Genomic DNA, 271,031 nt, shown 5'->3' with positions numbered 1-271,031 from the left:
GTTAAAACCTCTTTATGACCAACTCACATTAGTCATCTGCTCTGAGCAGATAGAGGTAGTAACACAGGGAGCCTTTGCCAGAGACAATTTGTCAGGCAAATGAGGTGCCTGAGGGTCACCAGGCTCCACTCCTCCTCTCCTGTCCTCTGAGGACAGTGTTCATGTCATCCCTTCTGCTGAAGCCTGAAGCAAATGTCAAAGAAAAAATGCTTGCTTCTACCTATTTCCTATCTCAAGAGAGTAGGGAGTAGTGCAAAAACTCTCTTTCTCTCTCTCTTTCTCTCTCTCCTCTCTCTCTCTCCTCTCTCTCCCCTGTAAAAATGAATACCAAGCACCACAGAAAGTCTCTGGAAAGCTGGGCACACCTGGGAACTCCAAGGAAAGCAAACTTCTGCAAAAGCTCTGCAGATCAGGAGACTGGAAAAGCCCTTTGCACAGTATTGCAGAGGAATCCAACAAACTGTCTATTAACTGCGGCTCTAACAATTGCACGCTGAACTCACGTTGACACGTGACAGATACCATAGTGCCTGTTGTCTCTCTCAACCTGCCAATCCCGTCAAGGAAGGCAGACTTAAGGAGGGCTCCTAGTGAATCCAACAGAGGGGATTAGGTGAGCCTGATCTGAGAGAAGGGCTCGCTACATGTATAAAACATCCAGCTCTGGCTGCCCTCGCAGCAGAGCTACAGACCGCTCAGGAAGACAGGAGTGCTGTGAGGACGTTGCCGCTCTCCCACAGGCAGCAGCAAAGAGAGCTACGTGTCGAGGGCCAAAGGCAAAAGTCAGGGGCAGCTCCAATGAGACCTGAGATGGCCGTGATCCAACGAGGTGTGAATCTCTGTAATCTCCTTTCTAAACCTATTTTTGTCAATTCTGCCAGCAGCAAGAATCAACCATAGTTTGTGTTTCAATCTGAAAAGAACTAAATGTTTGTTCTTGGGTGGGAGTCAGAGGAGCTGGAACCGCATGTCGCTCAGAACCCAGCTGAAGAGCTCTCAGCACAGTGCAAAGCCCAGCAGTGCTGATAAACCAAGTCCTATCGACTTCAGCATGCTCTGAATATGAACGTGACCTTACATATAAATACTTATCTCTTTCACTCTAGCCATGGAAATCTAACAAGTGGGTCATGATCCATAAATCATGGACTTTTGTTGATGGTCTTCACAAACTCTTATTGACCAGTCATAAAACTATAACCATTAAAAATGTGCAAGCCTGCCAAATAATTTCATATGGAAAATATGAAGACTTGGACATTAACATGAAGACTGTCTTGCAAAGCTGAAGTGAAGCATTAATGCCAAATCAAAGCATTCAAATTTTGTGTTAACGAAAAGTAAGAGATTGGCTTACAGTCTCTTTTCTTTTTTAACATAAAGATTTGAGGGACTGTTGTCTTCTGATTTTGGATCCTAAAATTAAGATTATCAAACTTCCTCCACAACCATGAGAACCAGCAGTTTACCTTTTGAAATGTGTAATCTGAGATTCCCATCATAAATCCAGGATCTTAGATCTTAAAGAAAACATGAAATATCATCAGTTTTACAATAAAATCACAAGAGCTGGCAATGCTGCTTAAGCCTGGATTTTCTCAGCTTTCTTATGAACACAAATTGCAGGATGTTTCTCAGGTTTTCCTGGGAAGGAGAACTGTGCCAGGAGAATGCTGTGGCATTTACAATGGTAATATTCAGACTGGTTGTTAATCTCAAAACTGGTTAAAATACTTAAAGCCTGATTTTTTAGAAGACTTGAACACCCACAATTGCTATTGACTTCAGGCAGCCTTTTGACATGTTGGTGCCTCTAAAAATGTCATTTAAACCAATCATTTTTTGGAATAAGAGCATCAGAATAGCTGTACTGAACCAAAAGGCCCTCTAGCCCACTGTCCTATATCTGACAGTGGTCGACAGCCTTGCTGAGAGTATTGAGCAGGGCAAGGACACTTCAGTGATGGACTCTTCCAGCCTTCACGAACAAGCAGGTCAAGAACTTTCTCAGCCAAAATTGTTATCATGGTATTTTGTAGCCCTTGTTTCTTCAACCAGGATCCTGGTAAACTTTGAGTATCTTGTGTTACATGTTGTGTGAAGAAGCTGATTTTGAGTAGGCAAAAAGATGGCCTGTCTCTATTACAGAAGGCATGTCAAGACTCACAGGTTCCTCTGCTAACTCCCCTGGAGCTATGTGGTGAAGATCATTTAAGCAGATATTAATTTCTCACTTGTGTTGGATTCCCCTTGGACCAAAGGATGGTTAGAGTTGTGACATCTTCCTCGTGGATTTTAAAATAGCATATATATCTCCAGTAGCCACACTCATCTTCCTTCCCACATGCCCGTTCTCTATTACACTGGCATCTAGAAGTGCTTACCAGATGTAAGCACAGTGTTTACTAAGATAGAAAAGAATTACCTAGCAAATTCTGTAGGAGAGAACCAAATGTAATTCTTTCCTGGACTTCTCGGCTCCAGAAATCCTAGAGGCAGAGGCCTTGAAGTAAAGCTAGGGCACTTCTTACTTATGAAAGAGTAGGTTGTTGATGTTGTCATGTGCGTCACAAATTAAAAAAAAATACAAAGGAATCTGAGATAAGCAGCAGCTACCTCTCCTCAGAGATGTTTGAGTATTGTTTTGTAGCCTTGCAGTCTCTGAGACTCTTCAACAGGATTCCTTGTGAATCCCCAGCGTAAACTCAGCCTTTTGGCCACATTCCCGCATTCCTGCCCTTGTCACCAAACTCTACCAGCACATGCAAAGTATATAAAAAGAAAGTTGATTACAGAATTAAATGCCAGGACACATTTTATTCTTAAAAGCTCACATTTGTGACCAGTTTTAGTCTCTAAGGGAGGCATGCTCAAATAGCATTCTCCTCCAGATCTGGCCTCTAAGCAAATTTTGCTTGGAGCCCACGAAGGTCTCAGGCATGAGGAGCCTCCTGCACTCCCATGGAGACCAGTTCCTCCATCCCACTCTCCTGGTCCCTCGGGGAGCAGTGTCAGCAAGCTGCCACAGTCACAGCGTGGAAACAGCGCGTGAGAGGGGCTGGCCTGGCCATACTGGTGCTGGCACACTGCCCTGTGCTGAGCATGTTTGTGAAAATCAGTAGATCTCAGTAAAATTACTGAGTAGGCCTTGGTAAAAATCGAGAATCCCACTATATGGTGAGGACAGGATGTCATCTTGTGCCATTGTGCCATTGGCTGTCTTCCCTTGCCTTGTCGTGCCATTGACAGGCTTCCCTGGCGTCGGGGCAAGCTGGAACCAACCAGCATGGTGTGGGGAGACTTGCACCACCTCGTGTTAAGCACTGATCATTCTTGCAGGACCCTGGGATACCCAGTGGGGAAAAGGAGACTCCTCCAAAGGACGCCTTAGAGCAGGAGCCTGAGGTTAAGGGATACCTTCCCAATAGCCATGACTCCTTTGTGTCAGAGGCCCAGATTTGACTTAATCTTTGCAGTAAAAAAACACAGTTAATCCTATTGATTAAGAAGTAAGTAGCCGTTTTATAGTGACAACATCATTGATAGAGGACAAGCATGGTGCTGCTGCCACTTGCTATACCCCGTGTCTTACAGTGATGCAGGACAGCCTGCTTTATAAACAAGTACGGTCTGCAGGATGTGGGCTGATGAAGCAGGGCTGCGTTGTTCCCAGATGGGCAGTACAGCAATCGCTGTAAGCTTTCAAAAAATCCTTTTGAAAGGACTAAAGAGACTAATTTCTGTGAGTAGCTTGACTTCCAGTTTTCATCATTGCTTATGAAAGTGAAGGAAGGGTCTGAATATTTAACAGATCATGGTAGCATTTTATTCATGATGGAAAATAAGGATTTGTAATGTAGACAGACCATACATTCAAACTCAGTCACTCTGGGGCATTTGATCATATTATTCTCAGTGTTCTGTATCATTTTGTTTAGAGGCTGTATTTATTTTCTAGAGAGATAAGAGAATGATCGGATGCAATGAAAGACTGATCGCTTTGGACTAGACCCCAGGAAGGTCATGTATGGGAATGATAAGGATGCAAGTTTGCAGCTTCCCTTGGAATGTCTCTACGATAAGATTGTTTCCTGCTTTCCTAGAGTTCTTGAAATTACAAAATTAGCTAAATTATTACCTTTCCTATACACCTGCCATACTTTGATTATCAATTTTGAAAAATTTGAATGAAGACAGTCTTCCTAACTACATTACATGTAAATACTTTGTGCTCTGAGCTTTAGGAAACATCTTGCAGTTTCTTTCTGAGACCAATTTGTTTTCAGTATCCAGTGCTGTTTTCAGTAGCCACCACCACCAGTCCTACATTGCTCACCTAGCAAAATGTAATTAACTGCTCTCTGTATCTTACACAGGACAGGAGTCAGGCAGTGTGAAGGCATTGGCATTCCTGGTACTGCAAGCAACCCAGTTTTAAGTACCAATAGCAAATGTAACCAGAGGAGCCAGGTGCGTAGTGTCTCGGCTATATGTGGGTTAGATGGGATTACTTTGGATTTCTTTCTTGAAAGCACATGCCTATGCTATCTCCTTCAGCATAAAGTGCTATTCTTGGACGTGACCCTTAGCCTGAAATTATAGAGCTTATATTCTTAAAATCTGGAAAAGGCACCAAACGCATGGTGACAGGCAAGCTGCTGGTCGTTGCTTCTGCACTAAACCTAAAACAGATAGTTCAGGGTCAACGATTCATACTAACAAGACCCGGATTATGTTGCTGAAGAGTTACAGGTTGAAAGTTGTTTGTTTAAACTATTCCTCTCTCACGTGAGGTGAAATACCCAGCCCAGGAGAGATGGAATTGAAGAAACTTTCTTAGTCTATTGTAGGCGAGCTAAAAGACTATGAGGTATTGTACATCAGCTGTGAGGACTTGCAGAAATCCTGGAGTTCATGGTTTATTAAAGATTGCCAAAGAAAATGCCTGCAGTGCTGTTTATCTGCCATAAATTATTTCAAGCACTTTTACTAGGGGTATAGTATTAATGTTCCGTGTAATATTTTTATATAAATATTATATTTATTGCTGGTAGCTTGAATGGAAGCAACACATTCAGAGATTCTGGAACTCTTCAAAGGAAGCTTTTATTTCAGGAATCTGTTTAATTGATTCATTTCAGGTGTTTACAATATATATATTTAAATATGATTTAGATGTCTGTAAATGGATAACAAAGAGGCAAAGTTTGCTACTGAATTAAATTTTTAAATGCGGTGGCCAGTAACAATTTTTACAGTATTTATTCCTCATCAGGGCTCTGTGAAAAAGATACAAAATACATGGGGAGAAATTCCCAGTTCTTGTCATTTCATAGAAAAAAATATAAAAGATCATAAGTGCAATGAATTATTTATTAAAAACAAAATTGATTTTTCAGTTCCTGCAATTTCCAGCAAAAGACAAGCCAGAAAATGATATCGTTCTTAAAAAAAAAAAAAAAAAAAAAAAAAGCTCATGTATATAAACCATCTTTTTTCTTTCAATATTGACACCTGCCTTAGGCACAGATCCTCTAAACACTTACTGTGATTTTAACTTCAACATAAAACCAGTCACAAAATCTCTAATGGGATTATTCACATGCTCACAGTTAGGAACACATATATGTTTTCAGGCCTGTGCATCTTATGAAAAAGAGTTTCAGGCCTTAAACCAAGACCACGCTTCCTCTCTTATGGATGAGGCAATTAGCGCTAGATTGCTGTTCTGGGGAAACCATGTATAGAGTTATTTCCAACGTTGTTCTAATTATGGGTCTTATTTTGCTTGTTTTGTGGTCCTTCGTGAATATTACCATATGATAAGAGCATTGCAAATGAATTCCAGTAAGAAAATGGCGTGGCCACAAAAATTAGCTCTGCTTGTCTTTAGCTCTGTGCTACACAAAAAGCACATCCATCTCATTAGCGCATAAGAAATCGGTAACTTAGACATTGTCTAAAAGCAATTCTAAATACCCGTGTTCAGTTTGTGCCAATCTGGCGGTTAATAGCATGAGAGCTGTAAATCAGCACAAAATGTTATTCCCAGTGATAAATGCATATATAATCCCTTGGTTTTGACTGCTATGAGGCGACTTACTAGCAAGTGCAAGCAGTGTTGTATTAAAAAGAGACTGCATTTTAAAAAGAGGTTCTCCTTCTTGGTTGGGAGTCAGCACTCAGTTCGGGAGCTGCTCTGTATTGGGGTTCAAACCAAGAGGCCCCTCCTGCTTTTTAGGACCAGCGTGGTACCAATACGCGTGGCCAAGTCCTTAATAAGAGATTCCTATAGTTCCAGAGACTCTACGGTGTGCCGTATCTCCCAGCATCAATTCTGCTTTGAAAGGGGAAAACATAAAACTACTTCTAATCTAATGCTGCCAAGTTAAAAGCAATCATGATTTTCCTTCATCGGTGAGGGGAACTCACAGTATTGACTGTTGACGTACATTTGTAATGAGTTGCAAAAGCTGGAGAAGGTAGAGGGCCCCAGTGACACTGGGAGAGGACATTAGTGTGATCTAAGGAATGTTTTTGTCAACCACAGCTTGCTTCAAGAAAATACCATCAAAGGGTAGGTGGCTGAAATTGCCGTCGCCTTTTAGCGGCGAGCATCAGACTGTAAACCGGCACGTGCAAGGCAGGACCAGGACCAGCAGCCTTTTCCCCGGGCTCCTCGTCTATGTTGCTTCCTTTCGGCTTCGCCCTGCCCGGTGGAGGCACCCACGGCTCCCATGCTCGGCGCCTGCTCGAGCCCGGCAGCCGGGTGCGGGGTCTGCCCAAAGAGATTCTCGCTGCTCGTCCACATCTTTTGCTCGAATATGCCTACATATTCTTTTTTGTTACCTTTTTCTCTACGTGACTGACCTGAGCATATTAGCAAATTTGTTCAAGGGCGAAAAACTCTACTGGATTGAAAGAATTTTCTTTATATCGAGCTGGAATGGGAGACATTTCTTAACTCTTGCCCACCTTAAGTATTCAAAGTCTCGTTGGAAAGTGAGCTGCTGCTTGTACTGAAATTGCGGCATCGCTGTGCCACAGGTAAATGGGGACAGACAGACTCTGGTTTCCCTGGTCAGAACAGCTTCTCTTCAGAGCTGGCAATACATATGAAGAATCTTATTTCTCAGACCACTGATTAGATATATAAGCATAATAGTTTGATTGCATCTGTTCTAGCTGTTTATCAAGTAACTTTGGGGTTATTAATATATACCAATGTCTTGCCTTCTCAGAAAATAAATAAGTTGAAACGAGGTAGTATTTATTAATAACTGCAAGTGGGACAAAACCACTATGCCGGAATTTAGGTAAGTGTTGCATATATTGCACACAGTCACTGGGACTCGACACGGTGCATGTAAAGCAGTATTTCACTTTACGTAATGGGAGCTTCAATCCAAACTGGTTGGTTTGTTTAGGAAAGGACAGACTACAACAAACTGAGTGCGTATTTCCTTATCCTCTCCCTGAAGTTTTCTATTTAGGCACCAAATTTCTTTCTTTTTATTTTTCTTCTAAATGATTCTCAGAATCAAGAGCTTCATTACTCTGATAAATGTGTTTTTCCACCTGAGGAAAGTTTTTCCTCTTCCAGTCTGCATTTTATGTGGTTGTTTGTTACTGAGACCTACACAATGACTAAATCAATACAAACTACCCTCCAGGCAATGAGAGACCACAAGAAAGCGCGGCATCATTAAACTGAATTACAGACAAGCACTTAAGGAGACAAATAAGTATTTTGTTACTATAAAGCTTCACTTTTTTATAGCTGTGATGATTGAAAATGTTTACAAAGTATGCATGGTACAGTGGCGGGAGAGGAAAAAGGCCAGAAAAGTGCTCGAGCCAAACGGCAGCAAACTTCTGTCATGCGGTGGGAAACGGGTCGGAGCCTCAAAGCAGAGCTCTGCCCCGGGGTGCCCAGGGCGCGCAGAGACCCGGCGGGTTCGCAGAGCTCCCCGGAGGAGCAGCCCTCACTCGGGCCAAGGAGGAGGCAAGAAATGCAGCTCCTGTCCACTGTGAGAGCGTGAGGGTAAACTCAGGGGTGCGAAATTAAATCGGGGCCCCCTCTAAGCCTCTGACCACAGCTGGCCGCCAAGCACAGACAACCCCAGTTCAGACAGTAGGGCTGATCACCAAAGAGAAGGGAATGGGCCTCCAAGGACACCTTACAGACAGATGAGTAATTTTTACTTTAAATACACTATTGCTTCCTCCTGTTCTCTCTATTTATTTCTAAAGAGCTCTTACTTAGCTATTGAATATTAATAGCTGTAATGATTTCTATTGATGTAACTTTAAAAAGTCGTCATCCGCTCTGTAAAAAGTTGCTTGTCTGATTTCCAACATTCTCCTAATCAAGTTTTCCTTTCCTGTTACTAAAAAAAAAAATAGATAAATCATGCAGTTCATCCAAAATTCCCATGATAGAGCGTGCACTTTTCATTATTCCTCATCTGTCTGTATTTCTGCCAGGATCCTGTATGAACACCTTCCTTATAGAACTGAGGAGCAATACTGAAATCCCTACTTGAGTTGATGTAGTCTTTGGCTCATCTCCCTTTGTGGGAGATTAGCTTTCTGCTTAGGCTAGGATCATATATTTAATCTTTATGGTTTGCAGCTGGCATAATTATTTAGAGCAACAACACACTGAGTAATTTTCAAGCTAATCTTAAAGAAAGCCCAAAGCTTTTTGTGAGCTAAAGCCACCTTTTTTCTTCTTTGGGGCTGCATTGCTGGAGAAGAAAGATGTCCTCATAAACAGAAAAATCACCTAACAACAGACAATGTTTTATTCTAGCCCTCTTTCTCTCTGGAAAAATATGTGGGCAATGACTTATATACGTGCTGAGCACACACCTGGATTGCTCATGCAGAGAAATCAAATGACTGCTTGTGAAAGGATTAGAGATGGGTCCATTTTGGTAACTGCGTGTAAACCACTGTGCCCTGTTTGTGCAGTGAGCGCAGTTGCAGCATGCTGGAGCTGGGTATCTGCATTGCCTCTGAACTTCTACAGGCAGCATTTTAACAGGAATTGAATGGCTGGATAAGATTTGGGGGTGAATTTTTCAGATCTCTTTAGTATTGGCTTAACTTTGCTTCGATTGACAGAAATCCAAGAATTCATTATTGATTTACAGGAGACCAAATTATGCCTGTGATGAATGCTCTGGAAAACAGATCTTGTTTATCACACACGTTCAAAATGAGATCCTTAGGCTACCAGTAGCCTAAAGTGTGTGGAAAGATTTGGCCATACACATGGGTCTGGGCTCTCCTCATTTCTGCTGATTAAACCTGCATTACGACTAGCTACAAAATTGTTTCTGCTCATCGGTTAATGACCCCACACTACGTTCCCAGTTCCTGTCAAGTCTCCTTCCTGGTGGAGGAGAAATCCCTGGCATAAAGTCCAGATAAACCCACAAAAACATGGATTCATAAGGGGAGGAGTGGAGCCACAGGAGCGATGAGTTAACCACACGCCCTGTAGAAAACTACATGTAAATACTTTTTTGGTTCGACGGAGCTCCCTATAAACAGTTGTAGTTGCTGTAGGACTGTTAATTAATCAGCGGGGAGGTGAAGTGACCTGTGTTATGCACCCATGAGAGAGGAGGTGGCCCATAAAACAAACTGTTAAGATATGATTCTTCCTGTGAAAATGTTTGGGTGCCCTCTGACTAGCGGATGCCACACAATAAGGAATGAACTGTACTTAGCGTGTTGAAATGCAAACACAATTGTCATTACTTATCAGCCTCACAAGTTATGGCATCTGTCTTTTTTCAGCTTAGTTTGTAAAAGTGAGTTGGCTTAACAGTATGATCCGAAGGAGCTACAATCTATTAAAGCTGTCAGCATTGCTAAATATCAGAATTAGAATGAAATAACTTAGTTTCCTTAAATCATGAGGGCAGGGAGGCCCCAAGAGGGGTTTGTTACTAAAGAAATCCTCCTTTTTATCTGAACTTTGGTTTTCTATTCTGTTTCTGCCCCTTTGAGATGGGTGAGGCCTGGTGAGAAAGAGGACAGGACAGGTCCCATTCAAGTAGGCTCTCAGGTGGTCAACGCAAGCTGCAGTTTGTGTCAAGGTCATGGGAAAGGTCAATGACCTAATTCGTTTTTCTGCTCTCAACAGAGCACTTCACGTGCTCCAGAAAGAGGGGAGAAAAAGGTGCAGCCCTTACGGGCCGTGTCCTGTCATGGTGAGTAAAGTGCCCAGTGTCATCCACCATATCCCGGGCCAAAAACCTCTCCTATTCTACAACTGCAAATGTGATGAGCCCTCAGATCTCAGCACAACCACTGCCACTAATAGCCGGCAAGCAACACGACGCGTTGCCGGTGGTTCTGTGATGAGGTTGGGTACAACAGACTACCAGTTTAGCAGCTTACCTCCTCGGTATGTTGCTCACATCTGGATAAGACCTGATCTAGTTAAAGGGAGTGCACACGGATAGGGCAACCCTATGGACACATTTCTCAATTTTAGAGGAAATTCCTGGTATTCAGGGAGAGGGGACAACTCTGAGATCTCTTAAAATGGCAGAATTTGTACTTGGGTCTTCTGTAACGTAGCCTGATGTGAATTAAGGTGGCTCAGTTTGTAACTTGCTAGTTTTTCAGATTTAAGAATTGGTTGCACATAGCAGCTAAAAGGGAGGCTTAGCACATCAGTCCATCAGATACTCAGACACCAGGATTAACCCTGCATGCCTTCCGCATCTCACTGTATCGCTATCTCACTGTATCGCCTTTAACTGCAATCCCAGGCTTGAATAGCGTTGGAGTTAGGTATAAGGTAGGAAAATGCCTACATCCTCAACTCGAGTGTTCAGGCTGCAGGCAACGTTTCTGCCTGCCCCTGAGGTGGGGTTATTGACCTGATTGCTTCAGCGCCATTCTGCACCCGCATGTTCCCTCAAATGTATGGGGATGGGAGAGCGGTAGGTCACATAAAGGGTAAAACCCTAAAACCCCTGTCCTGTGCTTTAGAGCAGGGTCTGGCAGCTTCTTGGTGCCGGTCGGCCAGACTGGGATTTTCCTTCCCAATTTAGGGGCTGAGCCTACCAGTAGAAAGACAGTGGGAGCTACAGTCAGTGGTGCTCAGTGGGTTTGGAGCTGGCCGCTGCAGGAGGCAGGAGCTCCCGGCTCTCGCCGGGCCGGGGCCGGTGTCCCCGCGGGGTGCGTGCTGCGGGACGCCCCACTCGCAGCCCTGCCGCGTGCCACCCGCCATGGGGGCCGCCGGCCCCGGAGGCCAGAGCCTCCCTCCTGCCCTCGTCCAGCACCAACACCTGATCTCGCTCCCAGGGAGACGGCTTTGCGAGCAGGAGTTGCCCTGGGAAGCACAAAAGGTTTATTTTAAGTATACGATGAAAGAAAAGCTAGCAGCACTTTTTCCAGTGTGAGAAGAAATGTCTGAAGAAAAGCGGTTTTGTTGTCTGCTGAAGCATTGGCCTGTCTCCCTCTAAGGCTTGGCTGGCGACAGGCAGAGGCGCCATGGGTAGGGAATTAATTGAGGTGGTTCATCTCAACCCCAGTGGAAAGCAGATCACATGGGATTCTTTTTTTTTTAATCCACATGAAATTTGTTCAATTTGTCTTGTTTGGTAAACTAAACCTAGCAAAGAAATTTAGCAAGGATTTGGCTAAAGGTGACACTTTCAGTTCAAAGAAGTCTTGAGGACACTGGTGCAGCAAGCCTGGTTGTACTTTTCCTTATGCCTATACTTTTCTCAGGATGTTTCTTTTTTTCCTTTTGGTGTTTCTCTCCTCCCACAGTTAGATAAATCTTCACAGACTTACTGTCCTAGGACCATCATTCTTTGCATTGTATAGAACTTTATTTTTAAAGTCAGTCATTGCTACAGATATCAGAAAGCTGACTGAGAAAACATTAGCGTCAGGCATTTAAAATAACCTTTCTTTTGTGCATTCATTAAGCCTTCAGTTCCTTTAATTGTATATATTATAACAGCATGTGAATGTGTGGCTATATCCTTCATTTCTTCATGAGCTTCCAGGTAACTGTGAATGTTTTTTATTTCCTTGTGCCTCCTGGAAGGAATATAGTAAACTACAAAGAAGTGGTATGTAACATAATAAAGTGTCTCCTCATGTCAAGTGATTGCATCAGATTTTGGGTGCAATTTGCTGTTAGTTTTCCAAAGGTGTAGTTACTGGGGTGTTCCCTAGCTATTAGGTAGTATTGAACTGGGCTGAGCTAAAATAACTTAAGGTGGCAAGTATCTGCTCTTGAAACATATGGCTTAAGGGAAGAAAGCTCCTGGGGGCCAGTTCTGCTGTCAGTCCTGTGAGTCAGGCAGAGTCAGGAGCGCCAGCCCTAACCGGGTGCCGGTGCCTCGAGGACCTGCCCATCCTGGAGGAGGTCTTTGCTCCCCGCGCTGGAGGCCACTCAGTAGCCGGTAAAGAAGCAGCGCCCGGCGCGTGCAGAGATCACAGCGCATGCGATCGCCGAGTGGGTCACAGGCCTGGGAAGATCGGTTAGCAGTTCAAGGCAGGTCCCTGGCACCTCGGTCTCGTTAGAAACTTGACTCTGCTGTTAGACACCCCACCTTTTGCTGTTTCAGGGACATACTTTCCTTTGGTATCAGTATTGCTCACAGTCTGTTTCTCAAATCTGCGGTTGTTTGCCATCTGTGAGATTAAGTATTTATGTAGATAGATTAAATAGCTCACTCTGACACGCTGCTTCCATTTCCATTGTGCTCATGTATAAATTTACATGGTTACAACATTCGCTAATTCAGTGTTAAGAATAACATCTTCAGAGACAGACATCAGTAATATTAACTCCTGCCTCCCCGAGTATGGCAAGCAACTATTAGCAGCATTAGTATTCTATTAGCAGACATGTCACGGAGAATGAAACTCACTTAAATTAGGGCAGACTGAAAAAGGTAATACATGCATTAAATATTAATATAGTTTTCTCATGAAAATATTCAAAGGACATATCAGAATTGTCATTGAGCTTTTCCTTCTGTTTGCGGAATATCTGTGATCATAATTTGCTTCCATTCATTCCTTATTTAATGAATTGATTATGAATATTTGAAAGTCAAGCTGTGCTGCTCAGTTGTTATTCATCGGAGAAGTCACACGCTACGTTTTACATATTCAAGCATTTATGAGGCAGATCCTCACATGTGCCAGTTATAAATTTTGTTTCCATAAATTCTCCGTGATGCAATCTTGAAACTTTTTTTTTAACAGTTGTGCACAACTGACTTTGAAAAAAACCCAATGCAATTGTGCATGCTGGGGTGGATTGGATTCGTTTTTGCTTGTTTTCCACATCACAGACTCTAACAGGTGAAAATGTCTGCAGGCAGCACTGACCTAATAAAACAGAAGGTAGTAATAGAAATGCACGTCTTCCAAAGCGGCTGCTTGTGTTCAAAAGTTGAATTATACTCTGCTTTTTAGCAAACCTAGGGAGAGATTTTTCGCCAGTAACTTTTGCACCTCCAGAGGGCTGTTCACTCCACCCGCTCTGAGACATCTCCGGAGGCATCAGCCTCCTTGCAGCGAGCAGCGCGGCGGCATAGGCAACCAGCGGAGACGTGCTGTGCTCTGGGCGCTGAAGCTGGGGGAAATAACTGTGGCCGAAGGGGTCAGGTCTCAGGCGTTGTGCTGGCTGATTGTTGCATCCATTGCAATCTGACAGCAAAGCCAGGGGTGCAAAGTGCTGCTTCACACAGATGTCATTATCAGAACCTACTTCTGTGGCTTTTTGTTAAGTTTGAGCTCTGAGGGAGCTGATTTATTTATTTATTGAGTAACCGAGGTTTTCAAGTTCAAATGAATAAAACCATTTCTATGAATCCTCTGACTTGATTCTTTCTAGTACTAAACACTGCGTATTGCACTCAGACAATTGCAGTCCCATTTTTGGTTCAAAGCCTGTAGCATCCAGAAGTACTGGAGTGATTTGCAAAATTGGAACCCTTGGAAAAAAATTGAGTGTTTCTTTTTGCTTTTGAAAGAAGCTTGAACTTGCTATATATTCCAACTTATCAACAGGGCTTTTGACTTGACTGAACAGCCCCAAATTCAAGATATTTTAGTCTCATCCAGCCTCTCATGAATTCTGGAAGAAGTAGCAAATAATATTTTATCAGTGCTGGAGGAGATATAATAAGAAGTTAGCTCTACAACATCCCAGAATATTATTAGATAAGGTTTTTCAAGCATTATTATCTTAGAGAGCACTTAAAATATTCATGTATTTAGGCAATTGATAATTTTGGAGTGCCTCCCAAAATAATATTGGATTTTTCATTTAAGGCTTTTCAAAGGAGCACAGAATACTTGCTCTTTGAACATCCAACATCTGTAAGGCAACTTAGGCTAACAACCCAAAAGTGGAGGCATCACTAGCCAATATTAAAAATGTAGATCTTAGCTATGTTATAAGGAATCTGATGAACTGTAGCACAGTGCACACCAAGATGCCAAGCACTGATCTTTTTTTTTTAAGAACAGATGTAGCCTCATGCTGTTGAATCTTCATATTCAAATAGACACATGAGAAATGCATAGCATTTAGCACATTCCTTCAGAGCAGTGACTCCAAGGGCGAGTTAAAATAACTAGCATTATTTCTCTGACTGTTAACAAAAATAAATTCATATTGCATATCTTTGTCTATCGCTCAGTACAGTATAACACATTTATAGGGCCTCCCTACTTGTCTCCTTCGAAGAATATGCAGTGAAATGCTTTCCTCTGCAGTCTGGGCAATGGCAAGGATTGTCCATCTGCAGTTCAGGGATCCTCTGTGCTGTACAAGCAGGACACAAGGACACACTGTCAAAATGCAATGAAGCAGACACAGACAGTGTTTGAGCTCCACAATACTGTTAATTGTAATAAGCATTTGATTTTCTGTACATCATTGGAATCTGCTACTTGGCTTTAATAGCTATGCAGAGCTGAAAATATGACAAGGACTTTACAGACATTAGGAAGGCACGTCCTGCATCCCAAAGGGTTTCATCTTCACCAGCCAACGTAACAGCTCAGGATAAGCACGGGGAGCAAGGCAGTGAGTTTGCCATCCAGCCCGATCACCACTATGTTTTGTTTAACACTGTATTCTGTTCCATTCATTGTATTTAAATCAGGAAATTCCACAAAAAATCATGGCCACTTCCTTCACTGATTTTGATGCCTCCTTTTAAAGGCAAGTCATTAGCAAAGGGCCAACCAGCCAGCTGGTGAACTAGGTGAGGATAACTCCTCCAGAAATATTGATTTCATGAGCTGTAAAACAGTGCAAAAGTTCTCTTCAGAAATATGAAAATGTTAAAAAGGGAGCATCTTACAATTTTTTCCATTAATAAAAAAATTCTCTGGCTTTAGGCATTAGACTGCCAAACCTATTAATCTGATAAATTCCAGTCTCTATTTATTGCAGAGCTAGTACAGACATTGGCCTTGGTAGAATTTATCAACTATTCACAAGTGTTAATGTTTGCAAAGTTGCTAGGTTGGGCTCTGCGTCTGCACAGTAAATTTGCCCTATCACACTGCCATGGTATTATTAGATGCTCAATGGGTGGGTTCTCGTTTGTCTAAGGTTGTTTCATTCCAAAGATCTTATGTGCTGCCCTTAAGATATTACTGTCCTTGGAATCAGAGTGATGACAACAGACCATTGTTTTCCTGAATTAAACATACAGTAATGTTTCTCAGCTGCCCGTGCACCTCTTGTTCTTTTCCTCTCTCTTTTCTGTGGGTAGTCCTTATAACTTCAAGCCTACTTAATAAAGTTGGCCAGGGAACAGTTCTATTCTACGATAACTTTAAAGGTCTCAAATTCTTTTTGTTCCACCCTGGAACACAAAATATGGTCTTTGGAACATATCGCAAAACAGAACTGCAGCATTTGTCTATTTAAAATTGGAAAAAAATCACATTTTTTGATTCACTGTTTTTTCCTTTTCTCTCTCTTTGGTTGGAAGTGATCTGCACCACAGAAATATTCACATTTGAAACTTTGTTGAATCTGTACTTCTTCAGAAACTTTTACGCTTTGACAATGCAGACTAAATCCATGGAAATACATTTAGTCAGAAATTTCTGGCCAACTCTATTGTTTCAACACTGGGGCAAGCCTGGTTGTGGGGAAGGGCTTCTGATATTTGCTGATGCATCTGCCAAGTGTGATCTCTCCCTCTGATTTATTCATTATGTTTTCCTGCGAAGTCACCAAGCCTTGGGTGATTATATCACCCTGCCACTTAAGGCAGTCCAGGATTATCCAGGAAGAGTCTTTCCTTGCAAGTCTACAACAGTTAGGGAAGTGTTAGCCTAGTCACCCGGGTGTCTGCTGGAGTGTGTCACTCCCCACCACATTAGGAATTGCAGCTCCTCGGAACTTGAGAAATTCTGGGGTTTTCTTTCCCAGCTCTGCAGGACACTTGCTCCGTCGTGTCACTCGTGCGCGGTCCCAGCTCTGCGTGGGCTCTGCATGCCCTGGCGGCGGCATGGGCATCCTAGTGCTCCTGGCTTGGCAACGCCACCAGGGCTGTCAGAGCAGCTCTCCTCCTCCAGTCGTCTCTGCACCCACGTTTTCTGCTCTGGTGGCTGAGCACACCTTGCTCCTTCCTCTTCCTCAGACCCCCCCTTCCTGAGGCACAAGTAGGGAAACAGGCCCTCATATGCAGTTCAGCTTGAAGAAGTGAGCTGCGTTGCTGCGTGTGCAGTGCCTGTCCCAAACAGCCGTCCCAAGGCTCAGACCGGCAGGGGAGCCAAGGGCTGGCACATCAGCACAGCTGTGCTCAGATGTGGCCCTGGCTTTCCATTTACCAGTATCTTCATTCTGGCCTTTCCATTGCTGGCACATCTCGCAGGCCCAAAGCAGCTCCCTAGGACAGGTGGCGTCAATGCTGCTCACAACTTGTTTCTCCACATGTGGTTGTGAGGCTTTGGTTTGCATATTTTCTTACAGCAAGCACTAGAAGGGGGTTGGAAAGGCAACTTCTGAAATAAATCTTTTACAATTTATTAATTACACATGGCAGATTCACATACATCTATATAACAAGGTGCTTTGCAACACTTCCCTACGACACGTAAGCTCTGTCTCAAAATGATGGCATCTGAATAAATGTATACTCGTAAAGCTGCATTGACACTCGCTGATCCCTTGCTGCACCAAAGATTTACATGGCAGCCTCCTGTGTTTCTGTCCTGGTGGTTGTAATTCTTCCGTAATTTCTCCCAGTCACCCAGCTTAGTGTTTTAGTCTTCCTTGGACAAGGAGGGGGAGCCTGGCCTCATTGACGTCAATGGTAAAACTCCCATTAACGTCACGGAGACAAGAGTTTCCTGGCCCTTTTATGTAGCTCTAAATGGGGTTTGTGAGTGTGTCTTCAGCAAAGCAGGCTTTTGCATCCCTAACGAGGGCTGTGTTGCAAAGGCAGCACGATGAGAGGCGCTACCCACTGTAAATTATCCAACGGGACTGAAAGGCGGTGGAACAGGGGCTGCTAAAGGGAGGCAAAGCATGAAGTCTGCAGCACTTATGGGGGTCAGCTCTGGGCCTGGCCACACAGCTTCCTCCCTGCTGGTGGGAACACTGTTTGCCAGCAGCGGCAGTGACTCACCAGGTCTCTGCTAAGCTCACTGATTTTGGAGAATGCAGTCAATGCAACTCTTGTTGCATTGCATTTCTGGTCCTGGCATGGAGGCTTTGCCCAAGTCCTCCCAGTTACCCCCCTCCATCTTCTCCTTTTTCCTTCTTTGTCTACGTCTTCTGCTGTAGTTCCTGTCTTTACTTCAAGCTACCCCTGCGAATAAAATGAGCCTCTACTGGGCAATTTCTTCAGCTTATTGCTGCCTCTTCAGCTACCCTCTAAAAAAGATCTCTCTCTAGCACAATGCCAGTAACACGATTTGCCCCAAAATGTGTTCCTTGCACTCTAGTAAAGCTCTGAGCTGGTTTTGGCTGTGAACATTGCTCTTCATGCCAGGCCCTGTTGCTACCTAAAACACATTGCCCTGCAAGCAAGATGAGACAAGGCAGATGTGTCAGTGGTTATCAGTGTAATTGCAGACCCTACCTTGTGGACTTGAGAAGAAGCTAATAAATGAAAGCTGCAGGAAGACTCTCATATGGCTAGTACATCAGCACACATATCTGAGATTTTTCTTAATTTTCACTGGGCTATGCCTGCATGCTGTCAGAAGGAAGTTAGTCTAAATTACCTAAAAAGTGCAACAGATGGAGAACATACTACACATTCACCAATAAGGAAGAAAAAAGACAGCACTCAGCTATCTGTTCAGAGAGAAAAAAAGACAACATCTGTGGTTCCTCCTTACAAGAAATGGCTCTGTACTGTGGAATATTTCAGGAGTATATTTAGCTTTGTCCTATGTTCTACCCTGGATTACAAAGAGAGAAAAATTAGCAAATGTTCAAGCACAGATGTGTGCTGTGCTGTGACGTCTGAGCAGCAGAGGCAGTTCCCATCGTGCCACCAGTAAGCTCTCTCACAGTGGGGTGTCAGTGACCAAGGCTCTTTGGAAGCACACCACAGAATCGCCAAACCAGAGTGATTTCTATGGAATAGCAGAGAGACAAATCTTCTGATGCTGTCAGGCACCAGAACTCCCAAACTGCACCTATTATTTGCCACCTGCAGAGCTTTATATCCAGAATACGGAAACCTATCCCAGAACAAATTCCTGGAAGCAGAAAAAGTTACAGATAGGTATGTCTGAAAGAGCAATGAAAGGCTTTTCTCTTTGTGGCAGAAGCCAGTCTTACGGAAACACTCAGAACCTATTCAGTTCCAAGCGACCAAGTCAAAAATTGTAATTCCCACTCTTCATGTCACTGAAGTTTCTCTAATATAACCAGAAGGATCCAAAAGTAGGTAACAACTACGGGTTCATATGTAGAATTTGTTATTGCTGCAGAGATTTATTTTACTTAGGTACAATATTTAACTAAATGAGCAAGCAACTGCATTATGGAAATACTGAAATACAGAATCGCTGTAGATACTCATTATATTCACTGCTTTATCACGTGCAATTTTAACTGCAAGACCTTTCAAGCTTGACAGAGAGACAGCCATTTCTGGGAGGAAATGCCAAATAGAATTGTAGAGTCCTAAAATTTTGTAGCCATATCTTGAGGTCCCTGAGCTTTAGCTACAGAAAAGGGAGTCGAGCTCTGAGGCAGATGCCCATGGAAGTACACAGGCTCTGGAGTTTGGACCAGGCCCTATCTGAAGAAGTTTACTGCAAGAGACAACTCATGGCAGCAAGATGTCAAGTTTTTCCCTCACATATACGTGCAATAGGCAAATGACCATGAATTTTCCTTTTACACCTTTAATATTAGGTAATAACAAGCAATAGTGAAAATAAAACAATCTTAAATAGATCCTATGGAGGGATTTTCCGAATGCAGAGTCCATGTCCCATGCACACACTTTGTCAGTGTAACCAATACTTGCAAAAGCCCTGCTCTGACTCCGAAGGAGCAGCCTCCAAAGGGGAGAGCCGGGGGGCCCTCAAGGCCTTTCTCATGGCCACAGTCTGAAAAAGCTCAGGATTCACTGTGTGGTCTGAGCCCTCCAAGAACATCAGCTCGAAGGCATCCTTCAGCTACTCTTGCACTGAGCCAGGTATCTTGCAGGCTCTACAGCAGTTCTCTCAAGAGTCATTGAGTTACCTTGATAGATGGGTAAGGGCTCATGGGTAAGAGCTGACTAGGCCCCTGTTTTAGAAGATATTCTGACACTCATAGGAGAATTCCCCAAAGAATACAGTTCGTTCCCCAAAACAGTTAAAAACAGCTGCCAAGACTGCAAAATACGGTTCTGCATTGCAGCCGCCATGGGGACTTCTGCTAGCTGGCAGAGGCGAGGCAGCGCTCACAGCAGCAGTCACACCACAGGCTGCTGCCCCAAGCTTAGCAGAATAGACGATATAAGAGGAATATAAATAGAACTAAAATTTAGCTGCCAGGATGATTGCTTAACTGATTACGAAATACCATAACTTCTTAACCTCATGGCTTGCTTCATACAGGGTTAAGGAGGGGTTTCTATTTTCAAAAATTAGTTTTGCTGAACATTTTTTAATAATTATGTAAAAAGCCAAAAATAGTGACAGGTATCACTGGGGAGAGATGGAGGACCCCAAAACACTGCAGGAAACAAATGCTTGGAAGATGATAGGAAACAAACCTGCGGCAATTTGCTTTTTACTTACACCAGCAAATTCAAGGGTTAGTTTCACTACAGTCAATACTGGCGTTAGAATTACATAGACAGAAAGCTAGTGTGAGAGAAGTGAGTTCACTGACACTTCCACGCCTGTTTTCCTTGATGCAGAAAGAAAAAAAGAAAAAAAAAGTTCAGAAAATAAAATAGGAGTATGAAATTATTACAGAAATTAAAGCACAGAGAAAACTGGCCACAAAAATACCAGACTTAAATGAGCATTAAAACAGCATCAGCTTGCTCCTGTGGATCTTGTGCTATTTATTGCATGGTTTGCTAATGAAAGGTGCCAGACTTGCTCTTCTTACTGTATAACAACACACCGCGGGGCTCTGGATAGGATACAGGCTGATACTGGGGTGCCTCAGAAGCAGAGGCAAAGCCAACTAATGCCATCTGGTAGCCAGGTTTTAGTGAGCAAACGCAAAAGCTAGTGGAAGGTTATGACAAGTGCACCAAAGCTTAATAATGCAGAGACATTAATCCTTTCTCCCCTGCCTGATTACCCCAGCAGAAAGTCTGCACCAGTCTGTTCTCTGTAAATGATTCAATTTATCTTCCTTTTTTCCTGGGTATGTTTGTGCAGCACCTAACATGTCTTCAGCATTGCCCAAATAATAAATTAAGAACTAAATAGAAAAAAAAAAATCTATTACCTTGAGCCTTATCTTCCCCAGGTGTAATTTGAGCCTAGAATTAATTTTATATGGGAAAACTGTACTCTTTTTTAAAAAAAGCCCAACATATTCTCACCTCTGAGCAGGTAAGAATATGGCATAAAAAGGCGTGGTTTCCCTCACAGTGGTTTGGCAGGGGGTGCAACCCTCTCCTCACAGGAATACCAAGAAGTTTTACTTCGGTCTTTGCCCCGCCGCATGCCCGAAGGCTGGTGAGGAGCGGGACCTGCAGAGCCCTGCTCCCCAAAGGTGCTAGCCGAGCAGCCGAGCCGACAGCCGAGGGTCCGTCACCCTGCCCTTCGCGGCGTCGCTGCCCCCGCCAGCAGCTCTTTGCAGCAGCCAGGCCGTGGCGAGGACAGTGCTTGCAGATGCTCACCCTCCTTCAGCGGTACCATCTTGTGCCTGGCAGAGGAGGGTCAGGACAAGGTTTCCTTCCGAAAGAGCTGTTGGAAAACAAGATCTGCTTGACTCTGGTGTGTGCACAATAGAGAATATTGTCTGCATAAAGGATCCAAGCCCTTTTGAAGTAGCTCTCTTGCTCCAAACCGTTCACGCTGCCAAGGGCTGACCCTAAGCATGTGCTACCTGCGCCACTATACCAAGCCCACACCCGGTCACCTTCCTTCCAGCAACGTTCAGTGCCTTTCTTCTCCCCATCCAGGGCCATCTACTCCCCCACGCGCTGGCCACGTGCCATGTGCCTGGCTGCTCCTCTGCTCTCGGCTGCCGTTTGGCTGCTAAACGCTCCCTCCAAGCTGCCTGACATGCACAGCCAGACACAGGCACTAACGCGAGCTGAAAGGTGGGGACTTCCCAGAGCACTCACCACCCGCACCAGCACACCAGGGCCCCCAGGAAAGAGCCTGAGCCCTCAAGGGACAAACTATATTCTCAAGATTGGCCCTTCTGGAGCATGAACCCAGGGCAGGCAAGAAACGCAGACTCCCTAGCATCATCCGGTGCATTTTTCTGAGGACAAAAATCTGTCTGTGCCCCAATGAACTCTTTGGTAGACATGAAGCCACCTAAGCTGGTGGACAGGCTGTGAGATCATGCAGCGGCAAACTGGAAGGCAGCTCATGAACTGCTCAGTGTGCAGAGGTGGTGCCTGCCCATGGCAAGCCAGCTCATCACCTGCCCCTCCGCAACTAGTCAAGCCTGCACAAATAAATATAAACCATCCACAGCATCCGCAGAGCAATGAAAATAGGCAATGAAGTAGTGATATACGCACTAGGATAGCCATATGTCCTTTATGTGTCCCCTCTGGCTTGCTGGATAACTCTCTTATGCATAGTTGTAATTAATGATAAGAATAAAGCCAAATACTTCCTAGCGACAGAAAATCGTTTGGAGCCAGGCCCTGGTTTTTAAAAAAGGAAAGGCTGATGCACATGCCTCCTTGCTGTGCACGCACGTACGCAACCTCAGGCACGTGCGGCGTATGGAGCGAGCCAGGCGGTGCTCGGCCGCAGGCCTCCGGGCTCAATTTCGGCCCACGCTGCCAGCTCGGTGCCTGGCAGTGGGGAGCTGCGCTGGGCTTTCGCCCCTCACCCCGCGGGCTCAGCGCCCTCAGCAGGGCGCAGGGGCTCCGCTGCCACCGCCGGGGCTCGTGGCCTTCCGCAAAGGTTATGAGCCAGGCCAGAAACTCAGCGTACAGAAGTAAAACGCCGGGAAAAGGGAACGCTAGAGTATGAACCCTTAACAGTTCTGTGTCAAATATGCCCTTTCCCAGCCAGCAGCAAACTGAGCCAGTGCCCATGGCCCTGTGCTTGTCAACGCAATGCCCCAGTTAGGCGAGCACAAAATAATTTTTTTCTGCGCCAGTCTGCCAAGCCTTGGTGAGAGCAACGGGTACCCCTGCAGCCTGTTGGGGGTCGTGGTTGTTGCTTGAGAGGGCACTTGAAATGGGAATGTCCTCAGTGTTTTTTGTTGCGGTTAACTTTTTACAGGGAAGCCTGCAGCTGAGGCAAGTTTTAGACCCTGCATTCAAATGCTTTTTGGCATTTATATTGGTAACATGTAAATACAAACAAGTCTGTTTTGAAGTGCCTTAATGTGTTCAACAGGGGTTGACTCAATTGTGTTCCTGAGGAACTTCTCTAAGACATGGGGAATGATGTCCAATTTAACTGCCATTCTCATCATGGAAAAAAGATCCTGCTATTTCCAACCGGCCTACTTCGTTCCGTAACAGGGAAGAGCTGCTGGATGTGCCAGGTGAACCCCTGGAAGGCCTGTAATTTCCTGATGGCTACGGGAGGAACTTCTGCATGGGTAACTTCTATTGGCCTATATTTTTATCTATCTATCTATATATGCATATATACTTTTTAAAACCGTCTAGAACAATATATGCAAATCTGCCCAGCTATGATATTGTTCCTCCCCTCCATGCCTAAGTACTCTTCGTGCTAGCTAACGTTCACAGCCCGAGTGCTCCTGCAACCACCTGTTTGTCAGCAAGCTGAACTCTGGAGCACAACCCCCATAGATTCATGAAAATAAGCCAGGCCTTCGCCCCTATGTTCTCCCATTAAGCCCACATCTCGTTTGCCTGGACCTTTTGTGCCTATTTCATCCGATTGCCTTAAACAAGTGTGACAATGACGCCTGACATCATTGCCTGGTGTCCTGGTCACGTGTCCCTGCAAACACTCAACCAGAAAAGGGATGGACGAGGCACTGCCAGCTCAGCGGAAACGCTGGAGCCCTCTAGGAAATACTGCAGTGGAGCTGAGGCGGTGGGACGAAAAAGGCAGCAAAGCTGGGCTGGGCAGAAGGAAATATTTTTGTTATTTTAAACACATGTACTTGTCTTGATTCATAATGGGAATTTGGGTGGGAAGTGCAGCTGGGAGGACAGAGGGAGAGGCTTATTTTTATTATGAAAATATGTATTGATGGTGGCTCAAAGCAGGGAGGGAGGGTGGGACTGCATATGATGAAGCCACCTGTGGTGGAGGTGGGGAAGGAAGAGAAAAAGGGCAAAAGGGTACTGTATTTTACAGATGTGTCTGTTGAAAATATACCTATTTCTCTGCTGGTACGGGACACCAGCTGGCCAAGCAGCCACAGCACAAGAGAGCATGCTGAATAACTTGGACTCAGCTCTGCTTCTGGCAATAGTTTTCAGGGACTGGTTCTAGCACCTTTTATTTAGTCTTGTGTGAACAATTGGTTTTGGGTGGAACAAAATGTTTCCGTTGACCCAAAATGGACATTTGTTTTCACTTAGTCCTCTAAAAAGCATATTCTTGCCATTTCAGGCATCAATTTGTAGTATGTTTTCCAATTTGTTTGTTCAAAGAAAAGTAGTGGCAATGCAGAGAGGTGTAATTTATATATGCAAGAAATTGAAAAAGTTCTCTTCTTTCTCAGCAATAAAAAAAAATCCAGCAGTGTCCAGGTCACTTACCCATGCTGCAATTGAACTTTGTTTGAGCCTTTTACCTTCCGAGGAACTTTTAACCCCAAGGGTTTGGCTAACTCTGAGCTACAGTGGATCTGGTCAGGACTGTATCAAATGCGTGACTGTTTATTGGTATTTATGCTGATAAGAAGATTTGTACTTAGTTGTTCCGCACCCCAGGTAAGTGTCCAAACAGCTTTCTCTCAACTGTAGAGCTCAATCTAAAATAGAATGGATTTATCAGGAAAGACCTATTTCATAGCATTAATTAATCTCAAACTATTTGGCAGAGAGAGTTCAGGCAGCAACTCCAAGAGCATTATTTGAATTATTAGATTAATTGCTGCTGCGTTGTTTTCTTTTTTCCTCTTTTTCTTTCTCTTTTTCTTTCTTTTTCTTTTTCTTTCTTGCCTTACTTATTTTTGTTAGTACTGAGTATTTAAATATACATCATCAGCACAGTGTTAGCTGAGGGGCTCAGATGCAACCTTGTCTAGCCATGCTGAAGGGCTTCTACCATCAATATCAGGAGATACTTCTTGTACTGCAGTACAATCTAATGGGCTTGATAACTCTTCTTAAACAGTAGAAGAAGCTCCATTGCTTCCAGTTACTCTGTCCCTTCACCTTCTTCCTTTCTGGAAGGTCGGTTAGTGCCACTATTGGTCTCAGAAGGCCCCTTCGGCCCAGCTCTTGATTTTCTCTTTGCCCAGTGAGAGACACTGGTCTCCCAAGACCAGCGATAAGTGCAGGTGCGGCAATGAGAGGCCTTGGGGCCATGCACTGCTGTTAGGAAGGCACTATTTTACATTAAGTGAGCAAAATTTTACTACATTAAGCAGACCAGCATCTGGTCACCTTCAGTCTCAGTGATAGCCACATGACTGAAGAATGACTCTACCAACATCCTCACTCTGGCTTTAAGAATATTTAAGAAATCTCTTGCAAAGTTTTTAGGGCTGCAGAGACTAAACATCCCCAACGTGCACAATAAAACACGGAGAGTGACTACAGGGCTATCCAAATTGTTATATATATGATACCCACCTACCCCCCCCCCCCCCCCAGTCTGCAGTATGTAAGAGTGAAATGAACAGAGTGATGTTAAAATTCCTTTCTTTCTTTTTTTTTTTTTTTGTTAAGAAAGTGGGGGCTTTTTTCTTTCCCATACCATTGGATCTTGCAATAGGAAATGCTTGGCATCACCATCTGAATCCAGGTCCCTGCCACCACAGCAATATAGAGGGCTCTTTCCAATGCCACATCCTGAGCACGGTGCCATCCCTGCCCGGAAAATGTGCCTGCTTAGCCAAAGGGCTGCCTGAGCCCTTGCGCCCGTTAGCGTGGCATGGTGAAGCTCTCCTCTGTGGTATCAGCATTTAGCAAAGACTGAAAATCCTGCAAGATCAGTAGATTGCAGCTGCTTCAGATGCAGATGTTGCAAATGTGTGCATTTGTGGTCCACGGAGAATTCTGGTTTCCCCTTAACTTGGCCTAAATGATTCAGGCCTGCTCCTGTAGAAACAAAAGATAAGCTGTTGGGCCAGTGATCTTCCAGGGAACAAAACAGCTTTTTGTTTGTTTGTTTTGTTCATTTTTTTTTAATGTGTGGGCACCTAAAAAGTAGAATGGCTCGTAATTCCCATTGAGTACTTTCTGCTTTCACCTTTGAAAAATCCTGCTGTGTTCCCAACTGCATGTTTAGGTGTCTAGTACCTTTGAAATCTTTTCCTAAAACATTTCGTCCTCTACGCAGTGAAGTGCAATATTGTGTGCGTGGCTGAACGAGGAAAAAGGCACATTAAAGAGCAGCTGAAAAGCAAAATGTAGGTAACTATTCCCTTATTTCCAAGAACTAAGGATTTGGGAGGATGGAGGAAGGCAGAGAAGGAAACAAAATGGGGACAAAGTGATACACTGATTCTCTGGCCAAGTTTTTCCTGCTCCCCCATTCACACAAGTTCTTGTCTGGTGTTTAATGTGAATTATCATTAACCACATGAATTATCATTAACCACAACTTCACTGCTCTGTTCTGCTTATCCAGTAAGCGCACTCGACAGCCTCTGACAACACTCATTACTCGCCTATGGCTACTGGGATAACTTCAGTATGGAAAACGCTGCATAAAAATCAAACTTGTGTCCAGCTATTCTGCCACTGTTTGTTGTGAAAACACAGTAAGCAGATGGATACAGCTAGGATTAATAGATGAAGTCTCTCTCCGGCTAAACAGTTTTCTTAGGCATCAAGAAACGTTCAGCTAGTTTCTTTTTTTCTTTACACCCCAAAGTTGGCCAGGAGGTGTTCTTAAGAGGAGCTTTACATTCACTTCATTGAGCTCCACAGTGAGAAAAAGCTCCAAAGGGACCATGCGCGAAACAATATTGAGGGTGAGTCGATTAGAAAATCATCTGTGTCAAGTGAGGCAGGAAGTTCTGTGGCTGGTGTGTGTACATATATACACATACGTATATATATATATATATACACACTACAGTTTTCCCATACACAGAAGTGAGGAAATTGTTGCTTTACAACTTGAATGTGTAGCTAATTTGAGCGTGCTCTCACAGAAGGCTGTTGAGGAGTTTATAATTGTTATTATTTGGTGATTAAGCGTAACTTGTGCATCTGAACCCCTTTGTCTATTCACTCCGCTTTTAGACTCGTAGGAGCAGATGCCATACCAATTCACAACAGAAGATGATTCAAGCAGAGATTTCTGTCTGTTTGGGGGATTTGCAAAGGCTTCCTCAGCCCTCATAATTCTGCTCATTAATTCTCTGACTGCTGCCATAAATCTTGCATTTTGATAACTCACCCATTAGCCCAGACAGGCAATGCGTAGCCCTTGGCAGAGATGAGGACCTGTCTTCTACGGAGCCGACAGAAAGCAGCAAACTCTCTGGCTTCTTCACTGGAAATCTGAGCCTAATACCTCTACAACACACTATGCTCTTCACTGCCCAGAAAAAAGGCTGATATTTGGATTTCCTAGGCCTAGTTCTTTTTTTTTCAATTAGGCTGCATTTTCACTGGTGTAATTTCATTTGACTTAATATGAATTACTGTTTCCCAGTGAATAGAGAATCATTAATCATACACTGTGTCTTCAAACAAAATCCACAGACATTTTTCTTGTTCCAAAGAAAACTCCTCCCTCCTCCCTTCAAAGTCTCGTATTTCACAAAAGGTCTCCCACTACTCAGGGACTAACCGGTGACTGGAAATCCGTGTCTCCAAAGGCCATGGACTCAAGAAAATAAATAATTACATGGCCACCAGCTGTAAGGCACAAGTGACATAACCGTTGAGATTTGTGCTTCCACACTCACTAGATAACTGATTACCAGTGTTCAGGAAGGAATTTTTCATAAATACAAATGTATTTGACACATTTAAATATGAATTTTTAGTCGTGAAAATACATATGCAAAGAATTAAAGTTTCCACCATGAGTAAACGTTAAAAGTGTGGATTGTTTGTGTATAATCCATAGCAGACATACAAAAACTGGTAGGAATTTATATGATTATTTCATTTCAAACTTTAACACATGTATGATGAGAATCTAGTTAACTGGGAATGCTAATAGCATCAGTAAAGGCCAGGTCTTTTAGAGTACTGTAAAGCAAGTGCTTACCTATTCATCTACTACTTTGCAATCAAAACTCCTACAGCAAAACTGGTTTTTTTTTCCTGGAATCTCACCATTACCATGAACTTCTTATTTTTCCTAATATCTTTCAGAGCGGAAACAAATATATGAAGCTCTATGTCCTCACATCCCAGAAAGTCATCTTAAATTTTGAAGTCAAGTGTCCTAAAGGACAGAACTAGAACACACCGAGCTAGCAAGGCCTTCACTGTCAAGCTGCAAATGAACAAGGTATTTGCATTTTACCAGTTAGCTGCTACTATGAGTTTTACCATTCCCCATGACAAAGAACATACTTTGTTTGGGCTTCTCAAGGCTGTGCACAGAAGCCAGCCACAGACACGCAGCCATGCCACCAGTGGGAGGAGTGCAGCTAAGCGACTGTTACAGCACCAAAAGTTTTAATTATGATGAGGCTTGGAATGAAATTATGTAACGGGCCTTCCCCCACGATGAGCTGAGGGTGGCTTTGGGGGGGTTTCCAAACCAGATATCTAGTGATGATTCAGTACACGCATTCCTTTGAGGCACTTGAAAAATCCACACTCGATAATCTTGGTCCACTTCTTACCCTTTTCTTTCAGTTCACTGCTGAGAATACTGGAGAACAACCTGTTTTCTCAAAGGAAGTGACATGAACCCCATGCCTTCCTAAGACCTTTTGCATGGTACCGATTTTATGATTAACAAAATAGTGACAGCTGCATCCTTTCTAGCTTCTTAAAGGCATTCAGCTAACACTACCTCAAAGGACAAACAGCCAGGGTGGAGGGGAGCCGGGAAGGGAGAGAGCTTGCACAGTTCAGGAGTAAGCAGTGTAAGAGCTTCCTGAACACATTCAACTAAAATCTGATTGCTAAAATGGCCGTGGAAGGAGGGGGTTAAATTACAGACTGTGGCTGTGATCATTTTCCTAGTCTAAATTACTCTGGTATAAATGAAATGAAATAGGACTTAGACTGCTAATTAACCACCCTACCCACAGGTGATCACAATATGTGCCATGTAAGATTTCTGCAAAAGCAAAATTCATACACCTAGAAATGACAAGTGTGCATATTAAAACCATTTTTGCAGTTTACCAGAATAGCAAAGTCCTTTGATATCTAACCAGGAAAATTATGGGGGGGAAAAGGGGGGGGGAAGGAAATTCTGAATACATTTAGAAGTAATGATCTAGACAACATTTCCCTTGAATTAGTTCATTTTGAAAGAGAACAAAGGGTTTGTCCTGCTGGGTAGCTTTTCAGCAGGGATGCCCTGCCTGCTTTATTTCAGATCTGCAACATTATGTGGTTTCAATTAGTGGTAGCACTTGCAAAACTAGTAACACAGACATTTTGGCATGAAATCTGACTCCAAGGCGGTGAAGGGTACTTAAGATCTACTCAGGGGTGGGTGGAGAAATACAGTATATTTGGAACAGTGTTGATCATTTGTCATAATGGTGCCATTTCTAAAAACCTCTCCGTATTTTTATAGGTTTGGCTTTTCATTTCTTACTTGCCTCACTATTCAGAATTTGCTTTCCACTTTTCTAGCATCCCAATTTCCTGTCTCTTTTGTCACCTGACTACTTACTAGGCCTTCAGTTAAGTTTTTCATCAGGCTTTTAGGGGAGCCAAGTGTCGTAGCTAAGCATCCTCAAAATACTATAGTACTTGCAATTCTTAGCAATTACAGAGTCCTCCTCATCTTCAAAGTCCTTTGCAAGCCCTAGTTACAATAAGAACAATCCTGTATTGTCAGGGACTGACTGGTTTAATAGTCCCCCTCCCCCTTAATGTTGTGAAGTAATTTCCAAAACATCCCTTTAAGGCAACTGTTTTATTCCTTTAACTTTGCAGTCAGGAAAGCTGACTTCTGTTGCTATTCCACATCAATGTAAGTGCCTCTCCTAATACATCTGCTGGCAGAAAAAAGCCTGTGCATGAATCAACAAAATTTCCCAGTCCTACTTATCCTAGATATCTTGATAGGCAGATGACATTTCTGATGAGCAAAATAACAAATGTCACTACTGCAGTGATAGACATATACAGTATTCCAAATATCCATTGAAAGAGAAGCCTTTAACATAGGAATGAAAGAGGTAACTGCTTGACAAGGTTTGAACATGTGTAACTATAATATTTTTAGCAATGCCGTCAATAATTTGTCTATCATATCTATCACGGTTCTAAGTAGTTTTTACCAAGACTCGCCTAATTATATGCCTCTCTAGCATGGTGACTGTCAATAAACATAGCATATATGAATGAAGACTGCAGCACAGATATGAGGACATTTTTCAAGATTTGCATTCCTAATACCCACTAAAGGACTTAGATTTGTTTAAGGGGCACTCTGAGTTATAGATCAAAAAGGACCCTGAAGATTTTTACCCTCTATTTGGTTCACTAGCCTAGCTCTGCTAAAGGAAGGTATCAAAAGTCTTGCTTTAAAATCAACACGTATTTGGCTATGTTTTGTTTTGATACTTGTCGTTTCTGTAAAGCTGGAACAAAATTTAGGGGCTGCAAACTGAAGCAGAATGAAAAGTGTGGAAAATGTTGCTGATATCAGTATTCAGCTGCTGAGTTATTCATGTGTCTGGTCAACAACGTTTATTTTTACTGGTGTCCATCTCAGCCTTGCTTGCACATGCATCCAGCCTTACTCTCACTCCCACTAGGAAGCAGCAACCTGAAGTGAGAAGCAGTGGAGGAAGGAGCAAAAGCATGGGGCATGTTGTTAGTCTTTTTCTTCCTGATCCACTTAACAGAAATGTTTGGAGAATATAAATGAGCAGTTAGACCACTCTGATCAAATTCATATGAAGTGCAGTTCAGTTGATTTAGAGCTAGAACAACAAATTCACCCCACACTTCTTCCAGGTCTCTGCAATGAGATAGTCTTATTTTGGTAACAGTCTTTCTTCTTACATGACAGGTAATCCACAATGATCCACAATCATACAAGCAGGATTTTCCCAATTTCATTCAAACTGCTTAACAGCTTTATTGCAATTCTAGGAATAAAGATGATCACATGTCACTGACTTAAGAGAGCAAGTTCAACACATTGTGCCATTTGCCCCCATCCTGACGGGTTTCTTTTTCTGATCAATACATGTATTAATGCTAATAAAACACTTACGGAGTTTCCCAGATGTGGACATGGCCCCTTAATCCTTCCCTGTTCTGCTGGGGATAATCATTTTTACAACATGAGATCACTTGCACCAGTGAAGTGCATTTTAACACCTTTCCTTGTTATCTATGTGAACTGATGATCCTAACAGAATCCCAGCAGTGCATTTAAACTTTATTTCCTAGGTTAATCAGGCTAAAAGACAGTTAGCTAAGTTTCCCAAAGGTGGCCTTCTCTACATTAAAAAATAAAATAAAATAAAAAAGAGATGCTGCTGGAATTGTTCATCACCAGAAATCTTACCCATTGAGAAAAGAAAGGCGGCAACGCTACAAAAAGAAAGGGTGTTTTTGTCTTATAGTGGACAGCATAGCACAAAAAAAAAGAAATATTTTCTGAACAAAGAAGTCAGGCCAGTCCCCCTCTTTTTTTGATCTTTAATCCCATCTCTCCCAAGTAGAATGGCAAAGGAGCCCTTCTCCCTTTCTAATAACTAGCTAGCAAAGGAAGGCATTCAATGCTACGTCCCTTTGATCAGCACAAAGCTGTCAGCTCCTGCCGCTTTTTTTTCTACCAGCTCTTGTTCCTGGTTAAAAGTGGAAGTAATACCCCCTGAAAGAAATACCCTAGGTGTCCTGCAAATCATCAATCCTATTTTTTTCTTGTTGTTTTTCACTGGCCCACCCTCCTGGCCTGAGCAACCTCCTTACTAACACCCCTCTTCCTCTTTCCCCCCTTTTCCCGCATCCCAGTTTCATTTGATACGCAATTCAGTGTGCCAGTCTGACCTACTGGGACCTTGCTGTCTGAGACTCTACCACTGCGCAGACAGGGGAAACCTCCCTTCCAGCAATCAACAGCGGTTACTTCCATACATTGATCTTCCTGCAAAGAAATAAAAAAAATGCTTCATGGACATGGCAAAGGGATTTTTGGAAATGAGCTTTTATTAATTTGTAATAAAGCCCTATGTTAAAACCAAAAAAAAGCCCCAAACACCAAAATAATTACAGGGTTTGCTTGACCGAGTCTCTGAGATCCCATTTTGATCCAATCTTTAGGCTGCTGCGTTTCAGACCACATCACTGCGTCGCAGCAGTAAACAGTCTGCAAATATTGCTGCTTTCAGACAGGTCATTCAGCGCATTTTAAAGCAGACTCCTTGTTTACTGCTGAGATTATCTGCAATCTGCATTTCTGCTCATCACAGTGTCAGGACCTGATATACAGTTTGTAAATATTATGCTGCACAGGAAATAATTCACAAAGGCAAACAATTACAGTCGAGTGCTCAACGTGCGACTGGCTCGTACGGGGCGAGCAGAGCAGAGGCTCGGGGGGGCGTGCGTGTGTGGCGGGGGGAGGGCTGGGGGAGGACGGAAAAGCGACTACAAAAGATCACGATTACCAGACAATGTCATATCCGCAGTGACATGAAGTGATGTTTAAATACCTCTGCCATTTCCCCCGGGGACGGCTGCACTGGGTGCATTCTGGGCGCCCACAGAGCTATGTTTTTCGCAAGCGGGGATGGAGTGAATGCTGCTCCTTGTTCTGGCTGCAAAATGTCAAACTGCAGTGGAAAGAAATACAGCATTGCAGTGGTGGTGCACTGAGGCCCCCGGTAGGAAAGCAGGAGCTATTAAGTGGAAAATTCCTGCAGAGGACGTGTTTCCATTTCTAATGTGAAGAAAGAGGGTGTTGTTTGAGGCTGGCAGGTCTGTGGAAAATACAGAAAACACAGGGAAGATGAGAAAATGACCTCATTGAACTCTGAGAACTTGAGCAAACAAACAGCTCCAGCCAACATACCACATTCTTGTAGCGCCTCTGCCCAAACAACAAATTGACCTATAAGTTATATAATCGCCTGCGAGGCCCCGTGCCCCAAAGAAATGTGGGGAGGGGGCAGGGGGCTTCGCTGCAAGGACAGCGGCGGGGGGGAGCAGGCAGACCCGCTCGGCAGGCAGCGGCGGACGGCGAGCAGAGGGGTGAGCTGCCCCCTCGCCGCCCCAGGCCGGGTCCTCGCACGGGGTTCAGGTTTAATCGCGCTCCAAATGCCAGCAGAGTGATGGCACTAGTTGTTTATTATAGTACGAACTATTTCAGTACGGCATAAATTTTCCATTTCAAAGGCTCCTGAGTGCCTGCAGGGAAGGGCCTCGGTTCTGCGAGCAGAGGGGGCCTGTGTAAACGTTGGTGGGGTTTCTCCCCTCTCGGGAGGGTTAACGCTGCCTTGTTTGGACCACACTGGGGGGCTCCGGCAGCATGTTTAGGGGGGCTGCGCTCCCCCTTCTGCAGCCCCCTATAGCGCCGACTTGGACTGCCTGAGTTACCATTTAATGACAACTAAACAAATTCTAGTGTAAAAATGCAGAGGCTAACCAAAGGCCATGGGTGGTGGTGGTGGTGGTGGTCTGCCTAGCTACAGCCTGGCAGAAGAGGAAGCTGTATGTCAGCATCTCCGGCATCTCCATGTGCTCAAAGGTTTCATTCTTTGAATGGATGCTTGCCTCAGTGTATTTCCAATAACTAATTAATTGAATATAATGGGAAGAAAGTTATTATTTGGTGGAACAGTAGATGAACCATAATTCATAGTCTGCAATAGTAACCAATAGTAACTTTGCTGTAGAAACATATTTTCTCCTACCTCATAATACCAATCCACGTACTTAATGGACAATTTTTTTTCTTTTTTACGTGCTTAAAATCATGTTCTCTCCCAGTTGCAGATGGTTTTATGCACAACCAAAATCGGCTCTACCATCCAGCATTTTGCGTTACATTAATGGACTTTGTCTGTGATAGGCATGTCAGTGTTAAAAGGTCCTGGCAACTATAAAGACTGCATGATGCTTTAAGAAGTAGTGTAAATATAAGCAGAGAAGTGTTTGCTCTCGAAGATGAGTCACTAAAGCATATGCATAAGATTTGAAAAGGCTGGAATATACCAGCAAATAAAAGCAGCTGGCACAAGTCACAAAATGCAGGTGCACATTCAAATTTCATGCAACTTGCTATTTAGATTCCGTGTTTTGATCCATTCTGTCATTAAAATAGGGATCGCTGGCCATGAATGCATATAGGTACAATTCAGAAATCCTCAGCAGCTCAAAGGAGCTGACTAGATTCAGTGGTCTACTTCCCTCACCAAAAAATTCAAGAGCAAGATAAAGTGAATTAAAGCTGGGTGCTAAAGACAAAGTAAGACCATCTCAAAATATATCAAAAAATGCAAACCTTGCTTCCTGCTGGGTCTGAAAAATGTTTAGTTAAATTACCACTTTTTTTCTTTCCAGGTTGACATCTCCCTGAATATCTGGAATGCAAGCAAAAATGACAGAATTACATATGACGAAAAAAATCTGTACATACAAGATCTTCATCCCTGTTTTGCAGGCATACTTTAAGTTGTTTGGATAAAGATCAAAAAAGGTGGGTGAAGTTTGGGGCACGTGGACAAATGAATCTGTCTGAAATTCTCCCACAGCTGCTAAGTATTGCTTTTCAAGGCTCCAGATGTCATTTTCTTTAGATATGAAGGAGATAGTGTTGTACAGAGGAAATAAAGAGGAACTAATTCTGGTCTATGCAGCTCAGATCTTGAAGGAAATTTGCCCAGAATCCAACACTGTTTCAGTTTGCCCCTAAGTGCCTATATTATCTACAGCACAATGGCCAAAAGAGATTCAAGAGCTCCACTGCACTGCGTTTTTCCCTTTCTGGGAATGTTTAACCAGGGCAAACTGTATAGTGCAGCATTTCTGCACGATGCCATAGATTCTGTTTCTCCTTTCCTTGTGCTGTGTAACTAAGGGGCACTGTAAGGGGCGCATAACTTACAGACGAGAACAGCTTTCTCCTCCACACTGACAGGAAATAAAAAGCTCCCAAAAAACTCAGGAGAGAAAAATAAACTTTGTGAACGACAAATAGAAGCACTGCCAAAACAAAAAGAGTTCCCTGCATCTAATAAAAGGAAAAAGGCAGATTTTTTTTGCTCATCCATACTTTGTGGTTGCAAATGGCAAGAAACAGAAAGACATAAGAAGCACTCGGTGCATCATTAGGGCTCTGCAGTTTAGCACTCATAGCAGGATTAACACTTCTGAGGAGTGCAGGACTTTCATTGCACTTTCCCTCTGTATTTTATAGGTTCCTTAGGTATTTTAAATAGCAGATACAGCTCATATCAGAGCTTCTGTTTGGGTTCTGCTTAGAAGACTGGAGATTTGCAAAGAGACTTCTAAGAGACTGCTTTAAATAAAAACGTAATTAATCTGGGCAATGAAGTATGAACCAGAGGCAAGCAGTGTGCAGGCAAGCCATGTCCCCCTCTTGCCAATGCACCTCAGTCCAGCCCTACTGCATGCTTTCAGAACTGGATTCCCCTTGTGCAGAAATGCTTGGTCAAACTAAACTGGACAGTAGTTTTATGAAACACAAAAATAGGTAGGAGAATAAACAAACAAACCAAAAACATGCTTTGCTAGTTGCCCTTTGCCTGACAGTATCAAAAGAACGGAGTAAAAGAACCACAGAAAACATTGATCAAGATCTGGCCTTTATTTCTTTGTTTTTGAAATCCTCAGCCTCATCAGGAAGTTTCATGGAAGTGATGCCAGCACTGCAGTCAGGAGATGTGAGCCATCAGCATGCCCAGGTTAGCTTCAGCACTGTCTGCTTGGTCTGACAACCGCGGAAATAGGACACTTGATCTCTGACCACTGATGGAACCACTGAATTCTCTCACCCTGGTTTTACTATTGCTGATCATTTGATTTTGTTTTCCTGAATTCTACAGACGTGACTGAAGGAGGTTTTGAGATCACTGTGGAAGACTGGAGTGTGAATCAGCCTCCCTCCTTGTTTCGTTCTTGCAGGACAGGCTGAACAGTCTCCTGTTTAATCTGGGTGCAGGAAGAAAGCCTGTTGGTCAATGGTGTCACATTGATGCAGGAATAAAAAAGGAAACTTCACAGTAAACATGGATAAGATGTTAAGATGTGTATAATCCTCTTCAGCAGTGATAAGATGGAGTCCTGTATTGTGTTTTAGGAGCCATACCTACAGATGCAGGCCATACTTTGGAGCCATGTAATGCAACAAGAATCCGGTGTCTAGAAACCATGACCTGGGAAAGGATTGTCAGCCTGCAGAAGGAAAAAGACAGGGCAGTCTTCAAACACTTGAAGGGCAGCTGCAAAGAAGCAGGTAACCTATTTTTTCCATGTCCATTGGCACAAGAATTGGCTCAACTTATATTAAGACATATTTATCTTGGACAGTATAAAAAAACTTAACTTGAGTGATAGGAGGAAATACAAGCACAGAACTGAAAGCACTGCCCTGAATGCGGATCCTTCCACAAACCAAGAAAAATACATAAACCAGTCAAAGCATAGAACAATTTGTGTAGCAGTGAGCTCGGAGAAAGGTCTGACACAACTAGGAGGTCCTTGCCAGCTGCTCCTGAGAAAGCACGGTGGTAACCTAGGACTAGCATTTGAGAGTAATGGCACAATGGAAGATTTTTGGAAGGGTTTGGAACTTGTCGTTGTTCCCAGCCTCTGGAAAGATCCAAGTCACAGTAGACCTCTACAGACGTCTTTTTTTTTTTTTTTTCTTTTTTTTTCTTCATAGCAATTGATCTGGCAATGAGGAGAGCTTGAATAGTTTTTTGTGGAGACAGATCTGTGGGCAGCGTGAGAGCCTAACCATGAAAATGGAAACAAGGCTAAATTTTGCCTCCTCTGCTAAAACAGTCAGTTTCAATAAGACTTCCTCCAGATTTACGCCAGTTAAACTCAGTAAAAGCACACATGTGGGGCAAGGCACTAGAGATACTAAAGACCTGTGTAAAGATCAGTCAGCCTCATGATTTATCTTACCTAAGTCTTTAGGTGACTTCCTTGAAAGTCCTTAATTTCTACAATGCGTATTATTGAAAGCAGTCCATGAGGTCCAGGGACAAGCATAAGGGGGGGCTTTTTAATATACTCCCTTTTTTGCTTTAGGTTGTGATTCATATAGGTTATGAGTATGATCCAAAACTAAAGCCACCCAGCATGGTGGGAATGTTACTGAGTGTCACTAGCAAGTAGCTGGTCTGATCCAGTTCTGTAAGCCCCCCAGCACATACAAGCTAATTGCAAGGATTAGAGCACACCAAGACACACAAGCTCCATTCCTGTGGGTCTGGGGAGAAACAACACATTTAAACATTCCAGCTACAGTTCCCTTGGCAACATACATAACAGCAACTCAGTAAAACTATGGGTTTCTGTTTTCTTAACCCTTCAGGACATTGACTGAATGAATACTTCCTTGAGGAAACAGTTCAGTCAACCAGATATACTCAAACACTCTTAAATCCAGCAGTCCTTTTCTCCTTATAAAAACAACAACAGTTGAATTCCATGTCAAACTGATCTCCTCCTCTAGCATTAAAGGGCTTAATTCAAACAAATGTGTATACCATTAGCAAACCCTCCATAGAAATCTGCATTTAAAAGAAGGACAATAAAAATGGATCCCAAAACATTAACATTTCAGATCATTATTAATTTCCGGGAGATCAGAGGACACAGAGAAAAATACACAAAGTCTATAAAGCACATAAATACTCTTAGGAAACAAAAAAATATTAGCATTTATGTAGATTATAGAACACATTATTGTTCTTGTCAATTATTATAGCAATAATAATAATGTCTGTAGCAACTTTATAATGATTCCTCTGAGAATTTCAAAGTACTCATAAATATTAACTAATACTATGAAATAATAAGGTTTACACCATTTTTGTGAAATACATGAGATCTGCCCCAGAGATTATTCCATTGCTCAAAATACTAGAGCCTCTTCTGATGTTAAACACATCTGTACATTTGCAGTGGCCACGTTACACAACAGCTTGGAAGAGGACCGTCCTGCTGAACGCATGTGCAGGGTGGCTACTGGTGATGGAAGTCACCAGACCTCACCTGTACCACTCAGAGAGTGCAGTAGATTTGGGGCTGTCATTAGTGGGCAGGATTAATGAACATGCTCATAAGGGCTCAGTTCTGAATGGCTGCTGGCATACTAATTGCATTCTGCAGGTTTATTTAACACAAGCCATCCCCAACTGTCTTCCTCAGAAGTTTAGGTGTATGGAAGCATTAGAGAATGACATCTCCCAGAGACCTTGCACCTTGGGGCGGAGGTAATCAAATGATGTGCAGCAATTAGCTGAAGAGAACTCACCTTGCTATCTCAGCATTCAAGATGTGACCTAATCCTAATTATAAGAGCAAGAGAAACCATTGGCATGTATGATAAACATACAACTATTCCATAACTACCAGTGCACCAATGCACACTTACTTACACAAAGGATGATATGCATTGACTCTGGAGGCTATAAAACTGAATCATGGATCAAACAGATAGGTGTGCAGTATAAAGCAACTACAGACCATAAGCTAGCTCTTTTCCCCCTTCTCTCTGTAAGCTTTAATTTTGTTATTTTCTGAAGGGTCCTGTGTGACCTTCCCTTAGATCTTCCATCTTCTGATGGCCAAAGCTCCTTTTCTCATTTTGTAGCTTCAAGCAGATAAAAGAAAGAATCAGTACCCCTGCAAAATTGTTTAAGGATCTTTAGGAGCCTAACTTCAGTCTCCATCCCTCACCTGCTTCTCTGCAGCAGCTCCTATGTAAATCAGTGGGAAGCAGACCCCCCCCCCCAAGCTTAGCACACAACAGTTTGCTAAAGATTATGCAGCATCCCTGCTAACGCATGGTTGCCAGGGCATCCTTGTTCCCTAGCCAACTACTGTACTAAGGCTTTACTGGCAACCATCCATCTGTGCTTCATTTAGGAACCTCTGCAGCAGTAAAGGGTGTGTTTTCCCAATTTACAGTCTTCTGGAGAAGTAAGTCAGGTAGTTTCCTGTCCCCTACAGACCCTAAACACTTGGAGGAGCAGTAACTTGTCACAGAGGACTGAGAGACCATCTTCTCCCTATTCTCTACAAATGAGAATTCAAATCTTACTGCAGAGAGCCTGTTTTTTGCACTAATCCAGCTAGTGTGGATCCTAGACACATCACTGTGGCGCTGTGCCCGGACCAGGAAAGTTGATGAGCTCAGGCACAGAGCCACACTGACGTGGCGATACCTTCCACAACTGAGCTGGTAACTGTTTTGTTTTGTGCTGTGCAGCATGGAGGTATCGTCTGGGTTGGAGGAGAGCAGGTGTCCTAGCATGTGCTGCTCTTTATACACACCCTATTTTTCTCAAGATTTTACAGCATCACAAATGCCTACTAATGCAGCTTCTAATGACAAGTTTTCTGGGGTCAACTCCATTTGAGAAAGAAGGAGTGTGATGGCCCTTGTTAGATATGAAAGGGCCTTGCTTGGCCTTTCTGCTAGTGTTGGTGACACCCAAGGAGGTTAACTGTGCCATGGCTGATTCCAGGCTTCCAAGTGGCAGCGGGAATGGCCCTCGGTTACAGCAGTAGATGGTGATATGGGGTGCCAGCAGCAGGCACACACTATTGCTATTGCAATAGTGCAAGTCCAGAGAGAGTCCAAAGCCAGTGCATAGGCTGATGAAAAGCCAGAGGGAAGGTCACATCAAGAGGACAGCCTGAAAGGTCTTTATTGCTTGTGCCATGATTCTTTTGTCCATTAAAGCCAGGAGGATGTCACTGCTCTTGAGGTTCTCATTGCTGTGAGAATTAATGATGTGGATTTGTGCCCTTTCATGCTCTCTTTCATGGTACCTTTATAATACCATTCATACAGTAAGTGCCAGATAAAGAAAAGGAGGACAGTTAAAGGGATGTAGGATATGCTGGGTTGTATATTCCTGCTTTCCCCAAAGTAGAAAAGGGTTGGTTCCATGCACTAAGGAAAGGATACCACAGCTTGAAAAAATCAGTAAAAGGAAGACTCCAGCACCACTTCAGCTGTCACTGATACACTGAAGGTCCCCTACCTCCTAAATGGCATTTCTTCATCTAAGAATTAATTCAAACTAACCTATATATACACTGGAATAGGCAAGCAAACAGGGCAAGAAGGGTTTCCTTTTTGAAGCCCTCTATTTTGAAGATGAGGCGAAACAGAGCCCTGTGTTTAAGAACAGGAGACCTTCACCAATGCAAGGACTGGAGGTTTTGTTTTGTTTTGTTTTGTTTTTTTTAAATAACCTTGGGCAATCTGTTATAACTGCATCTATACAACTTCACTAATTCGGGAAGGAGTCTGTAGTCAAATTCTGGCTCCCTTTTTAGCCATCCTATTTAGACAATAGCTCACATTCTGGCTCTAGCCAGGGAAGTCAAGCCAAACTGAAGCCCAGATCACATTCAGGATGGGTAAGCCTAGCCGGAGTCACTGCTTTGCGAGCGCAGTGTTCTGCAAGGACAGGACAGCCCCAGCCCAAATGCAAAGAATGGATTCAAAGGTATGGCTGCAGCACCAGTTAACACAGTGTGCCTAGGCGCTCTAAGGATGACCGAGTTAGCACTTATTTATTTGTGCTATGTAATAAAAGTGGCCGACCCAAAGATGTATCTTAGGCTATTTAATGGAATAAGACACTTCTTGATTGGACTGCATTTTATATATATATATAAAAAAATTATATATTTTTTAAAATATATATATATTTGCAGTGCTTCTGATAGTACCTGAACTATTTATGTCCTATTCTTATTAGGGGAAAGAACAGCATCCTATTTGCAATTCAGTCTCATTAGATCTCCAAAGAAATAGTAAACATTGTGACTATGCTATAAAATAAACACATAACAGGCCAGAAAAGCAATACAATATTAAAAGATAAAGATGACAGCCAAATTCTAGTGCTACCTAAAGCCTTACCCTGATACCACCCAAGAAGGCCTGGTCATCAGTATTCAGACTTTGGTGTTGTACCTACTGCTTTCACGTTTCAGACCTGAAAAAAAAATGACAAGCAAGAATTTGGCTTTTGTTCAGTGTGTGAAAGGGGAGTTTGTAGCTCCTCACATAGTCCCACAGGACATGCAGAACTCAGTGACTCGCTCTATACAATCTTTCACTAAAGGAATGTGCAGGCAGCGAAAGTATTTGTGATAGTAATTAAAGATTAGAAAAAATCCTCATTTAGAAATACCTCTTGGCAAGGTATTACAAAATAAACTAAGGATATTTTCCATCCAAATTGATGGAAAGGGCTGTATTTCTCTAGTTAGAGAAAAGAGGATTAAAAAAGGCACCCTGGCTGGAGTGAAATGGGATATAAAGTGAGACCTAAAGCATTTTACTTCAGTGCCTACATCCATCCAAACTAAAGAAAGGTCAGTCTAAGGGGAAAAAAAAAAAACAATAAACCTCTGGATAGACAGAATAAACTCTCATTTAACAGGGCGTGTTCTTTGAAAAATTGCTAACATTCTTCATAAAACACCACAATGAAAATCATCACTTTTTTGTCACAATTAAAAATGTGAAAATGTTATAACCAACATTATGACTCATTGAAAAATGGTGTATATTTATAGTACCAACTTTTGGAAGAAGAAAAAAAGGACAAAAGAGAGACCTCGAAATTTAAGACCTAACATTTTGAGAACATATTGTATCCAAACTTGAAACATTTTGACCAACCTCGTTTTGTATGGGCTTTGTCAGATTAGAAAAATATATCAAGGGTGAATTAATAGGGTATCTGGAAAGACCTGCATATCTTACAGTTTTGCTGATGAGAAGTAATGCAAACAGCATGAAATGATACTAATAAGTACACAAAATCATGTGTTCTCCCTCACAATATATATGAATGTTGGCTATATATATGTTTTTGAAAGTACTGTTGTCATGGTTACCACTCAGCTGTCTTTATGTTTTAACATGCCCTGTTTTGTAAGGTTGAGGTTCAGTTCAAGTTCATATGAAGCATATTCAAGTTCATGTGAAGCAAATGAACTGAAGTTTTCAGATGTGGGCTCTAATTTAATATGCATCATTTTCTGAGAGGCCAACTTGAAATACTCTAAGCATGATTTTTAAGAGATGTCAAGCACCTTCAGATGCAGCAGAAGTCAATGCCCTGTACACAGTGACTGAGTCATGAATAATCTGCCAAACAGTCTGTTTTGAAAAGCTATAAGACTATTTCAGTTGTATAGGGAACCTTTCTAGACACCTACAGGCTGAACCTACCTCCATTAGACATTGTAAATGAACAACGTGCCATTCTACCAACATCATTTAGTTATTAGTCTGAATTTATGGGAATGTTTACAACTGTAATATTGTAAAATATAAGCTTAAATTCTATGTGCAACAAAGTAACATAAAATGACCCAATACTTTTGGTTCATAGAAGTGGAAAACTCCATTTCCCCTTTCTTTTTCCAAATTTCATCATGTTTAAATGCTGAGGGGAATGCAAGAGTATATGAAATGCCGACATGCATTTTGCTTTTTGTAGTTCATTAAAATACACCTTCTCAAAGCTTGAGGTGCAAACCCAACCACTGAGACCCACCAATAAATACCTTAACTCCTAGCCAGGGTCATTCGGTAACTTGGGTAACTCTGTGTGGTATTTGCATTGTCCTCTGCAGAGGACCTGAAGAGCTAAACTGACATATATAAACTTCCTTTTTGCTATTCTGTGGGAACAGATGGACCTGCTCTTCAAAGTAGCCTTTCACCTTATTATCTTTAAGAAAATCCAACAAGCCACCTGGAACTGCATACAACTCCAGGAATGGCTCTTCCCTTCCCTTTTCTCAATGTAGCTTTAGTTGAGCAATCAGGAAAGGAGGTCTTGATCTTTTTTTGGACTGCAGTGCATAGGAGTGGAGCCTGCTTATAGGGAAAGGAAACTTGGTGGCAACGTTTCAGTATAGCTAATTGCCATATAAGCATGTTACATCCAATCTGTAATTAATTTTAATGTCTCCTCCTTTTGCCTCCAGTATAAAAATGGGGAAAGGATGTTCCAGATCAGTCTCCCTTTGAGTTCTAGGTTCACCTCTGCCATATTTTCTCTGCTTTTAGTATTCCTACTTCTTCACTCTCTCTCCTGTTTTCTCGAGGCATATGCAGATAATCTAGCTGCACCTACCAGCTCTCACAGCAGGTCTTCCTCTGGCATCAGCAGCATTATATTCTCCTGGCTGGCCTCAAAGATTTTTGGTTGCTTTTCCTCTTGTTTGCTGGGTTATTGTTTGTTTTGCCTGATTTCCTTAATGAAATGGTCTGCAAGGCAGAATATACTGCAGTCTGTGGTGCAGAGTCCTCAGAAGAACAGGGGTAAAGACCAGCCCTGTCCCTCAGGGACATCGCTCTGCAGTGGAGTGACCCAGAAGCACTGCTTTTCAGCTAGCTTTTCATGCATAAATCTCACTAGTGTGTATGGTGTGATTGTTTGGTAAAAATTCTTGTCCTTTCCAACAACTCCAGAAAATTTCAGGAGCTGATTTAGTCAAAAGGAAAAATTCAAAGTGTAGGACAGGAAATGCAGCATAAAACACAAAGAATTAGATAGAGAACCAGGCCAGTGTTTGTATTGTATAAGTATGTACACAATCACTTGTGTATCTATGTGCCCATACACAGTCATGTGTCTGCGTGTGTGTGTGTGTCTCACATCTGTGGGGGTGATATCACTGAGACATAAATCAAAGTCATGAGCTTTAGACATCCCCCACACACATACATTATTTATTCATTCATCTTTGGGGGGGGGGGCATTCAGACATATAAGTAGGGTTGATACACCTCTGTATATGTGTGTGTATATAATCACAGAGATAATCAATAGTATTCTTCTTCTTATCAGACACCTCAGTGTTATTTTATGATTTGATTTCAGCATGTATATTCTTTACAGCACTTCACTTATTTTGATAATAAACCGGCCAGTAAATTATAAGCTTCATCTCCTAAACCCTATTGTTAAGTATCATCAGAGACCTGAAGAAGAGTTGTAAGCAAATTGGACCGAAGGAGGCCCCTTTCGCCCCAGTTCCAATTCCAGTGTATGTTCAGATGAGTGGAAAATGTTTGCTGTTAACCTCAGTGCAGAGCTTCCAGTTCATCGCACAAGTGATACAGTTCCATACACTTGATGACGTGGTTGGTGAGCTATGGGAGAGGTAGAGGGCACCGAGACAAACTCCGGGTGCACCTATTTGTTATGCTGTGAGCTCTGGAGGCCTGGCACCATGCAGAGCAGCCGTTCATAGGTCCCTTTCTAGGCCATAGCATGAGACTGCAGTGAAAACACCTCCGAAAAGGCAACCTTTACAGAGGACGGGTCACCTGCCTTTGCTCTGTGTTAAACACCAAACTGATCTAGTCTGGTTTTGCAGGATAAGCGTTCTCTGCTTGTGAATAAGTTTCCAGTATAGATGTGTGAGAGTATTTTTATCATGAGCCCATGCTTTTAAACAGGTTATTAGTGAAGCACCAGCAGGAGGCCATAAAAATAAGACTACTTTTTGATTCGTTCATTAAAATCAAATAATTATTTACAGCCTAAATGATCTAACTCTGTACATTAAAACAAAATCCACGTTCTGCCTGCTTGATGTTAAATGGTATAACAGCACAGGAGTGAAAATATCCTGGAGCCCTATATCATTTTCATTATCTTCACTGGTGAAGTGAGTGAGTGAGTGGAGAGGTGTGAAATTCCAACAGAGAGGAACATGCTGTTTTAAGAGGAAGTGCTGACATGCAGGCTACAATTAGACAAAAAATGACTGCTGACATTTAAAAATCATTACAGAGAGGAAATTGTGAGCTTAATTATGTCATCATTGACACTGTTCAAGTGTGCTGATGCATTTTTGCTGATCAAAATCAAGTGTTTATATTTGTAAATAGAATGCACTTAGCAACTCTATCAATGGAAATGTTCCAACCAAAAACGAGAGAAAACGGAGCCAAATCACTTTGACAAAAACTTCTTTTCTCTTTTGGTTGATTTTCAGTATTTTGCTTTCCCAAGATAGTTTCTCGTTATTTATTACTTTGGATTACTCTTTGATTGAGTTTTGTTCTTAGGGTTTTTTGCACAGAACCACAGGAAGGGCTAACCAGGGCAGGCCAAAGGCCCATCTTGCCAATATGTATTCTGCATCCAACAGTGGCCAACAACAGATGCCCACAGAATGATCTAAGAGAAGAGTAAATATATAGTGAAATTACCCACTCCGGGCTCCCAGCTCCCCAAATCTGCTTCTCAGGGACTTCACAGAGTGCTTAAAAACATGACTATAATGAAGTCTTTCTAACTAACTTTAGAAATAGTCTGACACTGGAGTCAGTGTAAAGGGAAACATGATGTCAGCAGGTGGCAAAATACGTAAATGTTATCATTTACTTGGAGAAGTTTGTTGACTGTGCTAATACTGAAGTCTTGGCACTGTATTACTTAACACAGTTATGATCTGCCTTAAGCCATAACCCTGTCACAGTCCTTTACCTATGCCATATTATTACTCAATGACAGGGAAAAAAGACCAATCTATGATACATACAAATGATCAGTTCAGAATGGACAAAGTATGTGAAAGAGTATGCTTGTGGCTGATTCTCAAAACAGGCTTTTTATCTTGGAGATTTGGGAGATAAATACACTTTATAAATGTGAAAGCAGAAGTGTTTACAAGGGCTCTTGAGGGACATAAGAAAAGGTCCTGGCTTCTGCAATAAAATGTCCACAACAAAAAATGTCTACCAGTGCTGATCCTCCTGAGGATGGCATTTTGTTTACAGTATTCTGAGAAATGTTTGTGTAGGAAATTAAGAAAATGATAAAAGTAAGAACAAGATAAAAGAAACTTTACTCCACGTTATCAACACTATTATTCTTGAAGGCTACGACAGAAACAGAAACATTAATAGTGAATGTCAACTATTCAGGTTAGAACTAAATCTTCTTCAGACTGCATCTGCTCAGCTGTAAAATTCCCCTCAGTTATCTGTGTTATTTTTATAAGAAAGAAATATGAAGATTGGGTGTCTTTGCCTTTTCTCTCTATTTTTTCAATCTATTTATTGACTTTGCCCTTTGGGAATGGGGTTTCTTATAAGCCACCTATTCATTTGCTGGGTGTTCTCCTACAGCCAGGTTCTTTCTGACGTTGGCGCCATCAGTCTCCACCAGCGTCCCTGTTTCCTGGATGCCAAAACATATATCCAGTCAAATTATGTTATCAGAATAATGTCAAGCAACTCTATAGTCACCACATCAGCAAAACTGCTGCTTTCATAATGTTGTTTTATGATTGGATGAATACCGTAAGTCACTATTACAGTGATAAGAAATTCCATGTCAAAGCTCAGAACTGCTTATGCCATTAAAATAGTAGAAATCAGTAGTTGGGGAACAACCCACACTGGATTTCGCAGAAGGAGCAAGTTCCACAGGTATTTTGAATGAACTGTGTATTGCAGCAAGGACTACTGAAGAAACCATGAAAGTGTGTCCACAGAGATACCATTCTGCAGAGCAGAGTTTAGGTCAATAAGACCTTATTGGAGTATAAGAATAGTGGCAGAAAGAAAAAGGATATGTTACTGTTTCTCATGTTATGACATTTACTTGTAAGGCTGCTTTCATCTTTATCCCCCTTTTCACTAATTCATACCTTTCTAGATTTTTTCTTCCCTTTGGATTTGGAGTTTTCTGTATGTGATCTTAGCAGAAGGCTAATTACTCCTGGTGACAAGCTGAAGAAAACTCATTTTTTCCTGTTCTCTGCTTGTTTTTAAAAGACACAAGTTGCAAAAATTCATCTTTCTCTGCAGAGTAAACTAGCTCCTCACACTTTTTAAACATAGATCATTCAAGAACAGCTGAACTTTGAAACTTGACAAAATCTAATACTTGTTTTGTAATCTGTCTCTAAGTGCATTTGAAAGACGTATCTTTTGCTGGAATTTTAATAATCACAAGATTGACAAGGTATTGGTGCGTATCAGGACTAGCATGTAGCTGAAGCTCCATTCCTAACAAAGGGAGGCACACAGACCAGCACCAATGCACAGCCCTGGACAGTGCCACCCAAGTGAGTGGACTCTGCACCTGTATCAGGGCTCACCCAGAAGGCAGAACTGGACAGGCCTGGGAGAGGTCATCTGGTGCACTCTCAGGGAAGAGTCAAATCTTCAGACAGACTTCGCTTTTAGCCTTAACGATAGCTAACTGTTTGGCTTTTTTAAGCCCATGATGGAGATTCCACAACTTCCCTAAGAAAATGTATCCATCATCCCTTCCTTTACCTGAGGTCTAACCTGAATCTTCCTTGCCTCTTAGTATATGTACCACACAATTGGTTTTGCAGGCTGAATTTTTCAGACTACTAGCTTAGCCCCTAAAAAAGCTTCTAGCCTCTGTGACACCACAGTCTGCCTTGTCTACACTTCAACTGATAAGCACAAGTGTTGTTGGTCTCAGGCTATTGCTGGGTGATTTGTATGAGGCAGAAGGAAACAATCACTTCCCTGAATAAAACACTGCTTCAGCATTAAAATTAGAAAGAATATTGTAAGTAATAAAAAAAATGCAAGCCCTTAAGGGAGTGGAAGGTGTCTCCTTATACTATGTACCTTCCACAGTATTCTGTATAGTTCATGCTTTCATTGCAAAACAATGTCAGTCTCTCATTCGCTAAAACATTGTCAATATAAAGCAAGTCATGAGCTCTGTTCTGATAAGCCAATCCTGACGAAAGCTATCTCTATTTGAAGCACAGAAGCTCCTCTCACAAAAAGAAAATCTATTTTGCTGGTCTTTTTTTGACCACTCACCGCAGTGAGGTGTGAGCTTCACAAGCTACATGGAGACTAGTAAACGCTAGCATTGAACTCTAACACTGCAGATGCAGTGCTGTTGTTCTTGCATTATGTATTATGAACAAAGCCAGTACATATAGCAAATACAGTAACAATGTTCAGAATAGTAATTCTACTGAAGGACTTTGGGTCTAGTAGTAGGAGAGACTAATTTTTACATGTGGTAGTTATAGTAATCAATGCAATTTTCTATCAATCAGCCTGTTTTGATGACATGGAATGATCCACCCTGTCAGCTTTCAGACAGGGACCAGATTTTAAGCCCTTTAATCTCCATTGTGAATAATTACCTATCCAGGTTGTCTTTTCTCATCACCGTACTGAGACAGAGGATTTATCAATATGCCTAGACATGACAGTATAATGCTTAAAACAATGGAGCTCTACTTTTTGATACTACAGTAATATAAATGTTAAATAATAATAATATAAAAGGGAGTTGCCTGACTTTAGTAAAGCACAGTGTAATAAGAATAACTATTTCTTGATCCATTCTAGTCGGCAAGGCTTCAACTGAGCCTGCAACAAGCCTACACTCTCATGAAGGAGATCATAGTAATCAATCTCATAAACTGTTAAATCTTTCAATTACATGAATATATTATGCTATTTCTGCTGTACAATGAATGAAATGAACATATGACCAAAGTGTGGATAAAAACATGCAGCAGCAAGTCTGAAGGCCAAGCTGGAGAAAATGAGAACAATTTAAAATGGAATAATATGATTTATCAACTAAAGACTTTCATCTATGAAAGAAATGTATTCTCTTCCCCCACAGTCAACTCCAACCAAAAAAAAAGATCAGCAAATCTGAAAATGTGGGAGCAGAATAAGAATACAGCAAAGAATGGTAAGAATGGAAAAGCTAAGATGCTATCCAAATTTGATTGTTAAAGCCTTTTTGCCACAGAAAACTCTGCTAATTACTATTCTTTACCGAGGCTTCATTAGTTAAATTTCAATTGTTATACCTGTGAAATCAATTATGTAACCTGTAAATCTGAATTACATTGTTATTTCAGATAACGTAATGTGTGATCATCTTCTAATGCCTCAAATCAGTGAAACATTTTTTCTAATTTTTCAGTTGATCAGAGCTGAAGACACTTTGAATATAGTGTACTATTGATACATTTTAATATAACTGAAATCCTCACTTAAAATGTTTTAATTATTGAGTTTTAAACACTAGTATCCACAAACCTAAAAATACAGCATTATTTGGACATGACGTGACTTTAATCCTTCATGTAGCAATTGCTTCTTGTTAAACAATTGGTATTAATTATGCAAGCATGAATTATTCATTAAACCACAGTTTTATATCCATCACAGCAGTGAAGAAGGGTTAGACTTACAGACAGAGATCCAAGGGAGATGGTATAGTTCCAACCTTTAGCTGGCAGAAGCAGCACTTGCAGTGTAACAGATCGGGAGGCTTGGATGTTTTAATTCCAGGGTATTTGTAAACTTGGTAGGTTCGCTATGCTCAGGTAATGTAAATCAGTATTGTTTATAGATGCTAAGAAGCTGTTCCAATTTATGCCAGCTGAATATCTGGCTTCTGTTAGCATCAGTTCATCCCCTTTTGCTTTTAATTAAATGTTGAAAGCAGACATAGGCATCTGCAGTGAAAGAGGTCCTACTAGAGAGACTGAAAGAACCATAGATCAGCCTTATGACAAGGTACTAGGCACTCGAAAGGCTTCAGCTTAAGTATGAGGTGCAGTGCTGAGCACACACCTTCCAGCAAGGTGTTAACTAATAGGAGAGAATGCTGTTAGATAAGAGCACTGAGAAGAACAACAAATCTAGAAAATAACACCTACAAGGTAAGACTGAATAATTGGAGATAATTATTCAGGAGATGACTGGGGAGAAACGGGATAACAGTCTGCACCCACAGAAAAGCCTTGCATAAAGATGAGTAAATAAGTCCCATCTCCATGTGCTTAGCGCATACAGTGAGAACTAACAGAATCATAATTTACAACAAGAAAGACTCAGACCGGACATTAAGAAAAGCTTCCTAATGCTACAAACCAGCACAGACACAGTTTGCTCTTCAGGAAGCTTTGGAGGTGCTCCATCATGGAGGTCTTTAAGAACAGGCTGGCCTAACCTTAATTAGAAATGATATGGATGTGTCTGAGCCTGTGTTGGGGCAGTCCTAAATGGCCTCTCAATGTCCTCAGCAGCTTTATCTTTCTAGGCTGCAGAAAGTGCTCCACAATCCTGCTTGCAAGAAATGGCAGTCAGTACTGCAACCCAGGAAGGTTGGTGCAGCTCTTTATCCTGCTGGGACCATGCACAGCTCCCCAGTGAACATGCTGGAGTGGGGCATGTCCCTGTTCCACGTGCTGCTGTCACTGATCTGATACTAAGGCATCTACTCCTCCCTGTGCCCAGTGTATGGTTTATACAGGTCCAGTGTAGGGCTCTGGATTATATTACCAACTCAAGGTTGTAGTACTAACCTTTTAAATACCTAAATCCTAATTATATTTAGACCTTACCCATCAATGGCTAAGCCAAAACTTACAAATATCAACAGGTACCTTCCTATTGGCTTCAATGATGACTTCAGCAAAATTTGAAATATTTCCCAACTGACTATGGTGTGAGAAACCTGGATTGTCCTCTCCTTATAGTGAGATGAATCACAAGTGATACCACACAAAGATTTGTGATTTTAGACTGAGACAAAAAAGCTGGTTTAGGTGAATGAACTTGACTAGCACCTATTTGCTATTGTAAAAGGATGGAAAAACTGCAGTGCTTTTGTAGCCCCAGCTTCCAGTTGTCTCGGAAGTTTCCTTTTCTTTTCCGGTTTCTGGGGAAAGGGGCAGTGTGCCCTTCAAATATGCCACTACACAAAGCAAAGTTCGCATCATGCTTTAATGTGATCCTGGAGAATGACCGATGTAGTGTGTCTTGTATCTATTTTAAGATCAACCTCTTCCCCACCCTGCCTTACAGCACTGAGCCAAATTCCCTTCAGAGCTACATTAAATTAGCTCTACTTCTTGGGCCAGTAGGTCGAAAGAGCAAGATTAAAAATGATAAAAACAAAAGCAAAGAACAGACAAATAAATAAGAAAGCCTCAAAATCAAAAATTTCTTTTTTTTTCCATCCACATCTAAGTCACTAATTCAAGACAGAAAGTACAGATTTGGGGAAGAAAGCTCACAGCTGGAGAAAAGAGCTTACCTGCATCTCAAATTTTCTTCTCTTTAAGAGTGCCTAACTTCCTAGAACAACTCTACAGCTGATCACAAGAAAGATCCACCAACCTACTGCCACTACTGGCTGGGTGATAGTGTTACACTTCACTGCAGCTGAACACCTCTACCTTTGACAGCCTGTTTACAGTAGTCACTTTGTACAAGAGGCTTTGGAAAAGCTTTTCAAATCATTGTTTGTAGGATATGTTGGAATATGCCATGGGTGTACTTGTAGGTAAAACTAAGAAACATTCTAGTTGGATTCTGACTAAAAGCCCTGCAGCTGAAGTTTACAAATTATGTTTTCAAAATAAGAAATCCTCTCTAAACACCTCCTGAAGGAGTAAACAGCAAAGACAGCTTTGAGCTTAGCTTTGTACTTTACTTGCAGTAAAGTTATCTGACCCAGCCTCACACCTCAGAGCCTCTAATTCTGTAACAGGTCACCACAGCATAGTGTTACATGCTATAACCTTGCCCTGCCATTGATGCTTAATGCGGTCACAGCTCGATTTCTTATGGCGTGCTGGGACTCATGGCCAAATTTCATTGCTAACAGGGGAAAAAGTCAGGCTGGCAAACTGAGTATTTCCAGGGTGAGCAAAGGAGGACAGAGCTGCTCTTTACTCAAAAATAAATAAATAAATAAATAAATAAAATACATATAAATATATATAGAGAGAGAGATGTATATTATATCTTGCAGGGTGAAGCCTTCATTATGTTGCATTTAGGACTTACAGTGTTCCTCCGAGGGAAAAGCAACCATTCCCCTTGTCAGAGAGCTGCAACTCACAGCCAGTTCACTATGAGAACCCCGCGTGAGCCATTTGAGACTTGTGCTCTTTCAGCTGCACAGCATCCCATTCATCACACGCTTCAGAAACCTAATATGTAAAGCTGGGAAAAACAGAAGTTGCAGAGACAAGAAAAATCAATTAGTAGGAAAGCCCATATATGAAGAAAAGCCTGAGCAGAATCTTCACGTGATCATTTTGAAGTTTCGAAAGCTTCTCCCTGCCTCCCTGAGAGATGACCACAGAGCAGGTACATTCTCTGTATTAAGACAAGAGGATTAGAGTTCTCTAGTCTCGTAATTAGGCACTTGTAATTAGAAGTCAGCAGGACAGAGCGGGATTCAGAGGATATAAGGTAGCACTAAGCACAAAGTTGGCTTTATATCCTCCTCCCTGCACCCCCACCCTATCAAAAATTTCAGATATGGCAAGCCTCAATATGAGGAAAGAGGCTGTTATAGTTTGCAAATAGTTTCCATCTGGGAAGGAGACGCACCGAACAGAATTTAAACAATGCACACTGCAATCTCAGTTACAGTGGCATAAATTAGGATCAATTCCACTGAGGTCAGAACAGTTATATCAGGGTGAGACACATGAGTATGGAGCCCAATTAGCTGCAATAGAGTTAATTCCCATTTACTCTAGTGTAACTCAGAGCAGAATCTGCTCCCTGACTTTCAGTTGGAATTAATTCACATAGTGGGCCAAATCAGGCTTTGAATTGCAAGAGAATAAATGTGGAGAATGATTTTATTGGAGCTATTCCCAATTACAGCAGTGCAACTTTTGGCCAAGAGACTATTCAGTGCCCAGACATTGAACAGTGGCCAGCAGTTGAGGTCCCATCATATTTTGGCCTAGGTGGATTGGAAAATTCAGAGTGCAGATTGTTAAAGCATTTCTATGTGATTTGAGGCACTGCAGTTCAAAACTATTTTTGATCACAATTATTTCTCACATGGATGAAGGCAGTAATTCCAGAAATAAAATAGACATGTGGAAACCACTCATCTACCTAGTTCCTCTCCCACCCCCGGGAGTATTTTTTGACTTGTTAACTACTGGAACCTGATCCTCATGTAATACAGGAAATGTGTAATAGCGATACCCATGACCTTAGTAAAGTGCAAGCTGTGAATAGCCCTGGTGAAGCTGAACAGTTTGAAAAGACAAAAATGTTGGTATGCCAGCTGTTTAATTCTAATGCAGGTGAATGGCTTTTAAAAATATTTAAACCAGTTGAGTATGCTAAACCCAACCTTCATTAATGGAAAAAAAGAAAAGGAAGAAGGAAGGCAATAAATCACAAGAAGTGGAATGACCACATATGCTAATATTTAACAGCAAAGAGTCTTCCTTTAAAGCTTTATCTAATAGCTCTATAGACAGAATACTCTTCAAGTTTCAGGCCTGCCAAAAGAGACTTAAATTCACATTTCATACCTCCTAAAAGAACACTGTATCTTTTCAGAGATGAGGATGAGGTATCCAGAGACCTTACCCTGTCCAGGAAACTTTATTATTGTTTAGGTCTCACTGATATAGCTTGGCACCTTTTTGCTGCCCCTGAGGTCCTTTTCATGGTTAGTTTATGTAAGCAGCACTAGGAAAATTCCCAAGACCGAAAACTCAAAGCTACCTTTTTGCTGGATAAAGTTCTCAGACTACAAAATCATAATTTACAACTATTTCTGCAAGGCCACCTAGACTCTTTGGATGTTCACAGATAAAAGTAATGAAAAAAAATTTTTTTTGAAGTCAAATGTGCAACTGAGGAAAATAATGCCTCTATTGTCTCAGCTTAACGATTACAGCTGGAAACAGCAATGGTACACATGGATGTGGGAATTTCACTAGGCGAATCTAGGTCTCGCACATCTGAAGCACTCTGTAGCCAGCCTCTCTCAACAGTTAGTCCTTTAAGGGATTTAGACTTGCCTTCACTTTGCACCTTTCTGATACATTCCCATTTTACACATCCTGATAAAACACCTTTCTAGTGCGGCTTCTTATAAAAGGGCGTTAGCCCCTTCAGCAACACCTCCACAGCCGAGGTAGAGGAGAAGACAGCGCGGATGCAACTGGGAAGGAGGATTTTCACACCAGCTGGAGGGACAGGTCTGTCTGGAGTTTTTTCCTCAAAGAGGTCTGAAGAAACGTCAAGGGCAAGAGCAGTGATTTGGCCAGCAGTGGGAGGGTCAGAGTGTGACCATTGGCAGAGCCTAGCAAAGGGCTACAGAAAAGCTGACGTGAGGTATAAGACTCACACTGATGCATGAGGAGGAGCAAGACTGGCCTGTTTGAGGGCGAGGTGGCTGAAGGTGCCAGGGTCTTCCTGCTCGCCCTTCTCCCGGAGCAGTGAAGGCTGCCTCCTGCAACAGTTCGCTGCCCCTGGATGCTCTCCGTTATGGTAGGAATTAAAAGGTGAGCAAGAAATGTAGCTGTATATGATCAGTTCCCTTGTAAGCGTTTTCTCCCAATATTTAAGGTTGAGTTGATGCAGAGCTAACTGAATCACTACTTTCTGACAAATAATAAATATGCCATACAAATGAATTTTAGAGGGATTGAGACTCTTCCTGAATTTGAATGGAATTGAGCAAATAAATAGTCACAGATGAAACAATGCGGAGGAAAAAATTAAAATGTCAAAACACTTCATTTTAGTAGTTTCAAAATGGAGTGTTTCATCCTGGAACATCCTGCCAAAACACTTCCACTTCAAAACAAAGCTTTTTAACTGTTCATTTTAAAATTGGCCTGAATTTAGAAAGAAGAAAGCTTTAAAAGGTATGAAACAGCACAAGACCAGCAATGAAATCATTCCTTTGAAGCTGAAGTAAATATTTTGGCTTGAACAAAAATTAAACTTTTCCATACTATTTTTTGTTTTGCTAAAAATTAAAAAAAAGAAAACAAACACCTCAGTCTGGATTTGACCAAAATTGCAATATCATTCTGATATATATATATATGGATGGATAGATAGCTAAAACCACTGACCAAAAATTCATATATTACCAAACTCTAGTTCTGCGTAACCTCACTCCTAAGTATACCTCTTTGACTTTAATGGAACAGAGTCAGGCCCATTTCCTTCCACACACTATCAGTTTATTGTTTTTTGGTTTTTTTTTTTTTAAATCAGAAAAGCTGAAAGGATTTTTTTTTCCCTAGTAATAGTGAAATAGCAAGGCTTCCATCTGAAAACCCCTAGTCGGAAATCCTTCTGCAGTGATGCAAATGGCAGATTTTTCGAGACACCGTCATTCTCTTTGGTGCTGTGTCGGACTCGGCATCGCATCAGCCCCGTGCCGGGGCCGGCCCTTAGGCCCGCGCTGCCCGGCCAGCCTCACCACCCGCCTTCGCTTTTGCCTGGGCCTTGGTCTGGCAGGCAACAGGCATGAGGAGAGAGAAATCGGCTCCTGTTCAAATTTGGCTTTATACACAGCACTGCACTGCTGTCGCGTGCTCCTGCCATTTGGCCGCATAAACTCGCGTCCCAACTTGAGCTGGGCTCTGAAGGGCAGGAGAGATGCAGCCTGCGGGAGCCCAGCCCCTCGCGAGGAGGCTGGAAATGAAGGCCCAAACTGGCATCCTACAGAGAGGTGCAGCAGCAGCACTCCAAATCAATATTTTCATCCAGAAATATTTGGCTTGCAGGTGTTTGGCTTTCTGATGAATAGCCCTAATTTTCTACAGAAAGCGGATACTTTTTTGTGGAAAAAATATTCTCACGAAATCCAATTTTTCCTTTAAAGAACAGATGGTGATGGAAAATTTTTAACCTATAAGATGTAGCAACGTGTGATTTTTCTTCTTCCCCAAACTGTCTTTTCTGCATATCCATTGACTTGCCTTGCTATAGAAAATCACACGAAGTATCACTGGCTCTGAGCCCAAAAGCTTGCCCACTTTCCCCAGCTATATAAATGGATTTATTAAAGATGCTTACTTGTGCAGGCTTTGCTTTTCTCATATACTGAGACCATTCAGGTACAAGAGCATCCAGGAGTATTGCAGATCGCTGGGTACTGTGACCGTGTTCCCGTGTCAGCGAGCGGTGGTGGGGAAAAGGGTGCGTTGAAGGCCCTGGGGCACAAACAGCACAGAGCAAGTCACAAGAAAAGACCAATCCAGTTCGGTAGTTGTCTCAGAAGGATAAAGTGATCAGCAAATATTTTTATTGCCAATACACATGCACAGAGGCTCTAAAAGGGTTTTATTCATTTGTTTCCAAAATAAAAAGTGAAAGACATACTATAGTAATAGCAAAAGACATTCATCTATGTTCTGAGTTTATTATGATTCAATCAGGAAAAGAAAGGAAATCCAGGGTCAGGGATCACCCCCCTTCCCACTGTCTATCACAACGGGTTACCATCCTTAATTTTACCCAACTGTGTCATATTGTGACCAAATATTGGAGGTTTGATCCTTAACTTTGAAGTTTCTTTCTTTTGTGGAATTAAGCCAGAACCACAACATTTTTGAAAATGCAGTGCTTGAGTGAATTGAATGTAGTTTTCTCTGTGAAAATAAAACCAAACAGAAAGCTTTTTACCCTTCCATGGGATGGTTTTTAAATCGTCTTTGACTCTTTTTCCTTCATATTTATATTGGCTCTGGTTATTTGATTAAAACTGTAGGAAATCCAATTCAAAAGATTATTTTTAAAAGACAAATAAGGAAACTTAGGTAATTTTTCTTCAAATATCTTCTGTCATTTCTTATAAATGCTTTCCAGATTTGGGCTTGACATTCTCACAGATTTCAGGATTATCTGGAAGTTAATTCAAGTAATACTTTTATTTACTTTGGCTGTGCCCTTTAGTATTTTGATGTGTCAGTATTAATTATTTTAAGTATTCTCTTTAGGAATATTTTATATAAAATAGAGATTTTCTGGAGATCAAAACCAAATATACAGACATCCTTATATATGTAGAAAACCTGCAGAAGTTAAACATAAAAATGTAGTATGCGTTCAATTAGCCAAATACAATAAACAAGTCATTCGTTACTTTAAAATTCCATTTATCTTAGTTATAGCTTTTCCTGAATAAAGAATGCAGACTCTAGCCACAGTAAAACGTAATGAAGTTTAACAAAATATTTTAATAGAGCTATGCCTAATTCAAGAGAACATCACAGAGGGAGGTTTTGGTGGCTGATATGAAGGGTGGGAGATTTCATACCAATAAATATGGTGGCATCTGCCAGGTAAAATGTTGTAATAATCCTCTGGGTGCTACTTCCCTCCCACTGTGTTGGACAGTTTCGATTAATGCCATATGCCTGTTACTAGAATGAGCTGGGAACAAATGTAAATATGGAGAGAGTTCATTTAGCAGCCTTGTTTTCGCTGCATTCCCACTCTGCCCAGGACAAGGGTGTGCACAGAATAGTGAAAGAGGAGGAGAAGAGCCCCTGGGACAGGTGGGATCATGGCGTCACCAGAACAGGGGGGACAAAGAGGAGAAAGGAAGGAGGGGAGAGAGATACAGAGAAATTACAGGAACTGGAGGGTAGCGTAGTTTGTTGGTAGAATAAATAGGTAAGGGGGATTGTCCACTGATGTGGTGGTGTTCAGAAATGACTGCAGAAGTCAGAAAGGGGAACAGTTCTTGTGGAGACATGGTAAAGAGAATGGAAAACATGAGTTCTCTCTATGTGTAGCGATATACAGGTAACGACATCCTCACAGGAGGAAGAACTTGAACAAAAGGAAAAGAATCAGGCCAGCACTAACATCAAAGAAGTTGTTGCTTACCGTAAGACAGACAGAACTGGGATCTGCGTGTCACACCGTCTCTGTTGCCATGCCATTACATGAGGCATAGCAAGGAGAAGGGAAGTAAGCATCTTGCCTCTGGAGTCTCCCAGGTCTATGTGCCAGACCTGCTGAGTGTCAGGCCAAACTCCCCCTAGTTCCTCCTGAGCTCTAGATGGACAGAGATCTGTTTCAGATGGCCTGTGGGTACAGGTAAGCTTGCAGCTGAGTCTGAGTACAGCAAGTTTACTTAGGGAAGCTCTGGCAGCTGCTTTCTGACTGGTCACCCTCTGCTTTCCTTTTTCCCACTTCTGATCTCAGCCCTCTTCCCAGCTTTCCAATCTCAGCTTCTGATTCTCGCTTTGCCCTCGCATTGGGATTGTGCTCCTAACCGCTGAGCCAGGCTACCTGTGCTGCACCCCTGTCATGCCGTTTCTGTAAGGTAGGCAAGTAACAGTCTGACAATGATTTATTAAAAACTAGGTGCAACTGAACTTCTCATTTCCTTTGGGAAATGGTTGTAGACAGAGATGGTTGTGTAGCATCCGTAGTTTCCACATACCAGATGAACTAGTCAAAAATTATTCCCTGACTCTGGGTTAGACTGTAGACTTCTGGCAGTAAAGACTGTTCATTTGTTTGTAGCAATGTAACAGGACCTTAACCCTATCATCTGTGGGCTTTAGCCAGCAGATGAGAAATAAAAATAACCCTGAATTAATACGTGTACCAAGCTCACTTATGACTGAATTAAACAACAGCTTCGGAAACAAGTGTCAGAATGAGCTTCCACTGTGTTTCATTGTCACTACTGCATTAAAATTTATGGTGTTAAGCTTATGCATTGTTTAACCTTGTATAATACACACATATCTCTCCATCAGCAGATGAGTGACTGAGTGTAGCCTGATGGAGCTTTGTCCTGGACACATACTGAGATTCAGAGGGAATTCAAGAAAATTGACTCCAAACAATTTCTATGGATTGGCTTCTTTAGATAAAGGGCAGTGATGAATGCTCCATTATATCAGAGGCAAAGATGTTTTTTGTGAAAAAAAGATAAAAACAAATGGATAGCCTGTTTTCTTCACAGATGGATGTATAAGGTCTGCTTGCATTGTTCTTTAAGAGGAGCTCTGGGTTGGTCTACTATTTGTGAAAATGATTCAATCTCTTTTTCCTCATGGCTTCTGTATTTGAGAATCTAGGATTAATACCAATATTCTTTTCAACCTTTAATGAAGAAATATGTTCCTGCTGGAATAGGATGTTGAAGTAAATAGCACCAAGAAGAGCAAAATATTTGCAGGTCCTCATGTTGGTACTGTTTTTTTTTTTTAAAAAAAAAAAAGAAAAAGAACACATGGGCCACAAACATCTCAGGGAGAATCTTTACAATCAATCTCTGGGAACATAATGACAAAATACTCATAGTTACTCAATTAAAAATACTGTAATTCAAACTAAATGTTACTTACTTATAACAAATGGTTGAAGGAGCTGAATCCATGGTGTGACAGTTATAACGAAAATCAGTGATGCTATGATTTTTTTTTTTTTGGCCTTTCAGAGATTTCATGATGTGGTTTTTCATTAGAGGGAATCCAGTGTTCGAATGTGAAGGAGCATTTCTGTGCAAGCAGTCTGCCACTGTCGGGCCCATTAGGATCAGCAGGAGTTAGGCCTTGAAGATGGGCCCGTGTCTCTGGGCCACAAACATCCACGTGGGGGAGAGCTGCAGCTCTAACACTGCAGCTTATCCTGGGGAAAAGGAATCCGTAAAATAAAAATGGTTTAGTAAACTGTAAGTGAGAAGGTCTAAATAACAGTCCAGAATACTACAAACACCGAGGAAAGTGCAGACGCAGAGCTGAGCTGCATGTCTTGTATGCAAAGAATTGAGAGAGTTGTAGTTTTTTGTCAAAACTTTAGGAGAGGGGGGATTCCAGTATTTTCTCTTAATCTTTGCTCAGGTAAAATGGACATCCAAGAGTTTGGCTTCAATTCTAAATTAACAATGAAACAGAAAAAAAAACGAGGAGAAGGGAGGTATTTCCTAACAACATCTCATGAAGTCAAAGTTAGGCTGTGAAGCAGTAACATACATTGTGTAGTTAAGAGATCAAGTCAGCTCCTTGGCTATGAGATTTCCATTTGAAGAGAACTCACTCTCATCTTGATAACTATGCTCCTGAAGACAACAGCACTTTTTCATAAGACAGTGCACTGGAGAAGGGAAATTGCATTAACTGTGTGGTGCTGCGCTCACAAGTTTCACAGAGCATAGAGACTTGCCTGACAACAGAAACAGAACCCATAAAAAATGTCTTTCTTACATTCAAATGATCAATATTTCAAGAAACATTAAGAGATTTTTCACTGTAATAGATATACTAATTTGGAAAAGGTGAAAACAAATGAGGCTTGAGTATGAGTTTTCATTGCTTTTCCTTTCATTACTCTTGCTTACAGTTTAAATTCTGTACTTGCTCCACAACCACAAGTCTTCAACGCCTATGTGAAATCCAAAGGGAAGCATTAGACTTTGTATAGGCATAGGACTCTGGGTTGGTGGCTGGTGGTTCCCAAGCAAAGAAAATAGCAAAGTCAAATCAGAACCTGTATTTCTTGGTTTACAAAGTACACAGGTAATGTTTCCAAGAGAGACTTATAACCTACAGTCTTCAACAATGAATTTCATATCAATGACTGCTCAGGAATATGCCAGCATTTGTCCCCAAAATAATGTGGGTTTTTTTGTTTGTTTGTTTTTGTTAAGATACATAGATACACAAAAGGAATTATTTAATTGATCACTTCAATAATAAAAGAATTAGAGAATATAACTGAGAACTTATTCATAGGCGCAGTCCCACTTATGTCAATGGAATAATTTGCTGTGACGGGTTTAGAGGATGAAGTCTGTATAACAGCCATCTGTGCTCCTTTGGTTTTATCCTCAGATAACATTATTCTCTAGGAACAGAAAGAAAATGCCACGCTGACAGGTAACCCAACCTGTGTCCAAACAGCATGCCGAGTCACTGACTGCTTGGGTGCGACATTGGACTGCAGTTGCTTTCGCACTTCGATTTACCCTACGACTCTCCTCAGTGCCCTGTGTATCCCTTCTGCAAATTCCTGCAGACATATTAGCATGGAGACTGTCACACTGCTTGTCTGCTTGTCACAGCTGAGCTCTAAGCTATTCAGACAACACCCTGAGACTGACCCTAACCAAGGTGATAGTTCTACATGTTTACCTTCTACATTAAAAAAAAACATGGTGAGAAGCACCCTTACTATGTAGCAGTTATTACAGCAGACCCCACTAAGCTGCTACTTGCTACAGCAAAAACACATCTTTATTAAGACACAAAATGTTGAGCTGTCTGCAAATATTCAAAAGCTATGCCAAGCGCTGCACTATAATATCACTGTGATTATTGTATGTGATGAATTAATCAATTTTACAGATTTTCCCTAACAAATGTTCAAAGGGCATTTTGTCTAAGACTAGACTGAAGAATTTGGCATTGCCTGGTAGCCTCAAAACAGTCATACTTTGGTGTCTCTTTTAGGGAATATTCTATTCACGTAATAGTAGTAAATCAATCTCACTGTAAGAATTTATGGTGCAATGTTGTGACCTATTTCTGACCAAAGTATTGCAAAAATCATGATGTAGTTGGTTCAGGATTTTTGTCAGACACAATTTGTCAACTTTGTTTTGCTTTTATTTTTTTTCATTTTTCAGCTTGCAAATTAGAGAGTTGTTTTCATCAAATAGAAAACCCTTCCTTTTGCACTGAGCAGCAGAGAGAGAAGATAAGAAAGCTTGCCAACGATCTTCACCAAAACACACTTGGGGTCAGCATCATAGTCTCTGGCTTGCTAGAGATCTTTGCTAAAGACAAATTTCCCAAAGAACTTGTGCAGAGAATTAGATTTCTGATAAAAGATACCAAAGGGAATAGCTAAGAAATGGATGGCAATGATTGGAGCAGGGCTTAGGCACCTCAGTATTTCTTTCCCAAGGAGCTTCTCAGTTGTGAACTTTCTCATGGCATTACATGTCTAAGGAGGTGGGGAGAGGGTTTCAGAATAATCACCAGACTCTCCTGTCTCAGTCAGAGCAAGAACTTCTTTCCCAGCTGAGTGCCCTAAGCACTTCAGTGTTGGCTGTCCTGGACTGACAGACAGGCTCTCTTCCTGTTAGAGCATTTCAGCCTGGTCTGAATAGTTAAGGAGTCATTGAACCAGATGAAGAAACAATGACAAGAGACTTGGGAGTGGCTAGGGCACTCGCTGGGACCTGCAAAACTGATGGTCAAGTATCTGTTCCAGAGTGAAGTGGAGAATGTCTAGGGTACAGAAAGTGAAAAAGAGGCAAAGTAGTGAGGACCCTGCTCCAACAGCTCAGTGGCTTCAGCTTGAGCTAAGGCACACAGAAATTCATTAGCTGAGAGTCAGTTTTAGAGACTGATGCAAAGGGATCACAAGGAAACAACAGGACAGTTATCTGTGCAGATAGACTGTGAGTGCTCACCAGCAGTGTCATGCTGGCATGAATCTTGATCTCTTGCTGAAGGATGCCTGCTGCTTCCAGGTAGTGCTGCTTCCCAGAGGTGACTTAAAGGAAAAGGTTCACCAAGGAGGCGGAATCAGCAGAAGTGACTCTAAACGAAGAACTCTCTGTCACGCAGCGCAAGTCTGTTCCGTCCACAACTCCATCTAATATGCCTGCCAAGTTATAAGATGAATGTGGGGAGAAATATGGTGAGTATTTTCTGGATTGTGGTTAGTTGTACTATAACATCAGCATGATATTTGAAGGATTTCAACTAGATTCTGATTAGCATAAATACAAGGCCATCACAGCAAACTGCTGCTGTAAATCTTCACAACTCAGTGTTGTAGCACTCCTCCCATTGCCTCCTATGAACAACATGATGCAGCACAGGGCCCGCCGTTGGACGGAGATAACTCAACTGCTGTGCTTGCGTGCTGAGACTGAGCTTTCCCTGTCACATCCTTGTGGTACTCAAGAAGGAAATAAATCATCAGGAAATAGCAACAGTGACTTTCAAAGAGAGAAACGCAGCAAGAAGCCATGGATCTTTGCTAGAATTGGATGAGCTGGACATAGCACTGCAGGAAGCTGCCAGCTTTGGTATATCTGTGCTTTAGCAAACTTTGCCAGCAGGTTGGTTTGCTTTGCTTGGTTTCTCACCAATGAATCTCAGATTCACATTCATTGGAAAACTCAGAGCAAATACTGAACTTAGGCAAATTTTGCCACATCCTCTCTTTCCTTGCACATTCTCAGCACGTGGTTCATCTCCTGCTCTCTCTTACAGCGTAGCGGAGCACTAGTATCACATGCTCAAAATAATCACACAAAATGTTTCAAGGGCAAACAAGCAAAGGTTACTAGCTTACTATGGCTTACTGCCACAGCACTTTCAAGGTGCTTTACCTGCGCCTTGAAAGAGTATACAAGATTTTGCTGTTCCTGAGAAGGTGAAGGACTTGGATGGCTGGTGGGATCTTGAAAGCTGTAGACCCATGCCTGCCAGCTATGAGCTTTGCTTTGTAAATGTACCTCTCCCATCTGCCAAACAGGCCACTGTAATCCTTTCAGGTTGCGTGGGAATTACTCCTTTTACCTTGGAATGATTTAGCACTCCCTGTGTAGCACAACTAAGCCCTGAAGTGGAGGATTTTGCCTTTGCAACATAGACTTTTGCTCCAGCCTGTCTTCATGTCCCAAATTCACAGTCCTATATGACCAAGAAAATGTTCTTGAAAGGACATGTCTCCCAGCAGCTGCCTATGAACAAGTACTGTGGTTACCAGCCTGCTACAGCAGCTTTAGTAAGTAAGCATAATTCAAAAAGTCATGCTACTTTTTTTCAAGTGATTACATCATACATTTGGCTTATGCAAAAAGCACTGTTCAATGGAGATGTAACCACTAGAAAGAACATTTTTACCGAAAGTTCACATTTCCTAAGAATTGAAGAAAGTATATGTTTTTTTCCTATATCCTTAAACTACATGTGAAAGTCAAATAAAGTACTATGCCAACAAAGAAATGAAAATCTTGTTGAAAAATTGACAAGAAAGCTCAAATTTACCAATTCATTCATATTCCAGATTTTCCGTAAGAGCTAGCCTGGGTTTTAAGAGGTATCATTTGTAGAAGAAAGAGTAATTATCATTCACCTCTTTTTCTGAAAATCAAAATCCAGAAGATGGATGTAGATCAACACGTTTTCCTACATATTTGCTATAGGAGCTGAATCCATTCATTACATCAGATGAGGTTTTTTTTTTTTTTTTCTTTCCTGGGCACTCACCACAGCTTGGAGAGCAATCCAAACCATAGGCCAATGAACATTTAGTAGCTGGCAATTGCAGGCTGCAGACTACCTGCCAAGAAGACACTGTGCATACAAATAAAATATACGGCATTATACACCTACTTAGACATACGGAACAGAATAGGTCAAATTTACCCCTGCAATAATAAGTATATTAGCTTTTACCACACCAGAAAAAAAGCATCTTCAACAGCTACAGGCAATTACTTCAGCAATTAATTTGCCCCTATTCCTGACATTGAAGGATACATTTCTTAGAGCACAAACAGTAGCTTCCAGCCGCTACTGTGAGTACAGCAGTAAGAATTGATCAGATGAATACTGAAAATACAGTTCAAATGTAGTACAAACTTCTATGTTGACCATTCCAGTAACATAAACAGATGTATTGTGTCTGTCTGATTTTCCTGGGGACATGGATCTACTACTGATATTAGTCTGGTGACTAAGAGAAGAAACTACAAATGCACTTCTGACTCACAGCTCCCTGCCTAGGGGCTGGGTTGTGGGGCAAGACATGATCTGCTCCAGAAGCGGCAGTGGCCGTTGCGGTACCTGAGTAACGGAGTACCCTGTTTACTGCTTCCAGAGGCTCCAGGGTAAGGGTATTAACTAGCAGCCTTTACTACGCCTTTAGAAAAAGTAGCTTGCGTATATGCAGAGTGCTGCAGCTCCCACCCCAGTGCAGGTCAGGGACACTCTCCTGCCTCATTCCTGAGCTAACGCTGCTGGCAGCAGCCGGATCGAGCAGCTACCACACTATGATTCTCTGATACAGAAGTATCACCAAGTACTGGGTCTCCTTGGCCCTTTCTCCACCAGCTTGACATACACCGTTTGGGAAGCCACAAGTTGGATTTAAGTTTGTACTTAAAATTACAACAAATTTCTGTCAATAATAATTAAAAATGGGTTAATTAAATATATGGTAGGAATGGAAAATAAGATTAGAGGTGAAACTTAGACCAAGAGGCTTTTTTCAGGCTGTGGAAAAAAACAGAACACAGTTTATTTTTCCCACAGCCTGAAGAAGGCCTCATGTCCTAAATGTCAGCTCTAATCTTGTTTTCTATTTCCAGTGTATATTATACTGCACTGCTAGTGCCACTAGAGTTAAAGTGGTGTCACTGTTTCCATTATAAACCCCTATTTTCAGAGGTTTGTAACTCAACCATAAAAGTTTTGCTCTGGGCTGATACTTGGCAAACAAGTTATAGGACTGGAAAATATTTATTTTTTTTTCTTCCTATAATTCAAAAAAAGGTTTGCATTTTAAAAATGAAATTTTGCAAGCCATTAGGCTGTAGTAGAAATGCACAATGTATAGTGTTTGAAATGACTCCAAAAGTACTGTTAACAGCTTATCAGGATAATTACAAGCTTGTTTTAAAACTTCCAAATACATATCTACTAAGTGGCATTTTCTTTCTTTCTTTTTTTTTTTTTTAAAAAAAAGGAATGAATAGTTATGCAATCAGGTCAAATCATTTGAGTTTTAAAACTGTGAGTAAATATTTATAGGACTGGGTCAATAATCTGCATTTTATAAAAGCTCCTAAGTACATATTTACATGATAAAATGTAACAACACTGAATCACAGCCAAACAAGTCAATAATGTGCTTTTAGAAAACTTCATAAACCTAGTTACATGGGCCAATAATCTGCAAGTTTTTTCACATGAAAAGACCCTCTGTTTAGCTAAGAAAACCTTATTCATGCAGAAATAATCAGATCTGGTTCATCTGTCTTTCCTTTTTCCATGTGTCGTGGTAATGAGAGAGTTGTATATACAGTCTGGCCAAGACAGGAAAGATATAATAGATGGCTACTGAGGTTTGAAGCACATACTATCAGACTAGAGAAGAATTATTCAGGGTGAGAAAACGGGTTCTGGCGAGGATAGTAGTGATAGGATGAAATTATGAGTACTGGAAAATAATAGCCAAGAAATCCTGCCAGATGATTGAATAGTCTACCAACAAGGGAAAACCCCATCATTTGCAACATGAAAAATAATACTGAAGCAAATAATAGAAAAATATATTTTACAGGGAAAGAGCCCTACCAATATGGACTTAGTACTTAGATGCACTTTGTACATCTTTTCTGTGCTGAAAGACAGCATGGATTCAGTAGGCTGGACTTTGATTTTGCAACAGGATCTTTACCAATGAATCCTTTTGGAAAGCTTTCTGAAGAGGAGGAATATCTACTGGCAATATTTACTGTCAGGCAAGACATTAACTATCATTATTCTTTTTAACAGCCTAGCTTGATTTTTGTTGTAAATACTAGTATTAGGCCTGCTTCAGGTATTCTCCCTGATTCATTTCTTATAAATGACGAATTTCTAACAATGCTACTGTGGCTTTAGTTCAATTCATACCATCAGTTTTGTAACCCTAATTTAAGCATTTTGAGGTATGCTTTTACAATCCCTGAAATAAAGTCCATTAAAGTCAGTAAGAATCACTTAAAGCCTGGTCCAAATACTACTGAGGTGACTGACTCTCTTGGAGTGAATTAATTGGCAATGATTTTTTACTCTCCCTAAAACTCCAATATAATTTCTATTCATGTTTATGGGAATTGTAAGTAGGCACTCCCCTTTATTCAGATAGCCAAGTCATCTTCCATATCTTTTATTTTAAGATAAGGATTTCTGTTGTATGTATGTATAGTATAGCTTGTAACTGAATGTTTTATTCAACATAAAGATTTCAGTGTTTTGGCACTGACAGGAAGATTCTAAAACTTCCTGCTGGTGTCCAGCTCCTTAGTGCCCCAAGTGTCCCATTAATTTCACTAAAGCTCCTACAATAATATACAAAATAGACAATGATATCAGAATTTTGTCCTTGGGGGAAAAAAAAAGGTCTGTTCTTCTATTCATCTATGGATGGAGTACTTATTTAATGCCAGCTGCGTTCCTGACTCTTATAGGAGATGTTACCTCTGCATCATGATTGATCTGACTTGTAAAGGTGTAACAAGGTAGCTACTGAAAAATCACAGAAGCTCTTTGGGAAAATTTTGTTGGAAGTTTGTTTCTTTGTAAAAGAGAAATGGAAGACTCTAATCCTATAATACAGAATGTAAGAAATACCTGGGAAATTTTACTGTTTTAATATGCTAAAACAGTGGAACGTGTGCACAATTTGGCCTAAATTTCAATGACCTTTCTCATCCAAGCAACATCATTGGTTTTGAAGGGGCCACAGTTTTTGATCCTTTTTTTAAATATCTTAAGCATAGTTGCAATCTCAGCACTATGCAGCTCACAGTTTAATCACTGCAGCTTTCAGCAGGAACCTCTCAGTCTTTCAACATTTAAAGTGTTTAGTTTTCTAAATTTATGATCATTTCTTTGCAAACAGATAGGAGACAAATCTGGTTTCAGAAAGGAAGATGGATCCCTCCAAACACATAGTAAACACTTGGTGAATGAAAAGGCACATGACACCACATTTTGTTAAGGAATTTACAGCAAGTGACCTGCCCCTTTTCACAGTGGCAGCAACTGTATTATCCATTCCACATAATGAATTGGTAGGTTATGCTAATCTGAAGAGGAAAGCTATCAATTGTGTATGTCCAGACCATCTCTCCCATTGATTTTGTAATTAATGATGAATGTACAATTTGGGAGGGAGAGATTGCTGAGGAGGGAATTTCATGTGCAGAATAAAAATGTTACAGTAGCCTAATCAATTAGGCATGGTTGACAAATGGGTGAAGGATAACACTACAAAGTACTGTGCTTTAGTAATGGTCAAAGAGTCAGAAAGAAGATGTCACATCATATCTATATTAATCTTTCCATGGGTAAAATGTGATCCATTGAATCAGCTGGACCATGAGAAAACTGTTTGGTATATCAAAATCATGCGTCTCTGATGCTAACTTGAAACCTATTATTTGCTTCGTTCACTGATAAAGACATTCATAATAATGCAGTAGCTGTTGAGAAGATCATTTGTCATTATATGCTTGGTTACAGGATTGAAAGCCATGTAGAATATCATTTCACGTAACAAATAGCTCACTTTGAACATAGACTTAAGCAAGCTTACGTGGCAGGAGAAGGTGGTATGCCTTTGGAAACAGGTAGTAACATCCTCTCTTTGGCTGTAGCCCATGCAGCAGTCTTGCTCTCCCTCCCATGACACGCCTTTGAACCTTTCACCGTAGCAGCAATTTCCACAGGATCAGGTGACAATGCACGTAACCAGCCTAAAATATTCCGTTTCAGCTATGAAATGACATTTGGACAGACATTCTAAAAGCCCGCTGCAGAAATGCAGCACTTAATTCCTCAAGTCTGATTCATGAAAATGACCGCTCCTACACACAGCTCTCCCCTGTCTTGGCTATAATTATTCATAAGAATAATAACAGTTGGTGTAACAGGGTCATGCCTAGGAGAACATTTCCACGGCATGCCTTACTAGACAACAAACACCACTCCTTCAGTTCTTCAGGAAGGGTCTCCTTACTTTTGGGTGGGCTGAAGGGCTTACATATTTGTGTGTGTCTATGTTTATAGATGTATAACATATGTACAATTTTCATTTTATTTTCCCTCTCTTTATTTCCTTGGAAATACAAAGCAAAATAAGACTTGTGGCATGACTAAGAAACATGTAGGTGAGAGATTTGTCAGTTCTTAATTGAAGGATGGCAAGTGCTAAATTCTTACAAAAAAAACCAACTCTTTCCTGACGGTTCAGTAAAATGAGTTGTATAATATAAAGACTGAAAGGCAAAGGGCTCTATTCCCATCTAGGCAAGACTGAATGAACTGCTGCCTCAACATAAATGAGAATTAGACTCAGCACTCTGAAAATTAGAAATCACTTCTTTCAATATATATATCAGGGTTAACTCACCTGATACTTGTAATATCCCCAAAAGATCTATTCTCAGTTTATGCACAGAGCTCTTCAGAGAACTTGAATTGCTAAGTTAAAACTGAACGGAAGGAGCAAGATAATCCACCTCCATCACTGCACTGTTCAAAACTACCTTTGTACATCCCAAGTAAGTGAAGAAAGGACGTGTCTAGCGTTCAGGAGGGGGCAGTTGTTTTGCTTGTGTGAGTCTCAGTCTAGCCACCTGCACCATGTCTCTGCCACGCACGGAAACCAGAGCAGTTACACGTACACACCCACCCACTGTGCTTTGCAAACCATACAAACATGTTCATCAGTGAGTTCCTGCAGGGAAACAGCAAACATTGGAAACACTTTAAGATAAGAGCCCAGATCTATGGAAACCCCAGCAAAAAGCAATCTTTTTCCAGTTTTGCTGTGCTTTACATACTTTTCAGGATACAGTGGCCCAGAACCACGGGGTGCACAGGGATGCTGGCTGCTTTTAAGATGCTGTTTACTACCACTTTGGACAACTGAGCTCCATCCATTTTACAAAGGAAGGGTATGACCAGCTGCAGGCACAGTTTAAAGTCTGGATTTCATTAATGGGAAATGTTGGGCATGATATCTTCTAAAAAGAACTGCTACTCCTTGAAGTAACACTTCCCACTCCCTCTAATGTAAATCAGGAGTAACTCATCTCAGGACAGTGCAGTTACACTGTTTAACAACTGGCATTGAAAGGGACCAGAAGGAAGCCATGCGACTCCACTGTGCTTTACGTCTCTGTGTGCCCCTAGCAATGCTGCACACCTCCAGTGCAGCCTGTAGTAACACGTGTCAGTACTGTAAGTGTTTGTTTCCACCTGGACACCAACAATCATCCTGAGCTGTAGGCAGAGAGATTCCCAAAAGGCATTTCTAAGTATTGTGAGCTACAGAAATTGTAGCAGTGTATCTTACCATTGAGAATGGTTAAGGGTAAAATGGTCAGGAACATAATTCCTTTAAGTATTTAAGAATAGGTACAAGAATAATCCTAGAATAGGACTACATTTTTCTATGTGTCAGAGGCAAAGGAAATACGCTATATTCACTTGAGGACTTGCACTAAGCTGTGTATTTGTGGACTGGAGTGGAATGGGAATCGAATTGAAATGTTTTCTGGTTTCCACAGGCGTAATTGTATAGTACATCACTAGCTTCATTGAAAGCAGGTAGTCTAGGGATGTTGTATTCTTACTTTGAAATTCGTCTTTCTCAGAGTATTTTGTTAGTGTACTGGATACCCTTGTTTTCTAGCACATGTTCCAGACTGAGTTAGTAGAGTGGGTACCAGAAAAGAGAGAGGAAAAGAGAAAGCAAGCTTAAATGACACATTAAATTTTAGAAGTTTGGAAGGTAGGAAATGCTCCATCAAACTCCAGAAAAATCCTTACCTATTAATTAGAGGTATACAGCAAAGAAATTTAAGATGATTATTCTTTATCTGCACAGATATTTGTCCTGTGAGGTGGTATATTAACAGCTACAGACTCAATGAAGTCTCATAAAGCAGACTAATATCCAAACTGAACTTTTTAAGGAAAGAAAGAAAACAGAGAAGATAAATACCATCAGAAGAAAGACAACACTCTAATTATTGGTGGGGATCTTGGGCATGGGTGGAAGGAGTTGTTTGTTATTTGCTTTTATGGCTTTATCCCTTTAGCCATTTCATAAACAAACTCCCATGAGGAAAGTGCCAGCCTCAGTTGTATCTCCCATGGGGCAAGTTTGTAAACCTTCATCAAAGAATTTCGTAAGAACTCTGTGCTATTTAGTTTTCCTTAACATGTTTATTAAAGTTAGATAAATCTATTCTTGACCTTCCGAATTAGACAAAGTAGTGAAAGGAGCACAAGTCTCAGCTTTCTCTACCAGCTTAGTTCAAGGCTGGGATGCAGTGCCTGAGGTTACTTCTCTAGGGGGTGCCTGGACTTAAGAAAAGGAAATGAACACATTTCAGAGAATGGGTAAAAACTGGGGAAAAGGTGACTACTTCAGGTAATACCATGCAAGGAAAAAAAAAAAAAAAAAAACCTCAGAAAGGTGGTTAGTATGTTCCCTGCACTTTTCTTTTACAGTAATGCTTTACTGGCCTCAACGAAAGCCAACTGAGGTCACCCTTTAACAAAAAAACCAACAATGGACTGGGCCTCTTTAAGATCTTTTAGCCTCTCCCTGACACTTCAAATATAAGTGTCAAACATTGTCCAGACATTTTATTTTGTTGGTATTTTGAGACGCTCTTTACTTTCAAGACTGGGCGCCTTTCCAAAAGCTACACTCCAGCTTGTGGCTTGAATAATTTCATGAATTGCTATGGCCTGTTTTATTCATGGGGTCAGAGTAGATGATTATAGTCATCTCTTCTGGTCTTAAAAGATAAACAACCCTATGCTAGCCAAGAAATCATAATGATTCAAGTGGTAGAATTTTTTTTAATAAAACATTTCGGTAGTCTGTAATTTTCCTAACATGTCAATGACAGTCAAAACCTAATGGAAGTTCCTTCTGTCTCTTCTTACAGAACACCCCCTCTAATAATGTATTTTGTATCAAGGCAGACGTGTTTTCCCTCAGGAGAGAGAGTTTCCAGCTGGAGTGTCATGAGTCATATAGCTTTCCTTTCTTTTGTATAATTTAATTACTTTAGAGGAAAAATTTATTCTTCAACTGGGTGACTTCTCGACATATTTTCATTTCTATCTTCAAGAAGGAAGCAATCACGCTTAGAAATTCGTATCAATTCACTCCATTCATTGATTGTGATTTTTGTGATTCAAGTGTCCATATTTTCTATACTATTTTTCAATTTATCACATAAAAAGGATCACCTCTTTCCAGAAACCTTTCCTCGTGCCTATCCATAGACCATTACATCTCAAACATAACAAATTAAGATATTTTCTGAAGTTGATACTTTAAACCACTAAAAATGCGGGATTTAATAAAAAAGAAATAGACACCTGAACTGTGTATTACCCGGTCAAAAACAAGCCTTCTGAAGTGATGTAATGCAACATAATAGAATACCACGAGCTATATTTTTTGTGTTATTTCACACCAGCCAATTAACATTCTAGATTCTAAAATTTCAATTTAAAAAGGACACATTCTTATTTTTCATCTCCTTAAAATATACCATGAAAAAATATCTGTATATATTGTATAAAATCCAAAACGATTTCATTCCGTTCCATCCAAATCTTGATTCTGTGAATAATGATGCAGCTAAGTGATTTAATTAAGAAGTAATTTCTCCATGACACACATTCAAAATGCATTTCCCATTTCTTCAGGTGAAATGAGGTAGTTCTTATTGGCGATGATACTGATGGAGCTAAAAACCTACAAATATAGAAAAGAAAGCTGCTTCCATAAAAAGGGCCAATTATATGTATATACAGAAACATATGTGTGGTGTGTATATATATATATATGTATATATGTATATATATATACATATATACACACACAAACACACACACATTAGAACACAAATACCAAATACAAGAAAAGAGACGGGATCAGACAGAGAAACCAAGAAAACATAAAAATCGGTCTGCTGCATAATGGCCCAAATACAGCTGGTAAAATTCCTGCACTTCTTTTCCAGGGGAAATGGCAGCATTTAAAACTTCCTTTAATTCTAAATCAGAGTAAAATCACAAATAAGATCATGAATTTCAAAATGTCCTACAGCGTAGAAACTTTTTAAAAAGTCTCTTAGGTAATACTGAAACTCATTTTGAAATTAACACAGTATAATTAATATAACAGAATAAAGTGAAAACCTTAGCATTTTGAATCTATCGATGTGGATAATCTTGCTCCTTTTTTAGTATTTGTCAAAATCAGTATATTACTGTGAAACCCTGCTACATTGATGTATAGTTACTTAATTATTTAATACATATGGCTACAGCCATCATATATTTGCACATATAGCTGAAAGCTCTTCTAGTAGAAAATTACAAAATGGATTTACTTGAAAGGCAACGTCTACTTATCACACATCAGAACTCATAGGAGAATCCTCTCGTACCGCAGCAATAACATGATGAAAACCACAGTCCAAAATATTGTGTGAGCATGTGAGAGCCAGAGGACCAGGGGGCCCCAGCTCTGGGGTAGGTACATCCTTGGCAGTACAAACATATCCTCCACCATGCGGACCATGGGTTTGAGAACCTGGGAGCAAATGGAGGTATCTGTTGTATTTTCTCTTGGGAGCAAGTCCAGGAAGGACTAAAGCAGGGTGGAGCAGAGGAAAACCTTTATCATAAACCATCACGCAGCCACACACTAGGGAAAGAGAGCTCATGGACCCAAGCAGCTGAGCCAGCAGTACTGAGTTTTAATTTACTACTAATGTACAGGTGCAATGGGAGAAGCAGGAAAATCATGATCGGACTGTGCTTCTCTGAGCCAAAACAGCAACACTGCTCCCATCACTGCCAGCCCATTTCCCAGGCCAATACAGTTTACATGCTGACCTTTCTTTAGATTTGTACCTTAAAGTACAAGCTCAGTAAAGTAAGTTTTCATTCTGCTGCAGCAGTATATTGCTGTAAATTAGAAAGTCATCAGTCAGCAATCAGAGCTGATGTTCCTACAGCCTTTTGTAACTTATTTTGTAATATCATTTATTCGGAAGTTAGATTTCTGTTCTTCTGTCTGTCTATGAGCTGCTACAAATAAATTCACAAGGAAGGAAATACTATCACAATTTCTGATAGCTTTTCCTCCTGGGCAATACAAAAGGTTTCTGGATTTGTTCTGAGACCTAAGCAGCAGACTCTGGGGCTCAGCTGGTCTGCCAGCTGTTACAGTTGTTTGTTGGCAGTTTCCCCAATGCTGCAGAGATGTCTCGTGCTTAGGGCACACCTTACAACAGGACTGTATTTGGCAGGGCAGGTACGATCAGTTAAGGACCAGGTGAACATCTGTTGGTTAGCCAAAAGATATGTATCACAGCACCCAAGAACGGGAAAGAAAGAAAAGTTTCTTACTCCCACAGCCATTAGTCCACAGCCCAAACCTCCCCTAACACCCCTGAGGCACGAGATAAAGAGCGTTGTCTGAGTATAAACCCAGCGCACCTGGCTCACACCTGTGTCCGCAGAGGCCAGTACTCTGTCTCCAGCAGCATCTCTAAGGAACTGCCTAAGGAAAAGCAAGAAGAGGACAAGCGTCCCTCCCCTCCCCACAAGTCCTCCCAGACTCCAGCTATTTTCAGCTGAAGAGATTTGCTGAGTCAGATGTGGTTTCTGTGACTGAATAATCCTTAATGGATTTCTCATCCACATAGTTGTGCAATCTCACCTTGAATCCCTGCAAACTTCCAGCAACCCTGCTGCCCTTTGGAACAAGTTACACAGATCTGCCACCTGCTGCATGAAGAACCACTTCCATCGGTTTGGTTTTTGACTCCCACTAGCTTCATTTGATGGCCCCTAGTTTTTGTACTGGAAGAGACAGCAAGGGGCTAATTCCTGTCCATCCTCTCCATTCTGCTCATTATTTTGCAGATCTATCATATGAAGTCACCTCCTCTCTAGACTGAAGCTTCCCCTGGTCTATGCAGCCCATTCATGGTAAAGAAGTCACTCCATCTTTGCTGCATTTCTAGGAATATCTCCTGCTTGTACTACGTCTTTCTTGAGATGAAAGGACTAGAACTGCACATGCTATCCAACATGTAGCTAAACACTGATTCATACAGTGGTTCTCTAGTCTTTCTCTTCTGTAGCATTTGGTTAACTTTTTGGCTGCTGCTGAGCACTGAGATACTTTCATGGAACTGACTATTTTAACCCAAGATTTTGATCCTGAATCATAATGGTCAGCTCGGAGCTTATGTGTGAATTTAGGATTGCTTTTTCCCATGTGCATCACTTCACTGTTACATATACTGAATTTAATTTGCCTACACAGTCTCCTAAGGTCCTTCACTGGTTCCTCACAGATGGTCTTCATCTTTCTGCGCTGAATAACTTCCTATCATCCTCAAACTTTCTCAACTCTCTGTTGACCCTCTTGCCCCTCCTGTTTACAGTATGTTGAACAGCACAGGCCCCAGCACAGATTCTGCACAACTCCATTAACAGGCTCCATGAAGCATTTTCTTGCTTTCCTTAAAAGCCTTTGGCATCAAAAACCTTTCAGAAATACAGGTATAGCAACTAGCTCACCCTTGTTCACTTCCTTATCGACCTCTTCAAAGAACCCCAACAGATTTGTAAGCATGGTTTATGTCCCATCAAAGTCAGCAATAGGTATTGTTTTCATTTAACATTTCTCTTTAATTTTAGTCAACACACTGAGACAGCAGTTAATGGATGACTGCCAATCTAGCTGTAAGCGGAAGCATCTCTGCTTCTTTAATGGATTGAGCCCATTTCAATCAAGGCAAGACGGGGCCACTGAAGCACCAGCTGCTGAAAGGTTTCTGTTGAAGGTGATCTGCCTCATAGGAAAATACGGAGGCATGGGCATAGGAATCCTGGCAGCTAGAGCTTGCTGACTGAGAGTAATGATAACTGAAAATGAAATCTAGGGTTCTCAAAAGGGCCTAAAGAGGCTTAGGAGCTCATCAGCAACCCCTAATTCCCTTTGGCTCCCTGGATATCTCAACCAGATTTGTTACAGACAGCACATGCTAAATCGGGACCACACCCTGCCACGTGCAGGACTGGGGTAAGTGCTAGACTTACTACATTCACCACTTCCTTGTTTCAGGGAGATGTCCCATGCTGCTGCTCAGGACAAGCACACAAGGATAGGCAAAATATGGCGGAACAGCCCATACTTCCGTGATTCAAAGAATATTTGCCACTATGCTCTTCATAGGTGCTGTGAACATGCAGCCACAACAGGGAAAAAGAAAAAGTAACCTACAGCCATCACAGCTAAACCAGCTTTTGATCACAACTGGACATTTCAATATATCTTCCTCTCTATTGTGAAGCATATGCCAAAGAGAAAAATTAGATTGTTCTAGCCACCCCACCCCAGCCGTGCAATGACCTATATGTTAACTTGTAGCAACATGGAAGAAAATTGATGCAAAAATTTAAGTGAAAGAGAAACAGCAGAACAGCACTTGCAGAACAGGAGCTTGGTGAACAGGAATGCAGTGTCTGTAATTCACTATTCTCTGAACATGCACATTAAATGGGAAAAGTACTTCTAGGAATAAGTCAGAGGCAGTGCTGGTATCAATCATGCTCCCTCATCGTGAAATACAGGTGCAACAGCACTATTCACAACAGTAAACAGATGGGCTTCCTTTCCATTGCAAATTTTACTGAAAGTGCTTGCACACTCAGATTATCACAAAGAAGAAAAAAGATGTTTTGCTGTATTTTTTTTTCATGTGTAAATACCTTTTAAAAGAACGTGGTTTTGTTTGTCTCTCTTTGCCCTTCTTTTTTATGGGGAAAAAATAGGAATTACAAAATGAAATTGAAGTTATGGAATTTTCATAATTGAAATTGAAATTATGAAAATAGTATTATGAAAAGGGATAAACTAAAACAGAACAAAAGCAAATGTGGCTAAGTACTCTGATTGTCTAAAATTTAATTATTATCAGAAAATAATGGCACTTCTTTTAAGAGTAGCCTTAATTGGCTATTAACAGCAGTAGTTAACAATTTCAAGACAATTGATAATATTTTAAAATAATTAGATGGCTAATATATTACATTAGAGCATACAGTAAGCAGAAGTCTTGCTAATTATATATATTATTCCCCCTACTTTGCTTAATGAAGGTGTCTGGTTCTTAGATTAATTCATTCTCTCTCTCTCTTTTTTATTTTTTTAATCAGCGTAACTAATCCTCCCACACACTATTGTAACATTAAAGCTGAAAGATGTGGATGAAGCAGCAAAAAAAGCATGAAAAGGAACATTACAATGAAGATTTAGTTCCAAATTGCAGAAGCAGTTGCACACAGTAAAGAATGTGGAAAATGTGAGTGAAAATGTAAAAGGCCTGAGTCAATGTTTATTTGAACACATTCTGTCTAATGCTGACGATGTAAATCTCCACACACAAACGTAATCACATCTAGATCATTTTGATTTTCAGAACAAAGCAATTTTTCTGACAAACATTACTACTCCAGGCTTACATGATTCTTTTCCCTGTTTTCTCCAGAAGCAAAGGAGAGGAGGGGCCTTGCAGAAAGAGAGATTTGTTCCAAATGGGGAGCTGATCTTTCAGGAAAGAATATCACTGAAGTTGTTTACAGTCAAAATCGTCTCATTTATACTAGCCTGTAACTACATTTTGCTCTCAAATATTTGAGCATGAATGTCTGTGTGCTCAGCAACTGTCTGTTGCTGGGATTGCACAAGTGAATTAACCTCATCGAAAGCCAGAATACACAGGCGCCCCTGGCCCGCGTAACAGCAATGCGTTACAGCTTGCATTTGCACCCCCAGGAACAGTAATTTCAAACCGGCCGGGAAGCGGTCCCCGTTTTGGGGCAGGGAGACGGAGGACGCGCCTGCCCTGGGGGCTGGTGGGGAGCCAGGGGCTCCAGGCGGCGCGGCTCAGCCCGGGCCACGTCTGGGGATCACACAGCCACCCGCGCACAGTGCCCGAGCACGCAGCCTGGCCCCCGCGCCCGGGCTGCTACAAACCCCCGCTCTCATTTCTCAGTGAACCTGCTGAATACTGACTCGCTAATCTGCTGGAACAGCACGAAGAAACATAAGGTCAACCTATGCGCTTAATTACCCTATTACCTCTCCTACTGCTCTCCTACGTTCACGTAATCCTCTCCAGGATCCAGCAGGAACCGACAGACATGAAAAACAACTGTTCAGTAAATAGGACAGTGTCATAAAAGGAGCTTTTTTAGCATGGTGAAAGTCTCTCAAATAAATATCGGACCAAGGTCAGATTTTAACTTTGAGCCTGCTGTTGACTTATGTACATATAGTAGGATGAGAAAAGTTGTCTACGGCATGAAATAAAAAAATCAAATCCTTTAAGTCAGCAAAGTCCTTATTAGATTTGTGTGTTTTGAGATACACGTAAAAGCACAGTAGATGACCATGCCTATTAAACGAATATACCCATTTGTAAACATCAGAAGACCTGCATGCTCACCCCTAAACCAGCACGCACCTTAAGGAAAGGATGCAACACTAGATACGGATTCCCAGACAAGGAGTTTTGCACGAAGCAATCCCTCACGTGGTTACAGCTCTCCACTTGCACACACCTATGGTCTTTGGTCTTGGATCATGCCAATGAGGCACACACAGCATCTGTTTGTCCTAGCTTTGCATGATGGTTAAGGGGAAGCGGTGCTTTTCCAGGGCTCAAAGATCTCTCAAAGTACTGTTCTATCATTTTTATTTATCATACTGTAACCATGATAACAGATGCTGGTTCTCTGGAACTAACATCCAGACAAGGCCATGGGACAGATTAATAATAAATGAAGATATAACTGCACCTTTACTATCTATAGCGACCAGTGCACTCACACTGTATACTGAGGTTGTCCTGACTTCATGAAAAATCTTTGCACTCAGTTTTTGAGTTGCTGACGGTGTTTTTCCTGGAGTGCTATACAGCAGGTGAACAATTCCTTTTCTCATCAGCTCTCTAAGTGGTTGTAAGCAAATAATATTGTAAAAGACATTTGAAAGTTAAAAAATTCATAGTACATTCCCTTATTACCTCTGTAGTCATTTCCCTTGGGTACTGATTTGTATAAGACTTGTTTTCTTCTCATTTCCGTTGAAGTCACTGGGGCACACAAGACTAACACAAGATATTTAACACACAACCACTTATCAAAAAATAAATATATTACCAGATTGTCAGAATACATTGCACTGCGTACCATGCAGCAGAGATAAAGCCTAACCTTGGCCCACTGATCACAGGATAGCTCAACAAATGGTTGCTTTGCAGCTTATCTGACTTCAGTACCCACGTATGGTCCCTCAACTTCAAGCCAGCTTCCTAACTTCCCAACCATTAAAGAAAAAAAGAGCAGTACAGGCTTGAGGCACCTTTCTGCGAGCTTAAGAGAGAAGGACCCAATGGACCACCAGCTCCCTCCAGTCAAAGAAAAAACTGTTGTAACATTCAGTCTGATTATGGTCCTTTGAGGACTGGTATGACAATTGCAAAGGGGATAGGAGAGCTTTTTTTATATATATATACACATGCACACACATATATACATGTATATGCATATATATGTACATATGCGTATATATATTTCTATATACACACTTGTGTATAGGATATCTATCTATCTCTATATCCTACTCACAAAACAGGCAGAATCCAGTGAAGATGATAAAAGAAGGAAAAAAATATTTCAATCTCTTGTTCTTTTAGGTGTCTCTGATCACTTGATAAATGCTTATTGTTGAACTCCCAGGAGAGAAGAGAGACACTGTCCCCACACGAACTTTAAGGGCTGTCATGGGGCCGCGACACTACCAGCTTCCCTTGAAGTAAAACCAGAGAGACACAGTTTATGCTTCCCTCCCCTGGGAAAAAGGCATCAGGGCAGGAATACAGGCTTCCTTGCAGGCACAGAAGCCTCCTTCCGAAACGTGCGGAGGAAATGGCATGTTTGGGGTTGCCAAGTACCTGATTTCAGGGTTCATTCTGTTAGCGCAGGGAAATTTCTCTGGTGTGTGTTTGGCACGACATGTTATCCTAGACTGATCATATGTTCACAGATTGTGGAGAGTGTGTGAAAGCCTTTTTTGCTGTAGTTATTGGGCGAAGTCACGTCTGTTACCTGGTACTCATGCAGAGAAATCTGTAATCTGGGAACAGATGGTCTGACTGAGTGAGTGAGAGAAAGAGGGAGAGAGAGACGCTGTCTGGAAGACTGCAGAGTTATTCACTCAGAAGAGATGAAAGAGGAATGAACAAACCCACCACAGCATGACAAAAACATGAAAATATAGAAGAATGTCAGTCCTGAAGGTCATTCCTTTAGAATTCACCAACTGTCTCTGCACCATATGTGCATATCAACACACTAAAAAGAACCCACCATCCTGTTGCACAGAGCAGGAGGTAGCTTAGACAGCCAAAAATTGCAAGATTGTAGACTTACCATTTAGAAAAGTGACACATACTATAGTCTAAGTATACAGTCCAAAAAGAATCTGAGAAAATACAGCAAAATACAGCAACTTCTGCTCTAATTTTTTTAGAAAATTAAGTAGCAATAAACCAGAACTGAAAAATTCAGATCCTGGATTCCAAGTACTGCCTTTATGGAGTATGTTTAGATTCAAGAGTTTTGTCCAGCAGCTTGACAGAAGCAGACCGAGCCTGGCTTTGGGGTCTGGGTCCTCCTGGAACCATGACATCTGCCATCAGAACATGTCCATCCTTCCAAGAAAAGTAATCCTAAACAGGCTATTTTTAACAAAACGCAGTATTTCATTAGTCCAGCATAAAATATATTGGATCTAGCCTGTAATAAGATCTTATTCAGCCTTCTTGACAGTGGGAGTTCTGGTCATGAAGGACGAGCTTCCCTCACGTGAAAAGTCCTTTCGACACGTTCATTTTCTTTGTCAGTTTGAAAGGTCCTGACTCCAAAAGCCTGTCCCCGAGTTCATGCCGTAGTTTACCACTCCTTCATTATTGCCTCTGCAATTGTTCTGGTGTCATCACATAAACCAGATTCGGGAACTGATACATGTTAAATAAATAAATAAATAAATAGCCACCTACTGTAAAAGGGCATCAAGAAAGGATTTGCATGAGCCAGCTCGTGACACAGATTATTACTACAGCTGAGAAAGCAATGAGCAGCCACAGGAGGGAGGAAATGCAGAGAGGTGGCAGGCAGGAGGAAGGGATAAATGCTCCTCCTTAAACCAGTTTCAGTGCCAGATGGTGGGTTGGTTGCCACAAGATCAGTTCCCCAGACCTAGTTCACAGCATGGACGCACAAGGGCTTGTGCCACCACGAGGAGAAGGCCCCAGCAAGCGAGACCACTTTGCTCAGCAAGAGCGGCACCTCAGCCAGCCTCGCTGAGAGCACTCAGCGACCCACAGCCAAACCAGCGTTACCTGGAACTGCCCTGCTCGTGTGCACTGCCACCGCACCGGGCCCAGAGCCCAGGCCTGCAGCAGGGCGCAATGATGGCACGGCTACTCTGCAGTCCCCTGGGACAGGAGCACACAGGGATACAGACCACACTGCAGCTGAAGCAGCACAAATGTCCGCAAGGTGCAGAAAACCCGGCTGAGGGTCTAACAGACTGTCCGAAGGCAGCAGAGTCCCAGCGAGTTGTGTGTGGCCCCAAACACACGCCTGTCATCACCCAAGCCAGAGAGCGTAACATATCTGCTCAGTCCCCAAGACGACGGTCACATCTTTGGCAGCAGAGTAGATGCACTCTGAAAAATAAACCTCTCTTCCATTCAGGTAAAATCTTGTGAGCATCCAAAGCCCCATGTTCCCAAAGACAGTGTTCTGGAATTTCAGCCTGAGGCATAACATTAGTGTAGGGAAAAACCCAAGTGGGAAAGCTACAGCAATGGCAGCAAGAGAAGTGGCGTGAGACACGGGCGCTGCCAGAAGCAGCCGCAGGCAGCCTCACCGCGGGCCCGCGGCGCGGTCAGGCCCCGCCATGCGGAGCAGGCTGGCGGGGAGAAGCAGAGGGACCATCCAACTGACATTTTGCTCCCGATACCAAAATGCCTCAGTGTGACAGGTACTTAGGGAAAGCTGGACCTTGTCACAAAACCCTCGAGCCCTGTGAATTGCACACTGCGGGCACTCTCAGCACGTGCCCTCCAAAAGCTTCTCAGAGCAAACCTGCCTGCAGGAGCAGTAGAGAGGAGACTCAGGCCTTGCCCTAAGGGAAATCACTGGATGCAATCAGTGGCTTTACCCCCACATACAACTGTCTGGGAACGATAATCAAGCCCTAATCGAAGATGATGGTTTCACCAGTATCATGAGAGGTTGCAATCTTACCAAATTATTGTCTGAATGAAATTGAATTTTTAGCCATTTCAGCCTACAGCTGAAAACTTTACTTACAACACATCATACGAAGCCAATGGTACGAACATTTCAGTTTTTGGCCAGCAGAAGATTTTACATTTGGGTGCTATCCAGGACTTCAAACAATTTTTCACAAGAAATCCACATTGTCACATATAGACAGGAACGCTGTATTTTACTTTTTTATTCTTCCAGCAATGTGTCAGTCAATTCAGAGAGTTAATTTCCAAATGAGACCAAACATTTGTTTACATCTCAACAGAACTAAGTGATTTCACTGGAACATTAAAAGGCAAAATCTATGTGACCTCCCCTCTCTCCATCCCAGTGAACAGCAGCAGAGGCAGAACACAGTAATAAGGTCCAGGATCAAACATGTTGCCAATGAAGTGCAAAATACATTCTTTGACAGGAACAAAGTGATTTATCATACCTCATGGCTAAGCAACTGAAGAAGACAATATCCTTTTGGTCAGTCTCAGTTATTAAAAGTAATTGCTTGGAGCCAAAGCTGGCTAAGACACTTTGGAAAGATATAAAGTATCTTACAGGAGAAATGAAATACAGTATCTCATTGTGTAATATAAAACACAGGATTCAACTACAGCTTTATGCCTTTGCCTACTACATTACGTAGATGCTGATCATGCAAACAGATGCACAAGCACAAACATCAACTTAAAATCCCACAACATATATCTCTGCTCTACCTTTCATTTGCATACTTCTACCCCCTTCTGGGGCAGGATGAATTCCTATTATATGGATACTATGAAGGATGTGATGGCTTTCTTTTCCCTCTTTACTGCTGTGAAACAAAGGACTTGTCTTTAAGAAACAAGTTTCCTGCTCCGTAAAAGCCTAGGTAGGATGCAGGGAAGTTCTTGTGACGCACAGCCAAGTGGAATCGAACACAGAATAAGACAGATCTCTTGAAAAAAGTTTTAAACACCAAGGTCTTACTGAACACACCACACAGTACTGAGAGTAAAAAGGAACTACACAGACAGTACCCTGACTGGGAGAACAGAGCTCCTAAAAGCCCAAGAAAAGCTGCAGCTTTCAGAAGATGAGGAAATTTTCACAGGTTTATACCTTGACGGTGTTCATGTACCTCTGCAATGTCTCCACCTTCCCCCTGCGCTCTTTAGACACTTAATTCAGACAGTTCTGTGTGAGCTTCTCAACCTGGATGTTCACCTCCTAACTGCAAGTGGTGGGTGTCAGCAAGCAGAAACTAGTCAGACAGCAGATTTATGCAGGGAGATAGTTGATTCAGAAGCACTGTGATGTTCTTCATAATTTGCCGTTAATTAGGCAGTGGGATTACAGACATCTGAGTATTGCATGCTGCACTAAAATGAAAGATAAAAGAGCTCTGTTTTTAAACAAAGTGCAAAAAGAATAAGGAAGCAGAAGGGCCGTCATCGTGCTAAGCTGAACAGTCAATCTGAGTCCCTGGTAAGAGATCAGCTGGTGGCTGTGATCTGGGAAAAGACACTCAAAGAGAAAGAACAAAAGGACCACACATTAACTCTTGATATTCAATCCAAATTTGACAAGCATTAGCCCCCAGCCTGGAGCCAGGTCATGGAGTAGTCAGCCCTCTGACACTAAGGACGCAACAAAACATCCCTAAAAAATTTGGAGGCCAGAGACAAGCGAGAACAGCACTCCAAGCACGAGCTGGGACAGCAGGCGCAAGCACAAGCACGAGGCTGGACTAGGAATGGTGTCATTGGAGAAAAGCTTGCACGTCCCAGAAGAGTGGACCCAGAGATGAATCCCACATGGACAACTCTGCCACAGTAGATGAATCTATCAGCCTATCATCAGGACTATCGGCCTGAAAGCAAACAGCATGCTTCATACCTTTGCGTCAGCACTGGTGCACAAACCAAAGTTTCATTTATGATGGAAAAAAAGCACTGGGAGTAAATGGGTAAACACAGTCTTTTCTATAAAACATGTCTCATGTTTATTCTCCACCAAGAAAGAGGGTATGTTCCTGAACTAAAAGCATCTCATGCCGCTGTTGTGATGAAGTTGCTACATATTTTGGAATAGCAAGGAAATTTTAAAAAAAAGGTATAAGAAAGTCTGCCACAGGGACACAGTTGTTTTTGCAAGAGTACAAAAGAGAGTGGAAAGAGCTGTGCTAACTTCTTGCTCTGGAAATTGGAGGGAGAGAAGAACCAACAAAATAAATGTCCTGAACAGGTCAGAGTAAGGAAAAGAAAAATTCCTTGCTGATATAAAAGGAAGGACAAAGGGGTTAAATAAATAGGTAATAAAAGATCATCTTCCATTATCCAAAGGCAAGAGATCAGAGACACCAACTATTTCTCCACATTTGTCATGCTCAATGCACCAGCAGGACTCTGGCCCTTGGAACTGCAGAGACAAGGTCTCGGGCAAGCCTGGAAGTTCCACCACTCACCTATGGGAGCTGTACTCAAGTGAGGAGTGAAGAAGCCCAGTTTCATAAAAAAGGGAAAAAAACAAAAAGGTTTCTGAGTACCTCTGTCTTAAAGTTTTGTTTGAAAGTGAAAAAGCTAATGGGAGCTGTTACCACAGACTGTACTACTAACAAGTTGTATCAAGGCTACTTATCTATTAAACTGTAAAATTTGCATGTGATTTGCACCAGTAAGAGCCTGAAAGGACAGAAAGGGACTTATTCTGTACCACACCCTGCAACATGCTCTCCTAGCGCAAACACAGGGGAAGTCAACCTGGGAGACACTGAACAAGAAGGAATGGGAGAGCCTGGTCTTCCGCCTGCTATATTTCTGCAATGAAGCAGAGCTCTTTTAAGGATAATGTCCTCAGTTTTCAGAACCAGAAGACTAACAACTCTGCTAAAGTCACTGAGATTACACTCAGTTACACCAACTGAGTGCTGTTTAGTCCTCCCATCACTGCAGTATACAAATGACTTCTACTGAAATGCAGCAAAGCCTGAAGTTCTTAGAAAACCACTTTTTTCTTGACACTGAAATTTTCCAAAGTGCAAGAAACAGGAAAGGCATTTCTCTATGGGTACACAGTAGTGCTGCAAAACATGGTATATACATGGAGGCTGAAAGAATAGAATAACCTTTAGCTAGTACTTTCACAGCCCATATGAAATGATTCCTGGACTCTTCATATTTGTTTTTAAGGGTCACACATGAGTAACCTCTTAGCAGTTGTATGCTTTTGTGTGACAGTGCAACTTTGGTAGCTACTGTGATAGAAGTAATCCAGAATATAACAGCAGGATCTAAAACTCTTCACCTCTGGCGCCAGCTAGGCACATACACCAACACCCTGCAAGAATGTACACACTTGTGGAGCTGCATACTCATTGTTTATAATAAGTTACTTGGTTCAGAGTATAATGCCAGCTCTTGGCAAGGTCTTGGCGAGCTTGGAATCTGTAGAGGTTTCGTTTATTGGTGTTGATGATATGGATGAGTTAAATTACAGAAACTGGAATTGTTTTTAACATTATTCAAAGGGAACATTTCCAAAGAGCCGACTGTTGCAAAAGCCGACAGTAATGTCTCTTCCAAAACGTTTGCCATTTCAGAGAACTCCAAGCTGCCAATGTCTAAAGTGCAACCATTTCATTAAGAGGAAAAAAAAAAAAAAAACTGTATTCAGTCTTGAGCGACCTCTACAGCTCCTGAATGTACGCATCAGGGTCAAGCCCTAAGCAGTTTGTACTGATATTTGGAAATGAACAGCATAGCCAAAGAACCAAATTTGGGTACATGTTTCATTTAGTGCGTGTTTATATTGCAGGTCACTCCAAGCCCATCAAAGAAGAGATCTCTTCCTTCCTGCTCCCTCTTATTTGCATGGTAGTAGCTTCTCAGAGGTCCAGCCATGAACCAATTGTTCTAGGTGCTGCACAAACACAGAACACAAAGATGATTCCCATCCCAAACAACTATTTTGTACCTGTCTCCAAGCAAGGGTCAAAACAGAGACTGTCATAAGCAGAGAGACAATCGCGGACTTGGTTCCTCAGAAGTTACATGCTTGCAAGTTAATGGGAAATTGCTGACTAGATGTTGGATTTCATTGGATGCTTCAAGGTGTTTCAAACCTGTATGGAAAAAAGCAAAGTTTTTATTTTTTACCTAAATCCATTCCATTTATGTCAATACAAACCAGAAGAGATTTAATTCTCCATGTTGCTGTGGAAAAACTACAGGTATAAATACACGCTTCAGTGAAAGGAACATTTATCAGTGACAGGAACTGCCACATATTCAGGGGAAGCTGCCACTTGTAATGGTATGGAAATGTTTGCATTTGCTAAGATTTCACATATTCCCCTAAGGTGCCTATAAGAATCTACTATTCAGATGAAATCCATGACTCTACAAATTTTAACCGTTCTTACCAACAGTGCACGGTAACTGTTTTCTGAAACTTGCCAAAGTGATCAGAATAATTCAACTAATATGTAGGATCTGAGCAAGATACGGCAATCATAAATCCTCATGTATTTTTGTGATGAAACACCAATAGCAAATGAGAAATTAAGATCTGAGGTGAAATCTTCAAAGGTAATACTGAAGGAAAAATGAACCTTACTTAAAAATAAAATGATGGCAATATGGGAAATAGTAATTAAAGACAAATTATTCAACAGCGAATGCGTGACTGTGCTGCTAACAGACAGGACAGTACACTTTCCTCAGCTCAGGGATAGTCATTAAGTGGACACTTTGGGACTTGTGGCCAGCAGGAACACGCAGCGAAAAGTCCAAGTACTTGCTACACCACCATTCATTTGCAGCACATCCCAGCCCTCAACCCTTCCCCATGCCCGGGACACCACTTCAGTGTTTGCTTTCATTAAGACCTTCCCATGGTTCAAAAGAGAATCAACAGAATGGAGAGAAAGGTATTTCGCTACCTCTTGCCAGTCGCAGATTTAAACTCACTTCACTAAAAGGAAGGAGACACAGAATTTTTTTCTTTTCCCTAAATACTATGAGACAACTGGGGCTCGTGTGCTCCTCTGGGTCTTTTAGGGCACAGCCCTAAGTTGGAGCCAGTGCAAGGCTCTCCCTCCTAGGGAGAATGACAAGGTGAAATCTTACCTCTGTAGCATCTAAAGCCCCAAATCCTACCAACACAAGTATGTTCAGTATTTTGAGGGACTTTGAAGGCCCCCCACCCCCTGAGGTCTACTGAATGCAGATGTGGTACATTTTCCCCATTCAGGTAACAAACTTTTTTTAGCAGGGGTGGACTGCAAAGAGTCATACTTTCTCATTCTTTTCCAAGGTGATCAAGCACAACTCCTCTCCCCATCTCATCTCCTCACCACACTTGGCATGTGCTACCTCCCCAGTCTTTTCACAGAGCTGGTCTGCTTAAACCACCTGAATCTGCACTCTGGACAATCAAGGCTTTTGCCCAGATACAAAAATACAGAGCTAATCCATGCAAAGGGCATGTATTACACAGTACAGCTCATAGAATAGGCCACACAACGCAGCTTTTGCCAGAACAGCACTCTATCAGGGATTAGGGCACACTGTATTAGGGAAGAGGCCCTACATACACACACTAGAGAGGCACACGTGTTCACACCAAACTTGCCCAAGTCAGAAAAAGTCCTGTACAGAGAATATGGCACCATCTCAGCACCCGCTGTAGTTGGACACAAAGACATTTGCACCTGCCAATTTTGTTCACTACCATCTTGGTGTAGTACCTTATATCCAGCACGTAGAGCACTGTAACTTTAGTGCTTTGCCATGGTTCTTACTATTGCAAAAGTCAGTTTTGAAAGCGCCAAACATCACTCTCCTGTACAAAGAGACAGCTACGATGCAATCTATAGCAGTTCTGTGACTCACCACTAAGCTGGGATTCAAGAAACATGAGCTCTAGTCCCAGCTCTTTTAATATCCAGAGGCAAGCCACTGACAGCCCTTCCTCGCCTAGCAGGCCTGGGAGTTCTCCAGCATGGGGAGAGACATGACTACGCGTCTGCGCAGCCCCTAACAGACTCTCTTCATAACAGCAGTGCAGATTAATCTAAGAAAGTGGCAGACATGCAGCAGGAAAACAAAGCTTTCTACAAGCAGGATTTCACTTGCCTCTGCAAGAAAAAAGCCTGGATTTTCTTCAGGGGAATTAAATCTTCCAAAATCAGGTGATTTGTCTTACCTGCTAAACTGTTCCCTCCAGTCCTATTCCTATTGCAGGTGTATCGTGAAATTGCTTCTTTTACAGCCAGCATAGCTTACCACTCACCCTTGTTGAAAAGTGTCACAGACATTGTTTCAATCTCTAAAGTTACTCCCTACAATCTTTTATTATTGAGTAGTGCCAGCTTTCCCTGAGCTAAGGTTAAGTTGTGTTTTTTCCTTTTATTGGTTTAGTTTTATTCCCATTCCCCTTCCAAATTCCCTCAAGGACTGACCTTAAAAAATAGTGTGTGTATATCTGCCTGTCCATAGCTTAAGACATAAAAACATACATACTAATCACAGCTCAAAAATTCTTCTCATGCTTGGTTGTCACCCTAGACAGCAGCAGCATGTACAAGGGACTCCCAGCAGGGCTGACTTCACAGGGCCTGTGAAAGCCATCACGTACACGGCAGCATTCGAAAAGTTGAGAGGAATATTGAAAAAGTTACGCAGAGCCCCGTTAAGCACATTAGAACAACAGTCTTTCCAGGAATATTCCTCTGACTATTTATATTTAGAAAATTCTCTGGAGCGTTTTGGATCTTAAAAAAATCTTGTCAGACTGCTACAACAGCTACAGATATCCAGCTCCCCTCTACCCCCTTTATGCTGCCATCCAAAGGCAGTGGGACGCCTCTTCTGCTCAGAGGGGAGCCAGGGCAGAAGACTGGGTAATTCAGTCTCCAAGCACATGCAGCCCGTGACATCTCTGCAGAGAATGCCAGCGAGAGTAGCGCTTGTGAAAAGAGGTGTTTAACCCAAGTGATGTAACCTGCTACAGTTCACTTGGTGTCTTGCAGAGACTGTGGCTTCCATTCAAAGCATTACAATCTCTAGCCCAAAACCGATTCAGCCCAATGAAAGAAAGAGTTGTTACAACAACCCAAACGGTGCCAGGGTTGCACAGAAGGCTCCAACACATTCTTTGTTATGATTATTTTTATTTCTATAGCTCAACAATGCCCGCTGCATGAATACATGGGTACCCACTCTGATTTCATCTGCGCTGCTAAGAGTCAATAAAGCAAACAGGCAGCGCAACATCAACTGGAATAACTGTACTGGCATGATGATTATTTTATGCCCAGGTAGCACTTCAAAGCTCCAGTCAAGACTACAGCCCTGCTAGTGTGGCATTATGCAAACACCACAAGGGACAATCCTTGTCCAGGCATGCTTACAAACCAAACAGGCAAGACAGGCAATGTGTAAGAGGAAAACAAAGACACAAAAGAATTAAATGTCTGGCCCAGGGTCACACAGCCAGTCAGTGGCAAAGCCAAAAACATGATCCAAGTTTCTTAGTTTCCATTGCCACATCTAGCAGACCATGCGGCCCATAAAGAGCCTGATTAGTCCACAGTGTCTGGCAAGACCTACTTAAATTCCTTCATTAATATTTAGGGACATTATTTGTACTCTATTCTATTTTACTTGCCTCCTTTCTCCTCAGAATGGAAACCTTTTCTGCAAAGGAAATCTGTGGAGCTGGCTACCTTCTCCCATTCATAGGAATAGGGTATAAGATGATTGATACTGGGTGAACAAGATGAATAAGCAATTCCCTCAGATCAATAAAAAAAAATTCTTCTTATAGAAAATATTTTCTTCTCAAACCTTCGTAATTGTAACTATCAGTTGTCAAAATTAGGATGGAAGCTATTGTATCCCTTAAATGTATATAGAAAACAGTACTAAATGAAGCCAACTATTCACAGCAATATGGAGAACAGTGGCTCAACTTAAACACAAAGTTTTATGTAATACAATATATTTTTTTGAAAATAGAGTCTATATTTAGACCCCAAAATTACTTTTTTATGCACCTTCTTGATTCCCAGGTGGTGAGGTGGGGGAGGGGAGAGGACAGTAGATGCTGAGCATAGATTTATCAATCTGAGTTTAGGGTCCTAGTTTTGAGCCCTCTCACATTGCTTGCATTAAGGCTCTGTATGTGGGATTTTGAAAAGTACTCACCATCCATCTAACTCCAGCTCTCTTGCCATTAATTGTCCTTAGTTTAAACTGGGATAGACACTGAGTCCTTCTGCAATCCCACCTGAACTGAGACAGTCAACTGACACAGAAGCAACAGAAAAGATATATCTCCATACCCATTATTGAGGACATATTAAATCTCGGAATATCACTTCCAAGCATAACAAATATTATGCTAATTACTACCTGAGGAGTATTTCCTTCAGCATTCTTGAATGTGCATTATATGGGAATAGAAAAATAAGCCCCCTTCCCCCTACCTTCCCACTATTAAGTATTTTTTTAAAATTTATACATCTTCTGGTTGCCAGTCATTTACGGTAAATGAGATTTGAATTCCAGACTTTGGAGGGCGGCCATTGAGGATATGCAGCTTTGCAAAGTATTTTCCAGAATGAAATCTCCAATGATTTGAAGGTACCTCACATTAACCTAAAACAATTTATTAGTGAAAAGCCCTCTAAACTACTGACGTGGCTGGTCAAAGAAAAATACGGTAAAGCTGATGCTAGGATTCACTGTACTGAAATGAGAACTGGATTTTGGAGAAGCTGTCATTTTTTTCACCAACCAGTGGGGTTGTTCACAGACCAAGAATGAAATTATGAATGCTTTCAAGAGAAGTAAGTGCCAGCTGAAAGCACAGCTTTTATGCAGTATGAGGTTGATTTGGAGTAGCAGTAGTTGTTTATGCAGAATAAGCCTGCAAGCAACTTCAATGAACTATCTAGACAAAGCCTTAATTCCTTTTGAGAAGATGATTTGCAGAATTTGGCCCTTTACAGCCAGGAAGCATCAACATTACTTCTGCAGCTGTATCTTTAAAAACCTAGAACTCCATTAAACAGTATCACATCCCATCTTTTGTAGAGAGGGGCCAGAGGTACAGTAAGGCAGTCTGTGGAACTGCAGACAGCTGAGATTAGTGCAGCGGACAGCTTCTTCCCACCCAAAACCAAAGCTTTGGAGTGCTCAGATGATGCAAGGAATTCAAGTTACTGCACATCAGCAGAGCTACTGAAACTGTCCAGATGAGTCCACAGGCCCACTGCAAATTTAATTCAATTTAGCTTAGCCTGCTATGAAAAAGGGTTAGTTAACGTGCATTACACACATTACATAGCATTTGCTGTGATTTAAAAGCACACAGAGATGGACATCGTAACTCAGAAAGTGCATGACATCTTGTGAAGATGCATTAACTAAATATATGAAGTCCAATGTCTGATCTTGCATCTATATAGAGGTGTCACACCCTTATGACAAGATGGTTGAAACCTGTAGACAGAAAGTCTTTGGAATCTTGCTTGAAATCCAAATCTAGAAAATGCATACATATTTTATTGTGCCTTCAGCTCATATCTAATTTTTAATAAGTCTTGTATTTCCCACAAAGCTGAAAGCAAGTCCCTTACTAGTTGAAAAAACTTTAACACATTTCTCCTTCTCATAAGCTAGCTTTATTTTTTATTTTGACAGTGCTCCTTTACGCACCCTGTGATGGTGCTTTGGAGAAGATCACTTATTTTACTCCTCTTTCAGGGGTTTCACCTACACAGAACCATCCTGTTTTTTCAAGAGCATGATTTCCAATACCCATAAATACCTTTAGATTCATATTGAAGTATTCTATTTTAGGGCAGAACTCAAGCTCTCAGCAGGCCCAGTATGGGATGCACCTACAAGGAACGTGTGCATTTATCAGCCTCCTCGGTGCTTCTTGATCATGCACATGTTCTCACACAATCAGAGGCACAAAAGAAGACAGTAGCTGAAAACTGAACCTTCAGATTGGCATGGCTAGCAATTCTCCACACAGCAGGATAGGAGGTTAATAGGCTTTGTTGTACTAATAGCGAGCATGGCCATACGTACACACTTGAACTTTTCATAGTGTTTTCCATATCTTCCATAAGTAGCAAGCCATGGAACAACTTTCTTCCTTTCTGGCAGACCTATTTACACAGATCTCTGCCAGTCCGCTCAGGCCTGCACTGGCTCGTTCTACAGCTAAGCGCAGTCTTCAAGGACCTCCCAGAGCAGGGAATAACAGGAAGACGTTACTAGACTACGTTTCAAGCTCTTACTCTCTCTTGGTCTCTGTGCTTCAGTAAAGCACATCAAGCCCTGACGTGTTAGGACCTTTTCCATGCCCATAAGGGCCTGATCTTCCTTGCAGTAGGCAAAGGGGAGGCATCACCAAAATCAATAGCATAGCAACATAAATGAGAGTTAGATTTAAACCTTGGTAGACAGGAACACACTCCTGTGCATTAAACATGAGATGAACAGCTGTTTGGACTTGGAGACAATATAACCCTACTGTGGGCCAGCTTCCACAAATGGTCATGGAGGAGGTGCAACTTCTTACTCCTTACTAGTACAGTTGCTGGGGGACAGGGTGAATCCTGATCCCAATGTCAGCAGCATCAATGCCAAGAAATTTCTGGCCTCTGATTCAAAATATTAATTCCTGAGAATTGAGGTGGAAAAGCCTCAAGCACAATCTGTGGCCAAAACCTCAGAAATCAACCTTTGATTTGAAAGCAGTGTAAAACAAAATACTGTACATTCATGCATTTTTTGTATGCTGCTGACTTAACCTGCTATAGTGACCTTTCCAACAATCAGCCAAATTCTGCAATTCTTCAGCTCATCAAATTCTTTCTGATTCCAGCTGAGTTCTGTGATTGCTTGTTGTGTAATACTCGCCCATTTATGCCGGCTTTTGATGGCAAAAAAGAGCAAGATTTCCTCAGAACAGAAGACAGCTACAGCAGAATGACAATAGAGCCTCAGAGGGACATCTGGTCTTTAGGCAGATGTCCCAAAATACTAGACCATGTTGCTTATCCTCACTTGGTTTGCTTTTTCCCCTAGTACCTGTGGACTGTAATAAGTAGGGGACAAATTAATTACCCCCATTCACATATCAAGCTTGTCCCGATGAGACAAATATTTTATGGGGTTAATACTGCAGAACTCAGCAATGCTATAATTAGCTACTGCAAAGACTCGACTCCAGAGCTGTCAGCACATCCATCTCTTGATCTTCCAAAGAGTTATGTGATATGACTTGGAAAAACATGGACATGTAGGAATTCTGAGTAAGTCATTTCAGCTCGAAGGGAAATATTCATCTCATAGGAATACTAGGGTTCAGACCTTTGTGACACTTGGCTACAGCAGGCCCAGGTTAAAGTATCTAAACATTAATTCTAAAAAATCTTTGTTGCCTTAACAGTTTCACTCCATCTTTTGTTGTCATTTTAACATGATTTTGATTGAACACAATCATTGACTTCGTTTTTCAAACAATAATTCAGAATACTACCTCAGCAATAACATTTGCAAATATTATTTCAATCCTCCCCACCCCACCCTGCCCCGAGCAACAAATTTGCTCCCTAGTGAAACCTAAGTCATTGGCCAGCTGATGTAAAACTAGAGAATCAGGCAGTTTTGGACTCTTTCAACCTTAAGACAGTGCAATGGCTGCAACAGAACTACAGACCGTTGAGCCAGGGCATGGGCTCCCCAGCAGCCTCCTCAAGGCATCGTCGAAAAGCCCGGCAGGTGAACAGGCAGAAGGCGGGCAGGCTTCCAGAAACCCTTGGGCTTTTATCCCTTTACATAAAACCAGACCATATTGGCAGCACAGTCCCGTTTTGTGGATTCAGCAAACGATATGTGACTGAAACTTTTCAAACCAATCCTGTACTGCTTTTTTTTAAGAGGCAATTACCATTTTTATTAAATTCATCAGATACATCATATGTCCCCACACCTGGGAATAATCTGGATCTGCATACAAAGTCTCTAAAAAGAGTGGAAACGAACTATCCAAACATCAGTACCAATCAAATATTTGAAAAGTGACTTCACAACCAAATTAGTGATTTGGGCCTACTCTTACCTATCATATGTTGTCCCTTCTGGCTATTTGTTATGTTTCTATATCAAGTGAACTAGCTTTCTAGGGAGAAGCATGTCACACATGTAAACTACTCTTGCACTTAACCTGCTACTGAACCAGACACACACAGCTGTAAAGTAACATACAATATATATGCATATATTATAAGTAAACTGCCATGGAAAAGTGATCAGAGTGGTTTGAGCTATTGAAAGAAGCCATAGAACAGGACTGGTAAAGGTAGAAGACTTTTGACTGAATAGTCATAATCCAACAGTCAACGCCAGTACAGTTTTTCCCTGTCAGCATGCAAAAGCTTATTAGCTCAGCTTATTTAGCTGTCAGGCAAGCTAAATAAAGCTATCTCTAATACCCTGTAGCATTCTCTGAAATATGAGCAAGCATGCTCATTTTAATAATACTGACTCCCTCCTTAACAACACAATTGCAGGAACAGAAGTACCATGTTTTCATAACTGGAACTTAGGATCTGATCTCCCCCGGCTTAGACATTGTGCTGTCATCCTACCTGGGTAATGTGGATGCACAACTTTCCCATTTGAAAGATTTCCAATTGGTTTTGCACAAGCAGAGATGGCTATAGAGGCTGAAGAGCAGTGGTGACTCAGCTCCGCTTATCTCCTCAATGAGCTACATTTAAAGCAAGGGTTGAATTTAAAGTGAGGAGCGCCACAATTCTACTATGACATCTCACTGCAGCTTGACATGTGTTGCCTACGCAAATGCAGCCATGCCACACGAAGGCAGCAGAGAAAAAGGAAGAAACGTAACTAAGGTTACAAAGTCACTATTTTCCTATGAAGGCAACTTTCAGTAAATATGATCTTATTAACATCTACTCACAAACATCCCAGTATACTTCCATCAAGCTATGCTATTTTTCTACTTTACCAAAGGCAAATAATCCTGAAAGATTTAAAGGAACAGTTCTGTCTGGTAGTATATAGACTGATACACTCAAAAATGTATGTTTGTCACTCACTGACCTCAGTGAGAGTAATCTCCAAGTAAAATACTTTGCCTAAGCAACACAGGCTCCAGATGTCCTTCTGTTTTAAAACTAAACAATACGAAGCACCTAAAGTAACTGTCAACAATAGCTTTTGCACTTTCTCCCATTGACACTAGCGGGAATCTTGCCATTGACTAAACTCTACAGCTCTGTACAATTTTAGGCAATGAATGAACTTCTTAGTTCTTCTGAACTATTCTTAGTCAAGAATAACATTTCAGTCACAGGCAGCAGAAACAGCAGAGTAAGGCCAAAAGAACTTTATAACTATTCATCTCCATCAAATGAGATATCCTGATATGACACTTTTGTAAGCATGGATATTTGCTTTAAATAGCTTGAATCTCACTTACTCAAATCTACTCAATCTTTAAACAAAATCTGAGTGAACAACACTGGTGTTCTACCTAAGAAAGATGGAGGAAAAAGGAATAATATCTGGCTCGCTGTCATCATTTCTACATGTTTTAATACACTTCAGTTTTTAAAATTTCATAAAAATGGCTAATAAACATTCAGAAGGCTGCCATGCTCTGCTAGAACTGTGTATGACTAGTATGAACTGGGCAGTTTTCCTGGTTGATGGATGAAATTATTGTCCCATCAGCTAAGCTGGTATGTGAACAAGTTTATATGTTTATATGTGACTATGCAATGAAAAGCAGGAAAGCGGGTGCTGTTAAAGCTTTATGGGTGGCTACAGTTTGTGCCTTTAGTGCTTTTCATTATGCTGGTGGGTGAAGTCAGTGCCATCTCAAACTATGTTAATAATTTCTTCTTTGTAAGAAACCTTTTTAAGGATACATTGATGGTAATTTGTTTTATTCAGAATTAGTACATCAAAATATCCAAATACATAGGGTATTTCTAGTTAACCAAATTAATCATGGAAAGATTAAATCAATCACTCAACTACAATCTAACTACAAGTACAGAATATCAGTTCTCTACCTTGTTAACACATTAAAAAAGTGCAGGTCAGACAAATGTTTCAAAATGTCTGACTAGTTTTGTGCTGACCCTCATTATTACCACTACAAATAAATGATGTAAGCTGTTGCAGTATGTAATAAGGTCAGGCTGCACTGTCACAAACACTGCAAAAAATTAACAGAATATTTTTCAAAGGGCCCCAGTATTAGTTTTCAAGGTGATGGTGAGACATGCAAGCTGTAATACCGAATGTGGGATTGAATGGTTGAGTTCTTTTTTGATAGAGAAGCTGCTTTCCTCTGAGGAATAATCTGCTCCTAAAATGTATGACTCTGTACTACCTGGAGAACACTACAGGCGTACATGACATTTTACAAGCAAGTATGAGAAAATGATCACGGCAGGGAAGGTTACGGTTTACATTAGACATAAACCAAAATACCTAAAGCATGAGATACAGTAATGGAAGCAGGAAGAAGAGGTGTATTTCAGCAGGAAAAGGGCAAGACATGAGTCTGAGTTTTGGACTGGATCTCATTGCACTTCATTCTCTGGCCTTCCTTACTCAGCTTAGAGACGAGTGAACACAACATCAGAAATAGGCTCTGATTCATATAGCCCCACGAGGCAGTGGGCGTAGACCTAAGGCGTATGTAAGGTGCATGCGAAATAACTGCACATGATAGAGAGGCACTGACAGCTCACACATTTTTTTACAGGCAAGCCCAGTCCTAGTGTGCTGCATCAAACCCACGAGGCTTCTGCAGCGTCTGCAGTATGGTGCCGTTGGGGCTAAATGGCCTGGACAGGCAAATGCTCTATGCCTGTGATCACTGCAGATAGCCCTGTGAGCTGCATTTCCAGTTTGGCTCAGTGTCTTGGAAATTCAAGGAACGTGTGGCAAACAAGAGGTTAAGAGCACTCGACATCAGACCAAAATCCCCAGCTCCACGCCATCTGAATTAGAGCTTTTTCCAGGCTTATAAAGTCTACCTATTCATTTCTTTCAGGACTTGACAGTATGCTAGGGAAGTTATAAGCCCAAGTGAAGGGAGAAGAATAAAGAAAAGGGGAATAACACCTGTCTTTGCAGCTGGTCAACATGCAGATATTTAATGTGCTGCCTGCTGGGAAACAGGGATGGTCTCATGTTACACAGAGCCTTCAGCAAAGGATGGAGTTTGCAGAAAGGAATCCTGCAACTAGAAGATGTGAGGCTTGGGCTTCAGCCAAAAACAATGGAGAAGAGCATTAAATGAAAAGTTCCCTAAGTCCAAATGCATTCAATCACTGAAAAACACACAGTTTTGTGGTTTGAAAGAATTTAAAAAAGAAATTTAAATCATAGCTGCAGAGCTACCAGTTGTTTCTAATTTTGAAGAACAATCACTATGTTACCCCTAACTACCACCAAATGCTTCCCAGACTGACCGTAGTCACCTATAAACACACTAAACATCTCCATTTAGCAACAAAAGCCCAAGTCTGATAAGAACTGATATGCTGCTCTGAAAATTGCTTTAGGGGCTGAAGCAGAATTTCATCTTTTATAGACTAAATATACCCTACTAAGTGGCACCAGTTTTGCTGTAAGTTACGTCCTTATAAGCTCATTGACTACAATTGAAAAGTCATCTAAAAAGATTGATACCAAAAGGTTAGTAGAGAAATATATGTAATGGTATTACAGCAGACATTTAGAAAGTATAATGTTCAGAATAGCAAAGAAAGATTGCAGCAGGAAGCAGCAGCAAAATAAAGACAAAGTAAAAGCTGAACTGAAAATCCTAAAACAGTGAAACCTCCATAGTTTTTCCCCTGAAATGAAATAGTGCAACAGCCAGGATAGGACTTCAGCATACCTCACAAAAATGATCAAAGCACTGCATAACCAGGAAATAAAATCACATCTTAGAAGCCAAAATGCCATTTATTTTTGTCACAATCTCAATAATACCGGCTGCTTTCTATAAAGGAATGTAGATGTGTATGATTCTCCATAAAGAGTTTATAGCCAACAGCCTGCATTTACAGAAGTGACCTCGTTTTCTGGTTTCACAGAATCAAAAATAGAAGAATCTTTTTTTTTCAAGAGACCTGAAGCACCTTAAGCTCTCCCTGGTTTTGGTAGGAATTCAGAGCAAAATAACCTTCCCTGATGAGGAAGTCTTCCCAAAGGTGAGTGGGGTACATACCACTCCAAAAACATTGGGAAGTGAACTGTTGGAATGGCAATTTCACAGAGTTTCAGGAACCTGAGACCATATAAAAGATTTAAGAAAGATTTATTTAAAGTCCTGCAATATTTCCGGGGGGGGGGGGGGGGGGGGCGGGGGGCGGTTCTTGAATGAGCCAGAATTACCGAGGTGAGCTAGAGTCTGAAGGACTACGGAATATTTTAAAGCCATATACAGATACCGTTTGCACTGGGCCCTTTGGCATGGGACGGGGTTCACATTAACAAGTCTATTTGCTTTCAGGGCTTTCTGTTATATAGCAGACAACAATGACCCTTTAGAAAAAAAATCTGTAAATTGTATTCCAGCTCTTTGTTTTCAGGTTCATTGCTAGAGATTTAATGACCTAACATATCTTTAATCCCTAATTTTATGATTTTTATTAAACAAATGATAAATAAAAATTTCCTCTAGACACACAGGGGAATAAAATCACCAAAACATTGGAAAAGGATCCAGGTTTTCAGTCACTTCAAGTCTCCCTAATTGGCTGGCATGTTTTTCTGCACTTATTACAGTGAATGCTGCCATCTGTTTCTTACTTCAAAAGAAATAGTCGAAATGATAAGCAAGCTAACGCAGAAGGAAGTCTTATCATGCATACAGAATATTTTAAAAAGTATAGTATCCTCCAGCTCCCTGTGGATAAAATATTTTCAGTCTTGAAATGAAAATTACTGGTAGAAAAATTGTGACAAGCAAATATTCAACCAGCTTCCATTTGTGAATAATGGGGCATGTACAGATGAGATCATTTGGACTGCAGTTCTTCTATTACTTACTTTGGGTTTTTACCTTCAAGTATCCCCCGTAAGTGTGCTTCCTTGCAGTGAGCCAGGCTACACACTGTCCTCCCATTAGACCACAGGTTGTTGACGGAAGCAGTCTACAGATGAGGAAAAGTTTGCCAATGTAAAACACCACCTTTAATAGTCCAAAGGGAAGTCTAAAACAACAAGAGAATGTGAGAAATGACATATGCAATGTTAGGGTGAAGAAAAAGACACGTAGGAGGGGCAATGTACATTCACTTCCAGTAGACAGCTGATGTAACATCTACAGTGCCTTCATCCTTTCTGATTTCGTAACTAATCAAATATGCACCAGTAGCTTCTTTCTTAATTGTTAAACATCATGACGAAACGCTGGTATTTCAGAAATCCCATTAAATGCTGCTTTACCTGAAGACTGCAAAATTGAGGCTTGCAAAATCACTAGTGACTATTAAAAATGAAGCCAAACGTTTATTGGATTCTACAGATAAAGAGCACTTGCCCTCACATCAGTGCTGGGCAGTCACCTCCTTGTACACCTCAGTGCTTCCAGACAGTGCAGTGGGATACAGCCCGTTATGGGTGCACAGTAAAGGCAAAATCCTGTCCCAACTTGTACGGAAACAGCCACAATTCCAAACAGCCATGGAAAGGAAACTATAGCACACAAGATGTGCAATAAACCGCGGTAGCTACTAGAGGCAGGAAGTAACAATGGTATGAGCGTGAAACACAGGAGAGGACGTCACTTGCGTGGAGCCTATGTATCTTTTCACCCGAGCACTGCAGAGGAGTGCAGCTAGATTCACAGCTTCCCCCCAGCCCACTCTCTTTCTGTCTGACCTCAGGAATACAAATCTGGATTTGAATCGGTTTGTACAGAGCGGGAAGAAAGAAAAAATTTTGCTCTCTGCATCCCATGGCAGGAATCTACAGGTCTCTGGCTAAAGGGAACAAAAATCATTTGGAACAAAACTGGTTTTCCATCATTCCAGGGTTTTTTGTTTGTTTGTTTTGTTTGCTTTGTTTCACAAAATGCTTTATTAATTCACCTATATGCTTTTTTTTTTCCATATGACAATGACAGTACCATAATATTTCCTGGTTTTATAACTACCCAAATAACGGAGGGACACTGGCTAGGCTGAGCCATAGCCACCAGTAATCCACTTCACTTTTATCCCTGGGCCACCATAAAAAAATGACAATTTTAGAAGGAACAGGATGCCATCATTTATTTTTACCAGAAGATGTTCAGGCTCCAGAGGTACCTGCTCAGGGATGAATGCAGCAAGCAGGAAGAAAAAGCATGAAAGAAAACCCAAGAGGTGACTAAGAGGTCATCCACAAATACTTCATATCAGAGCCAGTGGACCACAAAAGGTAAAGAAGAAAGGACATACAAGCCGCAGACCAGGAAAAGAATCACGTCTTGACAATGTCACAGCTCAGCTTACAAATGTGACTGATGACTACAGTTTGTGTTTTCCATCCACTTTCTCCGAAAAAAAAATGGCATGCCTACACACACACACAGTGTGGGAAACAGGAGAATGGCCATCAACTGGTGCGATAGCTGCCTGGTTCTCGCTACCTTAAAAGGGAAACCTGAGAAAGAGCAAGAACAGCAGCACTTAAATTGCACGGGCAGAGGAGGTGTTGGTGCTATCACTCTGGAGTGCACTACTGTAACCGAGGAATCAACACAACTCTCAAGCAGATGGACCTTTGGAAACGTAGATAAATTCAGATGAGTTACTTAAACTTGAAAACAGGATATAAAGAAGCGAGGGAATTAAATCATCTTCTCTATGGGCTACCTACTACCATACAAGTTTGATCTCTCATGGGGAACTGTGTGCTAGGATGCCTAATTCGAGTTCACTTAATCACCCACTTACAAAAACCACTTTACAGAAAACAAATACCTCTTAAATTAAATTTTTAAAAAATTAGCTTGGATAAGGTTTTTTCTGCTTGTAAAAGTGTCATCATTCTCCTGCCAAGAGGGACTATTTAAAATCTCCTATGATCAATCGACAAACCTGAAGTCAGTTAGAGCTGCCTAACTCCACTTGTCACAAATACACATCTACTATGCTACCAGCACAGGTTTTTGATAAAGCAATTGGAAAACAACTTATTTATACAGGATAATAAACAGCAAATGCTGTAGGGTGTCTAATGTTCAACAGACAGATGCCACTGAATGGTACACTCTCTGCATGACAGTCACCAAGGAAACCAGTCTGATATATATTCCAGAATCTCTCATGGAAAGGAAGAAATGTCATTTAAGGTAATGTGTAGCACTGGTCAAATCAGTGCTGACAAATACATTTGCTGACAAATTCAGCCCTTTTTCCAATTACCAGTTGTTTGCAAACAGACTACTGTTGTGTTTATTATTGTAATTGTAGAATAGACAGTTGAAGTGCCTGAGCCAAAGCCCCACACTCCCATTATCTTCAGTGGGCTATGCAAAGGCACGAACAAACTTCCTCCAAAGAGTTTGTGAAATATTCACCTGGCCTGTTCCCCCCTTGTTATTCATGCTGTGTAGCTGGTCATTCAAGTCATATAGAATTTTTTCGCTTTCAACCTACATAACTGAAATCTTTTAATTGGGGCATTAATAGTTGAATAGTGAATAATTTTTACACATGAATGGGTAACCATATTCACCTGAGACTAAAGCAATATGAAGAACAAGCACCCTCCAAGTGTTTATGGAAGTGCAAATAACCATGAGTGTTTGATACCAAAAGGTTGTATTAACAGTCGGTACCAATTCAGAATCCAAAGCAGTGTTTGCAAGTGTAGTCTCATACCTTTCAAGAAGCCACTGTATGGATCATTAAACTGGAGTAGAAAGAGAGTCCTAGAACAGACTGCAGTGCAAGCTGATGCACTGACTGTTGAAATCACTGATTCATCTGTACTATCCAGAATGAAAAAGAAATCAAATGCTGGGAGGAAACCTGTAACTGCTTCATTTTTCAGGATCTGGACTGAAATTATCTACCTTTAAAGGAGGAAGTAGCTGTCTTCATAATTCAGCCCTATTACAGTCTGTTATAGTTAATAATAGTAATAACATATCTGTTTCAAAGTACTGTAGGAAAAATCCTTCAGAGGGATTTACCGTTTAATAGTAAGATTACGATACACTTACCTTTACAGAATAACATCCTCTTTTCCTAATCCAACCGGCTTTTAATAGATTTCTTTGAGGGCTCATGGGACATGCCAGCTACAGAAGGATATCACAGTCTGTTCCTTAGCTACTTCTAAATGTCTTAAGCAGCATGGATCCTACTACCCTCCCTCATTTGAGCATACCAGGAAGTTTATTCTTGATATACAGTCATTTAAAAAAAAAAAAAAATTCCCCATCTCTCCTGTTTACAGAGTAATTTCTCTCCATCTTGGCCTTCATCTTCCAAATATTTGGAGTTAAGACTAGATTCTCATACCTAGACTGTGAAGGAGCAGTAAACTTTCTTTAATGGTGCAATGTACAGTGAAATATAAGCTACACTATGTATATGGTGCAGAATTACCACTTAGCAATGCTACACATGTAGACCTTTCGGACCACTTTTCTTTCTTCTCCTGAAATATATTTAGTGCAGATTGGGTATTCTGATTATTTATATGTTGTCTTGCATTGAAATCCCTCTCTTATAAAACCTCCTCAAAGGCACTTTAACAATCCAGAAATCCCTGAGTGACTGGCTGAGGGTCTGAACAACCACAAGACACCTCATGGCATATCACAAAGTTATACTTTCCATCTTTTTTGACTCCCATGTCTCTTTTTCCAAGTATTGAATTATAACTTTTATTACAAGGAACATAGAAACAATAAAACCAGTCATCTGTTTAAAGTAATAAATGAACTTAAGCTATAGATGTGCTATTAGATTCACATTAATTTGTTCCTTCTTGATACTGTCTTGGTAGCAGCAAGCAATGAATGTGAAGAAAATAACATTGGTTCCAGTGTTCAATATGGCACATATAAGCATTTTTATAAACTACCTCAAAAACTCAAGGAAGAGGGAACTGGCAAATAACTATGGGTATGATGAGCTGAGCCAAGAATGTGATTTTGGACTCTTTCCATTGCGGTTTTCACTTCAGAGTAATTTGTATGATTTGGAAAGCTAGCAATATAACTCTGTGTAGGGATGGGTTATTCAAGGTAACCTCCATGTTTAAAGGATGGGGTATTTTTATAGCTCTGGTCCAAAAATGAGGTCACATGCTACAACCACCTAGAGCTAGTGAGGGAGACAGAGAAGCCACTGTTTTTAATTTCTCACATTATCTTGTATACTACAGAGACATGTATTTTACTGTTCTTAAAATACATAGCCATTAATATGCTAATGGCATGGTGAGCAAAACAGCAAAGCCTAATAAAATGTCTCTTTAGCAGAAATTCTACCTTTCATATTCTTTAAGGCTAGTGTTCACGTTGAATTCTTCAACAAATGCAGTGAAGTAGAAGCATATAAGTATAATACTTTGAAACCTTTAGAATACATTGGATTTTAATTTATTCATGGATCATGTGGCAGCCCAGCCTGTCTCTTTAGCACTAGATTTTCTCAGTGATAAATCTAGAGCTAATTTCTGTAGCCCTAGAAATTTTCAAGATGATAAAATTTAAAGATGTGGTTTGTACATGTAAACACAGCAGACTCAGTCTCCAGTTCATTCCCTGGTTCTAATATTTCAGATAAATTGGCTTGAACAGAGTACACAAAGATAGGAATATTATCATTTAGCATATTTGGGTGTGAGCAACGTTTTCTCAAGCAAAGAAGAGATACAACTTAAAAAATATCAAACTCCCCAAGGAATCTTGAAATCAACTACTAAGGAATAAGTTGTATAGTAGCATCCATTTAAGATTTAGGTCCAGATCCTCATCTGTAAAAAAGCTTCAGTGAAGGTAGTGGAATTACCTAATTTACAGCAATGAAAAATTAGACCTTTACTCATAAGGTCAAGAGGCTACAAACATGAAGTTCTCATTTTATCCCCCACTGCTTGTGAAGAGTAAAACACTTCCAAGTTTTCTACATGACCAGTCTAATGTTGGTTCTAGAAATCATCCACACATTGACTTGCAGAAATACTCATAGGGTCAAGATCTTGTGAGTTCTTGATGTCTTATAGCTACAGTTCTGAGCTCCCCTGGGTAGAAGCCAGGTGAATAAAAGTAAAATAACAGAAAATTAGAAATTATGTAGTGGTATAAAGGGGAAATTAAATGTGCATTTTTCTCAGAAATGATTAAACAGCAGTAAATGAATAAAAAGCTCTGGCACTTTAAAACCCAGAGATACAACATTTTGCCCCTTTTTTTTCAAAGAAATTTAACTGTGATTTTTGATTGCTGCTTCAAAATGATCTTTCAATTTATTGTCATGATCTAAGTGGGAACTTCAACCATTTTCTGGCTCATTTCAACTCAGAAAAGGTCAGATGTATGGAAAAGGGTCCTGAACCTCCACCCAGGTCTTTCACTAGAGAAATCTCTAGTACATGTATTAGGCTCTCTTCCCACTCCCACAGCTCCACAAGCACAGACATCACAAAAGTGCTAGATGGAGGAAGAGGCATGTTGGAGGCTGGTGGGACATCACACTATACCACTAAGACATGGGTATAGTGTTGTACCTGACAGGTAGCCCCAGCAGGCTGCTGTAATGTAGATCCCAAGGCAATCTGAATTTCCTGGTTACAATGAGTTGAGGATTAGAGTGTGCATGTACAAACTCATGCAGCTTGGGGTCACCCAGGCCTCTCTCTACATCTAGCAGCGGTCTGCCAACTTTAGGCTATGCGTCTGGTCAAGTACAGACCTGAATCTTACCATGACAACTGAAATGTGTGACGCTGTACAGCAGTGGCTGCTTTGGCTACAGTTAGCTATCTCTGCATTACATCGATTTCCTCTCCAGAGCATGTCCTTACACCATTTCACTCCAAAGCTAAATTTTTAGATACTGCTGACCATCAGGGTCATTAAGCTTCCTTCCATTTCTCATACATTCATTATTCATTAACACTTTTCTCATTCAAAATTTTCCTTACTAATGTCCTTTAAGTTCAGTAATTTCCTAGACATAGTTTCTCTGTCTTCTCCACAGACCTTCAGTTATTTTTCATGTGCTTTACTGGAGCTCCAAGATTGTCTCTCCTTTTTATCATCGCCACCTAACAAGAACTGAGTTTTTTACTTTCCTTGTAGATAAATTACTGACATTGCTTTTTGGAGTTCTGCTAATATAGAAGTCAGCTGACAAAAAATTTTGCCAATGGAATATTATCTAAGATAAGTAAAAGCAATACTGCTAGACAGACAGACCACAATGTGCTGTGCCAGGTACAGCAGCTCCCTTCATCCCTCTTGCCATGTGGCAATGCCACATGATCAGGAATGAACACAGAACACAGACCCCAGTCCTTGTAATCCTCCTAGATATCCTCTCGATATCATCTGCGACAAGGGAAAACAAGATTTGGAGATAATCTGAGTTCAGTTTAGCTCCAAATGCCCACAAGGAAAACATGACTGTAACCTGCCACATCCTACACACACAAAAGACCCCTTGTCTCTTGCTCTATTCTGGCATCAGGAAGCTCAGGCAAGTAGGAATGGAGTGATGGTATCTACTCCACTAGACTATTTACTGGTACAAGAGCAGAAATAAATCCACCTTTCTCCCCTGACTGACCCCACCGGGGGACTGTGCAGAAGTGTGCTAATAAAGGAGAAAGACAAGTCATGGTTCGGTCCTGATTATAAATCTTGGGTACATCAAAATGTAGCAACATGTCTGCAACTTTGCTGCTTGCCCTAGCCTGCACACAGGTGTTTACCACAAGGTCTTCCTTTCCAAAGCTGGATGAGGACCTACCAGAAAATCAACCAAACTGGGAACAGACAGGAAAATCTTGCAACCTGTGAAGCTATGCAGCACTAAGAGAAGGTGATCCTACCTTCTCTTGATTTTTCCCTGGAGTCAGTAAAGAACAAGATGAAAAACCACAGACTGTGAAACCCAAATGGGAGAGCTGAGGCAGTAGGCAAGCTCTAATCTTCAGCATATTCACTGAAAGCTCTTCTACTCTTTTATATAAAGTTTTCCCGCTGTTACATAACCTTCGACACTCTGCTGCAGTAGGCTAAGTGAGGGAACAAAATTTACAGATACAAGATATTTTTACTGCTTCACCCAAAGATTCACAGAATTTTCTGGGAATTTTAACACTTGTTCAAAACAATGTGTGATTCTTCATGTTGCTATCAGTGCTCAGAGAGAATCCTGCATCGCCTCTGAATAACTTGTACTGAACGATTTTACCTAATTTTTAACATGCTTCTTCAAACTAATAAATCTGCTAAATTGGCTTTCAATATGAACCAAAATGCTGTTATTAAGTATCTCTGCAAAATAACAAGGCTATCGAAGTGGAAGTCCTTAAGTTGCCATGACTGCTGACTGATGCGAATGTCACCACCAACTTAGCCATGACAAATACTTTCTGACTTAACTTACAGGAAGAATGTTTGTGTCAATTAGCACAGCTTATATGATCAAGGAACAAGAATCAGTGAACCATAATGAATAAGGTCAATATTTGACCAAAAAATATGACATCTCTTTATCTAAATGCAATATATAGGCTTGATTTTACTGCAATTCTTTCTGTCTCACCCTCTTTACTAAGCTTTTATTAAAAACAATGCTAGCTTAAACAAAGTATGTATTATATTTCTAAGTGAACTTCCATTACAACACTTACCCACTCTTCCTCTAATATAATTTGCTAGCTTCACTACCATGAGGATCCGCTGTTGATATTGTCACAAGCAAGTCTTCTGAGCAATCACTGTGACTTCAGGGTGTGAAAGGTCCATCCCAGTTGGGATCATCAGTAACATTTCCCCGCACTACTACAGCTCCACCAAGGTAGAGGCTGCAGGTGTGAGACCACTATCCCAACAGTCGGATGGAGCTCCAGCTGTGCAACCACACGACCCAGCTTGTGATAAAATCCTTCTCCCTCTCTACAACACCTGCAGCAACATCAGAGCTTCTCAGATACAGAAACACCCACAATTTATCTAGTGAAACCGTGATCAGATTGGTTGTACGGTGTATCAAGGGCTACCAGAGTAAGCCCACAATTCAAGAGTGTAAGCTTAACCCCAGGAGAAAATTTCTTGGGCCAACTATAAAGGTCAGCATTTTCAAAGTCTTCTGCCATGTGTTAGGCAAGAAAATTAGATGTGATCCTCAGCCACATTTCCCTGACTTCACCAATGGCAATGAAGCTCTGCAGACTCCCTGCCCAGCCCTGCAACCCTGCACAGGGCCTTGAACTCCACACAAAACACAGGACAGGACTGCTCAGTGCAGTCCTGCATGGGAATACTTTCTGCAGATGAAAGCAATAAAACTCAAGTGCAAGCCTGTCAGCAATGCTCTGCTAGCCCATGTTCAAGACCAGAGCCTCAGCTTTCATTCACTTTAAGAGAGCAAGTGGCGTTTACCAAGGCAGCAAACCCTGCCGTAGGAAGGGCAAGACTAACCTACACATTGACTAGGAAGAACCTTGCCGTGGAACAAGGCCCCATGCTTGAACACACTAAAGATCATAAAACGATGCAAGTTCTGGATTTCTTCAGTTTTATGCTTTCAAGCAAATTCTCAAAACACATTACAGCATTTTTCATTCTGTTGTTACTCAAAGCATTCAAAGGTATCCTCCTTTGAGGGCCCATTTAGAGACACAGGTCTGATTTCTGAAGGGGGCATGCACAGCACTGCAGAGGTCCTCATCAGGGAAATCTATTTGGAGATGAAACAAATGGACATATCCCTAATCACCAGTAACTTGAAAATTTTGACCACAAAAAATGCGTCTGCACATACAAATGTAAAAAATCTCCTTATTATGCAAACTCCTTGTTTCAAAGTACACCAGATAGTGCAGCACTAAGCAAATTTACCAGTAAATCTGAATGTAACCATTCTTGAGCAAAGGAAACAAAACAAAACAACTTCTGCATGCTCAGCCTACTTAAATACAATGCCAGATATTTGAGAGCAAATCAAGAATTTGTTGCTATTGAGAAATGAGACATGCAATCTTTGGAACTAAGCTGGTCACTGGTGAGCAGTAAAAACCTAATAATTTCCATATTTATTAAGTAATCTATTGCTATTTACCCCAGAAATCATTGCACACAAAATATCAAAAAATAAGAGAAATTCTGGTGTCTGCTGCTATCCCATTTCACTGTTCTGCAAGTAAAAAAATGGAAGCTAGAACACAAGAAATAAAAAGATGAGATTTCTTACTTTGTTACAGGAATAACACATAGCTGAATGATTAGAAAAAGAAGAGAAATAGAATTCAGCTTCTCTTTATCCTTTTTTTCTTTTTCTTTCTTACCTCAACTGTTTCCAAGATTTCGTGATTTAAATAAAGAGAAGGAAAGGTTGCTCTATAGAGGGAAAAAAAGCAGGGAAGGAAGGGGAAGAAATAGCAAAGAAAAGCAAATTTACATGCATCTTTATCTTTCCTCAGTCAAAATAAAAGATCTTTTTTCTTTTAGTACTTCATAATAGTCTCTATCAGGCCTATTCTAGCCTCAGCATACACCCAATTTCCATTAGCATTAATAAGTGATGTGTGTTCACATCAAAAGGAGAATACAGCTCATATTGTCAAGTCTTAAAACTGGACAACATATTTAAATGAAAAAACATTAGAAAAGCTTGGAGACAAGTGAAGCAGTACATAACAAGTCTATAAAGGATAATAAAAATACTTATCTTAGCATACCGCAAAAGATTTCATTCCAGCGGAAGAAGCGCTAAATAAATCATACCAACCAATAAAAAAGGACTATAAAATCTTCTTAACAACACAAGGAGCAAATGGTAAAATTGCATATAATATTAAATTATTGTATTAAAAAGCGAACAACTGAAAATAGCCCTTAGAGCTTTTAAATACTTACAAGATAACTTCTTGTTATGAAGGAATGGAGATGTTGCAATTATCATGCAAAACTGACAGTCAGAATTACATACTTTTCAAGCCTTCAACTCTTACGTCCTGCATAGTTTTAACCAAGTCATTTACATTCTTTGTTTCTCAATTTTGTCTCTTTTATTATAGCAATAATTTTCTCACATGTATGCTACTGTAGAGTTAGATTCACTAACATTAGCAAAAATATTTAGGTCCTTGGAAAAATGAATAAAATACATATATTGATGAGTGGGAGACTAAAATTCATCTGATACATAGCATATTCCTATATAGCAGGCTTTTTCCATGAGAAAGATCCTTATGACCTATAGTGCCATTAACTTCCATGGAGCTATGACATTTTAAACTGACTGGAGATCTTTTCTTCAGATTTTAAAGGGGTTTAAAAATTTTTAAGTTTTTAAAATTTAAAAAACACAGCCTTTCTTTACAATTCATACCTACCTAAGTTTTAGCCATTTTTAACTGATTCCATGAACAAGTCTGAGAAACAACAACTATTCTACCAAATAGAGCCAAGACATGAGCCATTCTTTTAAGTAAGCTAACAACCTTATCTCAGACCATAGCAAAACTCTCAAGATTTCTAATACATTAAAGATGACAGCAGGCATCTTTAGAACAAAGTTCTGACTATTAGCTGTCAGGATGCATTGAGATATATAATATAGGAAAAGGTTGTGCAGTTTATTGAAAGATTTTGATAGGCCTAGAGACTTTTAGTAACATTTACTGTTTCACATTATATTTGATTAAATCAATTCCTGCCTCTGATTACATTTTTATAACAATTAGGACTGGGTATTAGAAACTGAATTCACATCAGCTAAGACTTTTCAGTTTTAGCAAAGGTTTTCCTAAGTAAACCATGCCAAAGAGTTACAACATACGACTTTCTCGTTAACTGAAACATCTTTCCTTTCTCTTTTCTCCAGTCCTTCCCCAAACAGACGTCTGTAGTTTAGGTCCATCAAAACATTTGCACTCCAGGTGGAAAAATGCTTCATTTTAGTACACAGCTTTTTAATTTATTATTAATTATTATTATTATTTACTACTATTGACTTCAATTTCAAAAGCAACAGTAGTTTCAAACATCAAATACCAGGGTTTTTCAGAATGCTGATACCAAACATGCCAAGAATTTCAACAGTTCTTAAAAAAAATTTTAGAGTTAGAAGGTTTTTTTAAATTGACCACCACTAAAAAATTTCAGATGACTTCGCATTTTCTCCTAAAATTGGTTTGCCAAGAAATTTATGTTCAGCCAGACTAAGTATAGTGGGAACTTTTGCATAAAAGCTCTTAAAAAGATCACAAAATGCCAAGTAAAATAAAATCAGTACTATTTTTTCTACAGCAATACAACCCACTTCTCTTCATATCCATTTGTTACTATAGGTTCCATAGCCATTTGATACTCTAGGTTCAGTTTTTCCAGGCTGTACGCAAGGCTTACATCCTTTTATTCAAAGACTTTTTTTTTTTTTTTTTTTTTTTTGCAAGAGATCTATAGGCACAATGCTCCTTACCCCTTAGTTGGAGGCAGTCACCTTTAGGATTAAGAAAGTAATAATGAGCCAGACTTAGACTTTTAGTAAGTTCTCTAAGAGAACTGAAACTCCTATCTTAGACCTTAGGGTATTCCAGGGCTGAGACCTCTCAGGCCCTCCTACTGAAGCTACAGCTGCTTCCAATGGTCAAGCTGCCCCGTGTGAATTGTTAACCAGAATATACAACTTACTCTAAACCATTTTAGGGGCAACCCACGCAGCATAAGCCCAGTACTGCAACCACAGAGAACCCAACCTGATTTCAGCAGCATGCTAGTCTGCATGCTGCAAGAAAACACAGTGATAATAACGATCTTCCCCTGGCAAGTGCTGCTTCAATTAAATGGCAACATCTGGATAGAACATATAGATCTTTGTCAAAACTTCTGGGAGAAAGTATCCAAAGATGCCATCTCTATAAACTGGTAACATTTCATTTCAGTTGTAACCTGCTGCACTTGTAATGCAAACCAAACTGATCAAATCAAATTGGAATATTATAAAGAAAACTTTTCAAATCTATTTAGGATGAAAATAGATTTTTGAGGTCTCCAAATTTCCAACCACTACAAAGTCAATGTCTTGACTCACCCGCAATTACAGGATTGGCCTCTAGATAAATCTAAGACAGGGCTTAACCAGGTTTCCTGTGAGACCAAAATGCTAAGAGTCCGCCTCCTTAAACAAACAGCTAAATTCCCTCTAAGTTAATAGGTGGAGCTAGTTACAAGAATCTAACTGCATGTTAATAGGCTCGATGAAGAAGAATATGGTAATACCCGTATACTATGGTATCTACCTCTGTAATGCAGTGCAACATAGTCTTAAGCTAAAGAGACTGGCTCACATTACTACCTCAGAGAAAAGCCACAGTGCACCCAGAAACTGCTAACATTTTTAAAAAATTATTAAGCAACTGCTCAGTGATAGAAGTTGTGACAGACAGAGCCATTCAGGCAAACTCATCATTATAACAGTTCCGTGTCCTCACATGCCACATAAGATTGGCACATTTTTTCAACACAGAATTGCAAACACAAGTAAATCTGTAGGAGCTCACATGACTCTAGATGCAGGAAAAATCAGAATGTAAACTCCAAGTAACAGCTGCAGCAGTGTCAACAATTTCTGCTTGACATGGGTGCTCAGACAAAGCCTGTGTTGTATTATATGTACGTGGAGCGAGCAAGGGGTCGCAATTACAGCTTGGCGCTCTCTGCTAAGGAGATGAATGCACTACGCATAGCCTGTTTCCTTATCAGTTGCCGACAGAAGGAAAGTCCTTCTGACAATGGAGTTTGTTCCTGCCAGCAAGAATATGCTGTGTGGGCAGTCAGAGACAGCTAAGAAGTATCCTTTAATTTGTTAGGTACTTGCACTTTCAGGATTTGTGGTGAGGAGAATGCCACATTTAACCAGCCTGAATCCCTTTTCTGTGAGGGGTTTCAACAAGACACAAAGCACAGTGGGACTGTGCACTCTGCGGGAGATGGGACATGGTGTTTACCTACATGACACGTCTCTCATACACCTTTAGGTCTTACACGCACTGCCTACCTTTCCAGCTGCCAGCTACTTCACCGTATACAGCCCAAGTCCCAAGGCTGAGAAGTGCTTTTTTAACCGTGGGCCAAGGAACAGAGAGCAGGCTAAGGGAAGCATGGTATTTCCATTACTCAACCATCCCCAGAGAAATGTTGCCACAGAATCATTTAACATTAATCAAAAGTGCTACTTCAGACAGGACACCTGGGCTTGTCATAGATCTCTCAACATCTTCAAAGAGCAGGGAAATGCAGCAATCAAATTCCATTCCTAATTATAATGAAAAACCCACCACTTTTCCTTCGCCAGCTCCACTTGTGCAGGGTTTGTTGGAGATATCACTTTTTATGGTGCAGAGGAATATAGAAATTGTCCATATGTTTTTGACATGCTTAATTGTTTCTTCTATCCAAAACAATCAAGCAATTCACTTAAGAAATCTTCCCTTCTCCTGCCTTGCAAAAATATGTTCTCATACTTTTTTTTTTTTGCAGAAATGGAAGTTTTGATGGTTGCTTAGTCATATCTTTGCTTGCTCTAACTTTACGCTGAGGTATCAAGAGTCGTAAGAATGGGGTACATGAATGGAGATGTCCTGATAGATTGAAAGCTGGTCTTAGAAAATAATGTCCAGATTAGGACTCTAGGGGAAGATTCCACAGCTATTAAGTTTAGAAAACAGGCAGTGAACCGTCATTTTACTCCTCTTCCTATAGAGGTCACAGGCCTATTCCCACTTATGGCAAAAATATCAGTATGTCAAACTCTTATAAATATGCCTGATTTGCAACTTCCCAGTCTTTTCTGGAATGAGCCTCATGGAGACAAACAGTGAGCTGGGAACTTATTCTTCCCCAGATGTTTTCTCTGCATGCCTCACTTAGCATCACAATTATATCTGAGAGTCTCCTCCTCAATATATTGGCAAAGTGAAATTCCTATCGAGTTTTATGACGCTGTCCTCATTTATTTCTCTGCAAAACTGAGTAGACCTTTGAGGTTCCCTTAAGTCAGCTTATACATCCATAACCAAGAAACTGGTCATGCTGAGGGCCACCGGGTGTGTTGGCCACCAGATGAGAGAGGTAGCAAAATGGCATCACAGTTCTCTGAAATGTTTATTTCTGTATGTATAGACCTATCATGCAAACCTACCCTCTACTCAGTGCTTCTAATGCAGACGAATCGTCTGCAGGTGCTATAAGGCCTGCAAACTGCATAGCATAAGTTGCTACTGCCTCAGGGACATACTATGTTTACGCAGAACTCCCCAGTAGAAATCAAGGCAGCAGCAGTTAATTGCTGAGTGTATTTGATAGGAAGCTAAGATAATTTTTCAAAAGGTAACATATGGTGCACTTTGTTGTGAAATGGTACCTAGACTGCCACAGATCACACTCCGGTCTCGGTGTTGCAGGCATGTTGGGACGACAGGGACAGTAATAGATTGGGGTGTGTGTTTGGCATAACTTGAGATGGGTATTTTTTGTGTCAGGGCATGTCTGTTCCCCAGATGTGGTCTACAAACCTTTCCGGGGTCAACATCTCCAACCATCTTCTATTACAGACATCACCTTAGTATTCTTCTCATTAAAAGAGAAATTCACCTTAAGAGCAGTCCTACTTTCTGCCCCCTAACTTCTCATAACCCTTAGTGGATAAGTGCTCCAGGATGTCTAGAAAAACTTATCTTCATTTGCAGCCTAAATATATTCATGACCAATTTATATAGGTATTCCTGTGCCAGTGCTGCCTTTTAGACTAAGTAGCCCCTCTTTGTCTCTGGTTCTTTATGATAAGCTACACAAAGATTTTTTCTCTTCTTCAAGGTGGTAAGATAGCACAGAAGATAATTAATACTTTACATATTTGCATGTATCTTCTTTCTATATCTAAGCAATCCCTGGGAAAGACATGTTGTGTTATTTGATCACAAATTAGAGTACTGTTTGCTCTGTAAGATATCCACCATAAAAAGTAGTGCAGAGACCAAAAACAAGTAATTAATTGAGTGTCCCTATACTCTAACACGATTTAAAGTTCTATAACAGGCTTCTATCCACAGTTTGTTATTCCTGGAGGCATGAGGCCCAACATAATTCAAATAACAATTAGATACTTGCCACAAGAACTCCCACATGCACCTTCAAATAAGCATTTTGCATTTAACTGTGGAAAATGGAAACTGGACATTTTGCACAATCTGGATTCTGAACCCTGACAGGAAACGCACAAGGAAGAATTCTGAGATATGTCAATCTAACACAAGAGAAAATAAGGCACTGTTGACTTGAGATTTCCGTAGTATGTATGATGCAAAATTCAAAAGTAAAATTGAACAAAAATTGTGAAAAGTCATAAAGGACAGCAAGAGAAGGCTGTGTCTGAAGTTGCAAAAAACAGTAAGAGCAGGACCTTTTGACAGAATATTTCATTAGGTGTCTTTATGTTCTCAGTTCTCTGGCACTGTGGTCCATGTGTCAATTTTTTATGAAGTTTCCCATTTTTCTGTATTTAAAATCAGAATCAACTCATTTGGTGCCTTCTTTGCCCTATTTACAGAGAAGGACTAAATTATACTGGCTCATTATGTGTACATCCTTTCTTCCTACCATTAATACTGTCTTGATCTAATTGTTCAGGAACAAGTTCACTATTTTGACAGTACAAATCTCACCTCCTACAAATACAGACTTATATAATATGACCTCTGTATGTGCTGCGTTAGATCGGTTCCTCTTTGAACAACTAAAAATTACCTAAACAAATCCAGTAATTTGAATTGCTCTTCTAAGGCTAATTCATATAACACCACCAAGTAAAAAGTAAAGATTTAAAGTAGTATTGCAATGTCAGCCTAAAGGCATTTCGGCTTCTCACAGTGGCAGATGGTAGCTGTCATATACTGTAAATATCTATACCATAGGAGAGGACTTTCACATGACAGGAACCTCAAGACTCCATGCAAATTGCCAGGCCTAATACACCTCACCCAAAGTGAGCAAGTGAACTGGTAAAATATTTAGAAAATATCACAACGCTAAACTTCAGCACATGAAAGGCAGGATATGGAAATATCCTGACTGGCACAGAGGATCTCAGTTCCTTTCCCCCCCATCTTCTCTTCTCCTACCTTCTCCCCAAGGGCTTGGTTATAGGCATTTCGACATTACTTGAATAAAATTCATCCTTGCCCAAACTTTGTTTTTCAACAGAACTTCATATTTGCACTTCCTTGTAGAGCCTTACTTAAAAAATACAGGGTGTATGTGACAAACAATCACATAAATATGTGACTTATACCCTGTTAACTGCTGAATAAAATTTAGACAGAATAATAATGCATGCTATTATTGTTCCTTATGTTCACTTTGCACTTAGGAGTAAAACGTGCCTACAAGAAAATTAAATGGAAGGGTTAGCGTTGCAAACCCTATTTGAGCATATAAATTTGTGCACACACATAGCTACGTATATGCCGTGGAAGTCTACCTCTAGGAATCTTGCAAGTCCTCAGCACTTGGGAGGTATCAGTCAAGGATCAGAAAAAAAATGGACACACCAAAGGAGACTAATCAAACATGGCACGAAAAGAGAACTACTAACTGTGAATACTCAAATCTACAGTGCAAGCAAATAGCTCATGAGCAACTACTGACACACTGGAGCAGGTCCACAGAACACACTAGTCAGATAAGGAATAAACTTCCACAGATGAGGTCTGCTCACAGTTAAGGCATAAACAGAAAAACTGTGCCAAATTCATGGAATTAATTGTTTGCAGGGGTATCCTTCACCTTGCCCTAGAGTAACCAGCAATACAGTACCAAAATAGCAAAGAAGTGCTCTGTGCTCTCAACCCTCTAGTTCATGGATTAAGTCATGTCCACTACACTCTCCCAGGGCATGAAGGAGTTGAACGCAGTAGCTATAGCTGCAGAGCACATGGCAATGCTGGGAAGCCCTGGCAAAGGGCACTCTATCTTGCAGGGTTCACCAGAAAGCATTAGGGAACTGTGTCTGCACTGATGGGAGACAGCGAACATCACAGCAGAAGCCTGAATGTTTTTCTGCAGCCTAGGCCTGTGACATAGGTTTGCATCCAAGCTTTCACTCTGAAGCCAGTGTACTTGCAACTCAAGAAGGCAACTTTAAAGTAGAAACACTTCCTTGCAGATGCTTTTCTCTTTCCATTGCGTACAGGAGCCCAAGCAGCCAGCTTTTAGATGGCTGCAGTTAGGTGAAAGGAATCCCACCTTCAGAATCTTCTGCAGACCTTATCTGCAGGCGCACTGCACCACAGGTTCATAACATTACATTATCTTCCTGGCATACTGACTATGAGAAAACTTTAGAGTCCTAAACCTTAGTTAATCCAGATCAAGCATATCACAGACAGCTTGATTTAAGAAATGCTATTAATAATGAGACTCATTTTTCACTGTCTCCAAACAGCAGGAACAGTTTTTATTGTATATTTTATTGTATAGGATCTGTTGCGCTGTTTTGTATAGGCATGCCCTGTTGACCATAAAATTTTTTTTTTTCAGGGGTGGGAGGGATTCTTCTTCAAAACCCAAATATAGCTTGGAACTCTGTTTGGCTTTCTGAAGGCAGTGTACACTGATGCCAAAAGAGGAATGCAAAGAAAATTCAATGGAAAAGGTTCTACTAGCCTTTAAGACTTATTTTTCAGGTGCATCTATTCAGATGCACTGTTCCAGAATAAAACTACTTTGCAAAATGGAAAGAATGAGAAATAGAAAACTCATTTGCAGAATTCTAATTCTCCTATGAGGATGATCCTATTCATCAGCTTACATATTATTCCCAGTGACCTTTTTCTCCCTGTCACCATAACATTAGCCTATTAAGTGGAGACTGCTGGTTTTAAACCTTCCTTCCTGCATCACTGAATAGGAAGAAAATAAGTTAGTTTAGAACAGGCCTTGACCCCGAGTACATGAGAGACAAGTGCTGACTAATGTTGATTCATTTCCTCTGAGTCATGTTACCATCACTCTCCAGTCTCTGCCACTTCAGTTTGCAGTGACATGTGCACTGAGCACAATCCCCATCTGATAAAAACATTAGTGTGAAGTCAGGGCTTTTGTAATAACACCCTTACTTTGACCAAGAAAACACATACTCCAAATTTTCTATTAACTGTACCTCACATCTCACCATCTGCTTGTCTCATTGTTTGTGACCTTCTGTACATGGACACAACTCCATGAAGAGAGTTTCTAAAACAGGTGAGCTGTGAAAAAATAAAAAAAATACTTCTGGCTGTACAAATAACATGCTTGGAATGTTAGTTACCTCATCAGTTATCTCATTTTAGTCTTCTTGGTTTCATATGCAGAATGAAGATGTGAAGAAAGAGATGTGATGTCTTCTTTCAGCTGTGATTTACAATATGGTTAATCATGGAGCAAGAGACTTTTTTTCAATATGAGGTATTGCAAATACCACCGAACAGGATCAGTAATTTGTTTTTTAGGGGATACTGCCTAACAGATTGAGTTGGGGATTCTTCACTGGAGTTCTTTCATGTGCTGATGGACTAAACTTAACACTCTTACATTACAAGTTTTCAGTATATGGACCAATTTTTCTTTGGAGATGTGACCAGAATATGTCTTCTAACAGTGATGGAGTCTTGGGGTTTTACTTACAACAGGAGGTATAACAAATTGGGACTGGACTTGGACTGACTGTTTCCAGTGCCTGAGATCCCTTTGGGGGATGACACCTCAGAGAAGTCTCAGTAAAAAGGAGTTTATCATTAATGATTCTAATTTTCATTACCCTCAATGACTTGGCTGATTTTCTTTGGGTCTTCTTCCTTCTTTAATTTCTTGTAGGCAGAGGCTACAGTGGTTTAATAAGGAAGTGAAACAACTAAGGACAGAATGGAAAGAAGAATGAAGAACCTTGACTTAGAGGTCATACAGACTTTTATTCTATGAGGCCATACAGAAAAACTTTGTAGACTAAAAGTTATTATTTGCCCTCAACAATATACCTTGCCTTTTAACTGGGACTCACTGACAGAATAAAGGACTCATGATTGTGAGGAAAAGCACCAGCACTAGACCCTCAGATTCCAAACAAACTTGAAAAAACTCAGAGACTTTCAACAATGCAATGAGATTAAGTTGCCAGTCCCATTATTTCCTAATGGCCTCATTTCTAACAACAGACCTAGAAAGCCCAAGCCTGACATGCTCTTTTTTTCCTGCTCCTCTTGACAAATGCACTTCAGACAGGCTCAGCTAATTAGGCTTACTTAGCAAGACAAACAGTATATCAATAACTTTTGCTTATTGGTTCTGTGAACCATGGGGAGACTGTTCTAGCTGAATGGATATTTGGGATACATGAATCGAGTAGATCTGCTAGAAAAGCATTTGATTCCAAGCAGACTTATTCCAAATACCTGCTTCACAAATCTGGATCTGAGATGCAACTGTTCCTCACATCAGCGTTTTCTTTATCAGATGCCAACTTCTTTGACGTGAGTTCAAGAGCCTATTGCTAGCCATGGCACTAAGTGGTTACATTACAAAGCTTGTGCCTGAATTCCTACGAGAGATTTTGTGTGTTCACTCTCCACTCTTAGACTGAGTTTTACAGTTTTCTCAGATATGGTTTCTAGAGCATCCAAATGAGCACCTACTGCATGATGCTACTGGTTTGTAGAGCTTCATAATTCCAAAGAGTGATGCTTAAACAAAGCATGAGAAGGCTGGGTCATCAATTAGTTTCAGAGTCAGTATTTCAGTGGGATGTCAAACTAGATTACGGAGTTGTAGCTATGATTTTACTTCCACACAATCTATGTTCCATGGGTGCAAATAGCTGGGAATTAATAAAAACCCTAAATTTGAAATCAGAGATATAAGTCTGTTAGATTGCAATGCAGATAGAAGAGATGTGTCAAGGGGCAACTGAAGGGCTAGATCTAACAAAAAAGAAATCAAGACCTCCATGTCTGTTACCATCCATTAACTTTCAGGCTCTGGCCCAAAGTTAAATCCAAATTGCAGAATAAGCCACCTACACTTCATAAACAGTTGGAAACAGTGTAAAGTGAGTTGCCACAATATGATAAGACAAAAAAAAATCCCCTGCACTAAGCACTAACTAGTAGGACACAAGTGCTCCTTGCCAGGGCTGATGTACTCTAGACCATAAAGAAGCATTTCCATTTGGCCATGATCCACAGATTGAAGTTTTGCCCTTGGATGCCAATATCTATCTTTTCAGATAACTCAGTGGCTCAGTTTAAACACAGCTTTCTGCTACTGGAAGATGCTGTGCCTCCTTTTATAGTAATCTTCTTTCTATCATAGACTTGAATTCAGCTAAGGAGGGCTGAAATACACATTTTCTGTCTCACAATTAAGTGCTCAGGCCAGCAAGTTTTAAGAGAGGATGGACAGAGGCAGTCTACAGCCCATGCATTGAAAATGGATCCCAATGGAGAGAAGCATTCAAGATTGCCTCAGCTAGACTGAAGCAGTTCTGGACAAGCTCACAAGCAAAACGGAAGCATCTAGAGAACATTAAGGTCTTGGGGAGAATGATTACACTTAATTACTAAGAGACGTTCATGATTCCAGGATTACTAAACGCATCTTTCATATAACCCCATCAGTGTAATTACAGCCAGAACATGTAAATAACAAATAAATATCCACTGCCCATCACCATTCTCAAACTTCAGGGTTGTTGACATTAGGCATCTGTTAAACACCAAATTACCTGCAGATCCCAGTACTGTGAACTGATGCTACTGCTTGCCTATGAAAATCAGATCACTTGGTTAGATTCATACCTTTCAGATTAGATGTGTACATTTCAAAGTGTTGCTCATCAGGCTTTTTTCATCAGGCTCAGTCTTATTCCCACTAGTTTTCATGATAAATGGCTCACAATCAATGAACTTCCTGATCCTGAACAACTGATGACATATCAGATCTTTCTAATCCTGTTATTTGATACAGAAACCTCTTACAAAAACAAGGAACACTATCACATACTGCAAAGCATGGCTATGCACTTCTGGCACTCCTTGATATTTAGTTTACTAAATCTCAAAAGGCTTCATCCAGTTCAGAGACATGTCCAAACCAATCTTAAAGCATACGGAAGCATACAGGAACATTTAAGTGGAAGGCAATCTTACACTGGAAGTACTTTTCAAAAAGCTGCAAGTCTTCTACACTATTTTGTGTTGGATACAAAAAAATAAATTTAAGGTACGAGGAAATAATAAAAGTACTGAGAACAGATCACCTTAATCCTCCTGTCTGCCAGACTTTCAGTCTGTAGGAAAACCTGTATCCTGTTTTATACAAAACAGTCCATAGTTTGGAATTTGTAGGATCAAACACCTGACAAACACATGAAACTGAACTCTCTGCATTTCTTTTCTGGATCCACTTCTCCACATCATTAACAATGACATTCAGTAATTAACATATATATATATTTGTGTTGTATATATAGAGCACTATACACATATGTAAACCAGTATACATACATACATGCATATGTATATATATATAAAAACATAAACATATATGTATGAACGATGAAATACCACCACCAGAATGAGCATAATTCTGATTACTCATTACCCTACTAAAAATGCAAGAAAGCCCTTCTGGTAGCAGCCGTGGTATGATATATTTACATGTAACACCTTTTCAAAACTGAAATGATGCTGTACCAGTGGTAACTTAATTACATAGCAGTCATATCCAAAGAAACTAAAGCTATTTTAAAATGTCAAGAAAAATCAGCAAAACTTTCAAGCTAAAAAAAACCACTTTGTAGAAAACAGACACATAGAAATGTGTGCTAGAAAAGACCTTTTGAAAAAGAAAGGCTCATGTAAATCAGAAGTAACTAGTAGTAACAACTACTGCCGTTAGCGTGCTGCACTGTACTCTGGAGCTTTTGGAGCTGGCTCACACTTTGCAGGTATGGCGCAGGGCTGGCAGCAGCCACCCTCTGACCTGGGGAGAGGAGAAGACGCTGTTGCCCTGACATGTGGCTAGGAGCTGGGGTATCCTACTAGCCCAGGTCTTGGAGAAGGGGGGCTATACTCCCCTAGGATACACATGAATCTCCCCTGATTTAACCTAAGAGTAGGATGGAGGAGATCCCAAGAGCTCCAGCTTATTATTCCTCAACCACTTGAAAGGAAAGGAGTGATGAATTCTCCATCTCTGCGGAAGCTCACCCCTGTAAGGAATCTTCTGCCGTGGGCCTCAAGTTTTACAATATTGATGATACCCTTTCAGCCATGTGAGGAAATGCTCAGGCACCATTGGAAAGCAATGTTGAAAACTGTTACCCACTTTAAAATATCTAATTTCATATTGATAAATTATTAATACAAGTGAGGAAATGTCTAGAGGGACAGGTTACTGCAGACACCAGGCCACTTACCGATACAGCCAGTTCTGTAGCACTGACAGAGATGACACAACAACAACAACCATACAACTGACAACACTGTCAGCAGGCAGCAGCTCCACTCCGGATTGGCACCCTGTTGCATTAGGTGCTGTACGTTCACCATGTGCCCCAAGGAGCTCACAGTTTTAGCCAGGAACGTGAAATTCCTGCCTCGAAAATTCAAAATGCAGTTCGTTAAGGTAGGCAAGTTCAGTACATGATGTCAGATGCCCTATTTCTCTTTGTGAAACACGATTTTCTTTCAGACCATAACAAAAGCATTTAAATAATTCTGAAGCTTTTATTTTTGATCAGTCATTGATCAGTGCAAAGAACAGAGGCTTATCTTTATAACCCTCTGTAATAGGTGACATCTGAACATCAGCACTAAAGTATTTTTAGCTTCAGTTAAAAGTACACATGGAATTCTAAACCAGGGCCTGTTTTTACAGATGCTTTATATTCCTCTGCTAAATCTCCCAGCTGTGAAAAGGTACTGAGTAAACACTCTTGCAGTGATAGAAAAACATATTTTTTGTAGTCTGTATTATGTAAACAGATGTGCGTGCAAGTGTGTGCCTTCCTATCTGGGTCTGCATGTGACTGGATCTATGATAAGTAAGACAGAAGCATTTGGCATTACCTAAATAAACATTTTCCATACACTTCCAAGAACCAAAACAACTTAGTTTCAGCGTGCACGTTCCCACTGGTGGCAGGTACCAGATGACAGAGCTAGGGCTAAGGCTTGGTAATGAATGCTGGCTCAAGTAATGGGGTTGGGTGGTTGTTCTTAGCTATAGCAGCTTGGTGCAGCCAAGCTGCTCCTACCACACGTGTAAGTCTCAATATGAATTTCCCGGTCCATTAATCCATGAGTTTGCTGTCTACCCTAAATCCTTGTTTCTTTGACTTATTCAGTGGTATTTGTATTGCTTGGGCCAAAGGACATGTTGTAACACAGTAAGGTCTTTGGTGTGGCTCGTCACATCCCCAGCTTTGGGACACAGTCTCCTAACTGATGGCAACTGAAAAGCTCCCACTGCCTGAAGCAAAGCTGGATCTAACCTCCGTCTTCAAGGAAGAATCTGTGCAGTCCCCACCTCTGCAGGGGATGTTTCTCTCACCTGACTTCAGTGCCTACTTTTGATATACCTAGTAATTCAACACATTTTTTAAATAACAGATGTATTAATGCATTCCTCTGACATTATCTGTTTATTATAAACTATGTGTATGGATGTCATGTCATGAACGTGAAAACATTCAGGTACACACTTAGGAGATGGTTACCGGAAGTACTAAAAAAAAAAAAAAAAAGATATCTAAACCTATATTAGAATGAAGTTAAGTACTAGGATGAATGTGGTGAAAGCCAGGCCAAGCAGATTTGGAGGCAGCTACTCTGCCTCCCACCCAGCCCACTGCGCGCCCAGAAGGTATCGCAACAGTTGTGAGCCGTGTGGGATTTGAGGGGGCACCTGCACCTCAGCTAGTCTGTGAGCTAGCTCCAGTGTGTCGGTGCCTCGTCTGTCAGATTTTGTTCATTTTAATCAAGCCTGCAGTCCTGTAAGAGCTTTTTGTTTGCATTTAATCACTTTCTTTTATTGATACTTTCGTAATATGGGCAAACACTCAGGAAATATTTTGATTGCTAGCACAGTTCGTAGCAGCTGCTATGGGTTTAGTACATCAAGGTAAAAAACTTTTAGTTGTTCATTATTTATGGAGTAAATCTCACCCAAAGTGATATAACGCTACTCTAGGTTTAGCTTGTCAGAGTGTAACAGGTTTCTGAGTGTCACGGTCATCTACCATACAGAATGTCACTATTAAAAGTGTGTATCAAAAATAGCTCTTAATGCATTTAATGCTAAATACCATGTTAAAGCCATTCGTTTTCTTTGATTTAAAAAAAAGAAAAGGGTAGTACTACTTTTATTTGAAAAAGAAATATGGCAAATCTGCCATGCAGAAACACAGTCATAAAATGTTCATAGACACCAAAGTAAGTAAACAATTAGTCCAGCAGGACTAGGGTGATTATTTTGGCAAACAGTATACCTGCAAAAAATGGTTTTATAATTCAAGTTGGATTTAGGAAATTGTTCCAACTATGAAAAGGCTACACAAAACAAACCATTTAAGCTTTTTGTTTTAAATGACCTTTCTTAAAAAAAAGTTTTAAAAGGTAAAGCAGTATGAAGATAGAATGAAATATTTAGTTTCATGATAAATTAAATGTCTCAAGTCAACCCAAAACATTTCCAGGCCAGAAACCAGACAAAAATATCCAGTAATCCCATAAAACTCATAAATAATAACTATTCTGAATGTAGTATCTTGATTGACAAACTATACACCCACATTGGTGTTTTATCTTCTTTGGATTTTAGTTTAATTCTAATGATGCTGCAAGTTTCAGTGGAAGTACTTGAAAAGTTTATTATAGCATAACACAAAAAGGAAAGAACCAAGCCTGAGTTTCAGAAAATTATTTTTTTAGAGCAAAGTAAGACTAGTGGTTAACAGTTCCGTCTGGCCCTCTGACTCTCTGCTATGGCTTTTCTCCAGACTGCTAGTGTAAAATGTTACAATTATAAGCTATTCATGAGCCTAAACAGCTAAACACACCTAATATTTAGCCCCAGAAGCTGTCACTGCAGCCACAAAAGCTGTAAGGGATGAGTATGAAATAGTATCAAATACACCCCAAGCCTACCTGTGGCTCCTGCCGTCCGACACAAGGAGGTGAAAGTCCCAAGTAACTGCTGGAAAAATCCTGAGAAGCTTGGAGGGGAAGCATACAGGTGTCAGTAGTGGCTGGACAATCCTGGGGCAAGACAGGGATTAACTAGAGGCACAAAGTAGAGCACAGACAGTTGCAGGGTGTAAATACAGGAGGAAATTCGTTTTCTTGTGCCTCTGAGGAGGGACACTTCATTTTACAGCAATGAAAAAGCAAGCTCCTGCCAATACAGAGTGAGAACAAAACATACGGAAGAGTCATATTTCAGGAATACCTAGCTAAATTGCAGCTAATTAGATAAATGTTTCTAGAAAGGCCAGTCTCCATTTCCGTAAAAGGAAAGTATCTAGGGCAAAATAGAAAAAGTTACTATAATGAAGGCACATGGCAAGAATTCCAGGGGAAAAGGGAGGAGTTTAATGCAACGAAATGCAAAGAAAACACTGTTAGAAAACAAACAGATTATCCAAGGAAGACCAGTTTGAGCCCCACAGTAATAAATTGGTGTGGAGTTGACATTAGAAGAATTCCAGACTTAAGCAACATTAATTACTTTAAAAAGGAAAAGAAACTCCTTTAAATATAAAATCTGTAAGTAAATAGTGTGAGCATACTTCATTGTTATCTTATATTACAGGAAGAAATGTAGACCTGAAAGACAGAAATCTGTGAACACAATTACAGCTCAACACCGCTACCACAAAACTACCCAGTGAAGGTGAAATCCTGCCTGGGCATTCCCAAGCCCACCCACTTCCCATGTAGGCAGAGAGAATGAATCCTCCCCTCTGCCTCGGATCACAACATGGGACAGCACTGCTGCCTCCCAGCTTGTCCCTGCGATGGAATAAAATGAGCAAGGGCTTTCATCTGCAGTCTTTCTATTCAGAATACTTTCAGATCCATGTCATGCTTATCCAAACCTACCATAACACTCATGCAGAACTGCTCTGAGACTCTATTTCACCATGTGCTCCCCGTTTCATGTCTTCCCTACCCGCATCCAATGCACTGGTTCCACCTTGCTGGAGACCACAGCCGTTGTGTCACTAGGTAAAGGTCATTCTAAAAAGTAAATGCTATCCTGTAACATATAACACACCAGCACCACCTCCTCTGGTACTGCTGGATGGTTACCAAAGACATCAGTAAGAAACACTGCCCACACCAATCTCATGTCACTCCTGAACAACTCTTTAGAGATAAGAAAAATTCAAATGGTTGAGTCTTGTTGTGAGACAAGTCAATCCCATAAAAGTGCTGCCTAACTGGGAGTAAGGAGACCAAGAAAAACAAATACCATAGGTAGCCTGGAAACTGGAGCGCCTCGGGGGAGCCATTGAGCTGGAATGTCATCTGACAAGGCAGTGGGAGAGCTAGGAGCTGTAAACACGTACCAAAAGAGTTGGGAAACAATTGAACTGAATTCTGGGCAGCCATGGAGTGTGTGAAGTAATGGGAACCTCAGAAGGTTATCTAGTTAGGAATGGCAAACAGCAGCAAAACAGAGCTATGGCAACAGAGCACAAGGGTGTGAGCTGGGGGCTCACCAGGAATGTCACACTGTAATGACATACACATGCCACCGGGGAAGCAGCTTTATTCAAAATGAGTTATTGGGTACAGAAGGTTGAAATCACTCTGTAGGTTCTGCCAGTGAAAGTAAGGCTTACAGTTTCCTCTCTCTTAGGGGCATGTCTACATTGCATATTTGGCCTGAAGCCTTAACTCAGGGGCTTTGGCCTGGCAAACCTCCTGACTGATTGCTGTTAGAGTCCAAATTAGCACACAATCGGCACGCATCCCAGCTGAGCGGAGGCAACCGAGAGCTGAGCGGCTGTCAGGAACCACTTCGCAACCCACCTCCCAGCCGAGATCAGTGTCCGAGTGTGTGAATGCTCCTCCGCAGCTCCAATGCGAAGTCAGGACTGGTTAGCTTGAATCCCCCAGGTCTGCAGCAGAACAGAGAAAGAGCATCCGTTCAGTCAGGTGTAGCTGAGAGACAAACTGAAGAGCTGGACTGCACGACCCCCCAGCTGCCTCTTTCTGCTTTTAATGCAAATTTCTATGTTGGCATGGTATCAAATCATACAAGGAGACCTCAAGTCCAGGAAGGCTGAATCTTTGCTTGTCAAAAGAGAAACCTCAGCACCTCAGTGTCATTAACCAGGCTTAGGGCAATGACACTATTTATTTAACAGTGTAGATGGTTGGTAAACGATGGCATGAACATGGGTTCAAGCCCAAGCCAAACATGGAATGCAAACCTGGCCTGAGAGGGGCCCAATGTACCAGTAATCTTACTCTGCCAAGACAGCCGAACAGCAACTAAGAAGGCATGAACTGACCGTGGAAAAGCACAGCCAAACAAAAGGACGTCTACAACGTGCTATTACTGCCATAACAGAGGTAGTACTGAGCAAGGCTATAAATACGCCTCTAACTATGAAGATACTTGTCGGTCACAGATATTTAGTTCACATCAGGATACAGCACAGCTGAATTAGCATGGGACTGCGTGCACAAACTATTTAATTGGGTACAGTGCCCAGCAGCACAGCTATACTCCTTGCAGCCTTTCAAAAGAAACCTCTCCAGCCTGCTGCTTCCCGAACCCAATAACACTGCATTTGCCTTACCTTGATGTCCTACCAAAGTTAGCAGGCAAGAATGTTCCCAATAAAAAAAGAACAATAACTAAATGTTGGAAGAATATTAATACAAAGCAAATGTTAGACTGGTGATTATAATCATTCTTGCCAAAAAGCAAGCTCCGAGAACCAGTGTTACAAAAGGGAGTTGATAAGTAACGTGACCATACGAACATTTGAATACAGTCAAATTGCATCTTATTTCAGGCTTTAAAGCATTATAACAAACTGTGTGTTGGCTATTTACCAACCAGGAATAAGTCATTGAATAACAGTGAAAAAACAAACCTATTTCAGAAAATCACGATCTATTTGCACAGAGCCAAAAGTCACTAAGTTATTTGTTAGAAATTATTCTCCCAGCTCTAGCCATGATAATTAATTACAAAATTAACAGACATGTGACAATAGACTGATTAGTTTGTAATGTGCCTACCCTGAAATACAATTAATTAAGGAAAGACAATAGTGATAACAACTGGCTGAGTTGTACAACGAAATTAGATCTTGTCTTTTAATTATAAGATATTGTATTCTCCCGAGTCTGTCCAACCACTATCCAGGCCAATCGCTACACTGTAAAAGATGCAGAGTCAACACACTTGGGCTAAAAAGGGTACAGAGAATAGAAAACCTTGGCAAAGAATACATATTGAATCTACAAATAGTGCATGTCTCCTTCATCGGCCCTGGAGACTGAGTGTTAAATACAAACATCACGGATCAATAACAATATTTGAATGATAAGAAGGGGAATGCTATACCTGAGGCTAGCAATTGTACTTCCTCTAGCTACTCCCAGAGCAGAACTCCAAGAAGTACAGTAACGAGGAGAAAGATATTTGATGGAAATAGGATCTGCAGTTACTAGCTCATGCACAATCTATCATGCCTCAGTCTTCTTTAGCTGATTAACATGAAGCAAGCTAACCTCTTGCCAGAAGCAGCAGAAGTCTTCTAGAAGTGCCCAGTTAACTAAAATACTTCCATATGAGATGTCTGAAACTGGCCTGACTTTTCTAAAAGGCTCAGCATCTACTCAGTAAAATCTGTCTCCTCAGATGAGGCGAACAGACATACAAAAGCAAGCAGTTCCACAACACCAAAACCAGTAAAACTAGTAAAACACTGACAGAAGTTTTTTCCGCATTTGGGACATTTATAAAATATCTCTCCCATGTAGACACTATATCAAAAATGTGTGAACTCAGCCTGCTGCCTTTTGCTTTGCTGGAAATCTTACAGGAGATAATTATGGGAGCTCCTTTATATATACTTCTCCCACCTACTGCACAAAATTTTGGGGTTAAGCTATTTGGGGGCTAAGTTATTTCTGAGATCTCATCCCTGTGAAACCGAAATCAACCATAAAGTACAATTGTGCCAGCCTTATTTCCTTAGGAAACCAGACTACAAAAAGGCATTCAGATTCACCTGCTTTTGAAACTCTCACTCCCTTCATCTTTCAGGCTTTTCAATTAATCTTAGCAAATGTAGGAGGCTTGAATATTCACTTAAAAATCAGATTTTGGGGGTTCTGATCAAATCAGAAACTGAGAAGCTTCAGTGATTCATTAAATGCCAATTAAAATACAGCACTGTGAAGCAAAGCAAACATTTGAAATGATAGCACTAAAAACTCCTCTACCAAAATGTCCCAATATATTTTTGGATTTATGCCATTCCTATGCTGCAAATTCACATCTTAGGTTTTTGCATGTTTTTTTTTTTCCCTCAAGGCTATCAACTCAATAGTTTCTCTTGGGGATTTGCTCATTTTGATGCTTTTTTTTTTAAATGGATCTGGCTTTATACAAATGTTGGGTATCTCAGTTTTGCTTACACATTTAGTGCTCAGATGATTTGCTCCTATGGTGCCTGTAATCTGTGAAATTGAAATATGCAATGAAAGGCTCATGCAAAAGCCATTCAGAAATAAATCTGAAAACTAGAACCATGGCAAAGGATGATGACACATCTACATCCACTTTACAAAAACACGGAAACCGCTGGTGGCCTTTATTAGTTCATCACCACTCACATGTAGGAAATGTGGTAGCTAGTTTATAGTTTAACTTTACTCATTTGGTCCGGCAGCTTCCACAGATCAGAGGGGCTCCATACCCAGAAAGTATTTAGGAAGATTAAGGAGCTTAAGAGAGTCTACTACACCACCGCAACAGTTGGTGTAAAGAACTATTGCATCTCCCATTGGCATATAAAACAAATTATTAGCCCCCTTTTCTGTGCTTATAGAGGAAGGAGGATGGGGGATAAAAATCAAATAAAAATGAAATGTCCATTAAGAAAAATAAACAAACAAGCAGAAAGAAAAAAAAAGCCCAGAGACTGGAACCTGTCAAGAGGCTACTTTCTGAAAAGCTTAGATCTTCAAAATCATCACACTTTTTAAATGAAGGCACACTGAAATAATACCTGCATATTTGTTGGGAGTGTGCTTTCCATTTCAACCATCATTAAAATGAGAAATGGGTTATTTAGACACTGATCAATGGACATGACACTAATGAAATAATACACCATATTTTTCTTTTTCTTTCTTTTGATATTAAGAGTATTGTGACGAAACATCTAGAGGGAGACAGAGAGTGTACTCTATCAATATTATCTGATGATGATCCTTCTTTCATGAATGCAAGAACTGAGAGATTTGGGTATTTCCATGGCAACTTTAAGTCTTTGTTTGTCTTGTAAAAAAAAGAAAAAAAAGCATCATCAGGGATATCAATGGCATATCAGCTTTCTTTACTTGCTTCTAGAAAAAGAAAAGGGGTGGAGAGAAAACGACAAATGTGAAGCCTGTCATATTCAAGATGTGCATTTTTTGAGAAGTATAAATTGGTTTGTAGCTAACAAAAGTACAATACAGTTACATTCTCTATGATGCATGCAACTCCTAACTCCCATCCATTCCCTGGCGATCAAGGTAAAAATTAGAGATTTTAACCTATCTCCTCAGTCAGTGAACATCATTGACCTACTTGTATATACTCAAATATAGGTTCAAGACTCAAAATGCTGAGTGTTTAAGAGAAAAAGTATCACAATGCATTTTCATAATTGTATCACGCTTCCTGAAAACCTCCTCATGTCATGACCCGTTACACGCAGCAGCAAAGATACGGACTGCTGGCTTCACTGTACACTGTGCTTAGGCAAAGGTAAATCACAAGCTGTTTTCTCCAGAAGAAGGTCAAGGCTGCAAGATATTTTGGAAATCAGAATATGTGAAATACAAATTATCAGGAAGAAGAAAGCATGCAGTGATTGCTTCAGCAAACTCTTTGGTTTTACCTAGAGCTACTGTTTCATAAGTAAGCCAGACAAAAAAAGCATGTAATGGTACCATGTGGTACTCAGAGGTACCGAGTGCCGTGCACATTCACAGCCCACATACTAAGTGTATCATGCACCACAGTATGAACTTCAATCTTGTCAAGCACAGCAACAGTCTTCGGCTGACTGGAAAGGAATGCTTCGACATAAGCAGAAACATATAGTCTCCAGCAACAGAAACGTTCTAGCGTTTGTCATTCTTGCCATGGTAACATTCTATACCTGTGTATGTATCTTGGTGGGGTTTACCTGCAAAGAGGGTCCTAAAAAAATTTAATTCATTTCCTTGTGTTGTGGCGATGGACGTGTTCACATGCTGCCATTAACATCATCATCTCTGGTTCGATAAAGGAGACATAACAAGGCATATTTCATTATGGTGTTTTTATGTTATTTCATCACAGCTGTTTGCCTTATGAGTGGTTGCAAGGTTGAAGTAACAACTGTTTCCTGTCGAAGCTCCAGTCCTGCTCTCCATTTCACTTGTTTATGAACCTGATTTATTATGGGTGGACTCCTTATGAATATGCTCTATGTCTCATATTAGTTTATTTTTTTAGTGAGGGTAATACAATTTTTTGAGCACTTGTAAAAGTTATATAAGGTCAAGTTGTTCAATTGCTTATGCTGGCATCATTCTGCCAGGCTTTAACAGGATGGTGATGATTTGAGGGGGATCAAATCATCCTCCTCAATGGCAGGGGGGACTGAATTTAGTTCAGTTCCAAATTTAGTTCAAAAAAGACCTTTAACAGCAGGTAGCAGTATTAATTGCTAGTTGTGAAAAATCAAAACAAAACACAAGAGCTCAAATCTTTCACTTTAAAACCAGTAAAAAGGGGTGTTTGATACTAGATACATTTTATGAATTATGGTTTAGCAGACTGGGTTTAGCAATCTACACCATTGTAGATGTTCACCAAAACATATCTCTGGAAAAATAAATCAATACAACCTCACACAGCCCTAGACAGCACATGTTCTGGAGAGGGAAGGAGAACACTAGGGGGAACATAGCCTACAGATTGGTGATAGAAGGTACTTGTGGGGAAGGGATCCCTGGATTTCAGTCCATGCTTTAACAGCTATTTTTGTATTTCGCACCATCCACTGGCAAAAATGCACAAATTGTTTCTCGATCAACACCTAGAAGTCAGATCTCCCTCCTCCAACGTAAACATACAGACTACCTGGTAAAGAGTAAGAGTCACTGTTTCTCTCTGACCTATGGAAGCCTGAAGTGGAAAGGTCCTGAAAAGAGGGGAGAAGAGGCCCCTAACCTCTGCCAGCTCAGAGCCTGGAGGAGAGGGCAGGTGATGGAACACACTTTGAACCCTCTCAAGCAGGCACACGATCTGATTTCACATTTTGCAGGGCAGGACACGAGCTCCATCCATTTACAGGGAAAGCTGAAGAGGCACTAGCACCTTCCTCCCTCTTTCTCCACTTCCCTTTGAAGCTTGCAGTGGCTGCACAGTTCTTTCCCCTCAAATCACGAGGGGAAGGAACTGCACAAGAACTATCTGCCCCATTAAAATTAAAGAGGTAACTGATGGCAAGGAAGGATTCACAGATCCCAGCGTTCTGCACAGAGCCTTTTGTTTGCTGAGCCTTCAGCAGGCAGGCGAGGCTGGGCTCCCCCAGCTCACCAGCTGTTTAGATTGCATCAAGGCACAAACACGAGACAAATTTCTGGCTACCTGGCAGCAGCTGAGCACAACATGATGCAGTAGCAGAACATTAACTGCTGGGGAAACTTTCAAATGTCAGAAAGCTGATTTAGGCACCCCCCTGACACACTGGAAGTAGAGCAGGGTTTTGAGAATTGCAGTGTGTGGTTTAGGAGCTTAAAATGGGTGTTCAAAGGGATACAGGCCCTTCGAGACACTGTCAGTGGAAACTTAGGCTGTTACTTTGTAAACATAGTTCTTAACAAACCAGCTTGCTCATCAGAAGTGACACAGCCATCTTAGCATACTGTTCCACCTGAGCTGATTCACCCTGCTTATGCCAGAAAGAATTCAAACCCATCTGTTTCTCCCGTCAGGCACGTGCCTTTACTACCAGGCTATAACTCTGTATGTTTTGCCTCTTCAAACCACTCCCCTTGAAGCTACTGTGTACGCACCTCCACTTACCACTCAACAGACAAAATCAGAAACACCATATACATTGATAGAGAAGCAGGGTGCTAAAGTGTCCTGCTATGGATCCAAAGGCTTTGGTCAAAGCTTTGTTCAAGGTTTGCTCACCTGAAAGGCTCCCATTTGATTCAGCTATCAATGAATACCTGATGAGACCAGCTGGCAACACGTGTGTGTTGTTAGCCCTGAAAGGCCACCCATTCTAGGGTGGGTCAGAGAACTTTGGAGAACCATACTTCCTACTCCTCCTAACCCCTTAAATCTTCTTGTGGATTTTTGTCTTTAGGGATCTACATTCTGCTTTCCAGAACATCTGTATTGCACAGATTATGGCACAGTCAATCGAAAATATTACCTTTAGTTACAGAGAGTAACTTGGGCCCAGACTATAGGCTTCATGGGTCTGTGATATACCTGGGGATGAGGTGAGATAAGCAAAGAATAGACTGTTATATCTGAAGTTGAAGAAGTAAGCCTTGTTCACATATTTCTGTCTCCCAAGAAGGGCAACATACCTGCATTTATGAATTCTTCATGAAATGACCCATGCAGTCTGAAGGGGAATATCTTCCTGCCACCACACTGCTGATGCAGATACTATTGCTGTAACAGTTGTGAAAGTCCCGGTTCTATCTAGCAGGTTCCCATCAGCTCAGTTAATTGCTATTCAACACTCTGCATATGGGAAGACAATCAGCAGTTGCTGGGGACACTGGACAGTCCCCATACTTACGGACCTATTAAAGTCAAGCACAAATACTAGCAGTCAATAGCATCAAGCACACTGCATATGCCCCTTGAAGAATAGTCTTCAAGATGCTATACAGCAGTGGCTTCTTGCTAAATAAATAAACCAGTACATGTACTGTGTATCTCATATCATACTGCGTAAACATGTCCTCATACTTCTCACTCACTAAGTCCAGACAATCACAGCTCAGCCTGAAGACTCTTAGAAACACTGGTGAAAATGATTTTCCATCATCCAAAAAGTATTCCCACCTCCACAAGGAGCTAAATAAGGGCACTGCTCTGGGAGACTCTGTGTACTGAAGTATTGTTTTTAATCCTCTTATTTAAACATGCACAAGCACAGAAATCTCCTAAGGTGCTAATCATTGTTTTTGACAGAAACAATCCATGCCTGTACAAAGGTAGGTGAAAAGGAACTAAGCGGACATGCCTGCCTTCATGAGCCAAGAAAGTTCAGGCACTGTGTCAGCAGACAGCACACAGAGGGCAGGTGAACAGGTGCTTGTTACGATCCAGCACACACTGTGACAGGCATCCTGCCTACTTTTTGATAGTACGATTGGAGATGTCTCAGGAGGTTCGTATACAGTCTGCGTTTGAGACGTTATGAGGCACTGGAGCCTTTTCCAGAATGCGAAGTTGGCCTTTCCCAGCAAATCCACTCAAGAGCCATGGCGTGAAGGGAGATCCTCCTGTGGAACAGATCCTAGACCAGCACCAAACACTTTTTTTTAGGCTTTTAATGGATTTTTATTTCTGAAAAAGATCGTCTGAACCTTGCAGAATTTCTGCTTGCAAAATCTGCTAAACAAAAGCAGCTGGGTCCACCCAATATATCACTGTTTTCCAGAGCAATCGGAACAGCAGCCTAAGCAGAAAGACTGCAAGGATCCACTGTCCAAGAGCAAAAGCACAGCTCACTACATCTGTTTCTTTGTCTTCTCTCCTGTTTTTTTCCTTTTTTTCCTCTTTCATTCTTTTATCTTTCATCCTCATTCTTTACTGACTGTATTCCCTTTTTTTGCCTCTCTTTTTACGATTTTTCCTTCATTGCCACCTATAGCTCATCCTCCCTATTTATGCTCTACTTCAGGAACAGGTTATGCACACTACAGGGCTACCCTCATAGTTAGTGCCGTGTATATTTGAGACCTAATGTGCTCCCATTCCTCCTCCAGCAGTCAGTCTGCTCAGACCTACACCAAAATAGCAATCTTTATTACTGAGATATAATTGGAGGAAAAAGCGAGAACAAATCCAGGTGCAGCACTTCAAACAGTAAACATTACCTTTTCTTTACTGTTTTCTGGAACTATAATCGGTTATATTGGGAAAAGCAACTGAATACAGCCATCAACACTTAACAGTGGTCAGGCGTGTATAATTTAGGGAAAACATGGTATGCAAGACTAAGCAAACTAAAAATGTTTATAAAGTCACTACAAAGTATTGTGAAATCTTGTTCTTTTTTCAGCTAGTTTTAATATCCTAATTTAGCTTTTCTACCTCTTTAAAGATATTTTCTCAGCCAAATTTTGATTGTGAACGTCAGAAACAGCGAAAGTACACACAACCAGACACCACGAAGAACTCCGAAAAACGTCTAAAACCAGCAGAAAATAAGTTTTGTCTGATGAGACCTAGAAAATCTGTTTGTTCCTGGTAGCTACTTCTTAGCAGCCATCAGCTATTCTGTTAAACCAGACATCAAAGGTCTGAAATTCCACAATGACTTTTGATGTCAGCACCAGTTCGGTAGTTAAAGTTGAAGACTTGTCACATGAGGAGTTTATGCCAATTAGGAAGCATAAAAAAGAAATCACACACATGCAGGCATATGTTCATTATTAAAGCAACAACTCCACCAATGCGCCTTCTCTTCTGAACGTTCAGCATATTTTATGGGAAAGTAAAGATGAAAAATAGCTCCAGTTTTCAAGGTAAACTGCTAGAAAGAAAGACACCAACAACAGTAGCCGCTCTGCCTACACCACAAGCTTTTCATCTCGTGGGACTCCATTTTCAACCCACTGCACTGATACATTCCTCCGTTTAACCCCACTTGCCCTCTCCAGTTTTCTGTAATGGATACTTTCTCCTCTTCGGCCTGGTTTTCTGCTTTTGGTACCACTGTCACACGGACAGGCTGGCTCCCCGTGACTCCCAATGGCATAAAAAGACTTTTCTCTATATATTTACAAAAATCACACAGGTGACAGAGATTATCTGAATTTATAAATCATCAAACATCCTTACCTGCCCCTTTCTATTAACGCTGCATAAGGCTGTAATTTTCCCCTAATGAATAAATGAGCAGACCCCCAATGGGGACAAACTGGCATAGCTTTTTGAAAATCATCTTCCAAATGTTTTCACAGACAAAAGCTCTATTGCCCTGAAGTCTACGGGTATAAAGGGCAGGAGTGAGGGTGAAGCCAGGAGGGAGGTAAGCTGCAAAGCAAAAACACAAAATGGATCAAGCCCAATTGCTGCAATTCTCAGGCAGGGGATGGAGGACAAGGGCAGGGAAGGTTTGAGCTGATCTGAAATAATTGTTAATTTAGTCTTTTAACTTCAAGGGAAATTTTCCAAGTCATCACAACAATTTGGTACCCAGATCCCCTGCCTTTCCAATAGTCGTTTGTGAATTTCTTAGCGAAACAGCTTCCCATTCGGGAATAATGATTTATTAATATCTCACAGAAATGATGTGAGGTCTTCCCAAACAGGCAGATTCCTATTGGAAATGTGGCTGGTTCCTTCCATTTCACCTGATACCCCGCTGTGAGCCCACGTTCCCACACCCTATTTTGGACAAGCCTGCCACACCGACTGCCAGAACAACGAAGACTTGCAAGTCCCAAAACGAGCAGCACAACGCTGGGAAGCCCGGAAACCTTAGCTGACATAGTCAGGGCTTGCAGATCTCCTGCCACACAGTTTGCAGCCCGACAGCCATCAGTGCTCAAATCTGAGCAATCCTTCTGAATTCAGGGAGCTTCGCGAGCTGCCTCCAACAGGATGGGAGCCGTGGCAGAGCCGGGAGTCAAAAGCAATTGACAACTGCTGATGGGCTCATTCAGGAAAACTCAAAACACATCTTTTGATTTTCCTGAATTGAAAATTTTCCCACTTTCCTTTCAGTGGAAAATTTTGAAATGTCACTTTTTGTTCCAATTCAGAACAAAAAACATACTGGAATTGTCTCTCCTCTACCACCCCTCCCCATCATAAAACTTCCGAGTCTCAGCTGGTTTTTCTGTTTTCAATGCCCTTATACCTTTGAAAAACACTCTCTGAGCTCTCTCTGATGAAATAGTACAAGTAAGCACATGCAACTATTCAGTCATATCCCAGATGTTTAAATGTCCTCATCGTATTCAACACACAAATATCTGTTTGAAAGTTTGGGTTCACAACATTATAGGAATGACTCTTCTCCATACAAGTACCCACATCAGAATGTGGGGGAGATAACTCACGCCTAACTATGAGTGCTCTATCTGGTTACTCATTGTTTGCTAGTTCGGGCTCGTTATTCTTGCTGTAAAACCATTTTGTTTATCAAAGCAAGTAACAGCCTGGGATTTCTGTGGCCAATCACATACTACACACAAGAAACAATGAAGGAAGCATGCAGTTAACGTCAGTAACAATTTGGAAACTTATTCCCCCAAACTGACATATAAACACTTGGAAAAAAACGAAGATACTCACAGAACGCTGGATGAACAGAAAAATAGCAAAAACTAATTGCTAAACATCCTACTACCAGTTCTTCGACACACATTAGTAAAAAGGAGTATGCAACAGTGAGGAATCAGCTGTGGCACCTCTGCCCTCTGCCAGGGCATGGCCTCCCACCTTGGCTGAGGAGAGAGGCTTTCCCGCAGCTGCCTCTGCTCTCCCACCGCTCACTGGACTGTGGGAGCTGCGGGGCTGCCGAGGAACACGCCATTTGTGCTGGAAAGTATTCCAGCGCTTTTGAAATCCCAGCTGCCACGGGCAGCTCTTGGGAAAACAGAATGCATACAATCTTGGTGCAAAACTGTGTCACCATAAAACTAAACAAAAGCTTTTTGTGCCACGGTAATCAGATCCAATCTACAATCATTCACTTTGAGACAAATAGGAAGTGATGAATGAGATTCAAATTCTTTTTGGTATGCACCAACAGCTTGGACTTAGTTAAGACCAGAGATAGCGATAAGGTATCTAGTGGCCGTGGCTGCAGCTTCTTTGCCTCGAAGCTGTTTTGGAGTGGTTCTCCTTCTAGTATTTCTTTAGCAATCAGTTCAGAACCACCATTTGTTTTCTGAGCAATAGCCTCAGATAGGCTTACTAAGATGGAGGAAGAGGCCTCCTTACTAAGAGGAGAAAAAGCTAAAGAGCAGGATCCTCTCTGCAAGCATCATCCAAGATCAAAAAACACTGGGTGATGTGACAGTCACGTCTCTGTGCACCCTGCTCCACTTCACAGCTACATCCATCCCTGAAACAGTTAGGCATTCTTGGCCTCATCTTTCAGCACTGCTGAACAACCTGAAGAGCCTGCTGGCTTTATCGAGAGATCAAGGGTGCTCAGCAGTTCAAAGGACTATGCCCTACAAATACAAGAACTGCCAGCCATTAACTAACATTTCCGTTTGCTATACAAGTCCTTCAAAACCCTTCCCCACCCCCCCACCCCCCAGCAGGAGGAACTACAAGGATCCCCTAGTGCTGGGAAGTCATAAAAGAGAGTCAATCAGCAGGAGGCAAAGAGCAGGCAACGAGACAATGAGCTTATTCCTCTGCCTCAAATAACACCTGAAAAGTCTCTGGGGAAAAAGAAGGGGAAGGAGAAATAGCATGTTTTTGTTGATCTTTGGAAGGCTTCCAACTTTGGCTTTTCCATTGATTCAGATGTATTGCACGGTATTAGTTATGGGATTTAGCAGGGACATGTCAGGCTTCAGGGAGGAGCAGCAGCAAGCTGCAAGGCGGCTGGGCCCCACTGCGCTCTCCTATCTCACCCAAGAAGAAACAGCGCGTGCTGCCATCCTGGTGAGGCAGCACAGGCTCCTTCTGGGGGCTTTCCCACCAAACAGGAGAAAAACACAGCAACTCTCCCAACTACCACTTTCTGGCTTTTCATGAGAACTAAGTCACTCTCAATATATTTATGCACTGTTGGTGCTCTTGTACCACTTTCACACAGCCTTTGTGGGACACCAGACAGTGTTTGAAAGCATTCCTCACTACAACGTCCAGACACATCACTCTTCCCATACTTACGCTGAAAACTTCACCAATAAACTACTACCTATCCCCAAGGTAAGCAATAGAGTAACTCCCCAATGCTTTCATCAGGAAGCAATACACAGTGATACGTTTAACAGCAAATTTGTCCTGTGAAATGACTTGTGGTATCAGTCTAGTGCTTTTGGTGGCCCAGGCACTAACAGCAAAGGCACCGTTTAGGACCTGATCCCAATCCTGTGCACCTGTGCAAAGGGACAGGTGTGGTCTGCGCTGTGCCCTGCAGCCGTGGTCTCTGGGCACTGCCTGGCCAGGTCCTATGGCAGGGCGTGACCTGACGTAAAACATCCCACTTCGTGCCCTACTTCCTTGCCAGGAAAGCCATGTGCATGGCAAGGAAGGGAGCCTCAGCGTTTCCCAGTAGACTGCCTGTTCTGACCAGAGGACTCAGGCTGCAGAGAGCTCTGCTGGTGCATTTGCCTCTCTATGTAGGCTAAATCATTAGTCTTAAGATAAAGTTCATGGCATGGATTCAAAGAACCAATGCACCCAAAGCACCACCCCTTTTATCTAGGAGCCTGAATCGAATTTGAGTACTTCCAAAACCCAGCAGTATTAAAACCTGGCCCCAGCACATGGGTGAAAAACAGACACCATTGTATGGCCTCTAGCTCATGTTAGCAGCCTTGACCCCAAAAATAACTGCTTGAGGCTGTAGGAGAGTATATGTAAAACCATGAGGGGGACGGAGCAGCGCTGTAGTCACTCCAGAGTCTGCTTCCAGCACTGTGTGGACGTGACGCCACGCATACAGCTGTGGGGCACTGCTCCCGCCTAGGCCTCCCCACACGAGTCTGCCGGTGCAGTACGGCCCAGCACACACCAGCACCGCCAGGGAGGAGGAGTTCAGTGTGTCAGAAGTTAGGCTGCAACCGAATCCTCTGCTTCCCATATGAAACACAAGTAACTTTGCTGCCATTCTGAGAAATACGCGTAGCTGTCTGCACCACAAGAGCCACAGGGGATTGCTTATCAAGAACCAACACGTCCAGGCCAGAGCCACAGTCCGAGCAGCTCTGGGTCAGTCATAGCTCACCGGCCAACGTTTTTGGCAACAGTCGGGTATTCACCCCTCCTTGGAGGACACCCTCAAAGAGACTGTCAGTGTCACATCAGAGATGGTTAGGGCTGAGGGGTATAGCAAAACTTTCTTACGGGCTTTCCCAAGAGTTACTGGTTCACTGGTTTTGTCGGTATTAGCTCTTTAGCAGTTGTGCCCATGGTGACCCCATAGGAAATAAAGGAATAGGAAAGTATAGGAAGTATTTTTACCACTTGGTATTTTACACACTGAAAAGAGAGGTTCTAGTCCCGTGGGAATTTGCAGTTTAAGGCTTTGAATTGTCAAAGTATTATCAATGCAGGCATATATTTGCAGCAACAAAAGCAACAATAATACAATGTGAAACCACACACTCAAAATTCAGGTGATAATTAGGCCTGGTGGAATAACAGAAAAAATATTTGTTAAATATATTATTCAGCAAGTTTGATGGATATAATTTCACTGTAATATAATATTTATTATCTTATTGCTGAAAGAAGTACTTGTTGAAATGCTGTTGTACAAATACTTTTGAATTATCTGAATAATAATATACTCAAGTCCAAAACAATTATCAGAAGTCTGATCATTCTAAGAATTGGAATATTACTAATCCTGGCTGTTGGTTACTGTATTTATTTACCTTCTGCTTTCCAGCAAGCTACTTTCAGAAATGTTTTAGAGGAGCTTTCATTTTCAGTGTCCTGCTCTGACACACAGAGCATGCTTTACTCTCGTTAGTGGCAACTTCCCAAAGAACGTTGACGCTGTCTCACTCCAAAAGGATGTTCCAGTTCCCAGAGGATGTTATGCTACTCCTCATTTATACAGCAATTCTATCAATTTTGCAGTATTCTACTACTCACGTTAGTGTTTTCTAAGGTGCTTTTAAGAGCAGAGGAGTTCCTTGTGGACTTGGAGTGTTTTTGTTAGTTCCTCAGGAAGCCACTAAATTGGAGCACTTAGCGTAGAAAATTAGATCCTATGACCTATTTAAAATGTGTTTCTGTTCCATCAGAATAAAGAAATGTGCTATAGATAGCGAAATTCTTTTCATTAGCTTGTATTTATGATCAGACTGCAGCTGTAGCCTTTGGGCTAGCTGACATACTTGGCATGTTTTTTAGAATAATGAATATATGGGAGAAAAACACAGTTAGCAACAGGAAGTCAAATTCTAAGACAGGTTCACCAAACGTTACCCTGATTTACTCAGTTAACTTCTCAGAATCAAGCTGAATTTAATCAAAAGCAGAATTTGGGCTCCATACTTAGACTTCAAAGGTATGTCCATACAGTGAAAAATAGCATGGTACTGAGGTGCCCAATGTTGCACAGACTCACACAGCATAACACAACCTGTCATGCCACAAAGACTTAACAGCACAGCTCCAAGGCAATCCAGTTGGGATAAGCCTAACACTGCACCCAGGAACCTCAGCAAGACTTACAGCTAAGAGTGGACCGCTGCCACGACGCAGCGCATGCACACCTGCAACATGAACCACTCCGGCATAGCTGTCCTCCCCTCTACTTCCAGGTTCATACACATGCAGTAGTCAGGTCCATTCCCAACAATTAATTTAGATTTGTCCTAAACTCTCAGAGGCATGAGCTGCCTTTCTGTTGTGCGACTATGAAGCACACAGTGGTCCTGGCACACAGTGACAGTTCAAATTACCACTTCAGAAGAAATGCCACACAACACTAAACTTGTGTCACCAATGGTTGCTACAGAAGAATAGACAAATCTACAGTTTATTACAGATGGTGTTAAAAATACTACATTTGCAAAGTCAAGCTACCAAAATGCAGGAAACGCCTGGAATAAGGTTGCCCAGGAAGCAGATTTATTAAAGGAAAGAAACAAACAGAAACTCTACCATGTGGTGCCAAAGGCAGGATGACTTAACCACATGAGTACTGAAATGAGCAAAGAAAGAGCACTGCCAGAAGCAGCAGCAGCAAGTTGCCATCCTCTATATTGTCCAGCCACTGGAGGCAAGATGTCGCAAATGCTTTGACAATGGATCTCAACATTTCTGTGACAAGAGAACAATTTTTTAAGTCTCAGGAACATCGGATAACACGCTTGAAAGACATGACTTTTCTATGACTGTTCCTGATATCTTGTCCCTGTTCATCTCTTCTCCCAGATCTAAGTGCCACTGCATCTATCCAAGCTCCTGTCTCGCTATGCGGCCTTCACCTAATCTGTTTCCACCTCAGCTCTCGAGCTCCTTAACTCATCTTGGTTATCCCTCATTCACAGTCTTCCTCTCCAGGAAGTATAGGAGCTTCCTTTCGAGCTTCCTCCCACAGCCACTGGTTCCCACTCACAGTCTCAACCTCATCCCATCAGAGGCCAACTTGCCTCTCAGTCCAGTCTCAGCTTTCTCCCACCTTGCAGCCGTCAGTCCTGGTCTCCTCACCCTTGTCCCACCCGTTTTGTTCATTTCTTATCCCCTGCACCAGAATCAAACTGTTCTATCCAATATGCTGCCCCACACCAGGAGCACTGATGGCACTGAAGAGTATCTGCCTGTCTTCACTCCCCAACAGCCCAGCACAGCCAGGGAGGCCAACACAGGGAAAATGAACACAGCACCTTGCAGGCCTGGGCAGAGGTGCTCAGGGCAGGGTTCAACCTTAGGAAAAGTTATCTGCCAAGCAAGTTGCTACTAAGTATTTCTGAACCAAAACATTTTGATATTTTTTAACTTGGTCAAATGCACACAGTCTCTTCAAAGAACAGCAAAAGTCATCCCTGATCCCAGAGCCACCTCTTTACCAGTTTTCAAGTTCTCCTAGTGACACAAAGGAAACTCTAGGGAGTGAAGAAGTTGTAAATAAATAAATAAATAAATAAAAGCTTTTAACAAGCAGAAATTATATTCTTCACTAATTTACTTCTTGGAAATGACTGAATCATTCTAGCTGAACTCTTTTGACCAAATTGTAAGAAGTGCAGAAAACTAAGTGAACAAATTCCTTTTGTTTTAATGGATAAACTTCAGGAAGAGATTTCAGTTAAAATACAATACAGACACAAGGCATTATTAACCAGGTAACCCAGGTATTATTAACTAGTCAAGAATACAAGAATACATTTAGGATAGAAAATAGCAGAAAGTTTCTAACTATCAGAGAGTCAGGGTTTTAGAACAACTTCCTAGCAGTTATTTTTCCCCCACAAACTCCCAAAATTCTTGGATCAAAAATTATAGGATATGCTTTCTCAAATGGCTTTGTGGAAAATTGAGCTTAATAGCCCAAGAAGCCCTTTTCCTTCTTCCAAGAAATTCAGCCTATGGTAAACACCCACCATGAAAATTTTTACCCTAGCAGATAATGTAATAAGCAATTTGTAAGGGAGCATTATAATGAAGAGTGTTAGACAAGGTGAACTACCAATGCCATCAGCTCTACCAAGAAGATGCACAAGAGAAAAATACAAATGCAAGAAAGAGGGGAAAAAGGAATACGTGATATCACCCATGACTTCTGAACAAATCCCAAACTGCCAGTAACAACCTCCAGTCACACTCTGTATGCCAGCAGTGTGACAGTGGTGTAACAAAGCTAAAGCTTATCCTGGATGCACAAAATGTAAAGACAGACACACAGATCAAAACAAAACAAAACTCTGATGGGCCTGGAATTCAGCATTGAGCAATGGGTCATAGTACCTCACTGACTGGAAAGGGTCAGGCACAAAAGACAAGCGGTAGGTTTGTCTTTTGCCTCCATGTTTGAAGAAGGTCTGAGCATTTCCTGGACATACAGAGGTTGTGCTTCAAACTCAGGTACTGTAACACCTGGGGGACCGTGTAAGTACCAGTGGAATAGTGGAAACCCCAGAGGTGTGACAACAAAAAGCTGAGAAGAAATCAGATATGCTTATATTGAATAATTTCAAATGATTAATGTTTTGGAGAGAAAATACTCTTGATAAAGATTTAGCTAAGGCATAAGAAATCACAACAGGCATGCTACAAGATCTAACCTCTTACTTGCAAAGAACAGGTTTAATGTTCCTGATGTTTTTCAAGCAAAACAAATAGGAACCAGTATGGAAAATACTTTCAAGTAGGGAAAATAACAAAATGCTGAGTAGACTGTTGCGTTTGAAATATTATTTTCTAATCAGTCAGAGAGCTTCTGTTTCCTTATTCTTAAGAAAGCTATTCATGCCTCCGGGTTTGAAACATCCAGTATATGCAGTGCACTGATTAGTTCAACACCTACTTAAACTTCCTTTCACCCGCACACCACAATTTGTTGGGGGAAGCACTTCTGAAATTGTAAGTTTTTGGTTTTTTAAATGTCCTTCTTGTTTCCTTTAGGTTTTACTACCCATTAGTGAAACAGAAGCCTATATATGCCAGGGTTGACCATTTGGGCAGAGAAGCTGATACACACGAGTGTGAAACCAGCACAATTTACAGTTACATCTCTTGGAGTTTAACCTTGTAAGGACTGGACTGTATATTGCCCACACACTGATATGCATGAAAATCCTTCACATGTAACCATACATGGCTAAGAATTGTAATCCCCATTTTCAGTCCCCAAACTAGGCAAGTGGTGGGTGTAACTATGGAGTAAGCAAACACGATCACTGTACCAGTAATCACAGAGGTCTGCACAGAGGGAGGCACATTCTGCAAACAGGGGGAGGCATGTGAAAGCAGCAGTTCAGAGGACAGCAAACAAGAAGGGGGCAAACACAGACTTTGCCGTTCTCACCAAGCCTTCCCCACAACAATTCTGGCCACAAATACTTGTGTGCACAGGTGCTGGTCTCCAAAGGGACTCCTGTTCTGCAAACTACACCCTCCAGCCCTCAGCCTCGGCACATCCTGATCTGCCCCGCATCTTTCCAGCTTGGGCAGGGGGCTCTGGGGGAAAAGGCACCCTTTCTCATGCAGCGCTGAGCACTTGCTGTCCTGTCCCATTTAAGATCCTTGCACCATTCCCATTGACACATATGGGTGCAGAATAAAACAAGCTTGCTGACACTTCTGTGTAGATGTCATCGCAATGATAGTGTGGCAGAAAACTTATCACATTCTCAATGTACTTGCGAAAATCCAAATCTTTATGCACTGGCATTTATCTGTATAACATTTTTAAGGAAGCTAGTCTGATTACTGAGGCGAGGTTGCAGTGTTCTGTGTACGGAGGCCTCCGGGTTGCCCAGAACTGCAACAGTCCTTGACCTTCTTCATTTCAAACTCTGCAGAGCCTGCTATCTCATCCCTGCCACCACCATCTGGAGTCCTTTGCTTCCTTTCATGTTACTCAGGAGACCCTCTGGTATTTTTAGGAGTATCAATTTACTCTTTTCAGAAAAATATCTTTGTGTGCATGCCAGAGAAATACTCCACAAGCCTGGCAGATGCATTATGTGAAGACACCTTCCAGCCATTAAATGAGGTGACTGCTCTCAAGCCCATCACTTCCCACTTCTTTTCACATCATCATGATTTTTCGACCTTTCAGTCTATACCCTTTAACAAGGATTTAAAGACACTAACAACAGAACAAAAAAAAAAAAAAATCACCCCCAGGTTAAAGAATACAGATTCCTCTGCCTGCAGTTTGCCTTGTATCTTTTCCAATTTCCCACTGTAGTTTTCATTTTATTCTCTCTTACTCCCATTTCTAATGGCTTCTTGGCATCCTGTTTCCTAAAAACACACTGTTAGCACTTCTCTATTGTAATCCCCTCTTTAGCTGCCTAACCCAACGTTAGTATTAGCATCAGTGTTATCGTGTTATCATGTAACATAGCTGCATGAAAAATTACAACAGTTGTGCAGCAGTTACAGTGTAATTACTTAGTGCCACTCAATGTGAAGTGCTGCAGTAATAGGTTGCATAAGCAATTAAATTTCTGAATTCTGCTCACATAAGGAGCCTCTGAAACAATGTCACCACAGAGGTTTCTCAATCCTGTCTACAACTGATTTGCACCAACGATGTATGAAAAGGAGCCAAAGCCTGAGGTCTGCCTGTTTTTCTACTATTTCAAATAGCAAGGAGCACATACTACTTTGGTCCTGTGAACTCCTACAGTTATTAAGACTGAAGTATGCTATTAAGGAAAAAAAAAGGCTTGGCAAAAATTCCACTGCGTTAGATGACTAAATTTACACTCTCCAGGGGTGTTCTTCAGCCTTAGACACACAAATCAGAAAGGAAAGAGTAAATCACTTTTTCCAGCAGACTTTGAAAATCAAGTTATTGTTTATGAATATAAATTGTATCCAAATGAGGAATGACTAAGCATTCTGATGCTTATTCATTTGATTCTCTCTTTGACTTTTACAGTGTTTAGATAGATTTGCAGAGCCAGTGTAGCAGGCTGCTTTCACACATGTGACACTTAATGGCTTTCTTTCTTGAATAACATAACATTTTCCAGTCACACATTTGACAATAACTACCATGTGAAAAGTAAAATATAGCAAGAATTACAGTAAAATGTATGCAACTAGACAAGACATTTGGATTGGTTAAGATTTAGTTATTTTCCTTACATATTAAAATTTGCTATCAATTTTGAAATATATAATTTTAAGTTACACCTGCATCATGCAGAAATATTATAAATATTATATTGATACACTTAAGAGATGCACACAAAATTATAGTATCTTTGGAAAGGCAGAAACCCCAATATTTAAATTTTCTTGCCAAGGGAAAGTGTCTACCTGTTTATTTTCTTATTACTTCTTTACCCAAAGTTTTCCAAGGAAGGTTAAGATGAAAATAAAAATTTTTTTACACACACACATATTTCCTAGTAAGTATATATATAAGTATATATAAGTCAAAACAAAACAAACTTCACAGTCTTCAGTTCCTTCTGAATTCTTGTTTAATCTTGGATTCCCAGGTAATAGCAACAATGGAGAAAAACAGTGGAGATTTTATTATCTGTACCAACTAAATGTTTACGATCTTTCCTCTTAGAAAGAAAAATCTTAGCATTTGCCTCACATAAATTACTGTAGTATTTCCCAGGCTGCATTCAGAGGCTAGGTATTACATCAATCCACTACAAATGTGGTGGGTTCTTTGTATGAAGCTGATTTTTCTGATTTTCCTCAGATTGGACGAGTTTCCTATGGGCTTCTTGGTATAGTTCAGTTTTTGGTCTATAAAATTTTACAGTAGACCATATTAAGAAATCAGTCTTTATCCTTAATTCCTGCAGCACTATGTTCAAGACAGCATTGTTAGCATTTATTTTCAGAATAAGGAAAACTGCTGTGTCTATAATGCTACCTTATGGAAAATGTGGAAATGCTGACACACTCATTAAGGCTCACAGATTGAAGCATGACTATGGTTACATTTCTGTGATAAGAAATCTGAGGCCGTTGCTCATTTGTTTTTTAAATTCTGTCCTCTTCTCTCTTTATTGGAAACAGAGAGATTGTGTTTGCAATTAAAATGAGGGAGAGAGGTGGGAATCTTAACACTGCCTAAATAAAAATGAAAAACTTAAACCTTAAGTTTGCCAACCATCAAATGAGGCAGCATGGTTTGTTTTCTTTTTTCCAAAATGAAATAAAACCAACAGCTGGAAAGGAAAATTTGCCTTAGAAATGCTTCATGGAATATATCCCTACTTTTTCACTAGTGAAATATCCCAGAGGGCAAATATCTTTCAACAAAACTTCAGTTTGGCAAGAAAAATTTCCCTCCTCTCCCCCCTCCCTTCCATAACAAAAATAGCTTTGAATTATTTGTTTTACTACTTGTGTTAATAATGCCACATTCTAAGGGCTCCCAGTGAATTAAGAGAGGCCAGTTGTGAGGAAACCTGATACATCATGTAAGATTGGCAAAATTGGCCTGAAGAGTTTAATCAAAATCAAATTATTGATTTGTGCTTCCGTATAGGCAGCCAATATCTAAGGAAATCAGAAAGTGTCAGGAAGAATTAAGGAATTTTCTCCAACTATTGCACTTGCCCTTTTTAATGAAATTCTTCAAGGGGAAGAATCATCCTTCCATGAAAAACAAGATGTTACCTTTTGTAGAAAGCTAACACCAGACAAATTTTGAGTCTGGCCTAGTACAGAAATGCCTTTTGTTTCTAAAAGCTTTCTAGCTGCAGAACTACAATAGGTCATAGTGCATGTACTACTTCCACATCTACGAAAATACAGCAAAGGCTAATGGCTAGTAGAGGACTATGATAATAAATTAAAAACCTGAGGGTGAGGCTTTATATCAAGGTGCCTTAAGAAAGTATTAAGTTCAATCTCCAGGTTAACGGAATAATATCAATTCCCCATAACTGGACAAAGAATCAACCTAGTCAGCAAGCTAGTTAGAGCAGTAAATTGTAACCTCTACGCTTTAAAGTGATCACATCGCTCATTTCTCAAGACAACGCAGTGCCCTCTCTGACCAGAGCAGCAGTTCTCAGGGGTCAAGTGCATTGCTTCAGTTTATAGAAGAATATCTGAGCTTTGTGTACAGAACAGAAAGATACAAAACCAAATTCTATGCAATTCTAACCACCACCTACCCCAAGGAGCTTGGATGTATGTAATTCCTAAAGCTGTTCTCTTCTTCAGTGTTTACGTCTGAAGAATTATACTCCTAGGTAAGCTCTCTCCTTGCCATCTCTCTTCTTCAGTATCTCTATGGGACATTATCATTTTTCCAATTTCCAAACCATACTTCAGTTCATTTGTCCTCTGATCTTCACTGTGTTTACCTGAAAAGTGCTAAGTGTCCCAGGTATCAGGCTAAATGGCCTTCTGACACTACCTTGTCTTTTCAAGTGTACTTCTGGTCACGTATGCCTCCAAACACCACCTTTCTCAAATCAAGCCCGGGGTCACTGGCCTTTTCTCTTGATACTAAAGCAGCTTGCCTGCTGTCTCGTATCGAGTCTGTAGATCCACTGCCTATGTCAGCTATAGCAGTGGTAGCCCACAACTTCTTAAAGCAAAGTCTTCTTTATTTAGTACTTTATTTATTACATTAAGCATCTTAGGAAAACAACAAAAGAGCAGGTCTTAAGGCAGTGCTCAGACTATATGTATGCCTTGTTTAATAGGTATTTAACTCCCTTCCACATGGCAAAGCTGGGAGGCTTTGCCTCCCATAAACTCCTCTGGGAATTGCAGGACCTGGCTGGTGTAATTCTTATCCTGTTATTTCTCAACTGCTGTCTCTTAAGCCCTCTTTGCCCTGTCTAGGGAAGGCATCTGAGATTATTACTATTCTTTATTTCATTTCCATTCAAAAACTTAAAGGACCTAATTTTCAGACTTCTACATGCAAGGTACCATTTCAAGTTCCCAATTAAAGAGTAGAATCCAACCTTCCCTAGGAAAAATTCATGGGTATTCGTATTTTGTCACGAAAGGTCTTTGGATGCCCACACTTCTGCATTGCCAGAACAGATGTGGTACTGGTAGAATGGCTCTGCTTGGTGCCTTGCTCATATTTAACCCTACTCATGCTCCTGCTAGGAGCTCTTCTCCTGTCTCCTGAGAAGCTGGATGCAACAAGCATGCTTGTCTCACTAACTGGGACACACTTACGTGCACTGGTTTGAAAAGATGGAGGCCACAACTCTTACTGAAACACACTTTGTATAAAGTGCCCCAGACACATTCAAGACTAGGTTTAGTATACAGCTTAGCTAGAGGAGAAAAGAGCAAGGGTCCAGCCCGAACCTATCATCTCCCCGGACAATGCCTTAACCATATATTTACGAATGCACAACGTGGTCATGCACCTATGAAGACCTACTGAAGCTGCACCACTTTGCAAAAGAGGAGTGAGCATTTACTGGGTTAGAGAAGATCACAGTAGTGTGAACAAGAGAGTGATGTGCAAAAATCCATTTCCCACTCCACAGATCTTTCATCCAATTTAGCCCACCAAAAAATTCATGCAAAATGCAATTAACGCACATCACCTAATCACACTTCTATCCTGTTTTTTCACTCCTATTGAATGAAAAAGTTTGCACCACAAAGAAAAAACTCTTCTTTTCCAAAAAAAAAAAGTAATTTCCTGGTCTGTCCAAAAACTCAAACTCTATTAGTGCCAACGATTTATAGACTGGACACTGCCATGCAGACTAAATGCAGCATGATCACAAAGTTCAAGTCAAAAACAAGGTTTTTATGCTCCCTGTGCTCTATATGCCTTGATGACTATTCCTGCTTTTGCATTTACATAAAGGGTGGATCTGTATATGAAATGATCTTATGAAGTTCTATTAGAAACTATTTTAAAAGCTCTTAAGTGATCACAGATAACACCTATTTTGCTGTATGACTGACGGGTGTTCTGGTTCTGTATCATGTATTTCATCTGAAGTGATATATATTTCAAAGAACAATCAGAAACACTCCCTAAGGCGTGTGGGAGGACACCTGGACAATGAACTTCCTGTTATAAATACACATCCTGCAACTTTCTGTAGTCACTCTTGCAGTAACCTGCACACTCAGTTTGCTCCACTTATCATTTCGGATTCTGCTAATGGCTTAAGTACTAACACACATACACTCTTTATAGATATACTCATGCACGCTTTTACTTTTAGTGCACACTTTCATATTTACGATCAAATACACACATGAGAACAAAATTAATCTTTCTCGTGGTAGAGTCCAAAAGCAGCCAACTTTCCTGACTCTCTGTGGCTCTCTGAAAGCCACACAGACAGCACTACCTCAGAGAGAGAAAAGGATGAGGAGCCCCAGGAGTGGTTTGCAGATTTCCCAGAGGATCCATCATTGCACTATGAGATGAGGCTGGGTGGGACATGCGGCTGAGTCCTCAAACGACCCACCAATACTGACCTCAACAACTCTAGCTGGCTCACATCTTCCCACAGTCATGCATTTAGATCACCTAGCAATCCCCGAGTGTCTCTGTGAACACCAAGTGGTCCACTATGAGCAAAAGGCTACAGTGTTAGAGCATAACAAGTTTCATATAAGAAGATATGTTCTAGTTCAACTGGGTCTTGTGGGATTGGTCCAGGGATACTTGTTGAAATTCGTGGCCTTGTTCTGTAGGAGACAAGATGATCATTCAAATGGCTGTAAAATCTACCAGTAAATGAGGGAGTAGACACATACACGGATTAGAAGTAGGAAGCATCATAAATCATAAGGACAGGTCCACAATTAGCCAGAATCTCCATTGCTCCTGACACAACACCCAAAATCGTACCAGTTGCAAACTAGGACATTTTCTGTAACACATTGGATAGCTAGAAGGCCACAGTCCTAGGCCGAGCAGACTCTTCAGAGCAGTAGTGAAAGTGAGACAGGGAAATGTTGTTTTGCTTATTAGCTTGTCCAGAGCTCAGTATTTTTCATATTACCTGGAGGGGAATGTGGTGCCACCCTACTTTAGTTGGCCATACACCCAAAGCCAGAGTTCTAGGACACATACTTACGGTATGGGAGGGTCTGAAAGTCTGCTGCCTCTGAAAGATAAAGGATGTCTGGGTCATTGGGCCCCACTCTTGTGAAAGGACCAGAAGATAAACCAAGGGGATAAAAAGTGCTGTAGCCATATAGGCTAAAGAAGCCTAAAGAAGCTTAAATCACACAGGCAAGATGACTTGTAAATTAAGAAGTCCTCATAGTGCCCAAACGAGGACTGTGACAATCTAGCTCGTAACATTATTTAGGTTGCTCTTGTATTGTACTTAGCTAAATTGTAACTGCATATGGGCTGAGCCAAACAGAAGAAAACAAGGTGTGAAAATTATATTCTGTCCTTCACTTAAAGCAACCCAGTAGATCAGCAGTATCCAAATGAAATATTAATACACTCTCAATAAACTTCACATTCTTCTTCACTTTCCTTTTAAAACCCTGGGAAAACAGATGGGCTCTCCTGCATTGCCTTCAGGTTAAGAGATTTGTTGAAGCAAACAAAGAGGAAATTCCGACAAATGCCCTCTGGTAGCTTTCTGTGCTTCTCCTCACTCTGCTGTATTTTTACTTCATCCCTTTCAAGCTCTAGCCTAGCAAGCCCGAAGTAGCAAAGTCTAAGTATAAAAATAAATGAGCTGTGGTGAAGTCCCAGCAGCCTATGAGAAATGTAGGTGAAGGCAATTTCAGAACTTTGGGTGTCAGGAAGCTTACTGAAAGAACAGGGGATATTTTTCATACCTGCAATGGTTCTGAGCAGTACTGGCCTTTGAGATGAGCAAGAGCCAGCTTTTTCCTCAAGTAGCTGCAACACTTCTCTTTGTCATCTCCTTTTCCCTGCAGATGGCATGGGGTCAGACTAGCTGGGACCAGGAGCATGAAGGCTAAGATACCACATGAACGGCTGTTCCTGCAACAGTAGAAGCAAAACATACTCAAAATTCACAAGAGATGTGGCAGCAACACAAAATGTCCTTTTCAGTTTAGCAAATCCATTGCTTTTGGATGTGGCTGTTCCAAAGTCCTAGGAACCTACTTGACCTGTTTTAATGTAACAAAAAGTGCCTGGTATCAGCCACTATAAAAAAAGTCTCATGATTTACTTTCTTTTTCATGTTCAACACTAATACCATCTCTATGGAAGTTGTTTTTAAAATAATTATTTTTATGAAACAATGGGAATTTGCACATTGGAATAACTGGGGAAACCCCTGTGTACTTCAGCAAGCACTGACTGAGGCCTCCAACATCAAATTCTATCATTCTTAACGGCTTGACCCTGCACCACTAAACATTACTGGGAATTAAGCCATTGGCTTCAAAGGGAGTAGGAACAGGCCCTAAATAAGCAAAACTTCTAGTTATTACTCCAACGGGAGTAATCCTGTCAGGCCACAGAACATGTCTATATAAGCCAAAAATTCAACAGTGCTTTCTAAATTATATCCATACACTTTGTATGAGAGAGCTGTGCATTTACATATGCACGAACCATTCAAATGTGTGTATCAGGAAACTGTACAGGAGAAATGCACAGGGAACTCATAAGGGACTTTGTCTGTGAACTTGAACCTGTCTGTCAAATGAGGTTCAGACCCCTTCCGTGATATTATCTCTCCAAAATACACACACAGATAGACAACACAGACTCCTCACAGACCAAAATGCCACAGCATATCAAAGGGATCTTACAATTAAGCTCTCCTCATCTTCTGCCCTTCCCTGATATGAAATCAATTGAAAATGGGTTGGAAATATGTGCTCTTTTCTTTAATAACATTATTTTGACAACAACACTGATCAAGCTGATGTGCTGACAAGCAGTGCAGATTGCGTTTGAACCCACTGCCTTAAGCATAAAAAGGCAGAAGAGTATGCCCTGTATGTAACTATTTGAATTGCCTTCACAGGGTGGAACTTGGTATCTTTGCCATAGCTCTCATTGCCCACACAGCCACACATGCTTGAACATTATGAGACAGATATGGCAAAAAGTCGTAAGATTCATATCTAGAGTCTAGGACTGGGGTTATTTGAGACTGGGATTGAGCTCAAACAGTGGGAAAGCAGTTGTCAGCGCTCTGCAGAAGGTTCCAATAGGCAACTGCTAAAACTGGAGGTGCTCAAAGCTGACCCCAGCTCTAACAATGCATGCTTTAAAATTACCACAACTTTTGATTAGCTTTCCCCACACACCCCAAATTATTTATGCCTCACCCTCCTGACCCCAGAAGTCACCAAGGTCACAAAGTTTTATTGAATAGATATCTAAACTGCATCTAAATGCAATTTCCAGAGTCTATAATGCTTAAACAATCTAAACCTAAAAGACAGAAGCCAGGAATTGCACTTTGTTTTTCTAAATCAAGTTAACATTTCCTCTACTTCACCAACTTCCACAAGGCTCAAAACATCTCCAGAATTTTGAACATTCAGCTTTCTTTTGGATTTCCCATTTCACTACAAACACAGCCTATCCTGCACAGCAAAGGAATCAAGGATGGATACGTGCCAGGCTAAACTTTCAAAATATCTCTTTGTGGGTTTTTCCTCCTCATTTCAGAATCCATGGCTGCATTTGAAAACCACAGACATGCAAGAGAATGACTCTTCTTGGTATGAGACAGCATATTCAGGTTCAGTTTTTAATCTGCAGAAGTTCAAACCTGGTACTGTATTTGGCATGAAGGGCAGTGATAGCTAATACTCTGAATGAGTAGAGGAAAGATTTTCAGTAATATAGGTAGAGAAAAAGCTTACATATTACTGAGACTGTTATATACCTCTCTTGGGAGAAGACCGCCACTTCTGTGCGGAACGAAAGGAAATGCAACAGGCTTGGATGCAGCAGCTAAGGAGTTAACTTCTAACTAAACAATGAATTCCAGCAAAGATGATCATAGAGGCCACTAAATTCAGAGACACCTCCAGCACCAAAACTTAGTCCTTTGCCAAAGATTCCTGCTTGGTTATTGATTCAGTGAGAGTGCAGTTATTAATGGAATGAAATCCCCCAGACAGGACAGTTCCAAAACCAGTAGATAAGGATTATTGTGAGGGGAATTGAACAATGGAAAGGGGAACCTGCATCCACCCTGAGTGAAGGAGATAGCACAGAGCTGCCTAGAAGACAAAGAAAGAGAAAAAGGGAAGGGTTTTGTTTGATGTCATCCGAAATATGATGAAAGAGGTGTGCTCCTATTGGGAGTTTTTGAAAACAAAGAACTTGAGGGACATCCGCATACACCACTCAAAGGAGAGTGCCTTCTCTTCCTCACCCTCAGCAAAACACCTGGTCTCCACCCACATCACTTTTATTAATCAAGATCTTGCTGGCTGACAAGAGGAATCTCCAACTCCTCCCCAGCCCTGGGCATCACCCTGGATACATTCATGCTGCTGGTAAGATGAAGGGCAAGGATTTCCCCCGGTAACGCTCCAGAGGAACCAGCTGGAGGCCTCCCATGGCAGGAAGTCAATTTATGGACTTGTGACACACAGCAGCTGCTGCCGAAAGTTCCCCGCAGCGCTGAAAGCCGCCCTGACCACTCTGCTTCCACTCACTCCCTGTTTAACGGGATCTTGAAAAGGACGGAAGTTTATGCCAAAATGCTCAGAGACTTCCAAGGGCTTTCTCTTTTCTAAATCAGCTTTCCTGTACAGAGACTGTCACCAGAAGAACCTTTGTGGACTTGTTTGACTCGTGCACTTTATACCCCTCCCCAGTCCTGCACTCTATTACCGGAAGTTTAATACCTGTGCTAGAGGTGATGTGTCACAGCTAAGTGTCACTTAGAGGAACAAAGATGAGGGAGAAATGGAGAGAGCAGAGATAATAGAAAACTTTTGCATAGACTTTCAAAACTACCACAAAACCAAAGAGGTTTCAACTGCAGTTTAAAGCGATTATTTTCCGAGCAGGCTGATAGCCTGGAAGGAAGTTGGCCCATACGACAGTTCTGAAACGAACCCACGCTGTCTCCGAGTCAGAATAGACTCATATATCAGTAAGAAACTGCTTGTCATCCATGTATTTTCCTGATGCTCTGCATTTCAGATTTTTTTCCTGTCTGGCATTTCCACATTACGTTTTCAGTGGTATCCTGCTTCCCACATTATTTCTCTTGGAATACAAATACGCAAAAAAAAAGAGGAATTCCAAGTGCTGCTAATGGCCCCTTTCAGTCCTGCAGAAGTCAGAAAGATTTTATCGGTTGGCATTTTTTGTTATTCCCATCTCAACAAACAGCTGCTTTTCCCCCTCTGCTGGCATTCTGCCAAAAAGCAAAGCCACCTAGTTAACACAGAACTGTCAATAATCCATAGACTTTAACCTGATAAAGTAATCAGAGAGGATATCACTGAATCAGGTCCTAAGAACAGTGATAAATAATTGACATTACTAATCAGATAAATGCAGAGGGAATATCTCAGGAATAATTTACATCAAATTCATGGAACTCTGAGTAAAACCTATCATGTAGGGCTGAAATTTTTCAGGCAGGCATTTCCCATTATGGCTGCTAATCTCTGTGTCATGTTCAACGGGCAAATTAGATGAGAATCTGTTTTCTTTTCTCTCCTTACGAAGCTGGCTCTTTAAATGCCACAATTCTGCTTCAATTCACACTAATTCTGGACGAGTTCTCTGGAGAGCCCCGTCTTCTCTAAAGCTCTGGTGAGGGAGCAAAAAGGACACATCAGCATAACAGATCAAACACAGAGTTTCTGTAGACTGACCTGAAATCTTCCAGATACATCTAAGAGTCAGGCATGGTGGGGCATGTACCATTACACTGGAATCAGGGAAAAAGGCAGCTAGCACTTCCAGTACCTGTATCTTTCAAAGAAATACTTACATAGCTTGCCAGAGCAAATCACTAGCATGTGCATGGTTAGAGCAGTCCTAACTTTACAGTTGGAGATTGCATACTGAAAACTCCTGATGTTGTAGACTCAATTTCTTGCTCTCCCAGAACAACAGGGCCACAGGGCCACTGCAAAATCTTTTGTGAGCTTGTTCTCCACAAACATCTCTCTTTTTTATCCACCAAGCCTCCATTCTTTTCTTTCCTCTCTTCTTAAGTCAGCTAAACCCTTTCTCCATCATTGCTTTGGTTCTCTTCATCCTTCACTTCTCTCAAAAACAATTCCTACGCAGGACCCAGTGACGACTTTTCCTGACTCTGAAAATACTCTGCCACTATAGGGAAGCATCTTTCTTTCACTTGCTTCTACTTCAGCTTCCCCATATGCAAAACAGAGTATACAAGTTGCCCACCATCGTGACAGTCTCTAATACTTTTAGATGAAATATGTTCTCAGTACTATTATTGTAATTTATTACATCCTATCCTCCCTAAATACCATTTCCTTGCTGCAAACCAAAGATCTCGTTTTCCTGGCATCTAGCAGCCCTGCAGTATCTTTGCTGATATCCTGCCAAGATCTTTACAGGTTCTCAGCAAATCTGTTAGTCTCTGCTGGGGCCAGCTGCTGTCTACAACCCTCACATACAGCTTTGTTCGATTAGAAACACCCTGAATACATTACGTGCTTCTGACCTCAAGGGTAATCAGATGGAAAGACAACACTTCTGCCGACCACAGCAGAAACTTTACCTCGTGAGCCCTGTAATGCAATTTGTAAAATATCACAAAGGGTGAGAAGAGATGGGGTCATAAAAAGGAAGGAATTTTCATCCAAGCTTTCATAAAGGTTCAAGCTCGGCATCATGTCCAAAAACATTTATCCCACTCTCCTGAAGAAACAAATGAAATCTCAGAAGCTAATGAGATTTGAATTGTTACCAACTTCTAAAAAAAATGCTTCAGTTGTCAGCATTCCAGTGCCAATCCATCACTGAATGAAATGGATTCACATGATTCAGCATTGTTTCATTAGATGTCAAATTTTATACACATCAAAAGATTTATTTTTAACTGTGGAAAGGTCACATTAACTTTTTGGGTTTTGGCCAGCTAGGCTGCTCTATCTGTTGGAGGCAAGACTTCTCATAGTACGGAAGTGCACTAAACACTAGACTACTTGACAGAAAGAGGTAAGCATTGGGCTACCAAGTATCCACAAGGTATCCTGTGAATACACCAACAGGTTCTGCTGAAAAAGAGAAAAAATGCCACTAGACCTCCAGATAGTTCTGTGCTTTGAGAGTACGTACGTATACTTGTGGAAGGAAAGGCAAGCCCATAAAGGACTTCATTTGTAGAAGTGCAGGTGCTATGAAATGCAGGTGCCTCCAAGGACTAGACGAAGATTGAGGAGGATTTTAAGGGTCAGTGTGATGGATTTATATGCCTAACCTGGCAATTCAGTGTCTATGCTCTTTATGGGAATTAGCCTAAGAGATCTCTCTCTCTCTGTACAAACCAGCAGTAAATACGCCATAATAAACACAAAGGACAGGAATTTTGTGACTATTAATAAGCATAAATAAATAAATAAATAAATAGTTGGGTTCTTTTCACTGAGAAGTAGTGGGGCAAAAGACAAAACCACCAATCATATGCAAACCAGAAGAAATGAACACCCAGCATCTGGAAGACAGATGAGTATGTGCTTGCGAGCCAGTCACCAGTGACACTCGGATCCTCCAAGTGATGCCATGGTGCTACATGCTCAAGGTTGAGGGAACTGCAGGTTTGTAGCTCTTGCTGGGGTTCAGTTTTAGGGGCCTACTTGTGGCCTTTAAGGTGGCCTTTGGCTTCAAGGTAGCCTTTGTGTACTCTTGTAAACTGACTAAAATAATTCCAGTATAAGCCTGTACACTGCACATTTTCCATTCCTTGGCTTCTAGGGCTGGCCAGTCCCCTGCTTGCCATCCTTTCCAGCAGCCAGATTTTGGCAGCTTTGCATCACCCTGTTGTTGTTATTGTTCTGTGAGTATATTAAAAACAAATGAGATGATAAACATATAACTAAAGGAAAGTGCAGACAGGCTGTGTTAGTGCTGGGAGGAATATGAAAATGTTTGCTGAGAGAGACAGGTTTTGGACATTTTGGTTTAATGGCTTGAGGTGTGTGGATGGCATGCAAGAGTGAGGTTGCTATTACAGTTGCTTGTTATTATGGAACAGCAATTATCCCAAAGTCCCATCTAACTTGTTAGCACATAAACTAAAGCTGCCTACAAGCAGCACCTTCCTTAAGGCAAACTGTTCCAGGTTAGGCTTGATTATTATTTTTTTTTAACAAAGTTAACAAACAGAACTTTTAGATTAGCTATAATGTTTCACAACACAATTCTTTTTCATCTCACTCTTTTCTCTGTTCCTCTATACTGTCTCCTACTCCCCACCACTTCCCCATTTCCCCCTCAAAAAGCCCAACCTGGACACCTGAATTAGAGTTTTTGTTTACTTTATGCAACAGAGGGAAAAGAATTTCAGGGTGACAATCTCAGTGGAGAATGTCATGAGAACTGCATTCATGCACCTATCTCCAGATGATTAGGAAATTCACTGCCCTGTGCATTTGCTAAGTGTTTTTTAACCAAAATGCATTCTTGTTAATGATGTGTAATACATTACTAGTGGTACTACCAGTAGCAAGGCATAAACTTAATGCATGGCATAGCAAACTACACATCAATAGCTGGTTAGCATCAGCTCTCCAGCGCTGCTGTGTACATATACCCTGTAGGTACAATGACTTCATTTGTGCTAAATACCAACTGAACTCCAAACCTCCGTTCAGCTGACTGAGCAACCCCACAGCCTACTCTGGGGTACCAAAGGACACAGACATGCTCAGTCAACTCGCAAACCTTTACTAACATGCCTTCCCCTTCAATACACATTTGTTCCAGCGAGATAGCATTTGTCTTAAGGGAGACACAGGCAAGAGAAGTGGGTTAAGGGGAAAATGACTGAACATTTTTTTGGTGCTGTCATACCAATAGCATAAGAATTTTTAACCTGATAAGTCAGGTGCAAGAGTGAAATATTACTTCCACAGAGGAATGCACGTTGCCACTAGAAACTGTTTTGGCTGCAATAGTATATCTTAACACTAGGCATTCCACACACAGTTTTCTTTCCTGAGCGTCTAAGAAATAGATCGTTTCTTAATGACGGTGATCTATCACTAAATTAAAAAGCTCTAATGACATCTCTAAGACACAACAAGTATAGCCAGAAAGTAATGCAATAGTTCTTCCTGTATGTTTTTGTGGAGTTCTGAAATTCTACATCTTGAAGCATTAGGATGCAAGTTCTTAAAGGAATGCTGCTGAACAGGTCTAGTAATTGTCTAAAATTAACTTCACAATATGGAGAAAGTTCAACGATTAACTGTTAGTCCAAAAGCCTGACCCTTTCAACTCTCAGACAAATAATTAAAAGGCTTAGTGATGTTGTTCAAGTCTGATCATGCCAATGTTCATACAGGAATTTATCAGGATGTACATGTGCATTTCCACTCAAATTTTGTTTCCATTAATTTGAGATGGGTATCCTAAAAAAGCAAAATGCTGTAAATACTGCTATGCGAATAGAAGATTGTTCAGATTTTCAGAATACAGGAAATGTTCATTTCCACAAGTGCTTAATTCTCCCAGACCATTCTGCAGCTCCTGATTATAAACACACGATTCTCCACCCCAACGGATGCACTGACTCTTAACATAGGTGCACAGTCAAAAGCAAAAAGGTCACAACTCTCTTAAAAAAGATTATCACTTCACTTGTTGGATTTATGCTTTGATCCCTTGACTATTGTTTTCCAATTTTCTTTTTTTAAATAAAAAATCTCACCCAACTCTCCTTCATATCATTCAGAGCACTGAGTTTAAAAAAGAAAAAAAAAAAGTAAAAAGCTTTTTATAATACTAGCACAATTAACCTGGCCAAGCACAACAGACAGGTTCTTTAGAGATCTGTAGCACAATTTTTTGTATAAAGATTTTTTAAGAGAATCAAATTAGCGACTGGGATTGGGAAAGGGAGGTGGCAACAGGTTTCCATACGAGAGACTCCCTGCTCAAGTAAATAGCATATTTCATGCCACAGATTCTATAAGCAGCAAAATGAACGGATGCACAGAGTAGGGCTCCCTTCTCTTTGATTTAAGGGACAGAAATCAGTTATTAGCACTATTGCCAAGAAAAACCCTATTACAGTCTGGGGAAAGAATCTCTGATATTAATTTTTGCAAGATTCTTCATCCCGGAGACTGTCAACCATGTTAACATTTTCTCCATGTCTTTTTTACAGATATTGCCGTCTAACATTAAGCACATGCATTTTGGCACTTTACCCATTGGTGAAGTTGTTCTGTCGGGCCAGAATTTTTCCATCTGATTCAGTGATATTCAAATGCTAAGTTTACACTCATGCTTAGATATGCACACGACCAGGTTTTAAGAGACCAAGCTGTGTGAATATGCTTGTGTATCCAGTGCACCCAGCTTCTTTCCCTGCACTCTGATCCAAACAGAATAGAAAAGCTCAAGTTTCAGATCAATTGTTCCACAGATTTTTAGGCATATTAGGAGGATGTCAGTCACACTAATTTAAGTCACCCTGCTGTGCAAAAGAAATTGTTCAAAAAAGTCATGCTCCCCCTCAATCGCAAAGTACTATAAAGTAATCTAGCGTAGCCAATTCAGAAAATATCAAACACATAACTATACAATGTGAAATGTAGTGTTGATAAGATGATCTTTAATTAGAATTTAAAGCTCATTTTGCAGTTACTCTGCGAGAACCATTTTGATCTTTAGCCACAAAGTACTGAAAATAAAAGATTTGCTGTAGGTCAGACACAATGAAATTACAAATGTACTGGGAAGATATGAGGGAGAAGCCCTTACTCAGTGAAAATCAAAACTAGAAAAGACTACCTACTGAGCAGAACTGAATGGGAAATTTTCATTAAAATAGGTATGTCTCCACCTTATTTTCCTGTCCCGTCCCCCCCCACCCCAGACAAATAAAAAAAAACCACCAGAGGCAAAATTTTTCACAGGAAAAGATTATGTGAGCAAATTGCATCACTTCAAATTAAAATACATGTAAATATATAGATATGTAAAAATTTTCAACATTTTCCATTCAAAACTACTTCTCATTTTGAATGTTAAGATTTTGAGTACATCTGTAGTCAGTTATTCTAAAAGATGAAAATCAAAACAAAATATTTTTTAACCAAGGTACTTGAAAAAAACCATTTTTCTTAAGGGGCGAATAAGCAAGGAAGAGTAACATTTTTGGCTGAGAAGAGTTAAAGAAGGTGATTTTTATTCCAGTTTAGGATATAGCTGTATGACACTTAAAATAATTGCAACTTTTAAACTATATTTTAAATAAATATATTTCCAGTGAATAAAAAGAAGGTAAGCAGGGTTGAGTGAACTAATTCAGATGAAATTCAAACCAAAAACAAAGTATCAAACTTCAGTTCATTCTTCTCTCTTCTTTTCCAGTTCTGTTCATTGCCAAGTTTTTACAGGGTTCAAATCAACAAAATAATAAGCAAAAAATAAATCTTAATGGCACTTAATTTAGCCACTCCAATCAATATGAGAAATCATACATGCCTATTCTCTCTGGATTTCCATCCTGTAATCTAGAAACTTTTAAGCAAGTCTGGGTCAATTTCAGACCATTACTTAAATCTAAAAAAACATCAGGACGTTGTGAAGTAGAATTTAATTACGATGCCCATCCTCTTAAATGCGTATCATTTAACAACGTAATCTGTTTACACACTTCAGAACCATAAGGTCAAATTCCCTTTTGATCTGTAGGTTTACTAACCTTGTTAATTGTACACTGACTAATTGCATAATTCATCTGGTCACAAAGTGAAATCGTTTTGCAATACTGCTCTGTAAAAAGTGCAACCATTCCACATAAGTGAAAAGATACTATGGCAATTTTATTTGATTATTGTTTTAAATCTTTATATAATACTTGCAGTACAGTCTAAATTTTGAAGTATCAGAAATGGGAACTCAAAAAGTGATTGCTGAAGCTCCTTCCACAGTTTGGAAGGAGACAAGCATAGGGAATCTCATTTGGGGAAGTGTGATAGCTTGGTCTTGTAAGAAACAGTTGCATATAGACGGAAGGTTCTTCACCTTCCTTTTGCCCTTCCAGCTAGGCTCTAATAGCTTGGGTTGGCACTTCCTCTCTGCCAGGGAGTGTTAACTGAGGAGGCTAAGGCAGCCCTGAGCCTTGCCTCCACCAGCACCCCCAGCTGCTCCACTGAAGGGAACAACAGGTAACTCCCCAGTTCAGGCACTCAGAGACCTGTTCTTGACATCTAAGGATAAAATACATTCGCCTTTCATGAGCTGGCACAAAGCCTACACACTATTTAAATTTCACTGTAGTCTGTTAGGATTTTTGTAAGTACTCTTCTGGGTCTCGCCATAGATCTGATTTCCCTCCTCCTCAAAGTTCGTTCCTGTACATCATAACTCAAGTGACCAGCAACAGCTTAAAGGAAGATCTCTTTTGGTTTGATTACATCAGAACATCACTGACTGGTCTCTGAGACCATTCTAGCTCTAAAACTTTCAAATATAGTTACTAAATATTGAAAACACCTAGGTCAGCAGACCTTTGTAGCTTTGAGCATTGACTTGCATCTTTCTTTCCAATTTTTTTCTGTATTACAACTTGAAATGCCTGTGAGGGAATTTTGTCAAAGTGTGTCAGTGGCAAAATCAGGGCACCAGCTTGTTAAATAAACAATCTGCCCTTAAGCCATACTCCAGAAAAAGGATGAGATTTCTCATACTTACATCTTCTGTGAGTTAAGGTTTATTTAGGTTTCGAATCCCTCAAGGCAAGCATGCAATGTGTAAAGCAGAAGCCAGTAAGAGAAACATTTTAGTCCTGAGAAAGAACATGGCTTTTAAAACAGATCAAAATGCTGCACTTCATTAAACAACATCACCCTTTCTTGTCTAATAAACTTTCTTCTTTATTTAATTTTTCAGTTGCATTCATTTGTATCTATTTTTAAAAGGTATGCTTAACTTCCATATAAACAAGACATTTGGAGAGCAATGGCTTTTATAATGCTCACACTGTAAAAGGAACTTCCAAGTGGAAGGGAGTTTTTCTCTTTATTTTTCTTTTGGGGTCTACAAATGCATGGGTGTTATATAAAAATAACCTAGACCATGTAGTTAAATGCCACTGTTCTGAAAGAGGCAATGAAAAATTAACAGAGGGAATTAACTCCCTTTTGTTAAAAACCTAGAATCTCACATGCTAAAGGTTTTACTTAATTGTCCATACCTAGATACATGCAAACTCATATGCGATTGATATTAATTTTTTAAATGAAGGCACAGCTTTTCAGAAGGCTTGCAAAGAAACTTGACACCAGAAATCTTTCCCTGTTTTAGTTTTTGTTAAAAACCTGAAACTCATGTCAATGGAATGGTTGGCTGAAGTTCACAAAGCTTGAGAACAGCTCTAGACCTGCTTGCAGGCATTTGTAGCTTCTCAATGTCATTAGAGATGGGTTTGAAGCTGCTTCAAGTTGGAGGCTATTCAGAGCCTGAATGGAGAGAGGAGAGACATGCAAACATAGGCTGTGGTTCTAGATCTGAACATCACCAACTTCAACAGCACTTGGATCTGGCAGCCTGTGCGTAAGAGCTCCTCTCTAAATAAATGAAAGATTAGGAAAGCTAGCCTGTCTACAGAAACACATACATATGGTTAGTTGGATTAAAGTATTCTTTACTTGATTGTTGGAGTAAAATTCGCAGGGGTAAAACTACAGTTCCAGCAGAATAGCTGCATCTCTTATCATGTTTAATGGAGGTTGATGGTAACCCACCCCAAAAGGGTGCAGAGTACACTACCTCATGGTTAGAAAAATAAATGTTTTAATTTAGTTGTATCATTTTGCAATAAATAATGCAAAATGTCCTTGTGCAGGTTTGTTGTTCTTAAAAGGATCTTATAAAGGAGTACAGAAAACTGTTCTACACAAAAGAAAAGTCATATCTATAATTTCATTTCATTTCTTTATTAAGGAACACCAAGTTTTTCTAGAAGTCTCCCCAGTTTCTCTTGTGACAATGGACTAGCTCAATACATCATTATTTTGTGAAAGACAGAAAGAAACTTTATGAAAATATCAACACTATTTGTTACTGCTCAGAAGGAATACAATCTGGACTTCTTGCAGGGCTGTAGCCCAACTTAATTTCCCTGTCAGGTGGCCTGATACATGTATCTATAGAGTTTTTAAATGGGAGCTAAAACTTGACCACTTAAGGTCAAGTCCCTTTCATTTGCTATCCAGGGATTCAGCCATCACCTGCTCAGCAGGGCTTCACTAATTCAGTTTTCTATTTCTTGAACAACATGTCTAAATCTTATTCATTTGAAAACGTACAAATAAAAAGCAAACACACAAAAATCCTGCATAGGTGAATGTCTCTCTTATTCACAGGCACTCTGGAAATTGCAGCCTATACTGCTCACTGTGTTATCCCGTTACTTTAACTCACAGTAATACTGACCCTAAATACGAGCCAAAGCACTACTCTTTTGACATGCAGCGCAGAGGTTTAAGCGAGGCATACGAGCCCATTGAGGATGGGGAAGCACCACACGTGCCACCTGAATGAGGAAAGGAGAACATCCTGGCCCTCAGTCACAAAAAATCAGAAACTCTGCTGAAGTAAGGGTAAACTCAGAGAGATCAGAAAGAGCACTTTCTTCTTTCAAAGAAAGTAAATCTGCAAGTGAGATTTCATGGATTAACAGACTCTTCCAAATGAGCCCTTGTACCAGAAGACTCTCTGAAGAGAGGCACAGACACATCCACAAGTCCTTCCTAATATATTCCTCTGTATAAGGGTGCTAAAATTGTTTCAACTCTTATTGCTTTCTTTATCAAATTTGGAGAAGTACAACCACACTACATGTGCATGGAAAATTCCCTCTGAAAACATATTAAGGCGTTTTCATAAAAACAGGTTTATGACTATTCTTCCCATCTGTGCCAATATCTGTTTTTCTAAGGTTAGATGAGATAGTAACATACTGTGTAATGATACCATGCTATTATTTAAAACTGAGTATTTGCATCATAGATAAATCAACCTCTTAAACTTATAAGCTTTAAACTTTAGAATTAAAGTTTTAAAAATTGCTGATTGATCAAATACATTTCAATGATGAATTCGCATCAGTGAAGAAATGCTCAAGTCAAACTCTGCTTCACGTAACAGAGCTTGACACAGAGCTGAGGGATGAAAAAATAATTCTGGATTTTATATTCAAAATATCATATATTATAATCTACCATTCTAACTTCAATGCATGGTGAGCAGAGAGAGGCTAATAATCTCCATGAAAGGCAATAAAGAGCAAAACAGGATCAGCATTACTGCAAGAGCCATTTTAGGATAGTTTCAATTGGAGGGTAGTTTCAGGGCCCAGAGAAAGCAAATTCATTCACCAGACCAATACAAACAGTCAGGGAGCTTTAAATAAGAGAGTAATTTTGTCATCAATACACCGATTAATAAGAAGCCTCTAAAGTGACTGCAAAAAGGACCTAAATGCAGAGGTAACAGAACATGAACAGCAAGAGCCTCCTGCCAGCAGGTCTCTGTACCATCCACACATGATACAACAGCTTGTCGGAAGGGGCAGCAGGCAAAGTTGCAGTAATCAAGTCCAGAAAGTCATTCAACACATGATTCTAGCATTAACCTCATCCTATCCCAACACTTTTGATAGAAAAGGTAGGTGGAGTAATGACATGGTATTAACTGAACAAGAGCAATCATTTCTCAAAGCACTGTACTGGAAGGTATAATGCCCTTGTGATCACCCAGACACAGCTTTAAAGCAGAAGGGCAGATATTGAATTACATAAAGGAAATTTATTCTAGGCATTTGTTTTCAATACTGTTAAAGGTATTTTCTATTTCTTGAAGGTTTACCAGCCTTTCAACCATTTCCTCCGAATCCATTCCAACACTACATTATGGGATGTGAAAGATTCATATATACTTTGTTTTTTCTTATATGCTGTCTGCAATGCAGTTTTCTAATAAAAGTATAAAATCTGTCTGCTGTGAGATTACCTCAGCACAGGACAGAAGGGCAAGCTGTGCATGCATGTGCATGGTTCTGCAGATACACATGCCAACTATGCTAACACGCGTATGGATCAGTGGGTTCATCTCCTTTGGGTGGGCAGATTCCTATGTCCCAATTTCAAGTGCAAAGTCACAAAACCAGCAACTGTATCATCTGGGATGTACAGGAATGCCACATGTGCAACCTAAAGCTAGCAGCTGACCATACTGAACTCTTAGATAAGCTCCCATAAAAAACTATGCAAGGTTTTGTTACGAGAAGAGAAGCAAAGAAAAAAAACATGGCGTTATAGAGAAACACTGAGTAATACTATGATGAACAACAGTCTTATATTTATCCACCAGAATGCAGAGCAAATAGCACCACAGATAGAAATCACAAGGTGTTTGTGGACTCTTGAATCCACTTTTGCCAGCTTGGCACATTGATTAAAAGCCCATCTCGTGCCTACATAGTACATCAAGCATTCCTGGGTAAAATGCCCCAATTTTTAAAACCACTGACGCAAATGAATAGTGCAAATTTATGAGATTAACCCCTTTGCCCAAAGATTCAGATATTCACATAAGCCTGGAAAAGGAGATCAGCCTTTGGCAAGAGTCAGAAAACAAGGATAAAATTGCTGTCCATAACGCTCCTTTCTTCTTCCCTCTATGCCCTAACCAGGCCAGTGGCAACACTGGAACCGAATGCAGATCAATCTCTGGGAGGGTTTAGTTTCATCTGAATATACCAACCAACTCTGCCTTTTTCAGATCTGGATCTAGTCTTGTAAATCTAAGAAGGAAATCTGACCCATAGCTTTGCAGGTTATTTTATTTAAATGTGACTGAACTCCTAACTGAGCCAGTGAAAAGAGTCCAACTGGCTTCACTGAGTGTTAGATCAGATGACGCTATTCCACTGTTTTGGATCGCCTACTTTAACGAGACATTTCCAAGTATCTTCATGAAAAGTGTAAAGCGGACATTGGCCAATAATAAAAGAGAATCCTTCTCACTAAGAGAATATTTCTGCAACAAACAAGTAATTGCCTTCTGGAGCAGGATCTTCTTCAGAAGCCAGAGTTATATGTACTGTATATGGAAGTCACAACTAAAGTCCAAAAATAATTACTTGTGTTTATACATAAACACACTTACTCAAAAAATTAACAAATTTACTTGGTAATCCTCAGAAAATGCAAGCTTTACACAAAGAATTTCCTGAAAAATGTGTAGTAGATGTTCTGGTTTTCACACCAAAGCCAGATTTGCTGTAAATCATATTCAACCTTTATAGTGATATCTCAGTGTCTTCCACAGTGCACCTGAGTGAACATAACGTGTCTTAGTCCACAAAAAAGATCAGTGCTTTTTATACCATATTTGTTTCTTCATAAAAATATTGCCAATATAGAATCCAGTATAATCAACAACTGGATAATCTTCCAATCCTCTCTTCTTAAAAAGAGATGGAAATAACACAGAAAAGATGGTTAAGTAATTTTAGATACATTGCATTAGAGATGATTTTGCAAAGTTGGAAAAACCTTAATCAATTTGATTTTAAGTGGTTCAATAAAGTTTGACCAGTAGTCAAGACTGAAAAGACTATGAAAAAACTGTGGTTGCAGAAAACAAGACAACATTCATTAGATTATAAAAAGTGGAGATTTCTTTCTCATAATATCTAAGGGCTAAACATATTTAAAATAGAAGTCAAAAAGATATTATGTGAAGGCAATTTCACAGTTTTCTGGTGTAAACTGAGTTAGGTATGTGTAATTACACCTTCTTTCTGCCAATAACACTTGCCAGTCCTAACATTGCTCCCAGCCTGGGCCTCAGTGTACTCTGTTCTTCCTTTTGTTTTTTCTATTTTTTGAACCAAAGAAGGTTCCTTTTTCAGAAAGCCAATCTTGCTCTTTTTCATTCTTCTACTCTTTCTCTGAAACGTACTTCTCTAAGGAAATCATCTAATTCCCCTCTTAATTATGCCTCTTTTTCTTAATCCTGACTCTGTTTAAGTTTGCTGGTTTAGATAGATGGAAATAGGTTCAGTACAGAATGCGTGTCCTAGTCCAAAGTCCTGTCTGCAGGTGAGCAGGGAGGAAGACCACAAAGCAGTTCTTCGTTCACAGGTTGAGTTATTTCAGTAAAAACTTTTGTGTCATTTCTATGCAAGAGTGACCTGTAAAATATGACTTAACTAACAAGCAATCAGTCTAAGTTCTTGCTAATTAGGCCACACTTACTCTGAAGTAAGAGTGCACCCACACAGAAATAAAGGAAGTGAAAGGGTGAATTAAAGCCAATTTCATTATTTTAGTTCACATTCAAATGTAGACAACCATGCACTTCGGAACACTACTAGGTGCATTTACAATGCTATAAAAACAGTCCTTGCTACCAAAAATATTATAAAAACCCTGCAACTTTCTCAAAATTTAATTAGACTACACTATCAATTTTGCATAAGCATCTGTGAAGTTGCATTCAACATAATAGATAAAACTTAAAATATACTATTTTTACACTTTTACTTCAAAAGCCAAGAACTTTAAGCAATTACCATAATGTGCTTAGCTTGGATTTAATGAATCCAAATTTATGAAAAACATACTATTTCAGGTTTGAAAAGCCTACAAAAGCAGGTTTCTGACAATTAATAAATAAAGAATACATTAATTAATTTGATATCCATCAATTTTTTTAAAATCCTTTTCACATGGTAAGTCCAATTTAAAAAAGCAGCAGGTTTATTATACTTTATGTGACCAGTTATCTCACAGTTAACACAAAATTCATATTCTGCATTTGCAATGCTATCATAAGAAAAAGTTATGTTACAAATTACTCTAACAGCAGGATTTTACAATAGATGAACATGGGAGTCATTTATAATGCACTTGATGCCATTAAAAAACAAATAAACATTTACAGTCTGTGCTAATTAACTTTACTGCTGAAATAGTAGCATTCCTTACTCTTCTTAAATTGAAGAAATATTGCACTGCCAGCATGGCAGTAAAGTCAAACACTGCAGCACAGAAAAGACTGATGCTTTTTAAAACCTCTCTCTTGTCCTCCAGAGCACATGGAAGCTTTGGACACGTTCAGACCTATACACATTGGGCTCAGTGCTGAAACCCTCCACTACACAAGGGAGGGCAGAACATGTGTCAGAGCAGTTAAGAGAGACCTTCTCAACTCTGCAAGAGATGAGCAGTTTGAGTACCGCACCCAAGCACACATCAGCAACATGCAGTACATGCTCTCTAGAGTTAAGAAGTTTCCTCCTGCTATAAGGCTCAGAAGCATGGATGTGCATGCACATGAAGGCATATTCTGCCAGCTCGTGTCTGTCCATGTGAATGCAAACTCACCTTGGACAAGGACTAAGCTCTTCAGGTGTTGTCACAAAGCTCATGAGGCATTTATATGTTGTATCAGTGAACACGTCACTGCTTTTGTCAGCTTGCCTTCCTGCACACTTTGCCAGTCCCAGTACTACTCCATCACAAATGTCACTGAGACAGAGTACAAGTGCCCAGTTGGCTTTCATGAGAAAAAAAAAAAATAAAGCAAATCTCTTGTCTTACCTTTACTGAAGTCAATGGTAACTTCAGGATCAAGCCTTTGTAAAAACAGAAAAGCAGCTGACAGCAGAATAGCTCAAAGGCCAATTGGACAGGTTCTCTTCCTCCCTGAAGCAAAAAGACGCAAAAGAACTGTCCTATTTTAGATACCTCATGAAATACGTCTGCACACTGTGAGGAATGCTCAACTCTGGCCTAAGAGTTAACCGAACATACAAAACAAAACACAGTTTATAGCACAGCCATGAAAGTCTTGACTGGCAACCTTATCTGGCAGGAATCCAAAGCTCAAATCTCTGCAATGCACCTTTTTATATTTGTTTTTAATTTAATGAATTTAAAGACATCCTGTCAACCTCCTCTGGAGACATCCATATTTCTGCTGTAATAAGATCCTAATGCAGACAAACACAAAGGCCCTGGAAATATTCAAGGATTTTCTGTAATCACACATTAAAATACTACAGCTTCTTCCCTTAAAAATCTAATTTTTTTTCAGTCTGCCTGCCCATATGTTTTTAAATCCTGTCAATGCCATAGGGTATTTCAAACATTCCTCTTTTCTAGAGGAGGAAAAACATTTACTCCCAGCTTGTTCAGAAGGTGATTCTGGAAATACCATTTTGTGAGTGCTGAAGACACCAAGAGAGTTCGTCACAGGTTCAGAACCTTAGAGTCAACCTCTTGCTTTTCTTTTCTGTTCATTTCCGTACTTCAGGGAGAAAGATATCAGACTATATAGCTCTAGCACTGAAGTTTGCTCCATTATGTTTGAATATGATGGGTGCAGGCAGAGCACCACAAGTTTCAAGGACTTAAGGGGGACCTTCTGGCCTTGTACTGGCTCTAAGCACATGGATGAATTGCTTCAGAACTATACCTGTACTCATATTGCATATGTCCTTGTACATGTCTACCGAGATGGCCACATTTTCTTCTAACCTGGCAAAGATATTGCTATTACCAACACACATACATTGTATTCAACATATAAAAATGTGAGTGCATGTGAGCGTATATTTATATGGCCATCTTTGGACAGTTTAGAAAATCACTTTTTTGCATACTGTATTTTCTAGTAGCTCGGTTACAACATATATTGCCTGAGGAGGACAGGTCCTATTAAAAAAGGATGGACATGACTGACACTACCGTTAGATTAGACTGTGGAATACTAGGAGAAACTCAAATACAGCAGGCTACTGTGATCTCATTTCTGAACTGAGCATGGTTTTAGGTCAATGTAAGTTTATTCGCATTTGCTGCATTACTTTTGATTTGCTCAAGTGTGAATGAAACTAGAGTCCTGTTCATCTGCTTAGCAGACTGATGCACTGAATAAAGGTCTTGAAACACCCCATGGACCACAGGACAAAGCGAACCCAGACTTCCTTGTAGCATTCTGGGTTGCAATTCTACAGATGTCGATCCTGACTTGCTGCAAAGGAGCTGATCAACCCTTAACTAGAGTTGACAGTCCAGAGGCAGATGGGTGACAGTACAAACAACAGAGACATTCAAAATACCCAGGCACAGTAAGCTGGCACAGCTTGTTCCTTCTAGGAGATAGTAATCAATGCAAATCTATGCATTAGTTATGAGGTGTTTTAATTCCAATAACAAACATTCTGTGATTGATGCATTTCTCACAGCTGTTGTCTATATAGCTGTTTAATTAGAGCATGCTGGCAGAGGCTGTTAGTTCTTCATCAAGTTGCCGACTCCAGTGCATTCCACTTTCTGCAAGGGAGGATGACAGTTGGTAGAGCGACTTGGGCGGCTGGTCAGGGAACTTGACACTTGGCAGAGGATCAATGCATTAGATGACAAGCCAAATTCCATCAGCTTCCTAAAAATACTAGCAGACTGACAAACAGAAAGCACTATAATTGCTGGTGCTACTGTCTTTACTTTTCTGTTATTGATGGGTGCTAGATCCAACTATGCAGGAATATTTATTTCATGAAGCTGTTGTTCAGAGGAGGGGAGAGCCTGCCAAACACAACCTACCGGGAAGGAAACAAAATCAGCTGCCTTGAAAAATAGCGGCCCAAAGTTCTGGCATTTGCTTTAAGCAGTCGACCTTCTGAAATCTGCACAACTCCCTTGCTGGGCTATTCCAACAGGGGAGGGGAATTCCTATCTTAGGTAAGGATCGTGTGACATATGTCTAACCAGGGGCCTTAGAGATGGAGATTCCCAAAACAGGTACAGAACAGGGGGAGCCCACACTACTCCCTCATTGACGCATGAAATACCTGACTTAGAAGACTTATGTGCAGATGTCAGCAGGATGCCTATCTTCATTCACCCTATGCCTGTGTCCAAAGTGCCAACAGTAATGCAACTTGTAAGTACACCTCCTGTACCACAGACATCTGCCCATTAAAAGCTGGGATTACCAAACTTATTCCACATATGCCACCAAACAGCAGTCAAATGGTAGCAGCTTTTAGATGCTGTCAAGTTCAACCATATTCAACACAGGTCACCTACAGACAGAGGCAGCCTGTTAACAACTCTCTGAGCCAACAAGACATCCAGGACATTGTCCTGAAATAGAAAGACCTCTTTTATCTACAGGGCAGATACTTACAAAGCATCCTATCATTAACCTTGGGTTTGCTTTAGAGGTGCTGATACGGATTTTGAACTATTTACAGTGTGAGAAAGTTCAGAACTCAGTCGTGAAACTGCGTTCTTGAAACCAGTCAAAATTCTTATGATTAAAAAAAAGACTTTATTGTAACAAAGGGAAAAATCACTTTTCCAGTAGTATAATATTTGATACTTAATTACATGTCCAAGTTCATCCTTTCATAATTACAATCTTTTTGAAAAGTTTACATGATGTTATTAAAATAAATTTGTTTAATACTGAGTCAAATCTAACTTTTTTCTTTTTCAATTCTGGATGTTTAAATCTCAAATTGACACAAAACAAAGTTTTTCATCTCATAAATACAACTGCAAAAAGCATCAAAAACCTTTTCCACTTAAAAAAAAATCAATTTCTTATTATACTCATTTTCAGGAGAATTACTTGATAAAAAAATATTTGTGACTTATTGTTCATTGACTCATGCAACGTACATAAAGTATGTATTTCAAAGATTCCTTTTACAACACAAAACACATAAATATCTGAACTGTGGAAAACAGAATTTGAAATTCCACCAGTTTAGTAAAACAGGATCTGATGGGTAAAGACATTTACAAAAAATTAACAGCTAAAGTAAATTTCGATAATCTATTATCAGTCTTCGATTTGCTCTGAGCCTCCATAAAATACAATGCTGCCTGCCTGATAGCCTGGCATTCAAATTTAAAAAGTTTATCACAAGTCATTCTGCTGCACTGACTTTTCCTCCTCCTCTATGGCAGTTTTCCTCATCCAGTGGCAATACTTGCTCTGTCATTTCTAGAGGCAAAAATCGCTGTCCTACTCATTTGCAAAAGCCTCCCTTCCCCACCAGCATGGAATTCCCCTATGACTCGGTGTGCTCTACTTCATAAAAAACACTATACTTACTTCGTGAATGATTTCAGCATGCTTCTGCACATACGGTAGTTTTATCAACATAATGAATTAAATGAAATATTAGATTAGTCTCACCTAAAACCTTAGCCACCCAGATGTTAGATATTTTGTCCAAGGTAGTGTCTTAACACTGTAATAATGTGTATTCACAACGTTAATAAATGCAGAATGAATGGCCTTCAGGAGCAGCCCATCCTAGCTGTCTCTCCCTCCTTCCTCCTCAACCCCCAAATCTAGAAGGAACAAGACATAGTACTTTGTTTTCATCTTTGTGATTACCGTTCTGAACAAAGGGTTACAGCAAGAAGTCTCAATTCTTTAGAAGTTCATTAACCCATAAGCAGCTGAAGCAACTTTGCTGGTTGCCTTTTGAGTTTTCTGTTTGTTTCCAAGTTGTGGAAAACTAAACTCACATGATCAAAGAAAAATCACCAAAGTGATCTTGGTGAAACCTGCAAGAACTGCCACTGCAAGGCCTACCCCACACTGTTCAGCAGCTCTGCTCCCTGCCTTGCTTACAGCAGTTCGATATTTGCAAGCAGCAGCACAGAGTTTAACTTAGCATTTGTCATAATCCTTTCCTAAAAGGCAAAGGATGAATTCACAAGCCTAAGATGGCAGTGGTTTTCTGCAGCTGAAATCTCTGGTAAACACTTTACTGTACTTCTTACCAGCAAACTGGAAAGAAAGAGAGGCATGAGAAAGACAAGACTTACAGTCCTGTAACCAAAGGAGAAATGGCAAAACTTTCACTGGCTTCAGCAAGAGTAGGATTCTTGGGCAAAGTCATTTAGCATTTCACATCTGCATATGACTTGCATATATACATGAAAGCAAGGAGCCTGATCCTGTAGACAGGTATTCCAGAAATTTAGTGTCACTAAAGTAAATGTTTTCATGATTCAGGCTTATATTTTCTGAACAAAAAGAGGAGAGAAAAAAAAGCCATCTTTGCTGGAAAAAAAATGCAAGACTGAAAACCCATAGAAGCAAAATTATTGCTAATATTTATTTGCTAGTAACTGATGCCCAACAGGTAGCAGAAACTACAGTTTCCTAGACCACCAGGCATCTGATACAATATAAAACATTACAAAGGAAACCTGGGAATACAATGATGTACATGCCTCAGAATTTTTCCATTAAAATCAAAGGCTACTTAGAGTTTCTTCTTATGATTACCATATTGTCATATGCTTCATTTAATATAACCTAATCTTTATATCACAACTAATTTTATTGCATTCTTTAGTCCTCTTTCCTATACAATAAGATATTACATACATCTCCATGTTTTCTCAAATAAATTAATATGTAGTAATGCATATTTAAATTAGGCTCTGACATCAAAAACACCACTTAAGTTAAAATTTAAAATCTATACCAAAGAGACATAATTCAAAACATAACACTTCATACTACCTCTCTTCTTCCCCTACTCCATAAACACAAGTTTTAGAAGAACTCCCACAATAAATTGTAAAGTGGTGTGTAATGGGGTGGGGGGGGGTCTTTTCTAGTAACCCTTGCTGTATAAGCCTGTCTTGGTATCTCTCATTTTTTTGTGTTGAAAAACACTGGAGTACTATCCATAGGGCCAGCTGTCAGACAAGGGACAGGCGCCCGCCCCGCTGGGGACACCCCACCGGCTGAGGTCCCACACAGCCCCGGCTAGTGCTGGCAGCAGCGGCCACCCCAGCTTTGCCCAGCGATAACGTTTCTCACGCTACTCAGGGCCATTTTGTCACCCTGCTCCAACGCCTAAGCCAGAATCATGTTACTCGCCAGATACCGTTCAAGAGCATTTCAGTCCTCGTATCCGTGTATCTCCTCATTTCTGTTATATCCTCAGCAGCCACCTAAGCCCAAGCGAATGCTGATGAGAAGCAGGGGGGAAGTCGAGTACACTGTGCAATGCTACTGAATGGTTAGGTGCCAATCTTGTCTTCATGGACAAGGACAGGGATAATAATATGGAGAAGCCACTCTTGGGTAATTCCTTCTCTACATATTGATCAAGATAAATAAAGGTCACCACGTTTTTATCAAATCTGTAATGCAGTCAGGCCCTTCGCTTACCTAGCGGCTCTGTCTCCAGCCGTGGAAAGGTGCACCTCTCCCCACAAAAGCCAGCAATACAGCGCTGCATAGAGCAGGCTGAGAACGTCAATGCGAGAACGTGCCAGCACGTGCCCTGTGACACACCTTGACGAGTGACACAATTTTAGACAGGCTTCTTACTGTAGCCATTGAAAAGCAAAGCAAAAGCCAGCTTTGACCTGGCTTTGTTTCTTGGGGTTTCTTTTTTTCTCTCTTTCTCCCCCCACTCTGACAGAATGACCCAGCTCTTTGCCCTCTCCCAGCATAAATTCAGCACAGTTGTTAGGCCGGCTCAAATGGCAGAAGATGTTCATCCAGCTCAGAGCCTGGGAAGCCATGTTTTCAGGGGAAACCTCAAGGGACCATCAGGACAGCTGTTCCCTCCAGAAATACCCTTCTTTTTTAAGGTTTTTTCCAACTTTCAGACTCAGAAAAGAAAGATCCAATAATCATCCCAAATTCTGAATTCCCACAGGAGGATAAAACATCCAAGCCCAGTTAGTTAAAAATCTGAATTAAAATAAACCAGCATATCCAGAAACACCCTAGTAACAGCTCCGTGGAAAAGAATTTCTGACTTAAAGGTAGACTTTATGCTAGCACAAGATTTAAAAAAGACTGTGTGTGTGTGTGTGTGTGTGTGTGCGCACACATATATATATATGTATCTCATGTGCTTATACAATATATATATATCTCATGTGCTTATACAATATATATATTTTCCTCTAAACAATGAATAACTTTGTGAAGAGCAGATAAGCAAAGTTAAAGGCAAAAGCTAAAATGCTAAGGAGTTAATCCATTGAGATCAATACACATCAAAACGTTACGTGAAAATCACAATTCCTATTTCTAATGCATTGAGACTTAGACTCTAAACATTCATACTGGACAGAGAGGGTGAGCGAAGCTCCTGTCAGTCCTAGCCCTGAAAGGCCCGCGGCTCTCAGCCGACTCGCACGCGTGCGCTGCACCACTTGGTCCGCAGCAGGAAGGGCTGCAGGCCGGGGCTGGCTCTGGTTGCTCTCGCACACTGTGTATCGCGCCTTCCCCCACAGTAAACCTTCAGTGCTCTGACAAGCGATGCTTGAAAACCACAGATAACCAGTCTGGCCTCGGCTGCCCTCTCTTACACTCTCTCACAGTTTAGAACAGCCCTCTTCCCACGGACATATTCTTTCAAGTCCCTGAGCTTTGTGGAGAAATCATCAGCAAATGAGCATAAAGCTAGTGAAGAGACTGTCAGGGTGTAAATCTTCAGTAAGTCCTTTTGCTTCTGTGGAGCTGCTACAGTTGCAACAATGTAAGTGAAATCAGAATTTGTTCTGTAGAATTATGATTAAGCAAAAGTGGCAATTCCCACTAGTCTCTATTTTCTTTGGAACAAGGCAGTATTATTATCATGAACAACTTCTACGCATAGTACAGTGTCCTTCCTATGGCCTAAATCCTTTGGCATGTTTTTAAGAAACAATCATTATAATTTTTACTTAATTTAATTTACAAATCCATACCTGGAATACAGAAGCATTTAATTGAAAAGACAATGATCATCACATCAAGATGTCACAGCTAAAAAAACAAACACACACACACACCTCAAGAGGGACAGAGAAATAAAAGCTGCAAGATTTGGGGGGGAGGGAAGGGAGGAGGAATCCAAGCAACTCGTGTATTCCTCACAACTCATTACTGTAGCAGAACCTCAGGTCGAACCCCTCCCAGATGGGTTTTACGTGCTGCACAAACCGGCAAAGCTCACACCCAAACACTCTCCATGTTGGCGAAAACATTAAGACTGGCATTTCATGCACATGTATTAAATACTTCCAAAAAATATTCTCCTTCTGGGAGGAACTGATTAGTCAAAATAAATGTATATTTGTGGGTTGTATTTACTATAGAAAATACTATATAGAGATTTATTAATATACAAAGGAGAAATAAGTAGTTAGAGCATATACACACTCATACGCCTACACACATTTGTACACACACACACGTATGGTGTTTTTTTTAAACATATCTTTTGTTCACCACTGCCCCGCTCAGCTAACTCTTTTTATATATATCCTGATCCGGTCACAAGAATTTTGTCCAAGAACTGTGGGCTTTCACCCATGCCATATAAAATACAAAGGCCACAAGCCAAATTCCACTCTCAGTTACACGGATTCAACCTTTAACGTCAGAAGATTTGCCCCAGTGTATACCAATAATAGATTTTGGCTGCCCTTACAGACCTGATTTTGGCAGGTGGATGGAACAGGACTGGAAAGTTGTATTTATTTACCTCAGGAAAGCAGAATTCACATCCAGCTCAGAAGAGATTTGAAAGGAGTTATATGGTCCAAAAAGCTAATCTCTAATGGAATTCCCCACAGCATAAAATCACCATAAAGAAGAGTCTTGCACAATTCATTTTTATGCCCTTAATCCCTGCTTAGAAGAGGTCCAGGAACAAACAAGCAGGATACTGCAGAGCAGAGCTAAGGTGTAACTGTAGCAAAGGCACTGGAGTAGGACCCTGAGCCAGTGCTACTAGTTGTCAGCCTGCCCGCGTGCTGAGGGTTGTCATTCCCCTGCGACTTCTGAGAGCACTGAATTACAGATACATAGCAGGGAAAGGGAAGTAAAAATAAAATGTCCGTTGAGAGTTTTTAATAAGCCTTACAAAGAAATCATGCAACTTGGGGAAGATGTAAATCACTTCTCAGCTGAAAGGCTTGTTATTTATGCAACATATACAGTTATTTCAAAATTGCCATGGTAGTCATGAGGAAGACAATTTTTAATCCAGTAACAAATGTCATATAGGATAATATATTAATAAAATATGTAAAATTGGAGTGAAAACAATTTCAATGCCAACACATCATTAAATTGCAAGTAATAGTCAGGTCCTACGTTATCATCAGAAGGTGGGCTGCTTCTCCAAATTAGTGCCCCAGCAAAGAAAATACACACATTCAAAAAGGAAAATGCTAGCCACTGTACCCTAAAGGGTGTAATATCAACCTGTGCAGTGTCACTGCAGTGAGACAGAGTTACAGCACCAACGGAAACATAACATTACTTCACCAAAACAGATATTTAATACTTGATAGCGAGGGCCCCCAATGAAAATTGATACGTGTTAGGGAGAATAAATAATACGTATCCTGTATTTTAGGATACCAGTTGCAAAGCAGAGGAAGAGATCCGTAGGACAGTGAGATAGAAAACGTGGCTAAAAGGCGTGTGTGGAATTAACAAGAGCACTTCAGAGCTTTCCTCTGAGTTGCAATTGGCAAGCGTGCCATGCTCACAAAACTTTAGTGTCTGGACTTATTCAAATAAAAAGCTAATTAGTAGTACTTGGATGGTGACTGTCACCCCCTAAGCAGTGATGCATTGAGATTCAATGTTTAAGTCAAGAGATTCATGAGGATTATGCAGACTCAATTCTATTGAGAAGGATGGTGTGAAGCTGTTTAAATGAGCTTCTGTAAGACACCTCCTTCGCACTGCGGATAAGATCTGGAAGCAGGTTTGCTTGGCAGGGTTTTGCACCAAGTGAAAGTCGTTTAGCTTGTCAGCATCAGGGAACCATAGTGTGATAAGTCAGAGCTGTTTCAACAAGTGATCACAATAGAGCTTTTGAATTTATTTCCATACAGTAAGGAAATGCCTGTAGCTTCAAGCCACATAACTTGCTAGACCTGGGCAAACCAGAGCACTTGACAGCAGAGCCAAGCCAAAAGGCTTAGCTGGGATCAACGAACCGTTAGAGCTGACTATACACATTTGAAAAAAAATTACATAAAGTGATATGTATCTAAGGTCACTGTGGGAGCCAGGAAGTAATGCCAAAACATTCTTGCAGACTTCTCCCTTCCTTGGCTTGCCCCCATTCACGGACAGCGAGCCCAGCTTGAGCCAGCGCTCAGTGCAAGCTCTCGCTGGCTCACCCACCTCTGACAGCTAATGGGTCATGTTGCAAATTCACTTATATTTAGACGAACAGGTGGGCAGCACCATTCCAAATTAAATCAAGTTAACACTTTATACTTCTTCATGGCTTTCATAATTCTAATTAGCTTAGTGTTGCAAAGCTAGGGGATGGGCTGCCTCAGCCTGCTAAAAGTTACAAGTATTATTTCTCTGCAGAAAATTAATGAGTCTCTTTCCAGAGAGAATTTTTAAGGCATAATTTTGAATGCACTTGGCTTTTCTTCCTCCCCATGTGGAAATTTATCTGTGGAGAATGTCCCAAACTCATTTTAAAATTGGTCTTAGTATGACAGGGGGCCACCAGGTTAGCATTATTTCCCACTTCCTACTGGGAATCCAAAAGAGGATTTGCTATCAATGATATTACTAGGAGGTTCAATCGCTAGAAATTTATGGGCACCTAATCCTCTGTTAGAGATCTCCGCAATGGCCAGGAAACCATTTTGGGGGTCCCAGCTCCCTATATGCAGGGAGAAACTAACGTCCTGGGGTTCTCCCTGCAGGAGATGAAGAACTAGGTCAGCGCTCCTCGTTGCAGCCCTGCAGCCAGCCTGGCAGATGCTTCGACCCTCCACATCCCCAGGCTGTCAGCACAGCACCCATCCCTAGCAGGGCTCCCCTGACCCACACACCAGAGCCACAGATGCGACAGACACGCACCTCACCTACATGCATAACAACAGGCCCACTGGCCAGCCCAGTATGTCAGCGTAGTCCAAGGTCATGGTTTCTGGTAATACACTCCAATACTAGAGGCAAATATTTATCTCATTAACCTAATTACCCAGACAGATAAATGGAGACAAAAATGAAGCTACAATGGGCTTTTCACACAAGATTCTGCAGCAAGACATAATACAAGAATGACTTCTGTATGGTACATCAGTAATTTATCCTATCTGCATTTGGGCAACATCTCTACAGAAAGCAGAACCAGTAGTTACAGCCAAGGGTAGCCTTCTAGACTTGGGGATCTTATTCATGACACTATCTCAGGTTCACCACGGCAAATTGCTTACAAGAGTATCTAAGGTATATATGCCCTATGTAAACTCCAAAGTCTATCTGATGGCTACTAGCATTTACCCACTTCATTTTAAAATCTTCTAATGAGATATGATCATCTAAAGCATTGATAGAAACCTGCAGGTGACAGTCTCCATCCTGATGAATCAGATTTTATGATATTTTAAAATAACATATTGGTAGTAAAACTGTTCACAAAATGAGCTGATGAGGGTAACACTCTTCTCACAGCCATAATGACAAATAGGGTTAAATGTTAGCAATGTACAGGATAATTAATCTTATCTGTCAGTGCAGCTGCTTCACATAATTCTACCCTAATAGTGAATATGATATATATTTGCCACATTAATTTAAAGGAGTACAATCAGAATACTGCATTTAGGTGTAGTTTGATAGCAATCACTTCCACCTTCCCTGTGGTGAATCCTCTTAGTTCATAGATTTAGAGGTTTCTGGCCTGTTTTTTGTTCCTGTGAATGTCTGAATAAAGTTCGCACATTTACTGTCTCTAGTGAAGTGGGAAGGGGGCCTCCTGTGGGCCTGCTAATAAAGGAGGTGACCTTTGGGAATCAGAGTTGAGAAGCTAAGTTTCTGTTTGAAGTCTCTGAGGAAGATTTTTAAAGACAAACACCAACAAGGTGTCCAGCTTGTTCATACACTGAGTGAGACAGGACCTTTGGAAATCTTCCACTCTTGCCAGAGTACAGAGATGGACACTAATGTAGCCCAGTGAAACTGCTTTCTAGCATGTGAAAGAACAAGCTCTAACTGCTTCCAACATCCTGATGGAGCTTTTTTCACAACTAAGAGAAAGTTGTTCTTCCACATATAGCCCCATGAGAGGTAAAGAGGACTCATCCTCTTTAAAATGCAGGTACTCTTTGGTTAAGGGAAAGAAGTAGCAAAAGTTAGAAACATCTACCTTGGAGAGCATTTGAAACTCAGTCTCCACAGTCCATCCCCAAGAAGCCAAAAGCTGCAGGATCCCTGATGATCACTGTTGTTGCTATTGGTTTGCAGGAAAGCAGCTACCAAAGATCCCAGTCACCATGTTCTCTGGGTCATCCTTGGAGCTGACCGCATTTCACTTGGCAGCATGGTTCCTTTCCATTGTATAATTTCACAAAATACTGTGGCTAAAGCAGATGGGGAAGCTTAACGCTCTGGGGGTGCAGAGGACAAAGAAAAGGGCCTTGAGGGAACCTGAGGTGAGGCAAAGAGAGGAGGAGAGGCTAATGAGGTGTTAACCTATGCAGCTATAGTAGCTCTGCAAAGAAGTAAAGAAGTGGAGGAGAAAGCAAGAAATGACCATCAAGGAGCCAGAAACAGAGCAGCATGGAAAATTCTGCACCAAATGCAAATCTATTACCCACTGGGTGGCCTGCATCCAAGTTCATGGAAAGCTGCAATCAATCAGCTTTTGACACTGGAGTTTAACGTTACTCAGCTAAGTGGCAGATTCATAAGCAAAACTAGCTTACTGAGAAAGTGACAAACTTTACAAACTTTGAAGGTATATTAATTAAGAACGAGTCTGAACTGCATTTTCAGGGAAGGCCATGTTCAAAATTGCAGCACTGGGCATTGCTCCTGCAGGCTTTAACTCTGAGCCCATGGAGAATCACACCGACATTAACAAGCTGCCTCACAGGTACGTACACAGATGCCGATGGATCCAGGTCCCCATGCAGACCTGGAGCCACGTTCCCAACATGAGATTACTCCCACAGTTGAATACAACCAGTGCCAAAACACTTGAGAATTCTACCAAATTATTTTGCTAAAACACGATGTGTTCACACCTGAAGAACACAAGATTAACTAGCACCATGCAGTAAAATTGGCTGCCTGACTGCCTCTGTAGTTTCATACAAAGTTCAACATGTGAGAATTGAGTTGGGGGGGGGGGGGGAAGAGTATATGCAGGTATAATCTCCTGTTACTGAGAGTGGGAGGTAATGCAAACAGGAAGTTGGAACTGATGGAGAGACCTGCCAGATATACAAGAGAGACCAATTAAATGCTTGCAGTAATGCTACTGTGAAATGCCAACTCAGGAAAGGAAACTGAAAAAGTTGTTAAGGAAATACCTGGGTATGTCATTTGGCCTTTTAGAAGTAACTCACAACAGTAAAACCTGTTAAGTATATCCAGAAGTATGTTAAGAGGACATAGAGATTTTCCCCCTCCATTTCCAAGAACATTCTAACAATTCTAGCTTAAAGTAGTAAGTATCTGGTACAGTTACTATTCCCATGAATGCTTGCTAAGCTAACTGAGGGTCAGATATTACCCAAGCTATCAATGAATTTTTTTTACTGCAGCAATCCATTTTCCTCCCTGAGCAAATGCTGGTAGCTTTAATGATATTCTGCGCCAGGCTTTTGGTGTTTTGGGGGTTGTTTTGTCTGTTTGTTTTTATAGAAAGATCCTATTCTTCTACTTAGGGATGCACTTTGATCATTTCTACAAAAAAGAAAATCTGAACAAGATTGAGAAGCCTTCTAGAGCAATGCTGCATTCTTGGTCAAAACAACGGGCTCTTCTCCTATCCTGGGACCTGCAGATTCATGAGCCACCCATACACGAGGGACCTGGGCTTCAATGAGGTTTCATTTGGGGCAAAGACCAACACACCCTTCATACTGCAGGGCGGGGGGGACATATTCTAATCTAAGATTATGCAAATAGACATGAGATATGAAAGAGGCAAAAATATGAATGAATGATATAGGAGAAGTCAGTCAGGGGCTCCTTTTTGCCTTCCTTTCATGGTAGATGTTTACCTAGGCTGATATACATATGTTTTTATGCTATGTACAGATTAGCCTGCAGAATTCCCAGACCAAGAGTTTATTAGGAAGTATGAAAAAAACAGATGCTGATTGGATAAGCACAGCAGCCAGTATCTTTTTAAATAAGATGAAATATCTCATTTCTGAAGGGTAAAAGTTTGGTAGGTATGAGGACGCTTCTTCTGCAGGCATGTTATTCTACACTCATTTTTTATAAGATTCATTGTACACTTCTAAAAATCATCCTCTATTCTTCTGAGGAACACACTGCTACTCTGTTGGATACAGTTAATATTTAGATGGCTCCCACCACAGCAGTATTATAGCACCGGGTAAGCATTAATCGCAGCACCTTGCACACCTGTAAACACACTGCAGCTAAGGAAAGGCAGCACAAGGAGCCCTAATTTCACACAGGAAATCCACACTGGAGCAGCAAACTGATCCTGGGTCTTCCAAATCTTCAGCCAGTTCCTAACCATCAGACTACACCATTTCCTAAGCTCTTGTGTAAACTGTGCAATTTGAGTTACATTTTTCAATACTGGTGAAAATAATTTCATTGCTAACTTCATACGCAGCAGGAATATGTTAGGTGTACTTTTGTTTGCAGGGTGAACAACAGGCTACTGGGGAAAAAATGCAAAGCAAAAAATTCTTTTCTCAAAATTTAAAAGAAACTACATGAAATATTAGGAATCCTCCCCAACGATGGGAATATGGCATTGTTCATCTCCCACAACATACCACTTAAATGAAATGAAGAAGAGCGAAACTGTGTCGGTGGTTAAGAAAAACTGGAAGTCAAATATTTTTGTCAGCAAACACTAACAGAACACAAAACATTATAAAACATTATGAAAATTTCATTGAGTGCCAAATATTTTGGCTTTCTAATTTTTTTTTAATTCAGTGTGACCTCAATTTGATAATGATGGAATACTTAATAAATAAATAAATAAATAAAAGTATCTCTTTTAGTAGTGGGCAGCTTTTGGCCCATGCAACCAGGATGCTAAAGAGATGGCTGACACTCTAAGTCATTGTAAAAGGTAATGACTTCTGAAGCAGCGAGATTTAGTTTTGGCCGCACCAGAAACCAAGGACAGTATATAAATAAAGTAGCAGCAGTATTTATCAGGAATTAATCAGAAACTAGATACAGTTCACAAAGCAGCTAAAAAACCCAGCAAATACAAAGAAGGGAATAAAATCCATCCGAGTGAGGAAGCAAGGGGTGTGCATAAAGCAGAAGGCGATCTCACAAAGGAAATACACTTGGCCAGACTTGCTGGAACACGCACAGAAAAGAATATTACTTGAAAACAGCTTATGATCTACCAACGTCACCTTATTTGTGAAACAGAAGCCACAAAAATATGAGACTTACAGCTGAATCAAAGGCAGGCGTACTACAAACACTGCATTTTAGCACGGCCAGACACAAATGTGTCTAGAGACGCAATGAAAAAAAGAATATAGTAAACAGTAGAGGCAAAAATTCCAACTATTTGTTATTTGTTAGCCAGGATTCTAGACCAAACAAGAGCTAATACTGCAAGGAGAGCTCTGGCAAGACATCTGACATGATGGAAAGAAGCAAAGGCCCATACGCAATAGAAATCACCAGGAATCTATGATAATCAGATGGAATAAATCATGAGATCACCAACTATGCATGGCACAGAAGGGCCCTTAGCCCTTTCTTTCTGCTATTTGTGGCAAAAGAAGAGGCAGCCTCTTTACTGAGTCTGTACACCAGGAAATATTACTTTCCTACGTGGGCAACAGTAGAAGAAAAAGTTTTCCATTTCTTCCCAAGTTTTATCTATATAGGAAAACATTACAGTTCTTTTTAATCTCACAGTTTTATCCTTCCTTCTGAACTTCAGTTCCAACCTATTTGACTTTTATATTGCCAGCTACACACTGTTTTCTGGTCTTTATGGAAGGCAATGAATCACCTTTAGTTCTCACTACTCATACAGAGGACTTCAACAGACTGAGATTGCCTGCCTTTAGAGTTTAGGGTAGACTCTATCCACTGTCCTGCTTGAAAGGCTACTGGGTCACCAAGCCAGGATACTTTTTTTTTTTTTTTTTGCTCTATCTTTCAGAAAACAATTCCCTGCACATGCCAGAAATAATTTAAGATCATTTTGAAATCACATGGAGAAAATTTCTATGAGTTAGAGGTGTCAGCACACATGGAGGAATAGCTACATATAACCTAATTCCATGAAGGTAGAAATCCATGTGCATAATTTAAACAAATCTTTATTTCACACTTTATAAATACATACCAGATGTAAGAGGAGAAAAAATAAATAAATATCAGGACACATACTCATTGTGAGCAAAGTTGAACTTTACCACTTGGATACATAGCAAATGCTTTAATGTTCTTGGAAGAACCTTGGTCCCCCCCCCCCCCCTTTTTTAACTGTGATATTGTATGAAAATTTTGTTGATGAATAATATGAACTGACAAACAGCATACAAGAAGATGTTGATAATTGAAATGGATATTTAGAGTGAAAAGGGACAGAAAACTTACAGTAGGCTTGAGGAGTTACATGCTGAACACTGTATGTTAGTGAAAGTAATTTCAGAAGGCAACATCACCCAAATAGCCCATTCCAAACCAGAGGGAAACATACTAATGAATCTGCTGTGATAAACAGACAGTAAAAAACTAGGGCCTCAGGTGGAAATCATGTTTTCTTTTCTGTCCTTTTAATAACAGGCTTAAGGCCGGAATTCCTGTGACAGGAACTGCCACTTGTTCACAGAACAAGCACGGTCTTTGCAAGGTACCTGAAACCATACAGAGGATGAACCCTACTATTACAGAGTTTCTCTTTTCTCTTTAGTGTCCAGCTAACACTCACTCAGTGCCAATTACAGAGCATCTGTGGTACTGATGTGGAAGACATGCCCAAGTAGGGATTGAAGTCACTTTGCCAATTCATATTACCTACTAGAAGGTTATCAACTTGCAGAAAGTTGTAGTTACTCCTGAAGCAGTTGCATTATAGCTTATGAAAGAGCTGTTAATCTGTTTCTGAGATTTTTGTTTCTATTGTAGGAATGTCAATACCATGGGTAAAGGGTAGATTTGTAAAATACAAAATTCTGGCTGCAGTTCAGAGTGTCTCCCTTATTCAGGAAAAAATTTATCCTGAGGTCAGCTTTTAGCATGCTCAACATCCTTCACTGAACAGATCAGATCTTCTGCATATGTGACAGAAAAAATAAAAAGTAAGTATGAAATAAGAGAAGCATTACTAGTGCACAGATTGCTTTCAAACTCCTAGCTTAGTCTAACACCTTAAATTAGAAAGTGCTCTGAATATCATTTGTGAAGCTATCCAGGCAAATTCTGAAATTAATTCATTGGAGGAAAGGCCTCTCTGTGATACATGGGTTTAAAATTTTCCATGCATGCTCACACATTCATACACACATACTTAAATGCAATCAAGCATCAGAAACAATTGAGAACATTCTTCAGGAGAGCGGGTGGCTGTATTTCACAGAGAAATTCTGCAAGCTCCATGCATCACACCAGCACTATGGAGACATTAGAGCTGACCATCTCAGTCCTCTCAGCCACATTTTCCACAGACATCTGCTAAGCCTTCCACTCTTTTACTAATGGGATACTGATGAATCAGGATATTATTCCTTGGAATAAAATGCTAGACACTAAGGCTTTGAAAGAAGTATAACAAGCAACAGAGAGAGAACCTTCTATAGCTGTTTTAAGAAAGCCTGGAACAACGGTGTTGTTTAGAACCCTTTATTCAGGAGAATAAAATCCACACAAATTCAGCAGCATCTCCTGAGTCTTTTTGCATAGCTCATAAGGAATGAGCAGTGAAATTACAGGGCTACAAGTTTTCCCACTTCAAACAACCTCAGTTTAAGATCAAGAGTTGTATTTCCTCCCTTGAACTTTGATTTAATAATACCTAATTGGACACCACACAATGCTAACGTTGTGATACTGAGGCAGGCAAAAGGATGAGGAACAGCTACATGACCAGTTTACGGTGTATATTGCAGGCCAACTGTCAAAGTGCAATGAAGTTTTTGAACAAAACCTCCTCTGAGAGCTTGCCCTGGAGGCCTTGTACAGCAAAACTCTCCCTGGGACTTCCAGATAGCTGCAGACAGGCCAGGGAAAAAAAAAGCTTTGCCTGGGTGCAACTTGACCAGCAGTCATTCGAGTATGTTAGTCTGGTGCTGAATACATGCTAAAATAACCTCCAGGATTTATTAACTTAGGCACTGTGCTGCACTAACATACTTCTAGGCTTGCAACATGATCAGATCAAGCTTGAATCTGCTTCCAAATGACCATGTAAATTACATTGTTTTAAGCAAGAGTTCCACTGTAAAAAGATGGCAGAATTAAGGTGTAAGGACCAGATTTCAACTGGCATTTTAATGTCTAATTCCCCTCAGAGTTGTAAACATAGTCCTCTCAAAAATCTAGATTCAAATTATTCACCTCTGACATGTTGTGAGAAAAGTCCTCTTCGTAAAAAAACGATCACTTCAATTTCTGGTACGGCCAGAGACGATAAAGAAAACCTGTATTGTAGCTGCTTAGCGCTTCCTCATTTCAGACCATCAGAAACTCTTTTCTAGACAAGCCCCTCATTACTCACTTCAGAACCAAGCTTGGGCCCAAAACTAGGTGGGAGTTGCACAGTGAATCTGCAGGAGCCTACTGTTAGAATCCAGTCCTTTTCCATCAAGCAAAACATGATTACAAACCTTTAAAATACACCAGGAAAAACTCTTGGATTCAGCCTGTGTTACGACTGTTGAATGCTTTAGCAAATGGGTTGGTATTACATTGCCTTATTACATCCCTTCCCTGCTCACTAGTCTTTAAAAGGTGTTACTTCCAAAAATGAAATCTCACTGGCAACTGAACAATACGTCTGATGCTGAAACTTGGACATAGGATTTTTTAGCTTGTGTTTAGCTTGGCAGTCATTTTAACTCACAGCTTTCCGTCTGCCCAAGAATTTTTTCCCTGTAAAAACTGACAAGGGTGCCCTCAAAATTGGGACATTCAGATCAAGAGTTTTGGTTAAAGCCTACTTCTGATTGCTGCATATCCTGTTAAGATGCAGAACACAATACTGGTGCTTTCTCGTGCGCCGGAGTATATCTGGGGCAGCCCTGACATTTGCACAGCTCACTCCAGGCACATTAACAGAACTTAAATAGAAGGAACTCAAACCTGAGTTACATTCCAGTGACTACAGACCTAAGCATGTTTCACATGTTGATCAGACGATTTTTAGCCAGTAAAAGATGCTGCTACATTCCAGTAATTTCTCAGCAGAGAAATAAAGAGTTATCAGTGAACTGCTAACTGAAAACCCTTTTTAAAGCAAAAGGACTCTTTCCACCTACTTCTGTGAGCTTTAAATCACTATTTTATTGTGGAACACAGCACCTGCTCCATATGGGGGATGTTCTAGGAGCTACAGCTCAGACACCTCCTACTAATCTATAAAAATGCTTGTGATGCTTTGGGGTTTTGTCTGGAACTGTGGGTTCTCTCTCCTACTGGTTTCTTGAAGGAGGACATGTTCAGCTGTACCTACCTGAGAAACCCCTGCCCACAAGCTGGCACCTGATGCTCTGAGCCCCCAGGCTGACCTCCTGTAGAGGGGCAAGGAGTATTGCCCAGTCTCCAGCTTCCTGAAGAATCTGCACCACTGGATGTGGGTTGAAAATGTCTAAGCCACTGTATGCTAACTTGCCGTCTCAGTGAAGACACTGTACGTCAAACCTTTTGGTCTCATCCAGCCTCTCTCCGATGCCCATTCCCATAAAGCACCCAGTAGTTAAAGAAAAGACCTGTCTAGAGAGACTGAAGTAGTGTGTTACAAGTGGAAGTAAATGATTACAAGCTAAGAAGATAAACCAATCTTAGCCTAACACGTATTCTTCCTGCTAGTTCTTCTAGTTGCTACAATGTTCATCATCTCACATATATAAGGCATGTCTCAGATGCAAGAGCCAGCGAGTCCAGCTAGAGGAACTCACCCCAACTTCCAGGTGGTTGCCTGTACTTTATAGGTCTTCCATCTCCATCTGTGCTACCTATATTCCTTTGAAGATAGCTTTTGAGATTAATGTACATACTCCTTACGTGGCACACAGGCCCTTGAGCACCTAAATCCTCTCCGGTTTATACCTGCATAGCCAGATGATCTATCAACTATGTTGATGTGGATTTGTTTGTTTGGTAGGTTTTGCAGATTAGAAAACTTCTTCACGATCAGAACGCCAACTGTGATGGCTGTACACTGTTGCAAAGTCAGTAACCAGATTCAAGAAAAAGAGCAGCTGTGAATTCGAGAATAATCTTCGGATTCATGCACTCACAGGAAACTGCCATGTTATTTATGCACTGCAAAACTTTGCTTTGCATGAAACAGGATCATTTTTATGTTTTGAAAATAGGACAAGTGCCATCTCTTCATTGTTTCTATATAAACCTATCTTGGCTTTTTCCATTTTATCATGTTTTAACTCAGTAAAATTTAATTGTCTGACAAAAATGGGACTAACTAACAAAGAATGACTAATCTTTTTAATGACAAGGTTTTTTTGGAAGTGCAACTGTTGTTTAGTTCTTAATACAGTGAAATACAACATGATACTCTGTCCAATAATACTAAAACCAAGCTTATGTGTACTCTGTAAATCCTATGCAAGTCCAAAAAAAACAAAAACAAAAAAACCCAAACAACTATGGTTTGCTTGTTTTAAATAGCACAGTCAAACATATAAGAAGACATCAGCAATCATTTGCTCAGTCCAGGATGGAATTTTTTTTATATTTAACAGTTAGACACTTTTTTCAAGCATGAGACTGCACCTCTGAATGATACAGAGGAGCTAATGAGCTTCATTCTGTCCAGACCTAATATTTTCAGCAGATGTTTGGTGAACTGTTCATTTCTTTCTACAATGTGATATTGTCTAGTTTGTTACATTATTCCTTTGAAAAAAATTAGCCATTTGGGCTTTGAAAGAGACGTGTAATGCACTGCAGCTTTTTATATTCATCCAAAAATATTTTTATTAAAAAACAGACACTTCATGTAATGACATCTGCATTTGGTCATAAATTGTCCACTTTGAAAATTTAGCTTTGTTTTTTTCAGTGCTAGAATTTATGTTTGTATGATCCATTAGTATCAAGTAATGTTTATCTGTTTAACAGATCAAACTGCAAAATCCTAAAGGAAACTTCAGTTTTTTCTTTCCTTGCCAGTGGGCAGCTCTATCACAAATGATAGCTATATCCTCAAAAGCCAGTTATACCCACCATCATTCTTCCACCACGGCTCGCCTAAACACTGGCTATTAGCCCTCCAAGGGCACGTAATATCATATTTATTCTGTAAGCTAACATCAATGCCTATGCTACTACATAAGAACTGGGAGGAAGAGAATCTCATGCAACTAAATGTTTGTGCAAAGCAGTGAAGTAAAACCATTTTGGATGACTACATTTTTCATGTAATAATAGTAATTAGTAGAGAAAATCATGCACATTAAGATTCAGCTGCTTTGAGAAACTGTGTTGCACTGAAATTGAAAACATTTCTCACTCTTTCCTGCAAGTTTGTCACAAAATGCAAGGAAAATGTTACAAATTTCAGAAGAAATATATGACAAGCATCTCATTTCAGTAAAGAGAAATGCTTCATGAGGAACTGGAAAAATGGGTAATTACCCATGTTTGTTGGGGGGGGAGGTTGCTAAGTGAAGTAGAATATATTTATTTCTGAAGGGACTTTGGTTTGTTTTCTGTTTTGCGATTCAATTTATTCTATGCATTTACCTACAAAGCAGTAAAAAGCCTAGAACAAACAGTATGCATCACGTAAACAATCAAAGCTAACATCATCTGTTAAAAATACCAGTGTAAAGCTGCTCCATATTAGTTCAATCAAAGGATGTTTACAAGCAAGATAATGGGCTAAGACATGTCTCCTGTATGATGGATCTAAGTGTATTACCTTTTTGTTATTCTACCTTTCTTTGATGATTTAACAGAGTAGAAGTAAAAATATATATATATATATATATATATATATATATATATAAAGCAAAAGAAGGTAAAAAAGCTAAAGTTTTCCATAACAACAGTTTATTTACCTACTTTTGACTTAAGAAGTGATTTACCTCTGATACAAGGTAGAAAACTGTTTATCTTTTAATACAGGGTACAGATTAGGCGCTATGTAAACACTTCCAAAAGCAACTCCTCTAAAGCCATAGCATTCATTTTTCTTCTCTGGTGCCTACACGCTGACAGATGGAATGACATGTTTTGGGTCAAGGGGCTTTTCCACCAAGCAGAACAAGTCAATTTACATTCTCATCAAGATCTAGCAGCTTGTGTTTGAGTTTCCTTTATGAGATTGGTAAAGTATCCCACTTTGGAGAACACAAACTTACCCTGTTAAAAGCAAACACTCGAGCCTTCTCGTATCTTTCTTTATAAGGCTCTAGGCTAAACTGTCCTAACCAGAAAACTCTTTGATTCAGTTAATCAATCAAAGGTGCAGCTGTTTGATGTTGCATAAATTTCCACCTAGCTATCTAAGTGAGTTCAAGTGCAACTCATCCACAGCAGATGCCAAATTCACCCTGCACTTATGCTCGTGTAACGCCACAGACAACGGGACTGCTTAGGCATGAGGAGGGCCTTTCTCCAAACACGGGAATTACTCATACTGTATTACAAAGTATATATGCAACTGCACAGCAAATACAATATGCCAAGCAAAGAACAAGCAACAAGTTTATGTCTTAAGGGAAAAAAAATTAAACTTGTATAAGAGGGCACACAATAGAACAGAGCCAATATAATTTTCTTATTCATTCCAAAAAATATATAGGTAGATCTTGAACAAGTTGATGAACCTGGATAGATATAAAACAAGCCTGGAAAAAGTAAGTTAGTGACCAGCTACCACTCGGTGCCTGTATCAGGGATGCTTCAGGTCACTGACAGGATTTCGTTATTATTTGAGGGGAGAAGGCCATCCAAGCACATGGGGTGGTGTGAGAATACGCTGGTGCAAAGAAGAAAGAAGAAATGGGATTATTTACTCAATCAGCAGAGTTGTAGCCACAGAATCTGGTTCAAGATGTAAACTACTGAAGACTTGCGACACATTTCTACATACATTCAACACGTCTTTTTAATATCAAAAAGCATGGTGATCCAGTACAACATTGATCACCTGGAAAAGAATGACCAAAAAATAAGGAAGCTTGCTATAAGGAAACAAGGAGGAAAACGTAAGCTGGTAAATAGCTGCCAAAAGGCTGGAGGCTGCAGGTGACATGGATTACTAATTTATTCTGGGGTTCTAATATGGCATTAAAACACGTTCTTACAGACGAACTTAGAGATGTTACTAAACCAGTAATAAAGACTCTATCTCCTGATGACTTCCTTAAACAGCACAGGGTTGAGAATAAATACATACCATAAAAAAAAAAGTATTTAAGGACTGCTAGGTAGCAGAGCTAAAATAGATTCTTAGAAGCAAAAATGTAGGTTCCAAAAAAATGGAAACTACACCCAAACAAACAATATAGAAAACAGCACACATTCCAGCAAGCTACACTGGAGGCCACAGAAAGTTTGAGTAACTAAAAGCTAAAAGCATAAAAACTAACAAAAAATTTACAACCATATCAGACACAAGAATCCCACCAAATACTTTGCGAAGCCGTCAGACGATCATAGTGAAAGAGAAGCATTTAAGAGAGATTAGGCTGAGGCAGAAATAAAAAGTGTATTCTTTGCACTGGTGTATTCTTTGCACTTTGCTACAGAGGTACTTCGCAGGTTTTCCTATCAGAAATAAAGATTAAAGCTCCTCCTGACATCACTGGTACCATTTCAAGCCCTACATGTTCTGCTCAGTAAGTCAGATATACTTTTCATATCTATTGAAAGTATGACTGCAACCTGAGGAAACATATCTGACATCACATAAGTTATCACATATATTGAAAGCAGCATGGTAAAAACATGGAGTTCAGTGCAAGCTGTGAAAGCCACTAGATACACTAAATCAAGCCTATTTCCATCTTTCTGTTGTCACAAATGTACTATTAGAGCTACCTAAATTTACTTCTTAAAAAAAAATTAAAAATTTAAAAGTTGGAACCTTGAGGCTTGATCCTTTTTTATCACTAGAATTAGTGTGAAATTTTGCTCCTATATCAAGGTGACATGACCAATCTCACAGAATCCAAAAGTGCTCTTCTGGAGAAGCAGAAGTTTGAGGATAGTAAGGCCAAGAAAACTCAAAAGTGGATCTTGCAGACAAAATGGTTAGTCAGGCTGAGAGGAAGGAGATGAGCACAGTGACCTGAGAAACCAAAAGGTCTCAAAGACAATGCAGATCAACTTTCCTAACCCAGGCTTCTTCAGACCAATGCATACCCACCATTGCAGGCAGGCAGACTCACAAATCCACCTACCCTCTGCCCCACCACCCCTCTTCCCAAGCAACACAGCTCCTGCGTGCCCAGGAGCCTGGGTCCTCGCTGAGCAGGGACGCCCCACCTGTGCTGAGGTTCCCTGGGGGTCCTGGAGCACACTCATATAATTGCCTGGCAAGAAAATAAAAGTTTTCTGCCTATTTCTGTAAAGCACAGAAACTGGAAGACACAACCACAGGAAAAAAAGAAAAGGGAGCACAAAGCACAAAAAAGGAGAAAAATGCAACATACCTTAAGTCAACGAGTATGATTTATGTTGCAACCTGGAGTACTAGCACTAGGCCCTCACTCCACAAAGCCAGAGCCTGATGGTCATTGAACAGTCTGACTGCTCCCCATGAATCACAATTACAGAAACACCTGTGATAAATAGCCAAAACTCACAGTGCTCAATAACTTTTAACTCCTTTCAATTTTTTAACGTACAGCAGGGGTGGTTTAACAGATACACATTGGTTTGCAAGAAAACCTGCCCAGAGACAGTTGCTCAAAGTTTCTTTACTTTCCCTGAACGAAAAAAGTGATTTTCCTTCTATGTTTATTTCCTTTTTGCATTCTAACATGTTGAATTATTTACAGTGGCTAGAATGGCTAAAGAGGCCCGGTTTTATTCACTAGACCTGCAGGCTGTGTGTCTGAGTCATCCTTACATTTGGGAGGGAAGGGGAGAAAGGAGAGAACCTCCATTCCTTCCTCACATTGTTAAGGTTACAGTTTAAGGACAGATTCTCCAGTAGCAATATGCTCATCTGAACATCACTACCCAAATTGCAGATGTTACATCAATTTTACAGGGTTGCTGGGGCAATGTTAATTCTGCACAGGATAGAAAGTGGACACAAGCTGGTTGTAGTCTGTGGTCAGTACAGCTCTGGCAGTGCCACCAGATGACTGTGGCTTTATAGAGGAGTGATAGCAATCCAGTTTGCTGTGCAGCCATATATTCTTCCTGCTTCTAACATAGCATCGGTATGAAGAAGAGAGAGATAGTCTAAGTATATTAATTCTAAATTCATCTTCAAGAACCTCTCTCTTACATAAAATCTTAGAAGGGACTAGTGGAAGCAGTGCAACAACAGGGAAGAAAGAGTAAAGTAAGAGAGAAGGCACCAAGTGAACTGTAGATGTGCCTATTCTCTTCCTTTCAGCTAGGGAAGTGACTTTGCACGACCTTCCAGCTGTTGGAACCCACAATTCCGAGCAAAAACAAGATTTTTTTTCCCATTCATAATCCTGATTTCAGAAGAATGCAAATCTAGAAGCAAAAGCCTGACACCACTGAGTTTTCCCATGGCACTCAATGGGCCTCACACACTGCACCAGGTGCTTCTGCCTGACTTGTTGATCACCCCTGCACTGAACAGTGGGGACTAAACCAACTCAAAGCATAAACAAAGTTCATGAACCCTGGCAAACCTTTCATCAAACCTGGTTTTTCTCTTTTGCATGCTGCAAAAAGTCAATGACACGCACATTTCACACTTCCATGCCTCCATGTGTAAGTGAGAAAATGCAATTGAGAAGAATGATCACAGATTGTTAGATAGTAATTTTTTTCATCTGAAAACCTGATGTACAGATCTGTTGTGCAGTTAGTTAATTGGGTAAGTTAATTAATAAAAGGGTTGCCTTATGGGAGTTTTTTAGATGAATGATTATCCCTACCTATATGATTGCAAAAGCAAGCATTATCAAGTAAATACGAAATGAAACAGAAGCCAGGGATACTGTAAGTATAAGAGGATAAAAAAGACACTTTTTATAGGTATGTCCATTTTTTATATATATATATATTTGCTGATAACTGGGGCCATAGTAAGAAGGCTGGAATGCCTTCTCATTGTAGTTGAGATAGCTCTGTCTCTAGGGCTCTTGCACCCTCTGCCCAAGCTCCTCACCTCTCTGCAAATGCCTATTCCTCAGCCCCTTCCATTCTTCTTAGCTTCTTCAGGCTCCTTACACCAGCTGGCTGTGGCTCTGGCTTTCATGGCACCAAACAGCATCATAGTTGTCCCATTCTGTGCTCACTCAAGAGGGCAACACGGATGCTGGGCCTTGTCACCACATACTGGTATGGTTCAAGCAATGACTAGGGTTAGTCTAAGTATTTTTAAATACCACTATAGTGCTACAGTATACAACTATCATCTTTTGATAATTAGTCTGTTGTGGGGAACAAATTCAAAACTATTTTGAACTACTCAGCTCCCTCAGTGAAAAGAAGGGAACTACTCACTGAGACATCAAAACATTCATAGCAGTAATGTTTTAGTTCATTTGTCTCACCCTAGTCTTTTACTGGGGTGAGTCTTTTACTGCCAGGTTTTACCTCATTGCTGAATCTGGGTGAGAAAGTTTTCATTCTAGCTGCCCAGAATAATGTCTCGCCTGTAATTAAAGGTAGTAGTTCAGAGTTCTAGTCAACTGCCAAGTCTATGATGATCACATATATGGAAATTAACTCCATCCCTTGAAAAAATAAAAAAAGCACAAAAGAAAAAACTCTGATTAGGTCTGAACCTGAGGTCATATACATGAGGCAGGAAATGTTGTAAGGCAGGGTCTCCATCATCTCTGCACTCCAGAACCCATGAAGCAGGGGCCAGCACGCACAGCCTGCTGTAGGTTCACTTCTAAGATAGTTCTCAGACCAAGGAGAGAATTTGATTCTCAGGTGGGCGCTACACACACATGGCATGAGAATTAGCCAAAACTCCACGCATGAGAAAGCAACAATCGGCAAGCCTAGGCTCAGAGCAGCAGTCAGGGATGGGATGTACAAGTAACTTTGAGATAAACTATGCTACAATACACTTTCCTCAACTCCCTCTGAGGGCAAAGACACAGCATACTGACTAGGAAGCTGAACCTCTACTAAGTAGGCAGGGGATGTTTGTTTTATACTTTAATGGTGGTGTTAGTTTGTCTTTAATGCACTGCAAATCCAAGCATTTATTGCTTATGAACAGCCCTGATTCAATGCCATAATTCATATTAAGAATATCATATATTCAAAAGGTAGCACAGCTTCTCACACTGACAGTCTTTTCTCAGCCCTGCATAAAAGAAACGTGGGAGAGCTCCCAGCAGATGACTTGTTAGATCATTGAAAGCAAAGGAAAAAAAGGTTTCTGTTTGCTTTGATCTCCAAATACTTCACTCAGCTGCTACCTTTATGGTTCTGGAGTCACACAAATCTCCTGAGAACTAATTCATGGAGTCCCAAACCTATGGTCTCTTCCTCCGCACATCCAACATGCCTCAGAAGTGAGTGATATTTTCAGTTCCTGCCTACCTGCATATTTATCTTGCTCTTCCATCTGAGGCCCTTTCTGCTGCAAAGCCCACTGAAGCTTCCTCTACCAGATCCAGGAGTCAGAATGGGAGCAGGGGGAACTCTGTCCTTGGCTTGTCTTTAAACAATCTGAGCAGGCAGTTTGGTCTCAGAGCCCTTTTTCTGCCCCCTACAACTCAAAAAAGATAAATAACTTTTTTTGCCCGAAATAAGTCTCTTAATTTCATTGTCTGTAAAACAAAGTTTCCCTTCTTGTAAACTGCGTTAGGATCAAAACTGAGAACCATTACATAACACCAGTTACTTTACTATAAGTTATATTACATACTATGATATATTACATAAGACATGGTATCACTGTAAAATACTATTGCTAAACAGTAAATACTTATGTTGCCAGAAAGGAATACAGTATATATCACAATACTGTGTTATTTACTATGATACAAGAATTGCCATCCTGTATTAGTATGAAGGTCCATCAGGCATAGTATTGACTGATGCCAGTAACAGACGTTTAAGGAAGAAGTCCCTACAGGGGCAATTATAGACTAATTTACCCGTCAGGGAAATTCCTTTTTAAACTCCATCAATTAGCCCCTGAGGCATAAGGATTTATGTATCTTATGTTTTTAATCCTTCCTAACATAACTCTAGATTATCTCATTATGCTTATAAGTGTTTAACCCTTTTCAAAGCCTACTAAGCTCATTTTACTTACTCTAACAATTTTAAATTACGCAAATCTATCTCCAAATATGTGCAGATAAACACAACAAAAATAAATGTTAACTGGCAAACTGTTAATGGGAATTGCATATAAATCCATCACATGTATAATGGACAACTCAGCAAAGTTAATCACTGAAAAAACTATTATGAACATTTAACCTAATAATGTATTCCAATAAGCTTTTGTGGATCAGATAAAGCTGTGTCCAGAATGGCAAAGTCAAGCATCAAACTCCACAAACGTCATCTCTGGTATGTTTTCAACAAATATCAGTGAGCTTATTTTTGTGAATGTTTCTCCTCTGTTACAGTATCCACTACATCATGGAGCTTCCCAACATAAAGTTGCAGATGGATTCCTGTTCTCTGTCAGACCAGTAATTTAGCAATTTCATGGAGAGTAACGCAGGAGACCGCCATGAAATTCAGCAAGAGAACCCATATTCTCATGGAAAGCAAAGAAAACGTCTTCAGCATCCCCCTCAGTGGCCCCTTGACAGGAAGGCTATACGCAGCTAAAGTTTCCTGCTTGCTGCAGAGCTGCTGGGACCAGAGTGAGGCAGGCAGGCATGGGAATCAGCCGACCATATTAACAAGCACTTGCCGAGCCAGCCTTAGGAGCTGAACAAGAAAGGCTTATAAAAGCGAGGCAGAGGTCCTGCCTGCTCTGTGAATACAACAGGACACAGGTCACGTAACAGGATTTAGCAAAGAAAACTGCTTGTGCATAGGACTTAACACCTGACCAAACTCAGAGTTTTGGAGAATATTCAGACCTGGGGAAAAACCTAAAATAATCATGTAATTAATCCAACATATGTATTTATTACTGAAAATATTACTTTCGTCTTTTCTCAGTAGCTTTGAGATAGTTCATCAACTTCCTAAAGACAGAAAAGTGAGTTTTGAGTCACATCAGACTATTAGCAACCTCTTCTCTGGGTATGTAAGGCTACCTCGGGGCGGGGAGGGGGGAGGTTTTTCAGGCAACAGTACAAGTACTCTTCAAGAAAGAAAGCTCAGCTCCTCTCTGACCTCTACAATAGCAAGGCTGATCAAGTGTTTCTTCCCAGTTTTACCTAGGGAACTTTATGGATGCACTGGTACCATTCCTCCAGACCATTCATGTCTTCCAAACTCCAGTAGCTCCATCCAGGGCTGTGCCCTGCTCTCCTGTGCACTCAAGCAACAAAGCAAAGAGCAACCTCTTCCCATCCAAACCTCAGTCAACCTGCGCTGACATCTCCTGACAGGCAGGCACAGAAGATGCTGGCTATGAAGAGCAGCCACTTACCCTCTCCTATATCTTCTCACTGCTAGTCACTTACTCCTAGCTCATGCTAGGGAGAGGCTCAGTCTTGTCCACAGTTCTCAAATGCCAAAAGTTAACATAAAACCTCCCACAAGATGCTTGCCTCTCTAACACAACAGCATTCCCTGTCTCCACCTCCAAGCGCGTGAAGAACTGATATCACGGCTCGCCAGAATCAAAAATATTTCACATAAGCCCAAGACTGAATTTATCCTGAATTTTGATGCAAGATCAAAACATTTGTTTCGGATCAAAAAAACACTCTTTCTTGCTTGCTCTGAGCTTGTTTTTTTTGTCGGGAAGGAATTTTTAATAAAAGCTAAAGAACTAAATTCATTAAACAATCTCCCAGTGGTTGGAATGATCACAGTAGTCACAGAGAATCCAAGTTCATATTCCCATGCCAAGACAGGCAGAAAAGCAATCTGAACCCAGGCCTCTTATATCACACCTCGGAAAAACGTTACATCCAGGGGTCTACAAACAGTTAGGAGAGGAAAGATGTACCAGCACTACCTCACACCACTCTCACTGGTCTGTGATGGGCACTCCAGTCCCAACAGGCTTTTCTTCAGCTGAAACCATTTGCTGGACTGGAAGGAATCTAAGGATAATTGCAGGTGAACCAACACTGGAGGTTTTTTGTTTAATAATGTATTCATTGGAAAAAAACAGACAATCACACACCACAAAACTAAAGCCGTAATTCTATGAAACTGATGGGCGCAACTTCAGAAGCTGTATTAGAGGAGTAAAATATACAGGATTCTCAGTGTTTTAGAGCATCTAGAATAGAATAGGCCATACAGATTGTAACGGTGGGAGTGAGCAGGGGAGGTGTGCAAGAAGCCTCCTCACACAGCAACGGTCTCTCCCTCTATATTAGGCACAAAAAGCCTGCTTGCACCTGCTCCTCTGCGCCTGGAGAGCTACACACTGAAAAGGAAGAAAGAAGAAGGGGGGTGGGGAGTAAATAAATAAATAAATAAATCGAGGCTTTGCTACCACACTATCACCCTGAAAGAGAGGCGCCAAGTGCTGGGGGATACACACCACATATGCCAACATAAGCAAGATTACAGCTACCTCAGGCAACTCTACATACTGCTGATGTTTTGTTGTTTATAAACAGAATATTATTCAGGCCAGAACACATTTTATACGAAGCATACTTCGATTTCTGACTACGTTCTACCTATTTAAAACAGCTTCTGCCAGCCATGGAGAAATTAAAAAGAAAGCATCTGCTGGCACTCTGGTCCTCACTCTCTCTGAAGCAGTAAGAATATTATTTAGGAATGTCATTGTTGGCAAAGTTTCAAAACCATTCGATGCCAGATTTAAAAAAAAAAAAATCCCTTGTATAATTAAACATCTCCCTTCCAAGCCTGCAGTGTCAGACATGGAGGGGAAGCAGTGCAGTCAGATATTCCAGCCCCCTGAACAAGCAGTCATTGGCAGGCACACTTCACCCAACCTGTTTTTGAAAGTCAGAATGAACCCCAAACATTACTCCTTTCCTCAGTTATCATTGCTAGCAAATAGCTTAGATTTTGTTGCCTGAAGGCTCAGATAAAACACCTTTCCCTATAGGATTCCATCTCAATCCTAGCTGCTCACCCACAAAAAGTGTCCTTACCTTTCAAATGCTTGAGAGAATTTTGCATTTCCCAGCAGAGAAATCCCTTTTGCAAGTCTTAACAGTTTTCCTTGCAGCAACCCCACACTCCCTCAGTGGTTTGGCATGCTTCCCAATTAACTGCCTGCTCAGGTAGAAGACCACATTCACCATGACTCTATCAACTTTCACTGCCTCTGAAGGTCTTTATAGGGTGCCTCGCTGAACTGAGCAATCCCGTCACCCTACAAAAATCTATGGGAAGTCTTCTTTAGTGAAGCAGGCTTTAAGTGGCTCAAACAATTCCCTGGTGGCAACTCTTGTCCAGTCTCTACAGAAAGACCCTAAAGCAACTAGGTTCTTTACTTGGACTCCTCTTTTAAGCTCTTAATCAAGATCTGACGTCCTACCATATGCGTACTAGTATCCCAGACAGCAGGCTGTCAAAGACCACCAAAGGCCTAGCTGACAAACCGTTACCTTCCAAAGAATTTCCAAATAGGAATAGTCTAAGATAGCTTTCTATAAGGAAAGAGAAACAAGTAGAAAAGGCAGTGAGGATATCCGACAGTAGGATGCAAAATTCTAGGGAAGCAAAGGTCCAAATTTTCTACTAAGGGACTAGGGAAAGTCAAAGGGAAGACGACCTGATGGGCCAGGCTTGGATTGCCTGTTGGGCAGGTGTACAGGGAGCCGTTCATGCCTACAGAGCATACCTGGGCCTGCCATGCAACCAAACTTACGCAGACAGGCTGTTCACAGGCTGCCCACTAGCTGCCTCCAATGTGGAAAACAGGCAAGCTGGGGAACATGTTGTGTGTATGGACGCGTGCTTGCACTCGCCTATTGGCAGCACCAAAGCCGAATAGAGGACTGGCAGGAGGGGCTTCCAAAGCCAACACTGACATTTGCCAAACTGAATACAGTTTAATTGCTGGAACAGCCTAGAGAAGTAGTGAAGCGCCTGACTGATGAACTAGGGACACTGCAGTTGGAGAAACATCCAAATCCCAGACAAATCCCCACGTACTTCCATTCAGTCAAGCATTTGAACTAACTGGATTGCTCACTCAGAGCTGGTAATACTGGGAGTTGGGTAGGAGGAGGTAGTTTTCACCTGCTGAAGCATTGCCACCAGAAAGGCAGAGAAAACGTGTGCAAGAGATTCCTGTAAATATCGCTTCCAAAATTCAGTACTTCCAGGAATTAAATCACAGTGCCAGAATAGCTGGTTTGTTGGCATCTAGATCTAATCCAATACCTCCCCTTCCAGGAATAACATCAAATTTTAGTGGAGGTACAGTGCCACTGCAGTGTTCATTTCTAATAGCTTTTCATCTGCACGAACACCAGGGATTTTGGTTCACTGGGCTGTATATTTCAGAGTTAGCTTCCCACTCTCTCTCCACTTGTAGTCCGGTAATATTCAGACAGTCTTTTACTGCAGGTGTATTAAAATGACTTGATTAAAGTGTGCTTGACAAGGTTTTAATTTTAATAGCATGACATTCATGGTATCTTAAGTTCTATCTTACAGCTCTCCTGGTTGTTATAAAGAGAATTTTGATTTCATAGACTTTTGAAATGCAGAATACTACTTCTAGTTTTCTTCTGTAAGACTGTTTCAACACACCTCAAGTTTTCACTATATTTTTGAAGGATTCCACTAGTTAAATTTTAATAGAATTTTTACAGAGGATTCCTTAACTTGTCCTTCAATTATACATGCAGCTTCCTCACATTTCTTTCCTTTTCTCTGTTCATGTTCTTTGTTCATGTTTTTAATTTCTCCCAAACCACTTAAAACTTTGCCAAAGGTAAATGCTCATTGGCAAATAAGATTCCTCTGCTTTAAATGAATTTGTGAGTAACCAACATAAAAGGGTGGCATATGACTGTAAATCACACTTGTGATCATTTTAAAAAGTCAGCATATCACAGCTAATTGTATCATTTCATGTGACCATAAATTACCTCACTTCCAGGTCCCTGGAATCCTGACAAATGCGTGATTAGCTCTGAAGAACAAATATTTTGGACTGACATTTTAAGAGGAAAGGCCACCAAATACATGCATATAATATACAGAAAGTAAGCATCAGTTGGACCACGGCAGACTGTTGTTTTACTGCTGGTAACACATAAAGAGATGCAGAAACCACTATGAAAGCAAATAGATTTCTCTTCTGCTGTACATATACTGCAAAACGCAATGCTGCAGACTGATGATACGTTTCACCAATGCCAATAAGCAGAAAGCCACTTGAGTCTTTTTAAAAGAGATGTTTAAAAATTGCATTTTTATTACTTCGGCTGACTGAAGTCACAAAGAGCAGCATGCTCCCCCTCACATACTAACCCCCTCCGAGGGCCTATTAGAGTAACCTTTTTCCTTTTCATGCTTCTCATAACCAGATCATTAGTATCAGTGCAACGTGACTTTATTCAGGGTAAGGAATCCAGCTTAATAAAGGATGTATAAAGATGCTCACAGTTTACAAAGATGGAGAGATTACACTAATATTTCCTACGTGATTAGAAACTTCCTTTAAGACCTGCTTTAAATGCCTCCCTACTACTTTCAGGCAACTGAAAACTTTCTTAGCAGAAGTTCTATGTGCTAGCCATTTGCAGGCCATGTCATCACATAATGATGCTGTTTTGCAGCACTCTGAGCACCAGGTTGATGTTCTACAACAGGCCCCAGATTTTTTTGATTCTTACTTTGCACACGTAACACCTGGGCAGAGATAGGCATTAGCAGCAACCCCATCACAGCTCCATATGCCAGTATTTTCCTCCCTCATCAGAAAAGCTTCTGAGAACATCGGGAAGAAAGGAGCTAAGACTCAAAGTTACACAGGCTTATTCCAGCTTCAAGGCTAAGGATGCACATATGGCTAAATAAACTGATCGTCTTAGCCTATGTTATTTAGAAATAACTAAATATACTGTTAACCACTTAAGTTAAAAAGGCAGGCTTGCAAGTTCATGCCATTGCAAAGTTGACTTCTCAATTTCCTGGAGAAAACAAAAACAAAACAGCACAACACACAAATACAGGACACCTGGATGGCCTAATTACTGCTGCAGGAGTACTGATTTCAGGCAAGGCTTCCAGCTTACACACTACTGCAAAACAAACAGCGCTTGCAGAGGAACGCTAACCTGCCCTGTCCCCCACTATGCCGGGTCATTCCGAACAAAGTAAGCCCACCCCAGCTGTCTTCCCTCCGCTTCAGAGAAAGACCAGTTCACAAATTAAACCTTTCCTTGCAGACTCACAGCAGAAGTGTAGCCCCTTCTCTGAATTTCTGGAAGAATGAAGGGAGGGAACAAGGGCAGGGGGAGAAAAATGCTCACCAGTTAGGAGAGGTTTAAAAAAAAAAAAAAAAAAGGTGTGGGGGAGGTTAGCTGCCAGCTACAAAATGTCCAGTATAGTGCTACAGTTGCCTGTCTCTGTCAAATTAAAAGATAAGACTCCTAAAAACCATGATGGGCAAAAAAAATCCTACAAGAGAAATATTATCCAGGGAAAGATTAACAGTGATCAGATACAAACCCAAGTGAAAGTAATTCTTTTATATTTTAGCTGCCACAGCTATATCAGGGAAAAAAAAAAAAAAAAAGGATATCGGGTAATAAAGATAAGAGGAAAAAAATGCAGAATACTCTTACCTTTCCCACTTTTGGGTCCTTAGCATCCTTAGCACACTAACTAGCAAATGTGATTCATTACAACAACAGATTACCTTGCAGAAAAAAAAAAAAATCAATAGACAGCCATCCCCTTTGGCCTGTTTTCTAAAGCCTTATATGAAGCCCCAATGGCTTTAGAAAGTCCATTTCCCTCCTCTCTTTCTCCTTGGAGAAGGGTTACACAGACAAGCTCCTGCTCCACTGACAGCCAGAGCTCAGTTACAGTGTAAATTCCTGTTGAAATCAGAGCAGATGTACCAACGGAAAATCAACCCAAACAAAAAAAAGCAGGATTTCACCTCTGATTTCATTTCAACCTCTGATTTCACACAAACAGATTTTGCTGTTAGTAATAAAGACAGAGGAAAAAAACCTGACTATTCGAAGACTCTTTTGCCATGTGACAGACAGACCCATGCCTCTTGGGGAGTAACTTGGCCTGGGTGCTTTTCTCCAGCCTCACCTCTACTGATACACAGTCCAAGGGCCGAGCAGCTTCCCGCAGGCTGCTGGCTGGGGAAAGCTCTGAATCTCTCCCTGTCACCGAATCTAAGTGCCTTCCTTCCACAGCCAGCGTAAATGATGTTTTATTTCAAGGTTTTCTTAACAGGGGACATACTTAAATACCAATACTGCAATCAAGAAAGTCCACTATTTCCCTATAGACACATCAGACTATCTATGAGAAGACAGAAGTGAGACAGTCTTGCGCAAAGCACAGTCTGAGAATGAGGCACCGCTTGAATTGCGCTGACACCCAGCTCCGAGATTTCAAAAGAGCTGTAAGTGGTACATATGCTGTCTGCTGGCCTTCTGCACAGGGCAAGTGTCATCCATACTAACAGACATATGCTTGTGAAGAAACAGACTACTGAGATGATACGCTCGGTTTCCTTTTAAATTTATCTGTAAGCCTGTGAAGTTCCCACATTTTACTGAGGGTAGATGTAGACTTTTCATACTGAAATGAACATTCAGCACAGATAATCTTCCCAATTCTACCCCCAAGCCTCATAATAAGCAGCTTTTTTTATTATTGCCTGAGCTTCTCTAGCAGTGTAAATGCATTGAAATCAAAGATTTTCTGTGTTTTGTTGTTGTTGGGGGGGGGGGGGGGATTATTCCTAAAGTCTAACTCTCATGGCCAGAGTGACCTCCAGTCTCCAGTGTACAATACAGCTGAAAAGACCAGAAAGCAGGTAAAAAGACTGCAATTGGTTTTTTTAGTCTTATGATTTTAAAATCCAATTTACTTATGCCATTGGGCAATACAGAATGCTGTAGTGATGAGTCATAAAATAGTGATGCAAATTTTTTTTTAAATAGTTTTCACTAGTCATGCATGTATGGAGAGAAATGAAAAGTTCAAGTGTGCTAATTTTATATTAAAGTAGTACATTATCAGGTCTATACATGTGTATTGATGCACCTGCTTTAAAAGGACCTGAGTCATTCAGAGTGGCGCAAACCAAGATTAACTCCACACAAGCCATCGGACCAAATACTCCCTTGGTAAATCTCAGCTTGATGCCCATTAGCTACCGCAAGAACAGCGGGCTGGTAGCAGCTGCCCGGTTTGCTCAGCAGGCAGCGCCTCTCCGAACGGGGCTCAGCACAAGGCCTGGCCTCGGGGGCCACAGGAAGCGTGAAACCCAAATCACCGCGGAAGGTGAGGCAGACCGGCCGTGTCCCAGAGGCGCCCTGCAGGAGTGCAGGCGCGTGAGCAGGCCTCCATTCCTTATCTGCAACCTAGAAGCATCTGGAAAAAGCCACATATCAAAACTGCAATAAAGAGGCACCATCATTCCTGCTGCTTATCTCCAGGAATCTCCCGGGAGTGTTTCATCCTGCATAAACTGTAATTACAGGGGCCTAATCAGTAAATTCCATGTTGTATTTCATCTTGCTAAACGTCTACGTTACTTTCAATCCTTCCCTCTCATAATAGATCTGAGCGAGTATGTGGAAACAGAGTAAGTGAATAAATAAGCAGGGGCTCCCCTTTAACTGGAGCGGGCTTGTTTCCAAGGCCACACAGAGAAATAGAGGGACATAATACTGTAAATGAACAACAGCTTCAGTCACCTAATACATCTGCAGCAACTGTTCTGGCACCATGTTGTTAAGCCCAACAAAGGTTTTATTTAACATCATTTGTATATACAACTTCTTTTTTTAATGACCTACATAGAGGCTACTATGATATAGCGGCTGCATTTGGACAGAGGAAAAGTTTCAATTATAGAAGCTCTCACTATATTTAAAAATCTTTGTTAGTCTTCTGTCTGCCAGTCTAGTGAAGCAGCCAATTTGGAAAAGCACCTTGTACGAATACCACAGCAGTCTCTGAACGCTGCTGGCAACTTCCATCATTTAACAAGGCATAAAATCCCAACTGCAAAACCAGCCCATCCACAACAGTATGTTATGCAATGCTTGTTTGCTTATATTCTGCAATGCATTGACTCCCTGAGCAAGAGTCATCTCCACCGTGTTTATCTGCTGCAGTTTGGAAAGCAATTCCTTCGAGCTCTTCCCAAAACAACTAGAAAGGGAGATTATTTTTTATTCTGTTCCCTCACAGATAACCATATTTCAGACACAGAGACCTCCTTTGTCATAGCTGAACCAGAATGCACAAGAAAGGAAGGGCAGATCACTGGTGGGGATTTGACTTCAGAGATTCTTTTTTTCCTGAAGATCTGATTTTTTTTTTTTTTACACTTTTACTTAATAAGGTATTTAAGTGTTTGCAACTAAATTACCAATACTCAGTTTGAATATAAATTATTTGATTTCTAAGAGACATAAGACACAGGTCGGGACAGATTTTTGAGAATTTCATTTTCAGTGAGTTTTTTTGAAAGTCTGCCCATATTCCTGGCAATCTTGTCACTCTTCCATCTTTTCCACAAGGTAGGACATAAGTCAGAGCCGTGAAACAGTCTGCGGAACAACCTCTACTGCCTGACTAGATTTGAATCTACATCTGTCAGATCTCTCTCATGAAGCTGTCCTATGAATGTTTAAATATTCATTTCACACTGCTAGTACTAGAAGAATCATTCCCTAATCAGACCTGAAGTGTCCAGGATTTCTTTACAGCTGTCCTATGCCTTTTCCCAAGCCTAAAGAAACTGAAATGAAGATAAAAATCTCAACCAGAAGTTCGTGGCCACCAGAGGAGACAGCCTGACAACCTGAACTGCACCTGGAAAACAGCATAAGCAACAAAATGAATTCATCCTTAGCAATTTGCATATAAAAGTGCTTAACTTACATTGTGCCACTCACTGCAAATTCAAAATGAGGTGTACTCCTTGCTGACCTTTGTGCCTCTGATGTTGTGGAAACAAACACCTTCAGATTTCATAATGCTTAAGAGTGAAAAATGAATCTTGAAGGCATTCAAAACATCCAGTACCGAGATGTGCCAGATAGGTCATTTACTCACTGTTCTTCACCCAATATATAACATTTTTGTTGACTCTCCCCCATAGCCTTCCACTGTTAAAGAGTTCTCAGCTCCAGCCTATCCAGCCAGCTGAGCTTTGAGAAGGGCACATAGTCAAATATCTGCAATGTAGACATTGCAAAAGTATCTTTCATTTCAGTGGACTTTGCACCCCAGTATTTTCTGTAATCCTTCTGTGCAGCACAATATGAAGCAACTAATCAGGAAATATTAAACAAACAAATGGCAAACTGCAGCAAAAAACCCCCATATATATACAGATCATCCCATTAGGTCAGTAATTCTGGAGCTACTCAGCACAGAGAAATACTCCTCGGAGATGGGAGAATCTCAACTATATATGGAATTTCCCAAACTGAATTGCTCATAGGAAACATTTCTGGAGTGGGAAATTCAAACAGTTTCCAGAATCCTTGGATACTACCCAATTATTTACATTTACAGATTTATCGTGGAATTGAAAATCAAAATGCAAGATTGATGCGGGACTCAAGCCACCTCCTCCTTTACCCAGACTTGCAAAGTTATAAAAGTAATGAGTTTGAAGCACTTATACCTGCAACGCAGCTCCGTGTGGGCAGGTGGATTCTGACCTTCGGAGCCAATCTCCATTGACTTTCAAAAGCAACAAGCATTATAGAACAAGTCATTAAAAAGACAGGATGTCAGAGGGTCAAATTCTGCTCTCAGATACTTCAACAGCTTCTAAGGAATTAACCAGGATTAAACGCTGTGAACTCAAAAAAGAAACTGGCCTGTGGACATTTTGCTCACAGTTACTTTCAGTCAGAAGCACAGGACTGCTATCTGGTTATTAATTATTGGATACTTTCCACATTGATTACAGCCAGTTTTGAAATATCAAAAATTGGATGGAGCCAGACTAGTGAGAAATTGTCAAAAACACACACACAAATGCAGCAGCACTGACTTTAACACAAAATTGCACTGTGGAGTTCTTGTCATAGCTCTCCTCATCTGAGACTCATGGTCATGTTCCGTGTGCATGCGTCCGTGTGCGCGCAAACACTGCCAATAGAGGGACCCCAGTAACATACAGGATTGCTTCTGACACCAGCAATAGGTTTCCTGGGTTTCACCCTTGATTGATAATCAGAATAAAAGCCCCCCTCACTTTCAGACATGAGGGGGGAGGGGGAATCAATTTGCTCCAGCTTATTTGTGCTTAGCCACAAGCTGTCCTTTCTCAGATTACACCATTCCAGCTACTACTAGGCAGAACTTTAGCTGCTAAGTATTTCACTCGGCAACTGTAAGTCTTTCATTTTTTGTTCAATCATTTAAAGTATTAATCATCATTTCCCTCCTAAAGAGGAAAGTGAAAGACTCTGGCCACTGTCTGTCAAGAGAATAAATAATACCTACACAAATTAAGTTTGCCAATAGGATGTACTTGAACAGGAAGATAAAACCCAGCACTCATTCCTCAATGTACAGAATTCATTTGAACACAATTAACTAATGAGAACTATAATTAATATGCAAATAAATCAAGGGTGAGCATCCTGACAATGTATAAAGTAATATTAGGCATGGATTGACTTCATACCCAGAAACATTTGTTCCATTTAAAGAAATGTTAGTCATGTGTTAGACTCGTGAGGGCCCAAAATGTCCCTGACAGTCCAGAGTGTGACAGCTTTCACAAGTAGCACGTGCAGGTGGGACTTATTTTACCACAGTGGCTTTATTATAAGTTGCTAAGTGTTCTGTGTCAAATCAGGAATGAAGTTTCCTGCCAGTGACAAAGGCAAAAAAAGAGATAGTCCCTATTCAGTTTCTGCTCAGTACTGTGACTGGGATATGATTTGGGTATCTCTACCCTGTGGACTGCAGGGATACTAAAGTTAGTGGTAAATAAAGCAGCACACTACCAGAAAACTTGCAGCTAAAGCAACTCTGCAGTCAGCATTGGTGAATGCAATGCCAGGGTGGCCTGACTGCTGCTAGCACTTCTGTAAGTTTGCGTAAACCAGAGACAGTATTGCCCCCAAAGGCTGCACTCTGCAAGGGAAATGTCCTAGCTGCACCTATTGATCTGCCGACCCGACAAACTGCAACCTACTGAACATTACACGTTATTAGACAGGAATGGAGAACAGGAAGAAGGACGTCAGTATGTCCCTGTACGAAACCCTGGTGCAACCACATTTTAAAATACTGTGTGGGATTCTCCCCATGCACACACATGCACTCTCAAAAAGGACATAGAGCAGTGAAAAAGGCTCATGGGCAACAAAGGTAATCAAACATATGGAATGGCTTCTATACAGGGAATATGACCGAGAGTTTAGTCTCAAAAGAGAAGATTACAGAGGATAACAGAAGCATATAAAATCAGTAATGGAGTGGAAAAGACAGATAGGGACCAATCCTTAACTGCTGCTTCTAGTACAAAAACTAAGGAGGCTGTTAAATGAAGCTTAGAAGCCATGGGTTCCCCACAAACAAGAAGAGGTGAGGCATCTCACAATTTAGATTTAAACTATGGAACTTCTTGACACAGCACGTTGCAGATACCAAAGTTAATGCAACTTGAAGAGGAGACTGGACAAGTTGATAGAAGAGAAATCCACAAGGGTACCAAAAACATAAAAACCATCTCAGCTTTCAAAGCCCCTGAGCTGCAAACTGTTGAAAGCTATCAAGGGTGTTTGGAGGAAGTATTCCTATATACTTGCTCTCTTTACGAATTCTGCTTCAGGCATTCACTTCTGGCCATTGCTACAGACAGAAAAAAAGGGCAAAGTGACCCTTTAATCTTCAACTGTACAGCTACTCTTATGTTTATGTCCTTATGAAGGTATGATTGTAGGGCAGGCTATCATAGAACTAGTTTAATCCAGCACAATCAGCCAGAGCTAAAAAAAATTATGTCAGTATGGACTATAGCACAGAGTTCATACCCAGAGTAAATCAGTGAGAGTGGCCAGGAAAATTAGCCAGCGCTAAACTCAGTCCTGCTGTGACTGGATGGTTCCTGGCACCTCAGCAAAAAGAAGGTGGATTTCAGCCATAAATATGCTGAGTTATAAAACACTGAGCAGCAGGAAGCATTCTAGGTGTCTAGCCTTGATACAGTGAAAGCAAAGCCCCCACTTAACATTCATGAAGCATATGTGAGAAACTGTAAAAAGCACAGAGAAAACAAAAGTAAAACTTAAGACTTTGTTTTGTTGTTTTTAAAATCAGATCCTGTCTTCAAAGTAGAGATTTAAGACACTCCTCAAGCACAATCTCTAGTAAGTGTGCCTAGGACATCTTGTTGACATTTCACAGCTATACCTGAGCAAATACTTCAGGCTGTCGGTGATTATTTATTATTAGGCATACATCAACTACAGAATATTTAATTTCACTAAGAGATTCACTGGGATAAGGAGGTCTGAACTAAGAAACACTATAAGTAATTCAATACAGCAAGCAAAACCTGCATGATTTCCCTGTGTAACTGCCTACTGCAAACTATTCTACTCTCTGATCTTATAAATCATAATGTCCATGGCCATATATAAAGCCGTATATTCCCCCATACCAATTTCTACCTGTGCAGATATTTATTAGCATTCAAGTAAGTCAGAATTTTAACATTCTGTATCACAGTATAGAGCTCAATCCCACAATCTGACACAGATGAACACTTCTATAAAAGTCCAGAGGCGATCTATGCAAGTTATCAATATTACCAACCATGAAGATGAAATCATGCACTATGGTCCCACTACCCTCTTAAAACCACAAGCATAATTTTTCTCTTTAATCATTTTGCTGCCTGACCTCCATAGTCAGGACTTCAGGATGCTTTCTCTGGAAAACTCATTTTTATGTATGTTTGATACCTTGAATTGTTTCCTGTATAGTTTGTTTTCAAAGCTGAAGTAGACAAGAAGACAACAATAACAGGTATTGTCTGTAGAGGAAGCTGTAGTGTTATGTAGTTGGATAAAAACTATGACTGTAAATCAATGTGTCTGTTGCTTACAGTTTATTCTTGCAGTAGGCCCACTATGGCCTTCTCCTATGCAAGGGGAATTCTGCCATTGGCTTCAGTAGAAATAGATTTAGACCAATATAAATAAATAGATTTAGATTTTAAGCTGGATCCACTGACCACTGCAGTCATCAGGATTCCTTCAGTTGGCTTAGGCTTTTCATTATGCTGCAGTATCAACTCCTGAAAACCTGTTCCAGGTCAAAGCCAAAGTAGCTTTGTGTGGACTGCAGGCCAACACATTCTGTTTTTATAACCCTCAGTGGATAATTCCATTATCCACTCCAGTAAGGTATATTTAGTAATTGCTCTTCTATTATAGGATGATTATTATTATAAAACTAACATAACCTGGCTTCCAGTGATATAAAAACTGCAAATCTCAGACTGAGATCTCCTAACACAGACCATGGCCAGCCATAGGCACAAAACAGGCAATGTTCTCAGGGAACAGAAACCTGTGGGTAGGAGATAATAATCAGCATCAGACCAGCAGCAGAAAATGTCCCTCTGGTACTATCTTTCCTAGTTGCCCTGTGGTGCTAGGATTGAGCAAGTCCCAGCTGAATGATAAGCAGCAAAGACACTGCTGATGGTACTGCCCTGTGCCTGCTTCATTTTTGCCCTCCTGTTGCTGCACAGGGAGATTTTGCAGCAGCACCCTGGGACACAGGGTGTCCAGGACCAGCTACGTTCCCATTGCTTCGCCTGCCCCCAGCCAGCAACTTTTCACTGGGTTTGTAGGGCCAAGCAAAACTGACCGACTTTTGCCCCTCAGGCAAAATTCTGTTCTTAGGGCAGTACACCCAAAAAACCCTGAGCAGCTTGGAGGCAGCCTTTATTTGGGTAAACTTTAAACATTTGGGTTCAAAAAGTTAAAATGTACACTTATGGTACCCAAAAGTTAAACATTTAGAGCTCAAGGGCAACACCTGAATCTTGATGACAGGTAGTAATTCATGGGGCACAGAACATTGCAAACTGTACCCCAATTAACAGCCCATATAAACAAAGCTTAGATAAAGAATTATGGCCCTGGTAGAAGCCTTCACAAACATGACCTCAAGAATACATTTGCAGTCCTTGCCTATGGCCAAATATGCTTGGTTCTAGCATGATTCCTCACAAAGACATTTCTAAAAATGTGGGTTTCAGAGTCATCTCCTGAACTCTAAGGAGGAAAAGGCATCCATAAACTGCTCTTCTAAAGGCAATCAACAAAAGCACTAAGTGTTTTACTACCCTATAGCTGAAACTCTTCCTCCCAGCCTTCTCAACCTCTCCACACAAAGCAAACGTTGACTATTAGGCCCATGCTTGGGAAACAAAGTTAGCTTTAGAAAACAAAGGATTATCATTTCTTTTAGCCTGTTATTTCAATAGTGTTAATCAATTAACAAATTATGTCTATTAAGAGACTCATGAGCAACTACAGAAAACGACAGTTAATTACTTGGACTTGGTCCCCCAGCCATTCTTAGCAAGAGGAAGAGAATTGTTACTAGGTAGTGGGAAGTTCTTTTAAATAGACGAGAATTTTTCCATGCATGAAATTATTAGTGTTTATGCCATGGATGTCGCTCTTTTTTTTTGCTGACAAAAAGACAGTATTTTCTTTTTCTTGCACCAAATCATGAATGCAATATGCAACCTGGCCCACTTCTCAGGGAGCTGACTGCATTTGCATAAACAACAACAACCTAATGTTTATCATGTCATTAATTCCTCATGAAAGCATACAGCTGTACAAAAAGCCTTCTCCGTCCTTAGAAAAATGCAAGTCTAAGTGTTATTAAAGAAGAAAACAGTTGCGTGATTGTAGATCTTGGAGACTAAACATCATCAGAACTAGCAAATACAGCAATCAAAACATAGAAAATTTATGGGAAGAGATAGATTTTCACTGATTTGTTGCTCATTCCTTATTGTACAAAAGGTGTGTTTACATTCAGATATAATTTCAGATCAGAAATAAAACTCTACCTGTTGTATGATAAAGTAAGCCAAATACGAATAATTTTTTAAATAAAAGACTTGCTGTGACATCATAAAGTAGCAAAGTAGTAGGAAATTCTCACAAACATATGCTTGCCTACAGCTTTGATAACTGAGTCAGCTTGGGCAGAAAAGCTACCTCTACATTTTTCATCTCCATCTTCTCAGTCTTCCCTCCATTACTATAGCCTTTATATTCCAAAGGGTATCAGGCTAAAATCATATAAAATCATCTTTAAATACGAGCAGTAGAAAGCCTTATAGGTGGATACAGATGAAAGTGACAGAACTTTACCACAAACTTCACTAGTTTACATTTCTCATGCTTAGCACTTTTATACCCTGGAAATTTTGCTTTTCTGTGAAATTTTGTGAAGAAAGTGGTTAGGAATGCTTAAAAAAGGATTAAAAGCATTTTATGCCTCAGCGATCAAGTCTTACTTTATTGTTGAAGTTCCTTTCTTCACTGAGGACCTCGGAGGCACGCATGCATGTACTCAGTGTTTCAAACATTAACCTGTATGTTATGAGAGCATTGTAATGTCCATATGCCTCGTATCAATAAATAAGAACCTCAGCATATTGGCCTTGTATTTTTGAGGGAAACAGAGACTGTGTGGGATTGAATTTGGGTTCTGGCAGGAGGAGACAGAGACTGGTTATCACTCAACAATTGTCAGATGCCTCCAACATCAAAAGGGCAGGTCAAGTTAAAGAAACACAGGGAAAAGGCAGACCCAACAAATCCTCTGCTGCCAGCATCCCAGAAGGATCCAATGAAATATAAACACAAGTGAAAAGCAGTCCTCTCTCACCATTAAATAGAAAGGCTTCAGGCACATGGTGGAGGCTTATATCAGATCTCTGCACTGTACTGAATTTTTACTTTATCATCATGTAGCATTTATCAGCCCAGACTCTGATCTCCCTACTGCTGCTGAATAGCATCCCTCGATATGTCAACACAAACAAGTTATAATAGGATGGATATGAGGTGAATATACAGCGCTATGTGGCTGTATATTATTGTATATATACTGTATATTATGTGGCTGTATATTATATTGTATATAATGGCTGCTACATGGTACTCCAAGCATTTAAATGGCCATATAAATGCTCTGTTCTGGGATATGTGTTGCAAACTTGTAATCTAATTTAGCCAGTTTACTCTGCAAATGCTTCTTTGGACTTCAGTAGTAGCATCCAATCCAATGCAGTTAACACCTTGCAATCCAAAAAAATCCATATCTCAAAAAATTCCTTAAAGTCCCCAGGCAGCATGGAAAGTTGTAAGATAAGTGGGAAATGTGGTCTTTCTTCCTTTGTTTTATAAAAGGCACTAAAGCTTCCTCTACTAGCAGTGAGCCATTGCCATAAATCTAAATGAAGAAAGTCTGTTCACTGAACAAAGATAAAATAAGTTTCTGTATATCACAGTAGAGGAAGAATCTAAAGATCAAAGGGTAAATACCATTTCCTGCAATGTGTTTTTCCAGGATACAGCTTACTCAGCTTCTGCGCATGTTTAGTCTCTGGCAGAAAAACATCCAGAGAGACACTGAAGAAAAAGTCACACTTATTTAGTGGAATCAACGCCTGCAGCCATATGAAGTGGCCCCTTTTTTTCCCCCGTTGTGTGTCTTTTCTTCTAATATTTCATACATTCTTACCCCGTATTAGCTCTTTTAGGCTCAATCTAAGTCAAACGAATGAGAAGCTTGGCTACAGATCCAAACTCCTAACTGTATGCCTTGTCTCGCTATACAGAGTGGTGCTTACCCAATGGTTCCTGACTGCCTGTGGATATAAAGGCCACTTCACTACTCTATTTGTAGCACAGCATGTGGCTCTCTTCTTAAACATAAGAAACATGTTGGGTGACATTACATGATGATGATGATGATGATGATATACAGAGAGAAAAGCACAGCACAAACAGCTACAAACACAAAAGTAATAGCAATTTTGTAAGAGCTTTTTGAAAGGCATCAAATCCCAACTCTCAAAGAGATGAAAGTCAAATCTTTCTCCTCATCGGGTTATACATCCTTTACCTATATTGATTTTTCCTTAGTACTGCAACACCCCTAGGTTTTCCCAAAAGGTTCTCAAAGAGCATTAGGGATGGTAAGGGCTACGAATTCTAGTGAAAATGCTGTGAAAGGGAGAAAAACAGAAACAACCTAGAGCCCTTCAAGCACACACTGAACCTCCTCTCAGCAACACCTCCTACACAGTAGCTCTCAGACAAAGATACTTCTCTAGTGCAAAGAGAAAAGATGGGGCAGGAGTAGATGTGCTGCCACTGTGGGAGGGTTAAATACCACAAATAACAGTTCTGGCTTTCAGAACAAATACCTATCTGGGTGCTAGAACAGTTTAAGACTACGCAGCAGGAACCCCCACGCACCGCCCACACCTGTGGTCGCGGGGGGACCCCATCGGCAAGCCCAGCAGAGTCCAGCAAGGATGGCACCAGGAGCACTCATGGCCAGGAGCTGGGAGACACAATTCACTTCTAAGGCTACTGCCCAGTTCGGGCTACACAAGCCGCTCTGTTTGCCAGATGAGTGCTGTTCTGCAGGCACAGGGAGGGTGTGCCAGTTGATATGCTTCACAGGGAGAGAAGGGAAGTGGGACGTGTTAACCACAGAAATGCCGGTGTTACTAGCCCACTCAGGTAGGTGAAGTGTGAAAGTGAGAAAAACCCAGAGAGCACTGCAAAAGCTGGTCATAATCTCTCTCATAAAGGAAAGAAACATGATTAAAACAGTCTTTCATTTTTCTTTTTCTTTCCACAGGAGGGAAGAACTGAACGTACATCTGCCCTGCTCTGCCAAGGCCTAAAAGTCAGCATGGGACACAGCTACTGCTGGGCCCGGGCACACACACCAGCGCTGGTCATCATGCAGCCACAGTTCCCACCTGGCAGTCTTTGAGACACTGCTGTAACCATAGGAAAACAGCTATCGCCACGTGGTAACTGCGGCTAAAGTATAACTTTTTCAAATGGTGGCTAGCACAGCCAGCCCAGAGCAAAGAAGGCTCTTTTATTTGTTTTTACCCCAAAGCAAGGGCCTGAGGTTTTTCTTTATTTATTTGTTTCTCCCTGACAGCTAGGGACTGCACTCCTTTTGTTCTAGAAGCCAAGGGCTGGTTTGTTTTACATTCCCCTGACAACCAAGGCTCTATGGTGGGCTCTCCTAGCTCAAGAGACAGGCCAGTTATTTACTTCTGTGAAGACAGAGAGCATCAGGCATACCCTGAAGAGAGAGAGACCCTCTGGTTTAGGATAGTGCAGGACAGCAGGGACAGTATCCATCCACATTTATCTTTGTTGGAGTAGCTAGAAGTGGTAGAGACCCCTTCTTGTCTGCTCTTCACCTTACGAATTGTCCAAATATTTAGGGCCGTGAGTGGCCTACCCAGCGAGTCCTTCCAGGCAGCCAGAGAAGGAGCAACACTCCTGCACCTCTGCTGTCCCTCTCTCCTGCAAGCAGAGTCAGCACCCGGAAAGAATAACTAAGCCTCCTCACCACGCCTCTACTTCTAGCAGTCCACAAGCTGACGAGCTGTTTCTTTCTCTCAGCATAACATATGCTGAGAATCCACAAAAATCCACCGCTCTGATCAGTCACATTGACAACACCTCCAGAGACAGACTGACTACAGTCACCAGCCTTCCTCTGCATTCATGCCACTGACAGGTCGTATCAGAGCAGGCTTTCTCTCGCCTGTGTCATAAATATTAACGACCAGTCTTCTGCTAATTAAGATGGCATTGCTTCACACTCCCAAAAGCTCTTCCTCCTTCAAAAAATAGTACACTTTTCTTCTCATTCAGGAGGAACCACACGTTCTATTCACTTCACTTTAACCAATACGTTCTATCATATAGAAATCTCTATTCTATCTTAGTTTTATATAGTAGCTTCCAATCAAGTGCCTTTCATCTGACTTTTTCTTTTTATTATTATTTTAAAGGCTCAAAATCAAAGAAACTCGGGGGGAGTGAAATTTCAGCTATACTGAAATATAATCAAATGAAGGTAAATTAGTAAAAGGCAATGAAGCTGCACATTGACATTAAGGTGTCTTTCAAAATAGCACGAGTACGATCAGTTTTGACATTGTTTCTCTGTCTGAATCTAAGGTTTCCCCATTATTTTATTTTTAGTATCTTTTCTGAACATTAAACAATTCAGCCAACCACTTAACTCTACTCATGTGAGTAGTCCCACTGAAATGAAAGTTAGGTGCTTTCTCAATGTGAATTATCCTTACTTCTCAAAAAGCCATTCAAATTGTATTTAAATGTAGAGAATTTTTATACCTGCAAAAATCTAAAGTAAACAATTTCCTATCAAAGTTTATAGCAAGCACTTCAACTAAGCAATAATCTTGACACTCATTGGCTTAGTTCTTTATTTTATGGAGAGAATGTACAGAAAAACTCACTCCATTTACCAGTCCTTTGGGATTTTTTCATTACTGGCCTTATATAACAGCAATTGAAGATAGAAACAAAATATTATTTAACAAGGTTTTATATGACAACATAAAGAGTGACTGCTAGCTGAGTGTTGATACAGACATATTTCTGCCAGGGTCACTTCCCTGCCAAAATATACTTCCAATAACCATACATAAATTTTATTTTTAATAAATAACCACTAAATGGTTGTATAAACAGAGTAAACTGTGGGTAACTGTAGTTTATAATGAATATCTGTTGTAGAAACATTAACAAATACCTCGCACAGACTGACTGCAAGTCAGTGCCACCATCACTAGCTTGTTGGTTGGTGGCAAACCAAATGATGTTGGAACACATCAGTGGTTTCCCTTGGTAAGAAATCTACATCCCTGCTACATCAGCTTTCACAGTCTTGAAGTATCCTTCATGTTTGTACTTTTCAGACATTTGGCTTTGGAAAGCTTATAATTTATAAAGGAATAGTCACTGACCCAGAAAGTCACTATGGCAAGACTGTTCCTTATACCCTGCCCAAAACATAAACACATAAAACACACTTATATGGAGGTCGTGTGGTCTGAAGTTTGAAACAGGAGTCTAGGATTAAAAAAAAATCTGCTACCAACTCCTGGTGTGACCTTGGGCAAATCTTTCAACACCCTTGCCTTCAGTTCCTCAACTCTGCAATCAGGAGAGTGATGGAGAAGGCCTTGGGAAGGTTATTGATTGATTGCTGTTTGCAAAGCCTGCTAAGATGCCACTAGGAAAAGCATTATCCTGTACATGTTTGAAGAATCAGGGTATAAGTGAAATAATGGTAACTACATCGTACCAAAAAAATGGAAAAGAGGGGAAAAAAATAGTTGCAGACTGATCTGCAGAAGATAAATTATATTCAGTACAATAGGCCTGAACTTGTAGCAGTGAAAGCAGGATGAGACCCCTTTGTAAGAAGGGGTCTGAGGCTGAGGGCTCTCAGTTCCACCCAGGATTAGGCACCCCATGTCTTCTCAAGGACTTGTTTGGGAGCTGCCCATTCAAATCTTCACAGTGGTGGCCATTCATGCAATTTTGTTCAAGTCAGTCACCTGATTCCTTCAAAAAACTGCCTTGTAATTTTCTTGTTACAAAATCAGTTTTATTTTTATGCTTTCTTCAACCACATGTATGTTTAGGTAAACTCTGATTTCCCACCTATGTAAATGCAAGAGGCATTTTACACTTTTCTTAAGTACTGACACATTTACGACTCCAATTTCTCTAAAAATGTCATTCAGCTAAGATTGATCATTTGCTGCACAGTGAGCAGAGGAAAGAGAAAGAAAGGAGCTGTCAAGCATTCTTGCTTTTCTTTTTAAGAAGGGGGAAAAAATAGGCTTCTCTTTGGAAAGACAGACCATTTTATTAAAAAGATGAAGTGAGCACTGAACAAATAGTATCTGGAATTCCAGATATTCTGATACTAATGGAGGAAACAGTTAAAACGCCAAAAAAAAAAAAATGTTTTCAAAGACTTGAAATGCATTTGTAATGAGCAAGCCTCTCCCTCCTGAGACTCCATTAATTTCCTGGGACTTACAAATGCATGTGGCCCATTTGCATGAACTCAAAGATGCGTTCGACCCCATTGCTCCTCCAAAAAATTGATCAGGTCATGCTTTTCTGAATTTATTCCATTTTGCATGCTTCCTCTTACATCTTAAAACAGTACTGCCATTCCTACCTCCATGTGGCTACTGTACTTTTCCACTACGAATTATCAGTAACTTCTATCAACATTTTATCATTGGTGTAATCTAGAATTATGACATATCAAGATCTGCAATAAGCTACATAAAATACAAAGGTGCCTTTCCTTTAAGATTTCTCTCTCAAAAGCAAAGCAAGCCCAGTGAACCAAATATTTGCAGCAAGTGTTTTTATAGGATAACAGGATTCCATTCACATTTCCTATTATAATCCTTTTAAAAGAAGGGCCAAGGACCACATTGTGGTACCTTTACTGACAGAAAATAGCTTTGAATTCTGAGAGGCATCCAATTGACTTTGACAGCTTGCAGAGTAAGGCTATTAAATTAACCAAGTCACATCTGTGAATTCTAAACAAAGACCCCAACATATGGTTAGACACCTTTGCCACTGCTGTTGGAAAATGTATGTATTTACTTATTACGCTCAGACATTTAAATAGATTTATAGCCTATTCTAACAATAATAATGAAAAGTTGTGTTTCAAACCCAGTCAAAAACAGAAAAATCCCATACAACATATGTTTGTACAGACCCAGATATTAGCCAGGATGTGGGCATTTGCAACATAATTATCTCACTAAACCTATAACTTCACCTTTAAACACAGCTGACAATTCTTCCCATCTGTAGTAAGAACTTAGCCTGCTTAACAGTAAAAACTGTGGTAAAAAAAATCTCACCCCTCCACCTGTCACACAAGCAGCCAAAACGTGCTCCACTTACTTGCAGTTTTGTTAAATGAAGTAATGTCCATTGGGGACTGAACAGAAATTATTACACTTCTTTTGCATAGGACCATACAGTTGATATGTGGCCTAACATGCTTTAAACTAGAGCTATATAAGCAAAGTAGAGCAGCCAACTCCCAACATTTGACCTTGATTTTATATAATATATCCAAAAATAGATTCCCTGAAATTTAACAAGGACTTTGCATTCATTTTGCTTTTTTTTTTTTTTTTTTTTCTTTTCCACAGGTCACTGTAGCAGTGCACTCAATGGCTATTATATTAACTAAATTTAGAATATTGTGTCTGCTTCTGAAGTACACTGGCTCTTTCCAATTCTAAATAAACTTCTGAAAGGCTTCAGGAAGCTCTTACGTATTAGAGCATACACAGCCAGCTTGCAATAACTGGAAAGGGGGTTTGTATTGTGTTTTTAATACAGACAGGGGGTTCTGGTAAGGCTTGGGAGAGGGCAGGGAGATTTTATTATTATTTTTAACATGTAGGTATCCTTTCTCATGGGCAATATCTGAAAAGCTGTTCAACAACCACCAGGAAAAGGGCAGAGAAAGGGGAGGAAAAAGAAGCTGGAGACTGTGCTGTACAACACACACATGCTCACAGCGAGACCAGCGCAATCCCCAGGAACAGCGGCCAGCAGAACAGCATCTCTCCCTCCCAGGGCCACGGCCAGGCTGCCTTTTCTGGCTCTTGCCCCTAGCCCAGTCTGTAGGAACGCCACAGGGAAAATTTACCTCTCTCCCCCAGGAGACCAACACCAAGCCTACTCAAAAAGGATACACTCTCTGAATCCTTCAAACTTGGACTTACTTGGGAGTCAGCTGAAACCTGTGCCTTCCTCTGGCCCCCTGCACAGGGGGAGAAGTCCAGCCCTTCAGTACAACGGTCTATCTTGTATTTGGTGCAATGCGACAGAGTAGACAGCACCTTGTTAAGCAATGGCAGAGTTTCTGCATGGTTTTGAGAACATCTCTTTTCCATAGCTTCTTTTAAAGGGCTGTAAAATGTTCCTCTGTCTTCCCTAGTTCCAGTAAGCCTGATTTGAGATTTCTGAATCAAAAAGCAAGATTCAGCTCACTGCAATACAGCATGATTAAACATTACATTCTGCATGGATTTTAAAAAGTCACTGCTCGCAGAGATGACTGTGTAAAGTACCAGTAACTGTGCAAGCATCTTCAAGCAATGTGGAAGAAGATTCATATTTTCTTTTTACGCTTGTATTTTTCAGTAAATCATGTAATTAAAACAACAACTTCAAAGTCTCAGTGTATAATAAGCATCAAACAGAGGGAAAGGAGCTCATATGAGAGCTTAAGTCTAAGTTGCTGCCAGTTGATTTCATACCAAAATTAGACAAAACCCAGCAGTCCTTATGGCACTCCTATAGGGAGACACCTCGAGTTTACTGCAGGTTACAGTCTGGCCTGGTTGGCTGACATCCTGCGCTCCCCCCCTCTACAGCGGAGCCTGCCACTCGGCAGACAAAACATGTTTCTCCTTCCCTTCAGTGAGGTATCTGGCTTTCTTTTTCAGTGTTCAAGCAATCAGGATTAAAGTTCACTTCTGCTGTACAGACATGAACTGATTTGACAAGATAAGTTACCAAAAAAAAAAAAGTCCTAAATTTAAAGTCCTACAGAAAGCACTGCAGCCGAGATGCCACTAAGCTCACGCTCATGGGGGGCCCACGCGCAGCTGCGGCCTCGTACTCACCTGCCAGAGCGCCTCGAGGGCGGCAGGGCAGCCCCGGCCCCGGGCACCGCCGCGGGTCAGGGAGGGAGGGAGGGCCGCGGCTGGGCAGGGGCAGGGGCAGGGGCAGGGCCGCGGCGGCACTGGAGCTGGCACTGCCATGGCGTCGCCAGCAGGGACCAGCAGCCCGGGCAGGGCGGGGCAGGGCCGTTAAGACCGTTAGTGCCCGCGGGGCAGGGTGGGCCCGGGGGGGCTGTTAAGACCATTAGTGCTGCGGGGCGGGGCAGGGCCCTGACAGTACCCACCCCATCAACGACTTTCAGAAAGCCGGTGTGAAATGCTGGGCTAGAGCATCACCTTCAGCTTCCCAACCTGGCAACTACATCCACCAAGTTTCCAGATGACTCCCAATTTTCCCATACTTCAACATATTTTCCCTCTTTGCTCAAACAGCCTTACAAGTTTACCTGATTTTACAGGCATTGCGTAAGCCTGGCAACCAACGCATGAATCTGACATTGAACGCAGAGTCAATCGCAAGAACTCGAGAGGCAGAAAATACCTACCAAATACCCACTTGGTTATATAGTACGTCCCGTGCCAATGGGAAATTGTTCCCAAAACTCTTCTGTTTTTTGAAAAAATTCGAGCAACGAGGCTTCCACCAAACTCTCTTGGGAGGTAACTCTACCCTGCATGAAGAAATGTTTCCTGATATTCAGCCTAAATTTTCTTTTGCTCATTTTCTTGCCTCTATTCCCAATAATACACCCATCAGCCATCCTAAAAATCCTCTCTTTTCTTTTAATGCTTGGACTCTTGCAGTATTCGAGACAGTTCACATATCCTCTGTAGTCATTGTTTCCTCGTTCAGATATTTCTTTTGGAAAACAAAATTGGCAGAGACCAGAAGACAGTTCTATTACCATCAAACCTCCTGCGAATGCAACTGGAAAAAAGAAAAGCTTCTTGGCTAAGTACTTCAATGTGCAAATAAGACGCGCTGGAATTAGCAGTGATCCTCCTTCTCCGAAGCGCTGCACAAGGAATTCTCACCCTGGGACCCAGGAGGGGCTCACGTGGACCGAGGACTCACGGAGGAAGATGGCATGTTCCCATCATTAAAGCGCACGAGCTGGATCATCTGATGCTACTCCTGGCTCTGCCGCTAACTACTGTGTGGTCTCCCACGCCTCTGTTTCCCTATCTATCAAATTGGTTTACAGGAATTTGGTTTCTCTTCTTCCTCTTAATCTTTACTCTGAGTCTCAGATTTCAACCACAGGGCAGGCAAAAAATCCAGGGGGAGAAGAGTACCTCAGGAAAATGTTCTCTGCAAAAGGTTTTGAACCTTCAAGGCATCAGCCTGTGCACCATGCACGCAGTCCAGATACTGAAGCAATTAAATATTTCCTCCTGCTTACTTGATGAGCAGGAAGCAAAGCATTTCCTAAACTCAAGGAAGATTTTGTGATAAAAGTCTGTCATAATTAGGCAGGGTGGTGCTGACATCCCAGGTTTGACTGGAAAGGGCATAGGTAGAAGGAAATCTGTCAAATGCTATGGCGGACTGCTTCCTTCGTCTCCGTTCAGCATGAGTGCTGATGCAGGTGCTACTAGAGGTGCAACCAGAATACTTAGTAATCTCTGTGCGTACCTCAGCAACATTGTCTTGTGTGTCGATATGGTATCAACAGACTAGGGTAGAGGAGATGAGAAGCACCATTTATTTTCCAGAGTCATTAAGCAGCTACAGCAACCACAACACTCACCTAACTCCCAGCCATGTTTTGTCCTGAGTTTGCAGCACCTGTCCCTGCTTACTCATCACTTCCTACAGACAGTGTGTCTACTAACCACCTCAGCATCAGCACCCAAAACCAGCTGCAGTTTCTTGTCATGACCCAAATTCCACACTGGGATTTGGATGAATTGCAAGAAACTGCAGCTGGATTTTAAAACTTACATGGCAGGGGGGTACACAGCATAGCTTTCTGCAAGCCAAAGGGAGATCTCTCCAATCCCTGTTTTCCAAGGCTAAAAAGCTAGAACGTGAGCTAGTTTTTACACAGATAAACATTATGAAGTACAGGCACAAGGACATAGCCTCTATTTCCTCTATTCTTCTCTCGAGTTCCTGCTCCTGGCCACTCATAGCCACAATCTCTCCTAGAACACACTGTGCACTATCATAAAAAAATCAGTCCTACCCCATATGTTCCAGCCTGTACAATGTACTGTGCACACTTCCCTGCTTTCTGTAGAGCCATACTGTGGGTAAACTAAGCTATAGAACACCCTCTCCACCATGGATTAAAAATGTTAATGACTGGAATTCCTTTTACATTTTTTGAAGCAGTGACATTATGTACAGTGTGATAACATATAGCCATAGCTCACTGTAAGAACCATAAGACTGTACACATCTAGTAGGAGGAGCTATACCCAAAGGGGTCATAATATCTTCCCAAAAGGGACACTGAGATGGACAAAAGGGGATTATGATACAGCTTGATGAGCAAAAGGCAACACAGCTAAGGGTTCTGAAGAGATCACAGAATCACAGAATAGCTGGGGTTGGGCAGGGACCTCTGGAGATCATCTGGTCCAACCCCCCTGCTCATGCAGGGACAGCTAAAGCAGGTTGCCCAGGACCGTGTCCGGTCAGGCTTTGAGTGTCTCCAAAAATGGAGACTCTATAACCTCTCTGGACAACCTGCTCCAGTGTTCAACCAGCCTCACAATGAAGTGTTTTCTTATCTTCAGACAGAATTTCCTGTGTTTCAGTTTGTACCCATTGCCTCTCATCCTGCCTCTCATCACTGGGCACCACTGAGAAGACTCTGGCTCCAACTTCTTTACACGCTCCCATCAGGTATTTATAAACATTGATAAGATCCCCCTGAGCCTTCTCTTCTCTCTGTTTAGCTCTCCAGGCTAAACAATCCCAGCTCTCTCAGCCTCTCCTCAAATGAGAGATGCTTCAGTCATTTAATCATCTGTGTGGCCTTCACTGGACTTGTTCCAGCAGTTCCATGTCTCTTTGTACTGGGGAGCCCAGCACTGGACACAGCACTCTAGATGGGGCCTCACCAGTGCTAAGTAGAGGGAAAGGACCACCCACCTCCCTCAACTTGCTGGCAACGCTCTTCCTAATGCAGCCCAGGATAATGCTGACTTTCTTTGCCACAAGGGCGCATTGCTGGCTCATGTTCAATTTGTCCACTAGGACAGAATTTGGTTAAGCTTAGAAAAGACAGTGGCATCTCTCTCCTCAGAGGAGCTGGAGAGAAGCACAGCAGCATACTGGGAATGCACATAGTGCTAGTGCCATAGCAGGGCACTACTGCCCTCTTAGATCTCTGGTAATCCTGCTGGGTTTACCATTACCTCCACAGAGAGGTAGTGCAGAAATAAGCTAGCAAAGTCTTTAAAAGAGAACATCGATAGTTTGGGAGTAATGGAAAGAAAAAGTCAGTGAAGGGCTGATATAGTTGAAACAACAAACCGAATGACTTTTGCAGCTGCATCTTCTGGCTTTTGTTGTTTCAGGGACAGAGGGAAGCCCAATTGCCCTTGTCAGCTTCCAAGAAAGAGGTTTCCCAGTAGCACAGATGTGAGAAGATGAGGATCTGCATATGGTCTTTACTTACTGGGATGGTGGAGAAGGTAAGGATTTGATCATGTTAAGCAGGAAGAACTGGCAAAACCTGTCACATTCTTCAGGAATGGGAACTCAGGAAGAAAGCTGGATCAAACTTAATGCTTATCTTATAAAGCTGAATGATGAAGAGACCAAAGTTGCTATCAAGAACAGTTGCAAGAATAGATGACTGACATAGTCTAGGAGAAAGGGATTTCTGAGTGGTCAGTATGTTTTCAGAGAATTAACATGGCAGAGCTTTAATTCTTTAAAAGAAACATTAGATCTCTTGGAAAGAACAGTGTGGTTCCTATTAAACTTACATCTTTAGATTATCCAGTACAGTTCCTGAGGAAGTGTCAGTAGCCAGTAATGCCTTAATGCTAAATTATTTCACTGATGTGGAGATTTGAACATAGATACTGAAATGTCTTTAGAAAAATTAAGGTTGGACAGGACCTCTGTATGTCTAAAGTCCAACTTCCTGCTCAAAGCCAAGTTAGAAATAAATTTTGAGAAAAGCAACTTGGTCTTTGTCAGAATACTGTTACAATATCCAAAATTTTTAACCCATCTACACTTTCACTTTACACCTTGTATACAGGTAATCACAGAGTTTATATGACACAAACTCATAGGACTGTGGAAAAATCAAAAATGATAATGAGAAGTAATAGATTTAGATCATTCTTGCACTAGGAATAAATGCTCCAAATATATTTTAGGAAACACATAGTGACTACAGTGTAATATTAATACTGTAGACCTGTTTGGTTGGCTAAAGGACTTCTGCTTTCAGTGGATTCTTTAGGTAAGGGAGAGAGCATTAGCTGTATAAATACAGAGCTGCATGTTAGAAGCATATGTTAGAAGCATTAAGATCGAAGATTGAAGAAAAGTTGCATTAAAAAAGAAAAATTACAAGTTGTGCAATTCTTAGGGGAATCAACCTCATAGTCTTAGAGCAGCCTCCAAGAAATGTTTACCATTATAGTAGAGAACACAGATGCAACAAGAATCTTTATTCTGAGGTCTTATGAGAGCCTCTGGACAGTCTGGGCCCAAGCTACAGGATGGCTTGAAGATAAGGATTGGGATCTTGAACTTGATTTGACCTTCTACAGAAAGAGAATGTAGAGTGTACAGGACAGATCCAATTGTACTGCTGAGGAGATAAAATAGACCAGTGTTCCTCAGTCTTTTGAGCTCCGTGACACTGAAGAAGATAGTCACAAAACTATTGCAAAATGAAATAAACAACTGACCCTTTGTATACACTTTCCCACCAACAGAAAGAAGCAAACACCAAAAATTTGGGGAACATATGGAAGTGGGCTAATCATGGTAGGAAATGAACACTCATAATTTTCCTCATTTTGTTTGTCTGTAGAGGAAACAGCTGTGACATTGCATCACAAGATGGTCCTCAGACCTCTGTTATCCAGAAGATAAGATTGCTTTTTGTAAAAGTTTGAAGAGCACTCTACTGAAGCATTCTGAGGTAGCAAGAGTTATGTGCACTAAAATCTTCACACACAGGTTTATGTCACTTTGCTGAAGCCCATCCAAGCTGTGACAAAGGTATGAATAACTTAGGCCAGTATATCATCTGTCAAGATTGAGTTCGGTCTCCTAAACCACTGGAAGTAATAGAGAGTATTGTCTCCTGGCTCTGCTATGCAAAAGGTTTAGCTTCAGAGAGGAACCCAGGAGTCCTCTGCACCAGAATTAATTGTGAATGGGCTCACCAGCCAAAGGAGATGGTCCTGTGCTTGTGAGAGTACTGCAGAAGAAAGAATACCTCCCCTGCATCAGCTTCCCAAAGTGTTTTGGATCAGCTTCAGCTGATATCTTCTAACCCATGGCCATTTTGATGGGAGCAATGTGAGGAAACACTGGCAAAACCACACCTCATCTCCTTATTAACCCACTTCACACCTCTTTATGAGTTAAGACAGCAGAGTTCATGTGATTTTAGTTCACCTACAGGTTATTTCCTATCATTACTGATTAACAGAGCCCTTGGAGAAAGTGAATTGTCTAATGCCAGATGAACCAACTAAGTCAGTGCCAGGTATGGAATATGGTCTCTTTAACCACAAGACAATGACTCCTTTTCGTGTATTATTTTCCTTCTTTTTACTGCATCCTGTAAGACTAAGCTTAATTTTGCAGAAGTACAAAATTATGAGAACAAACTGGACAATATTTTTTGATCTCATGCTAGTGCTTCGCTGTTCATTTCATAAACTACCATGGAAAAACTTAGCAAAAATTGCCATCTCTACCCAAAGGGCACTCAAGTTAACATTGTTCTTGAAGACTAGCCTGAAATTCAGTGGCAGACCACTGTGATGAGCACTGAAAACACCTCTGCCCATGATATGTCTATCAAAAATATCATTATCCCATAACTTTCCTATGTTCATACACAATTATTTAAACAAAGGGCGGAAAAAGCATTAAGAATATTTCTCATCTTTGGATGGATTTTCAATGTGAGACTGAGTTCTTTCTTCAGAAGAATATGTAGGAAGAAACTCATTTGTCTCTGCTCTGAAATGAAAGCACATATGATTACCTCTCTAATCAATCATGTCTTGTGTATTTATCTAGTTTGGTATGGTTTGTTTCTTCATGGTATTCTTTTTACTGTTGTAAAGAATCCAATCTCCTATGTGATACTGAATCTAGTTTACCCCCCCCCACACACACAAAAATATTGGTATCAATCAACATCTTGTCTAAAGAAGTAGCAATATTATTACTATCCAGTGATCAGTAGCATTAAGTGACCGAGGTACAGTTCCATGCATATTTCTCCAAACTCTTCTGTGAAACTAATTAGATGTGCAAATATGAAAGTACAGTGGCAAGATCTTTAGCTGTTTTAAGTCAGAGCAACTTTGTTGGATCTATGCCAGTTTATATCCTGTGGGGCCTTGGCCAGAGGGTGGACCATCAGTGTTTTAAATACACCTTCCTGTTCTATTATATGTATAAAGGGTGCTGTATTATCTTAACATGTTATCATCAAGATTAAAGAACTTTATTATATGAATTTCTACTGACATTGGTAGAACTACATCAACATAAAACAAGCGTAATGAGGACAAATCAAACCCCATACGGACACATGAAATTTCTAAGAAAATTAGCTTCTCCTTTTACAAAAGTTAACGGACTCATTTGTAAAAACATTATGTACCAAAAATAATAATTTTAATGAGGGAGGGCAGAATAAATCTCTAAATTAGAACTAAAAGCAAACAGTAGTGAAAGCAGTAAATTGAGCTAATAAGGTCCAGCAAAAACATGAATCACTCAGCCCAGCAGACAGTATTTGAAAAGTACTAAGTGGGAACATGCAACAGAGACAAGATGAGACAAAGTAAACATGTCATGTAGAACAGATGCTGCAAAACAAACACAATGGCAAAAATAATTATATGTTAATCAAAGTCCCAAGAGAAGAAAAATCAATGTATTGGCAAGTTTCAAAACAGCTGCATCTGGCTTTGGAAAACAGAATTTGCACTTGCAAAAATCCCACCTGCAAATCCAGCCACAGAGGAGAGGCAGGTACAATCTATGCCAGTAATTCATACACAGATGTCTCTAGCTAGCTGACAGCGTAACACTGTTGAGTGTCTCAGTACTCACATTTGCCTATTCATAAATAAATTCCAGGTGTATCACTTGCTGCCACAGTCTGTGCTAATCAAAAAGGGACTGCTGAACTTCACCTTACCACTTTACACTTTCAGATTCAGACCAAAGTTAGTTATCTCATCCATATCCAATCTTCACTCTTCATATGTTAGAAGAGGTTACAGAAACAATGTTAAACATGCACAACCAAGGAAAATTCTCATCCATTAATAGACGAGACCTAATCCATGAGGCCTAAGCAGTACCTATTTCGGTGAGGAATTAGCACTTGACATGAGTAATGCTTCCAAAAAAAGAATCTCAGAAAAAAAAACATCAGAACAGTGCAAAATATTTATAGTTCAGTTAAAGATGTTAGCAATTGTATATGTAAAGACCAAATTTCAGAGGCCCTGAAATTTAAAAACATATTCAGATGGTTACAATTTTGTTTCTCTCTGATTGTGAAACATAGGCAAAATAAAATTGTGGTTCAGTAGGATATAGTCCAGTTTCTTCAGTTTCCTGGAACCAGAAACTGGACTAGCCTCTAGCTCTGATGCAACAACAGAAATTTAACCTGAGGGAAATAAATTCTCCTTTGGATAATCTTGCTGCAATTATTATGTGCACCAAAATATAAATAACAAACAGACAGACACAATAACTGGAACTATAGAAGACTAAGGTTTGAAGGAACAAAAAAAAAAACCCTCCTACCTGAGAGCCTGAGAGAAATTTTCCCTCCTAAAACTGATTTATTTTTACAGGAATCAATAATGAGACAGTTGTGATCAAGCGGGAGCATTATGATGCACACACAGTAGGCAGTTCCCACCAGGGATCAACGTTCCTCAGAAGCGAGAAAGAAAAAAAAAAATCTGATTTTTCTGCCATTAGAATTCAGCCTCCCTCTCTCTCTCAGAAACCATAATAAAAAGGCTTTTGCTCAGCTTCACACTCACCATGGGAAAGGTTCAACCAATAAAGGCAGAGAGTAACTCTCATGGTAAAAATGCAGCAAAAGGCAACTGTGGATAGTTCAAAGTAGGAGGCAAAAAAGACTGGGCCAAACATAGCTAGTTTAAAGACAGACTCTGACCTCTAACCATGATGGATTTTGAATACTTATAAGGATGAGCTGAGCAATTCACACAGCTGGAGAAAAAAAGCATCATGTGAGCATGCTTATGCTTGCTCTCTATACACATACTCATACACACACATACAAACATATACATATTTGGAGAAAGCATTAGGGTAAGCAGGATTTCACTGCTATTCTAAGCTGTCTTTAGCAAAATTTTCACAAACAATGTTTAAAAAAAACACACAGACCTGCAGGCCTCTCAGACACGCATGTATAAAAACAGAACCAATCCAGCAATGCACTGACCTTAGATATGTTTAAGTGCTTCATTGAATTAAGGTGAAATAAAGAGTTTAAGAAGCTTTGAATTCTATTCTGCTACTCTTAAGTGTTGTGCTTACAACTGTGACTGGCAACACTGGAAAAATCAGATCTCTATTCACACTTATAATATTATAAGTGGCCTGGGAAAACACAAATAAAACTAATTAAATGCTGTGGCTAATTTATTTAGTCACTTTTTGCAAGTGAAATGAAAGAACACATTTAGCACATAAACTTGTACATGAAAAGTCATCTCTGTAATAAAACTTTTTTCAACCTCTTGAGCTGGACCCAGCTGCTTTTCATACATCTATAACAAACTTTGTGCCAAATGTACTGCTTATATATTTTTCTAAACAAGCCCCACTTTACTTTTTCCAATGAGTCCAGACAGATGGCAAGTAAAGAAAACATTTTAGTGTCATTCTGGTGGAGACCGTCACTGAAGTGCTTTTGCCAAGAAGAAACAGACTAAACATGAATGAGGCCAAATAGAGAAGCTTGTTTTACAGGCTGGAGGTACTAGATTTCTCTGGACTTCCAGAAATTCAATAGTAGCTTTAAAGTGCTTGCAAAGAACAGCTTCTCTACTTTGCTGCAGCATGTAGCAACCATATTCTAATTGGGGTAGCAATATCCACTCAACACAAGTAAAAATGGGTACTGCATTTCTAAAAATATTGGCAGGGAAATGCTTATTTTCTTTTTTTCTCTTAATGTACACAATAGTTTTGGCACCTTTTGCTACAAATACATTTTTCATTACAAGGAATGAACTTCGTGGAATTTGCCTAGGATGTTACAAAATAAGCTGTTCCTATTCAAAGATGAGACTGTTCATTATTTGAACAATATCTCAATTAATTCCATATTGGTACCCAAATATCACTCCAGCCTACTCACTCTTGTACCTGCTTTTTTGAATATAGTTAATAATGCCAAAAAAAAAAAAAAAAAAAAAAGGAAAGATGATTAGGGAAGATGCAAAATAAGAATTCTATTTGGAAAATTGCTAGATTTTGCCTAAAAGACATTATTCCAGTTTGCGGTACCTAGTGTGCCTTCCGCTTCACCAGTAGAGCAGTTCCATTGCTTATCACTTGCTAAGACCTGACCAGATACAATGATCACTGAAGCAAAATTATTCTAAGCATATAAATCTATTATTGCTTCATGAGGATTCAGACAGATTGGTTAGATCCTTGCAATCCAGGCGTCAGGAGCAGAGAAAAGAGCAGTTAAGCAAGAAGTACAGAGTGTACAAAACCTTTTTTAAAACAGTGAGTCAGATTTACTTTAAACCTTTATCAGAGCAAAAATGTTATCAATTATCTATATGCCTCAAACTTTGGGCTCTTTGTAGAAAACAGTATCTCTTAGGACACTCAAACACTGTCGTTTTGGTTAAGTCTGAGATTCTCTTTTCTACAAAGGGAAAAGGCTGTTTGACAATTTGTAGTTCTGTTCTAAATGCATCTAAACTGCCATGAGAAAAGAGGAAATACAGACAGTCCACGTGCTATTAACACAATATTGCCTTTTACAGTAACTGGATAGCTGCTACTGTGTCAGCGTAGAAATGTATAGTATTTTGAACTGCCAATGAAGAATTGCATTGAGCTGTTTCCAATGGCCAGGGAGATCCAAATATAAAATGGGCTCACTATTTTGCTTTTCTCCTGACTTCCATTTCTCGTTCCTTGGCTTTTCTTTTGTAATGCATTTTCCTCACTTGTCTTTTTTAGTGCAATGGCTTGTAAGTTTTTTCCACTGATATCTATCCATCTGAAGATGAATCGCCCGGATCCATTTCCTTTTCTGCACATCTTAAGCAGTGGGCCAGATTTTCAGGGAGGTCAGCATGCTGGATGGGAAACATCTGGACATCCAAACTGCTGTGTGATGAGTACTGCTGAGAATTGTGGCAACATTTGGTGAAAGAATAATTCTTTAGAAAAATCGTACCCTGATAACACTGAAAATTATTTTTAAGTCTAAACAATTATGGACAGACTGAATTCTTTGATCTGGCTAGCATATTATAGACTGGGATTGGTTTGCCTTGTTTCCCTGGAAGAGTATTTAGTTTATCAGCATATTCACTAGTCACTGTAATTTTATGCCAAAGCAGCTACAAGTCTAAAGAAAAGAAGCTAAAGATATAGATACAGATAAATAATCAGGAATCAGTTTAAAAGATATATCCAGAAGACAAAGCTTCAAAAGATGCTATTAACTAGATTGCTCTGTGGTAAGGACATTCAGTAAACAGATTATCTCTAATAAGCTTATCCTGTATTAAACCACTAATGAGTCGATGCTGTGATAAGACCATTCTCAAAGGCAATGAATTATAGACATACAATTATAGAAAGCGAATAGAATAAGGTTTCCCTTCTCCCGTAGTGCTGCTGCTCAGTGGCTCCCTACACAGTCTCCAGCTGCACATGAGCAAAGGCCTTTAGCACCAGAAAAGTCATTCTGGTAAAAGCCGATCAAATTAAGCACTAGCAAATTGTTACGACAAGATAAAAAACTGACCGGGTTTAGTACCTGCTCTCCAAGCCACCTGCAGAGTTTCCAGCACTTTCATGGCATCACGGAAAGAGCCAACCCAGTGGAAACTTTGCCCGAGACCAGAAGTTTTTTTCTGCTAGTATTTCATTGTGGAGCTATGACACAACAGTTGCACCAAGAAACTGTCAGAAGTCAGTAACTGCATAATGATAACTGCAAAAGTCATCCAACAGTTGCACTATAATTTTCCCAACACTAAAATCTTAAAATCAAGAGATAGAAACAATCTTCAAGGGGAGTCAAAAATGGCATGAACAGAACTTGCCAAAAATACCAATTCAGACTCAAATCCATGGCATTTACAACCATCTCTTTGAACTGAGAGATGCATTAAAACATGTGTAAATCACAAGTCACCTTCTAATTTTCATAATGGAAGAGGTCAAACTATTTCTGGGGCCGCCAAGTGTTCAGTTCCCAGATAAGTCCCTAGACATACTGCATTTGATTTCTGAATACAGAAAGCATCATCTAATTTGTTAAAAATGTTTCTACAACTGCAATAACAAAGTCAGCATTGATATAACATCAATTTGCTGCAAGCTATAAGGAAATCCTTCTATCATTTCCAACACATGCCAACACACACTTGATTTATGAAAAGGTCAGGGAGCAAAGAAATTGTCAAACCAGACGAAAGCACGTGAAATAATCAGAATGAAGTCAAGATAATAAATATTACAAATGCTAAATGAGCAGTAGACAGGCACAATAAAAAAGGAGGTTGGTGAACAGGAAGATTTAGGAAGGCATTATCCATTAAGAAGTAAATTCTTGAGTCATGTTACAAATCAGCATGTCCTACCAAATCTAAGTAGGAATGTGCCAATTAGCAGTGCAAACATTCCAGTTCTGAGAATATCAGGCTGTAATGGCGTACTTTGGAGAGCTAAACTGCAGGTTCAAGCTGTAGACTCGGATGACAATAGGAGGGCTCCAGCCAATTTTAAGGGTACCTTTCTAGAGTCAGATTAGGCACAGGGCTCTAATGATGGTTGAGAGACTGGTTGTCATGAAGAGTGGTGAAGAACAGCTTAGTGTTTCCATAAGTTTTCACTATGTATTTTTCCACCCTCCAGAAAAAGCATGTTTGCTAAACACAAACCATGTAACCTTGTTGTCGTGGATAATGCATTAATTATACAGTTCTACAATTAGCAGCTTCAAGTTAAAAATAAATAAAAAAGTTCACAGGTTTGCAGGCTGTCACAAGAAAAATCCACAAAGTGTTTCTTTCTGTTTATCTAATCTGCTTGTGAAGTTGCTGTGGAAAGAGAAAAATAATGATGCACAGAAAAAAATCCCCCTGAGAATCCAGTCATTGATTAAAAAAATGTTAATTAAGAATGCATGCCTTCAGAATATCTAATTTGGCATACAGGGAGAAAAAGCATCTAAGAGAGAATTAAAGGCAAGTCCCATGATAAAGATGGTTTGGTTTGGATTAAACTGCTAAAAGCTTCAGTCTTTAAAAACTGTAGAAAAAAACATACCTACAAATACCAGAGGGAGTATTAGTGTTTAGAGGGAAAAACTGTATACGGTGTGATAGCTTATAATTGCAAAGACAGTGGAAATAAAAAGTTTAATAAATCACTTTTCTTCCAAGGTTTTTGCCTTTCAGAGTTCTCTCCTTTATGGCTAAGGGCTTGCAGTAAAACTGCAGTACAACCAATCTTTATTCTGCAAGCTTCAAGCCTGGCAAGTTGGAGAATGAAATCTTGATCTCTAAACTAACAAGCTCAAAACCTACATCTCTAAAAGCACATCACATACCCTCAAGCATTTTAATCCCACAGCTGGTAGGTCAGGTCTAGTTGTTTCCATCCTACTCTTTACCTTGAGCACACACAGGATGTTACGAAACTCCTTCCTGATAATGGAAATCTTATCAATAAAGACTACTACGATCCATGAGCTGACTGTTCCTACAAAGCACATAAGCAAACAGTGAACAGGCTGACATACTGGAAGCAGATTCAGGCTTGTGGGTCCAAGTAAGGGACCCATACAGCCAGATAAGCAGTACAAGCTGAGAGTGTTTGAACAGGATTCCATTGCTCTGCTAAATCGTACATTAACACAGTACTGTAACGAGAAGATTAATAGTCTCCCGCATGCATTGGTTACCACATACCACATCATGCTGACAATCCATACACATTGCACAAGTGAGAAAGGAAATGGCTGATGTAAAAAACATTCCAAGGGTTTCATATTTGTGGAATTTCTCTTTTGCATTAGGCAATTCTTTTATTTCAGTAATTCACGGAGAGGTTACACATGCAGCCTGAAAGGGCAGACTCAGCCAAAACAAAATGCTCAACTGAGCATCTTTATTCAACATCACAGATATAAAAACATTCCCAACCATGTCAGCATGTGCATAGTATCAAGTAGAAATGTGCACAGATTTCTTTGCTTCCTGAAAAGTGGGCAACATAGCCACAGATTGGGCAGGCTAAGGAAGCTGTGCAATGTATTAATTCAACATATATCCTCAACGTGGGTTTCTGTGGAAGTCCAGTTGGCAACTCTGCATGCTTTCTTACAGTGATTCATCACCACGCTGGCCCAGGAGGCCAAAATGATGCAAAAAAACCTAGGATTCTCAAGGAAGCATAAGGAGCATCGGCACGAAGCTCTCGTCAAATTTCATACATTCACTAATTCTTTTAGACCCCTCCAAAATCCCCAACCAAACTCCCCTTTTAAGCAGAAATAAACCCTGCCTACTGACCTTTAACTACTGCCAAAATAACAATGACTGCAGATGGAAATACCCCCTTTTAGGGTATCAATGGCCTCTTGGGAAGCAATCAAACAGATATGCTAATATTCTTTATAAAATCTGAGAGCAGCCAGACTAAACCCTTTGAATCCAAATGGCCCTAAACTTTCTAAATTGAGGACTTCAGAAAAAGAATAAAAATCCAAATTTTACTTCCAGAGCTAGATCCTTTCTATAGCGAACTGAGCACAAACTAGATCCAATTGTTTCTTTCCTTTTACTGTGTGTGTACATAATCTACAGACTTTCACAGTAGACTTAGCGTGAAGTGGACCTGCCTGGAGTCAAAGCCTTAGGCTGCAGGCAGATTAGGAACCTACTGAAGTTATTCAGCCTTTGTGCAAGAGTGAGGGCCAGTGACAGCAGATCCTGTTGCAGAAGCAGGGCCATTATAAGAGATGAGTGAAGTTCCAGAGGGTAAGTCTCTGCCTTTCAGGATTTCATTTCTTAAACTCATATAGTGACTTAGTGGGCATATAGGCGGGTATAACATTTTCTTTCAATGGTTTTTAAGGAAGTGAGAAGAGAACTGTTAAGTTAAAGGACACCTTTAAATGAGGCGCATAAAATGAAGCATCTTCAATTCCAGAGAGTATAGCTGAAATACTCTTAAATTAATCTTGTTAGCAGAAAAAAAGCAGAAATCTCCAAAATTCATAGGCAAAAGTGCCAAATTAGAAGCTTTCTAGGGCTGATTCTCATTTGCACCGTGATCCTTTTGCATGATTTTGGCTATATACAGAAAATTTCAGTCTAAGCTCAGCCAGTATAAAATCCTTTGGTTCTGCCACAATGCTAATGATTTTCCAAGCATACAAACTAAATACGCCTGACTCATTTTTTTTAAATTACTGTTGCCTCTTCTTTCTCACTGAGGCCTACAAACAGAGGCCTAAGTTTCCAGCTTCTGCTACTGATGAGTCATATCAAGAAGAAAATTTCACTTTAAACATACGATGATAGTAGGGGGGAGTAGGTGCACACTTATAAAACTCCCAGATAGGTCAAACTTTCCAAAAGAAAGAGCAGACATGAAAAATAGTAATAGAGATGTAAAGAAGTTTAGAATTTGAAACCCAGACCCTTTCTCATTTTTCCACAGTTAAGGTTTTCAGATCTCTAAAGAATATTTTATAATGCTGTTTCCAGTATAATCTCTTTTACCACTCCTCGTCTTACCTCATTTACATTGCCACATAGGCAGACACAACTGTAGGTTACAATATTCCCCAAACACCTTAGTACTGGGTACTTTCAAGTAAGTAATTGCTTCTTCATGGGTTAAACACGTACAAATAAAACAATCTTAAAACTCCTTGTTATCTCTGCATTAGTTCTTTTCCTCTAATTCATTCGAATATCTAAGAATAGCAGATGGGATAAAGAGATTCAAATGTACGCAAATGTATATATACATATCTATACAAATACAGCTGAGGTTGAATAGAAGTGATCCAGCAGAATGGATAGGAAACAAAATATAGCTGTCAGCTTCTACTACAATAATAGTTCCCAGTGGCATGGGAAAGACAGAGGGATCAGTGCTATCTTCTCCAAATTGAGAGCATCACTTCTGGGGATATGATCCTGAAAACTGTCCTGTTGTTTTCAGCATCAAGACACCCACCATCAACATAAGTGATAACAAAAAAGTGCCTTACTTTTTTAGACCAATCTCATCTTTGCTTAATGGAGTTCATAGCTGAAGAGAGTGGTGGAAGCTGTGGGAGTGCTGTGGCCCAGGAAAGGGCAGTGGCAACCCTGGGGTGCTGCTGGACCTACCTACTTTCACAGTCTGAAGGAGGCAGTCCCAAGGTGCTGGGCTGAGGCTGCTGCCAGCTTGGAGCCATAGTTTCTCCTCAAAGTTTTCCACTATTCTACAAATGAAGAAGGAGAATAAAAGGGTTTGTTTGAGATTTTATCCTATTTAAGGAATTGTTTTGTTTTGTACACAAAATTAAACACTGATTTTAAAAAGTATTTTTTTTTTATTGTTACCGGGTTGTCCATTAAGTTCATTGTTTTGGTTACTTCCCCATAGCCTGCACACTGAGGCGCTGGCCAGGCCAGAGCATTCCCAAGGCCCTGAGAGCTTGGACAAGGAGATCAAAAGATAGGGACAAGCAAAAAAGGTCCTCAGGCTTAAAACCTTGCCTCATCAAAAATGTAACCCTTGGGGATACTACGAAGGACTACTCCAGCTAAGAGCATGACAGGAATCACAAAGGCTTGCTCACAGCTTACACAAAGTCTGATTTCACAGGAAAGATCCAGTTCAGAATTTTCTCTAATACTTAGTGAATACACACTACTACTCTCACTCTCCTGTGTAAATCCCACATGCGTCTGCCACAGGCTTACTTTGCTGGCACCCTTCACACCACCACCAGCTTTGTTTTGTTTTGTTTTGCATCTGCCTTCCTTACTGCTGCTTTTTGGATGGTTCATCTACAGGATCCCTTAATATTGTTATGGTTTTAAAGGCATTGTAAAATCAACCATTCTGAAGTCAAGATGATTCATATGCAGTCTTTTTTTTTTTACTTCCAAAATGATTTCCTAAACAGCAAATGAAAATCATCACCCCTAACTTCTATGCTTGCTCTGTGGAGTGGGCCATACTCACAATGCGGCAAGTATTTACTTCACTCACCCACGCTGGCTTCCTCACGAGAAGCAGAGCCAGACCAGAGGAAATCTCTGCACAGAACTGTGAATTGTTCTGGGACTCGGAGACATGCATACCAATAAGCAAAATAAAGGAAATGCCAAACCAGTTGCTGCTTAATACTTTTTATGTGAAACACACAATTAAAAGGAGGAAGAAAGTTTGCATCTTTTGTTCTCACCATTCCTCCAGTCACCTCCTCCCAAACCTCAGCAAATTTATCACTAGCACAAACAGCAGCGACACTAGCTGTGAACGTGAACACACTGAGTCAGCTAAATGTGTGGCAAAGCCTCTATCCACATTATCTGGAATCAAACAAAGGGGAAGGAGGCATGTGTTTCTTCCAAAGGTGCTGGCTTATTCCACATCATACCAGCAACACATCTTCTGTTAGCAGTAAACAGTACTCTAAATACTAAACAAAGCTACAAACGAGCAAAAGAAGTAACTGTTTACATAATACTTAGAATCAAGCAAAGAGGTAGAACCATGAGGCAAAGAGAGGCAGTGCCCTCTTTCCCAGCAACAGACTCTCCCCTCTTTGCCCTTTACTTGCCGTCCTTGCTGCTGGGTCTTTTGTCACACACAAGGACAATCTTAGGGCAGACAGTCCTTCCAGAAGAAAGAAAGCCACTGCCTCTGCCCCTTACTTGTCAAATGCCACATGCACCCATGGGAGACTGAAGGACCTCCTGCCCCTCAGTAGTCTATCCTCAGTGCCAGGACCATCAAAGAGGCCTCAGCATTGCATAACGTGTTTGAACAACATGTGCACTCGTTCCAGCCCTGGCCCAGCACGGCCACCACAGCCCACTGGCCCAAACTAACAGTCTGCAGATCCAGACTCTGGGAGCAGTAAGGCAGCATTGCTTCTTGAGGGGTCATCACTACTGGAAACATCACATTTTCTTTTCTGGGCTTTCCAGCACCTCATTTCAAGTTACAAAATGGCTTCAGAGATGGCAGATTTCCTGGCACAAGGTGACCTCTGCAATCCATTCTTGTCTTTGGAAAGAGAGAGCCATCCATCAGCACACACAAAAAAGTAAGGGACATTTGAGGAACAGGATGCCACATGATTGTCTGCTGAAGTGGGAAGAGCTATAAATTCACTTGCTTCCTAAATTGCTTTTTCCAAAGAAGCCAACAGCTTTGCTCTGCGCTCAGCACACCTTTGAACAGGCAAACTCAGTCTCAAAGAGAGGCTGCTTTTAATCATGAGACCTCAGGGCTTTGTTGCACCTATAAGAAGCAACACCAGGTGAAGAACACTGGGGCAGCAGCTGGCAGGAGGAGCCTTCCCCCACAGCCCCGCCACAAGCTCCTGCAAGTGGGAAACTGAATAAAACATTAAGAAAACGAAACGAAATGAAACAAAATGAAAAAGCTGAAGTAAAATGCTCAAGTTGAAATGAAAAAACTAAAAACAAAGTGCTAAAGTCAAAAAAAGTGCAATAGACCACATACTTCTCAAGATCCTCCAATATGTTTTGCCAAAGTCTTTGCCAAAAGTACTTGGTTCCAAAAAATCTGTATTTCTTTGGGAAAAACAGATTCATCAAAAGCATTCCAGCCAGTTTATACTCTGAAAGAACAAAGATACTTTTAAAAATATCATGTTCAATAAGAACTTCCTGTGAGCTCCAAAGCGCTGGAGAGTCATCATCAAGGTTACACCAAAAAGTAGTTTGGGATCTCATAGATTAATATTTATGCCAAATCCTATTTTGATGAAATCAGCTTCCCATATTCTCTAATTCTTCTTACAGTCCCAGAGCACATGTCCTAACAATGTTTGGGGCATAGTAGAGGACTAGCATTTGCCACTACTGAAATGGCAGTTCATAGCTCTCTGTTTAGACTGCAAATACAATTTTGTTGATGCTGCATGATCTGAATTTTAAGCCTACAGATTTCTGGGTGCTGGCACATACTTAATTACATGTTAAGTCAGACAGCTGGTGCTCCTATCTGCACCACAGAGGCCTTTAATCTTTGTTGGGTAGATAACAGTTTTATCTGAAAAATATCTTTAGAAATATTAGAAATATATTTTAATAGCAGCTGAGCTACCATGTATCACCATATCCCAAAAAGGATTTGACCTTGGGACCTCATGAATTTCTGCTGCAGGTACTATTTCCACAGATCCTGCTTCAGCTGTGAATACTGTTACACAAGTGACTTTTCTAAAGGAAATTTATCTTCCGTGTTTCCAATACCATAGGAATGTAATTGGAAAATACACCTGTTAATTTTAAACCATTATATTAAAATATATTTAAGATGTTTTTCAATTTCTACTAGTTTATATTATACTGCTGAATGTTTTCATTTAGTTCAAAGCACCACAAATGTATGTCATAATTTTCAGGGAGTCACGCAGCGACCAAGCAAGATCTTAAAGTCAAACATACTAGTTTGGAGTAGTACAGAGGTGGGAATCAGGAATACACCAGCCTAGATTTCTAGTGATTGTGTATCAGTGCAACACTAATGACCTTGAAGAAAGGGAAAAGTAGTACTGAGGTATGAGCTTAGTACACGAGAATTTAAGATTAGCCTTCCTGTGTGACACAAGTTAGTTAAAAGAAAATTCTGGCACTTAATCTCTCCCTCAGTTTCCTCAGCTGTAAAATTGGCATAATAAGTATTTAATTTCTGAACTACCTCCTGAGTGTGCTCAGTAATGTTTAAAAAATTAAAATGCCAGGAGTTCTTCAGCAATGAAAGAGGATCTAATGTCTCTCTCTCCCTGACAGACAGCTCTCCCCAACTCCTACCATTACACTTCTGGCCCTTGTCTCATTCTTTCAATCCCTGTGGATTACATTTCAGAAGGATTTATATTCCCAACAGGACATTATAAACTTTTCATTATGTACTTCCCCAGCATCATACCGGCCTCTCTCATTGAACAATAAGGAAGCAAGCACCCATTTTTACAAGACTGTTCCATGCTTCTGTACATGAAAAAATTGTTTAACGTGTTTGTTGCAGAGACCCACATTCTGAGCGTAAAACACTTTGCCCTGTAGCAGGCATTGACTCACCTGTGACAAGAGCCTGTTCTGCTGGAGCTCTCCTGCTTGTACGTCGTTCTCCTCCCAGGAACAGACCTCCTCTAGCTTACATCTGAAATTATATATAACTATTTTTCAGATATAGATTATCTATCTTCCACTCCTCCTAGGCCAAAACTTACAGTTCTTGGGCAAACTCCCACTGGAAGATTTTGCATTTTCTAAGCATGTTGGTTGGCTCATGTTGGCTACTGTTTGCAGTACTCTGACTCTACTGGACCTAGATCTAGCTCAAATTACTCATTCTCCTTTACTGAGCAATCTAAGGCTCTACTGGTTATGACAGCAGGTTCAGGTCTGCAATTTTCAGAGCTTCCCAAGTCCAGCTGGACCAGAATCATGCTGTGAACTGTCTCTTGGCGTTTTTTGGCATCTGCAGTTACAGCCTTGGTAAGAGTGAATTTGTGCAGTCAGTTAAGCCAGTGAAAACAGCAATAAAAGTGTGACTCAAACATTAGCCCCTACTTTTTTGTTTGTTTGTTTGTTTGTTTGTTTTTAAGAAAAAAGCTTCAGTTTGAGAGATGGGCAGTTACACCCTTATTAAATAATATCAATTGCTCCATCTGCTTCTTGTCCATATACCATTTATTGCTTGTGTTTGAGGAAGGGCGAGCATGGCATTATTTCTGAGTTGCATATATACATTCCTTGCCAGCTGAACAAAGGTAGAAGCTTGGGAGTCACTTTTCTTTCCTGTTAAATTCACAGGGCAGCCGAGCAAGTGACTGACTAGCTCAACAAGCCCATTTTCCACAGATATCATGAAATGGTGTTGAAAAATGACATTAGTAGAAGTTTCTAGGTACTCTGGGCTTTTGAGTACTTGAGTTTGATCCAAAGCCTGTGGCTAGCAATGCAGACTCTCCTCAACTTCAATAACCTTTACACTGGATCCCTCCTGAGGACTATGAATAAGGATTCAGGAGCCCAAGTTTAAACATCTCTGCTTTTCAAAGTCTCAGACTGTATCTTGCCCTTAGTTCATTTTGTTTTGCTTACAGAGCTGGTGTGAAAATCTTAGAGCATGTCTACACTACACAATGCAGAAATCTCTGCACCAGCTGGTATGAGTACACAGCATAGCACCATGCTGAGGCATTAGCTTGGGACCTGGGAGTAGTATAGATATATTAGCATGGCACTATGCCCAGGCTAATGAGCTCAGGCTAGCTTTGCTTTATACTGCCACTGATCCAGAGCTAGCTCCTTTGCATTTCTGTATAGCCCCACAGTGCAAAGAGTAAACTTCTCAAAGTTTACTTTCTCAAAACAAAGAGTAAAGTGGTCTCTGGACCACTGAGTGTTATTTGTTACGTATATCACAATCCTGCTCCTGTGGACCCACTGCTATTTGAATGACATTTCTTTGTCTGAATTCTAAACAATCCGGTATCCAAAAATGTCTGTTCCTAAACCAAATCCTACTTATCCATCAACATATCTCAAACTACAAATAAATATAGCATCTGCATTTCACCATATTTCCTATTATATCTTTCATACTTCATGTGCTTATATTGTGTCTGAAATATAAAGTTTTGAATGAATCACAGTACCAGTTAGCTCCTGTGATCCTAGTTTTGTGTTGCGAGGAAAGAACTTTGCATTTTTACTATCACCTAGGTCAAAAACGGTTTCTTAAAACAAAACTCCTATATTTTTCCTCTTTGGCAGAAGCTGGTCCCTTGAATACCAGGGAATTTATTTATCTCTGAAATAGAAAAATAATTAATTGGAGAGACAGGCTGATTGATAGCCATTGCAATTAGCTGGAAGATTTCAACTGTTATATGTTTTTGTGTCATTGGCAACAGCGACTATTAGGAGGGCATGCACACATATTTGTGACTTAGAAGTTGTACCGTGTCATCACTCTTTAGAGATTTCTCTCTTCCTGTTTACTTATTCCAAACACCCAAACATATGTCTTTGATCTGCCTGAAAGGATAAGCATCTTACCTAGGGTTTGAGCACATGAATAGCTAAGCAAAGCTCCTGACACAGCAGAAAGCATTTGCACACACCTAAAACAAAGTCTAAACACTGGAATAGAATAACTAGAATAGAAAACACCAAATGGAGCAAACTAGTAATTACCAACAGGAGCAACATCCTTTCCTCATCAATCTTCAGGCGTGCTTATATTAAGCCATAAAGAGTTAGACGGTTCTTGAGGGATAGTGTTTCAGGGTTTTTTGTTTAATGCTTTGGAGCTAAATCGTGCTTTCCTTTCCCATGGGTGCACAAGACAAAGATGAGGCCAGATGGAGCCTCTTCCCCTCCCTGCTGCACCTGGGCAGGGGCCAGCCCCAGCGTGGGGCCCAGCAGCGTGCACCGAGCGCCGGCGGCCCAGCCCTGGGGGAGCGCTCTGGGCCGGCCGCAGGCTCTCCTCGCCTGTCACTTACCCACAGACACGGCTGGCATCAGAAGCAAATGCTCACTCTACTGTACGGCCCCCATTGCGCTGCTTACTACATTGAGGGACCACAATCCATCCCCTCTGAAGCAGGCGCCTGGAGCCAGTCCTGCCTCCAGAAGGGCAGAGGCACTGAGCTATAGCAGAGCCCTGAGGGAGCGTGCCCAAGGAGGAAAATATGCTTGAGCTCCGGTAGTAGCAACTGCTGCTGCCTTCGATGCTACTCAGAGAAAAGGAGTTCCCGGTTCGCAGCAGACTTCAGAAGGAGCAGCCAGCCGCTGGCAGGAGTTCGGAGGCGCTACCCCACAAGAGAGGGACAGCACTCGTGCAGGAGGCACACGAGACACGCTTCCGGGGTCGCAAACAACCACTTAGAGTCCTGGTAAACAAGTCATTTCAAGCCAAGGTGGCTTTATCCTGATCCCGACACAGCCACGCAAGTGCCAGCGCATCGCATGGCTGATGCTGAACCAGCAGGAGAAACGGGAGCTCAGCACAATACGCCCGCGGTGCAGCATGCCTCGACCCCCACCACAGCTCGACTCCCGTGTCAGCAGTGGGCTGGGAAGCTCCCTGCTCCCAGAGCTAGCCCTGCACTCGTAATCACGGGGCAGCACATGTGAGCGGATATATGGAGAGGAAGGAAACAGTACCGAGTTTTAAGCAGGAGTATTTTAGGCTCAGTTTGTCCCTTTTTGAGAGGAAAGAATACATATAACCAGCTTCCACTTAGAAATAGATAAAACAATGTCCTCTCTGCCCCATTTGCATCTCTGGTGTATCGCCCTTTCCTCTGCCAGGGGAAGTCATGAGGCCAGGGAACTCGGTGCCACTACTCTCTTCTGTGGCAGAACAGGTTAAAGCTCATCTCCAGATTCTCCTTCTTACTCAGGGAGTAATCTAGGAGAAGAGAACTATATTTTACATCTAAAATAAAACAGGGCTGACACTTACCCTGTGTGAAACAATACGGGAACAGACACTGCAGTTTGCACCAGCAAGCAGAAGTACCTCGAGTACCATTTATAAAATTCCCAGCTGCTTCTCCTGCGCTGCAGCACTGGCTGAGTCTGGAGGGCAGCCACCGCAGGGCTTGAATAAAGATCCTGCTCTGTTTTGTCTGCCTTCTCTTCTCTCTAGAGAGGATGAGGAGGTTCCACAGACTCTTTCAAGGACAGTTAAACCAAATGGACAAAACATATCACAAGAAAACTGGGGAGGGAGCCATATATCACCAGCTTGACACAGGCTGGAAAGACTTCCCGAGTCTGGATGGCAGATTTCTCAGTGTGCTTCATTTATGCTCAAACATTTTCTTTGCAGCAGCATACCATGAATTTCCACCTATGTGGAGTTCATTACAGGTTCTGCATGGGCCTAACTCAACCTCCCCTCCCTTTTCATTTCCTGATACCTCCTCACGTTTACACCAAGTTCAGGATTTGTACAGCCTTCCTGTTCCGCAACAGCCACAACATTCATTAAGGACAGGAGCCAAGCCTGTCACTGGGCGCCTCTCAGGCGCGTTACCGACACAGTGACAGCCATGCTGATTACATCTGCCCAGCTGACTGCCAGGCAAGCCTTGAGACCCGCTGACAGCGGGCAGCTCCCACGGAGGGCAGCCAGAGCCTCTGGTGCTCTGCACCTACGGTAACTGGATCTGTGCTCCCAGAAAGGGCTCTAATGGCGTTAGGCAACAACCCTCACCGGTTCTGGAAGCCTCCCCTACCACAGGGTAGTCCCATCCCCAGGGACAGAGCTGCTGATGGGCAGCTGACAGAGGAGAAACCAACCTCAGACACGCACCAGGTGGTGGGGCAGACCTCTGCCCACATTACCAAACCAAATGCCACCATCACATGCGCAAACCAAGAGCAAGTCTGGGTGTTCAGAGGTATCTGGGGAAGGAGACGAGCATATGAAGAGGACACAATTCTGCCCACTGAGCATTCACTGAGAAGGGCTTTGCCCATTGCTGTGATTATTTTTTAAAATTCAAAATAAATCTGGTTTCTTGCTGCTGGCAGCATCATCACCCCTATTTCCTGCCCTCCTTCCCCAAGACCCTTAATAGCAAAGGTATTTCACAGGCAAACATTTCTTTTTAAAAGGCAGAGCTCATCTTATTTTAGAACCCAGCATCTATGCCAAGACTTCACACTGTGCTGAATGCATTACAACATCTACCAAAAGTGCAAAATACATTTTAAAAATGGTCAGGCAATACACTGAATAGCTGTGGTTTCTGAACACTTGCCAGTTATAGTTAGAGGGTTTTTTTCCCCCTGTGTAACTTATGGGCACATTGAAAAAGATATGTGTAAAGTGTCTTGCAATCTACTATATCAAAGCAAGTAGATTTGCAAATGCTTTTTATTCACTGAAGCACACTACATTCAAAATTTTCCCTGTATTTCATTTACCCTGAACATGGTTTTTGAACATGAAATACTATATACAGCAGTTATCTTTGACAGTTCCAAAAACCCAGTCAAAGTGTAGCATACAAGAATCGGGTTCTTTGGGGGAATGGGATGCTGTGTCAGACAGGGGGAAAGGTACTAATTGTTATAAATCTGAAAAACAAGAGAAGTCAGTCAGAAAATGAGCAGGAATCATGAAGAGCAAGATCTAGCTTGGGATGAGTCAGAGTAATGTGACTGGCTTGGGTGCTAGTATTACCTGCAAATACCCACTTGCAGACAGTACTGCAAACACAAATCAGAGGATTCAAGGAACAGATGCAGATCTCATAAGAAATCATGATCTGAACCCTTCCTGAATCTCAGATTAATCCTGATTTGAGTTTGAAAATAGCTTTGGATGATTTGTCCCCCATTACTTCTTAGTTATGGGCACTTCTGGTGAGAAGAGCAGAGAGAAAAGCCAGCGAAGCAGCAGGCAGCCTTTGTGAAAGAGGCTGAAACAGGATCAGGGTTCTCCCTAAGGAGAGAAAAATAGCTGCAGATGAGTTGAGTAAGAAAGAAATCTAGACGAAAGCAGGAGGCAGCTTAAAAGATTTTTAAAAGCCCAGCAGCAAGTACTACTGGAACCCTAATTTCGTTAAACAGATCAAAGATGACAGATTAGAGGGTGTGAAACCAGAGCTCCTTGGTCATTTTATGACAAAGTTTGCTTTTCAACAGAAAACGTCAATTAGTTGAAACCAAAACTTCTGGCAGGGATGTGCACACTAACTTTGACTAGAACATTTTCTTGGGTCTGAGATGAGATTTCTGATCAGAGGGAGCACAAGCCTCAAGAGCCAACAACCCCTCAGCAGGCGAGTGCCCTGCAATAGCATTCAAATCCCTGCTCCAAAGGTGAGGAAATCCCCACTACAACGGTGACCCTCAATGGCGGGTCTACGTGATGCTACGCAGCATCCTGTGGACATACCAGCTCAGCAGACCTTCATTCAAGTGAACCTGTGCCCAGGCTAACAAACGCTACTGCTCTACTGATGTATCTGGATCATTTTCACCAAACCGAATCACCCAATCCTGCCCAGTGTCTCTGCACCCACCTTCCTGCTGGAACTGCCTCAAGTGTGTCCGCATCCCAACTTATAACCAAGCCCCTGGCTTTCTCAAGGGTAAGAACAAGAGTTTGGAAAGATCCATATTTTTTAGCTTGATATCACTAACCGTTTTTTTTAGATTTTGCCGTTTTATTTTGAGAATGTTACTAAAACACAAATTGTATTCATATGTTCTATCATATGCACACAAAATTTATAAATATTCATATAAAAATTATAAAGCTGAAAAAACATTTTCTCATAACCAAAACAAGAAATCTAAGAAGAGATTTTTCTACATTTCCTCATTCAACATTTTGCTTAAAGCTACATATTGCTGTGAACACTTTGCGAACACTCGTTTTACTAACACTCCATTTTCCAAAGGAAAGATGTTCCATCTGAGCTCTACAAGTCAGAATTAAATCTGTGGTAGTATCGCAGATATATTTTTTATTTTCTCTGTGCTTTTCAGTTCCTATTTTATCTTCCTTTTTAATTGTCCAGAGAGCTATATTAACAAACATGCTGAAGTTCCCCTAAGCAGGGGGGTAAGATACACAGCAAAGAGGAGATCTCACATTATTTCAGTACCAGAAATGGCTCCCAGATGCATGCAAACACCTCAGGAAAGATTCAGTACACATACAGAGAACAAACACTTCCAGATTTCCTGTCCATTCTTGCTCAAAAATGCTGGCCCCTGTGATCCTTTAACAGGTAAAGCTCCTGTGGATTCACATGCCCTGAGCTGATTCCAGGTCTTGGAACAAGGACTGTATTAGCCATTTTCCTATGTATTAAAAATAGTACAGCTACTAACTTCTATATCATTATTACTCACTCCTAGAACTTAGCCTTCTAGTTATTTACAGCATAATTTACAGTTTGACCATTAATCAAATGTTAAATTATACCTCATGATAAAACAGGGTTTAGATCTGCCTCTTGAACAAATATGATCAAAGTCAGAAAAACTAAAAGCAGATGGGAAGTTCTATTGGAAAATTGTTGCAGAAGCAAAAAGGAAAAAAATCGATGATGTAATTTTAATGAAAATAAAATTCAGATGGAATGAGATAACGTGCAAATCATTTGGTGAAAAATACATCTCCAAATATGATTTAAGAGACATTTCAGTGCCATGGTTACACATTTAATTTCCAAAACCATGAAATGTTCCATTATTGTAATAGCTTTGATTGGCTGTGATTCTGCCAGCAAAACTACTACAGTATTGTTATAATGATAAATTTTGCTGCAAGAAAAGGGCTATTATATAAGAATGACTCTTTCAGATATTTATAGAGAGAGAATTTTTATTTATTTATTTTAAGAGGTTATAATGAGAGAGGCTGGATTGAAAACAAAGAAAGAAAGAAAATTGGGGCCAATGAATATAATTCTCTCAATTAGCCTAAGTTTTTCATACTTTAAATTGTTTCAGGGCTTCAGAAAAAAACAGAAGGAATCTATGGCTTTTATTATTTTTTTTTAGATGTGACGTTTTCACCTCTCTGTTACGAGTATTCACTGACTTCTTTCTTCCTTTCTTTCTGCCTCCTCCCTCCTGTCTTCACTTTTCAGCCACCTGATAGTTTAGAATTAAAAATACGTTTTCCTACTATCTTCTTTCCTTCTCTTTTCCCATTACTATTCAGACAGGACAACAATTACCCAGGAACAAACTATAAATATATTCATATCTAGCTTGCCAGCTACTCATCCATGTATATAGACATTAAATAAATCTGTGTGTCTGAGTCATAATTAATGACAACGGTCATGAAATAACAAACAATCCCACCGTAATAAGCCTCAAAAATATCCAATAAATGTAATATTTCATTTGAAGTGCAACAATTTAGTGCAGAGACTCATTTTCATTTAAATTTCACAAGTGCTGTGGGAAATACCTTTCAACACTGGTCCTGAAACCTGAGAGCAAAACCACCACTTTGTGCTAGGAAGTTCAAGTGTAAATTTGTAAAATAAATCTTCTTTATCCCTTTGGGGGTAAATTGTATTAGTAGCCAAAAGCAGCAGAAGTAAAAATACAGCTACAAGCACTTTCAGCAACAAATAAAGGCAATAAACAGGAAGATGCATGGTTGCAAGCAACGGTCTGGTAAAATTATATATTCTTGCCTTTTAGAATATGATCAAAAAAGTTCAGAATTAGGAACCATTAGTGAAGATGTTAATGGATTTGTGAGACGCCCAGGAAACAGGCTCCATTATGTTAAGCTTTCTGGTCTGTTTATGTTGGTATTTTCTATTAACCAAGGATGCGCCTACCTTCAATATTTAAAGGGAGACTCTGTAGCTGGCCTAGGACGGCCCTAATAGAGTTGTAGAAGTCAGGCATTAACCCAGAGACCACTAGCTCTTCTTAAGGAGGCAAGGAAAAGACAAAGGCAGAACAGCCTCACTGCTTCTACTGTTTTCTCCAGGTTCCCAAGCATATTTTAAGACAGAGCTGAGCATAAAAAGCAGAACATGCCACACCTGGTAGAAGTCACCAAGTTGCTCTACAGACTTGTCTCTAAACAATTTTCTTCCTGAAACCTTCCTATCGCATGGCAGCGGGTTAGGAAGGCCAATGGTAAAAGATACTGCCAGAGAGGTGATTCAAGCATTCCTTGCCAAAGCCGGGCCCTGTGCCTCAGCGCTAAAGCATCACAAATCTTCAGCGTACAAACACCCAGTATAGTCCTGGAGGCCTGGAAGTCCTGGAGAGGCCCCATTACTGCTGTCTTCTTCAAGCTGCTGAGCGAAAGCTCATTGCCAGCAGGTTGGCTGGAGGCACAAGGCCTTTGTGCATTTGGCAGCTCTGCTGCTTTTCACATGGTTCCCACTCTCAGACTGTAGCAGACTCATGTTTGTATAGAGAAGTCTGGGTATTCCTACACCTGTAGTACCAAATTTGTTGGACTGAGTCAATCTGTTCCTGCCTTCTTCATCTTGTGGCTGTCTGGAGCCTGGATAGAGCAAACTTACATCAGCTCTCAAAAGACAAAACCAGTCTGCAGGGCCAAGACCAGAATATTTATATCACCATATGTCTCCAGTCAGCGCACCCAGTATGTATGTCAAGTCCATGGAGCAGCACTCTCACTAGAAATTTCTGGGCACATCTTAGGCCATTTGCTTTGCTTTTTTTGTGGTTCCCACCAAGCTTTATGCACAGCCAGACTCTTGGCAACAAAGCCCTTGCATTCACAGGTGAAAGAGTATGGAAATTGTTCCATTAACAGATCTGCACAGACACTTCTAACTACCTTAATAACCATGTACTACCACTTTTTCGTCCCACGGAGGACTTGAATTAATGAATTTGCATCCCACCTGCATAGGGTAGTCACAGCCTCCGTGGCTGAAATAGTTATATGAACTCCTCACCGAACGTCTCCCATTACTATCGCGCACACAGCTGACTCAACATCCCTCTCAAATGCCATGCACATCATGGCAATATTGTGGGACGTTAGAGGATGATGGTGTGCTGCAACTGGAAGCTTTGAGAGTAAGTTTGTAGGAAGATGATTCAGAACATGAGTAATTCCAAAAAAGCCTCTAGATTCATTCCCATCTGCCCTACTCCCACACCACACTCGATGTGTTTCTTCCCACTCACTAATAACAGCTCTTGCCTCCTACATGCTATCAACACCTGACTGTCTTTTCTCACTGCAAAACAGTAAGCTCTTATAATGCATTCAAGGCACAATTTTGTCTGACACATTTTTTTTAGTTAATTCTGTTAAAGCTTTTTTTTTTTCTGTTAGAGCTTTCACTTGTAGGAACAAATAAGCCTTAATGTCTCCTGCCACATCTGCTATTATCCCATTATTCAATATGCAGGGCCAAAGCCTGCCAAAGGTTACACTTCACACAACAAGAGTGCATTTCCACATACACACTGAATCTGTGGAGGAAAACCGTGTCCAGTCAGGCACCTCTCCATTCACCCACTCTATACCTACTCAATATGTTGCGGGAAGCAAAAACTGGAAACTGATTCCTTTGCGGGCAATTCTACCTACTTCCAACCCTGGAAGCAAAATCCAGAGATGTCAGGCAGTGCTTTTTTCTCTCTCTTGAAATTCTTCCCATTTGGATCCATGCACGTTTGAGGCCTTAATCTGTCACTTGAGTACTTACAACTACCTTATAGTCCAAAAGATATGCTTTAAATGAAAAAATACAATAGAGAGAACACAGTTAACATTCACCCTAACCATGCTCCATACAGTGCACAGCCACGCTCCCAGATGTAGAGCCTGTTTCCTTTCTCAAGTAACATCGTCATGGCGATCAGGACTCCTGGCAAGCCACGAAGGAATCTATCTAGCCAGAATGCTTTAATGCTGTTTTAGGACTATAATGAATCAGAGAGAGCTGCCAATATTAAGTTTTCTAAAAAAAAAAAAAAAAAAAAAAAAAAAAAAAAAGAAAGAAAAGAAATCTAGCCAGCAACATTTCCACACAGGCTTCTCTATTTTTAAAGTGTTCTCTTTTCCTACCTAATGATTAAACTCAGCAAGGAAAATTCAGGCAAGATAAAGAAACTAATTTTGAAAGAGTTCTGCATATGCCATAAAAACTTTCAGAAAGCTCTAGGCTGACTAACACCGTCATGCTAGAAAAATTAGGAGAGAAATACAGGCCAGCATGAACTCTAACCTTAATATTACTGCAACTTTATCCACATATTTTACCATGGTTTTCTAAAGAAATGAGGCTCATGCAGTCACATAAAGCCAGCTTGTCTGTCTCTGATTATAAATTCCCTCTCTGCCAGTAACTTCTGAACCCATTGGCCCATTTCGACCAAATTTGCCAGAAGAGCAGAGGTCTGAGAAAGAGACACATCCTGCTTCTGATGAGCAGATAAGTGGCACTGGTGGAAGAGCAAGCCCTTTCCTCATACCCCCACTAGGAAGAAGATGCATCCTGAGGTCTGAATGCTCAGAGGCAGCTTTCTGTTATCTGCTGTTTCACTGAGTCCCCATAGGCAGTGAATAGCTGCAATGCTGGCAAACACTAGCTGCAAAAGGCACTCTCATATTACGTGTATGAGCTTGGGTGTCTCTGCTCAATTAGAGAGAGACCAAAGCAAGTGATGGGGGAGAGATACACCCAGTCTGGCAAGCCCACAGAAAACTGCTGCTGATTTCAGCTGGTTGGGCACAACAGGCCCTCAGTAATAATATGGGCAACAACTCTATCCACTTTCCAAGACATGTCAGAGCTGTGGGGAGATATCCTTGCATCAAGCTTTCCAAAAGCTGCCTTCCTTTGGTTCCATGCCACCCTGCAGCACAAACCCCGCAATGCACTTTCTGAGCGTGACATCTGCCTGCAGGAGAGGGAAGCCAGCGCTCAGATACACACAGGTGTTCGTGTTGTAAAGCATGTGTCTGCAAAGCTGAGTGTACAGAAAGGAAGTGCCCTTTGGGTGCTCTTCTGGGAGCTAAGAGCCACATTAGCAGCTGCTCAATGGTAGGAGCGTGAGCAAGATCAGATAGGTCAATTAAATGCAGAAGTAAGTGCTATAACAGCAGCGCCACATTTCCTCTAGAACTCAGGTTCGGAAAGACGACAGGACTTCACCAGTCTCCCCATTTATTTGGAGTTATGCAGGTTTTCCACGACCAGGATTTTCCAGATCACCTATAACCAGTTTGCAGTGCACTCTCTTATGAGCCAGTTGTTTCCTACTTGGTTAAATAGGCTCATTATTTATTATAAATTCCATGTGTTTGCAACTATGATCAGCTGATCTTATCCCTGGCATATAAATCTTTTCATAGTTTTATCAGGTGTAAGAATTACCAGGCTCTACACTCATGTACATTAGGGAGAAGGAATACAGAAAAAATTACCATCTTCTATCCCCACTCTTCAACCACATACATGAACACACACTCGCACCCATGTGCCAGAGAGCACAGGGCCATTCAAATCCCTTTCATGGGAACAAGCCGTCCAAACCATGTCCCGTCAATGCCATGAAATATTCTCGCAAATGTTCAGACAACAGCAGCGATAAGGTGAGAACACACACTGTAATCTGTGCAAGGCAAAGCCAGCGAGCCCCGCGTGTGCGGGACAGGAGTGTTGGCCAGGGTGCTGAACCGCACGGTGCGGAACGTGAGGAAAACATGCAGCTATTTGCGTCAAGAACGTGTGATGGAGGGGACAGAAGTATTCCCCAGCATGACTTCATTTTCTCCTGGTTTATCATTCCCTTCTGCCACTGCAACCTTTTCCAAAGGTCCTCTTGAACACTGTCAGGGAATGTTCCACTTTCTCATCCTGCTCCCCAAATAGGGCACATATCAACCAGGAGACCCACTGCAGTTACTCTGTAAATTCCAGCTGCTAGTCCTTGAACTGGCAGAACTGAATATAACGCTAAAAACCATCATCATATTTCTTAAGCTTAAGGCTCAACCAAATACAAAGCTCTCGATGCTAGACATGGTACCAAAATAGTGAATGAGATCATCTCTGCTTTAGATTCAGAGCAGCCACAATATGACAATGCTGACCATTGATTCCTTGAAAGCTGTTTAACCCCGGGGGTATATTTTGGAAGTCTGAGTACTCTACCCCTTGACTTCTTTAGACTCACTGCTGCAGAAGATCCTCATGCCCTCACGAGTATATAGATCTCATGTAGAAGCTGGCTGCCTACATGAAACTCCACTGAAGATACAACCACACAAGCCATGACTGTAACGTAGGTAAGTCTGAGTCCTCTAGTTTAGAAGGCTGATGACTGCAGCATGGAGCCCTACAGAGGCTGCAAAACACCACCTATCTGGCTGCTACGCAAATTTTACTGGGTTAATCTCTGAGCTGCCATGGAAAGATCGCTTCTAGCACGTTAGCTAGCATTCAGCAACCTCAAGTTTCTCCATACTACACTGCAGTCACCTCTGCAATTTCTCCCTGGCTTTCACTGACTTAAAGAAAAAGTTGCAGAACAGGCCAAAAATAAGGTCACACAAAGTTTTGAATTCAAAGAAACAAAGCTGAATAATTAAAAGCACATGGTGAAGTTATAACTAATATAGACAGCTGTGCCTGCACATCTTCATCATTATATTGAGATTTCTTTTCCTCTTCATGTATAAGCTTCTCCTGAACTCTCCCATACTGCCTGGATACTTTCACAATCCTTTTCTTATTGATCTGCACCTTCATTTACCATCACCCTGTTTCTGCGTCTCCCTCCTCCTCCATCCAGAAGAATCTCTCATCCCTGACATCTAGCCCTACACCTCCTGTATTACAGAGTATCTGACCTCAGGGTTTCCCAGTCTCACGAAGATCACCAGGCAAAGAAATGTTTCTTCGAGATTATCTATCTTTTGACTTTTGCTACCGTACGTTCCCAGAAGGTTACAGTCTCTCCATCCACAACTTTCCTCTCTAAAACACTCCTGGGTTAATCTGGACACAGCTTTCTTCACTTGAGACACTGGTTATCTTCTCAGTTGGGCTGTCACTTCTTAGGCAAGGTTTCATACCCACTTTCCCTGGAAGAAAGACAGGCAGCTCAATGCTGCGTTAGCACACTTCACAGCGGCTGATTGCTAGCCATGGTTCTGCCCTAACAGTCCGCTCAGTCCAGAGACCCCCTCAGGCCACAGCACCAGACTGCCCAGTTACAACCAGGATTTGACTCCATTCAAAAGTAGGTGAGTCACTAACTTTTGCAAAGGAAGCCAAAAAACTACCCACACTTGAGCACTGCTTTCAGTGAAAAGGCAAGACACCACTGCAGCATGAGGACAGTGAGAAAAACTCCCTCTCAGCAATACAGAGGTGGTGAACAGCATCCACTCCAGGGCAAAGGCCTCCACACCCGGGGTATATGCACTGTGGAGAAAATGTGCTGTAAACTTGGATTCCTGAACCCACACATCCCATCCTTCATGATCCTTCACCCTCTTGCTGGCTACCTCATTTCAATGTCATACTAGCTACATGCCAGCAAGTGGGGTTGAAGGCGCCCTTTGACCACTGAGAACCACTACGCCACAGACCTTACACCAGCACAGACCTTGACAGAAGCTGCTACTGCAAACTGAAGATAGCACCTCCAGAAATAAAGGAATAAAGGATACAGGAAGAGCACTGTGCAGTTTCTGTTATATATAAATGAACAAACATCAAGCTTGATTAGATGTGAAGAGACTTGTAGTCTTTCCTGCACGCTTGCCTGTCCTTCAAGCAAACAAACTGTGTGGCTATAGAGGAAAACCTCTGCAAACTGCTAAAAGCAGAGAAGTTATGTATCGGCAATCTTTTAACTCAGCACCATGAGGCATAGGAACATGGAGTGCTCTATCAGATGATGTATTAGGTCCAGCAAGGAGTTTGCTAATATCTCACATCTAAATCCTCAATTAGGAAGATTGCTATTTTTGGGGTCTAGTTAAGTCATGAATACCATTAAGTTCAGAACTTCACAGAAAAGCAGATTTACAAAATCACAACAAGGAAATCTGTTATATGATTTAAAAAGAGCAAAACACCCCTGCTGCAAGCAAGTGATAAATAGCAAAGCCTCAAACTGGGTCTAGTGAGATCTCCAAAGACTAGCAATATAATAGTTCAAGTCTTCTTTAGCACTTTTCTCTCTCAAAGAGAATATGAGGCACCTCTTAACATTTGCAAAGGGTACAAAACAAGGATTGCAAACAGCAACAAAACCTGACCCTGTAATAGATTTTCTTAGGAAACATTGCTCCCTCAGTGGAAAATGTCTAGTGTGAATGAAAAACTGAAAACTGAATGCTTTCATCCATGCACTACTCTGGAGTGCCTGGAAGTAAATGTGAACAGTGCCTCATATTCTCATCCTACGTTATGGGTCACTCTTCTTGGTTCAGCTTTGTCACCCAGGATGTTTTGTGGTCAAATAACTCCTATAATTTTGTATTATTCTACATCTGAGTTTTCCCACTCAAACAGTGAATTCTGAAAATAAAGTTGAACAAAGCAGTCCAGTAAAGGAGAACAGAAAAACATGACCAAAAGAGCATCATACCAGCTTTGTCCATCAACATTTTGTTTTTCCTTCTTCTTCTTTCCTTGTTCTGTTTTTCAAAAATCAAATAAGAAAAAGAAGCCCAAAACTCTCCATGAGGAGCAGATGCTTTCTGAAAACAAGAAATATTCTAAGACCCAATTTTTGGTTGAAAAAACAACTTCAATAGAAAGTGCTTAATCAACCTCATAATTAGACAGAGGTACTCAGTTTCATTCAGAGCTAAAGCTGCGCAAAACCTGAGGAAAAATTAAACCAATTGCATTCAGTGGAAATACTCAGTGAGAATCGCAATACCTACAGTGCTTAAAGATGCTGTATATGCAATATGAGCTAAAACTACAGATTAATTGGCTTTTTTAATGTTGAGGCTACATGTGCATCTGCACCTTACCTGGGTAAGAGGATCAGCTGAACTGTCCTAGACACACATTCATTCCAGGAAAATGGACTGGATGGTCTAACCTTTAGCTGGTGTCAGTCTGCAGTATGGCAATATAGAGACACTGCTCCCCATTAGAGAAATTTTTTTTCTTAAAAATATGCAGCAGAAGTATCAGTAACATCACCAACATCCCTAGTAAGCTCATTCAGAGCTTTTGGAATAGCTGTCCATAATACAGACCAAAATGGCCTCCAGTAGAAGCAGAGGGAACTTTATTGAAATAGTGGCAAGTACATCTTAGCGGTTATAGAATCCATTGCTTTATGGACTATACATTTGCTCACACAAATCCTAACATAAACATCTGCATGCGTTGTACAGAAAACAGACAAAATAAATTATTTCACTTCAATCATTTCAATCTTCCCCTGCCTAATTTTGACTTTCTCTCCAATTTTGCCAAATGCAAGCATTTTCTAATAACTGTAAAATATTAGCAAGCCTTACAGTAAGACGTGTGCACTTCAAATTGCAATCTTAGAGCTAAACAATGCCGAGGCCCTGATCCTACAAAGGACTCCCTGCTGCACCCTTCAAGAAGTCTGTTGCTTCTTAGGAAGTCCTTAAAAATGTCTTCATTGTTTAAAATACCTTTTCTCATATTCCAGTTTCTTTACCATGCTACTACTGTCTCTACATTTTGGTAGAAAACTGCTCTCTATGTTTCTTCTCTAGTGGCATGGAACCTGTAATAATTAGCAATTTCTGCCTGCATCTGCTTTGCCTCATTTTTTTCTCCCCTGCCAGTTGTTACTCATAAAGCAGATACCTGTCAAATGCTTAAATCAGTTACTCAAAAATAAATTAATTTAATTGCTATTTTGTAATGGGCATTCATTTGAGGGAAAAAATCATTGCATTTTAATATGTTTCATTTGCTGCAAAGCAAGAGTATTTTAATAAAAAATTCATATTAACAGAGACAAAATTGATTGGACTAATACTTTTAGAAATACGAATGAATACAATGAGATAGGATGTACGCACACACCCATGTACTCAGATGTATTGTATTTTCAGATTCCTATTATTACAGTATTCCTTATCATGTCTGATCTATGAAAGCTCCTGCCTGCAACAGGATAGAAAATGTATCTATCAGCAAAATTAGATCAGGAAAAGCAGAAGAGAGCATACCATCTCCTCCTTACTCTGTAATTTGGTCAGTTATGCAAATATAAGTAACACCAAAAAGTAAGACTTTTTAAAAATTGTCTCCCACAGTTCTGTTTCTTTTCTATTCACCCTGGAAAAGCTAGGCTCCATGGACACAGAACTACAGGACTGTGTCTGTCTGGATATATACGTCCAAGGAAAACCTGCACATGTTTTTGTATGGGTACACTTCCAATGCACTGTCCAAGAGTGAAGGCTGAAATACAGACAGTACACAGATACTCATAGCACATGCAAGGATCCTTGCAACCCACAAAATACTTAAGCATTTTATAGCGTTTAAAAATCATAATGATAAATTCCTCTATTTGTGGAGGCATAAGTAAGTCCCTGGGTACCACTTAAATCCTGATATTGGGCAACAAGGTAAGTGGAAGTCCACAGGCAGAGCAAATATGCAGAGAAGAGCACCAGCAAACATGAGCCAGGAAACAGGCTATGCAAACTGAATGCAGAGTGGAGGAATCCCCAATATGCTGTTAAGACATGAGGCATATGTATTCTCTTCCCTACTCTGTAAACATAAAATGTATCACTAGACCCACTCCTAGCACTCCTTTTGCCATTGACTTCAATGAGAAGAGTGTTAAATCTATACTGAAAATGCAGATTTTCTACAGAAACTCTATAAAAAGTAAATTGAATTAAAAAATAGAAAATCTGTAAAGGGCAAGTGTTTTCATCTGTTCCTGTCTTCCTTATTATTTCAGCATTGGATGTAGAAGAGTAAATAAATCTCATTTTATATCTGTGACACAATTCCCAGCTGTGGTTTCCTCAAGTCCTTCCAAAGCAGCTTTTTGGCAACTTAAAATGATTTGGCACCATCATAGTCACAGAAAATATATTTTATTCCTGAAAGGATTATTCAAAGTTTAACTGGCTGTAAGAGTGCCACATCCGCTACAACTCTCAGAAACTGAACCCTGAGAGAATTGATTCTCTCCTGCCTGATGTACACCCCTCAGACACATTACGGAAATTTCCTCCAGTATCCTCAACAGAGAAACTGCCGTCTTCTTTTCTTTTCACCCATCCTACAAAAGCAAGTATTTCACTGAGAGGGTGAACTAGAAACCAATAGCTTGTTCAAGTCACTTGATGAAATGATGGAGAAAGTACCAGATTTCCACAATGGCTGTGGAGCACTTTCTTGACACTGCCAAAAAGCAGAGGTACGGTGATCAGTATTGTGACAATTTTCACGATGGGGACACTTGTTCACGGGAACTGTACTGAAACTCCATTTCTGTGTCTCACTTAGGCTACTCAACAGCCATAATCCAGCTGCGAGTTTGGGCTTGCCTACACTGAACTTGAACCACTGCTATGGGGTGTACACTGGTATAACCCTTAGGCAGCTTTTCCATTTAGACTGATACAGAAGAGAGTGTTTCCATTTCAGTATCTCCAGAATAATTATCATAGACTTTTACAGTGCTCCTCCAGCTTTTCCCATGCATCTACCAAATCCTCAACCCCATCTTGAATTCATCATCACAACACCTGATCTCTGTCCCTACTCACTGTGGTACAACACCGAGGACCCCAACAAATCACCTCAATGAGCCTCACCTCGCTTCTGCCATTTTGTGTTGTTTTTCAGCACGTCAGGCATATCCCAAACAGTCTAACCTACAGCCAGATGGTCAACACTCAGGAGAAGACACCCACACACTTTAAAAACAAACAAACAAGTATATAAGAATTACTAACATTTAGTGTCTGATGATGTTTCAGTGTTTAGGCCAGTCCCTTGAAAAAAAAGCCTGAGAACACATTCTCAGTGTAGGAAACCAGTCCCAACCTAGAGTTTATTTCTGCCAACAGGTTGGGTGGGGGAGAATAAACCTGAACAGCACTTCCTCCCCCTCCCTGCTCCACAACTGCATTATTCATAAAAGCAGGGGATTTTTTTTATTACCTGGGGATTTCATTTTTATTATGTTCAAAGGATTATTTCAGTGAGCACTCACTCCCCTGCAGGCAAATATGCAGGGGTTTTTTTACACTGCAGTATAAATTACAGTGAATATCTAAATAATACCGGCAAAACCTCAACAAAATCAAATAGCCAAAAACATTAGGGACAAATTGCCCTTGCACAATTTATTCCATTGTTTGGTGGAACTCCACAGAGAATCTGGGGCCCCTGGTATACTGAATCTAAATTGATTTATTCTTACTATCGCAAGGAAAGTCCATAAGCTACTCCTTTGCATAAGTTATATCTACATTAAAAAAACCACTAACAGGCTATACAAATGGCTATTTTTCCTTAACTCCTGAACAAAAGAAATTCTACAAAGGGGAGAGGTGCATTAAGATATGTAGTTCTTCCCATAAATCTGATTAGTGAAGACAAGGAACAACCCCAGTTTAAAACACAGAGAGAGAGAAAACAATGCTTTTTACTTTCAACGGAGAATATTTCTGATGCTACCTCTGTTTGTGGTAATCAAATTTCAGCCTGAATTACAAATACTCCAGTAATCTATCTTGTCCGGAACAGCCAAAATATTTATTTCTGTTTGACCTCCTGCTAGGTGCATTCATGGGAAAACAAATGGATTCTACTTGGGGCATGTCCGTTTGTGCCTGTATCCCAGAAACCTGAAACCAGGCCAGCATTCTTCTGATTGAATAAAGCTGAGTTGTCTGGGTTAAATCTGTTGTCAATATGCTTCGTTTATACAGTGAAATAGTTTCTTTCTAAGCAAGACAGAGGTTTACTGTAGGCAAGATACGGGCTTCAAATGCATCAGCATGGAGGGGAATGATAGAAACATATTAATTCTTCAAGAAACACCAGATAAAAGTACTCTATACCTTAGCAGGAAGCTATTATTCTATGAATAATCATGGTCTTGAGTCAACAGACTTTGCCTACTTAAGCTATCTCTCGCATCAGAATCCAATTATAGCAAAGCCTACAGAAAACAGGTTTGGCACACTTTAATATTTTGGTATTGATCTAATTTAGCTCTGGTTTCAATTACAACAGGGTGCATTTTATCAGGAGATAGACTTTGTTTGTTGGAGTTTAAATTGCTTTTTTCCTTATTGTCTCTGATCTCACTATCTGGGTATTTTGCCACGCTTATTGCTGCAGTTTTAGAGGTTTCACCCATTTTATTACAAACTCTTTACAGGAATGAAATCAAATCCAGCTTTTCTAAGTAAAAAGGAGTGAACTCAATGCATTTAAAAATTGGGCTGGGGTTTCTGTAGCAACCATTCCACAGTGATGCAATTCAATTTGACATCAAAGAACAAATGTATCAAGTCATCCTGACAACTGAAATACTTGCTGTAAGAGGAATGCCTACATATATCTGGAACAAAGAGGGATTATCCTAAGTAAAATGAGCATTTTATTTAATAATATATGTATACCGTATCATCCTACTTGAGGCATCTTTTCTCCTATCAACATTCATAACTGCCATAAAAATTAGCTGAAGTTATCCACAAAAACTGAGAGGAGAATAGACCTCTTTATTTAGTTTTCAGATGTATGGAAGAATTATCTCATTTTCCATTTAATGACATACAGAAGATATATGGAAATAATTTTCTCTTTCTTCCTGCTGAATTTGGCTTTAAACTCTGCAGTTTTCTTCTTACATTCATTGAGGGGAATGTCAGCTGTACAATCCAAAATAGTTACATATATTTATAAACTATAGCTAAGAAATTACCTCCAGTTCACAAAGTGCACCTTTCAGCGACAAAGTCTTACACCAAGAGAGTTTTGTTGCAGTGTTTGCAGACGCTGCTAATCTGGAATGTTTGCAGAATTAAAGGGGGATTATGAAATCACAGCAGTGATTAGAATCATGAACTGCTGAGGGCAGAGAGCTGGGATGTCGAAATTTTTCAAAAGGAAGCTGTCAAATATTAGGAAGCAATTTGCAATGATCCATAGCTTTGTGAATAAAATTGCAAACCTAGTGCTGTTAAGCTCCAAGAAGCAATAAAATTTGAATTGAAAGTTTATAACTCAAAAAACAAGTCCATTTCATTGACTGCCACAATTGTGTTAACTATACAAAACCTAAGGCTTCACGGAGATAAAGGAACATTACAAACTCACTGTAACTGCAATACAATTGTTGGCATTTCTTCAAATATGAGAAGGTGTGACACTCAGAGGAGACTGCATTTCACATCTGCTGTTGCTAGATGTGAGATACAAGTGCTCTGCCCAGAACAGAAACATGCAGTGCATTCCCCCTCCAGTCTTAACAGCAACAAGAACTGTGCAATTTTTTTGCTCAAGGTAGCATATACCTGCCTCTCTCCTCTGATTTGGAAGAACTAGAAAAATGCAACTGAAAATTGCAGCTTGTGCTCTTGGGACTATTTGCTGACTTCTCTTCTAAGTAAGGTTTCAAGTCCTTCCCCTGCCAGAACAGTCTTAAAACACAAAACAATATAAATTAATTGTTGGCATTCAAGCAAAAAAGTAACCAATACCCATTTTTGCAGACACCGGGAAAGGCCTAAAGGTCTTGCATAAACTATTCATGTGAAAGGGACCAGATAAATTTTGGGTGTAAGCAAAAAAAAAAAAAAAAAAAAAAAAAAAGAAAGCCAAACAAACAAACAAACAAACTTCTAAAGAAAATCCCTTTGCTACTGCCTCAGAAACTTCAAGCTGCTTCTGTCCTAGAAGGTACTATACTCCACAACAGCAGGTTTATCTGTGTTTTGCCAGGTCTGAAAAACACAAGGTTCTTCTGCTAGAAAAACTGAGCTGAGCTTCTCATAAAACACCCAGCAAAGACAAGGAAGGCCAAACTTTGTATTTTGGGATTTACTGGACAAAAATCTTGCAGGAATAAATAAATATATATATATCTAAGAAAAAAAAAAGTTCAAAACAGTTCCAAAATTTTTTAAATGTCGTAAAAAATAAAATTGATTTAATCTCAGGTGGCTGGGTTTCACTTTAGCAATCTTTGGCATGTATTTTTTTAATTCCAGGGCTATGAATTTCTAGGACAGAAGTGAATCCACCTCGGATAGCTTGGGACTTGTCATGGAAATGCTACCACACGCACAACACAGTCCTAAAAGGCTTCTGATGAGAAGCATCACTTATATATACAAAGTTGTACTTTTAACTTTCCTGCCTCCTGAATAGGGAAATACCTTTACATTTGATCCCTCCACTGAAAAAGAACTAGAGCTGCAACAGAAGTGGATGTGCCACATCAGCATGTGCAAGCCTTCACCCAACAAGCAGTTATTTCCCCCAAACAAGATCAGTACACAGCAGCCACAAGCTATGGTGAGAGGTACTAGAAAGAGGCCAGCGCTGTGGTCAAGGTTTCTGTCTCCAGCTTTTACTACTATTTTCCAGCCTGGCCAGTTGCTTCTCTGCTGGCTGCCCAGCTTCTCCAGGCTGTAAGGGGCCGAGGTGGGCACCTCTCACTTTGATGTTAGTCGTGGCTGCCGAATCCCTCTCAAGCCCGGCCTGGTACATATGGAATTGCCATGGAATCAGCAACAGACAGTAGTGCACTTGTGAGCAATTTGGCCCAGCAGCACAGATTTGCAAGCTCAATACAGAGCTACCTCAGCTCCTGCTGAAGTCCAGAATAAAAATCTCACTGACTCCCCAAGAGCATTTTCCTCAGCAGACTCTCGTGCATTAAGATAGAATTCATGTTGCTCACCTGAGGCTCTGAAATGCACTACCTCTGCCACCTAACATATTGATTTGTCCTTTGATGCTTGTTTTTAAAGACACAGGTCTAGACGAGGCCCGAATGGCCTGGAAAACAGCCATCTGAGCCATAATTGTTACCTCACTGTAACGAAAGGGGCTTCTGAAGAGTTGGGCCACCAAAAAGTTTAGCTGTTGCTTGAACAAGCATCTCACCAGCCATCACGCTCTCATCCTCTGTCCAACAACTCCCTTCTACCACAGATTATCCCCTTCCGCCTTAGCTTAATTAGCTACAGCTTTGGCTGTCACAGACTTTGCTGCCAGAGCCAGGGCCTGACAAGGATGCAGACAATCCTCCTCTCCCCCACAACATCTAAACCAAGGATGGCCAACATGTGCAGGGAGAACTTTTGTGTCCAGCACAGAAGTCTGCAGATCAGACCTTTGAGTCTGCAGACCTGAGCAACAGAAAACATGTTTGGGCTATGCTGCATTAGACAAAAACCACCACACTCCCAGCTTGCTTACCTTTAAAAGTGGTAGCACACAACACATCCTTACCTGATTCCCTCGAAGCATTCATGTGAACTAGCTGGCATTCCCGAGAGCCAGATAAAAGCTGCCCTGTGGCCTGGTTCAATCCCTGGACCACCAGTTGGCCATCCCAGATGTAAAACATCAGACTCTTAGGTTCTGTCATCACTCCAGGATTTGCTGACCTCACTTTCCATTAGCTCAGGCAGCACAAGGCCAGCCAGGTGCTTTCTGTACATGGAGATTTCTCCTGTCACAGCTACGCCAAGCCCACCCTTCAGCAGTGGAACAGGGCTATTAACAAGCATAAACCTGGCCTTGATAGAGTTGTCCCAATTTATGTAAGGATGTCAAGCTGCTCTCCTTAAGTCAGTGGCACTTTGACACTTCAGCAAGTGCTGGCTATTAAGAGCCAGGATCCTACAAGGTCTCAGAGCTTCCCTCAGCCACAGAGGGGCATTCCTGGCACCTGGCTGGCTCTGTTACAAATGGTGCAGTTGTACACGTACAAGGAGCGAGAGACTTGCCAAGCTTCCCTTGTGTTCACGTTTATTGCTGCCAGGCCCCAGGTAATGCAAATGCCATGTAATTTGAGCATTTCTATCCTTATTAGTTTATGTTCCATACGACTTCCTCTGCACAGCTGACAACTTGGGTAGCCTGAGGCCTGGTTTATGCACAGACTTGATAGCCGTATAACTAACAGTTTGAGAGGAGGGGCTTTTTTTAATTTTAAACCAATCCATTCAATACTGCCTCTAAGACAAACCCTGCTATGAAGGTGCCTTGTAGTGCTGTAATGTACTCCTCTTCCCCCAGAGGAAAACCGTGTCATCGTTTTCGCAGTGCTATAGCTGAGCGCACGCTAGGGTTGTGCGGCGCTTGCCGTAAGTGCGGTTAAAAAGCTGCAGCTTGCGCATGCATAAATCCTTTTAGACTGCAAGCCTGCAACCTCTAAACCAAAACACGGTTGTGCTGTTTCCTTGTGCACACCCTTCCTTTTTTTAGCCGGGAGAAATCCTGGTGTGCTCTGAGGGGTGGGAGAGGCGGATGTGGACAGGCAGCCCCCGGGCGCCGGCCCGGCCATGGGGCGCATGCCGCTGGGTGCAGAGGGCCCCGCCACCGCTGACCAGGCCTGGCAGGGCCCCCGGCCCCGGCGCGCGCCAGCCGGCGGTTCGCACGCTGCCGGAACGGGAAGGCCCTTATTGCCCTCGATTGTTTTCCTGAATGCCTCTGCGAACAACAGCGAGAGGAAACATTACAGCCTGGCAGGGGGCCAGGGGCCCGCGCGCTGCCGCAGCGGCCACGCTGCACAGCAGCCAGCGGCCAAAGCAAACACGCTCGCGGCGCGCCCGTTACTTCTGCCCGCGTTTCCAGCCGACCACGGATTTTGCAGAGGGCTCTCCTGCCCCTGCTTCCAGACAGCGGGAACGCTCCCCTTCCTTTTGCTTTTTTAAAATGCAGATGCTTACGCTCAGCGCAGCTGCCGGGTGCTGGCAGTGCCCTGACCCCGTCCGGCTCCCTGCCTCCATGGCGGCGGTGCCGCGGGATCCTGCCGGCCGCCCGGGGTGGGGGAGAGGCTGCCGCAACCGCCGCCCCCCGGAGCCGCCGCCGCTGGTGTTTTCTGCCTGGACATGTATTGTTCCGCTCTGAACTGAGCAAAAGCCCAAGCAGCAAAATAAAAAGAGGACTTTCCCCTTCCCTGAGCACTGGGCTGGGTGCTTCTGGAGGCCGGGGCAGGAGCGCAGCCGCCCCTTCGGCACGGCCTGGTCCTGGGGCACGTGGAGGCGCTGGCGGGAAAGCCCTGCCCGAGAGCAGGTCTTGCCTCCCCAGGCCGCTGCCGTGGGCAGTGGGAGCGGAGGGCAATGACAAGCCGGAAAATGCCCCGGTAGCCAGTGCCTCCTGCCCCGGCTCGCCGGCGGGCCTGCTCCCAGCCCGGTACCCGGTGCAGGGCACGGCCCCCTGGGCACAGCCCCTGGGCAGGCTGGCCGCCCCCCGGCACCCAGTCGGGGCAAGATTTCCCCTTCTGAGGTGGGCATGGCGAGACCACATGTGAAAGCAGTTAACAGCACAGCTATTTGGTCACAGGAATTTATGTGCTCAGCTGCTGAAGCAGGAGATTGTATGGTTAACTGGAGATGTTTAATAGATTTGTAGCAATGGGTGCTGGAGGTTTAAGAGCAGCAATGTATTTAGCTCTAGACTGAGAAACACACAGCAAGTTTGTACCTCTGAACCCATTAACTTCAGAGCAAGGGCATTGGGGTGAAATCCAGCACTGGGCTGAGGCAGGTCAGCCCATGCTTTACTCTTAAAATCAGTTATCGGTGGGATTGGAGTGGCACGGGGGATCAGTGCCAGCAGATCAGTTCCTCCCACTGCCATTTTCCAAGCTCCATAAGCAAAGCTTGGGAATCACCATTTTACAAGCAACAATAACTTTCCAGTAATTTTCCAGGCTCTACGAGCAACGTGTTTTGAGTTTGCAAGAGGCTTCGGCACAGAGAGAGCCCTTTAAAAAGTAAAAATTAGTGGGATCAAGATAAGAAAATAAATACTGCTGACCCAGCATTTGATTGCTGAGGTTACATACCTCAAGGCAAGTCGGGCATTTCCAACGGCTCTTCTGCAAACATCGCTTCTCTGGAGGCAGGACGGATGGAGCAGTGGCTGGGACTCAGGACACCTGGGCTTCATTCCCAGCTGTGTCACTTATCTGCTGGGTAACCTTGGAACGTCACTGCCTCTCTCTGTAAAACAGCACTGAAGTCCTCAAAATCTATCAATGAGAGGTGCCGCACAGGGACTCGGCTCTTTCACCATCTTCCCACGGGGCTGACATGCAATCCCATGTCACAGCTGGCATTTCTTTTACAGCATGCTTACAGTCCTAATCCTGCAAAGAGATCTCTATGGAAGGGGCTTCTATTAATTAGTGCAGTTCCTTTTGCAAGAAACAGGGCCAAAAGCGACATGTGAAGCCAGATTCATACTTCGACCTGGATTTTTTACAGGGTGGAGATCTGCATTACAAATTATACTCCCCAGGACCAAGGTAGCATTCCAAATTCAGACGTGTACCCTGTGGCATTGACATTATTGCCTTTATTGGCAAAGTCCCACTCACAACTGCAGCTCTAAAAATAAGTGATAAATGCATCTATTCAGAGGGACAAAAGTGCCAGTCAGATTCAATATCCATGAGGATTTTTATGCCATTAAGAACAATATCCATATGGCTGTAATGCCAGTTTTCCCTATTGTCAGGTAGAAGCTCCACAGAAACCAAAATAAGGGAGAATTTGTTCAGTCCTGCCATGTGTTACGTACTAGGGCACCTGTTTTCAAGTCAATCGTTAGCTGAAGCCAGTGAATCTATGTGCTTTATACCATAGGACTGAGGCCTACATTTTAAAATTTCTAAGATACAGGTCTCATATCTTGAATCTTCCAGGAGCCAAACATGATTTATCCATTTGAAAGCTTAGAAACCCATCCACCCTAGGGACAGAGTCTTAGACAAGCCACAGGACTCTTATCTTAAGGTTGCTAAAGTGCCCATCATCAAACTCTCCAAATATTGTAGCTTCAAAAAGATCACTCAGCAAAACCTAAGAATCACATTCATCTAAATCAGCAATATCGAATCCTCCATGATCTACCAGAGTGGAATAATCAAACCCTTTTGTGACAAAATCTTTTTTGCCTCGTGACACCAATTAAGCTTTTTTGTAGGTTTAGAAAGTAGAGTTCCAGCCAGGGTAGATTAGTGATCAAAACAGCAACAAGGGGTTATGTATATAAATAAACTACATTATAGATCATTTTGTCTATTTGCACAAAGGTATCTATTACCTGAGCATCGCTAACATGTACAGACTGGATGTAACTAAATCATTTGACGATTTTTTTCCCATTTGCAATTTTTCCTTGGATTGCAAAATTCTCAAATGTCTTATGAGAGACCATATTCTGTGTACATCTCAAACAGCTAGAAGTCAAAACTAATGTCAGGTAGGTGCCTTCAGCTGCAAAACATTTGCTTAAGAAAGGAAGGGTACATTTCTCACACTGTGTTATCTACAAAAGCCTTTCATTCAACAGACTTTAAGATGGATAGGGAACACAAAGGTCAGGAAGTATCCTCACTGGTAACATTCTTATTCAGAATTACTCCTTTTATAAATGTCTGTGCTGGTGGAATTTGAAAGGAGCAAATGCAAAGAAGGTCACACACTACAGGAACAGAAACATGTTCTCAGTTCATGGCTTTGGCAATGTAGAGGGTTTTGCCAAAGAATGTAGCCACAGATGTGGGGCAGAGGACCTGGATCCTCTGAGATCTGCAGCTCCAAAGCAGGACACTGTGCAAGACACAAGGAACCCCCCTTCCAGACCACATCCCCTGGACTGGCTGCCCCTGTGCTGTGTACCCAAAGTCTCCTGGCGTAGGGCAGACCACTATCAGTCACTCTTAGATCTGAGGCTCCTGGAGACATCAAGATCACGTTTCCAAGATAGCCGTATGACAGAGGTAAGATTATATTCTTTAGCAAAGCTGCAGCAATTCAGCAAAAATGCATACAATTCCAAACATTTCAGCCTCAACAAATCTGTGTTTGCAGAACTTGGCGTCACTGGAGCATTTCCAGACAGTTCCACTCCCAGCTACTGTGCTCATCCCAGCTCTCCAAATGGTACTACACCCTCTGACGCACAGGTACACACAAGATAAAGACAGCACATTGCAATGAGGTTATGGCCCAAAGCTTCAGCAGCATGAATAACTGAGACAAATGATCGGATCAGACCTGGCTTCAGCTGTGATGTTCAACAGGTCCTGGCTGACACATCCTACTGGGAAGTGCTAATAGGCAGAGGCAGATGGAAGGGAGGGAGGGAGAAGAGGAAACTAACAGGCTCTGTAAGTAAATTCATCCCTGGTGAAGCCATGAGCAAATCACCAAAGCCATCCCAGTTTGTGGCTGGGATTGACAGACTTCTAAAAAAAAAAAAAAAAAAAAAAATGATATGAAAAAAGCTAAGACAGAAGGCATTTATGTTTCATATAGGGATAATTATTTAAAGAAACAAAATAAACAGGCAAAGGGTCTCTGTGGATTTGTGGAGCAGCTCTGCCTCTCAAAATAAAAAGAAGCTGTGAATGTTACTAGCCCAGATTAGCAAAAATCTTTACCTTGAGCTGGGGGAAAGCATCAGCAGTCAGCCCAAAGTCAATAAGCAGTTCAAGTCCTGTCTTAACTACTGGTATTAGGAGGAGGAGATACTAATGAGGGTAGATGGTTTTGCAGCCACACATCCTAGTAACAGAGCAAACTAATCTTCACTCAGGTGGGAGCAAAGGCTTTGATTCTGCACATCGTTGTGGAACGTGGTGCAGTAACGGAAAATGCTCCAGGTTTATTCTAAATCACAATCTGGACCTCACTCGGTGAGAAAGCAAAACT

At 41.0% G+C, this 271,031-nt stretch overlaps 2 long non-coding RNA genes across 6 annotated transcripts; one reads left to right on the top strand and one right to left on the bottom strand.

Moving 5' to 3' along the window:
• The first annotated feature begins 28,138 nt into the window (after positions 1–28,138).
• On the top strand, positions 28,139–49,182 carry LOC135329174 (uncharacterized). The gene is made up of 4 exons (XR_010390513.1): positions 28,139–28,272; positions 34,476–34,611; positions 36,235–36,390; positions 48,812–49,182. It is a non-coding gene; the product is annotated as an uncharacterized LOC135329174 (long non-coding RNA).
• On the bottom strand, positions 32,101–152,268 carry LOC112988825 (uncharacterized). Of its 5 annotated transcripts, XR_010390510.1 has the most exons (11): positions 152,106–152,268; positions 126,536–126,624; positions 86,115–86,262; positions 62,381–62,574; positions 59,310–59,592; positions 57,832–58,002; positions 56,014–56,150; positions 52,000–52,158; positions 41,053–41,128; positions 34,417–36,329; positions 32,101–32,893 (listed from the first exon to the last, which is right to left on the bottom strand). It is a non-coding gene; the product is annotated as an uncharacterized LOC112988825 (long non-coding RNA). The 5 variants fall into 5 exon arrangements; XR_010390509.1 differs by lacking the exon at positions 57,832–58,002; XR_010390511.1 differs by lacking the exon at positions 57,832–58,002 and having other exon boundaries at positions 34,417–34,495.
• Between the last annotated feature and the right edge of the window lie 118,763 nt (positions 152,269–271,031).

Source organism: Dromaius novaehollandiae, chromosome 9 (genome assembly GCF_036370855.1).
Source record: "Dromaius novaehollandiae isolate bDroNov1 chromosome 9, bDroNov1.hap1, whole genome shotgun sequence".
Lineage (NCBI taxonomy): Eukaryota > Metazoa > Chordata > Aves > Casuariiformes > Dromaiidae > Dromaius > Dromaius novaehollandiae.
The sequence above is the reverse complement of the archived record's forward strand: the minus strand, read 5'-3'. Positions and strand labels throughout refer to the sequence as shown.